Below are 279,942 nucleotides of genomic sequence, written 5' to 3' on the forward strand. Positions count from 1 at the left end.
AAGGTAAAATGTTAAATTCATGCAGCACGGAAAGGGTGGACTGCAAAGGGGTGGTCCTACCTCTGACCAAACCCTCCCCCCGCCCCCCCTCCCGCGCCCCAACCCTGCTTCATTTCCCTGCCTCAGAGGCAAACAGGGTTAAGGATTTCTCCTTCATAAGCGAGCGCCCCTGTGAAGGTGTTCCTTTGAGAGAAATGGAAGAAAAGGAGAGAGGGGGAAAGAGGGAGGGAGCAGGGAGGGCAGCAGAGTTAATACTGTTTTGTACTTTGTTTTTTCACTTGGGATCGGTTCCCTAAAGTATATTTAGCCCCATCGCTCCCAATGGCCCTGTGCTTTTCCGCTGCACGGGTGGACCGAATTGTGTGTGGCCAGTCCCCTATGATGGACACTTAGGGTTTTCCCAGACCTTCAAGTCATGTAAATAACCCTCCTCCGGCACAGTCCCTGGGGGTGGCGTCTGGTGGGCAAATTCCTAGAAGTAGAGAGTCTGGGCTTTTGCAAAGAGAAAGTCCCTCCCGGGGCAGCTGCCTTGGAGCTTCCTCTTTTCAGCAAAGGCAGGGGGACCCCCGGGGAGAGGGCTCCACACGGGCCCTGAGTTCTTTCTGAGCATCTGGCTGCGAGCCCTGCCCAAAGCCTCCCGGGGAGCATCCTGCCATCTGGTCCCGGGGTGGGAGCAGATCAGCACCCCATCTTGTCCCAGGAGCTGGAGAGAAGGACGAGGCATTTATCCGAGCGCCTGAGGCAGGGCTGGCAAGTCTGGGCTCTGAGTAAGGAGGGAGTCAAGAGCCGCCCGCCCGGGAGGCCAGGTCTTGGAAGACGAGTCCAGACCACCACTTGGGCCAGACAAGCAGACGGTGAGGCAATTGGGAAATCCTGGGGTGGATGGGAAGAGAGGGGCGGAGGAGAAGAAAAGAATGGGAGAGGCTAAATGGCTACAATGACAACCACCACAATAATAATGATGATGATGAAGAAGAAGGAAGGAGGAGAAGAAAAGGAGGAGGAGGAGGAGGAGGAGGAGGAGAAGGAGGAGGAGGAGGAGGAGGAGAAGAAGAAGAAGAAGAAGAAGAAGAAGAAGAAGAAGAAGAAGAAGAAGAAGAAGAAGAAGAAGAAGAAGAAGAAGGACGAGGAGGAGGAGGAGGAGGAGGAGGAGGAGGAGGAGGAGGAGGAGGAGGAGGAGAAGGAGAAGGAACCCATGCTAGACGTGTGTCTTATATTTCATGTTCGCTATCTCATCATCTCCCCGCAGCAACACTTAGAAGAGACCGCCATCATCATCCCCATTTCACAGACAAGGAAACTGAGGCTCAGAGAGAGTTCACAGCTAGCAAGTGGTGGGGCCCGAATTTGTGCTCAGATCTGACACCAGAGCCCAGCTGTGTTCTAACAGCTCCCTGCCCGCAGCTCCCTGCCCTCTGATGAGGAACAGAGGGCATGAGTGGGAGTAACAAGCCACGTGTGGCATCCATCTCAGCCGGGGCCAGCCCAGCTACGGTCCCCTGGGATGAGGAGGCAGCCGATCAGAAGGACTCTGTATTTGGTCCCAAGTTTTTTGTCTTCGTTTGTAAATTGAGATGTCATTCACATGGTACAAAAATCGCCTCTTCAAGGGATATGATTCAGTGGTTGTTAATATATTCACAAGGTATCTAACCATCACTGCTAATTCCAAAATATTTCCATCACCCCAAAAGAAACACGTGCCCATCAGCGGTCACTCTTGATCTTCTTCTATTTCGAGCCCCGGACAGCCACTCCTTTCCTTCCTGTCTCTGAGGGGCCGCCTTTCGTGGACGTTTCCATGTAACCATGCAAGGTGCAGCCTTTGGCGACTGTCTCCTTCCACTTAGCCTGAGTTTTCAAGGTCATAGCGCGCATCGGTGTCAGATTCCTTCCCACGCCTGTCGCAGCCATCTACACACGCCCAGTGTCACCCCTCCCTCATTGACAATCTTAGCTCCCAGCTCATAGTCATTCTCTCCAACGTGATTCTGTCACAACCATGGTGACAGCCATCACACCTCTCAGCTCCATGGCTCCCTCTGCTCCTGTGAACGTATCCTCCACCTACCTCAGCCCCTCACGCCGAGACCACAGCCTTGACCACCTCATTACCAGGAACCACACTTGCATAATCTCGGTTTCCAACCGCCACTTTCCAACCCCACCATCTATCTGCCCAGCTCTTTATCTTGAGTATCCAATTCCAATAGTCCTTCCGCCCCACCCAGACTGATCCCGCCCCTTTCCCTGTCCCTTGCTCTTCCCTCAAGCCCTTACTTTTCTCCGTATTCATGTCAACGTCCACGGTCATTCACTACAAGCATCGTGTACCTACACCCTCAACTCTCTTGCCTAAATAGCATCAAGTCCCATTCTTGCTACCTCCTGACAAAAACACCAGCGGGCCGAAACCCAGCTCCTCACTCGCTGCCCCTACTAGGTGAACACGGCTGGCGAGAAGCTCCCAGTCATGCCAAGTGAAAATGCAAGGTCACGAACGGTCCTTCCCGCTGCCTGAAGGTCTTGCTATGCTTCCCTGGCTTGTCTGCTCTCTCACTGTCCTAGCCCCGTGGTCAGCCAACTGCGGCTCGCGAGCCACATGCAGCTCTTTGGCCCCTTGAGTTTTTAGCAAAGGCCAGCTTAGGAGGACCCTAATTAAGTTAATAACAATGTACCTACCTATATAGTTTAAGTTTAAAAAAATTGGCTCTCAAGAGAAATTTCAATCGTTGTACTGTTGATATTTGGCTCTGTTGACTGATGAGTTTGCCGACCACTGGCCTAGACCATCTCATTCTTTCTCCCCTCCACCCCACCTTCACCCCTGCTCCCTGACCCTCACACTCAGCTGATGACGGTGAGTCCTATTTCCCTGAGAAAACGGAAGTTTGAAGAAGAGCGCACCCGCCTCCAACCACCGCATCTACCCACGCCTCTGCCTCACTCCTGACTAATCCCCTCTCCTCCTCAAGGCCCTGACTCCGCCGTTCTCCCGTTTCTTTCCTGCCTCTGCCCCTTCTGCCGCACCTCCGCAGGAAAACTCAAAAGGACTGTCTATATTGGCTGGCTCCAATTCCTCTGCTCCTGGTCCCCCCACTCCCACTCTGATTCCAAAGATTCCTTTGGAATTCCCTGTGATGATAGATTCATGACAGGAGGATCCCTTCAGAGCGGGAGGAGGAGATGAAACACTGGGGCCCATTGTATTGGAAGGTATTGTCAGAGGTATAAGAAAATAGTGTGGATTTCTGTGGGTTTGGAAAATTTATTAAATTCATGAAGGATATTAAAGATCTTCTGGCCTGGCCGGCATGGCTCAGTGGTTGAGCGTTGACCTATGAACCAGGAGGTCACGGTTCCATTCTGGGTTGCGGGCTCGATCCCCAGTGTGGGGCATGCAGGCAGCAGCCAATGAATGATTCTCTCTCATCATTGATGTTTCTATCTCTCTCTCCCTCTCCCTCCCTTTCTGAAATCAATAAAGAATATATATATATATTTTTAAATTTCTTTATTGATTAAGGTGTCACATATTTGTCCTCATCCCCCCATTCCCATCCCACACCCCTCCCCTTGGATGCCCCAACCCTCTGTTGAACTTAAGCATTGGTTAGGCTCATATGCATGCACACAAGACCTTTGGTTGATCTCTCCCCCCTCCCCCCACCCTCCCCTATCCTCCCTCTGAGGCCCGATAGTCCGATCGATGCCTCCTTGTAATAAAGAATATATTTTAAAAGATCTTTTGTAGTTTAAAAAAATTCTATATAATAAAAACCTAATATGCAAATTGTCCCCAGGACCAGGAGTTTGACTGGGGGCGGTGGTGGCAGGCAGCCAGCAGCTGCTGAGGACCCTACCCTGCACGGATTTCGTGCACAGAGCCTCTAGTAATAATAATAAAACCCTACCGGTAAAATCAGGTAAGCTAACCAGATGCTGTAACAAACAAGCTCAGACGTGACACGCGTTTAGTTCTCACCATGGACAGTGCACAAGGGGAGCTCCTGATTGATGGGCAACTTCCTACCAGCGCTGATGCAGGGCCAGACCCTTCCGTCTGCGGCTCTGCTGCTGTCCCCAGGCCACTGTGCTCCCCACAGCAGGCCGAGGAGGGAGACAGAGCGGCCCGGCCGGGAGGCTTTCACGGTCCAGGTCTGGAAGCTGAGCGCCCGAGTCCTGCTCACATCTCAGTGGCCAGACGCAGACGCTTGGCTTCCCCTGGCCGCAAGGAAGGCTGGGAAAGGTTATCTAACGGAGTGTCCAAGGAGAAGGGGACACGGGCTTGAAGAAGAGCCAGCCCGTCTCCGAGAACCACGGACGTCCTCCAAGGAGCGGTGGCCAGGCCAGGAGGTGATTCATCTCCAGCACATTGTTCCGAATGAGGAGCTCGCCCTGGCTGGACTCCAAGAGAGAGCAAGTCCCATTATAAAATCACAATTGCTCCTTTCCAAGAGGAAGTCCCTAGGAAAGCGAGGGATCCTGCACCTCCCATTGATCTCTCCTGCCACGTGACCCGGCTCCCGGGTTTCCCGGGTGCCGTTCCGGTGTGCATGAACGAGAGGCACCTGAGGCCTGCAAGCAGAGGGTGAGAGGGTGGCCTTTGCCTGTGTCCGAGCCTGGGCCTCTGGCCCCGGGCTGCCAAGCCCCGGTCCCTGGGACGCGGGCTCCATTCTGTGAAATGGCCACCACCAGGTTGTTTGGGGGTCAGAGACCTTCTCGTTCTCTATCCCAATAGCCTCATGTGACCATCTCAATAGACAGAAAAAGAATTCGACAGGATCCAACGTCCTCTCATGATAAAAACACAACGACTAAAGATAGAAGGGAATTTCCTTAATCTGATAAAGGGCATCTAGGAAAAACCCACAGCTAACACCATAATTAGTGATGAAAAACTAAAGTTTCCCCCTAAGATCAGGAAGAAGAGAAGGATTTCTGCTCTGGCCACTTTTATTCAATCTTTTATGGGAGGTTCTAGCTCAGAAATGAAGCAACAAAGAGAAATAAAAGGCATTCAGATTAAAAAAAGAAAAGAAAAGAAAAAAGGAAGTAATCAATCCTTATTTGCAGAAAATCCTAAGGGAACTACCAAAAACAAACAAACAAACAAAAAAACCCTGCTTAAAATAATAGTAGAACAATAAGATCACAGGATAAAAAATTAAGATACAAAATCAACTGTATTTTTGCATACTACTTACAAACAATCTAAAAACAAAATTAGGTCAACAATTTCATTCACAACAGTTCCAAAAGAACAAAATACTTTGAAACAAATTTAACCAACACCGTGCAAGATTTGTACAGTAAAAATTGTATGTCTTTGCCAAGATAAATTAAAGAAACCTAAGTAAAGAGAAAAACATTCTCTGTCTATGGATTGGAAGACTCATTGTCTATAGGGAATTTCTCTTCCATTTGATCCATAGATCCAACTCAATCCTTATCAACATCCAAGCAGGCTTTGTGTGTGTGTGTGTGTGTGTGTGTGTGTGCAGAAATTGACTAGTTGTTTCTAAAATTTATATGAAAAGACAAAGGTCCTAGAATAGCAAAAACTATCTTGAAAAAGAATAACAAAGTTAGAGAACACAACGTCCCAATTTCAAACTTACTATAAACCTATAGTAACAGAGGATGGGACTGAATAAGAGTAGACATATAGATCAATGGGACAGAATTGAGACAAACCCTTACATTTATGGCCAATAGATTTTTTCAACAAAGGAGCCAGGGTAATTCAATGGAAAAAGAATAGGTTCCCCCCCACCCCGCAATAAATAGTGGTGGGAAAACTGGGTACCCACATGCAATAGAATGAAGTTGGATCCCATCCATCAAACCAGTCACAAAATTAAGTGGATCAGAGACCTAAATGTAAAGTTAAATCTACAAAACTTGGGAGAAAATATTTAATTTCACAGCTATGACAGCAAATGCACAATCCATAAAATTTTTTAAAAACTCAATAAATTGAGTTTCATAAAAATTTAAAAACTTAGGGATCACCATTAAGAAAATCTAATCACTAGAAAATATTTGCAAATTCTGGGTCTGCTTAGAAATGTGTACCTAAAAATATAGAACACTTACAACTCAACAAGACAAATAATCCAATTTAAAAATAGGCCAAGTAGCTGAATAGATATTTCACTAGAGAAAGCATATGAACTTCCAATGAGCACATGATAAAATGTTCAACATTTTCAGTCATTAGAGAAATGTAAAACACAATATTATACTACTTCATACCATAAAAATGACTATAATAAAAACACACACAATAACAGGTGTTAGCAAGGATGAAACTAGACCGTTCATAAATTGATGCTGGAAATGCAAAATGGTGCATCCACTTTGAAAAAGTTTGGCAGTTTCTTAAGAAGTAAAGCATAACATTTTTACATGACCCAGCAATTGCACTTCTAGGGACATTTACCCAAGAGAAGTGAAAACATTTGTCCACACAAAGACTTAAATATGAATATTCATAGCCGCATGATTCATAATAGCAAAAAGTGGAAACAACCAAATGTCTACTAATAGATAAATGAATAAACAAAATGTAGTATGCCCATACAATGGAATACTACCCACCCATGAAAAGGAATAAAGTGCTGATACCTGCCTGGATGAACCGCTAAAACACCAAGCTACGTGAAAGTAGCCAGACATAAAGGGCCACACGTTGGGTGATTCCGTGTGGATGAAATGTCCAGAAATGGCAAATCTATAGAGACAGTGATTGATTCAATTGTGCTGATGGTTGCTTAACTCTTATTTGTACATTTACTAAAACATTATTGAACTGTATGCTTAACAATAAAATAAAAAGACCCAGATAAAACAAAACAAAAAGAATATACAATGTATTTACCCATCCTACTGTTGATAGACATTTGCAGTTTGGAGCTGTTATAAATGCTCTACCATGGACATTCTTCTATGTGTCTTTTGTCAGGCACATTTCTCTGAGGTATGTATCTTAGAGTAGAATTTCTGGATCATACATACATTCTGCTTTCATAATACTGCTAAAGACTTTCCCCAGGGCTTCTACCGATGTACATCTCCATCGGCAGCCCATGGAATTTCCAGTTGTACATCCCTGATGGGTGCATAGAGGTGCCTCATTATCATTTTCATTTGCATGTCCCTGGTGACCAAGGCAATTGAACCCCACTTCAAGTTTGCTTTGTTTTGTGTTTGGGCCACTTGAACATCCTCTTAGTGAAAGGCGGTTCAAGAATGTTTGCCCTCGCCCTGGCTGGTTTGGCTCAGTGGATAGAGCGTCAGCCTGTGGACTGAAGGGTCCCGGGTTTGATTCTGGCCAAGGGCACATGCCCGGGTTTTGGGCTTGATCCCCAGTATGGGGCATGCAGGAGGCAGCCGATCAATGATTCTCTCTTATCATTGATGTTTCCATCTCTCTCTTCCTCTCCTTTCCTCTTTGAAATCAATAAAAATATATTTTAAAAAATTAAAAAAAAAAAAGAATGTTTGACCTTCCTGGGCTCCCTTAAGTAGGCTGTTTTCTTACTGATTTTTTTAAGGAGTTTTGGTTTTTTTACATATTCTGGACAAGAGTTTTGAAATTCCACTCTTTGACTTGACTTTTCACTTTCTTAACAGTGTCTTTTGATGAACACAAATTTTAGCTTTCATGTAGTCTGATTTATCCATTTTTTGCGTGGAGGGTTTCCTTTATGAACTCTAATCCCCATTGTGATGTTGGAGGTGGGGCCTCTGGAAGGTGATTAGGCCCTGAGGATGGAGCCCCGTGAATGGGATTAGTGCCCTCATTACGAAGCCAGAGCGCCGCTCACTCCCTCCTTTCGCCACGCGAGGATTCAACTAAGTCTGTAGCCTACAGCCCGGAAGAGTGTCCTCACCTGAACCTGACCATGCTGACATGACCTTGGGCTTCCAGCCTCCAGGATAGTGAGGAATGTATTTTAGCTGTTGATAAGCCAGCCAGTATTTTGTCATAGCAACGGGAGATGACTACGATAACATGTAATACTGATTTCAGAGATACATTTAGTAGGTGTACTTGTTTCTTTCATAATAAATAAACTCAGTTGGAAAGACAGTTGCCGGGAAAGCACCCATCTTGGAGAATGGGTGGGGTGTCAGCCCCGCCCCCAAGACCCCGCTGTGTTTCTGACAGGGGCACGCGGGGAGCAGGGGCCATGCTCAGGGCGGGCTGTGAGGCGGTGGGGGCCACGCTGACCTGGGAGACTGCAGCGGCAGCGGCCACGGGAACGCCGCGTCCGGAGGCTGGCAGAGCGCCTGGCATAGGACGCAGGAGCCCCTGTTCTGAGAGCAGAGGCCCCGGTGGGTCCCTAGAGACAGACCCATCTCCTCCAGCCCTGGTTCCTGTGTCCCTGTCACATAGCCCACCCGGAAGCCGTGAGCACATCTTGCCCTCAAAGACACGGGCTCAGATGGGGCTCTTCACTGACCTTGAGTCACCTTGGGAAGGTGGCTGCCTCTTCTGGCTCCATGCTCCGTGTGGGTCAAGGTGGGCCGGTGACTCTGAGCTCCTGCCTGCCCCTAGCCAGAGTTGGGGGCTGAGCTGCTCCAGGAAGCCCCAGCTGCTCCGCCCCCGCTCCTGCCCCCCAACCCCAGTGGTTTCTGGACATTCCATGTCCCCGCATGGGAGGCCTGGGCCAATTCGTTGTGTCACAACTGGCCATAAATCTGTGACCTCCCTCTCCAGCTGACCTGCCCTGCGAGGGTCTTCCGGAGCCCTTAGGCAAGAGGGCCCCTGCGTGGGATGGGGGTGTCGCTCTGCTCTGTCTAGAGCAGCCCCCCTCTCTACTCCCCCTCCCCCGCTTCTCTTCTGTCCTCACTCCTGGATCCCAATACTACAGCTGGGATTTTCCAAAGCTCCGCTAGTCCTATTCCCAGAATCCACCCCCTTCTCCAGGCCACCCTTCCGGGGTCTCAGGTACAGAGTGGGGGGAGGGGTCTTGGAGCCCCAAAGAGCAAGGTGGAGCCCAGTGCAGAAGAGAGAGCACTGGGCCCCACTGGGACGCTCCTGAACCAATGATGTCAACAACAGCAGTTGGTCCTGCGTGCCTAGCTCTCTTATGTGGGTTAATTTACTTAATGCTCACAAAAACCCTTTTTGGTGGGCACAGTTTCCCCGTTTTACAGAGAAGAAAACCAGGCCAAGAGCTTAGGATGCTTGCCACGGCCCGCAGCTGTGAGAGAGCCCAGGCTCAGACCTAAAGAGTCTGATTCCAAGATCTAGGCTCTCAACTCCTCCATTCGCCTGCCTCTCACAGTCCCTGGGCAAGATCCCGCCGCTGAGCTTCTGGTCATGCCGTTCCCTCCTGCTGGAACGCTCTTCCGCCCCCTCCACCTGGCACGGTGCGTCCTTCCAGGCCCACCCGAGGGCTTTCCCTGATGTACTCGCCTCCCCCCACCAAACAGAATCCCACGGCATCGCCCTCTGGCCACGAGGCTGCCACCTCTTCCTCTGTGGAGTGGCCACACCGAGCTGTCTCTGCCCAGCCATGACCTCACTCCACACTGAGCATGACCATTTCCAGGCAGGCCCTGGGCCTGGTCCATATCATGGTGTTGCCAGCCTCGAGCACACAACACACCTCTGCAAAGCTGGCCATGGTTCCAGCCTCTGACTTTCTGTGCAACTTAGATACATGCCTGCCCCTCTCTGGCCTCAGTTTCCCCATCTCCGGAGTTCCCAGGAGTGAGATTCTCCTCTGACTGCTGAAAGCCCCCTCTGTCTCCGCCAAGGGAAATCACCCGGACCTTCCCTCCACACCCAGTTGGTGGGAGAGAGACCGGGAGCTGCCGGCGATGCCAGCCGAGGGCCTGGGACTGCCCGGGAGGAATGCTGAGTCACCTTCCTGAAGGCGGAGGATGTTGGCTGCTCTGCCTTCGTGGCTGCAGGGCAGGAACAGTCCTGAACCCTGAATCCCAACCTCCCCTCTTCCTGCCTAGGCCCGAGGAGCAGGGTCCTCGAGTAACAACACCCCATTGATGATAATAACTGCTATGAAGTATTAACGCCATCACCCTCCTTCCTAGGGCCACACGTCCCCATGCCACGGAGCAGAGCAGTGATGGTTAAAACGTCAGCCTGGTGCCTGGCTGGTGTGGCTCAGTGGTTGAGCATCGACGTATGAACCAGGAGGTCACAGTTGGATTCCCAGTCAGGGCACATGCCCGGATTGTGGGCCTGATCCCCAGCAGGGGGCGTGCAGGAGGCAGCCGGTCCATGATTCTCTCTCGTCATCGATGTGTCTATCTCTTTCTCCCTCTCCCTTCCTTTCTGAAATCAATAACAATACATTTTAAAAATAAAAATAAGTAAATAGAGGAGGGTCCCACTGCCTGATCTCCAAGGACAGCAGAGGAGGGATGGAGGCTGAGTCAATCCCCGACGGCCCATGAGTTGGTCCTCACGCCTATGCATACAGCCTCCAGGGAACCCCGAAAGAGGAGAATGTGCGGGGTCTCCACACTGGGAACCAGAACGCCTCCACCTGCTCTGTGCCGGCCCCAAACTCCACGGGACAGAGCCCCTCTTGGTCCAGACCCCACTTCTGTATCCCTCCAGCTCGGTGCTGACGTGTGCCCTTTCGTATCCTCTGTACCAAACTGGTAACCCCAGGGGAAAATTAGGTAACAGGGCCTGCGGTGTTCCTTTGAACACCCTGAGGTGCAAAGGGGGAAGCCGCCAGAGACTTCCTGATGGCGTGAGGGGAGGAGGGCGGAAAGACGTATACGGTTAGAAAATCCAAGCCTTGCGCTGAAAGGCACAGAAAGGGAAAGGAAATCCTTCTCCCTCCCTCGCCAGAAATAACCTCTGATAAGAGCTTCTTGTGACTCATTGGGAAAGGGCTGGGACTCAAAAACAAGCATAAACGGAAGGACCAAGCAGCAGGTCTGTGAAAGGCAAGTTTCCATTTCGTTTAACCCCGTCGGCTGCGAGGAGCTGTCTCTGCAGGTGGTGTTCGTCCTGCTCCCTGGGCGATGGCTGAGCTCCATTCTCCTTGGCCAGGAATGCCGTCCAGGCCGCCCCAGCCTGTCCTCCTGAAGTTAGGCAGCCGCCTCACCCAGAGCCTGCCCAGCCTCAGTCCGTCCCCGGCAAACAACCCCGCGCCCCGGCCGTGTCCACCGCGGTCACCTACCAGCAGAGCCATGAGCATCGGGGCCGGGCCGAGGGAGGCGGCGAGGGCGTCCAGAGCACAAGTGCCCTTTTCTAACCTCTTGTGCACCATCAGTGTCACACGTGCTCATGATAAGAAATGCCGGGACCAGCCCTGGCCGGTTTGGCTCAGTGGATAGAGCACTGGCCTGCGAACTGAAAGGTCCCAGGTTCGATTCCGGTCAAGGGCATGTACCTTGGTTGCGGGCACATCCCCAGTGGGAGGTGTACAGGAGGCAGGTGATCGATGTTTCTGACTCTATCTCTCTCCCTTCCTCTCTGTAAAAAACTCAATAAAATATGTTTTTAAAAAAGAAAAAAAAAAGAAATGCCAGGACCACAGAGAGCGGGAACTCCTTTCTCATTCCCTCCCCGGTGGTGGCATGGAGTTCCTTCTGCACAGCGGAACCCTTTTCAGACGCCTGACCCGCAGAGTACCGCCTCAGGCGCGCTCCTGTTCTTGGGGAGCTTGATAAACCGGACACTTGCTCTGTGTACCGGCTGGAACCTCTGGGGAGCGAGGGAGGTGTCCGCGATGCTCTCTCTCTCTCTTTGTTTTTGAATCCTCACCCGAGGATATTTTCTCCATTGATTTCTAGAGAGAGTGGAAGGAAGGGAGAGGGGGCGGGGGGGGGGGGGGGACATCGACTGAGAGGGACACCTGGATTGGTTGCCCCCCGCGAGCGGCGCTACCAGGGCTGAGGAGCCTGCAGCCGAGGTCCGAGGCCTGTGCTTTGCTGAGGTCCCGGACGGAAAACAGCCGTGCCTTTCGGGCCGTGGGCCCAGCAGCCACAAAGGGACCGCAGCGAACAGCCGCGGAGTCAGAAAGCTAGCGCGTACCCCAAGTTCAGAGGGAAACGGAGCTGTTTGAGGATGAGAGAATTTCCGGAGGAAACACTGAAATTCTGGTTCTGCGCTGGTGGGAAGGCCTGCGGTTGCTGGCCCAGCCCCTGCCCGACTCGGAGCACCCCCTCCCTCCTCGGAAGCCCCATTGTGATGGGCCTGGCGTCGGGCAGAGCCCCAGCGCTGGCTTCCTGCACTCCTGGGACCAGATCAGACCCCGGAAGGCTGGGTCCTCAGGGCACACACACAGAGAAAACAGCTGATGGCTGAAGGGAAACGGACTGTTTGTTCCTTTGTCCTGCCCGCTCCCCAAGATGCCCGTCTCCCCTGGAGAAATCCATGGCCCATCTTAACCCTTGAGGTTCCTCTATACCAGCAGCTCTCAGACCCATGTCCGCTCAGTCCCACTCCCAGGCCGGCGCTCATGCTGTGCCCCCTCCATGGAATGCCCCCCTCCCTCTCCACCCCTGCAGATGGGCCTGTCCTTCTTTGCCCACCTTTCCCAGCAAGCCTTCTCCTCTTGGACATCCTTGGAGCTCTTTTCTGGTGGGACTGCACACTTAATTGGGTAGGCTCTGCTCTCTTGCTCCCTACAGGGGAACCATCCGGGTCCACACTGTCCAATCAAAATATAACACCAGCCAGACACAGGGATGGGGGCAGGGCGCTGGAGGTGGAGATGAGGTTGAAAAGGCGAGCGAGGCCGGCTCGAACGGGGCAGTCAGATCTACCGCGCTGGTGGGAAGGGCTCTGTAGACACTCTTCCTGCAAAGTCGGGTTAGCAGGTGACAGCTTGCCCCCCAATATTCACCAGGTGCAAGAAATGGTGCACTGCTTTATTTTTCGGAGCTTTCAGAAAGCACGTATTCTGTCCCAGGCACTCTGAATGTCCAGCATCTATGAACTCTGTAACTTTACAACAACCTCCAGAGGCGGATGCTATTCCTAAACCCATTTTACAGGTAAGGAAACTGAGGAACAGAGAGGCTAAGAAACTCCGCTGTGGTCACAGAGCTGGCAAATGGCAGAAGCAGGGTTGAACTCAGGTGGCTCCAGAATCCACAGGCTTACATGCTGCCTGAGTTAAAATTGGCCGGTGCCCTTGCTTAAAAGAGTGGTCAGTCTCTCCCAGTCCTGGGGTTCTCTTTCTGGGGTGACCAAAAGCTTGGGGGGGGGGGCATGGTAAGCAATCCAGAGAACTTGGATGTGAGCTCCTGGGCTCAGTCCATTCTGGTCACCACTGTCCACGTGATCCATTCAAGATGGGGGAGCTGGGCTGCCCACCGCTCTTCGTGCAAAACGTGGGCCTCGTGCCTCTGGCCCTGGTTCCAGAGGGACTGACGGTTCCCATGCCCCCCCAGCCGGCTTACCCACTGCGCCCCGGGACCCCTCTCAGTGGAATGATGCCCAAACCAGAGCCCGGCGCGGTTCGCCGCTGGCGCCTGGTGGCTTCTGTCCCACCCATGGCCCAGGAGACCCATGGCCTTGCTGCTGAGACTGGCTCGCGGGGAACAGCCCATCTTTTCGTCTTTGAGTCTCCAATAACAAAAACAGGACTAGAAATAGCATCTCAAAGTCAAGGCTACCACCTGACCTGGCAAGCCCTCATGACTTTTGGCTTTTTTTTTTTTTTTTTTAGGAGAAAATGTAAAGCAATATCATCCAGTTGACTTGGAGTTACCACTGAAAAGCAAAAACAAAGTCCTTGTCAGGAGTGGGATTCGAACCCAGCCTCCGGGGGAGACCCAGAGTAGCTCTCAAGAAAACCCCTTTCTGAGCCAGAAAAACCAGGCTCCACGGCTCAGCTGTGCAGCTGTGGTGAGGTGCTGGGCCTCTCTGAGCCTCATTTTCCTCATCTGTGAGATGAGGCCCACGATGACCTGTGTCGTGCTGCTGTGACGGACAGTAAGTGAAATGGTGGCGTGCAGGAGGCGCTCCCTAAAACCCCGCTCGCGTCTGCCGCCTTCCCCAGCGGCGTGGAGAGGTGCGCCGCGTCCCCGGGTTCGAGGACTCCGCCCCCAGGGCCTTGGTTGGCTGAGCACCAGGTCCCACGCCGCGGCCGACTTGGTCTGCACCGTCTGCTCCGCTTGGAACTGAGCCGCGGAGGAGCCAGGCCGGGACTCCCCCGATGCCGGCAGACTTTCCAGACTGGCTGCCGGGACTTTCCCAAACTGGACAGGCCCCGAGCGGGAGCGGGGTCCCGCCCCGGGCAGGAGCCCTCCGCACGCAGGGCAGGGCGATGCCGGGTGCAGCCCCGCAGTCCGACCCCGGGCTGGCGCCCAGCCGTGCGCGGGCTAGCTGTTTGGGCTTTTTTTCAAAGTCTCTTACAAATATCCTCACACATCCTCCTTCTTGCACTTACCAGCACCTGAATTTACCTATTCACTTATTTCTTATCTTTCTGCCTTCACCCCACGCTGGGCTGTACCTTGGGGGCAGAAATGGTTTTGTACACAGCAACGAAACGAGTGCCTGGCACAGAGCAAGTGCGCAGCAAATGCTGCCGCCTTTTGCAGCGTCGAGGGCAATTGATATTTTAGGGGCGGGCACAAAGGGGTTAGGAAAAGAAGGGGCCGAAGGTGCGGCCCCGGGCCCCCCAGAGCTGGGAGTGGGCGTGGGGGAGACATGAGTCACGAAATAACGTAATGCGGCAGGAGGAGGCGAGCAGGGATGAATCCACAGACGTTGAGAGCCCACCTCTGCCAGTCACGGTTTGGGCACTGGGGACACGGCCAGAAATAGGGTGGGGGCGGCTGCGCGGCTGCAGGGCTCCATCTAAGCCGGGGCCTAAGCGAGTTAAACACCTGTAAATGGGAAGTTGCAGCTGTGAAGAACGTTCGGAAAGAGCGTGAGGTACAGGTGCCAGGAGGCCTCGCGACACCCGGGCTTCGCCTGTTTCGGGAGCCAGCCACCAGACCGATTAGCCAGGAGAAAACGCACAAGGAATGCTGTGCGGAAATCAAGGTGCTTGCAGATGTGAATGGCACATGCCTGCGTGCAGAACGAAGGCATGCCGGAAGCACAGGTGCAGGCGTGGCCGAGCAGTTCTGGGCCTCTGGGATTTTCAGATTCTTCTTCAACGAGTCGTGTGCGCCCTCTGCCGCCGCCTAGGCGCCCTGCTCCGTCCCTCTCCGAGCGCACCCAGGTCATACACGTGCGCATGCGTAGACTGGAGATCTTCCGGAAAGGTTTTCTGGTGGGACTGAAGCTCCGTAGTCAGGATGGCCGAGCGGTCTAAGGCGCTGCGTTCAGGTCGCAGTCTCCCCTGGAGGCGTGGGTTCGAATCCCACTCCTGACAAGGACTCCCTTTTAGCTTTTAAACAGCGGTAACTCCCAATCAACTGGTATTTACACCTTTGGATACTCTTTTGATCGTCTTACAAAACGGATGTTTTCCTTTGAACAGGCACTTTCTTCCTAATGATATTTACTAAACTTCGGACCGTAAAATGGAGGTCCCGTCGGTGTACTGCGAAACACTCTTCGCGTAGTCCAATGTGCACACTTTCCTTAAGAATTTGGGAGGAGAAAAAAGCAGCTCATGTCAGGAGTGGGATTCGAACCCACGCCTCCAGGGGAGACTGCGACCTGAACGCAGCGCCTTAGACCGCTCGGCCATCCTGACTGCTCGGAGGCAGGGCTGTGGTTGGGTGTAGTTTGCTCCGCGGTGGACGCGGTTAGAGAATCGGCTCGTTGCGGTAGTCCAGCTCAGAGTTCACCTACACCGTCCCTGCCGTTATTCTCAAACTAGTTCCCTCTTTTTACTATTTTATACGTTTTTAAGTGGAAACAACACTGTCGCCTGAGCAAAACCGGAAAGTTTCCTTTGCCATCAGTAAAAAATAACCATAAAGATAAATACAACAGAAACGAAACTATATCATTAAATTCTAGCCACTTGCTGAGGCTCTGAACCGGAAGTTTTCATATTGTTTTTTAACGACTAACATTATTGATGGAATGGGTCGAGATATTGTTGGGTAAGCAGTGAAAGGGGAAGGTTTCCTTAAAGAATGAGCTTGCTGGAAAGGAGACGGGGGGCCTGTTAGATGGTGACACCCCCATCACCGGAGGCATTCGACAAGGCTGGACAGTCACTTCGTGTAATTTTTCTTTTTAATTAAAAAACTGTCCGAAAAGAGTTGGAAAAGACTTTGGAAAAGGCAAAAAGATTCCTGGACGTTCTCTCGATGGAATGTTAGGTGTTGTCTATAGCTGTGCTAAGAGAGTGGCCACTAACTGTGTGTGTCTACCGAGCACTTGGAATGGGGCGTCAGAACCGGGACCAGCGCAAGTGTAAGCTAACGTGGGGTTTGGAAGACCGTGGTACAAAAACACTGAAAGATCTCATTAAATTTTTATATTGATCACGTGTTTAAATGACAGCATTATGAATATATTTGAGTTGAGTAAAATATATTATTTAAAACTATTTAAAATTCAGGTCATAAACATGCAAATAAACATTGGTAAGATGCGATTGATTCCACCCTGTGGTAGAAACCAGTTCTGCATCTATGAGCAAATTCCCTTCAGCATTCTTGATTGTGAGATATGTAGTATAGCATATAGGATGGGGCAAAAGTAGGCTTACAGTTGTTCGTGTGAAAAATAATACGAGAAATAATAATACAAGAATAGACTGTGTGTTTCGTGTACTTACAACTGTAAACCTACTTTTGCTTCACCCTGTATACATATATTCTTCTTTGAACCAGTTTTCTTTTTAATTGATTGATTGATGAGAGAGAGAGAGAGAGAGAGAGAGAGAGAGAGAGAGAGAGAGATTTGTGATTGATTTGTTGTCTCTTGACCAGGGGTCAAACCCACAACCTTGGTGCATCTGGAAGATTCTCTAACCAATTGAGCTACCCAGCCAGGGCTGTAAGAGTCTTCTTTGCCCCTAAATCCCTAGGGTCTCGGACACGAAATGTGGCGAAGGAGCTGAAGGAGTGCAGGCTGAATAACGAATGAGAGCAAACCACAGGCTAGGGGTGAGCCAGGGGCAGGAAGTCCCGGTGCAGACCTCCCGTGCAGCTGGCACCTGGGCAGAATGAGGAGGATTCACCCAAACCCTGGCTTGGCCGCATCTCTCGGGAATTTGAGCCATGGATCACTGAACAAATAGTTAATCCTAATGCCCTTTCTTCGAAGCTCCCGTTCGGAACAACCTTCGCCCCTATTCCAAGAGGCAGAAGGGTCCAGGCAGAGAAAAGAACCAAACCCCAAGTCTGACCTTTGCCTCATTCTGAGCCAATAAATAACTAACTGATCCAGAGGTGACCGGCAGGGCCTTGCAAGCACCTGCCCCTTCCGTCCAGTCCTGGCTGCATCTCAACACGGAGACCTCGCAAAGGCCGTCAGCCAGCGTACTCAGCGTCCTGGTACCCACCCTCTGCTCTCGTATCACCCACCTGGAAGGATGCCCTTCTCAAATGGCTCTTTCCCAGGCTCTGTTCAAATGGCACCTCTTCCCTGAGCTCCATATTTCCTCCTGTCCCGGGGAGTGCGGGCGTGGTGGCAGTGCGGAGGATGGGTGCTGGCCTGCAATCAGCAGAGCCCACCAAAGCGGTTGGCTCTGTGTTCATGCGCGCCCACTTCCAACCCCACGGAGATGCAGTGACCCCTGGGCACACCGACCCACTGTGCAACTTGAGCTAACTTCTGTCCTTCTCTGAGACGGACAGACGTCCGACAGTGGCGGGAAGGAGTTCGACCAGATCACCGTTTCCTAAACTTCAGGCACTGATTGCCCTGTGTTTCCATATCTACATACCACTGTGCACTTACAATGTTTTTTAATTGAAAGACGTAAACATTTCTTTCTTTGTGAAAAATACATATGACATAAAATTTACCACTTTTAAGCGTACGGTTCTGCGGCATTTGCGTTGTTGTGCAACCATCGCTACATCCCATCTCCAGAACTTTTCATCTTCCCAAACGGAAACCTCGTCCCTGGGAAACACTAGCTCCCCTTCTCAGCTCCCCAGCCCCGGGCAACCACCATCCCACTCTCTGCTTCTGTGAGTCTGACTACCCTCTTTCTTTTGATTTGAAGGAGGGGAGAGGGAGGGAGGGAGAGAGGAGGGGGGGAGAGAGAGAGAGAGAGGAAAAGAGAGATAGAAACATCAATTTATTGTTCCACTTATTTATGCATTCATTGGTTGATTCTTGTAAGTGACCGGGGATGGAACCCACAACCTAAACAACTAAGCTACCCAGCCAGGGCAAGTTTGACTACTCTGGATACCTCATGTAAGTGGAGTCATACAGTATTTGTAATTTTGTGACTGGCGTATGTCACTTTGGATGTCTTTAAAGTTCATGTGGTATGTGGCATGTGTCAGAATGTCATTCCTTTTTCAGGTTGAATAATATTCCACTGTGGAATACATATATACCATGTGTTGTTTATATACCCACCATTAGTGGACACCTGGGTTGCTACTGTCTTTTTGGCGACCGTGAATAATGTTATGAGCATAGGTGTACAAATATATCTTCAAGGCCCTGCTTTCTATTCTTTTGGATATATACCCAGAGGTGGGATATAGACTGTAATTCTATTTTAATTTTTATAACTGTCCTCTAGTGGTCTGTTGTTGTTGTGTGGTGGTTTTTTTAATAATAAAACCCACTCCGTTGCTGAGGGTTTAAACCCTAGGTGATCTGGCCCCTAGCTGCCTCTGGAACCTCATCTCTTCCTAATTCCCTCAACTCCTAACCTTCTGTCCTTCTTCAAATTTTTCTTAGCTCAGGGCCTTTGCACATTTCTCTGCCCGAAATGCTCTTTTCCTGCCTGATTCTCATCCGTCCTTTAGACCTCTGCTTAAATATGTAGACACCCTCTGACCCAGCTGTCTGAATGACACCCCAAGCCCAATTGCTCTTCTTTTCCCAAGGTACCCTGCTCTTTCCCTGGAGTGAGGTTAGCACCGCTGGTAATCATGTATCTATTGATCTGTGGGTTCGAGTATCTAGACTGTCTCTCCCATCAGACTCCCTGAGGGTGGGGTGTGGTCGGAGGGCTCCCAGCTCTGCTCCCAGGGCCGGGTACACCAAGGTGCACAGTAAACATTTGCTCAGGCCTCTCCAGCATGCCCCGCCCGCCCGAGGTGGGGCAGGCCCAGCGCCCAGTCAGGGTGTGGTCAGAGTAAGGAGCCTTTGCAGAAGTGAGAACTGAGGCTGGACGTGTGCTTCAGGTGATCATGGCAACGGCCTGCTCAGACCCTGGGGCGGGGGACCAGCCCTGGGAATAAACAGGCCTCACCTCCTCGTCTAGGCTCCCGTGGCGCCAGCTGAGACCCGGGGTGGGCGGACAGGTCCCTTCCCACTCTTTCTGACGGGGGGTGGGGAGCAGTGAGCAACGTTGGTTTCGAAGAAAATGTCCCAGTAAAAAACAATGCAGGGATTGAGTCTTGCTCGCTGCCATTTGAAAGGAATGAAAGTGGGATTAGCTAAAACAGAATCCAAACCCAAACCAACACAAAACCACTCTATTGTTTTAGAATCTGCCTGCGAAACAAGCATCTTATTGTTTTCTGGGTCATAACAACACGAAGGGTTTGCCCGGCACTTGGTTCTGCACTTGGGCTCGGGCAGTGAGCAGGGAGGCTCGACTCTGGGTAATGCTTTTGTAGCTACCAAGAAGCACCCCTCATTTCCTGAGCACCTCCTGGCGGGCGGGGGAGTCAGGGGTATTGGGAGGAAGCAGCAGTCAAGCATCCAGTTGAGTGGGCAAAGGGTTCAATCGGCATCAACCACTGACACTGTCAACTCAGGTCTTGCCACTCTCGGACTTGAAACCGTCAGGCCCTAAAATAGAATTCACTCCACTGCTCTGTCGCATGAACAATGGCCACCAAAGACATCAGGCCCTGTCCCGGAGCCTGCGGCCTCGACTTCTCAGAGAAAAAGGGTGTCAGCAGATTAAGGTAAGGTTTGTGATGGGGAGATCATCCTGGATCACCGGCGTGGGCCTTCATCCCACCACAAGTGTCTCCCAGAGAGGCAGAGAGCGCTGATGGGCACAGAAGAGAGGCAACTGACCACAGGGGCAGAGATGGAGGTGATGAGGCCACAAGCCGAGGGATGCCAGCAGCCACCTAGCCGCGAGGAGCTGGAAGCCACAGGCACGGCCGCTCCCCTACGCCCTCGGAGGCAGCGCAGTCCTGCTGACACCTGGGTTTGGCTCGGGAAGGATCTCGGACTCCGGCCTTTGGCCCGTGAGGAGGCTGCTCCGTCTGTTACGTCACCAAGTTCACGACCATTCGTCCCGGCAGCCACAGGAGACTTGGTCCCTGCCCGGGTGTCGCCTTGCACCCTCACTCCCTCTGCCCCGGCCACCAGGGGTCGGCTTTCAGACCGGCGGACCTCCCGCCTCAGGGCTCTGCACCTCCCAGGGTCCCCCAGACCTCCCCAAGGCAGGTCCTCACTTCTGAGTCCCTCCCCGCACACACGTCACCTTCCCTGAGGGGTCTCCTCGGACCACTCTACCTGAAAATTGCCTCCTGGTCATCTGGTCACAGCCCCCGTTTTCCGTTAGTCAGAGCATTTGTCACCATCTGAAGTTTCTCATTTCTCCCCAGTTTGCTACAGACCACCCTACAGGAGGGCCGGGTCTGCCTGGATCCTTGCTCTGTCTCCAGGGCCCTGCATACAGTAGGCGCTTAGCAAACATTGGCTGGTGAATAAAATGAGTCATCTGTGCAAGCCTCTAAGGCTGTGTGTGCGTGTGTGTGTGTGTGAGGGTGTGTGTGTGTGTGTGAGGGTGTGTGTGTGTGACCCTGTGTGTGTGTGACCCTGTGTGTGTGTGACCCTGTGTGTGTGTGTGTGTGTGAGGGTGTGTGTGAGGCGCTGTGTGTGTGTGTGAGGCTGTGTGTGTGTGTGTGAGAGGGTGTGTGTGTGTGTGTGAGTGTGTGTGTGTGTGTGAGTGTGTGTATGTGTGTGTGGTGTGTGTGTGTGTGTGTGAGGGTGTGTGTGTGAGGGTGTGTGTGTGTGTATGTGTGTGTGGTGTGTGTGTGAGGGTGTGTGTGTGTATGTGTGTGAGGGTGTGTGTGTGTATGTGTGTGTGGTGTGTGTGTGGTGTGTGTGTGTGTGTGTGAGGGTGTGTGTGTGAGGGTGTGTGTGTGTATGTGTGTGTGGTGTGTGTGTGAGGGTGTGTGTGTGTGTGAGTGTGTGGTGTGTGTGCGGTGTGTGTGTGTATGTGTGTGTGGTGTGTGTGCGGTGTGTGTGTGGTGTGTGTGCGGTGAGGGTGTGTGTGTGTGTGTGAGGGTGTGTGTGTGTGTGAGTGTGTGGTGTGTGTGCGGTGTGTGTGTGTATGTGTGTGTGGTGTGTGTGCGGTGTGTGTGTGGTGTGTGTGCGGTGAGGGTGTGTGTGTGTGTGTGAGGGTGTGTGTGTGTGTGTGAGGGTGTGTGTGTGTGACCCTGTGTGTGTGTGACCCTGTGTGTGTGTGACCCTGTGTGTGTGTGTGTGTGTGAGGGTGTGTGTGAGGCGCTGTGTGTGTGTGTGAGGCTGTGTGTGTGTGTGTGTGTGTGTGTGTGTGAGTGTGTGTATGTGTGTTTGGTGTGTGTATGTGTGTGAGGGTGTGTGTGTGTATGTGTGTGTATGTGTGTGTGGTGTGTGTGTGGTGTGTGTGTGTGTGTGTGAGGGTGTGTGTGTGAGGGTGTGTGTATGTGTGTGTGGTGTGTGTGTGAGGGTGTGTGTGTGTATGTGTGTGAGGGTGTGTGTGTGTGTGTGAGTGTGTGTGTGTGTGAGTGTGTGTATGTGTGTGTGGTGTGTGTATGTGTGTGAGGGTGTGTGTGTGTATGTGTGTGTATGTGTGTGTGGTGTGTGTGTGGTGTGTGTGTGTGTGTGTGAGGGTGTGTGTGTGAGGGTGTGTGTATGTGTGTGTGGTGTGTGTGTGAGGGTGTGTGTGTGTATGTGTGTGAGGGTGTGTGTGTGTGTGTGTGTGTGTGAGGGTGTGTGTGTATGTGGTGTGTGTGTGTGTGGTGTGTGTGTGTGTGTGTGTGAGGGTGTGTGTGTATGTGGTGTGTGTGTGTGTGTGTGTGTGTGTGAGGGTGTGTGTGTGTGTGTGAGTGTGTGTGTGTGTGAGTGTGTGTATGTGTGTGTGGTGTGTGTATGTGTGTGAGGGTGTGTGTGTGTATGTGTGTGTATGTGTGTGTGGTGTGTGTGTGGTGTGTGTGTGTGTGTGAGGGTGTGTGTGTGAGGGTGTGTGTATGTGTGTGTGGTGTGTGTGTGAGGGTGTGTGTGTGTATGTGTGTGAGGGTGTGTGTGTGTGTGTGTGTGTGAGGGTGTGTGTGTATGTGGTGTGTGTGTGTGTGTGTGTGTGTCTGTGTGTGTGTGTGTGAGGGTGCGGGGGGCGATGAAACCTTAATCCCAACACCATCTCCCGCCTTCTCAGTGACCCCGCCCCGCTGCCTTCGGGGCCGCCTTCGTTCTGCACCGGCTCCGGCTCGGTGGGGCAGGTCGGTGCACACCCTCCACCACAGCCGGAACGGAGGCCCGGAGCTCCCAGTCAGGCTCAGCGTGCTCCAAGCCACAGGCGCCCACAGTTCACAGACCCCCTCCCCTGCCGCGCTCGGTCTCCCTCCCGGGATGCTGGCCCCGCTTTCGGGGAAGAGAAGAGGCTCGGGGGCGGCCGAAGGGCCCCGGCGCCCTGGACACCCAGGCGCTGTTCCCGCCCAGGAGCGCTCGGAGCGCGGCGCCGAGTCCAGCAGGCGGCCCCCCGGGGCCGGACGCGCAGCCGGCGGCACCCTTTCCCGGGCTGCGGCCTCAGTCTCCCGTCCTAAAGCGGAACCACGCGACCCGTGCGTCCGCAGGCGGGGCCCGCGGCGGCGAGCGAAGGGTTAAGGGGCGGGGCCCGCGGCGGCGAGCGAAGGGTTAAGGGGCCGGGCGGGGGCGGGGGCGGGGGCGGGGCCGGGCGGGGCGGGGCCGGGCGGGCGGCTCCGGGGCCCTCCGTCTGCGCCGCGCGTTGCGCCGGGAGCGGCGGCGGGAGCGGGTCCCCGGGAGCAGCGCGGAGCCGGCACCCACCGCGGGAGGCGCGGCGAGCGGAGCCGCGATGGCCGAGTTCCCGTCCAAAGTGAGCACGCGGACCAGCAGCCCCGCGCAGGGCGCCGGCGCCCCGGTCTCCGCGCTGCGCCCGGACCCGGGCTTCGTGCGCTCCGTCGTCGGGGCGCTCATGCTGCTGCAGCTGGTGAGCGCGCCGGGGCCCCCTCAGCGCCTCGTGCACCCCAAGCCCGGCCCACACGCGGGAGCACCCTGGGGCCCTCCCCCCTCCAGAGTCCCCGCTGCCGTCCCTGCGCCCGGGTTCGGAGGCCGCTGACGCCCCATCGCCCCCCCGGTGCCCCAGGGGCCCCCACAGACGCCCCGTCACCCCCGGTGCCCCAGGGGCCCCCACAGACGCCCCGTCACCCCCGGTGCCCCAGGGGCCCCCACAGACGCCCCGTCACCCCCGGTGCCCCAGGGGCCCCCAGAGACGCCCCATCGCCCCCCGGTGCCCCAGGGGCCCCCACAGACGCCCCATCGCCCCCCGGTGCCCCAGGGGCCCCCACAGACGCCCCGTCACCCCCGGTGCCCCAGGGGCCCCCAGAGACGCCCCATCGCCCCCCGGTGCCCCAGGGGCCCCCACAGACGCCCCGTCACCCCCGGTGCCCCAGGGGCCCCCACAGACGCGCTCACAGAAGCCACGGCCCCCGCGTACGACTCGGTCAGCCTTCGCCGGGACAGAGCCCAGCCCCGGGCCCCGGCCCAAATCCCAGTCCGGTCTCGGCCAGCTCGTCCGCGGGGCCGCACCCCAGGGCGCCCCGGTCTAACCGAGAGGGCACAGCCGTCCCGGCACTTGAACTTCGGCCCGGCCCTGTGGGCCCCGGGAGCCGGCCCGTCTGGCCTCGCCGGGTGAGCCGCCGGGTTCCGGCCGGTTTGGCGGCCTCGCGGGCCGGGGCGCCGCGCCCAGCGCCGGGGTGACTTGCGGGGAGCCGGGGCCGAGGCTGCGGGCGGCCGGCCGGGGACGCCGTCTGCCCTCCCCACCAGCCCGGGCCGGGGCGAAGCTGGGTGCTGCTCCCCAGCCGAGGGCCGGGCCGTTTTCAGGGGCGTTCGGGGCCCCGGAGGTGGCCAGGGCCCCTTCTCCTTTGGGGCCTCTCCCGCCGCCCCCCGCCGGGTCCTAGCGGGTGGCCAGGCCAGGCTGGGAGGCGGGGTCCCCTGAGCACAGGCCGCCCCCCGGCGCCCCTCCGCCTCCCCGGCCAGTGCCATCTCCGGTCCCAACTCCTCAGCCCTCCGGTGAGCCCCCCGCACCCGGCCCGCTGCTCCCGGAGGGGCTGTGGAAACTGGCCTCTGGGTCCCACCCCGGGAAAATGTGGGGTTGGGTGGGATCAGAAACCTGCATCTTTAATTCCTCCCCGGGAGCTGCTTCGGGGAGGGTGCGGTCGGGGACTCCGGAGCCGGCGCCGGGGGTGGGCGAGGCTCCGGGCGGAGGTGGAGGGCCCGCGGGAGCAGCGGGAGCCGGGCCCACGGTGGGGAGGGGCGGCGGAGGAGGCCAGCTCCGAGCCCGGGAGGGTCACCGAGGAGAGGCGGCTGTGGAGCAGGGCTTCCCTGGAACCTGAGGCCTGGGCGGGGAGGGGGCTCAAAGGGCGGGGTGCCCCGTGAGCCGGGCTGTGGGGGCCGGAGGCAGAGAGGGACTGGGGAGGAGCCTTGTCGGTGCCTGTGCTCGGCGGGCTCAGGCGGGTGGGCCAGGGAGGGTCGCAGGGGGGCTGCGGTGACCAGCGGACGGGGGACCCCTAGGGTTGGCCGGGGTGGACGGGACCTAAGCATGCGCTCCTTTCGCATGAGAACAGTGAGGGTGGAGTGAGTGGAACTGGAGGAATCTGGACTAAGAAGAGCATCTGCGGTGCCCGTGAAACCCGACAGCCACTGGGTGCAGGCTGCCTGTCACTGCTGGAGCCAGCTAAGCAGACACGGGGTGAATCCAGTAATGCCTGCAGGAAGGGAGAGCCAGGTCACCCACCAACATCTGCCTGCACCCCGCCCCCCACAAACCAGCCGTAGGACAAAGATTACAAGGGAAGTAAGCAAAAGGACGCCTTCCAAGGTGACTCCCAGGTCCCAGGGCGTACAACCTCCAGGTTAGAATGTCCTTTCTTTAGTCAGAACAAGGCAATCACAGTTAACAGCGTGATTTCTTGTAACTATAGCTAGTCCCCAATATTCCATTTCTGCCCCTAACACCTACAAGCACCTTGTGGCTTCCTCCAGAGGAGGCCTGTGTCTCTGTCTTGGTTGCCGTGGCCGGGGGCAGGGGGGGGGGGGCGGAGCGGGGGGGGGGGCGCCCTGTGGGCTCACAGACCAGTCTTGAACATTTGGGTCCCATCACACAGATGTGGACACTGAGGTCTAGATAGAACGCAGTCCTGTAGTGGAGATTGGCACTTAGGTCTCTAGACTCCCAGGGCCTGGGTGTGACAGGTGCCTTTTGGGGTGCAGAGGATGAGGGTCTCCCATCAGAGTTCTGAAGATCTCCTCCTTTTAGTGCCTTCACCAATCAGCTTGTGGGAGAACCTGCTTCCCCAGCTGTTTCTCTGGCAACGGACAGTTCCATTGGGTCTGAGGCTGGGGGGGTGGGGGGAGGAGGAGGGAGATGTTCACTAGTCAGGTACCCAAAGGGCTTTAGATCCTCTTATCCCCCCCCCCCCCCTTTTACAGGTGAGGAAACTGGGGCTGAGAGGTCAGTTCTTTGTCCAAGATCTCACAGCCCTCCTTCCTAGGGGAGGTAAACCCTGACTTTTCTGGCCTGTGCCCTAAGGATCACAATCAGCTATTTTCCCACCAGGCACAGGGTCTGGTGCTGTTGAAGGGAAGGCTGCCTGGAGGAGGTGGGAAATGGGAAGATGAGAGTGATTCTCCATTCCCCGGGATTTGGTGAAGTGGCCCAGGTGTGTGTTGGGAGGAGAGGGGTGGGGTGGGCGCAGGAGGTAGGCTCTTCGTCTGGTGTGAAATGTGTCCTAAAGAACCACCCTCAGTGTTCACTGATTTATCAACCCTCCCTCCTTATCTAGTTCCAAAATGAGCGTTAGTCCCAAAGAGATCATTGTGCCAGCAATTTGCAGCAAGTTTAAGGCTCTTATTCTTTGTTGAGCTTCCTAGCGGCCTGGGCAAAAGGGGAAACATGGTGAATTTACGCAGATAGCATCTTGGAAAAGGAAGCAGGCACGTTTGATCTAGAGACAACTCTTTGGATGATAAAAACCTGGAGGTTTGATGCTGCAGATTTTTGTGTGGCTAGAGGGTGTAAGAATGTTGTGGAAGGTCATGTTAATTTGTGCTTATGGCTGATCCCAAAGCCTTTATAGAATAAGCATAAAGTGGGTGCTGTTGCGTGACCATATGTTTATTATTTTTTAAATCCTCCCCAAGTCTTGGGAAGAAAGTGGATGGGCAACAGGCTCAGAGAGGGCGGAGAACTTGCCCAAGGTGGGAGGGTAAAGTGGCAGGGTTGGGATTTGCACTCAGATCCGGAACTTCAAACCCTGGCTTTAGCTCTGCTTCCTGTTTTTAGTGTGTTGTTTTTTGTTGGGGGATGGGTGTTCCTATGCTTTGGAGGAGAAGGGGAGGGACTTCAGGAAGGGAGACTCTTTCGGGAGCCAGGGCCACTCAGGGAAGGCTCCCTGACAGAAGTGCGAGCTAAAGGGTGTAGTAAAATGGGAGGAGGAGGCGGTACTAAGGAGGGTCAGAACAGACCATAGCTCATGCCAGGGCATCCTTGAGGCCCAAGATGTAGGAGCCGTGTGAATGTCCTGTGGCAACAGCACCATTGAGCGTGGCACCCTCCGTCCTTCCTCTTGTCCTGCCTCTTGGGAAACCAGTTTGCAGGTGAATCAACAGGTCAGAAGCCTCACCTGCATTCGATCACAATGACCCAGCATCCAGTGCGGGTGATGCTGAGAGTATTGGTGGGAGCACAGCCCTTGGTTCAAATCCTGCCTCTGTCCCTTCCTGGCCGTGTGGTCTTGGGTAAGTGCCCTGATTTCCCTGAGCCTCAGTGTTCTTGTCTGTGAAATGGTGACTGTGGGATTGCGAGGACTGTAGAGGACAATGCCTGCCAGGAGCTTGTCGCTGAGTATATTGGGATGGAGGGCACCTAGGGTTCACCGTGTCAGAATCCTAGGGCTCTCACGCTTGCTCCCAGAGGTCCCTGGGTGCATGCTCAACATGAGCTTGCATGCTTCCAGAGACAGGGAGCTCAGTCCCTCTCAGTGCGGCCTGCTCCATCCTGGGCACTTGGGAGTGTTAGGAAGTTCTTCCTCCTTGACCCTGGCTCTGCCTTCGGCCCCAGCAGGCAGGCCAGCTCCTCTCCGGGTGCGGGGAGCGCAGGGCCTGAAGGTCAGCTGGCCTCCAAGAAGAGGCTGCCTAGCTGAGGCTGCTCAGGTCTGAGGCGTGAGCAGAGGCTGGTTGCGTTGGGGATGCAGTGTTGGGGTCCCTGGGCTTTCCTTGGCTCTGAGGTTTGTGGGTTCGGTGTCCTTGGCACTGCATTCCAGGCCCTGCAAGCTCAGGGGCTTCTCCCAACACAGAGCAAACCCTGCTTGGCATTGTTAGCTCCGCCCACCCCGTGTGTGGCTGGGAGGGTGCTGGCTTATTTCGAATTAATTTATAATTATGTTATAAATATACGAACACACCCTCCTTAAAAAAGAAAACCTACTACAGACAAGGCTAAAGTTATTCTTGGATCTCCTACCCCTCTCCCCAAGGGAACCACTGTTTGGGGCGTTGCAGGTCTTTTCCCGTGCGTTTAAAGAAACACGGGTGTCTTTGTTCTGTGCGTCGTTCAGGAAGTTGCTTTCTCACACCCAGGGCGCCTGCCCTACAGCTGCCTCCCTCGTTTCTGACCCTTTCAGGGCATCCCATAGCGTCACGGAGCCGCCTCCCTTTCAGCCGTTTCTCTGTTGAGGGCCCCAAATAACAAATGGTTTGGAAAATGATGGACAAAAGCACAACATTCCAACAGCACCAAGGGTGGTCCATGGCAACACGGTCTTTCTTGTCCCCCCCTGACCCGGCCTGCGAGGCAGCCACCAGTCTGTGTGTGGGGTTCGGGGGCCGGTTGGTAAATATTTCTACACAGAGCCGCACCCCCACTTAACAGAGCACCGATGGGGCCTGGGACCCTGTGCCCAGCCGTGCTCCCCTCCCCCTCCCCGTCCCCGTCCCAGGCAGTGCACCCAGATGTTCTGTGCCAGTGCCCATCGCGCCGCGTGTGTCCTTTTCTCTAATCCTTTATTTACTTACTTTCTTTAATAAGTAATGTATTTACAACGCTCCGGAGTCCGGTAGAGTGGGAGAGAGCGCAGTGAAAAATCCCCATCCCTTTTGGTTAGAGGGGCCCTTGTTTTTAAGGAGATCTACGCCAATGTGGCTGCAGATGCCTGCCTCTCCCCACTTTACCCCAGGGAGATAGTCTACACACACACACACACACACACACACACACATACACACACACACACACACATACATACACACATACACACATATACACACACATACACACATACATACACACATACATACATACACACACATACACACACATACACACACATACACACATATACACACATATACACACATACACACATACATACACACATACACACATACACACACATACACACATACACACATATACATACACACATACACACATATACACACACATACATACACACATACACACATACACACACATACACACATACACACATACACACATATACACATACATACACACATACACACATATACACACACATACACACACATACACACATACACACATACACACATACACACACACATACACACATATACACACACATACACACATATACACACACATACACACACATACACACACACACACACACACACGCACACACGTCCTTCTGCACCCTTTTCCCTGGAAAATGTGCCTCGGCGGCCTTTGGTCTCGGGGTGGCCTGGGGCTTGTGTAAGGGTCTCCTGTGCGCTGAGGTGTGAATTGCCGGCCCGCCCCCCGCGATGATAGACACTTGGGCTTCCCTCTTGCTGTTGCCCACCCTGCTGTCCCAGCCACCAGGTGCATCTGTGCCCCACGTTTCCAGAAGGGGGACTGCTGGGTTGGGGGGTTGGTGTGTGTTTGTGATTTAAAAAAAAAAAATTATTTTTGTTGATTTCAGAGAGGAAGGGAGAGGGAGAGAGATAGAAACATCCATGATGAGGGAGTCATTGATTAGTTGCCTCCTGCACGCCCCCTACTGGGGATCGAGCCCGAAACCCAGGCATGTGACCTGACCAGAATCGAACCTGGGACCCTTCAGTCCGCAGGTCAACGCTCTATCCACTGAGCCACACTGGCCAGGGCTGTGCTCATGATTTTGACAGAGATTGCCAAACGTCCCCTGTAGAGGTCACACCCGTCCCCCCACACACACCCGTGTGCCTCCCGGTACAGCGCCTGTCCTACGGCCTCCCGCCAGGGTGAATAGCCCCCTCTCACATGCCCAGCCTGATGGGCGAACGGCGGGCCGGGTCAGCATGCTCTGTAGTCTTGTGAGTGAGGTTGACCTTTTGAAACACGTTTAGGAGCCATTTGTATTCCCTGGTCTGTATTTCTTCCCCGTCCGACCGAGTTGTTCCCATTGCTACAAGCTCCACGAGATTTGCAGATGATTTTTACTAGTTGTTGTTTTTATTTTGCTCATGGTGTTTTGTTTTGTTTTCACCTCACACTTTTGCTTTTATGTTGTTGAATTTCTTTTGTTCTTTTTGGCTTCTGGCAATTGGTTCCCAGTTAGGACTTTCTAAAGGCAATAAAGCAATTCTGTGTAGAACTTGAAAATGTCACATCCTGAGAGTCGGCTTTAACACCTTCCCATCCCACCTCCCCCTTTTTAAGAGGGAGCTGGGCCCTGGCAGGCAGCTGTATCTGTCTAGGATATACTAACGTTGTTCTATATTGTACTTAATTTTATAGTCAGCTTTTATTATGATAGATAATGCAGGTTTCCCACTTTTTTGTGATTTAAAAGTCATATATATTACAGATTTCAAAAATAAATAAAATAATTTAGCAAAAAATCTTTCAAGCACATGAAAATTGAGTAAAAAAATAGTTCAGGGCGTTTGTAGGGACCCGAACAGCCAGGCAGGTGCCGCTTGAAGGTCCCTCGGGCCCAGCGAGGGGAAGGCACTTTCCCGGGATCACACAGCAGCAAGCAGTAGTGTTACTGGCGGGGTGACCTTGGGCTGTTTCCTTCATCCTCTGTAACGGGGAAGAGGACCAGGCCCGTGGCAGGGCCGGGGGGGGCGGGGTAAGGGCTGGGAAGCTGTCCACGGGTGGACAGTCGCTGTTCTGTGCACATGGCAAGGCCAGGTGTTGGCCACTGCTTGTCAGCTGGTGAGTTGTTTGTGGTGGAATTCAGTGAGGGCCAGGTCCCCATGTCCTGCTCACACATGGTCTGGGGAGCTGAGGGGTCCTGCCCTGGTCCCCGTGGCTAATGGGAACCTGATGGGGTTAGGGGCGAGGTCAGAGGGGGAGGGGGGCCTGTTTTTCTTGGCAGCCCGGGAGCTCCAACCTGGACACAAACAGTCCTTTGTGGTGGGGCTGGGCTGGACCCTCCTGTTTGCCCAAAGGGGAGGGGCCAGGGTGGCACCTCAGGGTCTCACGGAGAGGTCAGGGCAGGAAGGCAGGGGCCAAAGGTCAGGTTCTGCGAATTGAAAAAAACCTCAGTCTGAAACCCGTGCCTGGGGAACAGCAGGTAGTGCGATAGAGGCCGCCGCTGGACAGCCCTGAAGGTGACCGTGTCATCGCTCCCTGTGACAGCCTGGCCGAGCTCCCTGTGACAGCCTGGGCGCCCGGCACGGACGGGAGGGCCCCGGTGTTTGTTCAGTGACTGGAGGGCTGGGTTCGGTGACTCACGCCCCCTTTGCAGCTAAGGAAAGCGAGGCTTAGGGCGCTGCCTGCCGCCCCGGGCTGGCAGCCAGCCCTGCGGGTTGTGAAGCTGCTCTGTCCCCCGCACCGCCGTGGCTCTCGCGCGTGGCTCTCGCCGTGGCTCTCGCCGTGGCTCTCGCCGTGGCTCTCGGATGCTCAGAGTGCAGATGCTCAGAGTAAGCGCGGGAATTCCGAGCGGCCCCCACGCCTGACAGGGGAGGGGTGGCTTGTGGGGTCGTGGCCAGCCCGGGGGCCGGGAGCCTCTGTCCCTGCGCCTTTGTCTCCTGTGGCACAATAGGCGGCTTTTTGTCCCCATAAAGTCCCTTTCACTCTGGGGAGAAGGGCCAGGGCGGGTGGAGGCTGGGCCTGGCCAGGCCAAGTTCTGAGTGTCCTCAGATGCCCAGATGTGTCCCTGCGAGGGGGAACCCTGGGACAAGGTTCCCCTCATGGGCCTCAGTTTCCCAGACGGTGCAGTTGGGGGGGGGAGGGAGTCCTGGGGGATGCTGGGTGGCCCCTGCCCCTGCACTTGTCTAAAACATTTGGTTTCCTTTTCGATGTTTAAAAAGCTGAAGATTTGTCCTGGCCAGTTTGCTCAGTGGTTACAATGTCCACCCGTGGACCTAAGGGTGATTTCTGGTCTCGAGTCCAGGCATGAGCAGGAGAACACCAGTCAATGTGTGTCTCTCTCACTCTCCTCTTTCTCTCTCTCTCTCTCTCTCTCTCTCTCTCTCTCTCTCTCTCTCTCTCTGTCTCTCTCTCCTTCCACCAACCCCCATCCTTCCTTTCCATTCTCTCTCAAAAGCAATGGAAAAAAAATCCTCATATGAGGATTAACAACAACAACAAAAAGCAGAAGACTTTTAGAAATTCAGATTCCAATGCCTTTTGAAAAGTAGAAGTTCTGGCTGCCTCAGGCCTGCCTTCCCTCAGACACCAGCGCCACAGACCCCACCCGCCTGGAGCCCCGTAGTCAGTTCTCTGACCTGCCTACCCCAGTGCCGGCCTCCAGGCTGAGGCGCTGTCCCTCCCGGGTTTACTCTCTCTCCCTAACGCCCCGACGGTCTAAGCCCCATGGCCGCTCATGCCCACTACAGCTTGGAACTGACCTGCACAGCACCCCTCCCCGACCTCCTCACGTGTCAGATGACGAAACAGAACAGAAAGGTTAGGTGATTCCCCCAGTGCCACACAGCGAATCTGCAAGGGTCTGACCCAGCCCAGGGAGTGGGGAGGATTAAAGGCAGACTTGGGGTGACCCTCTTTGGGAAAGAGAGAAATTAGCTTAGCCCTCGTGGGGTTGATGGGAGAGCGGGCTTTGGGTCATCCTGGAGGAGGCCTGTGTAGAGGGGTGTCAGGCCTCAGACTGAGGGGAGCCTTGGAGAACATTGTACCGAGGGGAAGACTGAGGTCCCATTGTACAGAGGGGAAGACTGAGGTCTGAAGGTACAGAGAGTTCTGCTCAGGGACCTCAGCCTATGAGGAGCAGGCGTGCAGCTCCAGGAAGCGCCTGGGCCGCCCCCTTCGGCTGAGCCCGTCTCTGCAGGTGGGTGGGGCCACGTTGGCACAAGGCCCTTATCTGCCAGGCACCGTGCCTGGGGCTGAAGTTTAGATACATTCTTTATCTCGCCGGGCCTCACACCCCTGGGAACTGCACACCCTATTAAGACCCAGGGTGTCCAGGCACAGAGAATGGACTGGAAAACCCACATTGGCACTTCGTAGCGTGGCAGTGATGGTGGAACAGGAACTGAGTGTTAAGTCTCCGCTGGGTGCTGTCTAAGTACCTTATACACAGGTGGGCAAAAGTAGTTTACAGTTGCCTTGTGAGGTTCTTTTGGGTTATTAAAGCTCTTGTAATAATCCTAACCTGCATGTCTTTTTCCATATGAACAACCGTAAACCTGCTTTTGCCCACCTCCTGTAAATTTCTCCATCGACATCTCTGAACTAACCCAGGAGGTAGGCACACTTTGAAGAATAGGACACGGAGGCACGGAGAGGTCCAGCAACTTGCCCGAAGCCACGCAGCGAGGAAGGTGGCAGGATCGGAGCTTGAACCCAGAGAGGCAATAGGCCAAGAACCGATGCCAGCGTCCCACAGTCCAGGCAGATCAGGACCCCGCCCGCAGGTTCAGAGAGCAGCCCAGGGAGATGTATTCTTTCCTAGCGCTGCCGTAACAAACGTTCCCCACGCCGGGTGGCTTACAGCCACAGAAACGTACCCTCTCGCCGCTCTGGAGGCTGGAAGTCCAAAATGAAGGTGTTGGCCAGGGCGGCTCCTTCTGGAGGCTCTGGAGGAGAACCTGATCAGGCCTCCCGGCTGTGGTTACCGGCAGTCCTTGGTGCTCCTTGGTTTGGAGACACATCTCTCCAGGCTCTGCCTCCGTCTTCACACGGCGTTCTCTGTCTCTGTGTCCAGCTTCCCTCCTGGAAGGACACCAGTCCCTGGATTAGGGCCCACCCGAACCTCGAACACCTCTTGGTCTGGCATTGGTGACGAATCTCTCTCTTCTTTGCAGGCGACTCTAACAAAAATATCTGTTATCCACTTGCTTAGAAATTCTTTGGGAGGTGCAAAGGTCCTGGGCACACGTGAATGTGCCTTTTTTTTTTGGACAGTTCTCATTTAAAGAGAAAATTCCTAACCTGAAATCTTTAGGTTTTTAGAGAAAAAAAAAGGGAAGGGGGAGCTGCACCTTTAAGATTTCCAGAGAGTTCTCTGTATCTCAGCACTTGGCTGAGGTGGTGTAGAGTTTAGGGTTAGGGCAGGAGGTTGTGTGTGTGTGTGTGTGTGTGTGTGTGTGTGTGTGTATGTGTGTGTGTGTGTGAGAGAGAGTGTGTGTGTGTGACAGTCAGACTCGAAGGTGTATGTGTGTGATGGTGGTGTAGGCAGCAGGAACATCACCGGGTGTAGACCAGGGGGTCAGACCAAACCTGGTTCAGCAACCTCGGTACATGGGTTCTGGCCAGGAAAGGATTCAGAGCCAGACCCAATTGTAGAGAACATCTGTTGGGTAAGTCACAGAGTAGAAGCAGCAATGCCTGGAAGAAACGGGCTGAGGAAACAGGTTCCAGAGGTAAAGGAAGGGAGCTTGGGAGTGAGGAAGCTGATGGTGAGGTGCAGGGCGGGTGTGGGGGGGGAGGGAAAGGCACTGGGCTCGCTCCCAGGAGGGAGCGTGTGCTGGGGGCTCCGTCCTGAGGGGTTTAAGGGCGGAGGTTTTAGGGGGGGTCCCGGGGAAGGTGTCAAGCGCAGATGCAGCAGCTTGCCAGGTGTGTCCGTTCAGGGTGTGGTCTCCACTGAGTGGCCAGCACCAGGCCAGGGGTCATTATCCGATGCAGCTGGTCCCGAGGCTGGTTTTGTTGCCTCTCTGGGCCCGGAGCTGAAATCCAACTGAGGCCTCGATGTTGTCTGCACGGGGGAAAGGTCAGGGGTCCGAGTCGCATGACCAGCCATCTGCTAGGGGAGGAAAGGTCACCCTGGGGTGAGGTCCCACCTACCATTGATTGTCCTTTGCTGGGCACCTGGGGCTTTTCACCCTGGTGACCTGTACGCGGCCCATGGTCCGTGCTCTGCTCATGCCTGTCTAACTGCCTACAGCATGTGGGGACAGGTGAACATGTAGGCCAGGGACGGGGGCCAGGTGTAAAGGCAGAATGCTGCTCCCTCCCGTCCCCTCCCCACCCCCCTCCGCCTTTGCTCAGGTGTCTGCTTCCCACTGAGGTCCGTCTTGGCCTCTTATCCAAAATTGCAAGTGACCCTCTCAGCTGGGGTTTCTCCCCTAGCCCTTACCCGGACCCCCCACCTCTCACTGGTCTTGGGTGCTTAGCGGCTCTCCCTCGGTGAGAGCAGGGCTTTGGTCTGTTCAGTCCGAGCCACGGCTGCTCCTCGGGGGCCTGTTAATGAATGGACCGGGGCCAGGGCAGAGGGGCCGGGCGGCCTGGAGGCAGGTGGCAGTTGGGGTTCATCCCTCTTCCTCTGAACAGTGGGGTTTACTGTGTTACAGACAAGTCTGGTCCCTTCTCCCGCTAGAGTGTGGGTCCCCAGGAGGGCCACCCAGGCCAGCAGAGGTGTCAGCAAGTGTGGGGGTGCCCTGTCCTGAGGGGGGGCGTCCTGGCGCCCTGGGTGGGGGTGCTCCCTTCGGATGCTTGGGGCCGTGAGGGAGGAGGTGGGGGTGGCAGGGAACCAGTCCGTCCGGTTCGGATGGAGGAATGGACCTTCCTTGTTCTGGGGCAGAAAGCGAGGCGGGCCCTGGGCCCGGGCCAGGGCGGCGGGGCCTGAAGGAACAGAATTCCCGCTGCTCATCCAGCAGCTCCATCGCCCAGAGGCCGCAGTGTCCTCGTTTGCACACGTCACCAGGAGCTCTCCGGCCCGGTTCCAGAGGAGGACGGGTCTGGTTCAAATCCTGCCCTTTGCCCACGGGTGCCCCCGGTAACCAGGGCGCATTCCCTCTGTTTCTGTTGGGGGATGGGATAATAGAGACTCACTGCTGAGAGGGTTGCAGGGGCCTCCCCTGAGCTCCCTGCCTTAGAGCAGACAGGCCCTTTGCTGTTCCCCCAGGGGCCCCAGCAGGGCTGTGTCGGAGCCCTGTGGCCTGGAGGGCTGGGAATAACTAGACAAACACGTCCATGGGAGATCCGGGCCCTCCACGCAGCTCTAAGACGCAGGTGCGGTCAGTACGCTCACTTGGCAGATGAGGCGACCAAGGCCCAGAGAGCTGGCAGATGTGCCCGTCACGCAGCTGGCGGGGGAGCGACGTTTCAAACCAGCCAGCCTCTCTGGGGTCCGTGCTCTGGGGCCCTTGGGGGCGCGACAGCTTGGTCTCTGCGTGAGACAGTCATCCTGCTCTCGGGGAGCTCACAGAAAGAAACAGAATTTCCATCCTGGGGGGTGGGTGCCTGGGGAGCCGTGGGAGCCCCAGAGTTCTGGGAGCCTGCGTGGAGGAGGGGACCCTGAGTAGGTAACATGCAGCTGAGACCGAAAGGGGAGGACCTTACCGGCAAGGGCTGGGTGTGCAGGGTGTGCGGGAGGAGCCGGTAAGTATTTCTTGACTAAATGGAAATGTGACGGAGCCCGCCAGCATCAGGCCCCGGGGGCCCTGGCCTGTGGCCCCCGCCGAGTGCTGGGCGCTCTGCGAGACTCGGCCCCTCTCCTCCCTCAGGGGCTGGGGCTGCTGGTGTGGGCCCTGATCGCCGACACCCCGTACCACCTGTACCCGGCCTACGGCTGGGTGATGTTCGTCGCTGTCTTCCTCTGGCTGGTGACAATCGTCCTCTTCGTCCTCTACCTGTTTCAGCTGCACATGAAGTGGTACATGGTGCCCTGGCCGCTGGTGGTGAGTCTGGGCGGGCGGGGGCGGGGCTGTGGGTGTGCCCTCCCCACGATGAGCGGGGGCAGGTGGGGTGGCTGCAGCCCTCGGGCCCTGCGCTGGCCCACAGAGCGGGGGGGGCGGGTGGGTGGCTTGGTGGCAGCTTTCCTGGGCACTGGGCGCCGAGCCAGGAAGGACACGGGCCTGGCTTTCTCCGGGGAAGGGAGTCGAGGTCCGGGGCTGTTGGCTGGAGAGACCAGAGGCCATTTGGAGTCTTAAATATATTTTTTCTTTTGGGGGCAGTCGGAGTTTGAGCCTGTGTGGCAGAGGGTCTCTGGAGGCTGGTCTTTCTTCCTGCCAGGCTGCGCAGTGTGTGCGGGAGGTGTGTGCGGGGAGGTGTGTGCAGGGCGGTGTGTGCAGGCGGTGTCTGCAGGGCGGTGTGTGCGGGCGGTGTGTGCGGGCGGTGTGTGCGGGAGGTGTGTGCGGGAGGTGTGTGCGGGGAGGTGTGTGCGGGGAGGTGTGTGCGGGAGGTGTGTGCGGGCGGTGTGTGCGGGGAGGTGTGTGCGGGGCGGTGTGTGCGGGGAGGTGTGTGCGGGCGGTGTGTGCGGGGAGGTGTGTGCGGGGAGGTGTGTGCGGGGCGGTGTGTGCGGGAGGTGTGTGCGGGGAGGTGTGTGCGGGAGGTGTGTGCGGGAGGTGTGTGCGGGGAGGTGTGTGCGGGCGGTGTGTGCGGGCGGTGTGTGCGGGCGGTGTGTGCGGGAGGTGTGTGCGGGGCGGTGTGTGCGGGGAGGTGTGTGCGGGCGGTGTGTGCGGGGCGGTGTGTGCGGGAGGTGTGTGCGGGGAGGTGTGTGCGGGGAGGTGTGTGCGGGGAGGTGTGTGCGGGAGGTGTGTGCGGGGAGGTGTGTGCGGGCGGTGTGTGCGGGGCGGTGTGTGCGGGAGGTGTGTGCGGGGAGGTGTGTGCGGGGCGGTGTGTGCGGGGCGGTGTGTGCGGGAGGTGTGTGCGGGGAGGTGTGTGCGGGCGGTGTGTGCGGGGCGGTGTGTGCGGGAGGTGTGTGCGGGGAGGTGTGTGCGGGGAGGTGTGTGCGGGCGGTGTGTGCGGGAGGCGCTTGTGTCCACCCGCTGCCTCCAGGGAGGGTGGAGCCGGGTTTGCCAGGTCAGTCTCCTCAGGACGCAGCGAGCACAGGACGTGCCGGGCCAGACGCAGAGGCCGCTGGGTTTCTGACCCGGAAAACCCCTGCAGCTGGGATGGAGGCGCTCAGCGAGCAGAGAGCGCAGAGGCACATGACTGTAAGACAAGCAAGCCCGGGACTAGGCAGCATTGTTTGCGATTCAATGACTTTTTAAAGCGAGGAAACGTGAGTCATCCTCCAGACAGACCGGGTTTGTTGGATCTTGACATCACTGGCAGGAGCCGGGCAGCGTGTGCAGCAGGAGCCGGGCTTGCAGGGAAGGTCCTGGGTGAGGAGGGAGTCGCCCCCCCCCCCCCCCCCCATGGCTCTGGGGATGGAGGGCCCAACTGCCTCCAGCCTCAGGGTTGACGGCAGGCGTGAAGGCTGGGCCGTCTCTTACCCTCCCAGGCCTTTTCCCGGGGGGCTGGGTTGGGATTGCCGAGTTGGGGTTTTTCTGGGATTTTACCGGGCAGGCAATGGTGGGTTAGGAGTGGGTTCTGGAGAGCCCGGTACCATCGGCCCACAGGGACCTCCTCCACTCGGTTCCAGCTGCTGTTAGGGGAAGCCGGCCGCTTGGCGCCAGACCTGGTATTTTACGATTGAAAGATTTTATGACATCTTCAGGTTTGCATATGGAATCTAATGTTATAATGTTGGTAATTTAAAAGATAAACTATGGGATGAACCAAGCATGTCTGAGGGCCAGCAGTTCGCAGTGTCTGTTAAGACTGTTAACTGGCTCCAGGGCCCGGGCTGGGGAAAAGGCACCTGGGCCTGGCTGTCAGCTAAGGGTCCCCCTGCCAGTCTGGCTCCGGGTCCTGCCTGGAGCCTAAAATGTGGCCAAAAGGGGAACAGATTCCTCCCACTTGGGGCAGAGAGGGATGTGGAACCCCCCTCCCCCCCACCCCCAGGCCTGCAGTGGGAAGGGGTCGGGGAGGGGGCCTGGAGTCTTTAGCTGATTGGTGCGCTCAGTGACAGGCTGCGTTCGGCCTGTTGCCATAGGGACTGGGTGTTGCCCGCTGGGCATGTCGCTGCCCCTGACCAGCTCCCGAAGCCTTGATGTTTGTGCTCCGCTCAGATGGCCTCCGGGCAGAGCCTGGGTGGGCTGCGCCTGTGAGGCCCAGGTGTCTCCACCCCGCTCCTCAGTGCCCGTCCACGCTGGCTGCTCAGGGGGTGCCAGTGGGAGCCATGCGGCTCCAGTTGTGGAAGTCTCCCGTCTTCAGCCAGTTCTCTCTTCTCCGCCCCAGCTGATGGTGTTTAACATGGGCGCCACCGTTCTCTACATCACCGCCTTCATCACCTGCTCCGCTTCGGTCGAGCAGACGTCCCTGAAGGGCACCCGGCCGTACAACCAGCGTGCGGCTGCCTCCGTGAGTACGGCTCCCTGGGCCTCGGCCGTGACCGGGGATTGGCCGGAGCGAGGGCTGTGCCCCTGGGCCCCTCTGCTCCCTGGTCTGAGGCCAGGCACCTGCCACCTCCCGAGTTCTCATCCTAACTCAGCAGGTCTCAGGGGAGCCGAGCTTTCGGCCCCCCCGCAGTTAACAGAAAGGCCCGAAGGAGCACTAGGCTTGGGAAATACCTTGTGGTGAACAGAAGTTTGGGTTAACCTTTGAACTTGGCTGTCAATCAGTTGCAACTCACTAAGGATTGTAGGCGCCCCCCCGCCCCCCCGAGAACTTTAAAAAGTATCGCCCCCATCCTTACCTTGAAAAGGGCACATGCAAAGACCTTTTGGTTTAGACCATGTGGGGGGATTCACAGGCTCTCCCATGAACGGATTCCAGAAGATTCCTAGGGTAGCTTTGGAATGTTGCCTTTTAAAAACTAGATCACTCATGTCTAAAGTAGCTCCTGCCCTCAATCACGCTTGTTAGCATGTTGTCCAGCTGCCTATCACATACCTGTCTGCATGGTTAAGGGTTCCCCCCACTGGAATGTAATGTCAGCACCATCAGCCCCCCCCCCCAACAATTAGGTGTTCGATGAGTGTGTGGCTCAGTAGGAGTTGGTGTGGTCCCGGTTAACGGAGCCGCCCTAGGTCCCACTGTGCCTGCCCCGAGCTGCCCCCCTCCTGCCAGTGTCCCTGTCACCGCACCCTCCCCCAGGCCACGCTGCAGACGGCTCAGCGAGGTGTCTCCTCTCCTTTCAGTTCTTCGCGTGCTTAGTGATGATCGCCTATGGACTGAGCGCTTTCTTCAGCTTCCAGGCCTGGCGAGGAGTAGGCAGCAATGCGGCCACCAGTCAGATGGCTGGCGGCTATGCCTAAACCACCTGACCAAGGCCCACCGTGGGGCTGAAGGCCGCAGCCGGGTCACATGCAGGGTGGCCCCGCGGGTCAGCCCAGAAGGGACTACACTTGCTCCCGTCTGACCGCCAGACGTGGGCTCACCCAACACTCCTACGGAATCGGGATCCTTCCGGCGCGGCCCCCTTATTCAGCAGAAGGTGACGGGGGACGGGCGGGCTGCTTTGTCTAGAGGACTCCAGCATCCGAGGGGGGCCCCGCCTCCCCACCAGCACTAAGCACACTAACAGGGACTCCAGACCTGCAGCCCCGCCTACCATAGATAAGCCTAACAAGCAACATGTATGTATCATCAGTCTGTTCTAGGAGCGCTGAGCTAGCTCACGAGACCGTTCTGGGTCCTGAAAACACAATGCCGACACGGCCCTCCCCAAACCAACATGTCGCTGGAGACTTTTCTGACAGCATGCTCTTCTTCCCTGTATTTCACTCTTACGGCTTTTTGTTTTTTTTGAGACTTTTACTTTTTTTTGTTAATCCTCACCCGAGGTTTTTTCCCATTGATTTTTTTAGAGTGGGATAGGGAGAAAGAGAAACATCAGTGTCAAAGAAATACATGGATTGGTTGCCTCCTGAACACGACCAGGGCCCAGGCCAGGGAGGAGCCTGCAACCATGGTACGTGCCCTTGACTGGAATCGAATCCGGGACCCTTGATCCACAGGCCGACTAGCCACTGAGCCAAACCAGCTAGGGCACTATGGTTACTTAGAGCAGACTGGCTTCAAGCAGCTTCCCAACGAGGAAAGCCTGTCTCAAAGGCTTCCCTCCCTCCCCAAGCCCTGCTTTCTAACAGCCCGATGGGGAAAGCACCGTCCATACGGCTGCTTCCCTGACCCTGCTGATTGGACACTTGGGACATGGAGGCAGGGCAGCAAGGCCTTGCCTGGTGAGTTGTCATGTGCTTGGTGGTGACTTTGTTGTTTTCATTTTTTTTGTTTGATTTTTTACAAAAATAAAGATGGAAGAACTTGTCTGAGTTGGTTCTTGCAAAACACCTCAAATTTTACTTAACGATACAAAAGCATTTAATAAGCGCCACATCAGTACAGAAAACACACAGCCTATATATAGCTCATCCTTTAAAACCAGAACTGCCACATGAAGTCAGTAGATTCTTATTTTTACTTCAAAAAAAATCTAAGGTACACACCAGGAACTGAGCTAGCCAGCAGAACACGGCCCCGGTGGGAAGATTTCGACAGGAAGAAGGCATTGCAGGCCCTCCATTCCAACAGCAGATCTAACCGCCTGATTTACACAGAAACAGTCCAAACCCCCACATGCTGAAAAAAGGGGACCTTGACCTACGTCAGCGGAAGCACACGTAAGCACACGCTCGCGGGCCCCAACAGAGAGCATCCGCGTTTGTGGCACTAACAACTAAAAAGCATATAATACTTTGATCTTGAAGTGGGTAATCGTGGAAGTTCCACGATTATATCCACTAGGTTAGCCTGAGTATTCATCTATAAAAAATAGTTTCTTTCAAAAATGCTTAAGAGAGTTCTGGAAACGGGGGACTACATTGGGACCGGAAGACCGTGACACAGGGCCTGCAGATGCAAGACTAGGAGTTGACGTGGACATGTAGCTTTTAGGTAAAGGACATCTCTCGGGTGACTGACTGACAGCCAACATCGTGGTGATAGGAGCTCCAGAAGTTTCAAGTCTGGCAGATGCTTGAGGAACACCCTAGATAAATGCTCCCAACCAGTGAAACCCCATGAATGCAACACCCCCACACGTGTGCGGGGGAAGCCCCCAGGTGGAATGCTGGACGTGGACTTGTCCAGAGGATCCGACTCAAGCCCCCAGAGAGATGGCCACCGAGGGAGGAGTACTAGGGTTACAGAACACAAGAGTTTCCTGAAGAAACGGGTCTCAGGAGGGGCATGCCATTTTTTTTTTTTCTCCATCAATACTTGATGTTAATGAATTGTGGAACAGAGCCGGTCTCCCCAAGATCTATCCTTCCGTCGCTAGCTGTAGCTGCTGTCTCTCCCCGTGCACTGGCTGATGTTGAACAATGTCATTGCTGGAGGGGACCTAGTGCCGCAGGTTGTTCTGGGAAGCTGGCAGAGAGGATGATTTGCACAGTGAAGTCACCACGAGACCACTGCTTAAGTCCAGGCCCCGGCCTTCTTTTTCCTACACGGGAAAAGGAACAACTTCAAGAGGCAAGACATAAGAACATCCTCCCTAGCTCAGAACCCGCCTGGGGAAGGGGGCGCTCGGGGGGAGTGTGGGGCACCAGAGCACAGGAAGGGAGGGTGATTTGCACTTTTGCTCAGCACTGGCCACGGTCAGTCTTAACCACAGAATGTGATTCCTCAGTAAGGATCCCAGGTCCCGGCTGGAGGACAGCAGCTCACTGACACCCGCTAGGTGCCACTGGCCAGGCTCACAGCGGGGCTGGGAGGTGGTTTGTGTTAGACAGTTCTAGAGCATTCTAAGTGGTTCAATGTGGCCACCTGAACAGGCAAGAGTGACTTATTAAAAACACAGAATTAAAAAAAGGGAAAAAACAAAACGGGTGACTTACTGCTCTGTAGTCCAGAAACATTTCTTTAAAAGCCAGGAAATCGGTAAAGGTGAGCAGCATGTCGAATATGTCCCCGGCCACCTCATCTCTGTGGTGCCTGCAAAAGGAGAGGGTGGCTGTTTCACGAATGAATGCGAAACACTGTCTCTGCAAGGCTTCGGTCAAAGGTTTTGAGGCCCTCCTACCCGGGACCCCACCACCAAGTGCTCTCAGCCTTGATAGTCCAACACTGGAAAAAGAGGGTCTTTTTTTTCAGACCGGAGGGGGAGAAGGAGGAGGAGGAGGAGGAGGAGGAGGAGGAGGAGGAGGAGGAAGAGGGAGGTGAAAAAGGCAAAACACAGAGTCAAGCTCAACTCACTGTAAGGTTGTGGTGAAGGCCGCCATGTTAAACCCAGGAATCCGCTCCAGTAGCTGTTCTTCAATGTACTTTTCCACCAAAGAAATCTAAGTGGGAAGGATCTTGTCAGACCTCAGGACTGCTTTTCAGAAAGCCTGTCCGAAGAGCCGGCCCTATGTGCCAGGCCCTGTGGTGAGTGCTGGGGACACCAGAGACCAAAACACAGCTCCTGGCCTCTTGGACTGCCTGGCCGCACGCACAGGCCATTTTACGGCAACAACACACACAATGTGTTGTTGCAGGGACGGCAGCAGGGCTCGCCACCCCTGGCCGAAAGCGAGGAATGAAGTGAACGGCTTTTTCTTCCTGGGCAGAAGGAATCTGTGCAGAACATACGCGGAAGTTCTGGACAGAGGCAGTCCAGGGTCCTTAGAAGCTGAGGCCTGGCCTGAGGGAGCCGGCATTGATTGCCAAGCTGCTATGATAAGAAAGGAAGGCCCTGGAGGCTCAAACCCATTCTCAGCCAGAGGACAGCATTCCAGGAGGCCCTGACCGTGGCAGAGGGGAAACACCCAAGGGTCAAGAATGGACGTTCCTGGATTCTAGTCTTGGTTCTCATGTTCACCCGATAGTCATACATAGCTGGGTTAGTAATAGGAAGAGTGTGTGAAAGCCAAACGGTCAAAAGCATAGAAATGCATGGTGTGGTGAGCCCACCGATTGTAACTGAAAGCAGAATTATGACAAATCCAAACAGCTTGTGAAATAAAAGTTGATGAAATCATCAAATTTTTGAAAAACAGCCCCAAAAGCTGTGTGCAGGAAAGTGACAGGAGCTGAGACCTACACCAGATTCTAACAGAATTCCCGGCAGGGTACAGTGGCAGATTTTAAAAGTCAAGCAAATTTCAGCATCCTTTTGATTCTAAATTCACATTTTAATGAAACTCTAATCTCTGGTAAGAGAAATAGAAATCCACTTACATATTCATTAAAAATAGGCGTGTAGATGAGTTTATTCTCTTCTGTGTCTTCAAATTCCTGGTAGTACTTGTCCATGAAATTTCTCTGTAATAACTGGAACTCGTCATCTGAACCACAATAAAAAACAACTATTATTTTTAAGTCAAACTAAAAACCATTCTGATTTATAAAGAGGCAGGAGTTATATGTCAGAAGTGGTTTCTCAACAGTCAAGTCTCCAGGAGAGAAAACTAAAGGTTTTTCAAGGAAGTATTAAACCCGGGACCCTTGAGTCTGCAGGCTGACACTCTACCCACTTAGCCAAACTGGCTTTTTTATTAGTATTTTAAAAATTATAATTAAACTAGAGGCCCGGTGCACGAAATTCGTGCACGGAGGGGGGAGTTGTTCCTCAGCCCAGCCTGTACCCTCTCCAATATGGGATCCCTCTCACAAGCCAGGACTGCTGGCTCCCAACTGCTTGCCTGCCTGCCTTCCTGATTGCCCCTAACCGCTTCTGCCTGCCAGCCTGATCACCCCCTAACCACTCTGCTGCCAGCCTGTTTGCCCCCAACTTCCCTCCTCTGCCGGCCTGGTCACCCCTAACTGCCCTCTCCTGCAGGGTTGATCACCTCCAACTGCCCTCCCTTGCAGGCTTGGTCCCTCTCAACTGCCCTCCCTTGCAGGCAGGGTGCCTCCCAACTGCCCTCTCCTGCTGGCCATCTTGTGGTGGCCATCTTGTGTCCACATGGGGCAGGATCTTTGACCACATGGGGGCAGCTATATTGTGTGTTGCAGTGATGATCAATCTGCATATTACTCTTTTATTAGATAGGATAGAGGCCTGGTACAGGGGTGGGGGCCAGCTGGTTTGCCCTAAAGGGTGTCCCGGATCAGGTGGGGGTTCCCTTGGGGTGTGGGGTGGCCTGAGCGAGGGGCCTGTGGTGGTTTGCAGGCCGGCCACGTCCCCTGGCGACCCAAGCGGAGGCCCTGGTATCTGGAATTTATTTTCCTTCTACAATTGAAACTTTGTAGCCTGGAGCGGAGCCAAGCCTGGGGCTCCCTCCGAGGCCTGCAGCCATTTGTGTTGGGGTTATAATTGAAACTTTGTTGCCTTAAGCGGGTGGGCCCGGCCAGGGTGTGCGGAAAGCTTTCCTTCCCCTGTTGCCGGCGGCAACCCTGGCCTGCTCTCTCAAGCTCCATTCTGCCGCCATTTGTTTGAATTTGTTTACCTTCTATAATTGAAACTTTGTAGCTTGAGTGGAGGCTTAGGCCTGGCAAGGGCAGGCGGAAAGCTTGGCTTCCTCTGTTACCTAGGAAACCTTGCTCTCTGTGGCTGTAGCCATCTTCGTTTGAGTTAATTTGCATACTTGCTCTGATTGGATGGTGGGTGTGGCTTGTGGGTGTGTCGGAGGTACAGTCAATTTGCATATCTGTCTATTATTAGATAGGATATACACAACAGCCCTAGCCAGTTTGTGATAAATAGTCTGGGCTTACAGAAGTTCATTTTCCCACAGGGCACAAGGTATCCATAAAAGGCAAAAGAATTCCAAGTATTCCTCAGTGTCCCCCAAACCCTCAGACCCACACGGAATGAGAGCTTAGGGGTGAAGCATCTGTATTTACACTCAAGGGCATGACCCTTTACCACACCTGCCTGGACATACACAAACTTTGTGACTTTTTCAGACTAACCTAGAGTAGGAGACACAGCTAGTAACACCAAATAACAGCATTCTTTTCTCATTCTCAGAAAACTAAATTGCTCTTTGTCTCTGATATAGAGATCAATATTTCCTGAAGTTTTGCCAAGAGCCCCATAACTTCTAGGTGTTGGGTTTCCTGAAAAGTTCTTTCGTGAGGCCTGAACCGGTGGGGATTTGTTGTTTTAAGCAGTATGGGCTGTTTGCCTCTAAGACAAATCACAGTAAGACTTAATGTTACATTGTGCTACATTAAAAATTACACGCAGCTTGATGTCTTCTCTCTTAAAAATTAACTCTCCGAATTGATTTCAGTGTCCTTAAAAGCACGGGTGTAAGAAGAGCACAGGCCACCCTGGCGAGGCGCTTACCCATGATGATGTCCTCTAAGTAGCCAACCACAGCGTCGAATTCTGCATCAGAGGTGGAAGAGCTGAAAAACATGCCTGGATTAGGTGCTGTTTCAAATAGTTTTTTAAAAAATTGATTATGTACATTTTCAAACATGCGCAAAAAAAAAAAAAAAGGATAGCATAAAAAAAGGGAGGAAGGGAGAGGAAGAGAGTGCGAAACCGTGGCTCTTTGGCCCCTTGAGTGTGGCTCTTCCACAAAATACCACGGCCTGGGCGAGTCTATGTTGAAGAAGTGGCGTTAGAAGAAGTTTAAGTTTAAAAAATTTGGCTCTCAGAAGAAATTTCAATCCCTGAACTGTTGATATTTGGCTCTGTTGAATAATGAGTTTGCCGACCACTGAGCGAAATGAGCGTCCTATCACTGAGCTTCGACAATTAATTACTGTCTAACCTAACAATTCCAAGGAGAATAAAACCCACTGAGCGCATCTGTGACATCAAAGATGAACAGCAATGGCTCCACCTTTCAGAAAACCCGGGGTGACACCAAGAATCACAAAATGGGAAGGGGTCGCACAGGACCCCTTTAAGGCTCCTCCGCACGTCTGTCTCCCCTGTGGGCCTCCTCACCGCATCTGGCCGGCAGCCGACACCCATCTGCCGGAGAACGGCCGGGAGACCAGGAGCCCTGGTGGCCGAGGGCCCTCTAACCCGGGGTCCGCCTCGGCAGCCCCAACCCGCCAGGTTTGGCTGACGACAGATCGGAGGCGGGCTGGGGGTGGTGATGGAGGCGGGCTGGGGGTGGGGGATGGAGGCGGGCTGGGGGTGGGGGATGGAGGCAGGCTGGGGGGGGTGAGGGAGGCAGGCTGGGGGCAGTGATGGAGGCGGGCTGGGGGGGTGAGGGAGGCGGGCTGGGGGTGGTGAGGGAGGCGGGCTGGGGGGGCGGTGATGGAGGCGGGCTGGGGGGGTGATGGAGGCGGGCTGGGGGATGGAGGCGGGCTGGGGGGGGTGATGGAGGTGGGCTGGGGGTGGTGATGGAGGCGGGCTGGGGTGGTGATGGAGGCGGGCGGGGGGAGGGAGGCGGGCTGGGGGGCGGTGAGGGAGGTGGGGTGGGGGGCGGTGATGGAGGCGGGCGGGGGGATGGAGGGGGGCTGGGGGCGGTGATGGAGGCGGGATGGGGGTGGGGGATGGAGGCGGGCTGGGGGGAGTGATGGAGGCGGGCTGGGGGGAGTGAAGGAGGCGGGCTGGGGGGGCGGTGAGGGAGGCGGGCTGGGCGGTGAGGGAGGCGGGCTGGGGGGTGATGGAGGCGGGCTGGGGGGTGATGGAGGTGGGCTGGGGGTGATGGAGGCGGACTGGGGGGTTTTGGAGGCGGGCTGGGGGGGTGATGGAGGCGGGCTGGGGGGCGGTGATGGAGGCGGGCTGGGGGGCGGTGATGGAGGCGGGCGGGGGGGGGGCAGTGATGGAGGCAGGCTGGGGGCGGTGATGGAGGCGGGGATGGAGGCGGGCTGGGGAAAGGTGAGGGAGGCGGGCGGGGGGGCGGTGAGGGAGGCGGGCTGGGGGGGTGAGGGAGGCGGGCTGGGGGGCGGGGAGGGAGGCGGGCGGGGGGGGGAGGGAGGCGGGCGGGGGGGGGAGGGAGGCGGGCGTGGGGGCGGGGAGGGAGGCGGGCGTGGGGGAGGGAGGGGGGCTGGGGGGGGAGGGAGGCGGGCTGGGGGGGGAGGGAGGCGGGCTGGGGGGGGAGGGAGGCGGGCGGGGGGGAGGGAGGCGGGCGGGGGGGGGAGGGAGGCGGGCGGGGGGGCGGGGAGGGAGGCGGGCGGGGGGGCGGGGAGGGAGGCGGGCGGGGGGGCGGGGAGGGAGGCGGGCGGGGGGGCGGGGAGGGAGGCGGGCTGGGGGGTGAGGGAGGCGGGCGGGGGTGAGGGAGGCGGGCGGGGGGGTGAGGGAGGCGGGCGGGGGGGTGAGGGAGGCGGGCGGGGGGGGTGAGGGAGGCGGGCGGGGGGGGTGAGGGAGGCGGGCGTGGGGGCGGGGAGGGAGGCGGGCGTGGGGGCGGGGAGGGAGGCGGGCGTGGGGGCGGGAGGCGGGCGGGGGGGGGAGGGAGGCGGGCTGGGGGGGGGAGGGAGGCGGGCTGGGGGGTGAGGGAGGCGGGCTGGGGGGGGGAGGGAGGCGCCGGTTAACGCGTGACCCGCCCTGCACTCCGTCCTCCGGGCCTGAACCGAGGGTCGCACCAGGGACGGGAACGGGGCGCAGCCTGACAGCCCTCCCCCCCCCCCCCCGGGGAGACCCGTTTCTACGGGAGAGGCCGACACCGAGCGCCCGCGGGCCGGGCAGGTCACCTACGAAGACAGCACCACGCTCTCCTCCTCTAGGGCGTCCATCGCCGCCGCCGCCTCCGCCCCGCGCAGCGAGCCGGCCCGTCCGCCTCCCACCGCCGCGGCCCGGCCCAACCTCCGTTCCGCTCCGCGGAGCCCCAACTGGCACCGGGGGCCGAGCCGCCGAGCCCACGGTCGGGTCACGGCCTAGCCCCGCGCCGCCCGGCCCGTGCCCGCGGGGCCTCCGCGGGAGCCTGAGCAGCGGCGCCGGGCCGAGCGGGACCGACCTCGGGGCGCCGCGCCCGCCTCCCGTCTCCATGGTCACCGCGACCTCTTCCGCTGCCTCAGCTCCCGACAGCCAATCACAGACCGCGCTGCCGACGCCAGGGGCGGGCAAACGGGAGGAGGAAGTGAGGGAAAGGTGGGGGAGTCGCGTCGGGGGCAGGTGCGGGGGTGCGGGGGGAGTGGGGGGAGTCGGGGGACGGGGGTAGAGGGGCGGGGGGAGAGGGGCGAAGGCAGTGTGGGGGGCGGGGGAGTGGGGGGCGGGGAGTGGGGGGCGGGGAGTGGGGAGTGGGGGGGGCGGGGGGAAGGGGGGAGGGGGGAGGGGGGAAGGGGGAGGGTAGCTGGGCCTCGGAGAGCACCGAGGGCTCGCTGATGTGTCCGCTCCTTGTGCGGCGATGGAATCCCACGTAGCCCCGTTTTACGGAATGAATCCTAGCCAAGTGCCTCAGTTTCCCCATTTGCACATTACAGGACTTAAGAAGATGAAGTTTGAAGCGGACTGTAAGAGCACTATAAATAGCAAATCTCTCGGGAGGCAATCCTGAGTTTTAGAAGCAGATACTGGCCGATTTTCCAGGCAGCTCCGCCCTCTCGCGGAAGGGAAGCCTCATCGCCAGAAGCGGCTGTCTGGGACGAGGAGCAGGGTCACATATGAAGATTCGGCAGTCAATGTTTCTTGGCCAGTTAGGCGAGATGTAAGTGGATAGAACTCCCTTGAACGTCGCAATCAGAAAAAGTCCCCTCCGATGCTGCCAAATTTTGCCAAAAAGATTCCCTAGAGCAGATTTCTCTTGACCGGACCACTTGGGCATCGTCTCCGGGTGCATGTATACATCTTGGCCACGTGTGTGGTGCATGGGTACAGGGGTTTGTGTCTCAGAGGCACTAACTCTGCGGAGCACAAAGAGAAGCCAGGCGTCCGAACAGATCCGCTGAATAACCGGCCGAGCTCTGTTTGTCAAGCACTGGCCACGCTGCTCAAAGCAAACTCAGCCAATTTCCTCAGGACCTACTTTCTCTATAAACCACTTATTTCCTTTGGACTAAATGAACTTGCCCACCCTTTCTTTCTTTAAAAAATTTTTTTAAATTGATTTCAGGGAGGAAGGGAGAGGAAGAGAGAGAGAAACATCAATGACAGAGAATCATCATTGGTCTGCTACCTCCTGCACGCCCCCTACTGGGGATAGAGCCCGCAGCCGTGAGCTCCTGGGTGATAGGTTGAGGCTCAACCACTGAGCTACCCCGGCCAGGCCTGCCCACCCTTTCTACTGCTAAATCCTGTATGGGATCAGAGCGGAGGAGGAAACGATTTCATCTGTTCTGGTCATCTATCACGGTTACAAACCACCCAAAACTCTTAGTGGCTTAAAACAACTGTTTTGCTCACTAATCTGCACTTTGGGCAGGACTTGGTAGGGACAGCTGGTCTCTGCTCCGCTCCTCATTCGGGGAGGTGGAAGGGCCTCTTCCCAGAAGCTCACTCACATGGCTCTTGGCTGGGAGCTCCGTGTGGATGGTGGTTAAAGGGTTGGGGTGGAGGGATCGCAGTTCCTCTCCACGCAGGTCTTCCCTTGGTTTTTCTCACACCATGGAGGCTGGGTCCAAGAGCAAATACCTCAAGAGACAGGAAGTGGAAGCTGCTAGTCACTTAGAGGCCTGGGCCGAGGAATTTGGCACAGTACCACTTTGACTGACGTCTATGGGTCAGGCAGGCACCGAGCCCCCCACGTTTAAGGGCGGGGACATAAATCCCATTTGTAGATGGGAGGAATGCCAAGAACTTGAACTATCTGAAGGGGGGGGGGGAGAGGGAGAAGAGTATGGGGGGCGTGAATGGTGATGAAAGGAGACTTGACTTGGGAAGAACACACAGCACAGTGTGCAGATGGTGTGTTGTGGAATTGTGCACCTGAAACCTGAATAATTTTGTTAACCAGTGTTAACCCAAAGAATCCAATAGAAGTGCATAAAAAAAGTGAAATACTTGAAACTATGATTTAAAAGAAACACTCCAAACCTGGCAGGTTTGGCTCAGTGGACGGAGCGTCAGCCTGTGGACGGAAGGGTCCCAGGTTCGATTTTGGTCAAGGGCACATGCCCTGGTTGCGGGTTTGATCCCCAGGAGGGAATGTGCGGGAGGCAGCCGATCCATGATTCTCTCTCATCATTGATGTTTCTCTCTCTCTCTCCCTCTAAAATCAATAAAATTATATTTTAAAAGGAAAAAAAGAAACACTCCATGGCGGGCAGTGTGGCTCCGTGGTTGAATGTTGACCTATGGATCAGGAGGTCACGACTGGATTCCGGTCAGACCATATGCTCGGTAGTGGGTTTGATCCCCAGCGTGGGGCGTGCAGGAGGCAGCCAATCAATGATTCTCATCACTGATGTTTCTTCTCTCTCCTGCTCCCTTTCTCTCTGAAATCAATAAAAACATATGTAAAAAATAAATAAAAATAAAAGAAACACTCCATCATCTCAATTTTATAGATCAGGAAACCCAGGCTTGGAAGTACTTGCATACTTGTGGGAAGTGACATTACGGCGCTGGAATCTGAGAGGAGGCTCACTCCCGTTTCACTCATCATGCCCTATATAGGGCCCCAATCCCCGACTTGTCAAACAATACTGGAAATCAGAACATGATACTTTTCTGGGGGAAAAACCTGAATGGTGGCCTTTTTGTAGAAAAATACATTTACTTGAATATATTAAACGTTTTCCATATTAAATCCTTTGATCGTGGGTATTAATAATTGGAGTAGCAAAAAAAAGTACAATATTTAGAAGAGTGATCATAGTTAGTTTCCATGGATACATATTCGAGATGGTTGAAATTTATGAAATACCATTTTCTGCAAGTGAAATTGTTTCTGTCACTGAATCGCTGTTTCCTGGCATTCAGCTAATGGCATCAGGACTTTACCTTGCTTTATCAGTATCATTCAAAAAAGGTGGCAATTCATTAGAAACATTTTTTTTTCCGGCTGTCTGGAATCCTGGGCGTATTTCCGGGAAATAAAAAAATATAAGTTACATGTCTGGCCCGGTGGCTCAGTTGGTTGTAGTGCTGTCCTGTGCACCAAAAGGCTGAGAGTTCAATACCCGTTGAGGGCCCATGCGGGAGGCAACCCATTGATGCTTCTCTCTCACATGATCTCTTTCTAAAATCAATAAAACATATCCTCCGGCGAGGGTAAAAAACAATCTAATGCAAATGACTTGACAATACACAAGTCATAAAATTTAAAAACATATACATTACATATTGTTCTCTCTGGTACAATATATTAGTAAAAGCCTCGTTTTCCATTTCTCTTAAAATGCTTACAGGCCACACAGAATATAGATCCTTGTTTACCTTCTTCCACATAGCTTGGTAATTCTTTTCTCTTCTATGTGGAGTAAATGTCTTTCCCTTTGAAGCAACTCCTAAATTACAACTTTGCTTCCATCCTGAATAATTTAATATTGAAATCCTTGCTTTATTATGGTCTAGAAGAATTAGAAAAGTAGCCCGGCTGGTGTTGCTCAGTGGTCTTCTTCCCACCACCAGATGTACGCAAGCTCCATGAACAGATCTGTTTTGTATACAAAGTGCCCAGAATAAAGATTTGCTGGATGGACAGTGATTAACCTCGCTTCTTAATTCTTTTTTATTTTTCCTTAATATATTTTATTGATTTTTTACAGAGAGGAAGGGAGAGGGATAGAGAGTTAGAAATATCAATGAGAGAGAAACATCGATCAGCTGCCTCCTGCACACCCCCCACTGGGGATGTGCCCGCAACCAAGGTACATGCCCTTGACCGGAATCGAACCTGGGACCTTTCAGTCCGCAGGCCGACGCTCCATCCACTGAGCCAAACCGGCTTCGGCAATCGCTTCTTAATTCTAATACGTGATTCTCTCCTACTCAGGGAGTAGCCCTTACACCTGAGAATATGCTGTCTTAGAACTTTAGGAGCAGCGACCAATGAAAGTTGTAAAATCTTAGTTAAAAAAGGGCAATAAATGTTTTATTTCTTCAATGCAAATTACTGTATTCACCACAAGCTAAAGAAGAGAACATATATATATATATATTTATATTTATATATATTTTTGAATTTATGGAAGACTAAAGACATGGGAAAAATCCAGCACCCCAACAAGTACGGCCAGGAAGGAAACCAGCACTGTGAGAGGACATTTTAATGAACTACAAACAAAAAAGGGTGGGGAAGGAAGAAAAAAATGTGCATTGAGTTTAAGACACTGTAAAATTCAGAAGACATATTTACTATTCAAGTATAAACTCAGTAAGGACTTGGCATAAATTGAAAGGCAGCTGCTGAGGTACACCATTATAAAGTAAATTCTAGGAATTTACAATTCTACCTTCCAATTTTCTGGGAGAAAAAAACCAAACTCTTGAAGGTCTTCACCAGAGACCCTGAGAGGGAGTAACACTTTTGATGAAGATATAGTCAGCAATCCATGATTGAATTTACCATTCAAAACATGTTATTTATTTAAAACAACAGGAATACGTGCTCTCAGACTGTCTTCTAAGAGTTTTTGAGACTGTTAGTTCAAGAGTTTCAGAGTATGCTACTTTCAAAAACAATACTGATTAAAAACAATTTTTTTAACCAAAAAACCTGATTTGATGGTACCTTAAAAATACCTTAAATACCAAATTTTCTCCAGTCAAACATTGCAATTAATTTAAGAATTCATCCTGCATTGTTAAAACATGTTTTCCTCACGAAATGTGGGTACTGAAGTTGGATAGAAACACCATGAATGTGAAAATACCACCGATTTTCTGCAGTTAAAAAAAACTAGAATGTTCTTTGGAATCACTGAAATATCAAAAATTTGGGGTTTTTCTACAGTCTGTGCACCTTCTTTCAGGCTATCCAAATTGCTCGTAGCATTGACCTGTGTGGTTCTAGTTTATATTATAGATTCAAGTTTTACAGTGCAGTAGCCACACTTAACACACCGCTATCTCTGACCAACGGGAAGTTATACTCAACCCAGAAATGCTGCCGTTCACTCCTCCATAATGACCTTCTGTCCAAATAAAACTTCAGAATATGAGACAAAACATCCTGTGTTAAACAATCCAACGAACCCAACAGGGAGAAACCCGGTGTGGTCCCAGCACTCGCGAGGGTGCTATCCCCTATCGTTTTCATGGAAGTACCACAGGCCTCACTTGTTAGCATTCAGCTTTCCTTGGCCTTGAAAGGAATTTCTCAGGGCTGGCAAGTTGGGTTAGATTCTAAGAGAATTTTGTCTTTGACAAACTACCATTTTTAGCATAAAATCTGGCCATGGCTCTAAGTTTCAATGTGCGTACAACTGATTAGAGATGGGTTTTTTCTTTTTCTTTTCCACACTGGCTGGAATTGAGTAGAAATAAGTCCGTGATGCCTCTTCCTGAGTGTCATGAAATATGAGAGATCTGTCTGACTCTAGACACTATTTCTTTCCGACACAATGGGCAGGTCTCCAGTTGCAAGGCACAATTCATGCACAGGTCACTGTGGAGAAAGACAAACACTGGTTAGGTCAACGCATCAAGAGGCCAGACTGACTGATGTGATCAAAAATGTTAACAAGCTTGTTAATTGAAAGAGTAATAATTCACGGCTAATAAAATGAAGCACATGTATAAGTAAATAACAAGTCTCCCTCTCATTTCCTCCTCTAACCTGTTTTGGATTTGTCTATTGAGGAAGCTGTGCTCATATTTAAGATAGCTGGTTCTAAGTTTTTAGATTTCAGCCTTCATTCATGAGCCCTTATTATGTGCAAAAACCACTGAGAGGGCCCAAGAACACAGAGATGAGTAAGACCAGATCCTGGCCCGACTGGTGTGGCTCAGTGGTTGAGCATCGACCTATAAACCAAGAGGTCATGGCTTGATTCCCAGTCGGGACACCTGCCCAGGTTTCGGGCTCCATCCCCATTGAGGGGCGTGCAGAAGGCAGCCGATCAATGATTCTCTCTCATCACTGATGTTTATATCCTTCTCTTTCTCTCCCTTCCTCTCTGAAATCAATCAATCAATATATATCCTCTATAATAAAAGCATAATATGCTAAGTGTCCGGTCATCTGGTCAGCTGTTCAACCAATCAAAGTGTAATATGAGAATATGCTAAGGCCATTCAACAGCTTGCTATGACATGCACTGACCACCAAGGGGCAGACAGTTGACTGGTCAACCAGTCACTATGATGTGCACTGACCACCAGGGGGCAGACGCTCAATGCAGGAGCTGCCCCCTGGTAGTCAGTGTGCTCCCATAGCGGGGAACGCAGCTCAGCCAGAAGCTGGGCTCCCAGCTCATGGCTCTGTGGCAGTCAGACATCTCCTGAGAGCTCCTGGACTGTGAGAGGGCGCAGGCCGGGCTGAGGGGCCCACCCTACCCCAGTGCACGAATTTTGTGCACCGGGCCTCTAGTATATACTAGTATATAAAAGACCAGATCCTGCTGTTTGTTTGGGATCTTAATATTCTTACGGAGCAAAGATCAAAAAGGGTATTGAGATACCCAACCTTTAAACTCTGCACTGCCTGTGAGGCCCTGATAACTAAAACCTCAAAGTGAGGAATTCTTGGCTGCAGAGTAGATATCAAGGAGCAACCATAGCTGGAGCCACTGTACCCTTCTTTCAGAAGAGAGACTGGTACAGAAAAGGGTGAAATGAGGTACATTGAATACACTTTCCCTACCAGACTGCTGTACTGATTTTTCGGTAATTTCCGAATCTGCCGCTATACCACTGTACCTAATTTTCGGTACTTTGCCTAGTATGTGAAAAAAATGCGTCACAAACTAAAAATAACCAACCAATCGTGGTCAAACCTCATGGTTAGCCATTGCAAATGTCTTCCCCCATGTGTTTGAATTGACTTTGTGTGGTTTAAGGGGACAGTTAGGTTCAGGGCCTCAGGTCTGGTAGGGTTAACTGCCGTTAGATAACACATCTCAAAAGACAGCAGAGGAATAGAGGCAGAGTCAGGGCCAGGCTGAGGCACACCTAGAGGTGACAAACGGGTCCATCACTCCAGGCTCTAGGCCAGTGATGGGCAACCTTCTGAGCTTGGTGTGTCAGACTTCGCCAAAAAACTGAGCATAACTCGGGTAGTGTGTCACTTTGAGGAAAAAACATGATTTCACAAAATGTTTCATCCTCAGGAGCAGCAAATGTTTCATCCTCGGCATGCGGCCGCCTCAGCGGCCGCGTGTCATCAGAAATGGCTATGCGTGTCAGTGCTGACACGCGTGTCATAGGTTAGCCATCACTGCTCTAGACCCTGGGAGGCCTGGTGGCTAAAGTTACGTCAAACATAAGAGCAAGGTAGGCTACGGGCTGTGCTGAATTACAGGGAGCTGCTCACATACAGTCAGCATGCATGCCTGGGCCCGCACACTGCCAACCCCTTCCTAACCCTGCGGGGATGGCATTCTTGGGGACTGTCCTACTTGCTGATCTTGCTGATGTTTGGCCACTCTGTTCTATAGGGTCTAGGCTGCTCTCTGAGTCCATTTCAGACAACTGATGTTTGGTTAGACAGCAGGGAGGCCCTGCCTGCTCAATGGTTAGGAGTATAAATAATAAATATATGAGGAGGCTCTACAACAAAGAGGGACTGCCCACGAAGCTCATAAATAGCATTAAACGTTTCACATTTTGTGATGTGAAAACTATTGAGAAAACAAAGGCCTTCGGTATTAAGCAGCTGCTTCTATTTCAGGTACGTTTTTGGAGACAGCCATGCACTGCTTGCCCAATTGAGTTCCTGATTTAGCCCACTTTAACACAGTGAACTTGATGAACAGCTATGAAACTGGACACTCTAAAATCAATTCAAGGACACGATGAAACTGCCTAATGTAACGTACAAAACAGGAACTAATCACACAAGCCCTCTTACCTGTGTCCACATGGCTTCAACTGTGTGTCTGCTACCTCATCGCAACACAGGGAGCAGCAGTTTTCCCGGATACTGACTTGCTTCAACAGAGCAAGACGCCTGTGCCTGAGTGGGAAACACAGCGTGTCAGAGAAGTGGGCCCGTGAGCAGTGAGGCCCAGGAAATGCTTTGAAAATGCTGTGTGTGTGTGTTGTGAATGAAAGGGGCTACACGGCAGACATGACCCGCTCAGGGCCACAGAGCAGGACTGACAGGTAGTGACTGACTATCCCACAGGATGAGCTGATCATAAATTCCTCACTGGGCAGGTCACCGTAGGTAGTCACGTCAATTCCTCAGGAAAAGGTTAACCTTTACCTTAGTTAGCCCTGTCCATGTTCTTAGGCATCTGGGATACCAGAATTAGAAATGTTAAGAAGAGTAATCTTCTTTTCTAACCCCTGGGTGGAGCATCTGCAACTCCTCCGAGTTATCTTGTTGCCCACATACAACCTCCAGTCACTGTAAATGTTAAATGGTAACCATCCTGTACCTGCCAACCCTAGGACCTGGCCCCTCCTTGCAGGTTTTCTTGGTGTATGTGCAATGTGTGATACTGTCTGATTTTTATACCCAATATTCGTCAGCTCAGAACACTGATTTGGAAGTGCTCTTTCCTTCTGGGTTCTGCAACATTTTAAATAGCAGTGAAGTGATCTGTTGCCCAAATATTTGGTGGAGTTCTCCGGTGAAACCACCTGGGTCTGGTGCTTTCTGGGACCATAGCTCTTGATTTCTTTAAATTAATTTTGTAATAATTGTTTTGTTTCTATCTCTTCTGGGATGTGTTTTGGTACTTTATATTTCCTAGGAAGTTGCCATTTTACTCAGGTTTTTAAAAAAACCTGAGTATGAAGCTTCATATTTGTATGAAGCTGAAAGAAGCCTTTTAGAAACGGTTATAATTTCTCATGAGACACACGAGGCAGTCTGGAGCTGGTCTGTAGACTCCTTACCTTGGCAAAATGATTTTCTCTTCAGCTCTTAGGAAGGCGTAGTCATTAAAAGTGCTAAATTTCATAGATGGTGGATATTTAAATGGTTTTGCTCCAAAATTGAACTCACATTGTTGATATGACATGAAACTAGCTGCAGCAAAAAATCCAGATCTACAGAAAAAAATAAGCAAGAGGTCAAGAAAATTCATAAAAACAAAGCAACGCTCACATGTGAAGTGGTTTTCAGAAGTTGGAATGAGTCACATCCTAGCGTAAAGGGGGACAGGATCTCCTGCCCTTATCTTCCCTATGCCAAACTTTGAGGTAACTTTAGGTATGATCAAATGGGTCCCCAATTACTTGAAATAAAATGGTTTCCCATCACACCTGACTATATAAATGGACAATTTTTTTTTTTTTTCTGGAAAAAAGTACATTCTGGCCTGGCTGTGTGCTCAGTGGTTGAGCATTGACCTATGAAGCAGGAGGTCAAGGTTAGATTCCAGGTCAGGACACATGCCCGGGTTGCAGGCTTGATCCCCAGTGGTGGGAATTCAGGAGTCAGTGGGTCACTGATTCTCATCATTGATGTTTCTATCTCTCTCCCCCTCTCCCTCTCTGAAATCAATAAAAATATATTAAAGAAAATAAATAAGATAAAAATTTTAAAAATGAGCTTTCTCAGAATAACTCTTAATTTTTTTTTAAAAAAAGTGCATTCTGGCCATGTCCTCAAGTTTTTGAATGGGAAAAGCTACTTACACAGTAGACGAAAAGACTTGCTTCTCAGGAGGCAGCTGGTTGCCATTTAAAAAGAAGATCATTTGCTTTTCATTCAAGTCTAACAGAAATCCTACCGTATCTCCTGCAGGATAAAGCAAAGCACTGTTAGGATGAGGGTGTATACCACTGGGATTCTGCTAAGTGTCTCAGGGTTTTATATATATACTAGAGGCCCGGTGCATGAAATTCGTGCATGGGGGTGGGGGTGGGGTGTGTGTGTGTCCTTTAGCCCAGGCTGCACCCTCTTGCAATCCGGGACCCCTCAGGGGATGTCTGACTGACAGTTTAGGCCCGATCTGGTCAGACACCCCTCTCGCAATCTGGGACCGCTGGCTCTTAATTGCTTGCCTGCCCGCCTGATCACCCCTAACCACTCACCTGCCTGCCTGATTGCCCCTAACCACTTGCCTGCCTGCCTGATCGCCCCTAAGCACTCTGCCTGCCTGGCTGAGTGCCCCTAACCGCCTCTGCCTCTGCTCCCAACGCCATGGCTTCATCAGGAAGGTTTTCCGGAAGGACATCTGGAATGATGTCAGGAAGGTCGTTCTGCTGTTCAGTCTAATTAGCATATTAGAATTTTATTATTAGATTTCAGAGAGGAAGGGAGAGGGAGAGAGAGAAACATCAATGATGAGAGAGAATGATTGATTGGCTCCCTCCTGCACACTCCACATTGGGGATCAAGCCTGCAACCTGGGCATGTGCCCTGACTGGGAATTGAACCATGACCTCCTGGTTCATAGCTCGACGCTCACCATGAGTCACACCAGCTGGACAAGTTTTTGCTTTTTAAGTTGTTAAAGGTGAACACATGAAATTATACAATGATGGTAAGAAAAACAGACACTCACTGCTAGTAGAGGATAATCTGATAATATAGAGCAAAACATTTACAAAATGAAATTCTTTATCCCCCTTACCAGAAGTTCCACTTTAAGCATTTATCCTGAGAAAATCCAAAATGGTTCATATTTTTCTATAATAGTAATTTTAAAAGGTTAAAATGTAATTATCCAACCTTGAGGTATTGATTAATAAGTACAATTATGTAACATATTTACACCAAATTTTAAGGGGTTTTTAAAATATCTCTGGATGGTGGAATTACAAGGGATTTTAAGTTTCATTTTGCTTCCCTCCTCTATTTTCCAAAATTTGATAATAAACACATTACTTCAGTAATCCTTTGTAAAATTATTAAAAAAACAAAAAACAAATTACACAGTCTTTGTAGACAGTGCCTCTATCTTATGTTCTGTTAAATGAAGTTTTATATTCCTTCTTTAAGAACCTGCAAGCCATTCAAATGAAGGCCTATGTTTGACTTTTAAGGCTTTTTTTCCCCTCTACTATCACTTTAGTTACTTAAGTGTAGCTGTCCCTGCATGGCAGGGGTCAATTTCCTGCTTTCTTAGCATGCCTGAAAATTCAGTTTACATTTATAATGCAGCCTGGGGCAGGAAACTGAGAGAGAGAAGGCTTGGAGAAGGAGCTGGATATATCCCCTATCTAGCTCTAATGCTGGGGATAACATATTTGCAGAGGCTCCATCCCCTACCATTTGATGCTATGTCTTCAGAACCTGCGTGCGTGCGTGCGTGCGTGTGTGTGTGTGTGTGTGTGTGTGTGTGTGTGTTGGGAGTGGGGGTGGGGGAGGGTTGGTGCACAGCACCAGGAGGCCCCTGAGAATATCGCCCTCCAGTGCATGGTGCTATGGCAGGGAAAGCTTGTTTTCACTGTATTTAGCCAGTCTTTTCATTTTTTAGTGAAAAGACTCAATAACCTTAGATCCCTCCATCTGAGTGTTTAACAAACCAACTGTGTGGCTCTGACTTCCTGCTTGAATCTTTCACTAATAAATGTTTTCATGGGTCCAGGGTCTTAGATACTGCAGAGTGGATGGAACAAAAATGGAATGGGGTGAAAAAGATCATACTGTTGCTAAGATACATTCTACAAACATCCTAAAGCCATGACGAAGTTTCTGGAAGCCTGAGTCCCCTGCAGCATCCTGAGGTTGCTATCTGAGAGCTTGTTTGGAGGTTCTAGCAGGGGAGCGCAGCTACTCGTATACCCTTGACCGAAGACCAGTCCTCTCCTCTGGGGGGAAGGTCATCCTCTTCGACCGAGCGCGCAGCTTCGGGAGGGACGCACATGGATCGGTGAGGGAGGAGGGGGACACCCGCCTAGCCAGCCAGATCAGCCGAATCAACCCTGGCGATCAATGGGGTGTCAGATGTCGCAGCCAGATCGCCCTCACATCCCTGAGGTTGCTATCTGGAGAAGGGAGGCTGAGCAGACGTGTTTGAAGCCGGAAGTGCTCAAGCTGCCCTTAAAGGCTGCACCAGAGGTGCCCAGCATGTGTGCAGTGAACAGTGCCTATTCCTCAGCCATCTGGTCTCTGAAAATATCCTCATTTAACTGGCATTACACTTTCAGTATCTTCAGTATCTCCATAGCTGCTTTGATTCAAAACATATACCCAGAGAGGAAACTAGAATTCACATTAATCATAAGATGATCATTCCCCACTAAATGAAGACTTTCATATTCGGAGACGTTTTTGCTGAAGGAAGGGCTCCACCAGAGGTGAATTTACCAAGTGAATACCTTCCCATCCACGGCAGGGATATGAAGGCGAACTAACCCTCTTCACACTGAATATCCTTCCACTAAAACATTTTAAGGCCCACAGAATAGATGCTTCATAATAAGTAATGTCTTGGCCTAATCACTGACTTCCTGATGGAGAGCAATGAGTACCTTCTTTCCAGCACGGGTGCAGGTGAGGCTTGCTTCTGGCATTGTACCAAATCAGCTGCCGACAGCCATCGTAAGCACAGGAGTGCTCATCGTCCCCAATGCCATAGCCTTCCTGGAGGGAGACAGGGCCCAGGAGATTAGCAAGGCCTGCCGTGTTGCGGGGAAAGTGTGTTGTTGTTTTTTTAAACATATTTTTATTGATTTCAGACAGGAAGGGAGAGGGAAAGACAGAAACATCAATGCTGAGAGAGAACCACTGATGGGCTGCCTCCTGCACGCCCCCTACTGGGGATCGAGCCCACAACCCGGGCCTGTGCAAACCTATCTGAAAAATAAGAATGCTCCACCCACTCAGCCAAAAACTGCCGCCGCACCCACTGGCAGTCCTCAGGGTACTCACATGATTGAGAAATTTGCTGTCGCGGGTGGCCCATCCGATCTGCATGACACCGGAAGTAATCACGGTTACTTCGTAGTACCACACCCCAGCATCCACACAAAAGGTGCAACGCACACTTTCAAAAGAGGAGGCATCACAGCGAGCCTGGCAAAACCAAAGAGCAAGACAGGCCCCCCTCAATGCCTGAAGCCCACCATAGACACTGACAGCTCAGGGGCGGAGTTTTCCTTCTGGAAGCTTCTGGGGGGCCACTGCCTCCTTCTCTGTGCACCTCAGTGACAAACAGCGCAAAGCCGAGTGAAGCACACACCATGTCGCAGTTTTACTTCCAGGGAGTCCTAGCAGGACCGGAAGTCCTCAAAGATGGCTGCAGTAAGAGGTAGTGAAGGCTCCTGGCTTCACTTTTAAATACCTACAGAGCTTCGCTCTCACAGTAGAATCTTTTACAAATGCATAAACACTGCCTTAACCCGTACTTGATCTGATGGAGGGAGAGAAGGATACTGAAGGGTATAAGATGCGGTATCTAAAAATAATTGAGCCCTAGCCGGTGTGGCTCAGTGGATAGAGCGTCGGCCTGCGGACTGAAGGGTCCTGGGTTCGATTCCAGTCAAGGGCATGTACCTTGGTTGCGGGCACATCCCCAGTAGGGGGTGTGCAAGAGGCAGCTGAATCTATGTTTCTCTCTCATCCATGTTTCTGGCTCTCTATCCCTCTCCTTTCCTCTCTGTAAAAAATCAATAAAATATATATTTTAAAAATAATTGAAAGCAGAAAACTACATCAAGCATCTGGCAATACGGAAGATCGAAGAGCTGTCTGCAGCCATTCTGCAAACAGCTTTCATCTTGACCCGCCTGGTGCCCGTGGTGCCTGCCTACACATAAGCAGCTTTCTCACCCACCTTCGCGGGACCAGAGCACTTCCGGCACAGGGAGGAGAGGAAGCGCTAGCCCGAGACAAGCGGCTCTGCAGGGACTACAACAAGGAAGGGCCTCTTAGAAACACCCGCCTTTGTGCCTTTAGCTGGATAACATGGCAGAGATGAAAGACGGACATATTTAAACCAAACCGTCAGTAAATATCATGGTGCTTCCTATGCGTACAGCACTACGTGGGATCTAAAAGGTAATGATACCCAACACCCTCTCTCCTGCCACTTGGACCTCTAACCACTCTCTGAAATGAAATAAATGTCCGTCTCCTCTGCAGGAAATTGCATTCGTTCAGAGCCAGGGCATGAAAATGAAAAGAAAGTACCCCTCCCCCCCAGAGCCCATGTGCAGCAGCTTTACCTCCAGGCCATGCGGCGAGATCTTCAGGTACTCGCTGACATCATTGCTGTTCAGCATGGCCCTGATGCTACTCAAGTCCACTTTCTCATACGTCAGCTGCCGACCTTCTTTCAGAACTGCAGGAGAGAAAGTGCATGTTTCTAAGCCCCACTGCGGTGGGCAGAAGCTAGTGCTGTGGCTCAGGGCCATTCCTGCTCAGAGGCGGAGGTGCTCGGGAGCGGCAGGTTGGGAGGGGGACGGACAGCCTCGGCGTGGCGGCTACACTGCCATATGACGCTAGGGAGGGCGGCGCTGGGCTCCCCACATTCACTACAGGAAGGCCTCAGAGACACTGTGGGTTCTGCTCCCGACACGGCAATAAAGTATTGCAATAAAGCAAGTCACATGAACCTTCCGGCTTCCCAGTGCAATGAAAAGATGTCTGCCTGTATTTTATACGCAACAAAACCTGAACTGTGTGTTCAGAATTATTCTTTGACTGGCAGGACACAGGCTGCGCGCTGAGCCAGCCCCACAACGTGCGGCAGCAGCAGGGGCTACGTGTCCAACGGCGCTGCTGCGCAGTGCTCACTGTGGCTGGGGAGTGAGGAGCGACTGGGAAAACGTCTTATTCTAGCCGCCCTTGGAGGAGGACAGAAAACTCAGGAGCAACCCTGTTGTGTAGGTAAGACATGACTTGAGGTTTTTGGTGTTTTTTTTTAAATATTTTTTTAAAATATATTTTTATTGATTTCAGAGAGGGAAAGGGAAAGATAGAAACATCAATGATGAGAGAGAATCATTGACCGGTTGCCTCCTGCACGCCCCCTACTGGGGATCAAGCCTGCAACCTGGGCATGTGCCCTGACCAGGGTTCGGAATTGAACCGTGACCTCCTGGTTCATAGGTCATTGCTCAACCACTGAGCCATGCCAGCTGGGCCATGACTTGAGTTTTGAAGAGCCAAGATGGGACAGAGAGAAGAGTAAAGAGAGGGAATGCCTAGTGAGGGAACAGGCCCAGAGGTAGGAACGATGGGGACCTGCTTGTAGGACAGCAGGAGACAGTGTGCGCTGGGAAGAGTCGATCACGCAGTGCCATCTGATTAACGGCCTTGATGCAGCAGGAAACGGGGCAGCAGTAAAGTTTTACAAGGGGAGGTGCTGGAACCAGAAGCATTCCCTATCCTTCCTGTCTGAAGGGCCCCTCAGCATGTTTCTGCTGGAATGTAGCCAACCTACAAGTAGAGGTCCTTACAGGAAAGACTCATGCTCACTGTTACAAACTGAAGGCCAGTGATCCTACGTAAGAAAAAGGTTTGGGCCCCAACTGGTTTGGCTCAGTGGATAGAGCATAGGCCTGCAGACTGAAAAGTCCCAGGTTTAATTCTGGTCAAGGGCACATGCCTGGGTTGCGAGCTCGATCCCTCCCTAGTAGGGGGCGTGCAGGAGGCAGCCAATCAATGATTCTCTCTCATCATTGATGTTTCTGTCTTTCTCTCTCTCTTCCTCTCTGAAATCAATAAAAATGTGTTAAAAAAAGAAAAAAAGAAGTGGGTTTGGAAATGGAAACTTACAGAGATTGTCTAAGCTCCACTGGGCACAGAAACCAACTTGACGTTTCAGATAATCGGGATCATGGGTCCAGGACTCCAACGTGACAAGCCGGTTACTAATGCTGGATTCAGAGATAGTCAACTTATTTTCACCTGTTTGGAAAGACGTAAACCTTGAATGGATCATGAAAGAGTAAGATGATTCGCTGGACAGATTAGTGGTGGGAAGGAGTGAGGAGAGGTAGAGAACTTGGAGACTAGAATAATGACACAGCTCAAGAGCTCTGTCTGCTATTTTCTAGAAAGTAGCAACCTCATCGCTAACTTTTTAGCTACAAAAAGTGGGTAATCATGGTCACCAAGTTTTGATTCTCAGGTGAGAACCTCTTTCTTGCCTTTGTCCCTGGTACATCTCACTGGCCTTGAGGTGTCTACACAGACAAAAACAGGATGTATGCATGTTCCATGGGGTTCCAAGCGTAAACTCACCCAGTAACTGAGAAAAATCAGATTTTTAACAACCGATACATAAGATCATTAGTGCAAGAAGTCACTATACCTACTTGTCTGTGCAAACTTTTCCAGTGCGATAAGTGCAAAAAGCATGACTGTGGGGTGGGACTGTAACTTCTGAAAGACAACAAAAGATAAAAAAACAAAAAACAAAAACATCATTCCCTGCAGAGGCGGCAAGTTATCAACTTCCTCTTCTTACCCAATATGTGCTAGGTTTTTGTTGGAGCAGTCAGGAAAGTTTTCCTCATTCCAGGCCTCCATTATCCCTTTGCCAATACTGTTAGTAATGAAGAACCAGACAGAGTCTCTTCAAGGCTTATGTTATTTTCTTAAGGTTACAGGGTTCGCTTAGAGTTATGGAAATTTCAGAAGTATCTGGTTAAATGCACTATGTTATTTTACTTAGTAGCATTTACATATATTAGGGCTTTATTAAATAAAATAATACTGATTCTTACATTCATTTAAGCAAGCCAAACAGAAACCTAGAATTATAGCAAAAAATGACTTTTTATTCAGCACCCTAAAAGGAACAATTCATCATTGCTGGGTTCTAAAATAATAATGAAATTAACAACTAGTGGCTTAGTTTTTCATCTGTTCTCTGAAAGGATGCCACATGCTGATGGCAGGTGGGAACGCCAGTGAGCTCTTTCAGTTACATCTCATTCAGTGCCATGAGCTCACCTAGAAGGAAAGGTCTACCTGCTTACCATCACATCTCACAGCCATGCTTCCACACAGCTACTCGGCGCTCCAGGACACCCAACAAGGCCACTCCTTCCCTGGCGCCCAACTAGGTTCTGCAAAGCTCATATAACCACCACCCTGCCCTGGTACAAGCCTGCTCAGCACCCTGCTTCATGCCCCACTGCCTGGCTTTTGGGCCCTCGGCCCTCCCCTCTGGCTACTCAGTCTATGTCCTCCTGTCTCTGAACGCTGTCTTCCAAGCAGACCATTCTCTGTAATGTGCCAGCAACACGGTCTTGTCTATCTGTGGGCTCTGCAGTGATGTGCCGCTAGCCCAGAAACTCACTTTTTCTCCGTGTGCACCATCAACTCCTAACCTCACCGTGTGGCCCATGAGGTCCCATCTTCCTCAGGAAGCCTGTCGCCCAGGACTCTCCGGCCGGCACCACCCACAGTGCCCACCTCCTATCACCTCAGAATCGCAGCACGTGGTCTGAAGGAAGCGATTTTGTCCTTGATCATATCCTGCCACAAAACGGAGGCTTACTGTCTTGTCTGAGTAGTTTTGTTCCCTCAACTAACCAGGAAACTTCTTGAGGGCAAAGAACTGGTGTACAATTCCGTATCCCCAGGGTGGTTCCCTGACATAATATTGAGTGTTTTAAGGCCACATCACATAGTACTGAAAGAGGTCTTTCAGATTTTGAAGGCCAAAGCTCACTGCAAAAATAACTGAAAAATACAGACCAGTCAAGCCTGCAGCCCAGCAGTGTGAGGTCTGACAGCAGAGGCACAGCAAACCACAAGCTTCCCCAGCAATACATCAAATCCCCAACAAGTTCTAGGAGCCTTAGTGACAGCGGCGGGGAGGAGGACTAGAGATTTAGATACATTAGGAATCTGACCTGCAGGTTTCCTGGTTTGGAATGCCATGTAATTTTGTTTCCCTGGGGTGGGGGGAGAGGGGGTCCCCACTACCATTTGCTAGACGCTAAGGACACACACACACAAAGTCAATCATAGCCGCTATCTTGTGACTGCATTTAAAACCAGCCCAGCCCAGCTGTTTTCGCTTGTAATAAATTCCTATCCCACCCTCATTTTTTTTTTTTTTTTAACACAGGAGGGAATAAGCACTCAGGAAACACCTGCAAATAAAATTTATAACATTTATAACTGATTCCATTCTCTGTGCCAATGGCTAAGCTGGCAATTTTAGAAAAATGCACCATTCTAATGGCTAAGAATAACCAGCTTCGATGTCTCACTTACCAGACACTGCAGCAAATATTCCAGTATTCCTGGGCTAAGTAACCCTATACTTGCAGGACCTAGATGAATACACAAACACTGGGTGTAATGAAATGTGCCATGTTAGTTTTGAGCAGTAACTAGTAACAATACAATAGTTTTGGTAGAACTCTTACCAAGCACTCTCCTGCACATGATCTTATTCAAGCCTCCCGCTCTGAGGTAGGGACTAGTACTATCCCCAAATCATAGATGAGCAACTGAGCCCTCCCCCGGCGTCCCCCAAGTGAAGCGACTTACTCCAGGCCACTTGGGGAGCACATGGCAGAGTATGAACCAGCACCCATTTGTTCTGATTTCTAGTCCATTGCTCCTTCCACCACATATGACATAGTGAGCTAGTCCCCTGTACTTTAACGCTAACCTTCCTAAAATGGGTACTATTCATAAAAAATTAAATATCTGGCCCTAACCGGTTTGGCTCGGTGGACAGAGCGTCGGCCTGTGGACTCAAGGGTCCCAGGTTCGATTCCGGTCAAGGGCATGTACCTTGGTTGCAGGCACATACCCAGTGGGGAGTGTGCAGGAGGCAGCTGATCGATGTTTCTCTCTCATCAATGTTTCTAACTCTCTATCCCTCTCCCTTCCTCTCTGTAAAAAATCAATAAAATATATATTTAAAAAAAAATTAAATATCTGTTTCTCTTCTCAGGAACTGCTCCAATTTAAAGTTCTTTTTTCTCTTCCCCCTACCTTTTATGTCTCTATCACCTAGATAAACTTTATAAAGTAGGTGCACATATGTATGTTACATACATACATACATATAGAATCTTTACATTATACTAAGTTCAGCCTTTTCTCCTATTCTTAATTTTAAAGCAAGTACTTACTACGCGTTCTTTTAAATTTCCCTCTGAAAATCCTCAAAGCCTAATTAGATTGCATTTACCTCCGTGGCCTTTGTGTAATTTTTTTCATTATCCCTGTCACTCATTTTTGTGGGTGGGGGGAGATTCTTCTTTCTGGTACCATTGTAACTTGTTAGCCCTGCAGTGCAGCCTTCCCCTTACTGCCAAACAACTTAAGACTTCTCGGTGGAGCTTCCCAGAGTTACCTGCTAGTTTCTCGGCCAAGCAGCCCAGGACAGCAGATGTGTTCCTGTGTTTGGCAGGATGACCTGAGTCCTGGCAGGCTACTTCTCCATTTAAATTTAGAATTTCTGTCAATTTCTGGAGTGCATCCTAAAAACAAAAATGAACAAGTGGATTTGATAAATACACTACTTAGCTTCCCCCCCTGTCCAAGATAATCCTCATAGGCAAAATCTATAATCAGGCGTTAACTCAGAATAACCATACAGAAATGATATAAGGTTACCCAATATATCATTATTGATGGGAAATATTATTTGATTAACCTGAAAGTTGTCTCACATAAATTGCTAAATTCTATTCCATTCAAAATGTAACAGTCATACCAGATATATGCTATATACTCTCGAATCATGAAATCATTTGGGTAGACTAAATCTACCAGTGCCATTATAATTTATAACAACAGGGCCTAGTGATGTTGAAGTAAAAAGTTACTTTAAAATTTTTTATTTTTTTACCAAGCAAGAATAAATCTCACCAGAGCTCTTGAGACAAATTAGGATAAAAACAAACCTCTTATAAGCCTAAGCAACAGTCAATTCATCAGTGACTTGGCCAAAGACTCTTCCCTTTTGTCCACACTGTTTTGCAATGTTGGGCCTTAAGGTCTGAGGTTTAAACAAATGAAAGATGCCAGAACTCAGCATTTTAAAAAAGGATTCCATAGAACACATGGACTAAGGCAATGAGAGTTGGAACTTCGGTCCTATGTAAGGGATAATCAAGGTTATACAATCTTTAATGTTTGAATAAGACTCAAAAGTGTTTTTAGTATAAGTTTTTTTCTTAATAGAAAATGTGTAAAATTTTTGTTACGAGGAAATTGTTTAAATATAAGAAAATCAGCTCAACAACTGATTCCTCTCTCCTAGTTTCCAAAGATTGTATTTTAGATTAAATGCCTCCATTTTTAACATTTTTAAAATTTTAAACTAAAGCTTTATAGTGAGCCATTGATAGGAGAATGTAGCACTTCATTAGTTTATATAATGAATTAATACTGAATAAAACAGATACCATAAAGAGGAAATGCATTACATCAAATATTCTTTGTGGTCATTCATCCTGTGTTTAAGCACAGATGATAGTTTCATAAAAGATAAGTATTAACTTACTTTAGTGGGCAATGGACATTCATCTAGTAACAATGTTATAACAGCTGGTCCCAATGGATCTTCCAATGGAATAACTCTAATTAAAGACTGGACAACGTCCAACCATCCTTCATCTAAGAGCAAATCAAGAAGATTACACGATGGAGCCACTACTTTAAAAATGTGAAAATACATAACCTATGACCCAAGATGACTTCACATTAAAATAGAAACACTGTTGGCCTTCATTCTGTAACTTTTTAGCAGCTACCGTCTGGCATGGACATAGTCATCAATTGCTAGTAATCATGGTAGAGTCAAAGAATCCAAATTTACAGGAGTCTGGTAATTTTTTGGCAGCTTTATTTGGAGGAAATTCAAGCTATGGTCCTGGGTTCTCAAAATATGATTTAAAAAGTTTTTGGCATTTTATTTATGACATAGGAGTTAACCAAGAAGATTAAGTATCTGAAGTAGTTGGCTCTATTTTCAGAATTGTACTTAGCAAATTGAGGGACAAAAATGAGCCTTCCCATTTTAGAAGAGTTATGGTCAAAGACCCATCAATTCCAAAAAAATTTTCTGGTAATAATTTCAATGAGATAAAACTATTACTGAGAGGTACAGCTACATATTCAGGATGCAATATACATTTCCTATCCCTTGTCTAAGAAAATTTCCATATACTAAGGGATTTTTTTTCTTTGTCATACCTGTCAAGTATTTTTGGGATCTTTTATTTTTTTAAAAAGTGGTCACATTTCTTTATAATCGTTAATTTCATAATCATTAATTCATTAGAAAGTATTTAAAAAAAACGTAAAAAAATACCTGTTTCTGCCATTTCGTGCAATGTAATCATTGAATAGGGAGGTTCCTGATCACTGAAAAACAAACATTCAAGGCATCAGACTTGAAGAAATGAGAAATGACAATTCCAAACAAAAGTTTACCCTCTACCTGGTTGGCTGGCTCAGTGGTTGATCATTCACCTGTCAACCAGGAGGTTACTATTTGATTCCTGGTCAGGGCACATGCCCGGGTTGCTGGCTGGATCGGTGTGCAGGAGGCAGTCAATCGATGATTCTCTCTCATCATTGATGTTTCTCTCTCTCTCACTCTCCCTTCCTCTTTCTAAAATCATTAAAAACATTTTTTAAAAAAAGAATGATTTTAAAAAATAAAAATAAAGTGTATTTGCTACAGCAACTCTCTCACTATATTGAGAACTGTGCTCTCCTATCAGATCAACGTCACCCTTTCCTAAGCAACAAGGAGAACAATAAACACAGACCATTTTATAACTGCAGACACCCTTTTAGGTGTATTCTTACTAGGCCCGTCTATCTTTCATGTCTAGTTTTATAAGCCTTATAAACTTTATAGGCTATAAAATTCTTCTCCTTCAGTAGTTTCTAAAAAGCAAGCTATGTGACACTGTTTATAGACTGTCTGAACCCTGCTTTGCCATTATATTCTCCAACGTGGCACTTCACATTTGTTCTACACCTGCCTTAGTTTTCTATTCTCAGAAGAGTTGTAACTATAATTCAGCACAACAGGTTTAAGGTGCAAGCTACCCGATTACTCAAATGTACATCACTTGCCTCATGGAAGTGGATTATGTGCTTTATCAGCAAGTTCTCTTAGAATTTGTAACATTTTCCTGAAGTTTGGAAATAAAGCTCCTACCTTGCACCTGGCTGGTGGGGCTCAGTGGTTGAGCCCCACCTGTGAACTTAGGAGGTCACGGTTCGATTCCGGGTCAGGGCACATGCCCAGGTTGCAGGCTCAATCCCCAGTGAGGGGGCCTGCAGGAGGCAGCCGATGAGTGATTCTCTCTCATCCCTGATGTCTCTATCTCTCCCTCCCTTTCCCTTCCTCTCTGAAATCAGTAAAAGATATATATATATACATATATATATATTTTTTTAAATTTCTTTATTGATTATGGTATCACATAATTCCCATCCCAAACCCCTCCCTAAAAGATATATTTTTAAAAAATATGTAAAGCTCCTACCTTGCCTCCAGACTCTCTGAGTCACTTTTTAAAATATATGGCAAAGTCTATTCTGTATTGGTTTTTCCAACAGGCTTAAATAGCATTGCTTATGGTTTACTTCCTTATTTGGGAGGGACAACTTTTCACAACAATTTTATGGTATGTTTTAAATTTCACCATGAAGAAATTTTATATAACTGCTTCTAGTCCCTTGCTTCAGTTTGGAGGATGTAAATGGCATAGATTTATTCAATAGGTATGTCCTACAAATATATTAAGGTTACATTAAATTAATTCAGAACTACTGCAAAGGCTGGTTTTAATGAACTTAGGAAGGCCTTTCTGAACTACTATGGAGAATATATATAAGAAACACTTTCCCCAGCATGTTCTATAGCAGATAAAAAGATGTGCAGAACAGCCTGGCTGGCATGGCTCAGTGGTTGAGTGCCAACCTGTGAACCAGGAGGTCACAGTTCAATTCCTGGTCAGGGCATATGCCTAGGTTGTGGGCTCGATCCATAGTGTGGGGCGTGCAGGAGGCAGCCAATAGATGATTCTCTCTCATCATTGACATTTCATCTCTCTCTCCCTCTTCCTCTCCATCTCCCTTCCTCTCTGAAATCAATAAAAATACATTAAAAAGATGTGCAAAACAAATTTCTTTCTACGAGGGAAAACAAAAAACCCACCTCAAAATAACACGTACAGGTATACTTTGCTTTATGCTATGATTTTTGAGGGACTAAACAAAATCACATTCTAAAAATGTGATTATCAAATATTTAGACAACTAAATTTACTAGCAGAGCTTGAAGGAAAAACAATTCAGATATAACTTATAAAAAGCATTATCATTATCTCATGACAATCCCTCTAAGAAAGGCATTATTCCCCATTTAAAGATGAGAATCCTGAGGCTTAGAGAAATCACTTACCAGTGTCATGCAGCTAGTGAAGGGGCTGGGTTAGAATTGAATCTTGGTCCATCATGGTTCATCAAAAGTTCGAAAACTTTTGCTCCTAACTACTGAACTGTATGGTTCAGTTAAAAGATTTTTTTCAGTTTGAACAATGCCCTTTGATTTCACCATTATTCAATCTGGGATGTCGTATTTAAGAGTTAGACAAAGCAGAGGGAAACACAAGATAGGTACAGGTGTGCCCTGCAGTTTCAACTTACAATTTTCCCGAATGGATCTAAGAGGGTCAAATAGGGAGATTAAAAAAGAGAGCAGGATGAGAACTCCTTGATCTATGCTCTTATGTTGCCAACACAAGTTTCGTGCAGCCATGCTCTGAATTTCTGGTCAGAGGAGTAGTCAGGATAAAAGTGAGTCTTCGTGAAACCATTTCCTATTGTAGCCTGCAATACAAACTCACTTCATATTTACTATATTCCCTATAAAGACCATGGATTTAATTAGTGTTTTCTGCTATAGAAATATTTAGACAGCCCTAGTCAGACTAAATACTTGGGCTCAGTGGATAGAGTGTTGGCCCGAGGACTGAAGGGTCCCTGGTTTGATACTGGTCAAGGGCTCATACCTCAGTTGCAGGCTCCATCCCAGGCCCCGGTCAGGGCACGTGCAGGAGGCAACCAATTGTCGTATTTCTCTCACATCGATGTTTCTCTCTCTCTCTCTGTCTCTCTCCCTCCCTTACACTCTCTCTAAAAATCAGTGGAAAAATATCCTTGGGTGAGGATTGACAAAAAAGAAAAAAAAAAAAGGAAATATTTAGACATTTCCAGTTGGGAGTAGATGTTAGTAAGTAAAACCACCCAACTGTAAAATATTCTCTGCCACCAGAGGAGAAGTAAAATATTCTCCCTTGCTCTATGAGCTCCAGGCTTGGCGAAGACATCCTGTGAACTGCAGGAGTCCGAGAGTTATGGTTCCTGGCCGAACACTTTCCACTGCGCAGAAGGTGACTGTACTCAGATACTTACTTATCTACAAGAGTCCGTATGACTGCCAGTGTGTCCAGCACTAACCCATCGACGTTTTGTTTCTTTCTCCGCGGTTCGTGTGGTCCTCGGCCCCTCCTCGGTGGCCGAACAGGATCCCGGGGTTGGTTCCTTATGTCAACAGTGGGGACTGCATTGTTCTCGGCCTGTTGCTGCTGGGTGTCAACACGATCCTCTGCCCCACTGTCATCGCGGCAGATGCAGGAATTCCCCATGGCGGCAGCAGCACCTCCCGTCCCCAGGAAGTGGGCTATGTGCTCCTCAAGAGTCAACAGCAGACCCTGGCCAAGGCTTCTGCTCGCTAAGAACACGGCCCAACCAAAGACAATCATTTAGACAGTTTTCAGTTGTCCAAGTACTGCTTTCATAATCCAGGGTGGAGACACTTGCATCCTATCTGTTTTTAACAACTGAATGCTGAAGAAAGGTACAGAGTTGACCTCCAACATTCTCAATTACAGGGAATCCTGGTCAGCCAGCAGCAGTTCTAAAAGAAATAGAAAAAACAAAAATAAAATGAACCAAAGGTTTGTGGCTATTCAATGACTCAAACTTTTCTAGTTTGATTTCATAGACAGTGGGATTACAATGAAGAATCATCTTTGGTTATTTTTATACGTTTCTGACTCAAAGAGGTATCTCTGCATGAGAGAATTAACAATCAATAATTTTTATTATCCTATATTATAAAAAGCCTGACCCACAGGTTGAGAACCGCTGCTGTAGAGCCTAAGACCATCGGAAAACACAGATATTTACATTACGATTCATACCAGTAGCAAAATTACAGTTATGAAGTAGCAACGAAAATAATTTTATGTTTGGGGGTCACCACAACATGAGAAACTGTATTAAAGGGTCTCGGCATTAGAAAGGTTGAGAACCACTGAGTTAGGGTGTCAAGGTGGGGCGGAGGGCAGGTGGGCGGGGTACACACTGGTGGGCAGGGCCGCACGATTTCACGCACTGGGTCACTAGTTACATTATGAAATTGATTGCTAAACCATATCCTTGTAAACCACCGGAGTTACCATTGATTTTTTTTTTTAAGTATGTGTGGTTCTATATACAGAACTACATTAGAAAAATGTGTACAGCCCTAGCTGGTTTGGCTCAGTGGATAGAGCATCAGCCTGCGGACTGGAAGGTTCCAGGTTCGATTCCGGTCAAGGGCACATGCCTGGGTTGCGGGCTTGATCCCCATTAGGGGATGTGCGGGAGGCAGCCAATCAATGATTCTCTCTCATCATTGATGTTTCTATCTCTCTTTCCCTCTCCCTTCCTCTCTGAAATCAATAAAGATATATTTAAAAAAAAAAAAGAAAAAAGAAAAATGTGTACAGTTGTTCAAGGGTTCCTTTCTTGGATAAAAAATGAATTGCCTCCTTTCTTACTTTACATGTATGAGAAAATTTAATGTTTCAAATAAAATATCTAATTACAGAGGTTTGTTGTTAAAAAAGTATGATAGCCGAAACCGGTTTGGCTCAGTGGGTAGAGCGTTGGCCTGATGACTGAAGGGTCCCAGGTTCGATTCTGGTCAAGGGCACGTACCTTGGTTGCAGGCACATCCCCAGTGGGAGGTGTGCAGGAGGCAGCTGATCGATGTTTCTCTCTCATCGATGTTTCTTTTCTTTTTTTAAAAAAATATATTTTATTGATTTTTTACAGAGAGGAAGGGAGAGGGATAGAGAGTTAGAAACATCGATGAGATAGAAACATCGATCAGCCGCCTCCTGCACACCCCCACTGGGGATGTGCCCGCAACCAAGGTACATGCCCCTGACCGGAATCAAACCTGGGACCTCTCAGTCCGCAGGCCGACGCTCTATCCACTGAGCCAAACCGGTTTCGGCTCATCGATGTTTCTAACTCTCTATCCCTCTCCCTTCCTCTCTGTACAAAATCAATAAAATATATATTTTAAAAAGTATGATAAAATTGTGATAGCACCTGTTTGATATCAAGAAGAATAAAAGGATAGAGCGTTCCACTTAAATTACCCAAACTACAGTGGTTTCCCATAGAGGCTCTTGAGAATTTACAGAAATCATACAGGTAGTTACAAAGTTTTTCTGTTATCTAAGCCAGATTCAGTTTGGGGAAAGGCAGATGCAACAAGGTTGCATTTCCACAATGATCAGTTTGTTGTACAACATAGCTGCTACAAAGCCAAGAATAAGGATGCACCATTTGTTTTTGAAAATACTGACCAAGCACCTGGGTCAGGCACCATGCTGGCACTGGGAGAACAAGGCAGGTCCCTGTCCTCCAAAAATTCACGGATGGCCATTCTCATCCCACACAGTACGTTTATCACTGAAAACCTAATGACAGAACTAGCTCTTCATTGAACTGAAAATCTGGTTAGGTCTAGAAAGAAAGATTTAGAAGCAGGAGACTGACATGGGGCTGGTAGCAAAAAGTAAAAAATCATGCCGAGACCTGGAAACTAGGACCCATTAAGACTCAAATGGACACAGAAAGAATGAAACATTTGCTTACTTACAATTAAGTCCTCTGATATTGAGTAATGGCTCAGGAATAAATATAAATTAAATGTATAATTTGGTGGGATTAGAAACAAGAGAAAAATTACTTCCATTATTTGAACAGATTTGCAACAAATCATTTTAAACATATGTCCAGTTTAATTATCGCTCATAAATGGGAGTGGGGCTTGAAGAAAGAGACAGATAAGATGGAGATAGAAAGTTTGTGTGTACTAGGTGTACCAGTTAATAATGCGGATTTTTTTCAATAGATGGAGTTACACATATGTTGATATATATGAGAGTTGATATGTATGCTATTTTGTTGTATTGCTCCTTCAGATGACCACTTGTTCCGATCGATGGCACACGCACTTTCTGAGCAGCACTTCAAAAAACGTAGGAAGAAGTGGAAAATTGGGTCTCTGAATGGTCCGCCTCAAAACAAGAAAAGTTCTATTGGGACGGTACCCACAAATTACCTGAAAGATGGGGGAAATGTGTAGGTAGCAATGGACATTACTTTGAATAAAGCACTTGATGTTTCTTTTGAAATTACCGTGTTTTCTTTGATTACAAAATCCGCATTATTACGGTTAATAATGCAATTAACTATTAACTGGTTAATAATGCAGATTAGTTATTAACTGGTTAATAATTCAGATTAACAACCAGTTAAAATGGGGATTAACCATTAACGGGTTAAAAATGTGAATTAATCATTAACCGGTTACTAGTGCGGATTAACTATTAACCGGTTAATAATGTGGATTTTTTAATCCAAAGAAAATGTCAACACTTGTAAAGCTATTCAGAATAAGAAAGAAGAAAGTGTTGGGAGTGCTTGTGAGGAAAGCAGTGAGTTAAAAAGTGGTTGGATCACAAATTTTTAAATTTTATTCTATCCAAAACTTTTTCGATAATGCTTATATTATTAGTAAACTGAATGCAGAATAATTAATCTATGCAGCTCTCCATTTAGTATAGTCTCAAAGTAAATGGAAGATATCCAATACATACAAATAGGCATTTTTCAAAATATGACTAAATTTGGAGGTGAGAAGACCAAAACTGTTTTGTGTTTTGTTTTTTTTTTGTCTATTTCTAAATTGAACTCAAGTGTAGCTTGGGTCAATTTCTTCTAAGTCACTTTCCTTATTTGGCCCAGAAAATGATGTCAACTACAAAATTTGTCAGAGAAGAAAAATAAGTTTAAAAAAAAGTTTTCAAATATTTCAAAACCAGACTTACTTTTTAAAGAACTAGCTGTAAAGACCCGGTGTAAAGAAGAGATGGGAGAAGCTGTGAGGCATTTCACAGGTGGGAGAAGCTGTGAGGCATTTCAAAGGTAAGGCTATAAAACATACAAGGAAAAAATACGAGCTATTATCTTTTGAAATGTTCTGAAATGAGCATTAGCGAGTGCGTTTGAAGTGACAGCCAAAGGCAGGCCATAAATAAGCAGAGTGCATGATCTTCAGACTTCTGCAGCACCGAGAACCTAGTCTTCCTCTGGAAAGGGCTGTCACTCCGATGCTTTTCTCAGAGAACAAACTGCGAATAAATACTTCAGGCAAATGCCTGGGCAGTGAAGTTAAACAATTCCTCTTTAGAGAGCTTTACCTCATTCCAAAAGCATTCTGTGGACCATTGTTTTAAGACAGCAACACTCAGCCTCCAGAGCTGGTACAGGATGCAGAGGCCACCGACAGACAGCACAGGGAGGGGCTTTGCAGTCGGAAAGACGGGCACAGGGCCCAGCCTGCAATGTTGACAACTAAGCATTCTAATTACCCTGACTATAGACACACTTTACAGACAGGGAGAGAGGAGTAGTTCTTACAGCTCACAGTGCTACAGTGAGGTTTAAATCAAACAGTGCCTGTAAAACAAATGGCACAGTGCCTATACTTAAAGGATCCCAAATGCAAGATGTTCTTAGAAAATGAGACCTAGCTAATCCAAGGTAACAAAATAATCTGGGAGGTGGGACTCTGGAGTAAGACTTGACTTAAGAGCACGAAGATAACTAAACAGTTTATCTTTTCCAGAGTTCATCCACCTTGTACTGAAATAACCTTCACTTAGCTATACTTCTAGACTGCACCTGGGAGGGACTGTAGCTTAATCATCCCAAAGGTGATGAGCATTCAAAGCCCTTAGGCACTTCTTTTGCTAATTCCTGGTTCCACTCCAAATAGCCAGAGTCAGAATTTCTAGGATGTGGTCCAAGCAAGTGCTTTCTTAAAAGCTCCCCTGGTGATGCCCGGCTGGTGTAGCTAACCTGTTGGACATGGAACCAAGAGGCCGCCAGTTTGATTCTTGGTCAGAGCACATGCCCAGGTTGTGGGCTCGATCCCCTGTGGGGGGCGTGCAGGAGGCAGCCGATGATGTTTCTATCTCTTTCCCTCTCCCTTCCTTTCTCTCTAAAAAATCAATAAAAACAATTAAAAAAAAAACACACCAAAAACTCCCCAGGTCATTGTGTTGGGACCAGGTCTGGAAATCACTGCATATAGAATCTAACGAAGAACTGACACAGCAGGCAGGACCTACTACTGACTGAATGAAGGGACAAACTGAAACACGAATGGGTGATTCTTCTGGGTTCAAGAAAGTTAACCTTCTTCCCAGGAAAATGAATAGTGATTATCTTTGGAGTGGTCAGCCAAAATACCTACTAGACCACAGTTACATCCATTAGTCATTATGTACAATGCATATCAACACAATGAATAAAACAGCTCCCCTTATTTCTCACCAGATCTACCCTATGGAGCATCATAATGAACCTAGATGGTACCTTGCTCTTGGGCAATATTGACAGACTGAATGAAAGAGAAAATGAATAAGACTAGAGATTATGTAAACCTGTAATGCCTAGATCCTTCACCTTAACTTTGAAGACTACTTAGCATTAGATGGGCAGTCAAGTCCATTTGAGACCAAAGACAAGCTAGTCACAAAATTTAAACATACACAACTATTAAATCTGCGGCCATGGCAATCATCAACTGATATGGCAATTATCGATTGTATTAATGATGATGATACCACTGGATGCCATTGCGTAGTAGAAAGACTTCTCACCATCTAAATAGCAATGCTTTTTAAATCATTATATTGTTCATAGCAATTTTTCTGCAAGAGCATAGTTATAATCAAGCATTTCCTTTGTGAATCTATTTCTCTGAAGAGTAGTATTAATTTTGATTTCTTCTATTTTTTAATTGATTTTAGAGAGAGGAAGGGAGAGAAATGTTGATGTGAAACACTGATCAGTTGCCCCCCCCCCCCCCCCCCATGCCCTGACCAGGATCAAGTGCGCAACCTTGTGCATGTCTTGACAGGGAATGGAACCTGCCACCTTTTAGTGTATGGGATGAAGCTCCGACCAGTGGAGCCACACCGGCTAGGACTGACTCTTCTTTAAGAAGAAAGTAAAGACTATTCCTTCTCCTTCTGTGTTATTTATGATTTATTAGATTTTTGTATTTTATATATTTTATAAAGCTGCTCTGAGAGGGGAAAAAAAATCAAACTTGGGTTCTCAGTAAGTTTTGTGTTAAAGCAACGAGGTCTGGTACTCAAAATACAGACCTCTACCATCATCAACACCTCACCACAAGAGACATCTGGCCAACTTGCCTACTCCTCTCTAACAAATGGTCCAGGAATCAATGATTCAGCTCTTCAAATATTTGCTTGCATTCGATCAGAATACAGCTCAGTGACATTAAGAACACTTTCTTTTCTCTGAAAATAAGACTTCAGGATTATGTTGCCAAGAAAGGAGAGGCTGGTTAAATAAATGACCATAGGAATAAAAACCAAACTGTGGGCATGAAATTACTGTTGCTGTCATCTTCACTTTATCATTCCCAAATAGTGTTGCAGGATGCAGCGTTTTTTTCCAATCCACTTCTCACCAGTCAAGGCTAAATCTCAGAGCATAAAAAGTAACAATATGTAATGCACTAGTTCATGATTTTCTCTCATTAGAAAATGTTTTGGATGTTTTCCTAAGATAGTATTAAAAGTGATAGTTCTTTGTGCATGTTTATTAGCCCCCATTTTTATTATGAAAATTTCATACACACAGCAAAGTTGAATTTTACAGTGAACACCTACATACCCACCAGCTGGATTTTACCATTAACATTTTACTATACTTGCTTTATCACATATCTATCCAACCCAGGCATGTGCCCTGACTGGGAATTGAACCGTGACCTCCTGGTTCATAGGTGGGCGTGTTGTGGGCTTGATCCCCAGTGGGGGATGTGCAGGAGGCAGCAGATCAATGATTCTTTCTCATAAAAAAAAAATAATTAATTATAGAATACAGTCTGATATGAAACAGTACAAAAGAGAAAAGACAAATCTTTTCAGCATTCAAAAAATGTATTAAAAGTTAAAATTTAGGGCTGGGATAGATTAAGAAATTCCCAGAAGCAAATAATAGTTAAAAAAAAAAAAAAAAGAAGAAAGAAAGAAAAAAAGGAGAAGTAAATAATCCCTGCCAGGTCTCAAGACTGAAAATTTTGCCTTGGACCCAAAAAGGAAACACTACAGAAGAACTGAGGTAAGTGCTAATGATGGCTGCAGCACAAAGGAGAAAAACATAACACTCTCAGTGCTTGGGATTGTTCCCCCAGGAGACAAAATAATAGGAAATCATACAGATGTGTTATTTAAACAGGTGATTCATAAGCTGAAGGATAGGGTTTTTCTAGTATAGAAAACTCTTTACCGTTAAGAGAAGCAAACAAAGTGTATAAACAGCATGGGTAGCAACACTTTCCTTAATGAAATCTACGTAAAATGGTGTTTGAAAACACTCAGTTGGACACCCAGAAGCTAAAAGGTATTCAATAATGACATTAAGTGAATTTATTCTATAATCTGTAAAAGTAGAGAATGTTTCCAAAATACTTATCACTTTGAAAAACAAAACACATTCAATAAATATGATTATAATGCTCACATGCCAGGCACTGAGCAGAGATGAAAAAAAAAAAGGTCCCTCAAGCTCTTGGCAAAGAGACGAAGGACCGCAATAGACAACACCGGAGTGCCCGGCCCATAAGGTAACACACGCTGAGAAGCCTCCCGGGAAAGCATCATCAGTTCATCGGGAGCAGGCCTCTCCTTCCTCCATTTTTCCAGAGGAAGAGGAGCTTAGTAACATATTTCTGCCCACGCACGTTTTCAGGTGACTTCATATCAGCATTAGCAAAAGGGGTATGGAGGCATTGCCACACATTCATGTCTTGAATTATAAGCCAAAAATTGTTGGTACAAATATCCTGACCACAGTGAACGGGAAGCCAAATGCCCATAAATTAAATTGATAACGAAGCTAATAGTAGTTCTGATGAAAAACAAAACCAACAAAAACCACAAGAGGAAGCGCCATGGAAAATAAGCACCATTCCGATGACTGAAGGAATCCCTCTCTGCACAGACACGCAGGCAGCTTTGCGTGGTGCCAAGGTTCTCAGGCCAGGCTTCCCGGGAGAAAAAGGTGTCAGACAACAGTAAGCTCTGGTGTGCTGGTTTTGGTTTATGCATACTGTGTTTTAGCAACCTTTAATGATTCACTTGGCAGGTTATGAATAAGTAGCCCTTAGGCATGAGTAAGTCTGAATAACTATGAAGCAATAAGAATTGGGAAAAGGAGCTGCTCTTTCCACAAGGTGGGTGGGGCAGGGTAGGAGTCAGACTTTGGGAACCAAGGCACCAAGGGATCACTGGAGAGAAAACGTGATTCTTCAGGAGGCAGAAGCGGTGAGAATAAGCTAACACTGCAACATTAAACTAGGAGGTAATAATAAACTGGCCAAGTAAGGTATTTCAAGCCTTTTATATGATGTGTATAGGACCCATGAAATTATGCCTGGAAACTATAATTTCAAGCGGTAAGAAAGCTATGAGCAGGGCTCATTCCTTCACAAACTTAAGGAGTGCATCAGTTCTTTGCCATCTTAAATGCATTCTTAGTTTTCAAAAGCTGAGAAAGGGGAGTACCCCTGAGAGGCCCCCACCGTGTATAAGATTAACTTGACCTCATCTAGCCCTGTCCGTATCACACCGTTAGCCACAGTTCAATATGCTCTTACATATTTAACCAGCAAGCGAGCATTTCCTTTTGGAATGGACACTGAGAGTAAAGTATAACAATTATGTGCTTTTTCTCTAATCATAAAGATTGGCACGATAACTATTTCCAAAGCTGACTTATTGAATAGATAAACCAAAGGGAAAATACTCTTTCTTTTACACTCCTAAAACTTGTAAGTCTCCTAAAGGCTGTGGCCCAAGTTTTGGCATTCACCACTTCCTGACTATTCTGTTTTTCAATTTTCTAATTTGAATGGGAGCCGGGGGGGGGGGGGGGGGGGGACTATGCAATTTCAATGGTAAATGCCTTGAAAATATCAAATATTTGAGAGAAGCTAAATTGATAGTTTACTTCCCCCAAATAACTCGTTTGAAATAGATTACTGGTTCCACTGTGGTTCCCATCTGTGGTGCAGCCCTGTGGCTATCACCTCCTACTTTATAAAGATCCCACCACAAAGCAGAAAATCTCCAGTTTAAAGAAGTGTAATAGTGATTACCATCCTCAAGAATTCCTAATAACTTCTCAAACCAGATAGCTATTAGAGTATCCAAGAGAGTTGTATTTTAAAGGATGCAAAGTGACGTCTCATTTCATTATAACCAATTATTATTAGGGAAGGTATAGGCAATTCTTGACAGACTGAATTAAGCTTATGAGTTGAAATAAACTGTTGTAAATGCACTTCAGGAACACACGATTCTTTTGTTGTTCTCTTGCCAAAACATACTTCAGAGTTGTTGTTCTTCCCTATTCACTACAGAGTAGCAGACTATTATACAAAATGTTAAGTTTTTATTTCCTCTTGAATCTTAGCCAAGTTAGTAAGTGAAAAGTTATTTTGCTGACAAAGCAGAAAAAGTCCACGTAGAGTATGCTGGGACACTTCCTCTAATCAATAACTTAAAAATAATCACGGAGTAGAGAAATAATGAAGGGTGTGTGAAAACAGCCAAAAGCAGGTCACAGACAGACATTAGGCAGTAGGTCAGGACAACATGTATCCTGGAAAATGAGAAACCTCACAAAATCACCACAGTGATTCTTTTTTAAAAGACGCATGAAATAAGACTAGAAAAACAGGAAATACGAGTCAGCTTTTTGTTTAAAAACAACAAGCTTCAAAAATCATAAATTAGTGACTATTTGGAAAACCACCTCTAACAAAGGCCACTAACTAAACATCAGGAAAATGTCATACCTGGACACAAGTATCTTATCATCTCATAGAGGAGCTACTCAGCAGGACGTCATCCCAGGAAATGCCAACTCTACAATGGTGGAAAATACACTATTGTGGAAGAGGAATTTCAAAGCAACTGCTCGTCTTTAGTTTGAAACTACTATAGGAAGGCATAATCTCCACGGAGGAAAAAGGAAGTCTCACTTACAAAATCACAACTGAGGAAGGTAGAAAGATTTCCTATCTGTAGACATGCAAAGGCCATGAAAAAAAGAAAAAAAAATATATATATGAAAAAGGGGAGGTAGTTTACATTATTGAGATGAAATTACATGGAAGAAAATGTCAGCTGTCAGGGAAAAACTTCGTGAAGGAAAAGATTATGTTATAGTGCTGCCTCCTGCCAGAATTTCAAAGTAAATTAAAACTCTGAGCAAAAACTGGGAATCCCTCCACCCCCACCTCAGCAGGGGTTGACACCTTGGGTTTAGAGTATAACAGACCTACACCGCTGTAACCTTGAAGCTTTCAGTCTGGTATGGCTCCAAAAGTGATGGACAATTAGTGTATGAAGGCGAACCCCTGACAGCTACCCAGCTTTGGTTTAGAAAGTGCCTTCACTTTCATTCCTCAACAGCAGGCCCTTTGGGGTACCACCACAGTCCTTCGCTTCCACGCTGCGTGACTTTCCCGGAGCGCCCTAGGCGGGTTGAGTCACTTGTCTGAGGACAAGTAGATGGTAGGTGAGGTGCTGGGGCATCTGCCGGACTCTCCTCAGTCAGCAGAAGACGCTTTCAGCCCTTAAAAGTTCAAAGTGCACGCCTCCGAGGAGACCAGCCTCCCTCAGAAAGCGCAGAACTGCAGTCTCGGTGGACCATCTCTGCCTTGAGGTCTCTCCCCAAAGACGGGGAAACTGAGGCAGCCGGGAGGGGCCAAGGGAGCGCTGGTGGGAATGGACTTCCCCACCCACCTGCACCCCGCCCAGCAGCAGCTGAATTCTGTGTTTAAGACCGCGGGTCAGTCTCCGAGGGGACCGTCTCGCCATTCCTGCTGCCTTCTCACGGTTCCTCGCCGAGGCTTTCCTACGGATCGGGGTCCCTTCTTCCCAGAACCGCCCAGCGATCCCCGCTCCCCGAGGCCCTTACCCACTTTCCACGTCGGGCCTCCGGGGATCGGCGAGCTCGGGCCCCAGACTCCTGGCCCCTGTGAGGCGTCTCTCCACCCCGCGGCGTTTGGTGTCTCCAGGGGAGTGTCTGCTTCCCACCCGAGCCACCCAACCTCAAACTCCACAAAAGGAAACCCTCGCGAGGCGTCCTCCCATCTGCCCCTTCCGCCCTGGACACCCCGAGAGCACCCCTACACATCAGGAGCCTCCCGGGAGCCACCTGCTCTCACCTGGGCCCGTTAACCGCGGCCTTCCCAAAAGGGCGACCCCCGAGCACCTCCTCCGGCCAACACCCCCCTAAACGGGGAACACCCTCTTCCAGGAACCTCTTCAGGCGCCTTCCGCGCGGGCCTCCGTGGAGAATCTCCGGGCTGTTTCCCGGGCTCTGCCAAACGCCACCCTTCCCGGCCCCGGCCCCCGAGCCTCCCCCGACCCCAGTCCGGTCTCCCCGCCGCAGACGCGGGGACTGTCCCCTCCCTCCCCTGCCCTCGGACTTCCCCCCGCTCCGCGTCCCCAGGGGCTTCCCGGGCACAGCGGCTGGGCTGCGGCACTGACTTGCTCCGGCTCCCACGTCCGATCGAGAGAGGGGGAGGCAGCGACGGCGCGACTCCTTTGTGACAGGTCCGAGAGAGCGGTAAAGATGGACGCGAGGCCACGGCGCTGCCATTACGTGCCGGCCCACCCCCGCTCCGTACCGCCCCAGGCCCTCCTTCAGTCCCCTAGGAAACGCCCCTTCCTCGGTGGCAATCCCTCTCCCTGACAACCAATCATCTTTTCTGGACGGAATCACGTGATCTCATGGCCCGGCCCGCCCCCCAGGCGCGAGCTGGCCAATCCGCTGGCTGAGGTGTGAATGGCCCAATCCAGTGTCTCCCGCCCGCTTTCCGGCTCCGGATTTCCACCGGACTCCTGGGCAGGAAGAGAGCTGCGGATTGGGTTTCGCCGCCGGAAGCGGGGTGGGCTTTTGTTGTGGCGGCGAGGAACAGGAAGCCCTGAAGGGTCAAAAGGAATACAAAAGCAAAGGCTATTTTCTTTTTCTGTTCTTTCTTTTTTTAACCCCTAAAGAGTAAGCGGCGTTGGCGGTGGCGGTTCGGGGTGAGCGCTACCGAGGAGAGGGTGTCCCGCCTCCCGCGCGTTGGTAGGTGAGTGTGGCCTGGGCCCGGGCCAGGCTGCGAGACCTGGGCTCCCGCTTCGCCGAGGAGATGGGGGCTGAGTCTGAGTTGAGGTTTAGGGCCGGGCCTGTTCTCAGTCTGTGCACTCGCCCGGTGTTCTTGGTCGCCGGGGCCAGAGATTTGCAGAACCCAGAACCCAGCCTGAGGGGGGCCGAGGGAGCCCGCGGGGTGGCCTCCAGGTCGAGTCGGGGAGGATACCTGACGGTTTCCAGCGGAATGGGGACTTTGGGCTTCTTGCTGGCTTCCCTGCACCAGGGGAGGAGCGGGCTCTATTCCTAAGGTCTTGCTTGGAACGGCTCCCGGCTACTCAGGAGATGGGATGCCTGGTTGGAAATGGATTTTTCACAACATGTAAGTGTAAGACGGGAAGCACAATTCATTATATACCACGTACCAGTCGCTGTAGCGTGCTCGTTTTTGCAGAAAACTTAAGCAACTAAGACCGAGAGTTGAAGCACGTTGTTTGAGAGTTGGTGGCCCACGTGGATGCCCACGTCCGCGCGGGGTGAAAGGAGGATCCTGCTCGGACTTAGCAGTGGTCCTTAAACTAGTAGAAAACCAGCTCTCTGCGGCCCTTTCACAATGCAGATTCTCGGACCCCGTCCCCGGACGGTCTGACTGAGTAGGTCTGGAGTGGGACGCAGGGAACCAGGTTTTCCAGTGACTGCTGGGATACCAGCTGTGAGGTAGGACTTGTTGATTTCTTCAGCTGTTTGGTTTATTGCTGTGTTAAGAGGGACCCCATAAAATGGTTTGGAGGACAGTGCTTCTGAAATCCTGGAAAGGAGTCCGTGTGTCCACTCCTTTTTGATACAAGAGTTGAGCTGAGCGAAAAGCAGCATACATAGTCTTTCAAACACGGCTTGGGCTAAGCTGTTAACAATTTGTAAGGGTCTGAGAGCAGAGGCTGGCCAGTTATCTTTCTCACCTGAAGTCTTGGTGCCTTTTACCCCAGTGGGCAATGTCTTTGTGGTTTTTTGAGAGGAAGAATTACCTCAAGACCTTCTACCTGGTTAGCAGTCTTTCCTTTCACCATCTAAGAATCTTGATGTTTGGTTAGAGTCAAGATGCCGCTTCAGAAATTGAAAACCACGTATCTGGTAAACAAAGTAATTTAAGTGCATGGTTCAGCCATAGACTCAACCATAGTGGAATTACACCTGTGTGGCAGCTAAATTAAGCAATTTCAGCATGCTCACTATGGATTACCTTTGGATCCTACTTCATTCTTTTTTCTTTTTAAAAAAAAATATATTTTATTGATTTTTTACAGAGAGGAAGAGAGAGGGATAGAGAGTTAGAAACATCAATGAGAGAGAAACATCGATCAGCCGCCTCCTGCACACCCCCCACTGGGGATGTGCCTGCAACCAAGGTACATGCCCTTGACCGGAACCGAACCTGGGACCCTTGAGTCCGCAGGCCGACGCTCTATCCACTGAGCCAAACCGGTTTTGGCCCTACTTCATTCTTAAGCAGGATCTGTTTCACTCTTCACTGTGGGATGTTTTAAAGATTGTTCAGTCTTTATCTTTGGTTTTTTGCATTTGTTTGGTGTGTGTTAGACTTCTTGAATTTGTGGTTTGGTGTCTTTAATTCTGTCAAATTCTTGGCCATTTTATATCCATATATTGCTTCTGCCCCATTGTTTTTATCTTCCTTCTTTACTGATTTAACATAGACCTTTTTACTCTGTTCTCTTCTCACTTTTTATTTGTTTATACTACATTCTGGATAGTTTCTTCTTCGTTAATTCTCTAACCTATTAATAATATGTTATTAAACTCATCCATTGAAATCTTAAATTCAGTTACTGCATTTTTCCCCATGAAGTTCTATTTGTTCTTTTCAAATGTGCTCTACCACGTTTTACAGCTTCTTATTTCCTGCGATTAATTTTGAGGCTTGGTTTTTGTTTCTTTACACATGTTAAGCATAGTTGTTTTATAATCTGAATGTTTTAAATCTATTGTCTGAATTCCCTTTGAGTCTGTTTCTGTTGCTCATTATTTATGCTCTTTTTCTTTCCAGTTCACTTTTATCTTGAAGGTGTAGTTCTTTGGAGGACCAAATTAACAGGGAGAAATAAATAGATGGTTATCAGACTTCACATCCTATTTGGGCTTTAGTTTCTTTTGCTTCACAAAGGCACCAAAACAACAGCATTAAGGTCAGAGAAACCCTTAGGATGAAAACAAGTTTGGATAATGGCTTTATTTCTGGTTTTGGATTTTGGGCGAATTCTTTTTTTTCTTTTTTTTTTAATATATTTTTATTGACTTCAGAGAGGGAGAGAGAGATAGAAACATCAATGATGAGAGAGAATCCTTGATCGGCTGCCTCCTGTATGCCCCCCTACTTGGGACCAAGCCTGCAACCCAGGCATGTGCCCTTGTCCAGAATTGAACCTGGGACCTATCAGTCCGCAGGCCGATGCTCTATCCACTGAACCAAACCATCTAGGGTTTGGGCAAATTCTTTACTATCTTGTTAGTTTTTCTGTTTAAGAATTATTTTAGAAATTTCTTCCCGTTATTTAATTAAATTAATTTTTTAAAACATTTTTATTGATTTTAGAGAGGAAGGGAGAGGGAAAGATAGAAACATCAATGATGAGAGAGAATCATTGATTGGCTGCCTCCTGCATGCCCCATACTGGGGATGGGAGCCTGCAACCCGGGCTTGTGCCCTTGCCTGGAATCGAACCCAGGACTCTTCAGTCCACTGAGCCAAACCGGCTAGGGCTATTTAATTTATTTTTTATCATAGAAGTACAGGATTGGCCTCAATTACCTCACTATTTCTGGAAATAAAAGCACCCTTTCGTTTTGATTTTGGAATGTGAAATTTGTGATTTCAGGCAATCTCGAGTTACAGATTATTTTTCTTTGTATGCCTCAAATTTCTACCACTTTTCACTGCACTGTCACAGCTACTATCAAAATTAAGCTTCCCTCATGCTTTTTCTAGTCTGCCTTTTCTGAACTTCTAAGCTTCTATTTTCTTACAGCATTTACTCTTATTCTGCTTTTCTAAATTGCTCATGTGCCAACCTTATCTCTTCCTGAATATGAGCTCCTCACTTACTAAATAGTAGAGCGCCAGGTTAGTGCCTAGCACTGTGCTTTCCACAGAATAGGTCCCCTGTAAAGATTTACTTCAAAAATACAACTGAATGAGTTAGTAGACCTTATGTGTGGTTGTGTAATGCAAAGCCTTTACTGCTTTCTTTTTTTAAAATTTGATCTTGAGAGGAGTTATATAAAGCCTGGGGGAGGGGAGGTATGCTTTAGTGTGGGCTAGGTTCCAAAGCCAGCCCAGATGCAAAATGATCAAAGCTACCCTGGAAAATCGTTTAGGGGAGCATTATGATGGATATAGGTATACCAGCGCAGCAAAATTCCGGCATGGCCAGGTTTTCCTCCAGCTTTGGAACAGATGCTATTTTTTTCCCTGTGAGCCCCAGATGAAGTAGTTGGTTTACATTTAGGAGTCACAATGTGTAACAGATACAACTAATATTAGAATCATACACAGTGAGGGAAGTGTTTATACACTGAGAGGCACTCATGAACTAGGGAACTGAGGATCAGCTAAGGCTGTGGTCGGCAAACTGCGGCTCGCGAGCCACATGCGGCTCTTTGGCCCCTTGAGTGTGGCTCTTTCACAAAATATCACGGCCTGGGCGAGTCTATTTTGAAGAAATGGCGTTAGAAGAAGTTTAAGTTTTAAAAATTTGCCTCTCAAAAGAAATTTCAATCGTACTGTTGATATTTGGTTCTGTTGACTAATGAGTTTGCCGACCACTGAGCTAAGGAAACCAATAATTTAAGTTCTTTCTTTTTTTCTTCCAGTGTATATAAATGAATTCAGGTAAATGCACATATAAATGAGACTCACCTCTCATGTTACGGGAAGATGAATGCATATATAGGTGTGTTTTTTTAATAATTTTTTGTTGTTAATCCTCACCTGAGGGTATTTTTTTTCCATTGATTTTTTTTTTTTTTTAAGAGAGAATGGAAGGGAGAGGGAGAGACAGAGAAACATTGATGTGAAAGAGACACATCAGCTGGTTGCTTCCCGCATGCGCCCCATTCAGGGCTGGGATCCAAGGATCGTCGAACCCGAGACCCTTCAGTCTATGGGTCGTTGCTCTAACCACTGAATCAAACCAGCTATGGCGAAAAATAACTTTATTGCATGTGTTTTTTAAGTGCCTAGATGATAAGAAGGTTATACCAATTGTTGTTCATAATAAAAAATTTAAATATGAATTAAATTGCTATGTTGTACCCTCATTATTAGGTTCTTTTAGTTTCCTTTGGTACTGGGGTATGTTAAATAAGCATCATTGTTAGAAGAGTGAAGATTACTTGGTCTACTAATAAATGCTAACAGTGTTCTCTGTTAGTAGTTGTCATTCTCCGAAGTTTTATAATAACAGGGAAAATTTGCTTGATCTACTGGAAATTACTGTAGCTGGTAGAAGAGCCTTATGGCCAGAAAGCAGTCTTTATTTGTAATATAGCTGAGTTTGCCAGATGGAGAATTCCTCATAGTTGTGACTAGAACATTAGGGTAGAAATGTAGAAAGAGCAGTGCTTAGCTATATTGACAAAAAGAAAGTGTATTGGCTGGCCGGTGTGGTTCAGTGATTGAATGTCGACCTATGAACCAGGAGGTCACGGTTTGTTTCCTGGTCAGGGCACACGCCTGGGTTGTGGGCTCCATCCCCAGTGGGAGGTGTGCAGGGGAGGCCAGTCAATGATTCTCTCTCATCATTGATGTTATTATCTCTCCCTCACCCTTCCTCTTGAAATCAATAAAAAAATTATCCTATATAATAAAAGACCAATATGCAAATTAATCTAATGGTGGACCAACTGGTCGCTATGATGCGCACTGTCCACCAGGGGGCAGATGCTCAATGCAGGAGCTGCCCTCTGGTGGTCAGTGTGCTCCCACAGGAAGAGCACCGCTCAGCCAGAAGCCAGGCTCACGGCTAGCAAGCACAGCAGCCGTGGTGGGAGCCTCTCCTGCCTCTGCCGCAGCACTAAGGATGTCTGACTGCCGGCTTAGGCCTGGTCCCCATGGGGAGCCGGCCTAAGCCGTCAGTCTGACATCCCATGAGGGCTTCCAGACTGCAAGAGGGTGCAGGCTGGGCAGGGGAACCCTTTCCCCCCCAGTGCACTAATTTTGTGCACCGGGCCTGTAGTATATATATATATATATATATATTTAAAGGAAAGTGTATTGTCCTGTTGCTTTTGCTGCTCAAAGAGAGAAGTTTTAGAACACCCTGACACAGAGTTCCCCCGATGTATTTTTACACTTGCTAACTAATGTTAGAATTAGGGTGTATGGTGGTCAGTGCTGCAAACACTTAAAGTAGTCTGCCATTACAAAATTTAATTCCATAGGAAACCAGATCTCTTTAACTTGTATCATGGCACTAGCTAAGTGGAATAATTTTTTAGTTCAGCAGTAGCAATTATTTTTGCGTGCAACAATGTAAATTTTGTATCTTAAAACTTGTGTGTCGTGCTATGTGAGACACTGAGCACATTTTGTCCCACCAACCTGGAAATTAAATACCACAGTCTCCAGTGCAAACACAGTAGATCAGTGTATTACGGTTACTTTGGCTTGAAATATAAGAACTTTGTTTTTTTTGGCTGTCAAGCAAATGTGAAAACTATGTTCTTTATTTGTATCAGTTTGAAACTTTCAAGTTTGGACAAAGTGATTTTGGTATGGTTTTTCCATGAATTCCTTTTTTGAAGAACTTATTTCTTTTTAAAATAATGTAATGTTAAGTTTGATCATTTAACTCAGGTCACCTTGAAGAAAAAGTTATGTGAGTAAAGGAACGTTGACAACATTCTTTCTAAAATTAAACACAGTAAGGACAAAACAAGTATTCCCACATGACTCTGTATAGTTGGGCTCTAGGATTTTATTTGTTTATGTTTTGTTTTGTTTTCAGTTCTAGCAAACAAAGGAGAGAAATGAGACTTGTGAAAATTTAGCTAGGCAGTAGGAATTAGAAATAAATACTTTAACTTCCGGTTTTTCTGTCATTTCCAGAAGGAGGTAAATGAGTTGTAGGTACTCATCAACTCCCTATTGCAGAATAAACAGTGAATGAATTTTGGACTCTTCAAAGAAAAATGCTTTGTGTGGGAAATACTTAATAATCCATGTAAAAGAGCATTTTCCAACCAGTTGAAATGAAGTGCAAGTAGTGGGAGTTATTCTTGAAGAAGAGATCAGTTATAATAAAGTGATTTACTAGTAATTTTGGGTCCTGTGTTTCCTACTTTACAAATCGTATGGTGTTTGAATAGAATTCCCCGTGGGACATAGAAGCCTCAGCTAATACTTATTTAATGTCTACCCTTCTCTATAACTTACATCAGACAACATCTAGAAATATTTATGTGAGAGCATTCTTCCCTACTTAAATTCTTCCAATCCTCTATGGTTGGTTTATTCAATAAGTATTTATTACATACTTAATATATGCCAGACACTGCTAATAAGCACTGTGGATACAAAGAGCTGTCGGAACAGTCATAAATGATAAAATGAATGGGTAAGGGCTGTAGTAGAGGTGTAAATGGCTGTGATAGGGCTGGGAGTATAAACAGGGAGACCACTGGAATGCTATTGCAGTAGTCCCGTGGTCGGCAGAGTGTGGCTCTTCCACAAAATACCACGGCCTGGGCGAGTCTGTTTTGAAGAAGTGGCGTTAGAAGAAGTTTAAGTTTAAAAAATTTGGCTCTCCAAAGAAATTTCAATCGTTGTGCTGTTGATGTTTGGCTCTGTTGACTAAGGAGTTTGCCGACCACTGCAGTAGTCCATGTAAGAGTAGCCCTGAAAGGAATAGATTAGAAAGGAAAGGACTCTTCTCTTTAAAAAAGAAAAAGGATGAAAGGAGAGTGGATTAAAAAGAGGTCTTTAGGAAGTAGAAACAATAGAACTTATATAAGAAAGTGAGGAAAAGGGGAGTGTAAGTATATGTCTAATTCCTCTCGGTTTGATGTGATCCCTTCCTCACTCAGGTGTCATGATAGTTTATGTCACTGATTTGTTTATGTCTCCCCTACGAGTGCATACGGTACTTCCCTCACTTCTCCAGCCTGTGCAGAGCTTAGCGTAGTGCTTTGTACTAATGGCAGACCTTTCAGAGCATCTTTAAGCATGTGGTACTTTACATGAATTACCTGTTTATTCTCACAAAAGATTTACGTTGTGCAGTATTCTTTTAGTCCCCTTTGGTGAGTGCCGTTGTGGGGAGTAAACTAAGGCTCAGGAGGTAAGTGACTTGCCCAGGGTCATACCATGGGTAAGTGGCAGAACCAGGTTTCAGACCACAGCCTCTTGATTTTAGTCTTCTCTACTCTTTCTCATCACCTGCACTCCCTCTTGGTAAGAAGACTGCAAGAAAAGGTACTCGCTATATATTTATTTTAATTATATTAGGTTGTAGTGAAGTTAAGCTTATTTCTTGGCAGTATTTATTGACAGTGAAGTTTTGAATTCTGAAAAGACCTGCATATTTCTGGAGAAAGACTATTCTGAATAATATTCAAAATATTCAGGAGTAATGCCACTTGTTCGTGAGCATGTACTGTCCCTGTCTTTGACCTCCAAGCTTAGCAGGTGACCAAATTAATTAGCCAGAAGGCTATTGAAGGCAAAGAGGGAACAATAGTGACGGGCTTGGAAAGAGGACCTACAGAAGGAATGCAGGTTGAAGAAAGAAAGGGATAAAGCAGTCTTTTAAACTCACAAGTTCATTATAATTTGGTGTGGCCACCTGGCTTTGTTTTGGAATTAAGAGAATGTCAGGATTATAATATTAGCTTTAAAGAGCAGACTTTTGTAAGTATTCATTAGTTTTGACTGACTGTTTTTTAAAATATATTTTTATTGATATAAAGGAAGGGAGAGGGAGAGAGAGATAGAAACACCAATGATGATAGAGAATCATTGATCAGCTGCCTCCTGCACGCCCCCTACTGGGGATTGAGCCCGCAATGCGGGCATGTGCCCTTGACTGGAATTGAACCCGCGACCCTCCAGTTTGCAGGCTGACGCTCTAGCCATTGAGCCAGGCCAGCTAGGGCTGACAGTGTTTTCAGGAAACCAATCCATTGAGAGCTGTGCTTTTTGCCTTATTTTCATTAAGCAACTATGATTCCTGATTTTGTGTGTGTGTGTGTGTGTGTGTGTGTGTGTGTGTGTGTGTGTGTGAAAGATGGGTAACAGCACAGACTCAACTCTAACACAAGAAAGATATTGAGGAAAAAGAGAGTAAGAATTTCTTGGGAAGATCCTTATTTCTCTAGAGTCTAGAACATCAATTTTCAACCTTTTTCATCTCATGGCACACATAAACTAATTACTAAAATTCTGCAGCACACCAAAAATATATTTTTTGTTGATCTGACAAAAAAGTAGGTATAATTTTGATTCATTCATACTGGACAGCTATTGTGTTGGCTACTGTCATTTTTTTATTTGACAGTCTAAGGGAAAAGAGGTCAGTACCCCTGACTAAATAGTCAGGTATTGCATGTTTTAAAAATTCTTGTGGCACACCGGTTGAAAACCGCTGCTGTAGAGTTTCTGTTTCAAGTTCAAACCCTTGTGACAAGTATCCTAAAGGCTTTGTCCCTGAGTTTCAGGGATCTTGGTTAAAGTTAAATGAAGGGTAGTGGCTTCTCTTTTTAGAAACTCAGCAGGTCATGAAATAAATGATTTTCCTTTCTTAATTTTGAGTTATAAGAATAAATTATAAGAGTCTCTGAATTCTTATTTAGAAGAAAGCATGTAAGATTCCAGGTTTTATTTTGGCCTATTGGAAGATTTTTTTCAGTATTAATATGTATTATTAGTGGCCCGGTGTATGGATTTGTGCACATTGAAAGGAAATTAATTAGAAGAAATATTTTAATATTGCTATTCGCCCTTTCTCTATAATAGAAGTTTCAGAGATGAAAGAAAATTAGTAAAATGTATATGAAAATATATAAATTGCTTAATAAACAACAAAAACATGACATAAAAACATGATATAAAAACAACATTGATAAAAACAATGATAAATTGATTGAACTTATTCTAATTTCTCCTTGTATACCACATTAAGAGTAACAACACTTTTAGAGTACTTGACTAATTTCCCTTATGATGAAGTGTTTACAACTTTAACGTCACACGCTCTTCAAACTCGAGAGAAAGCAACATATAACTGACCATGTCTGAAAACGGGTTCAGGTAGGAATATTCCTACTCTGTCTAGAGTTTGTCCTTGTGATTTATTAATAGTCATCGCAAATGCTGGCATCACGGGAAACTGTCGTTGAATTAATTTAAATGGGAGGCCAGTGTCAGACGGGGACAAATCAATTCTTGGAATCAGAACAACCTCTCCTTCCGCAGATCCTGTTAATACTTCAGCTTCGATTATGTTAGGTCGCAATCTTTGGATAATAAATCTAGTACCATTACAAAGACTTCATTTACTATTAAGATTTCTCAGTAGCATGATGATTGCACCTACTTTCAATTTTAATTTATGACTCGGCATTCCCGAAGGAGTAATGCTATTAAGGAATTCGATGGGAAATTTTTCCTTTTCGGCATCATCCATTGAATCAATGGAATCATCTCTCATATAGGTGTGAAAATCTCCATCAAGTATATCCAAAATTTCTTCATTTAATTTATGAACGTGCTCAATTTTAGGACAAAGAATCACATGTTTAGATATATTTTTAATATTATCTATAGATATACTATTTCCAAAGGTAGCTTCAATAATCCGTTACAAATCATTTCATGGGGGATTTCAGTAATAACCATTCCGAGAGCTTTATATGTATCACGCATTCACGAGTCAATGTTTATTTTTAAATTGCCAGTGCGCATCATATGAACGGGACCTTGGGACAGATCTATATATATAAAAGTCACTTGCCTTTTATATATATAGATTTTCATTTTAAAAATGTATAATGAGAGTAGAGATGCCAGTGGCATTACCAGATTCTAATAATTATTTCCCAGGTTTAAATCATATGCAACCTGATAAAAGTAAGTCACTACTTTGAGACACTGTTTTCTCCACTTATAAGATTAAAGGAACTAGGGATGTTTGGCCCAGAAAAGTGATAAAATAGGAGGAACATGGGTGTTGTCTTCAAAGAGCTGAAGTATTGTCATGTTGAAAAAAGATTTGGCTACTTTTGTTTATTCCCTGGAGGATCGAACCAATGTGTAGGGAGACAAATTTGAGTTTAAGGAAGAACTATACTATCAGTCAGGTCTGCCCTTGGAGGGCTTGTGGTGGCCCATCTTGAAGTTTTTAAATATGAGTTGGCTGAAAATCTCAGATACCAGATGGAGAGTCAGATTAGGTGGGTGGTAAGGACCCATCCCACACTGAGTTATTTACCAGGAAATAAGGGTGAGGGGAAGAAACCAGACTGCCCATATAGGGTGAGAAAGGAGAGCAACAGCTAATAGAGGGTAAGGAGGGGAAATTGAGGGTCTAGTACGTCTCTCATCCATTGGAGTCATTCATAGTTGACGTTGTCTCTGCCAGGAATGTTTAAGAAAAGGCTGGCTCCTGTTTCACAAGAGGTCATTCTGCAGAACGGAGGAATGCTTGGCATGGTCACAGAGACTGCGTAATTCTGTTTCTATAGCCGGCTTCTGGGAGGCGAGATGGAGGATGCAAAATCAGAAGTGTCCAGGCTGTGGTTTCTAGGTGGGAGCAACAGCTTCTGTCAATTGATTTAGTTTTCTTTCTAGTAAATTTCCAAAAAAAAAAAATCTCTCATTGTTACACTAAACTGAACTTGAGTAACAGTGGGATTTAGGCTGAGACTATTCTCTTGTTCTGAATGTTTGGATTTATTTTCTCAGCTTTCTTTTCCATCTTTATTAAAGAAAAATGTTGCAAGAACATTCTCAGCACTGGAATTTGATGTAGGAAGAAAGCTGAAATTGACATGTCCTTTTCAGCCAGGAGCCCTGGTTTCTGGCGAGGGGTATGGTGAAGTGGGTATGAATTTTTGATGTCAGGCCTGGGTTTGAATCTCAGTTCTACCGTCCACCAGCTTTAGACAACTGACCTAACTCTCTGGGCCTCCATTTCTTCCTCGGTAAAGAGAGAGACTTCTCATAGGTCATTGTGAGTGTGAATGAGGTAACACACATAAGAAGTTTCCGCACGCGGTGGAGCTCAGTAATGGCTGCTTCATTTCCATGCGGCCAGGAGACCTGTTCTTTTGGCTCTCGGGCATCAGCTTGGAGTGGACGTTGAGTCGCTGTGCCGCAGTGCAGAACGTGTGCTTCCTCAGCGTGCGATTCTGTGAAGAGCACAGAACACTTCTTCAAGGGAAAGGCGCCAGCAAAGAAAAGCAGGACGTTTTGTTTAAAAGGAGTAACGCGCACTCCTGTGTCCTCACTCCCTCCCCTCCTTTGGGAGTTTCAGGTAGAGGTGTATAGATTGGGATTTGGGAGTCTTCTGCTTCCAGAAATGATCCAGTGGTTGGGGTCATCGCGGGGATGAGGAAACAGGGTTGAAGATAGAGACTTAAGTGGCACAGATACGGAAGTGAAGGAAGGACGGTCAGGGCAGATGGCGGAGGGGTTGAGTGGAATGCAGAACACATTGAATCTGAAGTTGGGACATCTGGGTTCTTCCTGTCTCACTTTCTCCATTCATGTTTTGTGTGCCTCCAGGCAGATCACTTTCCTGCTTTATAGACCAGACTTGATCTCTAAGGCTCCCTGAATAGCTGAGTATTTCCATTTTGAACCTACTTGAAAATAAGAACAGGTGAATCGAGGTAGTGTGATGTCCCTGAAACAGGAATTTCAAGAAAGAACAATATCAGATATTACAGAAATAAAGGACAATGCGAACTGGGAGAAAGGGTGGCCAGGAGGCCAATCGGTCTAGATCAGAGAGACAGAAATATTTGCAGTGTAAGATTTACTATGGAGTAGCATGTAATGAGAATTATTCCAGATCCTCTTGCTGACTTTGTAGGTAACTTAGGGTTGTTAAAACTACTTCATACATTAGGGAAAATGTAATCAAGTGTTTTCATCAATGACCTATAAATTAAACTATTTGAGGATTTCTTCAAGGTCAAAGGGAATTTTGAGGTAGTCCATTGCTGGGTGAGAAAGCTAAATCTCCTTGTTTCTCTGTAGAATTTTAATTGCAGTTCTCACTTGAAATGTTTTGTTTGTTTTTCATAGACTGATTGTTCCATTATGGATGGAGGAGATGATGGTAACCTTGTTATCAAAAAGCGGTTTGTGACTGAGGCAGAACTAGATGAACGGCGCAAAAGGAGGCAAGAAGAATGGGAGAAAGTTCGAAAACCTGAAGATCCAGAAGGTATATGAGCTTACAGTTGGCCATTCAACATCATGGTCTTAATCCTCACCACAAGCCCGCAAAGGAGGCACCAGTGTCTTCACTTTAGAGAAGAGGGACTGCGGCTCAGAGTGGTGAGGAGCCTGTGCTAGGCCTCCACAGTGGGAAGCAGAGCCAGGTTAATCGTGTCCTTGCCCTTTTCACTCTACCCCACTGTCTTCCAGGAGATTCTACTAGCCTGTTCTATCTAGACAGGTGGGTCTAGGATCCGAACAACTGAGACATTGACATTGACATTGACAGTTGGCTCTGAGTTCCAAAGGGAAGCTATGGACTTTGTACTATTTTTGTGTCATCTTTGCCCTCAGCTCATACAGGGACTTGCTTGATCTTTATATTCCTTTGTGATTCCAAAATAATATGATAGAGTTCTAAAGTATGTAATCCCCTTCCCCCTTCTTTCTCCCTTCCTGTTTCTTTCAGAATGTCCAGAGGAGGTGTATGACCCGCGGTCTCTATATGAAAGGCTACAGGAACAGAAAGACAGGAAGCAGCAGGAGTACGAGGAGCAGTTCAAATTCAGTAAGCTTCATAAAACACCGAGCCCAAGGGCCTCCGCAGGGGCTTTTTGATGCACGTCTACCCCATGCAACACTTTTCCTAACTAGCCATGGAGTTGTGATTATCTAGTCTCTAAATGCTTGTTTGCTGGGAAAGAGACAAACTTCTGCCTTCTAGACCACACTGAGCATTTTCTTTAGAGCTCAAGATACCCATTTTCATTCTATGCTAATATCTAGTAATGGGAGAAATGCCTTGATTTTATGCCATGCTATCTATTCCAAAGCCATGGTGTTTACAAAATTCTTCCTCTAATCCCCTGAAGGATCTGCCGTTTATTAAAAAAGAGGAAAAGGGAAAATCTTATCTGACTGTATTTTCCCTTAAGCCTGCTCTAAGTGTTTCTTTTTAAATTATTTCCTCAGAAAACATGGTAAGAGGCTTAGATGAAGATGAGACCAACTTCCTTGATGAGGTTTCTCGGCAGCAGGAATTAATAGAAAAGCAACGAAGAGAAGAAGAACTGAAAGAACTGAAGGAATACAGAATATCCTTTGTACTTTGAGAGAAAGTGGCAGTTTTCTCATCAACATCTACGATTTTGGTTTCTTTATAAATAGTTTGAAGGTCTTTATTTTTATTGATTTCAGAGAGGAAGGGAGAGGGAGAGAGGAACATCAATGAGAGAGAATCATTGATTGGCTGCCTCCTGCACACCCTCTACTGGGGATCAAGCCCACAACCTGGGCATGTGCCCTGACCAAGAATCAAACCTTGATCTCCTGGTTCATAGGTCAGTGCTCAACCATTGAGCCATGACGGCCCTACCAATGGTGATATTTTGATGACTGAATAATTAACTGGTACTGATTTACGGAGTTATGTTGCATGTAAGAATCTGTTGCAATCAGAAGTCCAGATCCTTTAGAATTAACTAAAGGCCTAAATCCTAATAATACACCCTTTTGAGATTAGGCTCTGAAACGGATGGGCTATGTAGTAAACCTCATCTAGGGGAAACACTGGCCTCTGAGTTTTAAAATAAAATGTTTAGCAACTTTCTTGTGTCCTTAGTAACCTTCCCTGGTCTGTCCCCATAGAGGAGTAGAGGCAGCAACAAAGATGACTGCTTTGGCTCAGTATTGCCTTTTTAACATCCACTTGAATGTCCTAATAGACATCCCAAATGTAACTTGATTAAATCAAAATCTTAATTCCATGCCTCACAACCCCATCCTCATCACCCCCCGCCCCCCAATCTCTTCTTTTTCTGGTCTTCCCAATCTCAGTAATGGTACTCCTATACCTCCAGGTGCCTGGGTCAAAAATTACCTCCAAAATGTCTCCAAATCTGTGTAGTTCTTGCTCTCTGTACTGCCATTGCAGTAGCCGTCGACTCTTCTCTGGACTGCTGTGGCCGTCCATTCAGCCTCAGCTGCTTCTCGTCCCCAACAGTCCTTTCTCAGGAACTTTTGAAAACATACGTGGGATCTTGTCGCTGTACTGTTTGAGCACTAGTGGCCTCCTGTTGCATTGAAACGTAAGTCTACGTTCTTTACCAGGCCCTACAGGGCTCGGCATTATTTAGGCCAGCTCACCTCCCCATTGCATCTGAGCTCACTCTCCTAGTGTTCGCTGTACTGCAGCCCTGGCCCTCCTTTGTTCCTCTCACCGCACTTTGTGCTTCCACCCCAAGGCCTTTGTAGTTGCTGTTTCCTTGGCCACGAATGCTCTGCCCTCAGATTTTACAAGGCTCATTTCATGGCCCTCGGATCTCCGTTCACATCTCCCCGACTTTCCCTAAGCAGCCCACCTAAAATTGCACCCCCTCCCATCACTGTCTATAATGTCATTTTTAATAGTACTTGTCACTACCTGAAAGTCTTGGTTTGTTTGCCTCTCACCTGCTGGGATGTAAAGAAAGCTTTAATAAGAACAAGGACTTGGCCACCACTGATTTCCCAGTGCCTGGCATGTAGCTGTTTCTCAGTATATATTTGGATAAAATACTGAATAACTCATAGGAGAGGTTAATAAGACCACCCTAGTTTTCCTATGAGAAACTTTTTTAAGGGAAGAGGGTTGATTTCTTTAAAAAATTTTTTTAATTGTGTTGCAAAGAGGGAGGGAAGGAGGGGAGAGAGAGAGAGAGAAAGAGAGAAAAACATCAATGATGAGAGAGAATCATTGATCGGCTGCCTCTTGCACACCGCACATGGGGGATCGGATCGAGCCTGCAAGCTGGGCATGTGCCCTGACAGAATCGAACCGTGACCTCCTGGTTCATAGGTCAGTGCTCAACCATTTGAGCCATGCTGGCCGGGCCTCCTATGAGAAATCTTATTTGAATATTTCAAAACTTATATGTTGAATAACTTCACTAGTGCGATTGAACAGGCTTCACTTCCGAGAGTGATATGACACTCTGTGCTGTGTGTGGAGATATTTTTTTTGCAGGCAGTGTACAGTGGGTTCTATTAAAGAATTATATGGGAGAAAGCGTGCCAAGGTTCCTAGGGATTTGGTTTAAATCAAGGTGATGGTGATTGAAATAAGGTGGCAGCATGGTGTCACAAAACCTGCTCTTAATTGGTAGCAAAAGACCTGGCTTCCCGTCCTAGTTCTCCGAGTGGCTTTCTGGTGTATTAAGATAGGAGTTGATGGAAAGTTACCCCTCCATCCCAGCTGTAGGATTGGCTGATTATTCGGAAGCTCCCCTCTGCTGACCCCAGAACAGTATGCATTACGGTTTGCAGAGATGGGCAGAAACGTGTATGGCATTGTTTCAGGCACCAGGCCTTTTCCTCTAAGGAAGTACGTTAATTCCACGTCATGAGCTTAATTTGGTAGGCTAGCAACTAAGACCGAGTGCCTCCCGAAGCAGCGTTCTGGAAAGCAGTGCTGGTTATGGGATGGAGGCCCTTCAGTTTCCAATTCAAAGGGAAGAATGAACGGCAGCAGCGAAGCCAAAGAAACTTTCCCGTCGGGTAACATCACGGCCACATTGACGAGGCCCCAGGGGTATTGGCTTTCGTCAGGAACTTGGAAAGTTCCGACTATTTAGAAAAATCGAAGAAAAGCAAGCCTTCCAACTCACTGATGTATGTGCACTGATCCCAAGGGTGGCTGTAGCCAGAGACATGTGGAGGTAGGAATGGAAGGACTCGACGTTTGTTTATGGAAGCTCTTGGCTCTTGGCTTTAACTGACCTTTATAACATGATACATTTTATAACGTGAGACTTGTGAATACAAATAAGCTGTGGTTTGTGCCACATAAACAGCACACCTTTAGTTTCCTTTAGCCATATTATGTGTTAAGAATTGTAATTTTTTAAAAATGCCTTTTAATGAGTTTCTTGAGAGTTTGGAAGTGTGTTTGTGTATTTAAAGCATTTTACAGGAGAGGGGCTTATGGGGAAAAATTGCTTATGCTTTGGATATGGATCAAAAATAATATTACCACCTTCCTCCCATCTTCCCATCTTCCCTGCCTCCCCCAAAAGAAAAGGAGGAACACTTTTCTTCACTTTAAAAGAATAAAAAATTAGTGTTGTTTTTTTTGTCTCTGTCCTGGTATTATAAATACATGAGTACTTTCATTGTGTTAATTTCAATTTGTTTTATTTTTCAACATTTAATATTAAGAATTTTCTTTGAGTTTCTATTCCTTAATGTTGGAGTTGCAGGGAAAAATCACAGCATGCTCATGAGTTTTGGCATTCTATACTAGAAAGATAAAACGTTTCTTTCACTTTTATTTTTTATATATAAATCTTTATTGTGAAAGAATTACATATTTCCCTCCCCGCCCCACCTCTCTCCCCTCCCAAGCCTTCACCACCCTATTGTCTGTGTCTATGGGTTATGCTTTGTTTTTTAAATACATTTTTATTGTTAACAGAAAGGAAGGGAGAGGGAGAGAGAGAGACATCAGTGATGAGAGAGAATCATGGATCCTGCCTCCTGCACGCCCCCCAGTGGGAATCGAGCCCGCAACCCGGGCCTGTGGACCCTTTAGTCCACAGGCCGACACTCCTCCACTGAGCCACACCGTCTAGGCTCATTTTTATTATTTTTTTTTTTACAAATTTAAACTGTTTATTAATGCACTTAAAAATTACAGTAACAGTCCTGTCCAGGTGGCTTGGTCGGTTGGAGTGTCCTCGCGTGCCTTGAAAGGTTTCGGGTTCAATTCCTAGTCAGGGCACATACCTGGGTTGTGGGTTCAATCCTTGGTCTGGGTGCATTCGGGAGGCACCCGATTGATGTCTCTCTCTCTCTCTCTCTCTCTCTCTCTCTCTCTCTCCATTTTTATTCTTATAAAGGATGAACATTTAGTATTAACATCCTGTCTGTTCCCATATGACCTTAAAAACATGAAACTGATGAAACTCACAGTAGTATTGAGCTATATGCATAATCCCCATTGAATAGTGCAAATATTTAAGGTAACTGGAGTTCATAAGAACAGAAATAATGCCTGGAAAGTGATCAGAATTAAACTTTTCTTATTTCTGGTACCCAGTGTTCTCCATTGTTTAAAGACAAACAGCTTAGACCATACACCCCCCTCCCCACCTCTTGGGGTTGATAATACTAGTATACACTTCTCAGATTCCTTGGGCACTAGATGTCACTATTGTTCCAAGAGGGCTCGACTGCCTCTTAAGTAAGGAGTGGCACCCTGTTGGAATACTCATCTATTGCATAATAGGTTGTGAGAGGATGAAAGGGAAGGTAGAGAGGAGGCAGGTAGAGAGAACAAAAGAAAGTGACAGACCTTGAAAGCCAGAGATTGACATCCAGCATGAAAGAAGTGATGCTACCAGGAACAGGTTATGCTTCAAAATGAACTTTCTGGTTCTTGTGTTGTATATGCACAGGGGTTTCTTGTTAAAATCACTTTGAGGGAGTATGTAAAACTGGTTCCTGGGCCTCTGGAGGTCCGCATTCAGGAGGCTTGTGACAGGAGAGGGGGTGGGGACTGATCGACACAAAGACTGTTTTTTAATGAACTTAAGTGGTTTTGATGTTGCCTTGCACCAGCAGAGTAGGAGGTAGTCTTCGTCGTGTCTAAGATTGATGCCATTAATAGTCATAGGACATTCTGCAAAATTGGAAAAGCAAACATTTTCAGGGAAGCCATATTTTTTTTTCTGTTGCATTTATATTCCTTAAGATTTTTGTTTTCCCCAGCGAGCATGATATCGATTGTCTTCTGTAGTAGCAGGTTTTCTGGCTGTACTCAGATTTTCATAGAGAATCAGAGGGGAAAAGTTCCCTTGCCTATATTATTTTATGCTTGATTTGCCATCTTCCTGTGTGTTCACCTTCATTTCTCTTGAAATGAGCTGGATTTGACTGGCAGAACCAAGGGGAGGGCTTCTTAAATCAGTGGGCTGAACATTACTTGGCAGAGCCAGAGGGCTAGTGGATCAGATTTGCATTCTTTTTCAGTTTATCATTGCTCTGGCACAGCTCTTTGGCTTAGTTTGACCCTTAACCTGTAACTCACAGTAATCTCAACAAGGTTGGACTTTCTCCAGAAAACAAGAAGGAAGTGGAGAAGAAAGTGGCCATGAAACCCATAGAAACCAAGAACAAGTTCTCCCAGGCAAAGCTGTTGGCGGGAGCTGTGAAGCATAAGAGGTCAGCCGACGCTTGCACAACTTAAATCTCCCTCTGACCGTGTCCTCTGAAATGCCTCTTGGAATGGTAGCCAGAGCTAAGTGTGAGTCTCTGTGACGTCCCCTCGGGAGCCTCCCCTGGCTCTCCCCTTCCCATTTGATATTGTCTGTAGCCTCTGACCCTGGTCTCTGTTCATTCAGCATAATAATGGCCACTCTGCCGTGGGCACCTGCTGTGAGCCTGGCCTTGTGCTAAGTGCTTTCTGCACATGAGCTCATTTCTGCCTCCTCATCAAGTGTATGTAGTACAAATGACTTACCAGGTGAGGAGACGGAGAATTTGAGAGGTTGAGAACCTTTATCCAAGGTCACAAAATAATAGGAGAGGCGGAGTTTAACAGTCGGGCATTTGTGTTTCTAGGCATACGAGGTAGCAAGGTCTACGAAAGGATTCGTTCAGGGCGTAAGGAGAGCAGGGACGAGGAAGCACCTGAGGCTGCCCGGCGGGTGTGTGTGCTGTTGGAGAGGTTAGGAAGGCTTTAGAAAGGAGGTGTTGGTTAGTGAGGATGACTAGGACTTGGTCAGGCCGACAGGAGAGGGGCGGGCAGCTGCTAGCTGCAAAGGCATTGTGGCTCTAAGAGCATGGCCCTGTGACAGGGCCACAGACCTGGCTGGGCTCTGCTTGGCTGCTGTGGGGGCGGCCGCCGCCTAGAGATTTAGGTGAGTTCTTTGTTACGTTCGCTCCTCCCTTTCCTAATCCTGAATGGCACCAAAGCGATTAAATCTGGTCATTTCAGTTTGACCACCATACCACGGGCAAAACGATAGAAAGTTTTTAAGTGCAGTCCATTAGGAAAATCAGTATGGTGTATTGTCAGCCAGCCACATGTATTGAAGGGAGTGTATTGATGCAGTCTTGTGGTTTGGCACACCGTTCATCTGCTGCAGATGTTCTAGAACATTGTTTACGTGTAAAAATGTCGTTATGAGATAGCAGCAAAGGGGAGGAGGATCAGCAGCCTGAAGAGGCCTAGTTGCTGAGCTATGAATTATTCCTTTCACGTTTTCACAGAAGCTCTCATGCTTGGCCCAGTGTCTTTCAGGATTTGGGCCCGAGTCCGTTTTCCTGGACTGCGCCAAGAAAGGGCTTTCTAAGTGGGCAGTCCGTTACCTCAGCAGTGTCTTGCAGCCAGCGAATGGGTCTTATAACTGTCTCCCTTATGGTCCTTAGCATACTCGGTGACATGCATGTAACCCCTTTTTGGTTTTGAAACTACATCATTTATTGTTATTTTGTGTAGCAAGGTGATAAATGAGTCTCCTGGGGCTGGAGTTCCTAATGTTTTCAGCCTGGGTTTACTAGAATCACTTGGTGTTTGTTAATGTGGCTTCTAGGCCTCACACAAATTCTGGTGCAATAAGTTTGGAGTGAGTCAGTCTGGGAGTCTATTTAAGTCTAGTTAACATCCATCACCGCACATAGTTACAATATTTTTTTTCTTGTGGTGAGAATTAAGATCTACTCTCTTAGCGACTTTCAGATCTGCAATACTAGTCTCTGTACAATATAGTATTACTAACTAGTCACCAGACCATACATTACATCCCCAAGACTTGTTTCCTTTATAACCGGAAGTTTATACCGTTTAAAGGTGGTCAAATCTACCAGTACTTTATGGTTAGATCATTTTATATTTTATTCACGAAATTCTTCCTACCCTGAGGTCCTAAGATAGTTTTTCTTCTAAAGTTTAGAGTTTCGTCTTTCACATGGTAGTCTTGAATCCATCTGTCATTGATTTTTTGAAGGGTATGAGGTAGGGATCCCATTTCAATTTTTTTCTTCAAACGAAAAGCCAATTTTTAGCAGCTTTTACTAAATATGTGTATCTCCTCCCCCCAGGAGTCTTTAATATCACCTCTGTCTTATAACAAGTTTCCATACATATATCGGTTTGTTTGAGGGGTCTTTTTTCCTTGTCCTTGGTTGGATCTGTTGGACCTGTACCATTTTGGGTAATTATTATTATTATTTTTTTAATTTTTATTTTATTTTATTTATTTTTTACAGAGAGGAAGGGAGAGAGATAGAGAGCTAGAAACATCAATGGGAGAGAAACACCAATCAGCTGCCTCCTGCACACCCCCCACTGGGGACGCGCCTGCAACCAAGGCACATGCCCTTGACCGGAATCGAACCCGGGACCCTTGAGTCCGCAGGCCGACACTCTATCCACTGAGCCAAACCAGTCTCGGCCATTTTGGGTAATTATTGTTGCTTTATAATAAATCTTGATATCTGGTCGGGCAAGTCATATCTATTCTTGGCCACTTTGTTCTTCCATGTAAATTTTAGATTTAATTTAAGTTTTTTAAAAATCTCTATTGAAATTTTTATTGAAATGTTATTTAAATTGAATGATAAATTTATAGAGAGAACAGATCTTTATGGATTTGAGTCTTCCTGTCTGTGGCATATATCTACATTTATTGATTTCCTTTAATGCCATTCTGTAAAGTCTTATAATTATTTTTCAAAAAAGTTATGCACAGCCCAGCCGGTGTGGCTCAGTGGTTGAGTGTCGGCCTATGAACCAGGAGGTCATGGTTTGATTCCCGCCCCGGGTTGCGGACTCAATCCCCAGTGCAGAGCATGCAGGAGGCATCCAGTCAATGATTCTCTCTCATCATTGATGCTTCTCCCCGACCCCCCCCCCCCACCCCCGTCCCTTCCTCTCTGAAATCAATAAAAATGTATATTTTAAAAAAAAGTTGTATACATTTTTTCTTAAATTTATTCCTAAGTATTTTATGTATATTTTTGCTGCTGGTGTGTAAAAAATGCAGTCAGTGGAATATTTCCATCCAGCCACCAGCTCTTATTAACTTTAATAACTTATCAGTGGATTCTTTTGAAATTTTTATGTAGAAAGTTACCATCTGTAAGTAATGACAGTTTTATTCTCTTCCTTGTATTTTTTAATTCCTTTTTCTTATCTTACCTCACTGGCTAGGACCACCAGTAAAACGTTAGAAACAAACTGCATGTTCTAGTTTTAAACATAATGTTTATAACTTTCTCTTCTAAGATTAGTATTGATCGTTTTTGTTTGTTTCAGATATCCTTTGGCAAGCAAGTTAAGGAAGTTCTGTTCCTAGTTTGATAAGAGGTTCTTTTGTAGCCATTAACTGTTAAATTTTGTCTTATTCTTTTTCTGCTTTTGAGTTGATCAAATAATTTTTTCTTTACTCTGTTACAGCGAAAAAGTAGATTTATAGATTTTTCTTACGTTGCATTCCTGTGAGAAACCCAGCTTGGCAGTGATATAGTGCTATTTTTCTTACCTCCACTGGCTTGTTTTGCTCGTATTTTGTATCAGTTGTTGAATCTATGTTCTTGAGGGAGACTGGTCTGTATCTCCCCCTCCCCCCCAGTTTTATCTGATTTTGACATGAAAATGAAAACTAGCTTCATAGAATGATTTAGGGAGTGTTCCCTCTTCTCTTCAGGAGTGTGTATAAGTTGGTAGTGTTCTAGTTTGTGAAAGCTTAGTAGCTAACTAAATAAAATCATTTTTGTTCCCCCTTTAAAATTTTTATGATTATAGGACTAAGTTTATATCTTTCTGAGTCAGTTTTATTTGGTTATATTTTCTGGGAATTCGCCCATTTTGTCTTGTTTCAAATACATTAATAAAGTTGTTAGTATTTTTTTTCTGATTGTCACTCTATCTGGAATTGTCTCATTTTGTTTTTGGTGTGTGTCATGTGTAGCTGATTGAAAATTTAGTCTGTTGATCTCTTTTTACCGGTAGGTTTGGATTTATTAGGATTTTTGATAGTTTTTAAAAAATTGTTTATTTGAGAGAGAAAAAGGGGGAGAGAGAGAAACATGGATTTGTTGTTCCACTTATTTATGCATTCTTTGGTTGATTCATTGGCATATCAGGATGATGCTCTAACCAACTGAGCTACCCAGCCAGGGCGATACAGTTTTTACTATCTTAATGTTATTTGTCTTTAAAGAATTGTTTTCTTGTATTCTTCTTGCTTTTAAAAAAAATTAAGATAAAAAATTACTTCATTAAGTTTTTCTTTCTTCCTACTAGTTTGGATTTAGGTATTCTATTTCTGTTCTTTTGATGGCTAACCTTGCAGTTGACCAGCATACTTAGGAAAACCTAAATAAAGTAAATAGCTATCTTACTTCCCTGCAAAATTATACACCAACCTTAGGACTTTGAGCTACAGTCACCTTCTTCCTTTCTTACATGCTTAGGACTTTAGTATGATCATGTTTGACACCACAAATTAGATGGGTTTTTTTTGTGTATGTTTTTTATACAGACAACATTGTGTTTAGATTTATATTTGTATTTGCCAGGTTTTTGGTGTTTTTTCCCCCACCATTCCTTCCTTCTGGAATTAAGTCCTTCCTTCTCGAATTATTTTCTTCCTCATTGAAGTACACTGTTCAGATGATCTTTTAATGAAGGCCTTTTGGGTGAGTTTCAGAATATCATTTCATGTCACTAAAGATGTTTCCTTTGGTCTTTAATAACTTAAACTAAATTTTTGTCACTTATGAACATGTCCAGATAGTCTTGAATTCCATCTATGGTTCTATCCAAGATGAACAACAAGGACAACAAAGGATCTGAAGTGTAGGAAATGGTTGTAGGTATAACACTTTATCCCTTGAATTGGTCAGGGTTTTAAGTTGTCTTTATAACCAATAACATAACCAGAGGGAGACTCTGAAATGAAGACTTTTTATTTGAGATTATTGCAGTTCCTGAGGCTGCCTCAGAGCCATATAAATGGTTATTGGAGCTCCTGGTCCCAAAGCTTTGATCCCCAAGATTGGACTTCGCTCACATCACCATGTTTTCTGTTACAGCTCAGAGAGTGGCAACAGTGTGAAAAGGCTGAAATCGGACCCTGACCCAGATGATAAGAATCAAGGTGGGTGGCAGCTTCCACTTGGTTCTTGACTCATAATACACATAGTGAAGGGCTGGAATGCACTGCACTCATGAATGACTGCATTTATCTCGAAGCAGGCCTACCTAAACTTAATTTACCGAGTTTTTTTACCAGACAGGATTTATACCCAAGAGTATGCCAGCTGCCCTGCAAAGCACTGTGTTAGAAACCCGTGGAACTGCTAAGTGGCCATTGTGCTCCCTAGGAGTGCGTACAACGCCCTGGTCCTGTCACCTCTTCTCACAAAGGATTTGTCTCCGTTTTCCCCAAATGTCAAGTTTCTTGATTTCACCTGGCTTGCTACCAGTGAGAGGTAGAATGCCTGGCTCCTGCTGGTGGTTGGATTGGATTGAGCCTAGTTTTAATAGTTTCCAGGACTACGCTTTCTTTGGTGGTTACGTTTATGTGGTCAAATCTGACACTGCATTAAGTGGCACAGTTGTAAATGAAGGTGAGAGTATCCTGGGTGCTGGATCAAGGATGGGAAATTCAGGAGTGTTTTCAGTTCTACCCCTGACTCCCTGTGGGCTTGAGAGTCTGAGCTAAACTCAGTGGGTCATCCATAAAACGGGCCTAATTCATTTTCTCTCTCAAAAAAATAATGGATATTCTAAAATAGGAATCTACTGAGCACCAGTAATGGCCAACTGTTGCTGATACCTTTTGCTGTACAGTCTACTTTTTAAAAAATATATTTTTTTATTGATTTCAGAGAGGAAGGGAGAGAGGGGGAAAGAGAGAGAGAAGCATCAATGATGAGAGAAAATCATCAATCGGGTGCCTCTTGCATGCCCCACATTGGGGATGGAGCCTGCAACCCAGGCATGTGCTTTGACTGGGAATCTAACTGTGACCTCCTGGTTCATGAGTTGATGCTCAGTAACTGAGCCATACCGGCCAGCCTCTTCATTCCTTTTTAAGGCTGTCTAGTATTCCATCATATGGTTTTATATATTTACCCCATTTTTTATTGATGGACATTTAGATAGCTTCCATTTTTTCACTTTTATGATGTTGTATTAATCCTATACATGCATCGTTTTTCATATTCACAAGTATCAGGTTAATTACATGGAGTTATTAGGTCAGAAAGAATATACTGTGGTTGCTTAAATAGCATAAGTGTATACTGTGTATACTTCATGGGAATCTTAAACATATTCAGCCAGGTAATTCACAGCTCTGCATCTGGTGCTTAGTCTCTGGTAGGAAGTGTTTGCATGGATCAGTGGAAAGGAAAACGTGTGTGGGGTCTTTACAGCGAGGCAGACACGTGTTCAGAGCCATCTTTTTTGGCATTCTAAGGGCTTTCTTCCTCCCCATTCCGTTCTTACAGCAGAAGCCGGGCAGGAACTACCGTCTTTTGCTAGAAGCTAAGGCCACACAGGAAGAATGTCTGCTGTGTCTTGCTTCAGGGTCTTGTCCTCAGCAGTAGGAGGATTTGCCTCCCTGGTCCCCCAGAAGGTAGCTCTTTGCCCCCCGGGTGAGTCAGGCTTCCTCCACTGGAGCTTCTGGGCTTCAGCTCTGTGCAGAAGGCACTGGTTGACCCCATCTACTCTCAAGTCACGCAGCTGTCTGAATCCCAAGCACATTCTCTGTTAGTAATTTTCAGTGTTAATTTGCTGTGACAATGTGGTCCTGCAAATGCAGAAGTTGGCAGGAAACTTCACCAAATGGGTGAGATCAGAGGGCACCGTTTTGTTCTCTTTGGACAGTTAACTGCTTTTGGAATGAAATTTGTCAGAGTCGTGGTCTCTTTTCTTTCTTGAAACCTCCTAGATAATTGGGAGATTTGGTCTTTTGGCTTAAACTCTGCTGACGCCACAGAGTTCTGGATCTTTGGTTGCCTTTCTGTGGCTGCCTTCCACTCTTCCCTTCGGCCAGCTCTGGTCCTCACAGGTACTCTGGACTTGGTCCTTCTTTTCTATCTAAGAAAGTCACCCTGAAATACTTATAAAATGTCACATCTTACTGAACAGTTATTTTTCTAAGTAACTGACTCATGTCCTATATATTTTTCTAATAGAATATTGAAAGTATCATTGTATATGTAACTTAACACAGTCAATGCTCAAATAGTGAATCGTGTACAGTATAATGTCATGTCCACCCCGCAAAATTTTTACCACCCCCCAAAAAAGATTTTTGCCATTTGCAGTGAAACTCTTCTGTGTCTTGAACACATTTTCCTGCATTCTCACACATTGTGGACACTGGCCCGCTCTGTGCCAGGCCTTGTGCTGTATGCCCAGGGGATCGCATGGTGAAGAAAGAACCCTTGTCCTCTAGAGACTCATGGTTAGAGGAGAATATAGACAAGCAACCCCTCTTGTCTCTAGGACTGTCCAGTCGTCCCCAGCCCTCCTGGCTATAATACTGGGATGCCCTGTGGTCACAGAGACGGGGGACTGTTCTTCCCTAATTTAAGTGGCCCAGGATGCTCTTTGGATTTTTGCATTTACCTTTAAAAAATTTTGTCTGAATAGGTAGTATATGCACATAATAGAAAATTCTAAAGGGACAAAGAAGTGTGGAGTAGAAAGTTGTCTCTCCTGTTTCCCAACCACTGAGGTGTTTTTTTCCCCCAGAGCAGCCCCCGTTGCCAGTTTTTAATGTCTTTTTTCAGACATTGTCATGCATAAACCTGGGCATGTCCCACCACACACACACAAATTATAACCTAAATGCACCCTTGTCTTTTTCATTGAGCACAGTGTCTTGTAGACCATTTGATACCAGTAAACAGATGTTTTACTCTTCTTGGTGACCGAATAGTAGTCCATTACTTAAATGATCCCCTATTGATGGACATTTCGATTGTCTGCAGTCTTGTCGCTGCAGGCAGTGCTGCAGGGAATGTTCTCATATGAACATCAGTAAGTTTGAAGGACATTGCTGAACTGCCCTATCCCCCCTCCCCCAGCAATATATAAAGGTGACTGTTCCCCATACTTTCCCTTCTTATATATTGTTCATTCTCCTGTGTTTAAAATTCATCTGTTCCTTTTTCTGTGGCTGTTCATGTCTTTTGACCACTTTTCTATTTGGCTATTGGTTGATTGGTTGGTTTCAGAAGAACTCGTTATATCTTGAAAGTGTTTGTGATAGTTGTTACAGATATTTGCCTCTACTTTCTTGTGGCCTTATGGCCACTTCTGCAGCCACTGTCAGCTCTCATTCCACTTTTCTACTTCTCCCTGTCTTAACACTGCCTATCTTAGCAGCTTCCCCCTTATTAGACCTTCCAATAAGATAAGGAGAGATATTCTAGTCCTTTTTTGAGATCTCTCTTAGCTTTTCAGTGTATCTCTTGCTTACCCCTGATTTATATACTAGGAACCATGTATCCTTTCCATATTTACATGAGCTGTTAGTTCGGGCTTTGTTAAGACAAACCCTAGAAGATAGTATGCTTGTCAGTTGAGACGGTAAAGTTTGAACTCCAGCTCTTCCTCTGCAGTGAAGAGCTCAGGAATCCTTTTAGTACATGATTTTTTTGATTCAGATTTAGTTTAACATTTTCTCCTCTAAGTGGCCTGTAACCTAGCAGGTCATGTGACCTCCCTCACCAGTAAAATGAGGGATCAAACTTGCATGGCAGGTTGTTGGAATGGCTGAGGCTGGGAACATTTAGAAGGAAGAAGGAGGAGTGGACCTCTTAACTTTTCCTTTAACCTTTAAGGCCTGCGTTCTCTAGATGGAGGCTTTCTGTCACTAAGGTGGCGGTGTAACTGGGGGTGTCCTGGGGCCTACGTGGTGACATTCCCCGCTCTCTGGTCTTAAAATGCTCTCTGGCTGTGGCTTCCGCTCTCAGATGTGGAGGAGGAGGTGAGCTGGAGGGTGAGGGTGGCGGTAGTGTCGCCGGCACAGGGTGGTTTTGAGGCTTCCATGGTAAAGCCCTGGGCACGGTGCCTGGCACATGGAAAGCAGACCATCAGCTGTGGGGGGTGGTGAAGCTAAAGGCCTCCCTCCTCCTTTGCAGAAGCCTCGTCTTGCGTGTCCCTTGGAAGCACGTCCCTGAGTGGTCCCTCCATCCACTGCCCGTCGGCTGCGGTCTGTATCGGCATCCTCCCGGGCCTGGGCGCCTACTCCGGGAGCAGCGACTCCGAGTCCAGCTCGGACAGCGAAGGCACCATCAACGCCACCGGCAAGATCGTCTCCTCCATCTTCCGAACCAACAGCTTCCTCGAGGCCCCCTAGCTCCTGTGTCCTTATCCAGGGAGCTCCCCGCAAGAGTAGACAGATGGCTCATCTGCCTGCAGGCATTGCCTCCCTCAGAAAACCTCTTGGCCTGCTTCCTGTGCGCACCGTGACAGTTTTAACCTCGTCTAAAAATGTGCCGGCACCCACCTGTGTCTGTTTTCTCTTTCCACTCCGGGGCAGATGCCCAGTCCGGCCCCTGCCTCTCTCCTCACTGATGTGTGGGGTGGGGGTCAGGGCCCGGCAGAAACCCACTGAGAACGCCCTGGGGACAGGGCAGCTGGCTGGTACAGGGTTTGGGTTATGTTGCTTTCTTGTGGGGTGTTTTTGTTTTGTTTTTTTTTTTTCCTTTCTGAACAGCACAGGGAAGCAAGGGCCATTCTTGGACAGGTGTTCTGTTAAACATTCTCCTAGATGAACGCATTGTTTGGCGGCACTGCATTGTGGAGATGCGGACGGAGAGAACTGTCCAGGTACTGAACTGGCGCACTCCCCTGGAACTAACCCGGTCTTGAGGCTGTGTGACTAAGATTAAAAACTACTTCTGCAGGGGGTTTCACTTAGCACCCCTCATTCACTGTGAAGTGTTTCCTTACTCTGAGAAAACACTTTCTCCTCCCGTTATCTAATCCCATTTAAAACAGCCTTAGCCTGGCCGGCGTGGCTTAGTGGTGAGCGTCGACCTATGAACCAGGAGGTCACAGTTCACTTCCTGATCAGGGCACATGCCTGGGTTGTGGGCTTGATCCCCATTGCGGGGCATACAGGAGGCAGCCGATCAATGGTTCTTTCTTGTTGTTGATGTTTTTATCTCTTTCTCCCTCTCCCTTCTTTGAAATCAATAAAAATATTTAAAAAGGAAAAAAAAATGATTAACCCTTAGAGGAGCAGACACAGGCCTATTTCATCAGAGCCAGAAATCACAGTGCTGATAGGTCTGTGGACAAGATGACAGTTTTGGCAGCTCCTGGGTTCCTATGGGACCCACCCGCAAATTCGGACTAGGCTCTGTGTTCTGTCGAGGTTCCTCTTTGGTTGATAACTTTATGGTTGTGGCTTCCAACTCTGGGAGCTATGTCTAGCTTAGAGGTGCTGCCCTGATCCTCTCCTCTTCTCTGCTGCCCCTCCTGCCCCTTCCCCTTCCCACACAGCAGCTCCGAGGCGGGAGCCGCCAAGACCTAGAGGCATTGCTCCACCTCTGTCTCAGAGGAGGCCGGGGCTCTCCCTGTGGGAGGCAGGAAAGGACGGAGGGAGACTGGTATGGAGGCCTCAAGGACAGAGGTAGCCATGGGTTTAAAAAACAACAAACCTACTGGTTTGGCTCAGTGGATAGAGTGTCGGCCCATGGACTGAAGGGTTCTGGGTTCGATTCTGGTTAAGGGCACATAACTGGGTTGCAGGCCCGATCCCCAGCCCTGGTCGGGGTGCATGGGGGAGGCAACCGGTTGATGTGTCTCTTTCACATCGATGTTTCTCTCCTCCTCCCTTCCACTCTAAAAAGTCAGTGGAAAAATATCCTCAGGTGAGGCTTAACAAGACCAGACCAGACCTGTAGGCCCCTGCGTCCGGAGGCTGGGCCTGTGCGGTTCTTTCCCCCGGCTTCCTACGTCAGTTGTTTCTCCCTCCTCGGGTGTGAGACAGACACACAGGATGTGTGACACTGAGGCCGGCCGGCAGGGAAGCTCTGTGTTAACGTGGGCAGCGAGGCCCCTGGATCGCACCCAGCCGACTCCTTCCCCCTTCCCCTGCAGCGCATCCCAGTGCCCATTGGCAGATGGTGGCTTCTCTTCACCCAGGACTGATGCCTGGGCTGCTTCCTCCTCTTCGGAACCACTCTGCTCATTGTTCCTGACTGGCAGGGCAGGCACGTCGGCTCCATTCTAACAAACAGGCCCGTAGGCAAAACTTAGGCACCTTCTGCTTCTCTGCTTCTTGGTTCCTGCGACCCGTGCTGTCCTGATTACAGAACGTCCGGAGCAACCTCGGCTCGTTCCAGGAGGCACACCGAGGAATCGGAGGCGCCCTCTGTGTGGCATGGCTTAAGAAGGAGGCCATTACGTTACCTCGTGGCCTCTGTTACGTTGGAAGAAGTTAACAAAGCATTGCAGGAATGGAAGACATACTTAATTTGAAGGCTAATAACAAGCTCTTGCCTTTGCTGCCCTGAATCTGTGCTCCCAGCCCCCTCCCCATCTACCAGAGCTGCTAGATGTGGCGAAGGCTGAGGCTCTTCAGACAGAGTTCTGCTCACGTGTGTGTCTCAGGCGAGACTGAGAATTACTGGTGATCGTTACGTCGTATCCTGTGGTGCCGGGTGGTGTAGAGCGTTGGGACAAACAGGCTCTGTGGGAATCTGAATAGCAAAGCAGGACCTGGTCTGTCCAGTAGAGGAAGCAGCCTTGTAAAGCCTCCGTGTGGACCGTGTGGTTCAAACCCAAAGAGGAGGAAAACAGGGCTGGGAGGAAGCTCTGCTGTCTTCATGGATGTCTTCATAGAGAACGGGTTTTATGACTCGGTCATGAGGATAAAAACAGAGTTCGGGGTGGGTTTCTTTAAACTTGCTTATGTTGTCCTGAATGGCAATAGTAATAGTTATTATTTTTTAATGTTTTTATTGAGCTTGACCAGCGTGGCTCACTGGTTGAGCATTGACCTATGAACCAGGAGATCATGGTTCGATTCCTGGTTGGGGCACAGGCCCGGGTGGCAGACTCAATCTTCACCGTGGGGGTGCAGGAGGCAGCGGGGAGAAGGGGAGCGTGAAATTCAAAGCAACCGCTGCATCTGTGAAGAACAGGGGGCTGCTGTGACTGGACCTAATGAGGTGGCCGTGACCTGTCTGTCTTTTTCGGGAGGAAGGACAGCTGGCTTTTCGCATTCGGGGTGGGGAGGGTGCGCGAGCTTTCGTCAGGAGCATCCTGGACTGCAAGTCAGGTCCTAACTAGAGTCTCAGGCTCATCCCCGGCGTTTCTTTCACTCGGCACCTCAGGTTCTTCCTCTGGCTGCCTTCTTCCCACCCAAGAGACGCTTCCTTGGCCTAAAACGTTTGCCCTGCTTCTTCCCGGGAACTTGGCCCGGTTCCACCTCCTGTAGCGTGCCACAGTGGCTGTGAGCTGGGACCAGACATCCACTGGCTGGGTCACTTGAGCAAGGCCCTTAACCTCTACGCCTCAGTTTCCTCCTCAACGAATAAGAACAGCGACACCAACTTCCTAGCGAGGGCGAGGTAACCTAGGCGGCTGCTCGGCGTGGCAGCTGGCGCGGTGCTCAGTGGATCGGAGCCATCCCATTAGCACTGTTCGGCCAGCCCCCCGTTTGCAGGCGGGGGTTGGAGCTGGTAGCGGTGCTTTGTGGCAGGTCTGTGCATCCTGCTGGCATTCCTCAGTTGTAGCGAGAACACAACAGGACGAAGGGTCAGATCTGGCCGTCGGAGCTGCCACAGGCAGCTGGTTCTGTGCGCTTCCCTCTCAGCTAAATGTTAATTGCTCAGGCACACGCGGTTCCTTGGCTCGGTGTCCTAGCCGTGGGTATATGGCTCAGCTGTCATCTTAAGCCCTCCAGAAAAACAACAAGGAGACCTTTGTGTGATTCCCCAATGTCCTTGGGGGGATCCGGGCTCCAGGCAGTCCTCAGCCTCAGGAGACGCGAGGGCGTCCCTAAAGGATATTTTGGCCGACTCTTGGTGGCTACAGAGTCAGCAGATGCATTGAAAACTTAGAATGAAAAGAAAAAAAATTTAGGATGAAGATATCCCTCACTCGCTTCTACCAGGTAGACACTGACTCCTGAGGTCACCAGGCACCCGTAGGTGGGACCCTGCCTGGCGCACCACCCAGGTGTAGCAGCCACTAGTAAGAATTACCTGGGAGAGGAGGTCAGGGTGAGTGGCATCCCAGGTCCAGGAGAGAGGAAGGACAAACGACCAGCTGGAGCAGAAGACCCCTGGAGGGCTGAGGGAGGACATCAGTGCAGTGGGCGAGTGTGGGCTCTGGAGGCTGCCAGACCCGGGTCCGAGGGCTGGCTCTGCCTCTGAGAGATGCGACCTGCTGCCTGCTCGTGTGCGCGTCTCTGAGAGGGTCGGCGGGCTGTGGGGGGTGCTCAGGGTTATGCCTGTGAAGCACTTGAACACGGAGCGGGGACCGGTTACTGCTCATACACAAGCCTCTGCTCCCGGGGCGGTGGTTGAGAGATGTGTTGTGTGGGAGAGGGGCGGGCACTGGGGACGGCGGGGGCTGAGAGAGGGGTCTCCTGGCTGGTGTGGCGGTCTGAGCCCAGAGGGGCTGCGGGAGAAGCCAATGGCTGCTGTGGCAGGGACAGAGCAGCCCTGCTGGCGTCCTGAGCCTGAGCCTTCCCCTCAGGGCGGACCCCGATGTCTGGGAACCGGGAAGGGGGCACATGGGGGCAGTGGCTGCTGTCCTGTGTGTGAGGGGAGCGGGGCACACAGTTCGGACGAGAGGAAGAAGGGGTGGTGACCGTGTGGTGGTGGCTGGGCCAGCGTGGGGGAACTTCCAGTGTAAGTGGTGCTGGATGTAACTGTCAGCTATTGGCCTCTTGAGCTTTTCCCGGGAGCACCCCGGAACACTGCTGTGGGCTCTGCAGGGGCTGGAGGGCCTGTGCACTCTGGTCACCCCCAGTGTTTACTGAGCATGTCCGTTGTGCCAGGCCCTGCCCCAGTTTAACACAAGTCTTACGTTCAGGTGGAATGCAGGTCCCCAGACAGCAGGGAGCACCCCCTCGCAGGCTTGCTGGGGGAAGGGCTTCTCAGGTTCCTTTCCCAGCACGTGAGCCCACTGGTCCCGGCTGAGGAAGGAACAGGGGCGTCGGAGCCTCCTCACTCCCCCGAGGGTAACAGTAGAATGTGGTCGCAGCATCCAAAACGGAGCAGGAACTAGGGGCGGGCTGCGACGCAGTGTGAACCAGGGACACGTTCCTCTGAGTCGGCAGCTAGTCATGATTGTAAAAATTTTATTCTCTTTAATAACAGTAAAATTCCACAAAAATGATACAAAGTACATTCAATACTCAGGAGTGGCGGGGACAGGAGGAGAGGAGGCCGTTTGGCCTGGAAGCATCAGCAGTCGACTCCAACCAAGGAAGCCCAGCTGGGCTGGGGGACATTGGGGGTGGAGGTCCGACTGTAAAAAATAAATGGATCGGTAAAAATAAAAAAGCCCCCCTAAGGAGGCAGGGCGAGCGTGCACGTTCCTGGGGTGGGCGGGCGGGCGGGAGGCCGGCGCATGCTGCTGGGGGCTGGCTCAGGCGGGCTCCGAGTTGGTGGGGGGCAGGTTTTTGTGCTTGAAATACTGCACGACTTGTTGGGGCAGCTCCGCCAGCACGGCTTTGGCCAAGGTTTCTTTCGCTGCCTGCAGGGTGGGGTGGGGTTGAGAGAGGAGAGAGCAGGTTACTGAGCGAAGCTGTGAGGGGCACTCTTCTCAGAGCTGCTCCCGAAGGTGGCCCGGACAGATGGACGGGTGTTCCTCATCCCTGCCCCTGCCTGAAGTCCCACCGTTAGCAGTGCCTTCGAGTTACGTGTAACTTTTTTAAATACATTTTTGTTCACCTCAGAGAGGAAGGGAGAGAGAGAAACATCTATGATGAGAGAGAATCATTGATCAGCTGCCTCCTGCAAGACCCCCACTAGGGATGGAGCCCACAACCTGGTCATGTGCCCTGATGGGCAATTGAACCGTGACCTCTTGGTTCATAGGTCAATGCTCAACCACTGAGCCACACCGGCCGGACTAAGTGTAACTCTTACCTTGAGCACTTGGGGTGCCTGGGAATAGCATTTTAGAAAGCATTTGTCTGGGGAGGCTTTTCGGGTTAAGAGCCCGGGGGAGGCAAGCTGCTGCACAGCCTGCTCACGCGGCGAACACTCCGAGCCCCTTGGCTGGGACAAGGGAGCCGGGACTGGTTCACTGCTGGACACCCAGGCCAGCACCGGCGGTGCTCGGCCACTGGGCGAGCATGAAGGACGGCCGGCGCCTGGCATTTGTCCTCAGGCAGCTGGTGCTCCAGAGAGGGAACTGAACCGTCTCAGCAAACCCAGAGGGTACTGGGGGAGCTGTGAGACCACCGGGTACAAAACAGTGGTCAGCTCGGTTGTTGTTAATGCTCACCCGAGGATAGTCTTCTGTTAATACTTAGAGTGGAGGGGAGGGGAGAGACCGAGAGAGAAACATCGATGTGAGAGTGACACCTAGATTGGTTGCCTCCCGCACGAGCTCTGGGGGGTGGAGTGGTACGTGCCCTTGACCGGAATTGAACCCGCGACCCATCAGTTTGAGGGCCAACACTATCCACTGAGCCAGTGGTCGGCAAACTCATTAGTCAACAGAGCCAAATATCAACAGTACAACGATTGAAATTTCTTTTGAGAGCCGAAATTTTTAAACTTAAACTTCTTCTAACGCCACTTCTTCAAAATAGACTCGCCCAGGCCGTGGTATTTTGTGGAAGAGCCACACTCCAGGGGCCAGAGAGCCGCATGTGGCTCGCGAGCCGCAGTTTGTCGACCACGGCACTGAGCCAAACTGGCTAGGGCAAGAGTGGTCAGTTCTTGCTGGGACTTGCTGAGCCAGAGGTCCTTAATAGCTGAGAGGACCGAGGCTCAAAGAGGTCAAGGACTTGTCCAAGGCCACACAGTGCCTCTGGTCAAATAAAAGGCCCCAGGCTGGCAGTAGGGTGGCATCTGAGAGGCTCCTCACGGACGCAGCCCAGGGAGTACCAGGATGCCAGCCACAGCCTCCGTGGGCCGGCCTGGCGTCCCTGCACTTGGCACAGCCCCTCCATTAGGGAGAGGAGCCGTCCGGAGAGGGGCCTGGTTCCCATGGGGACGCGGAGGCCGGCCAGGTGTGAGGAAAGCCTCTCGCCTCCAGGCCTTTCTCTCGCCCCGTCTCCTGAAACCTGCCTCACGCGGGTGACTGGCTTCTGGTCAGAGTCAGAGGGCAGGTCCTCCAGGAAACCCTGCCTGGAGCCTCAGTCTGAAGCCAGTGCTCACAGTATCACATGGTCTCGTCCAGGGCAGGGCCTGGCATGGCACCTGGCACTTAGTAGGCCCGCAGGAAGTGCTGAGGATGGAGGAGCCTGGGACTGGGCAGACAATCCCAAACCTTCATCCTGATTTTTGTGGCTCTTGGGGCCCAGTGACGCCCCCTCCCAGCCTGGCCCCCACTCACGTTGCGGAACTCGCGGAAGGGGACGAACTGCACGATGTCTCGGGCTGCCTCCTCCCCAGTGTGGGAGCGCAGCCTGCGGCTGTCCCCGTCCAGGAACTCCATGGCCGCGAAGTCGGCGTTGCCCACGCCCACGATGATGATGGACATGGGCAGCTTGGAAGCCTGCACCACAGCGTGCCGCGTCTCCTCCATGTCACTGATGACGCCGTCCGTGATGATGAGGAGGATGAAGTATTGCTGTGGGGAGGGGGTCAGCGGGCGCTCAACCGGGCCCTGAGGCCCCTTCCCCCTCCCTTCCCCACCCCACCCTTCAAAGCCCTCTGACCCGTGGGAGGGGGGTGACTCCCCTGCTGTAGCGGGTCCCAGCCCCCTCCACACCGGGGCCCCGCAGCCCTCTTATCTGTTCAAGCCCACCCCAGTCTCAGCCTGAGACTTGGTTTTCTCTGTCCTTAGCACCCACTGGCCCCTTTCTGGGAACTCCTTTTCCCCACCCATAAATAGGAGAGCCCTCATAGCTGCCTAACCTCTGCTTAGAGCTTTTGCCTTTTACGCTGACCCTTCTGCTTCTCAGGAGAGGAAATTGGGGCCCAGACCCGTCAAGGTTGGAGGGCAGGCCCAAGTCAGCCCCCAGGCCAGCATTCAGCCACCTTCACACCTGTTTGCTCCCTGAGGGCCGTACAGGGCATACAAGTTCAGCCCCTAGGAGGCCTTGCTCTCCTGCCTGTCCCCCACGCACAAACTGGGAGGAAGAAGGGGGTGAATCACATGGAGGCATGAACCCCACGATCCTAATCCCAGTCCTGGCAGCAGTAGGCTGGCTCCTGCACTGTGCCTTTAAGAGATCTGGGGATACCTGTTGCTATGGAGATGGTGGCCTGAACCCCTGCAGTGCCGGGCTGCTGCTGCCAGCCCCCCAGCCCAGCAACCCTTCCCGAAGCCGGGTGCTTCCATCCCACCAGAAATATTCCAGGGCACCAGAGCTGGCAGGAAAGGAACTGAGAGGCCTGGCAATGAGGGAGGAAAAGGGGGGACAGGCCTCCGCCCTCCACCCCTTGTGGCCCTGGTGGCTCCCCATTCAATCAGCCACACGTCTGCACTGGGAGACCTGGAGCGCGCAGGCCTGAGCCTCCCTCGGCCCCGTCCAGGGAGGTGGGCACAGACGGCCTGGGCTGCTGCAGGCAGTGGGCACCCACTGGGTGGGGAAGTCCCTCTGAACACGACTGCAGGCCCTTCCTGGCACGTTCACCCTACAAGTCCCCTCTTAGAGACGAGGTGCACCGAGTGCGGGTAAGTGACTTCAGGCCTCCCAGCCATCTCAGTTCTGAGCCAAGCCCAGCTGACTCCCAAGTTGGGGTTCTTCCCACAGCGCCTCCTTTGCCTGCAGCTGTCTCTCCAGGAGTGGGGCCTGCACCCTCTCACCCAGCACCCTCGGGTCAGGAGGCCAGAATGTCCAACATAGCAGCCCCGGGCAGGGTCCAGAGCCGTGGCACTGGACTTCCACCTCGCTCCTGGGTGCCAACCGGCTGGTCACAATGCCCACACTCAAGTCTGTCCTCAGCTTGGGATCACCAGCCTTGGCGATGGAAGTCCTGGGCTCCTTGCCCAGCGTGGGCAGAGCCCACGTTGTCCAGGAGCCTCTAGGGTTCACTACAACCCCAGGGGTCCAAGTCCCCCACCCCCAAGACAGCTGGGAGGGGGCTGTGGACGGGGAGAATGAAGGGCAGAATCGGGCAGTAGGAGGGGGAAGGGGCTCTGCTGTCCCCTCAGCCAGCCCTGGTCTGCGCTACCCCAACATTTCCCACCTCCATGGGAGCCTTTCCTGGTTTACTTCCGCCTGGCACACCCTTCCAGCCTCAGCTCCACAACCCACACCCTGAACAAGCCTCAGGAGAGCCCCGTGTACCCTCCACCTCACAGGCCCTCTCACCCTGGCTGTGCTCCAGAGACGTAGCCCATCACTGTCGGCTGAACCCCAAACCCAAACTCCCAGCACCCTTCAAGGATCGCCTTGCATCTTGTGCCTTTGCCAGAGGTTCTCTGGGTTTCTAGGACTGTAACTAGCCAATAACCCATTTAATGCTGTGATTTGTTTATAAGAAACTGACTTGACCACACAGTTCCAGGCAGTCTGCACTCCCCGTCTTATTTCGGAGAAGTGGGTTTGCCCTGGGGTGGGAGTGGAAGGGGGGAACACCAGACACCTAGGAGGCCAACCAGGAATGGGCCATGGACAAGATGGCCCGAGTCTCATGGGCCAGAGCAGAGGGGGAGATGAAGGCCCTATGGAGGAGTCCCCTGGCCCCAACAGAACCTCTTACACCCTTCAGTGGCTCCCCCCTGCCCTCAAGGGCAAATTCAGATTCCTCCACCTCCCACGGCCCTGTGGGAGCTGGCTCAGCCCTCTCCCACCACACACTCCTTCAGTTATGCCCACACCGTGCCTCCAGGCGCTGCACGTGCAGTTCCCTCTGCCTGGGATGCTCCGCACGCATGCATGTTTGCACATGCACATGCACACACACAACTCGAGGCTAACTCTCAAGCATCCTGAAGTCTCAGCCTGGACATCACCTTCCCAAGAAGCCTTCCTGCGCCCTCTGGGTCAGGTGCCACCTTTATGACTACTTCTGTCACCGCAGGTTTAATCGCCTTGCGTCTCAGTTGCTGCTCTCTGGCCCGCCCCCCCCCCCCCAGCCTGCAGGCTCTGGGGGGACAGAGGCCATGTCTTGTGTGTCACAGCCCGCCCAGCACCACACGGAAATATTCTCGGTAAAGATGGGCTGTGTGGCCCAGACAGCGTGGCTGAGCATCGACCTACGAGCCAGGAGGTCATGGTTCAAATTTCGGTCAGAGCACATCACATCCCCAGGTTGCGGGCTCGATCCCCAGTGGGGGTGTGCAGGAGGCAGCTGATCAATGATTTTCTCATCATTGATGTTTCTATCTCTCTCCCTCTCTGAAATCAATAAAAATATATTTAAAAACAAAAGATGTGTGTGAATGAATGGAGTACAGCCCTGCCTAGAGACACTTCCTACCACCTGCTCTCTTTCCTCTGCGTGGGCGTGCACGCGTGTGCGTGTGTCTGGGAACAGGGAGGCTGAAGCCACACCAAGTATCCCCCCAAGGCGGCTGTATAAAAGCATCCGTTAATGCTCCGATGGTTTTCTTTTGCCCAGAAGATGCAGCCGCCCACACTCGGCGCACTCCCTGTGCGCCGGGCACTGTGCTGAGCGGTGCCCACGCCCACCTGGCTGAATGCTCACCGCGCTGCCATCAGGCAGGTGCTGTTCCATCGCCTGCGCTGTTCAGGTGAGGCAACAGGTCCAGAGAGCTTAAGCAACCTGCTGCGGGTCCCACAGCCATGAAGTGGGGGCGCAGGAGTAAGAACAGGGTTTGGGGGCCTCCCAGAGCTTGGGACTGTAGAAAATGGACCGCTGTGACCCATCTCCAGCATGGCTGGCTTCTGAGGGAATTGCTGAATTTCCCGGGCAAACAGAAAGTAGGAGGCGGGGAGAGGAACAAAGAACTGCATGTGGGCCAGCATCATGATGGAAACCCCCGGGGCGTCTGCCTCAGCTAGACAGGGGAGGTGGAGGCAGCTAGAAAGGCCTCAGCCCAATTTTATTTTTAAATGGCCCAATGGGAGACGGCCAGACCTGGGTGACGTGTGAGGAAACGGGTGACCCCATAGTTCTCAGCCAATGAGGAACCGGGGGAGGGGCTAAATTAATAGGCTATGCTCACTGCACCAGGTGTGCCTGTACAATGGGACAGACGGACGCCCCTCTCCCGAGGGTATTAGAGTCTCGTTTTCGCCATACTTCTGTCTCCGAGTCTGTCACTTGAATTCAGACAGGTGAGCCATTTCTCACAGGGCTGAACCATCAGGCAGCCCACCGCCCCCTTATTTTGTGCAAGGTGAGCCAGGGCCCAGGACGGGCAGGAGGTAAAGACCGATGAGTATCCATTCTTGGTGTAAGAGGAGCCAATAGAGACGCCCTGGCCGCTCTCCTGCGGCCCAGAGAGGGATGGAGACGGCCTGAGCTGGGGTGGGCAACGGGAGGGAGCTGGCTCCCGAGGGCGGGCCCGTCACCATAAAGTGGCTGGAGTGTTGGGAGGGTTAGGAATGGTCAGGATGCAGACCTGCTCAGGGAATGGGCCGGTTCTCTCCTCAGCCCAGGCACCTTCCTGGCCCTCCCCGGGGCCCAGGCCCCCTGCAGGCCTAGCATCCAGCCGGGAGGGGCCAGGTCTCCCGGACCCCACCTCCACCTCAGTCCTACCAGCTCTCAGCTGGCTTCCTTCCCGCCCCCCCTCCGGGTTTTCCCCTCAACAAGAATGCGGGTCTTTTTTCCATTCCTCTGAGAGCTGGCTCCGCGGATAGCAGCCTGGGCAGGACAATGGCTGGCTGGCTGCAGGCACGCCAACCATTCCAGCCCACAGCCCCAGGAATTTTATGAAAAGCCACTCCCAGGCCAGTCCCAGACACGGCCCCATTCAGGCTGCCCCAGCTGCTCACAGCGCCCCGCAGCTTTCCTTCTCCCGTTTCAGAAAGGAAACAGGCTCAGAGCGGGGGAGGGGCTTGTCTCAGGCCCCTACTCACCGTGGCCGTCTGCTGCTGCGTGGCCTGGGCCGCAAACCGGGCCACGTGGTTGACGATGGGAGAGAAATTGGTGGGACCGTAGAAGCGGATGTGGGGCAGGCAAGCCGAGTATGCCTGGGCGATGCCGTCCACGCCTGCCTCGGAGATAAGAGTCTCGGTCAGCCCGACTGCTCACCCCAATGCCCCCGCTGGAAGCTCCCGGAAGGCCGGGCCGGGCGGTGTAAAGAGCCCAAATGTGGAGTCAGACAGACCTGAGTTCAGATCTTACTTTTTCAACTTCTAAGCTGTGGGACCTGCGGCAAGTTTAATCTTTCTGAGCCTGTTTCCCGTTCATGAGACTGATAATCTACTTTTGGGCAGGAGGGGGTCCGGCAGACTTGGAAAAGCCTGCGATGGCGCGTCAGGGCCCGGGGAGCCATCAGGAAGTCCATTTGGGACACGCTGTGGCTTGCTGGGGAGCTGAGCTGCTTCCCCGCCCTGCACACAGCAGGTGCTCTGTAAATAGCCACCATTCTGAGCCCAAGAATATCCGCCTGTGCTGTGGTCCTCTCTAGGTCTCTGGCCAGAAATGAGGGTGACTAACAGGAACTTGGACAAAATATCTCTGGAGACCCGCTCCAAACCAGACAGACCCAGCAGGAGTGCAGGGTCACATTGCTTGCCACCTTGTGGCTTCTGAGTCTCAGCATCGCCCCCAAGTTGGGGACTTGATACATTTCCCTTCCAAGTACAAACCAGGCCAGCTTTGGGGCTCCCCCAGGAAGGTGGGTGCCTCACCCAGGCCAAAGCCCCAGGAATTTTATGGGCTGAAAAGTCCCATGATGGCAGGGACCACCCTTCCATACCCACCCGGAGGTCCTGTTCCTCCTCCAGTACTTTCCTAATAGATTCTGGGGCTCAGACACCCTCTAAGGCCTTGGGGGTCGGGGCTGAGCACAGACTGCCCGCCCACTGCCCGCCCCTTCCTCCCCTGCCCCAGGCAACCTTCACCCCTTGGGTGCCAAGCCTCTCCGGAAAGGCAGAGCGAGCGGGGCAGGGCTGGGCCCTCCCAGCCAGAGCTGGCAGGAAGTGAGGGGCAGGGGTGTGATCTCTGCCTTACCCTCTCCTGGTCTACCCAGGGCCTCCTGTCAGCGCTTTCCTCAATTCCCTCCCACCTGAGCACAGCGATGTGGGCTAAGCAGGCGTCACATCTCCCTAGGGCAGGTGAGAAGCCAAAGGCTCAGGTGCCGTGATCTCTCCAAGGTCACCCAGCCAGGAAAGGGCAGCAGCTAATCTTGAACCCAGGACCGCCCGACTCCAACCTGCAACTCCAGCCCCCAAATGTCTCATTTTGAGAAAGCCGGAGGGGGCGGAGAGGAGAAAGGTACGGAAGCCTGGAGGCCTGTACTCCGCCCTCCCTCCAAACCCAGGGCAGGTGTGGGGAGGCTTGGCGCTCACCTGAGCAGAAGGGGTTGGTGGGGTTGAAGTTGATGGCAAACTCATGGGAGACCTGAAATGCAGAGAAGACGCTCAGCTGGCGGCCTCCTGGCCCCAAACCTGTCCCAGGCCACCCCCCTGCTGTGCCTAGACCCCCTCTGTGGGCACCTGGCTCTTTACTGCTCCCCTCCCCGAGGTCAGGGCTACTGATGCCCCACATCTGCGTAACCTCCACTGCTGGGTCTGAGCCACACAGAGAGGCCCCCCGAGACCCCTCCACCTCACCCCACCCGTCCTCAGGATGGGGCTGCCTGCGGGGACAGAGGTGCCCTGAGGCGGTGGGTCTAGGAGCACTCGGAACGCCCCTTCACCACCAGCTCCCGCGCGTGCTGGGCCGGAACCAGAGTGGCCTGCATCACAGGCGGCCGGCGCTCTCCTGGTCGCCAGTGCACCCTGACAATGGGGAACACGCATGGATCAGGGCTGCGGGGGGCCGGGGGCTGCAGAACCTGGGGCCTCAGGAGAGCCGGAGCTCAGAAGGCGGTCCCCCCACTCTCCCTCCTCCTGCGGTTCAAACGCCCCACTCAGCCCCCTTCCCTACCGCGTGCCTCGCCCCGTGTTCCTGCTTCGCAACCATCCCCTCACTCCTTCCTCGCATCGCCCAGTGGGGCAAGGCCAGTTACTGCCCCATTTTTAGATGATGAAACTGAGACACAGCACGGACTACAATGTGCCCGTGTCTCGCGTTCACTGAAGGTCCGGCTGCCTCCGGCGCTCGCTTCCCACAAACCCGCGGGCCTCGGCGGCTTTCCTTAGGAGGGAGAGGAGTCGGCCCGGAGCTCCAGGCTGGGCACGGGCCCTCCCAGACACACGCGTTACTCCTGACACTGCAGGGGAGGCGCTGAGGTCCAGTGCCCCATTGCACACACACTGAGGCCCGGAGCGGGGAAGGCAGGTGCCAGGGCTACCAGCGGGACAGGCCAGAGACGCAGCCCCTCCCGCCTGGAGATGGGGCTGGACGCCAGCCCTTGGGGAGCCCTCCGCGCCAAGAGGGCAGGGCGGGCAGGAGGCCTGAGGAGACCCCTCCCTGCCCTGGGGATGGGGGTTCTGTTCTCTGCTCCTTCAGCCCTAAGTGCCTGGAGCCAGTCCCCTGGTGTCCCTCTTGGGCCCTGGCCCTGCCCAGGTCCCCATTCCTCTGCCCCAGTCTGGGCTCCCGGTGTAGGGACCCCGAGGTCCTCGTTGCCGTGGCAACTTCATGAGCCTCTACAGCGATCTGGAGGGGGGCTTGCCTGGAGGGGGCTGAGAGAGGAAAACGGTTGCCAGGGAAACAGGTCTCCCTTGGGCCCACGATTTCCTACAAAATCAGATTTTAGGAGGTTTTAGAGACCAAGGGGGGAAGTCCCCCCTGATAGGGGTGGATTGATATTTACCTTTCTCGGCCCCCCAACCCTGCCTTCCCCTCCTTTCCCTCTTTGGGGGGGGCGTGGCCGGGGTCAGTGGGCGGGGCTGTGGGCGGTCAGCCTCCACCCCAGGCCTCTCAGGCTACCTCCGCAGCAGCTCCATTTCCCAGGGGGACACTGAGGTTCCGAGAGGGGTGCCTGGGTCACGGGTCACGTGAGTGAGCCAGGGCAGAGGCCGCCACAGGCCGGGGGGCAGGTGCCCTCCCGCACTGGTTGCCCCGGTTTGCCCGAAAAACGCCAGTAAACAACCAGCCGCGGGGGGGGGGGGGGGGGCACACCAAGCCGATTAGGGGCCCCTGGGGACCGGCTGGCCACAGGTCTTTGTCCTGGGACTCCCCGGGGCCTGTGACAACCGACGGTCCCCGTTCACCTCACCTGGCCCTCTCCGGCCCCGCTCAGTGAGTGACTGAAGACACCGCTCCCTGTGGCCCTGGCAGAGGCTCAGATGGTAGAGGGAGCCGACCTCAGAGCTCCGACCTCAGAGCTGCCCCACCCCCCCCCGTAGAGAGCCACGCACGGTGTTCCTGCCCCCCAGCCCTCCTCTGCCCCATCTCTCCCTTCAGGTAATTCTGGCTCATTGCGAAGGTCCAAGCCCTCATGCCACTCCTCAGGGGAACGCCTCCTGCATCCCTCAGCCCCTGCGCAGGCCAGGGAGGAACTAGACCCCAGGGCAGGGAGCCAGTCCCCCTGGCTCCTCCCAGCTTCCCACCTCAGAACCAACACCTCTGCCTACTCGGGCCCCTGAGCCTCAAATTCACTGTCAACAAACCCCCCCAAGTGCATGCCGGAGAGGCGCACAGCGAGGAGGAAGCCAGTGCCCCGCCCCCAGCACTGAGCCGCACAGACAGCCGTGACCAGTTCTGAGGACGGTGCCCGCAGGGAGGAGGGGCCCAGTCAGAGGCCTGGCGATGGGGAGGGCTGATCTCTCCGAGAAGCGCTGTGGGAAGTGAGCGAAGGGAGCACCAGGCTGGGGAAGGCCACATGCAAAGGCCCTGGGGCGGGAAGGAAGGAAAGAAGGTTCACGGGGCAGGAGCAAGGCCAGGAGAATGAGGGAGGGGGTGCCAGGAGGGGTCAGGCCTGGCGGGGAAGATGGGACGGAGTTCTGGCCTCTCCCTGCCTGGTTCCGGCAGCCCTCCAGGCACCGCCGGGCACTCCAGCCCGGCCAAGCCCGTCTCCCAGAGCTGCCCTGTGACATTCTCAAGGAGGGTTCTGCACAAGAGACCATCTCGCTGAGCCAGTTCTCCGGAAGCCGGCGGGTGTCCTAGCAACAGGCTCCCGCTGGGCCTGCCAGCACAGCCCTCCCTGCGCCTCCCCCACGGCCCGTTTCGGTCCTGCAGGACCCTGCCCCCTGCCACAGGGCGGCCGGCAGGTCCCACAGCCACTCCGCAGTTCCAGGTGAAAACCATCCTCCCTGGACGCTCATTCTGGAAAGAGCACGCGCACAAGCAGCCCGGACAGGCGGGCGCACTGGCGGGGACAGACGCGGGGGCAGGAGCCCCGTGCGCACCCCAGGCTTCTCATCGGAGAGGAGAGGCCGCAGCTTCTGAGAACCAAGCTCAGAGTCCATCTGCCCGGTTGGATCAAGGCCCCTGTTGTAAATGTGACCTTGGCAGGTCACCGGAGCCCGTTCCTGCCCCGGTGCAATGGACATCGTCCCTTCCCTCCGTCCCTCCGTCCTGCCCCCCTCACCCCAGCCAGTGCCTTCCCAGCCAGCGGGCCTTCAAAATGCCACCTGGGTTGTAACCCTCCACGTGCACCCGCTGCTCTTCAATACGCGTGTGCGGCCCTGCCCCTCCAGCCTCCTCTCTCCGTCCGCCCGTCTCCACAGACCGTCCGTCACGCCCACGCCCACCTTCCCTCTGTTCCTCCAGCCGCCCTGCCTCCTCTGCGCCCAGACTGCCAGGCTGTCCTCTCCACCACGCCCCCTGCCCCAGCCCCCGTCACTCTGAGAATCCCCCCTTGGCTCAGACCACGCCTCCTCCAGGAAGCCTTCCTGGATACTCCCAGGCTGGACTGGGCCCTCCTCTAGCCCACACTGTCCCATCTCCGCACTCATGTCCCCGCCTGTCGTTAGGCTGCCAGACAGAATACAGACGCCCCGTTAAGTCTGAGTTTCAGATAAACAATGGGTACTTTAGTATAAGCATTTCCCAGACAACATTTAGGACATGCTTATACTGAAAAAACACCTTGTTAATCTGACATTCAGTGGGTGTCCTGTGTTTTTATTTGCTACGTCTGATATCCTCCTCATCTCCCCCCGCCCCCCCGACTTGGGTACCGGGGGGCAGACAGCGGCATGTCCTGCTCCGTGGAGGTTCAGGATGGGAAAGGAGCGTGGGTCTGGGGACAACTCAAAGGCAGGGCAGCTGGGCGGAGGCCAGACTTTGCGAAGCAGATCCTGGGAAGACACACTCCCATCCCCTCTCGGCCAAGAGTCCGGCTTCACTCACCTTCCAGTCTGGGGGTAACTGGGCCCCGAACCCTAGAGCGGGAAACATCTTATCACTGATGAGAGAGAGGAGAAAAATCACCGTGAGACCACGGGCCGGGGCGGCAGCCACCCGCACTGACCATCCGGAGCCCTCCCCGGCGGGCCCGTCTGACTCAGACGAAGCTCCCGCCGGCTAAGCTCTGCTCAAAGGACCCTCGAGCGCAGGCCTGCCTCTGGGTGTCTGGTGTGGCTGACCCGTCCACACTGGCAGACCCAGGGCGTCTGACCAACGGGCCTGCATGCCGCTTTAGATCCTCTCATGGGGCCTCTGTGGCCGCCGGACCAGGCACGGTGGGGTGAAGGCACCCAGCCTTCCTCATGGCGGGAAAGTGCTCCCCAACGGAGAACGCTGGCGCTCAGCCTCATCCCTCCACCGCCCTCCCTCACCCCGTCCCCAGCCCTGCCCCCTGCCACTGCCCACTCCACCTCCCCCCTGGGCGCCCCTGGAACACCTCTCCCCATCTGCTCCCCGTGGGCTCCGCACCCTCTAAGGCCCGATTCCAATGGCCCCTTCTCTGCGGGGGTTCCCCGACACCCCGGCTCCCGCTCTTTGCTGCTCCCGTGGCTCCTGCCTCACTTGTAAACTGGTCTGTGGAGACTCCATGACGTCCCCCATCTCCGCCCTCAGGCGGAAACGCCCCGAGGCGGGGCCGTGTCTCAGCTGCGTGGCAGGGAGCCGAGCGGACCGCGGAGTCCCTCCCCGCTCACCTGTCGTAGTCCTGAATGATCTGCCCCACAGCCCAGATGGCCGACAGGTATTCGTTGGTGCCCATGGGGTTGATGTAGTGCAGAGAGGAGGGGTCGAAGGGATTGCCGTTGGAGGCTGTGAAGTCTATCCCGACCTGCAGGGGGGAGGAGACCCCCCAGTGTGAGCAGAGACCCCCGCTCCCCTTCTCACCCACGGGGAACACAGAGGCTGACGGGCACGGGGAGCCCGCTCCTCCCCATAAGGCAGTCTGACACCCGAGTCACGCCTCGGGCCCCAGCGCCAGCCGTGGCTCCCAGTGGCCTGAGCATCGAGTCTATTGTCCAGACGGGGTACAAAGCCAACTTGGAGCCCAAATTCCTTCCCCCTCGGCCTCCGAGCTCACCGGCTCCCATCTCCAGGCCTTTAGTCCTGAGGCTCCTGCCCCCTAAAGGGCCAGGCAGGCCCCTGTTCTCCCAGACACTACCCACCCCAAGCCAACGCCTCCTCATCCCTCAGACCACCAGGGGCCTGGGGGCCTGAGGCCGCCAGGTCGGGCAGAGCCCACCTCCCCAGTCAGACCGGAGGCTCACTGTAGGCAAGATGCATGGCCCAGCACAACTGGGTCCAGGCTGGGCACAGGGCACCAGGCAGGTGCCCCGCAGGGACAAGGGCTGACAGTGGCCAGGGATCCAGGCTCTCCCAGCTCTCAGCCTGGAGGGAAGCCCAGCCCAGACCTTGCAGGGGCAGCACAGAGGGGCGGGCACTGCCCGGCAGGGGAGGGTTAGGACAGGGACCCGGCGGGGAGATGGCCACCTTAGGACCCAGTGGCTGTGGGGCGGGTTGGCGCCCTGAGGCCAGGGTGGCATGTCTTAGTCTTCGAGGGACCCCTGCAGGGGCACAGCCTAGAGCCCGGCACACAGGTGACCAGTGCCCATCTGCTGAGTGGGCACATGCCTGCAGGAGGGGTGGGACTGCCTGGCCTCTTGGGTGAGGGGGCAGCGGAGACCAGAGAATTACAGGTCCACAGGGCCAACCCCCCGACCCCATTAACCCTGCAGCTGACCTCCGGGCCTCGGGGACCTAGAGGTGGTGATGGAGGCCGTGAGGCGAGGTGGGGCGGTGGGCAGAGCATGGGGCCAGCAGGGTCTCCCCCGGGCCCGAGGCTCCCTGGGGTGAGGAACCGGGACAGAAGGCCACAGGAGAGGAGCGAGTCCTTCCCAGCAGCATTCACTGAGCCTGCTCCGTGCGGGGCCCTGGGCACTGCTGAGGCCGGAGCAGAAACCTAATGAGCCTAGAGGTGGGACAGGCAGGGTGAGCAGGAAGCACTCCAGGGAAGCCCAGAGTGGCGAGCGCCCTGAAAAGGGACAAAGAGCCCTGGCCGGTGTGGCTCAGTGGATGGAGCGTCGGCCTGCGGACTGAAGGGTCCCGGGTTCGATTCCGTTCAAGGGCATGTACCTTGGTTGCGGGCACATCCCCAGTAGGGGGTGTGCAAGAGGCAGCTGATTGATGTTTCTAACTCTCTAACCCTCTCCCTTCCGCTCTGTAAAAAATCAATAAAATATACATTTAAAAAAATATAAAAGTGACAAAGAGCAACAGGGGAAGACAAGGTCCCTCACTGCAGGAGGGCAGAAGGTTCCAGGAGAGAGCTCCAGGCAGAAGGAACAGCAATGCAAGGCCTGAGGCAGGGCGGGTTGGCACGAGGGGGGAGAGTGAGCATCCGTGTGGAGAGAGCGGAGCGAGGAGGAGGGAGGGGCAGGTGCGGCAGGAAGGCCTGTGGGCAGCGAGGGGGGAGTGGGCTTTTTCCTTCCCAAGGGGAGTTGCCAGCAACCTCTGTGGGCTGGGCAGCCACGCGCTGACCCGCAGCTCAGCCCGGACTCAGGCCCACCCGCCAGGGCAGTCACAGCCCTGGGCCCCGGAAAGTGCCCCCTGCATGATCCTCACTGGGGCGGGGGGAGCCTTACGGTGAACATGAGCTGGCAGCCTCCCAGGATGTAGTCCAGGAAGGAGTAGTCCCGGATTATCTGCAAGGAATCGGGAGTCAGGGGGTCCCCGCCCTGCCCGTGGGCTGGCCCTCCACGGGGCCACACTCTCCACGGATGACCTTGGACCCAGCGCATCCGCTACACCTACCAATTGGATGACAGAGAACATCTCCAGCTGTTATGTGGTCCATAAAGTTACGGGTAATGTTATTGGTCCGTAAGCGCCTCTAGCTCCTACCAACCTCCACGCTGACCAGGCAGGGCCAGCCTCCGGCCCCAGGCCTCCCCTCTACACTAATAAAGCTCTGGCTGACTGGTGCTCTTTGCCCCTTTTGGCAAAGGATAATGGCCTTCCAATTTAGCAGACTTACAAGGGTTCCTCTCAACATAAATGCATTTAAGTTAAAAAAATAAACAAAAGTGTGGGGGGGAGGGCCTGATGACAAAACTATGACAGGTGTCGACGTCACCGAGGGCACCCAGCCAGCGCAGCTCAGTGGTCAGACATCGTCGACCTATGACCTAGGAGGTCACGGCTCGAGATGCCAAGCATGCAATGGGCAAGCTGCCCGCATGGGAAGCAGCAAGTCCCTACAGTTACCCTCCAAGTGGGAGGGGCTCTGGAAGGTCATCTCATGTCCTCCAAGACCTCTGCCCGGGGATGTGACAGGAGACTAACCCTTCCCATGCTTTACCTCATCAACATCCCCATCCTACAGATGAGGAAACTGAGCTCCCAAAGTCAGAGAGCCAGGACCGGGATGGGCACGCAGGCTCACCGGCCCTGCCCTGCGCCTCCCCGCCTCCCCGCTGGCTCACCTTGCAGGATCGCAGGATAATAATGCCCGAGTTTTTATAGTTCTTCTTTTTCCTCTGCTTCTTGGGGTTGATGCACTCGAACTCCAGCTGGGAGGAGGGAGAGAAGCTCACCTCAGGGCCTGCCTGGGGACTGACCCTCCTCTGGACCCCAGAATCCCCTCCACAGTATCGACCAGGGGTAGCATGCCTCCTCCAGGAAGCCTTCATGGATGTCCACACCCAGAAATGGGTCCTGCCCCTGGGTTCACACCAAGCTGTGGCTCCCCAAGGCAGGAGAGCTGCCTCTACCCTGACCCCAAGACAGCACATTCATGTCATGTCCACTCATGAGAACTGGCACCCAGGGCCTGGCTCCTCAGGGTCAGTTACTTGGGAAGCTCCTGAGTGCTCGCTATGTGCTAGGCACTGTCCCTGTATCATTTCATTTAATTCCCACTCTACTCCATCCCCATTTGACAGATGGGGAAACTGAAACCCAGACAGATTGGTTGTTTTATTCAAGGTCATACAGCCAAAGAAGTAAAATTTGAGCCCGTCTGCCTGATTCCAAAACCTGTACCCCCTCCCTGGCCCCTGCTGAGGTCTTGAGGTCACACACACACATGCCCCTCTTACCGGAACGCCATCGCGAGCATTACACATCTGTGACACTGAGGTCTGGAACTCGCCGATGAAGTCGTGGCCCCCATCGTTGTCATAGTCGTAGCATATGACCTGGGGTGGGTCCAGTGAGGTCACCCAGAGCTGCCCCCCAAAGAGGAGCCCTCCAGCCCCGCTCAGTTCCCTGACCAAACCCCTCGGGGACCACAGGACAGTCACCCTGTTTTAGAGAAGGGACCCACAAAGCTGGCAGCACTGCCCAGGTCACTCGGGGGCTGGGCAGACCCAGGACCAGGACCCGGGTCTCCTCCCCCTCCCCCAGATGGGTTCTCTCTCCATCTTAGGAAGAAAGGGCTGCCTGGCCGGCGTGGCTCAGTGGCTGAGCATCGACCTATGAACCAGGTCATGGTTCGATTCCTGGTCAGGGCACGTGCCCGGGTTGTGGGCTCGATCCCTAGTAGGATCTCTCTCATTGATGTTTCTCTCTCTCCCTCTCCCTTCCTCTCTGAAATCAATAAAAATATATATTTTTTTTTAAAAGGAAGAGCTTTGCCGAGACACGCCCGGAAGCCTCGGGGAGACAGGAAGGCTGCAGCTGGCAGTGTGGGAGCAGGGCTCCCAGGACCCCCTCACCTGGATGGGCTTCTCCATGTCCCCGTCACACAGGGACACCAGTGGCACGGTGAACGGCTTCCACACAGGGTCCAGCGTGTACTTGATCACCTGCAGGGCCGTGAGGGGCAAGGGTGGGCTTGGGCCAGGGGGCAGCAGTGTGCTGGGCTCAGGTCAGCCCCGTGGGGACGGGCAGTGGCAAGAAGGAGAGACCCACAGCCACACTTCTGAGGAGGAAGTGGGCATCCCCGTGGCAGGGAGAACAAGTCCTTCAGGCACCATCACGCCCCCCTGGGCACTGCTTGGCTGTGACGGCACAGCCCTCTCGGGGGCGGCTGGACTGGAGACCCACTGGCTTAGAGACGCCCAGGTCCCCACGCACCCACCTCCGTCCTGTGGACCAGCATCCACTTGCCATCATCCCCGGGCTTATAAAACTCGAGAAACGGGTCCGACTTCCCAAAGAGGTCCTGGAGGGAGCAGAGGAGGCAGGTGAGGGAGGCGCAACGGCCAGCTTCAGCCGGGAGGGGGTTTGTGGCCCGGCTGCCTCCCCAGCCCAGTGTCAGGGGGCGGCTGTGGGCAAAGCCAGCCTGCCCCCCTCCCCTCGGCCTCTGCGGGGCTCAGCGAGAGGCCCAGAGCTGCTGCAGCCCCTGGGACCCACTGCCTCCCCAGAGGAACCACCCACCCCGGGGTCCCACACTTGTGCCCAGAGACCCTGAGGGTGCAGCTGCGGGAGCAGGAGGCCAGCATTGTAGGCCAGGCAGGGTTTCAGAGGGTGACTGTTCCCAGGGCAGGGGGCCCCCGGCAGGATGTGGTTCTCATTTATTTTAGTGGGAATCCAAAAAATGGCAACTCTCCCAAGCACATTACAGATGGGATAGGATGTCCTTTTAAAACCCAGTTATTTAAGTTAAAAGAGTGTCACTCTAGGGGGTCGATAGCCAAAACCGGTTTGGCTCAGTGGATAGAGCGTCGGCCTGCGGACTGAAGGGTCCCAGGTTTGATTCCGGTCAAGGGCATGTACCTTGGTTGCGGGCACATCCCCAGTAGGAGGTGTGCAGGAGGCAGCTGATAGGTGTTTCTCTCTCATCGGTGTTTCTAACTCTCTATCCCTCTCCCTTCCTCTCTGTAAAATATCAATAAAATATATATTTTTAAAAAGAGTCGATAATCAAGTGGGGGAGCCAGAAAGTAAATAATAATGTACATCAGGCTGATTAGTATTAAGGAGACAAGTAAAGCAAGGGCGGGGGGAATCAGGGACCATTACAGTTTTGGGGAAGACCTTGCTGAGGAGGTGACATAACAGCAAAGGCATGATGGAGGCGAGGGGCCATCAGGAGAATAGTCAGGGAAAAGAACCCTGCAGGCAGAGGGAACAGCAAGTGCAAAGGTCCTGAGGCAGCAGGGCACCTGGTGCAATTCTGGGACCAGGAGGGGCTGATTTGGCTGAAGCAGAATGACGGTGAGGAGAGTGACACGGGTGAGGTCAGGGTGTCTGGGGCGGCGGACACACCGGTGGGCCCCGCAGGTTACTGTAAAGACCCTAGCATTGACACCGAGTGAGGCAGGGAGTTCCCACGGAGTGGGTCTGGACCAGGAGCCATGTCTTGAATACTCCTAAGTGATGGGAAACTCACTACCTCAACGGTGAGGAGGTCCTACTTGGGGGTGGCCAGTACAGCCCGTGCCATGGGCTTGTCCCTCGGTGGGGGGGACAGTGGCGGCCAGAAGGTCCAGGTCTAGGCCACACAGCCCTGGGCTGGGGAGGCTACTGCTCCCGCCCCCTCACCTTCTTGTCCAGCTTCCTGCCCGCCAGGCTCAGTGTGACGACGCGGTTGTCTGAGAGCTCCTGGGCAGCGATCTGTGAGGCCAGAGGAAGGGGGCTCAGCACCTGTGCCTCAGACTCCCCGGCATAGGGTGCCCCAGGGGTTAATGCTCCAGAGCTAAGAGGGGGAAGGGAGGGGAGGAATAGTGCCAGGTGACCTTGGACTAGTCTCTCATCTTCCCCACACCTCCGTTTCCATCTTCTGAAAATGGGGTAACTCATGTGGATATGAGGAATCAAAAAGGGACCCTATGTGGCTCCAGAGAGGGATGGCGAGGGCAGAAAAAGCAGGCACCAGACATGATGGGTGGTCTTGAGTCCTGGGGAGAGGCTCTGGGCCCCCTCACGCCCCCACTGCGGGCCTGGAGAGCACAGCCACCCCCAAACACCACCGTCTCAGGAATTCCAGCAACTTCACTATGCAGCTAGGGAAACTGAGGCCCAGGGCAGGGACGGAAGCCCTGAGCTCCCTCTGCTCTCTCAGCTCACTGCCATCCATTCTCCGCGCCTTCCCCATCCGCCCTGGTGGCTCTCTGGCCCCAGCCAAACAGGTGGACCGGCCGGCTCACCTGGGACTGCCACGTGCCCTCCCTGGGCCGTTCTCTCTCCCTGCCCCTCCCCCCCCCCCCCCCCCCAGTGGCAGGGCAGGCCCTCGGGTCCTCTGGGCTAGGGCTCCCCCGCCCCGCCCCTCTAGGATGGCCTCCCCCAACATGCTTGGGGAGCCACAGACAGGCCAGGCCGGGCGCCCACCTCCCCTCCTCCTCCTCAGGCACGCTCAGCGCCTGCAGGGTGGGTCCCATTGCTGCACCCACTGCACGGAGGGCACTGAGGTCTCGCGGGGGCAGGTGGAAATGCTCAGGGGGATGGCACAGCAGGCGGGGGGCGGGGGTCCACCTGGGCTGGCTTCCAGGCGGAGGGGAGCTGGCGTGTGAAGGCCAGGTGTGGGAGGTTTTGGACCCCGCGAGGTGGAGGGAGGTGGGGAGAGGGCTTGCCAGGGGGCAGGACAGTGGATAAGGCCTGGGGGCGTGTGCAAGGTGTGCCAGGATTCAGCTGCCCCCACCGCAAGGGCGTACAGGAAGAGCCGAGGCAGGAAAGCAAGGTGGGGACGGCGGGTCCCTCACAACCTGGACTGCGAGGCTCCAGAACAGGAGAGGGACCCCACCCCGCCCCCGTGTGGCCAGTTCTCGGGGTCACCTGGGGTCTGAAGGGGACATTCCAGGAGAGAAGCTCACTAGCTGAACCGCCCGAGGGCGCTTCCTCTCTGGGCTTCAGCCCCCTCGTCTGCAAAAGGGGGTTTCTCCGCCTTCCTGGAATCTGGGAGGACGAGAGCTCATCCGCAGGGGACTGAGCACGGCAGGATCAGCCCCTTTCTGCCCGGCCAGGCGCCCCTGAAAGACCCCGATGGAGGACAGGCAGGGGAGGGCTGGGGGGCTCTGGAGGCCTCCAGAGTAGGAGGCTGGGGGGCCTCCGACAGTCCCCTGACCCCCAGCCTGGCGGCCCCCTAGGCATCGTGTGTGGCGCTAGGAGCCCGTTGCTAAGAGACCTGTTGCTAAGTTGTAAGTTGGGCCTTTTTACTCCAAACAAAGCTGGTAATTATCTGCCAGGGAAGCGGCCCATTGATGGGGGAGTGCAGCCTGCAGAAGCGGAGGGAGTGCGGGGGGGGGGGGGGGGGGGGGGGCCGGTACCGTAATCAAGCCCTTCCCGGCAGGCTTGTCATTCATCAGCAGTAGAGGCCGAGTGATCTTTTTGCTGGAGACGATCTGAGGGGAGAGGGAGAGGGGAGAGGAGCTCCTGAGGCTGGCGAGAAGGGAAGATGCTCATCAGCCCACAGCCCCCCGCTGCGCCAGGCTCGAGGGGGGCAGAAGGTAGCCCGCTACTGCTGGCCCACGGGGCTGCCGGGGAGACCGAGGCCCAGAGAGGTTAAGACACTCGCCTGAGGTCCCACAGCTGGGGTGGGAGCCCAGCAGCCCGACCCCCACTGACCGGGCTGCCCCCGAAGAGGCTCTTGTAGGCTCACGTCTGGAGGCAGCTGTGGGGAGTTTAGCCCCCCAACGGCCTCCCCGGAAGCCATCCACCGACCTCAGCCTCCTTCGACGGAGAGGCTCCAACTCTCCGTATTTGCACTGGTTTGCACAGGAAACAGTCACCCGCGTCAGGATCCACACAACGCAGAAGGGAAAGGGGCCAGTGCAAAGCCGCCTCCCACCACCGCTGCCAGCTCCACCCCCGCACCCGCACCCCCCGGGGCACCCTCACCCCCCGGGGCACCCTCACCCCCCGGGGCACCCTAACCCCCAGGGCACCCTCACCCCCGGGGCACCCTCACCCCCCCCGGGGCACCCTAACCCCCAGGGCACCCTCACCCCCGGGGCACCCTCACCCCCCCCGGGGCACCCTCACCCCCGGGGCACCCTCACCCCCGGGGCACCCTCACCCCCCCAGGGCACCCTCACCCCCGGGGCACCCTCACCCCCCGGGGCACCCTCACCCCCCCAGGGCACCCTCACCCCCGGGCACCCTCACCCCCCGGGGCACCCTCACCCCCTGGGGCCACCCTCACCCCCCCCCGGGCACCCTCACCCCCTGGGGCACCCTCACCCCCGGGCCACCCTCACCCCCCGGGGCACCCTCACCCCCCCCCGCACCCTCACCCCCCGGGGCACCCTCACCCCCCCCCGGGCACCCTCACCCCCCCGGGGCACCCTCACCCCCCCCCGGGCACCCTCACCCCCCTCCCGGGGCACCCTCACCCCCCGGGGCACCCTCACCCCCCGGGCACCCTCACCCCCTGGGGCACCCTCACCCCCCCCCGGGCACCCTCACCCCCCTCCCGGGGCACCCTCACCCCCCGGGGCACCCTCACCCCCCGGGGCACCCTCACCCCCTGGGGCACCCTCACCCCCCCCGGGCACCCTCACCCCCCGGGGCACCCTCACCCCCCCGGGGCACCCTCACCCCCGGGCCACCCTCACCCCCCGGGGCACCCTCACCCCCCGGGGCACCCTCACCCCCGGGCCACCCTCACCCCCCCGGGCACCCTCACCCCCTGGGGCACCCTCACCCCCGGGCCACCCTCACCCCCCGGGGCACCCTCACCCCCCCGGGGCACCCTCACCCCCCGGGGCACCCTCACCCCCGGGGCACCCTGCCTGTTTCTTAGGGGAACTGCCAGGGTTTCTCTGTGCCCAACGAGCATGTCCCACCCCCCAGGCTGGTCCCTCTCTCCAGCCCCCTCCCTCCGCTTCTCCACCTTCTCTGTGCCACTGGGGGCCCAGAGCACCCGGCTCCCCTGTCCTGGCTTGTGCGGGTTCAACCCGTGGGGGTGCCAGCAGGAGCTGGGAGAGCAGGAGGGCGGAGGCTGGCTGTGGTCTGGCTCTCACCAGCCCTGCCCACGTCCTGCCCTGCCCGCCCCCCGGCTGGGCGGCCCTGCTGGGCTGGGGTCGGGTCCTGCGTAGGATTCCCGCCCTTGTCAGTTCCCTGGCGCTGACCACTCCGCCTTAAGCTCTGGCCTCAGTCACCTTTTGAGGGTGTGGACACACGGGCCGGCGGGAGCCTGATGGAGGCACCCGCTTCTTACGGAACTGTGGGACCCTTGCTTTTTTCATTGAGCGTCATCTCTTGCAGGCCCAGGGCATTTCAGCTCCACTAGGACCTCTCAAAGGAATTTCAATTTTATTCCCTCTCCATCCCTATAGGCTGGGCAGTCAACATTATCCCCACGTGAAATATGGGGACATCGAGGCCCAGAGGGGCTGGGGCTTGTCTAAGCGTCCAGTCATACAGGATGACTGTGTCAGAGGCTCCGAGCCCTGCAAGCTCCCACCCTCGTACGTTCACCAAGGACTGAGCTAGATGGGGAGGTGTGGCCCAGAGAGGGAAAGGAAGTTGCTCAAGGTCACACAGTAAGCCCCTCACAAAGCAGGACTTCCCTGGGTGTCTTGGTTTCGGATCCTCCTACCCCAGAGTCAAGACCACACCTGAGGCTTCGAACCATCAGTAGCTCTGGCCACATGGGGCCCCCTTTCCTGCGTGGCAACATCTGGCGGGCATTGGGCTCAGTGTCATCCAATGTGAGCCCATCATCCCCCCAAACCCACCAGGCCGCTGCCCCCCTTTCTGCCCGCTGGCCCCTCAAGCAATCTGTATTTGTGATGCCACCTCCGGAGCCAGACAGGAAAACAGGGCCAGGGAAAGCCGGCGGCCGGAGAGACCGTGCCCAAGGGACTGCCCTGCCCGAGGGAGCAGGGTGACATCTGGGAGTGTTGGCACCGCCCATCCGCCTGGAGGGCCCGGCTCACCACGCCCAGGCTGCAGGAGAACTGGCCCAGGAAATCATGCTCGTCGAGCTGTGTGCTGGACTTGTCCTGGTCGAACAGGGCGAACTTGAGCTTCTGCACTTCCTCAAAGTGGTAGTCGAGGACGAACTTCTTGGAGAATGCGGGGTTGAGGTTGTTGATGGCAGTTTCTGTCCTGTCGTACTGGCAGAGAGGCAGGGAAACGGGGTCAGAGTTCAACCCTTCTGGGGCTGCTGGGAGTCACTCTGCCAACTCGCGGAACACCGACTCTACCAGGCACTTGGCCAGTTACCTGGACGGCTGCAGCGAGCACTGCTCTCAGCTCACAGAGGAGCACAGAGAGGTTAAGGGGCTTACCCAAGGTGGAACAGCTAGAGGGGCAGGCCAAAATCTGAACCCAGGTCTGACTCCAGCACCCACACTTAATTCTCTGGCCCTGCCTCCATACCCAGGTGCCAGGATAAGAGCTTGGGCCCTGTGACAGAGGCAAGTCCCTTTCCTCACCTGTGCCTCAGTTTCCACTTCTGTAAAGTGAAGGATTTGACTCTCAGTGGTTTTAATTCTTTTTATTTTGGGAGGATCCTTTTTCAAGCCACATTTTACATGGAAGCTGAGAGAGGCAACAGGAAGGAGGGATCCTTAGGGGGAGGGGATCTGGGGCTCCCCACCCCCGCGGGCAGATGTTTGTGCCTTGTACAGAATCCTGGAATGTCAATACTGGAATTGTGCAGCCCCAGAGTCCCACCCACTGTGGAAGCCAGGCCTGGGTGAGGACAGGGCCTGTACTGTGGGCCAGTGTGGGGCTGGGACAGGAGCCCGCCCTCTGGCCACTCCACACGAAGGCCCCAAACCGCAGAGTCCGGGTGACCGTCTATTTTGGGGCTTGGGCTGTGTTGATTTTCCTCCCACCCAGTCCATTTCCAAGGGCTGGAGCAGCAGGCAGAGGTCTTGATCTTGGGCTATTTTTAGCCAGGGTGGCTGGCCTGGGTGGGAGAGAGATAGTCAAGGAAGTTGGGGGGTACTGTTCCTTGAAGGGCAGGCACGGGTTCTAGGGACCTGGCAGAGGGGACAGGATGCTCCAGACGGGCTGGCCTCACGCCTGGAGCGACCCACCCTGCTCCAGGGGTCCTCAACTGACCCCACGTCCCACCTCCCAATTCTGGCTTCATCTCCAAAGCACTGGGCGACACAGAGAAGTCCCTACCGGCTCTGGGCCCCAGTTGCCCCTCTGTAAAATGGGTCAACAATCTCAGCACCAATTCCTTGGCTTTGTAAGGACCCAACATCTGTGGAAATCTTTGTAAACCACAGCGTGTCCGGTGGGATGTCCTCTGTGGCCTGGTTAACTATGATGACCAACAGATACACATTTTGGAAAATCTATGCTCATATAAAACTATCTGGAAGGCTGGGTACCAAAGTTTTGTTTTTAATCCTCACTAGAGGGAATTTTTCCATTGATTTTTAGAGACAGTGGAAGGGAGGGAGGGAGAGACAGAGAGAGAAAATCGATGTGAGAAACACATCGATTGGTTGCCTCCTGCATGGCCCAGGGATTGAGCCTGCAACTGAGGTACGTGCCCTTGACCGGAAATCGAACCCGTAACCCTTCCGTCCTCAGGCTGACACTCGATCCACTGAGCCAAACCAGCTAGGGCTGGGCACCCAACTTTTAACAGAGACTCTCCCTCACAGGCAGGCTCCCCACTATTCCGACTTCCTTCTTCCGGATATCTGGCTTTTCTAAATTTACTACAATGAACACAGACCCTGTAGGGAATAGGAACAAAGCAATTTTTAAGATTGGGAAGTCTTAACAGTTTGGATTTCTCAGTGTCCTTCCTCACCTGCATCGCTCCCCAGTTCTCAGGCCCAAGTTTTCCCGTTCCAAAGTGCCTGGCTGTGGCCCCATCGACATCCCCAGCTCTGGGCTCAGTAGGCAGGGGGGACATCCACATTTCACAGATGAGACAGTCTCCGAGAGGGACAGCCACTTGCTCAAAGCCACACAGCAAGGAGTGTCAGAACTGGGCCTTGGTCCAGCACTGAGACCAAAGCCTGGGTCCCCCATCCCTGTTGGCCCCTCACTGTGTGTTCGTTCAGGAATAAGTGGGGTAAGTTATTTAAAAGTGGAAGCAAGCGCTTTATAAAACTCTAAGGTTTTAACTACATATATAATAATTGAAATATTATGATATAAAATATAAAATCATCTATATATATATAAAAGCCTAAGCGACTGGTCAGCCAGTTGACCGGTCAACCGGCCGGCCACTATGATGCGCACTGACCACCAGGGGGCAGAGGCTCAATGCCGGAGCTGCCCCCAGGTGGTCAGTGCGCTCCCACAGGGGGAGTGCTGTTCACTTGACCAAGGGCACAGGACAGCTTCGGCAGCGTGAGCCTCTCCTGCCTCCGCGGGCTAAGAGCGAGCGGCTGGCGGCAGGCGCCACGAGGGTGGGATGAGCTGGAGCAGTGCCCCAGCTGCCGGCCGCTTCTCGCACTTCGACATCCCGCGGGGGATGTCGGACTGCAGGTTTTGACCCATCCGACACCCCCCTGAGGGGTCCTGGATTGCGAGAGGGCGCAGGCCAGGCCGAGGGACCCCACCGGTGCACAGCTTCTAGGATATTTATAAATCTATGAATTATAATTATAGTAATTTAAATACAAATATATTTGAAGTAATATTTAAGTAAATTTTAATTTTTAAAAATATATTCAGAGAGGAAAGGAGAAGGAGAGATAGAAACATCAATGATGAGAATCATTGATTGGCTGCCTCCTGCAAAGCCCCTACTGGGGATGGAGCCTGAAACCCGGGCGTGTGCCCTGACCGGGAATCAAACCCTGACCTCCTGGTTCATAGGTTGATGCTCAACCACTGAGCCACTCACTCCAGCTGGGTTAAAATTTAATTTTAAGAGTAACAATTTTCTGCCCTAATGGGTTTGACTCAGTGGATAGAGTGTCGGCCTGCAGACTGAAAGGTCCCAGGTTCGATTCCGGTCAAGGGCATGTACCTTGGTTGCAGGCACATCCCCAGTAGGAGGCGTGCAGGAGGCAGCTGGTCGATGTTTCTCTCTCATCGATGTTTCTAACTCTCTATCCCTCTCCCTTCCTCTCTGTGAAAAATCAATAAAATAAATTTTTAAAAACAGAGTAACAATTTTCTAAGAAGTCCCCAGCCCACACTCCATTGACCTCCAAGGGCCTGACCGGGAGGCCCCAGGATCCAGTAGAAGGCCTTCCCCAGACACCTAGCCACCCCCACCCATCACAGACGCGCAGGGAGGGGCTCACCTCCATCCACCGGCCATTGTTCTCTGTGAAGAGGACGCAGAAGGGGTCGGACTTGGAGGTGACGTCCCGGTCCAGCAGGTTCTGGCCACTCACAGACAGCTCCACCTTGCACACACAGTACTGGGAGCCCATGGGGGCGACCCCTGCTGCTGGGGTGCCCTGACCCTGTATGTGGGCCATGGGGGGTGGCGGCGGTGGCGGCAACAGTTCCTGGCAGTCTGCGGGGATAGGAGTGGGGTCAGAGAGAGAAATCACAAATCACATTGGCATGGGCATCCCAGGCGCTCATTTTACCAGGGGCACCCGGGCTTCTCCCGAGCAGTGAACTGCTGGCATCTTGTGGCGAAAGTGGAGCTTGTTATTACTCAGGGTTCCCTCATTGCTTTGGCCACTAGGAAGCTCACTTCTGTCAACTTAGCCAAAACTTGACCTTGTTCCTTGTCTGTCTTGTTCATCCTGTATCCCCGGCCTAAGCATGCGATGGGTGCATCGGATGCTCACAGTATATATTCGAATAAAAAGAAAAAAAAAAGCATGAGTGTGCCCCGGGTGGTGTGGCTCACTTGGTTAGGCATCATCCTGTGCACCAAAAGTCACAGTTCCGTTCCTGGTCAGGGCACAAGCCCAGGTTGCGGGCTCGATCCTCTGTGGGGGTGTGCAGGAGGCAGCCAATCAATGTTTCCTCTCGCATTGATGTTTCTCTCTCTCCCGCCCGCCTCCTTCCTCCCTTCCTCTCTCTCTGAAAATCAATATAATTTTTTAAAATTTATTTTTATTGATTTCAGAGAGGAAGGGAGAGAGAGAGAGAAACATCAATGATGAGAGAACCATTGATCGGCTGCCTCCTGCATGCCTCCAACTGGGGATCAAGCCTGCAACCCGGGCATGTGCCCTTGACCAGAATTGAACCCAGGACCCTTCACTCCACAGGCCGACGCTCTATTCACTGAGCCAAACCAGCTAGGGCAAATAGATTTTTTTAAAAAAAGGCATGAGTGTATAAATCATGAACAAATAAACCCTCCACCTCACGCTGATCTTCCATGAGCTGGTCCTTATCCTTTCATTGTACACAGCTTCCCAAGATGCCATGCACTGGGCCGTATGTACCCCTCCCACTGTCAAGGCTAATTACTGGCATTGCGCACTTTAAGCAGCTCCGTTTCTCTCCAAGTGCAAGGTGTTCATTTGGAGCAAGTGTGGCGAAGCCCGCCTCAAGGGTGGCGGGAGCTCTGGGTCCCACAGGGCACAGGCCATGGGCAAGCCCGCCGGCTCTCTGCGCCTTAGTCTCCTCATCTGCCCAGGAGACAGCAGGACAGTCTTGGAGACTCATGTCCTCTGGTCTGTGTTTAGTTAACACAGGCCCATCACCACGTGGACGCGTCCAGCCCCAAACTCTTACCGACAAAGACCAGCTTCCAACTCCGTGCCACTATCTTGCCCCCTCACCGCTGAGGAGGAAACTGGCCCTGCACTGCCCCAGAGAGGCAGGTGAGAGGAGGGTGTTCCCTGTGGGACGGCGAATCCGACTTTCGGTGTGCTCTGAGCCCTGACTTCGGCCTGCGGTCTCTAACCCTTCTTCAGTCCTGTGGGGCAGTGCTAATATGGCCCCATTTTCCAGAGGAGGACACTGAGGCTCATTCATTCCCGCTAGAGTGATTCCTGAGCATCTACTCAGACCAAGCACTGTGCCAGGGCTGGGTCCTGCAGTGGGAAGACTGTCAGGCTCAGGCCTCACGCTCCCGTCTGGCTGAGAGTGGGCACAGCAGCCAGCTTTCCGGGCTGGAGTCCCTGCAGGGAGTTGGGGCTGTACTCTGAGCCTCACGGAAGGAAGCCGTGGAAGGTTTTAAGAGACAGGTGACACGATCTGATTTCTGTTTTTAAAAGCTCCCTCTGGCCCCTGAGGGGAGAAAGGGCTGTCAGGCTAAACAGAGGCAGCGGGGAGGCTGGCGAGGAGGTGGCTGGCATCCAGGCGGGGAGGATGGAGCCACCCGGCGGTGCGGGGCCCTCCCCCTCCCTCCCACCCTGGCCTCAGGCCACTCTCGGAGAGCCAGCCTCTCTGGGGCGTCTGCAGGTGAGAGTGGGGCAGGCCCAGGCCCCCGGCCCCCCAGGCAGCGCCTCCAGGCCTGCGGCAGGAGAGGGTCTGCACAGTGACAAAGCCGGTGCTCATCCCTCCCCTCGCCGTCTGTCCCTAGAACCTCATTATCGTCACAGGAGCCCGAGCGGCAGGATTTATTCTCGTCGTGTAAAAATTAGTTTCCATGGAGGGGCTGGAAGCCGCACTCCCTTTCACTGCGAGCAGCTGGGTGCCGTGCCCAGTGGGGGAGGGTGAGCATGACCCCGGGAGGTGGGGGAGAGCCATGTCCAAAAGGGACATCTTGCCTTGTGGCTGAGAGAATGCCTGCTTATGCCAGAGGCAGGGTGGGGCATGACAGTCACCCATTTTACAGATGAGGAAACTGAGGCCGAGAGAGAGAGCGCAAGTCACCTGCGGGAGGTGGCAGGGCCAGGAAAAGCAGAGGCAGGACGTGGGCAGGGTCTCCAGACTCCCAGGCCAATGCTGGGCTTTCCGCTGGGGCGGGGGCACTAGGACCCAGCTGGGACAGAGGGGGAGGCAGCCAGGCGAAAGGCTAAGAGGGCCGCAGAGTGCGCAAGGTCAGCAGTTTCTCCAGGGTCACCCTGTCTGTACCCCTGCACCGCCCGTCATCACCCGGGGGTGCATTCCAGCTCCCACCTGCTCTCCACCTCACAGCCCCTTCCTGGCATGCTAGATGCCACCGGGCCACCGTCCCCCCTGCCAAGGCGGACAGCCCTGTTTCCATCCTGAGGGGTCCCAGGGACACACACTCAGGTCCGTGCACTTCCTTGCACACGTACACACGTGCGTATGGTCACATGTGCACATACACACATGTCCCCGAAGAGCACACGCAAAGGCTCTGGTATGAACACTCTGGGGCCACTTCTCCCCACCCCCGCTCCCCCTGGTCCAAGTCACCATCCTCACCGGCTGGGCCTGGCTGAGGGCAGGTCACAGGAAGGGTGGCTGGGCTCCCGGGGCCCCTGCCACGCCCTCCATCAGCTCCCAGGCCCCAGAGTGAGGAGTGAGGAGTGAGGAGTGAGCTGAGCCGTGAGCGATGGGTGGGATGGGTGTGCGGGGAAGGGGCACTCCTCCCCCAGCTCGGGGCAGGTCCCCCAGCCCCAACTCACCCTCCGGCTGGAAGCCTCTGGATCCCCGAAACGGGGAGCACATCATGTCCAGAGTTGGGGCGGGCCTGGTCAGAGTGGGCCCCTCTGTGCCAGCCCAGCGGTGGGCAGGCGGGCGGGCGGGCCCCTGAGGCCTGACGCAATGGAAAAAGAAACCACAGCTCCGGCCGCCGGCCCCCTCCCCTCCTACTCCAGCAAGGAGGGCGGGTGGCAAGGTGTCATTAAGGGAGGGCTGGGCCTGCCACGCGATGGAGGCGCTCCTGGGTGCAGCACCCGCCCCACAGGTAATTTGAGGTTTCAGGCTGGAGAGGGGGTACGGGGAGCCAGGGCCTGGCCCAGATGGGCACAGGCCTTCCGGGGTGACTGGACCCCCAGGGAAGGGGCTGGAAGGCAGGGAAACAAATTAGTAGTCTCTTTTACAGATGGGTTAACTGAGGCAGAGAGAAGGCAGGGCTTATGGATTCCCATTCAGTCACTCAACAAACGTTCCTGAGCTCCCGGCAATGAGCAGCAATACAAGACACAGGTGTTGGCCCCCACAGGTCCGCGGACCCCAGCTTAGAGGACACCTTGTCACTTAGGCAGAAGGACAGCACTGAACCACAGGTCCATAACATTCTGGTTTTAGCCAGCAACCTCAGAAACCATCTCCTCGACCTCTCTCTTTCCTTCACCCCCTTATCCCGCTGCTGCTGCGGATTCCACCTCCAAGCTGCATCCAGCATCGTCCTCATCTCCCACGCCCCTGCCTTGGCCCGGCCAGGCCCGGTCATCTGCTCAGCCATGCACTGGCCCATGACAGTCCCGACTCTCCGCCACACCAGAGCCAGAGGGAATCTTTCAATATTCAAGTCAGATGCTACCACAGATCTGCCTGAAAACCTTCCAGTGGCTCCCTCCTCCCCTCCCCTCCCCTCCCCTCCCCTGCACCTGACCCCACCTCATGCCACCTTCCCTCGCTCCCTGTTCCAGCGACACGGGCCTCCCCGCTCTGCAGACAGCACTTGTGGGCACGTGCAGAGGTGAGGAACGCGGACTCGGGACGCAGGCGGCCCGGGCTCTGCTTACCTGCTGCGCGGCCTCAAGCAAGTTCCCTCCGCCAAGCAGGGACAGCAGAGTGCTTTCCCGGGGGCATCCGAGGGTTAAGGGAGGCACAGCCCGCAGGACACCACGTAACTGAGTAACTTGTGTTATTATCCGTGAGTCTTGATGTATGGGGGGGGGGGGGGGGGGGCAGGTCAAAACCTCAGAGGATGTGTGAAGTTCATGGTTTATGTAATGAGGGCAAAGAGTTTAAACTGGTTGAGAAATGTGGCTCTGGGCTCCCCTTCTCAGCTGGCAGGGATGCCAAGGTGATGCACGAGGGGCAGGGGGCAAGGGGCAGGGAGGGAATAAGAGGCTCAGACCCACACCCACAAGCCCTCCAGGGTGCTACACTCCTGGGCTGTGGACTCCGGGACCCCCAGGGCTGCGGGGTCCTCGCCCACAAGTCCTGCTCAGTGGGACCTAATCATCAACAGCAGAGGCCCGGGGTGGCCCTAGGCTCTCCCTGCTCTCCCTGCTCCAAAGGTGGCTCCCAGATGGGCAGCCTCAGGCCCCGACCAGCCGGGCTCAGTCGGAGCCCCTAGACGGGCACACATCTCCCTGTGCCTCAACAAGCGCCTGGTGATCCTGCCGTGGGCTTAACGCACACCAAGCCCAGACCTCTGCGTTCACAGCCCCCGGCCTAGATGGTAATGCTCTGTCAACCAGAACCCCCGATTAACCAGACATGGGCCCCCCTGGTCCTGGTGGCTGCGTTTACTGAAACTGCAGGGTTTGACATGTCTTGAATGAATCTAGATCTAAGTTACCTCCTTCACCCCAGTTCCCAGACAGGAAGATCCAGGAAGACAAATGGCAGCAGGGTTTTCCAGAGGAAACAGGACCAATAGGACATCTGAGTAAGTATATATGTATATTTTAAACATCTTTTTATTGATTTCAGAGAGGAAGAGAGGGGGGCAGAGAGATAGAAACATCAATGATGAGAGAGAATCATGGATCGGCTGCCTCCTGCATGCCTCATACTGGGGATCAAACCCGTAACCCAGGCATGTGCCCTTGACCGGAATTGAACCTGGGACCCTTCCGTCCGCAGGCTGATGCTCTATCCACCGAGCCAAACTCGCTAGGGCTCTAAATACATTTTAAGGAATTGGCTCACGTGATCGCGGGGCCTGGCAAGCTGAATCTATAGGCCAGACAGGAGGCTGGAAACTCAGGTGGCTGCTGAGAGACTAGCCTTGACTGCGAAAGCTGCAGGGCAGGCCAGGCAGCCGGAAACTGGGCAAGGTTTCTGTGCTGCAGTGTGGACGCTGAATTCCTTTTTCTTGGCGAAACCTCAGGCTTTGCTTTGAAGGCCTTCAAATGGTCGGATGAGGCCCACCACACAACGGAGGCCGGTGTCCTTTCTCGGGCTGGGTGGTGCCGACACAGGTGTTTTGGGTTTACGAACGGTCATGGAGTTGTACCTGTGGGAACGCTGCTCGATTTTGTATGTTGCACTTTAACATTAATAAAATGTTAAAAATAACTCAGGGACTCCTCTATAGAGTCCCTCCTGAGCCCCAGTCATTTACGACATCCCCATACTGTGAACACTGGCTTAGGAAAGTCACCCTCGCGTGAGCCTAAAGATGAGCCTGAATCGTATTTTCATCTCTCTTGTTCCCGGCACAGAGGCAGAGCGTGGGAGCTAGACAAACGTTTGTTAAAAGTGAGGAAGAGTGCCCGGCCAGTGTGGCTAAGTGGTTAGCGTCAACCTATGAACCAGGAGGTCACGGTTCGATTCCCGGTCAGGGCACAGGCCTGGGTTGTGGGCTTGGTCCCCAATGCGGGGCGTGCAGGAGGCAGCCGGTCCATGATTCTTTCTCATCATTGATGTTTCTCTCTCTCCCTCTTTCTCTCTAAAATCAATATATATTGGAAGAGTGAAGGGGAAAGCATCTTGGGATGATTGGAATCATGGGTTCTTGGAATCTCTTGAGCTGAAAGGTTTTCACATTTATCTGGTCCTACCTTCCAGCCACATACTAAGCCAGCCACAGTCCCATCACCCCAACCTCCCACAGCCCTGGTTCTCTGGGGGAGGGGGTGCGCCCCAAGCGGCTCCTCCTCCCTGGGCCTCCCGCGTACCTAACCTAACGCTGCCGGCTCCTGCCAGGCAGGCCCAGCCCCCAGAGAACAGGCGGCTGTTCTCATCAAGGTGGGGGGCGGCCTCTCAACGCCAATCACTGCTCCACCTTCGCGGAGGCCCGGGCTGCGGCTCAGAAGACAGCGCGCTCCCACAGGCAGCCAGGCCATTATGGGGATAAATATAGATACCGCCGCACGAGGAGGCTGTGGCAGGGATGGCCCATGCCCCAGAGGCCCCCCGGCTTCCACCAGACCACACCCGGGGAGGCTCTTCTCTGTAGCCCCCTTCTGAGCACCAAGCGCTGCCTCTGGGGCGGGGGGGGGGGGGGGGGGCGTCCCTGGGGCGCCGGGTTGAGACCTGCTTCTGCCACAGCGCCCCGTCCAGCCTTGGCTCCTTCACCCACAAAGCGGCCGGCGCTGCCCTGCCCCCCCGCTTCCCAGGAGACACCGGGAAGGGCGGAGGGCGTGGATGTGCTCTGGGCCTCGGAGAGCACTTCAGGGGCCTTGGGGCGGGCCTGGCCAGGCTCGGAGGGTGGACCAGCTAATGGATGGAGGGCATGGTGACAGTGACCATGGGCCAAAGTCTGGCTTCGTTCAAAGGGGGCTCTGGGGCCGCCTCAGACCGGGCACTGGGGCACAGCCCTGTGGCTCTACCCCGTGGGCCCACCTCCTCCGGGGGACTCGCATGGGGAGCCTAGGGGACAGGGGCTCCCAGCGCTGTGAGAACTCCTGCAGGTCCCTTCGCAGGCCCCTGCCCCTCTCGTGCCTGGTCCCCTGCCTGTCAAGGGCTTGGCTCCTTCCAGCCCTGAGGACTCTAACAGGCATCGCTGCCCTGGCTCCAGCCCCCACTCCCGCCCAGTGTCTCCGGGTGAATAAGGCCTGAGAGTCAGCGGCTCGCCCAGTGCCCGAATCCCCTCTGCGTTCCCCCAGGCAGCCTCTGCGCGCACCCCCGCAGATGGGATCTCCTGCCTCCTGTTAATGGCTCCTGGCAGTGAGCCGGCTTCCACGCCAGCCACCCACACCTGCTACGATGAAAAGCACCCGCCCGCCCCGTCTCACCCAGCCAGTGAGCAGGGGTCACTCTTGCACCCCAGGCAAGAGGCCCACACCCAGGGACCCAGGCCCTCCTTGGCACGCCCTTCCGCCAAGGACATCGCCATCTGCTCTCCAGCTCCTGGTCTCCCTGCAGCCCAGCAGATGGGCCTGTGAGTATGGCCCCATTTTACAGACCAGAGAACAGAGGCAGAGAGCTGATGCCACACCTGCCCGTTAGGGGCTGACTTGTGCCCCCCCCCCCCCCAAGGATGTGTTGAAATCCTAACCCCCGGGACCTCAGAATGTGGTCCTATTTGGAAGTGGGGGCGGTGCAGATGTAACTGGTTAAGAGGAGGTCACACCGGAGGGGGTGGGTCCATAATCCCACGTGACTTAGGGGAGGACAGTGAGACACAGAGGGAAGGCGCGGGAGAAGGAGGCAGAGACCGGATGACGTGGCCTCGAGGGGAGCGATGCCGGCAGCTACCAGAAGTCCCTTCCCCTAGAGCCCCGAGGGGCAGGGCTCGGTCAGCACCCTGACTTTGGACCTCCAGCCTCCAGACCACGAGAGAGGACATTCCTGTTGTGTTCCCGTGGTCGGCAAACCGCGGCTCGCGAGCCACATGCGCTCTTGGGCCCCTTGAGTGTGGCTCTTCCACAAAATACCACGGCCTGGGTGAGTCTATTTTGAAGAAGTGGCGTTAGAAGAAGTTTAAGTTTAAAAATTTGGCTCTCAAAAGAAATTTCCGTCGTTGTGCTGTTGGTATTTGGCTCTGCGGACTGATGAGTTTGCCGGCCGCGGTGTTAGACCGCCCGGTGGCGGTGCTGTACGGCGGCTCCGGGAACGAATGCACGGGCCAGCGTCACTCGCCTCGTCCGAGGCGAACCGGATCTGACAGCGGGCAGCGGGCGCCCTTCCCTCGCACACTGCTCCCCTCCGGGGGCCACGGGGTGTGACTCAGAAAGACGATGGGCCCGGCAGGAGGGGGCTGGACAGCATCCTCTGCTGGGAGCCGAGTTCACGCTCCCGTGTCGGGACAGCCAGGGCAAGCGGCAGGCCCCAGGGCCCCGGAGAGGCAGAGCTGGGCCGCGGGGAGAGGCTGGGGTGTACTGAGCATGCCCCCATCTCAGGGCCTTGGCATGTGCTGCTTCCTCTCCCGCCCGCCCTCTTTCACACATTCACTCATTCACTCATTCACTCATTCACTCATATCCGATGCTGGGCGCCAGGTGGGCTGAGATAGCCATGAAGGAGACCAATGCCACAGCTGAATGTCCCAGCTTCCACGTCCCTGTCTCCCCCTCGAGGCCCCCTGGCCCTCAGGCCCCCTGCCCATCACAGTGACTCCCATCACGCCCCTTCGTTCTCCCTATGGCAGCCCCGCCCTGAAGCGTGCCTCCTGCCTCTCCGGCACCTGCCTGTCTGCCCTGTCTCACGCCACGCGGAGCTCCGCGGTTGCACCCTCAGCAGTCCCCGGCCCAGAGAAGCTGCTCACTTATTGATGAGTGACCAATGACCGCACCTTGGGGAGCCCTCCCGGGGGGCGGGACCCTCAGCCTCAGTGGGGAGGAGTCCTGTGCACGGCTCTTCCGGCTCTTCCGTCCACAAGCCCTTTCCCAGCCCCGGGCGGGGGGGGGGGGGGACCAGCGGGGAGCGCTCCTGCCTCAAGAGCCCCATCTTCTAGTGCAAGAAACTGAGCCCAGCCCGGCCGGCGTGGCCCAGTGGTTGAGCATTGACCTATGAACCAGGAGGTCAGGGTTCGATTCCCGGGCAGGGCACATGCCCAGGTTGTGGGCTCGATCCCCAATAGGGGTTGTGCAGAAGGCAGCAGATCAATGATTCTCTCTCATTGATGTTTCTCTCTCTCTCCCTTCCTCTCTGAAATCAATAAAAATATATTTTTTAAAAAAAGAAAAGAAACTGAGGTCAGAGAAGTTAAGAGACTTGGTCACACAGGGTGATTCTCCCAGGACACCTCCATCCCCCGGTTACGACAGGGGACACCCCACCCAGGGCAGCGGCCACCAGCCCCCCGTCGTCAGTGCCAGGAGGACCCCACCTTCTTCCAGACACACACCGTTCCGGCCCCCAGGCCAGCACCTGTCCCTTCTCCCTCGGTGAGCCCACTCCCTCTGACGGTCCCCCGGCGCTCAGCATGGTGAGACGGCCAGCCCTCCAGAGACCCAAAAGGGCAAACTCACGATCCTGCCTCGCTCCATCACCCGACCTCCCCGCCCGTTGGACCGGAGGCTACAAGGAGGGCAGATCCGGTCACTCGGTTTCCATCTGCCGGGCACCTATCTCAGAGCAAGCAGGGCAGGGCCCTGAACCAGCCGGACCCGGCCCTCGCCGCTCATGGAGCGGACACCCTGATGCCAAATGACCAAATGAGATGATGGCAGAGCGCGGCGAATCCCGAGGAAATGAAGCAAGTTGATGTGGCCGTGAGTGAGGGCTGGTCTCATCCCGGACCCTGGAGGACAGCGTGGCCAGGGCCAGGGGAGAAGCGCTCGGGGTCCGGGACAGCACACTCTCCACCAGGGAGCGGAGGCTGGTGGCCAGGGCGGGCACAGGACCCTGGGCTGAGAGGCAGCAGGCACCGCGGACCCTGACTCAGTCCTCAGGAGCAACGGAGACGCAGGAAGAAGCCACGACTCCCCTGGGGACCCTGCGTTCTCCCTGCTGGACAAGCGAGGGTGGGACAAGATCTCCACCTCCAGTGGCTGCTCCCAGCTCCCCAAAACCCACCCTGTGTCCAGCAGGGGGCTGGGCAGGAGGGGAGGGGCTGGACTCCTGAAAAGACTGGCCCTGGGAGGGAGGGAGGAGACCCCAGGGAGACCCGCAGCAGGCCGATGGGACCCTGGGGCCTCTCAGTAGGGGACCTTACCTGGCGACAACATCGCTCCCGGCTCTCAGGAGGGAGGGAATTCTCAGAGGACGCTCCGTGTGCTCACTCCTTTGAGCCCAGAGAGGCGGCCCCAGGAGGGGAAATGGGAGCTCCCGCCTGGACGACCACACCCCCTCCCCGTGGGCATCTCCGGGGCTGGGGGCACCTTCCCACTCTGCCTCTGCCCCTGGAACAGCCCAAAGTCCAACATCTGGACCCTGACTTGCCTCACTCCAGGGCGGAGGAGGGAGGGGGAGGAGAGGAGAAAACCCCAGGAGGAATCCTAAAAAACGAACATTCCCAGGAACGTGACACGGACGGCTAAGGGTTACTGAGCGCTTGTTCCCGGTGGACCAGCCGCAGCACTGGCCTATGAGCCCGTGCCATCGAATTTAACCCTCGCACCTGCCGCTAAAGGAATACGCAAGCACCCGAGAGCCCACAGAGGTATAGAGTATTGTTCTCACTGCTTTATGGGCATAGAGTCTGACGCTCTCCCCGGACCCTCTTCTTATGACCCTGAGTTTTGTTTTAAGTATTTTAAGTTGATTTTTAGAGAGAGAGGACCGGAGAGGGACGAGAGACAGGAAGACCGATGAGACGGGAACATCCTTGATTGGCTGCTTCCTGCACGCCCGCAACCCGGGCATGTGCCCTGACCCGGAATCAAACTGGCGACCTCTTGGTTCTTGGGTCGACACTCAACCACTGAACCACACCAGCTGGGCTCTGACCCCGAGTTCCCTTGAGACCCCACCAGAGACACCTACTTGATGAAGAGCACCCTGCTTTGCAGGACACCCGCCCCTCCCCCACGCCCCCGGTTCTGGCTCTCAGCGGCCCTGTAAACTGACTGTCACACTCTGCTTCATTTTACAGATGGCAACCCCGCCCCCCAGCCCAAGGACACACACAGGAATGGCAGCGGCTGAGGACCCTGTGTCCACACTCTTAGCCCCAGGTTCTTTGCATGAAGAAACTGGCCTGGGTGACCCCTCCCCCTCCGGCCAGTAGGTCGCCTGCCCACCTGGGGCGGTGCCAGGCTCCCGGGGTCACCGGGCCCTGTGCCACAGGGATTGCAATAAAGCCTCTGCGTTCTGTTGGCTGCCAGCCTCCCGCCGCAGGCTGGACCAGGAGCCCATTTCACCGATGAGCACCGGGAGGCGGAGGGGAGGGGGGTGTGCGTGGGCAGCACAGCGGGTGGGTGTTCAGACCCAGGTCTCCCAAAGCTCCCGTAGGGCTGGCCACACAGGCTGCAGCCTGGAACGTGACACCGGGGCTCCTTCCCCCAGTTCCTGCAGTTGTGGGTGCCCCAAGAACCAGAAAAAGCCCCCCTCCACCCTGACAGCCCACAGCCCTAGGCAAGCAAAAACTAAGCACATGCCCAGCCGGGGTGGCTCAGCAGCTGAGCCTCAACCTATGAGCCAGGAGGTCAGGGTTCGATTCCCGGTCAGGGCACATGCCGGGGTTGCCGGCTCGATGCCCAGCGGAGGGCCTGCAGGAGCAGGAGGCGGCTGGATCGATGATTCTCTCTCATTATTGATGTTTCTATCTCTCTCTCCCTCTCCCTCTCCCTTCCTCTCTGAAATCAATAAAAATATATTTAAAAAAAGACTAAGTACAGATAAATCAAAAGGCCACTCAGAGCCCTGCCCTTGTCACTACCCCCAATACATAACAGGGCTGGGGGTCACAGGCAGCAAGAGGAACCCCCAAATGGCTACCAGAGCCCTGGGTTCCGGGCCACCTGTGACCCTGGGCAGATCACAGCCTCCTTTGAAGGAGACCCTTCCCCAAAGCGGGCTGTGGACGGGGGTGGGAGGTGGGGCTGGAGGAGGGATGGGAAGAGAAGGGAAGAGGTAAGACTCCTGTTCACAGAGGCAGCGCGGCCATGGGAGGGGGAACAGGAAGGAAGCATTTCTCTGTCTCTCTTCATGCCCCCCCCCCCCCCCAACACACAGGTGCCAGACAGCTTAGCGACAAAACTAGTTTGCAAACACACTCCGACTTCTCGGAAGCTGTCAGCTCCACTTCCCCTCCGCTCCCTTCTGGGGCGGGAGCTGGCTCTGGGGCAGTTCCCCGGGTGGGGGTGTTGGGGGTGGGGGTGGGGGTGCGGGCGGGGTACGGGGTGAGAAGAGGGGCCGCGCCAGTCAAGAGCCAGCCCGACCTCAGTCTTCGGCAGCGGCGGCAGGGACCCCACCTGTGGACGCCCCCAGGCTCCTCGGGAAGGTCAGGAGGGCCCCCAAGACAGCCGGGCTCAGACCCCCGAGGGCGCAGCCCACCTCCGCCCCCGCCCGCGCCCCGCCCCCGGCCCCTGCCCTGGGCGGTGCGGGTGCAGCCGGAGCGCCCCCGAGCGGCCGGGTCGGAGCTGAGTCACCCAAGAGCCGGAGTCTGGGTGCGCGCGGGTGGCGGGGCTTGGGCACCGCAGGCCCCCGAGGCGGACCCAGCTTCCTCCCACCCGCCCGCAGCCGAGCCCCCCGGGCGCCCCGCCCGCCCCGCCCTCCCGGCCCCACTCACCGCGGCCCGGGCGCCGCCGCCCTCACTGCGCGGCCGTGGCTGCCCGCGCTCCCGGGCGCCGGGGCATCCCCGGGGGGCGCTCCGCTGCTCGGCCGGGCCCGCGGGCGCGGGACGGCTCAGGGCGCTGCCCGCGCGGCGGGGCCAGCTCCGTGCGCTCCAGCCGCTCGGGGTCCGGTCCTCCCCGGCCGGGCGGGCGGGCGGGCGGGCGGCAGCCGTGGCTCGGGCTCCGCCCCCGGCCGAGGGCGGGGGAGGGGAGGGGAGTGAGGAGGCGAGGCGGGCGCTTCCTGGAGGGTGAGCGCTCCCCACGGGCGGGGCGGGGACGCTGTCCCGCCCGCCGCGGGCGCGCCCCGGCCCTCGGGGCTCTCAGCGCCCCGGCCCTCGGGGCTCTCAGCGCCGCGGGGCCCGAACGTTCGCGGCCGGAACCCGGGTCCGGCTGCCCGAGGCTGGGAACCCGGGTCCGGCTGCGCGAGGCTGGGAACCCGCGGACCGAGCGCCGCTGCTGCGCCCACCCAGGCCGGCCTCGCGGGGCCGCGGGCGCCTCCGAGATTGGGACGCCGTGCGCTCCGGTCGCCGACGCGGGGCCGAGGGTGGGCTCAGCCCGGCCTGCGGGGGCCCTCGGGGGACAGCGCCGGGCCGCTCGGGGCCGCTCGGGGCCGCAGCGCTCTCTCTTGTTTTCGATGGTGAGAGAGCGCGGCGCGCTCTGCTCCGGAGCCGGGGAGCGGGCACTGTCCCGACAAAGGGACAGACGCGGCGTGACGGCGCCCAGCTCGGCCGCCAGGAGGCAGGGGCGGGTCCTGAGACCCCGGCGCGGAGGGCCCCGTGGCGACGGCCTTCTTTTCAGAAACGAGGCGTCCGTTTACGAACGCGGGGCGCTCACGCAGCCCCCACTCAGCGGTGCGGAGGTGCCCACCCCCTTCATTGTCTCAGAGCCTCCCGCACCGGGCCCTGGGGAGAAGCTGACCCAGACCGCCGGGCCAGGCCCAAAGCCGGCGGCCCCGAGGCTGTGCGAGTTCATTCGCGGCGCTGGGGCTGTGGGTTTGCGTCTCCGGCGGGTGAGGGTTCACCTGGAACTCCCTTCACGTGGGGGTCCCGGCACTCCCTGCCTTAGGGGGCGGCCACTGCTCTCTGCCTGCCGGCTCCCCATCTACCCTCCCTTTCCACAAGCTCTCCTCGTCCCTCTCCCCCCAGAGGCCTCAAAGCCCTCAGCCCAGTAACGGAGCCAGCCAACCTAGAGGCCCAGTCCAGCCCCACTTCCTCCAGGAAGCCCTGCCTGATTGAGCCCCTGTCCTCCCCTTGCTGCAAAGCAGGAGGGCCAGCCAGGGAGATGGACAATGGTGACCCCAAGCAGAGTCCCTCCCCTCAAGTTGCTCCCCTCCCCCTCCCCCAGTCCCTCCCACTCCAGGGGCCTACGAGCCAGACCATGTTACCAGGTGGAAAGTGAAAGGCTGGAGGCGGGTGGCACAGAAGACCACTCAGCTATGGGTCAGCGAGGCCCCTCCAGGAGGCCCGGGAGGAGGTGGTTGGGCCTGCCCAGGGGCAAGACCATCCCCGGCCAAGGGGACAGCGTGCAAAGGCCAGAGGCTACAGCAGTTCCACTTTGGGCATCTGCCCGAGGGAAACGAAAACATGTGGCCACACAGACACGCGTCCGTGCATGTTCTCTGCAGCCTGATTCAGAATCACCAAGACGTGGAAACAATGCAAATGTCCACCGACCGGGGAAGGGATAAACATCGGCGGTCCGGCCCTCCCATGGAGTGTGATTCAGCCACAGAGAGGTCCGACGTCCATGCCGTATGGACGGACTCTGAAGACACGCTAAGTGAAAGAAGCCAGTCACAAAGACCACAGAGGCACGCTTCCGTGTCTGAAATGCCCACGCTAGACCTGTCCACAGAGACGGAAAGCGATGAGCTGGGGCTGGCGGGGAGGGTGGGGGTGATCGCTGTTGGTATGAGGTTTCTTTGGCGATGACTGAAAATGTTCTAAAATTCAATAAGAGTGGCGGTTGCACAAAAATGTAGGTATTCTCAAAACCATTGATACTTTCAAGGGGTGCATGCTACAGTCTGTGAATTACATCTCAATAAAGCTGTGCAAACAAATGTCAGGGATCAGGAGAGCCCCAAGGGGCAGTGGGTTAAGTCCAAGTGCCCAAGTGGGTTGATTCACACCGTCCTCGCTTCACACACGGCACAAGGCCGCTACTGCCAAAGCTTGGAGCCAGTGTCTCCTCAGCCTGGCGGAGACCTCTCTGCAGAAGCGGGCGGCCTGAATTTCCCTAAATAGGCCTGTCTCCGGGCGAGTGTGTGTGTGTGTGTGTGTGTGTGTGTGTGAAGCACCTGCCATCTGGGTATTTATGTCCACGGTCCAGGCTGTCTGGACAAATAGGCCAGGATAACAGGGCTGCCTGTACATACACTTCCGTGTGCTGCGGGTGTGGGGGAGGGGGAAGGATGGAGGGCGACACGGCATTTATCACCCGTCACCCCGAACCTCAGTATCTGCGGCCCTGGAGGCCGCCCGGGCTCTGGGAGGCAGTTCTTGCTCGGGTTTTCTCACACGTCGGGCCATCGGGACGGCTACCAGCTGGGACCACAGCTGGAATTGTCAGCTGGAACGCCGGCCCCGTCAGCCCCAACCTGGCCCTGGAGATGTGTGTTGGGGGCGGGGGGTAGGGCAGTGGACTGGGGGTCCAGCCCAGGAGACTGATGCTCCCAATCCAGTGACTCGCCCTGGGGACCCCGCTGGGCCTTTGTTCTCTTTTGACGGCTCCTCTCTGTGCCTTTCCCCTCTGGGCAGAGGTCGGCTTCCGGCAGCCAGGCCGGGCCAGGGCTCGTGTGGGATAAGGAACAAGGCGTGGCAGCCAAGGGCCCACGTGAGGCAGGACTCCAGCTCCCGGGGCTGGGAGACACATGGGTGGGGGCGGGGATGCAGGGACCGGCTGGCCTGGAACTTCCTCAGCTCAGCCGAGGCCCGGGAAGACCTTTACCAAACCAGCCACTGCGGGGTCTTTTCCAGGAAGCTCCGGATGTGGCCCAGGGTGTGTCCAGCTGTGGCTGGCGCCTCCACCCTGGGGCCTGGCCTTAGCCCTTCAGGGGTGGGGCTGGGGGCAGAAGCAGGGCCAGGAAGGGTGCACAGCCCTCCCACCTTGCCCAGCACCCTGCTCTCTGAGGGTCACACAGACCCACAAACCAGTTAAATCCCCAGCCTGGGCCACCCCAACATCCTCCTTTCCTTCTCGCTCCAGGGTTGGAATCTGAGCGCCACTGGATGCTGGCTGTGTGACCTTGGGCAGGTCTGGCTCCTCTCTGGGCTCATTTGTGAAACGGGGAGGTTGTTGCTGAAATGGTGGCGAAGGGTCGAGACTAGAGGAAACCAGATGGCGAAGCCCTGCACAACCATAACCAGGCGACCGGAGCGCAGGGTGAACCGGAAGGTCGGCTTTGAGCTGGAGAAAGTGGGTCCTTGTGCCTTGTCCCATTTTGCTCATCTCACTGTACAGACGAGGAAGCTGGGGCTGCACCTGTGGGAGTAAGAGCCCCAAAGTTTGGAAGTTAAGAGAGTAGATCCTAAGACTTTTCATGTCAAGGAAAAAACCATTTTTCCTTTTTTGTGTGTCTCTATGAGATGATGGGTGCCTGTTGTAGGCAGTTAGACATAAGCAGAGCAAGGACAGGTACAGAAGGTCACCAGGGCAGAAAGCTAAGGGCAAATGTAAGACGGGACCTTGACCCTAAGGTGACCTTCCCTCCCCTAGCATATCACTGGTCATGCGCTTGGGACCCCCTGACCGTTCCTCCCTGGAGAGAACATCTAGGCTGCAGCTGTATTTCAGCTCCAGGCCCCGATAAGCAACAACACCAGCCATGGCTGACCTCAGGACCAGCTGCCCTGGTGCCGGCCCATCAATCAGTGGCGACCACAACCCTGAAAAGACTCACCTGGAAAACTGCTGAATATTCTATTGAGGCCTCCCAGCTGCCTACAGCATGTCGACTAAACTTGTTGTGAGAATCATCTCACAATACATGTATGTCAAATTGCTCCAGGCAGTTAGACACACGTGAGCAGAGCCAGGACGACAGGCCGGGTACAGAAGGTCACCGCAATGGAAAGCCCCAGAGATAACTCCTAGGCCTCAGCAGTGTTTCAGCTCCAGGCTCAGATAAGCAGCCAGGCGGACCTAGGACCAGCTGCCCTGAATAATGAGCCCTGCCCTGTGCCGCCGACCCATCCGCGGACTGGAGGACTTCCTCCCAAACATGGAAACTGATGCCCCAATAACACAGATTTATAACACAGCTTGTCTCACCAGGTTACAAGCCTACGCGTACTCAGGGAACACCACCTCTGGGCGCCATCGCCACCCCCTCCCATGCCCAGGCCTCATTGTCCCTCCGACAGAGAGCAAGGATCTCTTGGCTCTGAAGAAAAATGTCGCCCCCTTTCAGCAGGAAGCAGCTACAGAAGACCCCGACGCCCCTTTTCTCGGAAAGATTTCAGAGCCAAGATCCTGAAGGGGGGATGCTGTAGGCCGTTAGACTGATGTGAGCAGAGCAAGGACGATGGGTCAGGAACAGAAGGTCACCAGGGCAGAAAGCAAAGGACAAAGGTAGGGGGGAACCTCGCCCCAGGGTGACCTTTCCTCCCCTAGCAGATGGCTGGTCATGCGCTTGGGACCCCCTGACCGTTCCTCCCTGGGGATAACATCTAGGCCTCAGTTGGTTTTCATCTCTGGGCCCAGATAAGCAACAAAACCAGCCATGGCTGACGTCAGGACCAGCTGCCCTGGTGCCGGCCGGCCAATCAGTCAGTGGAGACCACAGCCCTGAATGGACACACCTGGCAAGCTACCGAGTATTCTATTGAGGCTTTCTCTGGGACCTCCCCTAAAACCTCCGCCCTGAACACCCTTAGGATGGAGCAGTGGTCGGCAAACTCATTAGTCAACAGAGCCAAATATCAACAGGACAACGATTGAAATTTCTTTTTTTTTTTTTTAATTTCTTTATTGATTAAGGTGTCACATATTTGTCCTCATCCCCCCATTCCCATCCCACACCCCTCCCCATGGATGCCCCAACCCCCTGTTGAACTTAACCATTGGTTAGGCTCTTATGCATGCACACAAGACCTTTGGTTGATCTCTCCCCCCTCCCCCCACCCTCCCCTATCCTCCCTCTGAGGCCCGATAGTCCGATCGGTGCCTCCTTGTTTCTGGTTCTGTTCTTGTTCATCAGTCCATGTTGTTCATCATTTCCCCTAGATGAGCGAAATCATGTGTCACTAGAGATGTACTTATAAGAATTGAATGTGCGACGGGCAATAATAGTTATGCTGACAGGCAAAAAATCAGTCTGTAGTGAGTTTCTTTCTGGACCAACAGTTCTTTTGAGACCCAATATCAATGTCCACCAGTTCCTTATGTGTACATGTCGGCACTGACCCCTCAGCTCTGGATGGTGGACAAATGGTGATAATGCAGGTCCGACTCCCTCTGGTTTGGTCTCGGCCGGACCCAGGGGGGGCACGGCTTCACCCGGACCCGGGACCCAGGCTCACCCGGATCCAGGGGCCCGCGGCCTCACCCGGACCCGGGACCCAGGCTCACCCGGATCCAGGGGCCCGCGGCCTCGCCCGGACCCGGGAGATTGAAATTTCTTTTGAGAGCCGAAAACCGACTTCTGCGCATGGGCCACGAAGTTTCAATCGCACTGTACGTGCGTACCCGCACGTGGTATTTTGTGGAAGAGCCACACTCAAGGGGCCAAAGAGCCGCATGTGGCTCGCGAGCCGCAGTTTGCCGACCACTGGGATGGAGGAACCAGTGTGTTCTCCCTCCAGGGAGCACACCCTTCCCTCTCCCTCCTTTCTCCCTCCCCCCCCTCCCCCGCGCCCAGGCACGTTACCATCAGCTTCCTCACTCCCAAGCTCCAAGGTCCTTCCTTTACCTCTGGAACCTGTTTCCTCAGCCCGTTTCTTCCAGGAATTGCTCTGTAACTTACCCAACAGATGTTCTCTCACAGTTGGGGTCTAGACTGGAATTCTCTCCTGGCCAGAACCTATGTACCGAGGTGGCTGAACCAGGTTTGGTCTGACCCACCGGTCAGACTCCTGGTGCCCTTCCCACTGCCCACAACATACTCATGCCGCACCCTTAAACTTACAGTGTGTATGCTGATTCTATCTCGGTAAAACTGTGGGGGGAGGGGCGGGGGGAGGAGTAGGGGGGAAAAAGTCACAAAGGTATGAACCAGGAGGTCACTGTTCGATTCCAGGTCAGGGCACAGGCCAGGGTTGCGGGCTCGATCCCCAGCAGGGGGTGTGCAGGAGGCAGCCGATCAAGGATTCCCTCTCATCATTGATGCTTCTCTCTCTCTCCTCCCTCTCCCTTCCTCTCTGAAATCAATAAAAATGTATTTTAAACAACGAAAGGAAAAAAAGAGTCCAGACCTCCAAGCAGGCAGGCGGCAGGAGAGCCAGGTTCTTAATGAAATGAGCAAGGGGAGAGCTCGCCGACCCGAGCGGCACGGCCAGCGCAGCGGTGCGAGGACACGGGGACTTCTCGGGCAGCTGCTGCGAGCGCCGTGGAGCTGAGACGGGCAGAGGTGGAAGGAAGGAGGGAGAAGGGAAAGTAAAACGCGAGCAGCAAGTGGAGGGAATGCCCCTGAGCTCCGGCTGCCGCCTGTGCATGCCACCCGCCTGGGCTCCGGTGGTGCTGTTCCTTCCTCAGCGGGGCTTCCCTGTCGGCAGGCTTTTAACAAATATCTGTATTGCCTGGGTGGGGGAACGGGAGTGGGCTGGAAGAGGTTAATGGGGGGGGGGGGGGGGAATCTATGTAATACTTTCAACAATAAAGATAAAAAAACTTAAAAAATATTTGTATTGATTTCAGAGAAGAAGGGAGAGGGAGAGAGAAACATCAGTGATGAGAATCACTGACCGGCTGCCTCCTGCACGCCCCACACTGGGGATGGAGCCCGCGACCCGGGCCTGTGCCCTGACCGGAACCGAACCGTGACCTCCAGTTCGCAGTCCACGCTCAGCCCCCGGGCCCCCGGCCGGCAGGCGTGGGCGGCTCTGAGGGACTCGCCCTCCGGCCTTGGGCAAGCGCTGGAGGCAGCACAACGCCCTTGGCAGGAAGGTGACCTGAGGGCCCAAGGTCACCTTGGCATCATTTCCCGGGAAGGGGAGACGGAATTTGGGGCTCAAAGTTTCCAGGTAAACTTCTTGGATCTTGGGTCCGCCCCCCCTTTCCCATGACGAGGCTGGGCCTCACTTGGTGCCGGGTGTGCACAGGGTGTGGGTGCTTGGCACTCGGCCAGAGGACTTCCTCCTCACACGCAGCAGCGGGCCAGGGGCATGGGACGTTGGCAGAGATCAGGGCTGAGCCTTCCAGGTGAGCCACTACCAGGCTGGGCAGCCCCTCGCATCACCGACTCCCTTCTGGGTCTAATGGGCAAGGAGCGAGCGCAGAAATCTGGGCCGGCCTGCCCTCTAGTGGTGCTCAGCGTAACTGCACCGTCCCTGCCCGCTTTTCACAGCGCGTTGCCGCTTTTGAGGCAAGTTCCTCTGAGATCCACAGGTGACCAGGAGGGGGTGCTGTTCTCCTACCATTTCAAGCATCTCTTCCTCACAGGATAGTGAACCCTAAAAGGGGGGTGTAATTACGTGTAAGTTACCTCTTCGTACTAGGGACTGCAGACCTTGCTTCCCTGACCCCTCCAAAAGTCCCGGAGGTCAGGGACTATTACTAACTTCTGTACACAAATAGCCCGCGGCTTGGGGTCACAGCTGTTCGCCGCTCTGTTGACTAATGAGTTTGCCGACCACTGACCTAGACTCCCGATTCCAATAATTGCAGGCCGTTGTTGTTCCTTGTGATTAAGCCCCTATCCCAGTGGTCGGCAAACTCAGTCAACAGAGCAGCAAACCGCGGCTTGTTCACGCGCCGCAGTTTGCCGACCACTGCCCCAGTCCATTCTAGGCCGTCTGACTTCCAAAGCCACGTTTCTAGCTGCCACCTGCCGGTGGAGACCCGGTAAGCCAGAAGTTTCCAGGCTTTCGCAAGAACCAGGCAAGCAGCAAATGGGAGGGAGGGTCACTGGGGAGTGGTTGGGACTACGGGAAACGGAGGGATATGTGCCACATCTAAAGGGCACAGTCAGCCCTGGCAGGAGAGCTCAGTGGTTAGAGCACCGCCCTGCGCACCAGAAGGTCGTGGGTTCAACTCCGGGTCAAGGGCACATACCTGAGTTGCAGGTTAGATCACCACCACCACCTCACTATCACCCCACCCCCACCCCCATCGGGGCAGGTGCGGGAGGCAACCAATTTTCCTCTCTCGCTCTCTCCTGAGTGAGAATGCTGGACTAGCCCCTAAGACAAGTTGAAGGTCTGCATTTTGATATAAAAGTTCCCAACTTTAAATATTGACAATGAATTCAGAAAAGAGTTTAAATAGAAGGCGATTCAAACAAAGGTTTCTAACACGTTGAGCTTCTTTAACACCCTCAGGGGGTAGGTGAGGTCTGGAGAGAGGAGGTGACTTGCCCACGATCCTATGACCATATGCAGACAGAGCACAGACTTGACCCCTGACTCCTGAGCCAGTGCCCATCTCTGTGGTCTACTCTGCTCTCCAGGCCCCGGGGTAGGGGCTGGATCACTTCTGACTTCGGGGAGGTGGTGGGACACATCCGACTCAGACTAGAGGCTGAGAAGCCATCACATTTATTGGTCACACGTGGCTTAGAGGGTAGCAGGGCCATCCTGGCGCCCTCTTGGGAGTAACAAGAACACTGTGTAATATATGCAGCCCCTAGGGGCTCCCTGGGTCTTGCTGAGGTAGTGGCTGGACCCCATGGCCTTGCCCCATTATCTCAGACCTGGCTTTGTCCCTTACACAGGACAGACTGGGCCCCATGCATCCACAGATCAAGCTGGCTCCCCCTGGACCTGGGCCCACCGTCCGTGTAGGTCAGCATTTAAAGGGGAGGGGTCACCAGTTTACTGATGGGGAAACTGAGACTTGAGGCAGGAGGGGGCTCACCCTGAAGACTGGTGCCGAGTCCCTGTCTTGGTTCACAGGGCCGGTCAGTGCTCAGACCCTCTCCGCACCCCAGTCCCGAGCGGAAGACAGGTTCTGGCTCAGCTGCTCTGGAAGTGCCATCTACAAACACACACTCGGTTTTCACAAAGTAATAAATTAGATCTTGGGCCAGCCTGAGGGCAGCGGGCCAGCCACGTGTCCTCTGACATGGACATTCGTCATGTGTTTTATATGAACCACCAATCATGTGTCCTATCATGTGTGGTGCTAGGACCCCTGACACTGAGCCACAGGCCACACTGCAAGTTCCATGTAATGTCACATGGAACTCTGCCACATGTGACCTTCTGTGTCATGCATCACATCATGACACCCTCATTATGCCACATGTCCCTACTGGTCATGCATGTCACATGTGATGCAAGGTAGTCTATAGGCCACACCAGGCTCCTGGTTCTCACAAAGTCCTCCCTGAAGACTGTCGCAGGACACGCGTGTCCCTCCCTCCTCGGGCAGGGGACAGGGGCGCCCGCTGAGGCTCTTTCTGAGCCTCCATCCAGGCGGGTGCAAGATGGCATCATTTGGCTGGATTCAAAGGGTATGAGGTGGCCGTCAAGTCCCCGGAGGGGCCTGCAGCTCGCTGGGGAAGAAAGCGAAGTCCAGCCGGGGCTCCTGGCTCTGCAGACGCTGGGCCACGTCTGGGGGGATGCGGTTGTTCCAGAGGCTGCGGACACAGACAGACACTCAGCACCGTCCTCTGCCCTCCGCCCTCCGTCCTACCTACAGATGGGAGGCCGGGCCGCAGGGCGAGAGCTGTGTCCGGAGACACCTGGCAGAGGCAGGTGTGAGGCCAGGGGGCCACCAGGGAGGTGTCCGCCACCCCCACCCCCTGATTTCCACTCAGTCCTCCCGCCAGCGGGCTAGTGATCCGGGCTCATCGGACACCCTGCCGAGTCAGAGCAAAGCTCCGCCTTTTGCTGTTGTTAATCCTCACCCGAGGACATCTTTCCATTGCTTTTTAGAGAGGGGGAGAGACAGAGAGAGAAACATCGATGTGAGAGACACACATTGGTTGGTTGCCTCCCGCATGTGCCCTGACCAGGGCCAGGGATCAATCTTGCAACCGAGGTGCGTGCTCTGGACCAGAATCGAACCCAGGACCCTTCAGTCCTCAGGCTGAGGCTCTGTCCACGGAGCCAAACTGGCTAGGGTTAAAGCTCCCTTCTTAAAGACACTTTACTTGCATTGTCTGAAATTGTCATGACCTGTTGATTTTTATAGAACAAAACGCTTCACTATTGCCTACTAGCAGGCTAGCACGCCTACGAGGTGCAGGGTGTCTTAGATGCAATGCCGTACAGCCATACCCTGTATGCGCTGCTTCTGGTGAAAGCCACCACAGTAAGTGCTGACTGAGCCAGCAATTGTGCTCAGTGCTTTACCTCAGCGTTTGGTCCTCTCAGCAACTCTCTGAGGTGATGCTGTCATCCCCACGTACAGATGAGGACGGTGGGGCTGGGAGAGGTTGAATTACTGATGCAAAGTGACACAACTGGGGATGGCAGAGATGGAATGTGACAAGGTTTACTTGCTGCCAAATTCTTGGTGGAGTGGCCCACGTCTCCTTGACAATTCCCGACCCAGGTCCCCTTACACTGCAGGGTCGGTGAGGCCTCCCACCCACCATCCTTGCCCCAGCAAGTCCGTTACCGGATGACTTGGATGCCAGAGCTCTGCGCCAGCCCTTCAGCCAGGAGCCAGGCTCCATACGCCGTGATCCGATTCTTCTCCAGACTTCCCGAGGCACGGCAGAGGAAGGGGAGAGATAGATGGTCAAGGGTCAAAGGTCAATGGTCAAAGATGAGGGGTCCACGGTCAAAGGTCAGGGGTCCAGGGTCAATGGTTAAGGATCTAGGGTCAAGGGTCTAGGGCAGTAGTCAGCAAACTGCGGCTCGCGAGCCACATGCGGCTCTTTGGCCCCTTGAGTGTGGCTCTTCTACAAAATACCACGGCCTGGGCGAGTCTATTTTGAAGAAGTGGTGTTAGAAGAAGTTTAAGTTTAAAAAATTTGGCTCTCAAAAGAAATTTCAATCGTTGTACTGTTGATATTTGGCTCTGTTGACTAATGAGTTTGCCAACCACTTGTCTAGGGTCTAGGGTTAGGGTTGGGTTTAGGGTTGTTAGGGTTGTCAAGGGTTAGGGTCAAGAGTCAAGAGTTAGAATCAAAGGTGAAAGGTCATGGGTCAATGATCAAAAGGCCAGAGGTCAAGGGTCAAAGGTTGGGGGTCAGGGGTCAAGGATATAGGGTTAAGGTTATTATTAGGGTTGTTAGAGTTGTTGAGGATTATGGTCAAAGGTCAGGTGTTAAAGGTCAGGAGTCAAAGGTCATGGATCACAGGTCAAATGGATCACTGGTCAAAGTTCAGGGTTCAGGGTCAAAGGTCAATGGTTAGGGGGTCAAAAGTCAGTGGTCAGGGGTCAGTGGTCAAGGATCTAGTGTCAAGGGACTAGGATCTAAGGTTAGGGTTGTTAGGGTTGTTAGGGCTGTCAAGTGTTAGGGTCAAGGGTCAGGGGTAAAAGTCAGGGGTCAAAGGCCAAGGGTCAAAGGCTAAAGGTCAGGGAGTTGATGGTCAGGGGTCAAAGGTGAGGGTGAGGTTTAAGGGCTAAGGGTTAAAGGTTAAGGGGTTAGGGCTTAGGGTTTAGAGGTTAGAGTTAGGCTTAGGGCTAGGGCAAGGAAGGCTTCCTGGAGGCAGAGGCCTGATCCATGGCCTCTGGGCTTACCAGGACGGAGGTTTCCCTCTGGCCCTCCCGCCCCTCTGGCTTCCCAGGATGGGCCCCTCTTACTCCACGCTCTTCAGCCGCTGCATCCGAGGCAGGACCTGGGCCAGTTCGGCAGCCGCCTCGTCCCCAAGCAGATTCCAGGACAACCTGCAGGACAGGGGCCCAGGTCAGCATCGGGAAAGCAGGGAGGTGGGGGCGTGAAGACGAGGTGGCAGATGGGGAGGGCTGGGCCAACAGGCACCAGAGGTCCCTGATGGGGTGCTTGTGTGCCCTCCCCTGAAGACTTCTCAAGGTGGCTCCTTGCTCCCCCCCAAACCCATTCCCAAGCTGGTCATCCTTCAGAACCCAGGCAGCTCAGGACCTCGCTGTCCCGTTCAGAACACTTGGTTTGCGGAAATGATGTCATGGTCCAAACTCCCACCATGCATGTGCTCCATCGTGACTCTCGTCACATCCATGTACCTCTTATTATTTGTTGCCTATTTTTCTACACACACATACACACACACACACACATACATACACACACACACATATACACACACACACACATACACACACACACACACACAATTGATTTCAGAGAGGAAGGGAGAGGAAGAGACAGAAACATCAATGATGAGAGAGAATCATTGATCGGCTGCCTCCTGCACGCCCCACACTGGGGATCAAGCCCACAATCCAGGCATGTGCCCTGAACAAACCGTGACCTCCTGGTTCATAGGTCGACGCTCTACCACTGAGCTATGCCAGCCGGGCAAGATTTAAATGCCTCTGATTGCCAAGGGGGTGGGGGCAAGGCCAGTGGGCAGGTGGGGGGCCTGCTGGCTTCAGCTACTCTTCACTACCAGCAGGTGGTTTGTAAATCAGGGTCCCATAAGCCAGGCCAGGCGGCCTATCCAGCCACCTCCCAAAGGGAAGGTCAGGGCAAAGAGCCTCGAGGGACCTGCTGGCCCACCTCCCCTCCCGCCACTCACAGGCAGGGACGCAGGCACCACAGGCTGCGGCCACAGTGCCCAACTGTGCCCCTCGCGGCCCAAGTGTGGAAACTTCCCCAAGAGGAGCACCGAGCCAGAGCGGCCTTCCCAGGTAGCAGCGGGCGGGCTCTGGGGGAGGGAGCAGTTCCCTGTGGCACCGCAGGCCGGGCCACGCCCCGGTGCCCGCACTCACAGGATTTCTTCCAGGGCCGGGCAGAGCATGAAGCTGGCAGCGAGGAGCTTGGCAGCCTGGTCGTCGATCTCACAGGAAACCAGGCTGGGGAGAGGGATGGAGGTGTCTGAGTCCGGGCAGCCCCCAGCCCCTCCCCCTGCTGTACACGGAGCAGGAGGCAGCGGGTAACCAGGGGCCGGGCACGGGGGAGTCTCAGAAAAGGGCCCCCCTGGACCTGAGGCCCCTGTCACTTCACAGGCGTTCCCGCCTGGCTGTGTGGCTCAGTGGGTGAGCATCCACCCATGAGCCGAGAGGTCAGCAGATCAATTCCCAGGCAGGGCTCAGGCCGGGGTTGCAGGCTCGATCCCCAGGAGGGGGCGTGCGGGAGGCAGCAGATCGATGTTTCTCTCATTGATGTTTCTCTCTCTCTCTCTCTCTCCCCCCCCCCTTCCTTTCTCTCTAAAATCAATAAAAACATTTTTTTTTTTTAAAAAAAAGGCCTTCCTGGGTGTCAGAGAGGGCTGCCCCCCCCCCCCCCAGCACCAGGGCGTCAGGGGGCCACTTACTCTATCTGCCTCAGCAGCGGGAGCCCCTGACAGAAGTGGGGGACCTGTCCGGCCAGGGTGTTCTCTGCCAAGCTGGGGGAGACACACTGTGAGAAGAGCCCCCGGACGCCCCCTCCTGTCCCCGTGCCCAGGCTCCACGGTACCCACGCACCTGATCTCTTCCAAACGCGGGCATCCATCCAGTGCCCGGCCCAGGCTCAGCGCCCCCTCTGGGCCCAGACGGCTGGACCGCAGGCTGGGGAAAGGGGAGGGGGAAGGGGAGTCTTGGGGAGCCATGTGGGAGCTGGGGGGCTGGATCCCCCACTCACAGCCTTGTCTCAGGCCATTCCGCCGGACCTCAGACGGTCTCTGGGGAACGGCCCTCCCCGGCCACGCAGGACCCAGGAGGTATCAGGGGCCCTGGCTGTGGCGTCCGAGACCCCAAGTTGAAGCCTGGCTCCATGTATTAGGAAGGTAAGCTCTCCACACCTCTCCTGCACTCAGTTCTGTTGCCTGGAAAGGTAGCCAGTAAGACCCCAGCCCCAGGGCGGCTGCGCGGCTCCAGGGAGACCGGGACACGCACTGGCTGGGCAGGGCCGGGCCGTGCGCTGGGCGCTTTTCTCCCACGTGGCCCTTCGCCGGCTTCCCGGCTCACCCTCAGAGGTGGGCCCAGGGGCCGTGTAACTCTTTTGCAGATGAGGACACTGAGACTCGGAGGGCAGGGCCTGGCCACGGGCACACGGGGGCTGTGGCCAACCCTGGACTAGGCTCCCCAGACTCCAGAGGCGGGGGAGGAGCAGGCGGGAGAGCAGGCAGCCAGCCAGCACACACCAGTTTGCCCGAAGGCGGGCAGCTCAGTGGATGGGGACCCTGACCCCCAAGCGCTCACGGAGGAGCCCCGCCCGCTAGCCCGGCACACCCCACAGGGGGACACTCACTGCAGGACTCTTAGGTGCGGGGGCAGCCCCCGGGCCAGTCCCAGGGCTGTGGGGTCCCCCAGGGCATTGCAGCCGAGCCTGGAGGGAGAGAAGGGATGAGGCTGAGCACCTGGCTGGCTGCCTCCCGGGGAGACGGGGAGACGAGGGCCAGGTGGGCCGTGAGGACACGGGGGGGGGGGGGGGGGGGGGCAGGGGGCGGAGGCCAGTCCCCCGGGCACACACTCACAGCAGCTCCTCCAGGTGCTTGCAAAGCGCGAGGGACTCCACCAGCCGCACTCCCCCCGCCGGGCAGATGCCATTGGCTGAGAGGCTGGGGGGGGGGGGGGCAGACATCAGGCCCTCAGACCCCCCATTTCCTCCACCCCCCACATCTCCCGGGCCCTAAGAGACAGCATCCCCCTGCACACCCTCCCAGGCTGGTGGGGCAGAAAGGCCCGGAGAGGCGCAGGGGCTGGGCTGCTCGAGGCCCCACCGTGAGCAAGGCCGGGAGGTAACCCAGCCCCGCCGCTGGCACTGAAGTTGAAGTTCAGCCTGAGGCAGAAGCCGGGGTCTCCTCAGAACGCGGGGCGCCCCCAGGGCCCCGTGGGGAGGGCTGGCCACTCACTCTATCCTCCGGAGCTCAGGCAGCCCGGGCAGGACGGCAGCCAAGTGCTGGGCACCCGCGTCTCCAATCTGGTTGTGGCTCAAGCTTGGAGAGAACACAGCAGAACTGGAAGCTCCGCCTGCCCCCCAGCTTGTCGGCTCCATCCCCATCCCAGACCAGGCGGAGGCTGGCGTCTGGAGAGAGGCCCTCACACTATGTGGGGTGACGACGCCACACTCCTATCCCGTGTTTACCCGGTCCTGCCTATGTCTGCCCTAAACGCCTCCTGCTGCCATCCACACGCTCACATCCCGCCACCGGGTTCCCGGCCCGCGTCAGGGTTACGCTGCGCAGGCGTGGCTGAGGGTGATACATGTCACCGACACATGAGGACTGTCTTCCAGGAGCCTCTTGCTTTCGTCATCTTCCCCGACAAAGCGTTCTGGGCCTGGGCCTGGGCCTGGGGCAGGGACAGGCAACTCCCCCGCTCCTCCAAGCTGGTGGCGGCTTCGAGGGCCTTGGCCAGGCGGTAGCAGCCGACGTCACCAAAGCCGTCCCTACTCAGGCTGGAGAAGCAGGGACCAGGAGGCCATCGCAGGAGTCCAGGCCTTGGCAGCGGCTGTGCTTACGAACTCTGCCGCTTGCCAAGCCTTTGCACGTCTAGGAACTCACAGCCAGTCCTCGAGCTTCGGGCGGAAGGACGGGCAGGGCGGGCATGACTGCACCCCCTGTCGGGGGAGAAAACGGCCCGGCCCGGGAGGAGCTGTGGCTGCTTTGAAGCCCCCCAGGCCCGGGCCTGCCAGCCGGCCGGGGCGGAGCCACGTTCTTGGTCTGATCAGACTTGGCCGCAGCCCCATGTCAGGGATCTCCTGCCAGCCCCGCTGATGCCAAGTTCATGTGGGGTCCGCAGTTCAGGCGAAGTTTCCCCAGGCCTCTCTCGCTAATCCCTGCAAACGGTGGGCTGATCCTCAAACCAGTCTAGTGTCTTTTCTGAGCCCTGACTGAGCCCTGCCTCTGGGAGTGGGACAAAGTAAAACAACGCAGCCCATGCACACTTAGCCCCACATTAGATATTTGTCTGAGGGTTGTTCTCTTTTGCAAATTAAAATTAGCCACCCGCCTTCCGTTAAATGATGGGGGCAATGACCTGCTCCCACGTGCTATGCTCCCCAAACCCTCTGACCTCATTCCCTAGCCCTCCACAGTGCTGTGGGGGAGGGTGGGCTGGGATAAGAACAAAGCAATGCCTGGTGTCATGCTTGGGCTGGTGTGTGTGTGTTTTAAATATATTTTATTGATTTCAGAGAGGAAGGGAGAGGGAAAGAGAGAGATAGAAACATCAATGATGAGAGAGAATCACTGATTGGCTGCCTCCTGCATGCCCTCTAGCGGGGATTGAGCCCGCAAGCCGGGTACGTGCCCCTGATTGGAATCAAACCGGGGACCCTTCAGTCTGCAGGCCGTCACTCTATTCCACTGAGCCAAACCGGCCAGGGCTTGGGTTTGTTTTCAGTCATCATGTTTTATATTTTGAAATACCACATGGACAGAGCGCGTGGTATTTGTTTATCGAAGTGCCAGGGCCGCAGGGGTGACTGTCAGGGTCACCTATCTGCGTCTAGACCAGAGATTTTCAACCGGTGTGCCGCGGAGTTCTTAACACGCAACGCCTGCCCTGGCCACGGAGCTAGAGCATCGTCCTGACATGCCAGGGGTGTGGGTTCAATCCCAGTCAGGGCACATACAAGAACATGCAATACCTCACTATGTAGTCAAGAGCACTGGCTTCTTTTCTGTTAGATTGTCAAATAAAAAAAATGACAACAGCCAACACAACAGCAGCCGTCTGGTGTGACTGAATCAGCATATGCCCTCGCCCCACCGCGCGGCTCAGGGGTGGAGCGTCGACCCAGGAACCAAGAGGTCACCGGTGTGACTCCTGGTTGGGGCACATGCCCGGGGTTGCAGGCTCCACCCCCAGTAGGGGGTGTGCAGGAGGCAGCCGATCAATGATGTTTCTATCTCTCTATCCCTTCCCCTCTCTCTACAATCAATAAAAACATATTTTAAAAAATTATACACTTTTTGGGGTCACATTGGCAAACATGTGACATTTTTTTGGTGTGCCACAGCATGTTAGTAATCCGTCGGTGTGTGACACGAGATGGAAAAGGTTGAAATCGCTGGTCTAGACCTTCACTACTCAGTGCGGTCGGGGCCCCAGAACAGGTTCCTCGTGGGAGCTGGTTAGAGACGCAGAATCCAGGCAAGCCGGACCCAGGGAACCAGAGTGTGAACCAGACCCAGGGTGAGATTGTGCACGAAGGGTGGGTTGTTCTGGGACTTGGCCCCACCCCTCAGGCCACTTTGTAGCCGGAGGGAGGGGTGGCAGTGAAGGCAAGGGCAGGGGCCCCACCGGGCAGGATGCAGGAATGTCCCAAGGACAGGGCACAGCGCTTCCCTGTGGAGCTGGAGATGGAGTCCTCCCGCCCACGCCCACGGGGCCGCTGGGGCGCTCACCAGAGGCTCTGCAGGCGCGTCATGTGGCTCAGTCCTCGCGTGAGCACGGCCAGCGTGGAGTCGTCCAGGGGGAAGTGGCTGAGGCTGGAGGGGAGGAGCGAGAGGAGGACTTGGCGTGGCTGGGGTTGGGCCCCAGGTGCAGACCGAGGCCCGTCAGTCCAGCTGCTTGAGGCCTCAGTGCTTGGCAATGCCAGGCTGCCCAGACAGCCACCTCCATCCGCACGGTGCGAAAATACGGCACACAACAACACTGCCCTGGGGGAGCCCAACGCCCTTTCCCGGCACGAATCACGAAAGCCATCCCAGCAGCAGCTCCATTTCTGAACCACACGGGACCCGGGCTACTGATCACATATCCAGGCGCAGGGCCATCCTGGCCGGTGTGGCTCAGGGGTTGGGCATGGTCCTGTGCACCAAAAGGTCGCCGGTTCGATTCCCGATCAGGGCACATGCCCGGGTTGCTGGCTCCATCCCCAGTAGGGGGCGTGCAGGAGGCAGCCAATCAATATTTCTCTCTCACATGGATGTTCCTCTCAGTCTCTCCCTCTCCCTTCTCTCTCTAAAATCAATAAAAACATATTTAAAAAAAAGAAGAAGAAAAGGGCCACAGGTCTGCTCTGTTCTCTGCAGCACCTCTAGTTCTGGGTCCTGGCCCAGGTGCCCAGGTGCCCAGGGGCCCAGGTGAGTCCGTATTTGGCAAATGCATACATGAGCCCATGAATGGCCTCACTGGCCTCCAACCCTCCAAACAAAAGCTCCCAGAGGCAGGGAGGCTGAGCAGAGGGGCCGGCACATGGAGGGGGACAGTTCAGCGGGAAGACAGGTGAGCCTTCTGGTCAAAGGTCGCCCTAATACCACCCCCATCCCTGGGCCAAAGGGGCCCAAGGGGGAGGATTTCATTGATAAGAAGCAACAAGTCAGAGGCTACTCTGACATTGTATCCCAAACACATGCCAATAATCTGGAGCAAAGTCCACAACTGCCCTTTCAGAGCGTTTTCCCGGGCGCCGCCCTCGGGGCGCAGGGCCTCTGCTGCAGGTCTCTGCCAGGACGGAGCTTCAGAGCGAGCGTGTGCTTTGGTCCGGGAAGAACTCGGAGGTGAAAGCAGAAGACGCCCTGTTAAATGTTCCATCCAGATGTTATTACGTCTGTGCGAGCTGGGCCCTAGCCTTCAGTCGGAGGCTGTTTCTGGTGTTTCTAAGGATTTGGTGACTCCAAATTATAAAAGGTGGCTAAAAAAAGACGGTAGGCAAACGGCAGCGGACATCTGAGGAAACAGATTCTGTTTCCCTTTGTTCTGTGAATGGCACCCGGAGATACCACCCCCCACGAAGTCCAGAGCATTGGGTGGGCTCGTGACCCAGATCAGGCCAATCAAAATACTGCGTGCTCAGAGCCACAGTGATTGGTTTAGGAATGGCCATGTGACCCGCGCTGGTCCAGTGAGAGTCAACCAAAGGCCTTTGTGGTAGGTACTGGGAGACAGTACCAGTCGTTGTAGCTGCAGGAACAGCCTGCCTGAGAATGAAGTCAAGAGGGAGAGAGCCCTGGCCAGTTTGCTCAGTGGTTAGAGCACCAGCCTGCGGACGGAAGGGCATACACCTGGGTTTCATGCGGGAGGCAACCAATCGATATGTGTCTCTCTCTCATCAATGTTTCTCTCTCCCTCCCTTCCACTCTCTCTCTAAAAAAAAGCAATGGGAAAAAATATCCTCAGGTGAGGATTTAAACAACAACAAAAACAAGGTGGTGAGGGAGAGAGCCAGAGAGAAAGGGGGTGGGGGTGGGAACAAACATAGAACCTGGATCCAGCCAAGCCTGAAGCCAGCTCCCTTGTAATGTTCTGTGCCCTGAGCCAGTGCATTTCTGGCTTGGGTGGGTTGGCATGAGCAAGCGTTGGGACAGCCCTCAGAGCCAGGTCAGGGAGTAAAAAGGAGGGCGTCCAGCTCACCGGGCCAGTCAGGGATTGGACGGTTTGTGTTCCCAAAAGCTGCCAAGGTGGCTAGGCCTGCTCCCACGGCCCTTCCCGGCACCAACCACAGCACTTACTCGAGCCTCTTCAGCCAGCTCTTGCCTTCAAGGGCCGCCGTCAGCACCTGGGAGGCCTCCTCGCCAAGTTGGTTGTTAGACAAGCTGTGGGGGACCAGGTACGAGGGGAGCGCTAGACAAGCCTGCCCAGCCCCGGACCCCTCAGTGCCTGCAGGAGCCCCTGGCCCACCCCTCCTGCCAGGCTCCCTGGGGGCATTCCTGGCTCCAACAGTCAGGCTCCGGGGTTCTGGAGGGCGGGGCGTGGCCGTCATTGTGACCGGGCTAAGAAATGGTGCCTGGAGTGAGGGCTGCCAAGGAGGAGGCCGGGGCAAGGGACCCCCCCACCCCGACCCACCACCCACACAGTGATCTGTTCGCCCACAGCCACCTGGCAGGGGAGGGTCTGGCCAGGTGACAGTGAGGCATGCAAGCCTGGAGGGCACAGCTTTTGCCCAGGGCCTGAATGAGAGGTGGAGTTGGGACCGAGAACACAGGCTCAGCCTTCCCCAGGCCACACCCAGCGAGGCTGCGCTTCCTCAGGGAGAAAGTGACCCCTTGACCTCTACTCCCCAGCTCCCCAGAGCCCCCCTCGGGGTCCTCTCCACCCCTGGCCCTCAGCGGGGCCAGCCCTTCCCAGACCCCTCCTCCCTGAGACTCACTCCAGCTCCTCCAGGTGGCGACAGTGGCTCAGGCCAGACGCCAGGGGGGCCAGGCCCTCGGCGCTCACACAGCTGGAGGCCAGCCTGGGGGGGTCAAAGGGCAGCACGTCAGGCAGGAGCTCTGGGTCTTGGGGGCTCTGAATGCTGATGGCAGAGGGCAGGGACGTGGGTGGGAAGTGGTTCCTGGGGGGAGAGGGGGTCCTCCTTTTCTTCATAAACCTCTCCCCCTGGAATCAGTAAGTGAGACATGGCTTGGACACAGGACTAGTTGAGTATTTTCCTAAACCATCACCATTCAGGTGGCAGCTTCAATGGGCGTCACTGTGAAATCCAGCTAGTGACTGCCCATGTCCATGAGCGCTACACCTTTATTTAAACAACAACAACAAGAGAAGCACGTACGGAGCGGCGTTCAAGACTCATTGGCGCCTGGGCCGGTGTAGCTCAGTGGTTGAGCGCTGACCTATGAACCAGGAGGTCACGGTTTGATTCCCATTAGGGTGCATGCCCGGGTTGTGGGCTTGATCCCCAGTAGGGGGTGTGCAGGAGGCAGCTGATCAATGATTCTCATCATTGCTGTTTCTATCTCTCTCTTCCTCTCTGAAATCAATAAAAAAACTTATTTAAAAAAAAGACATATTGGCCAAAGGAGACCTTCTCTGGGATGCAAACAGTTGGATTAACACAGAATTGAAAGCTAGGGAAGCCCCATTTTGCAGCCATCATCCTGCTCTTTGATCCAGGCAGGGACTGCCAGCGAATGCCAAAACCTCGTGGGTGAAAGTTTGAGGCAGAACAGGAAGTTGACGGAGTCTTAAAGCAGCTCCGTCCAAGACACTCGCTAACGAGAAAGAGAAAAAAACAGGAGCTGTGGGACTGAAGACACCTGGCAGATGCCACCTAAACCAGGTGGTCACAGTTCACGTCCCCGGTAAGGGGACAAACAGACATCATGTGCGTGCGGATGTGACGGGCTGAGGACACACAGAGCCTCAGGGATGCTCCTGCCCAACACGCAGAACCTGCATCTCAGCGCGAGGAAACGTGGGACAAGCCCCGGCTGCAGGGCGGTCTGCAGGATGACCGGCATGTGACTGTCATGGCAATGTCAGGGCGGTCTGCAGGATGACCGGCATGTGACTGTCATGGCAATGTCAGGGCGGTCTGCAGGATGACCGGCATGTGACTGTCATGGCAATGGCAGGGCGGTCTGCAGGATGACCGGCATGTGACTGTCATGGCAATGTCGTGAGAGGCTGAAGGGCTGGGCGCCTGTTCCACAGAAGGAGACCAAGAGAGATGGCACCTCCCGGCCGTGTGTGGTCCAGGACTGGGGGGGGGGGCGGGGTGCGGTGGGGGAGATGCAATAAACATCATTATTGGGACAATTGGCAAAACTGGAATATGAACTATAGTTTAGATAATAGAAGCGTGTCAGTGTTAAATTTCCTAAATTTCAGATTTTTTTTCTGGATCCTGGGAAAGACTGTCCTTGCTCTTAGGAAATTCGCTGAAATATTAAGGGATGAAGGGGCAGGATTATGCAACTCGTTTTGAAATGTTAGAAAAGAAGGGAGAAAGAGGGGAGGGGTGAGGAAAGAGGGAGGGAAGACAAGAGCAATGTGAGAAGAATACTGACGAAGGGTGAATTTGGGAGAATGGACATGAAGTTCCCCGTCTTCTTACAGCTTTGCTATGAGGTTGGGATGATGTCCAAGAAATAAAGGGAAAAAAGAAAGTGTGGGAAGGGGGTTCCTTTCTCGCCGGTGGCCACGTCGAAGAGCACACACCCGGACATCAGCCACACCCCGGCGTCAGCTCCAGGGCTGAGCTGTGGCCCCGCCCCCGGGATCTGGACCGGGTTCCACTGAGCTCAGTGGGGAGCGCGGGCGGGCAGAGCCGTCTGCTTACCGGAAGGTCTTCAGCTCCGACAGGGGCAGCAGGAGGCCTTGCAGCAGCAGGCAGCTGGCGTGGCAGAGGTGCACCTGGGCCAAGCTGAGGGCCAAGCATAGTCCAGGGCACTTCAGGCCGACCACCTCAGGGAGACGGGGAGGCCCAGAAGGGGAAAGTCCACTCAAGAGCTCCCAGCGGGGCAAGGGCCCCCCATGTCACCCTAGGGCTGCCCCCCCCCCCGGGCCAAGTGCAATTCCCTCCTGCACATGGAAGCAGGAACGCCGGGGGCCGGCACCGCCAGGCTCTGCCCACCCCATCCCGGCCCGGCCAGCCCCCCACACGTGGCCCGGAGTGGACACCGGGTGGACCAGAGGACTCGGGCCCAGACAGTTTCGGGGCGCTGACCTGAGCTGCCGCAGCCAGGTGCACGTCTCCATCAGCTGCCCGGCAAGAAGGCTGTGGTGGGTCTCAAGGTCACAGCGAGCCAACCTGGAGGGAGGCAGGGAGGCAGCCGTTTCTGAACGCCAGGATCCGCATTAGGGACGGAGCCCCCGCTTGTAAGGACCTTCCCTCGAGGGGGTGTGTACACGCCAATCAAACAAAGCCCACCATTTACTGTTCAGGGAAGGGAAGGGGAGGTGCAGGCGGGAGCTGGTGCGGCTGTGCAGGCTGTTCACTGCCCCAGGGACAGCCGGGGAGGGGAGTTGGGGCTGGGGGCCAGCTCCGGTCTGTACACGGCAAGGCTGCATTCATCCATAAGGATGACACTTAATTTCCAAAAGAGAGGATAATGGGGGGACTTGACTAAGTCTGGGGGTTCAGAGGGGCCTTCCTGCGGTGGTGGCATTTAAGCGGAGACCTGAAGGATGCGAGGGAGTTAGCCAAGTGAAGAAGGAGGAAGAGGCTCCTTCCCTTGGCGGGGGAACCGCCTGTGCAAAGGCCCTGAGGTCTTCGGGGAACTGAGAGCTGGAAGGGAGGCCGAGGCTGGGGTTCGGGGCAGGAGTGGGCAGCATGGAGAGGCAGATTCAAGCAGACCTCCCGGGCCACGTAGAGACTCCGGGCGTCCACGCAGGGGCACGAGGAACACTGGTCAGAAGCAGCAGACCCCAACCCATCCCCAGCCTCTCGCGTGGGGCCCTAGGTTCTGGGTCCCACCTGCGGGCCACGGCCTCGGGGTTCTCCTGACGGGGAAAGTTCAGCTGGAGGCAGAGCTGCTGCTGGCTCTCGGAGAGGCTGCGGGGAGGAGGGCAGCGTGAGGCCCCGGCACCTTCCCTGTCGGTGGAGCTGGGATCCAGGCTGCTCAGCCCCTGGCTCTGAGCTCCCAGACCCGGTGGGGACCCGGACACAGGTCAGTGGGACCCCAAAGCCCTTGCTCTTAGCGACTCCACATCGTTGTGCCACGCCTGGTCACAGAGCCACGATGTGTGTTACTGTAAGCCAGGGCCACCTCTAGGCCACCAGTGTGGACTCCCACCGTGTCACCTGAGATCCAACAGCCCTTTGTCGTGTGTGTGTGTGTGTGTGTGTGTGTGTGTGTGTGTGTGTGTTTAATACTTCTTTATTGTTGAAAGTATTACATATGTCACCACCCTATTGTCTGTGTCCATGGGTTATGCACATGTCCATACAAGGTCTTTGGTTGATCACCTCCCACCCACCCACCCTCCCCGCCTTCTCTCCGAGGTTCCCCACTCCAACAGCCCCTTGCCGTGACCTGGGGCTGCCTCCCCTCCCTGGCACTGCGGCTTGACTACGGCACCCGTCCCAACAAGGGCACAGCCCCCCACAGGGGCCCCTGGAGCTGCTGCCACTTTGGGGACCCAGAGAACTCACTAGTGACATGGCTGTCACCCCACAGGACAAGAGACCCGCGTCTAGGTGAGGGAAGGTCCCAACGGCCATGAGCTGATGAAGAATTCAGAGGGGGCCTCCTCCCTGGACCCACCTGATCTCGGTGATGTTGCCCGAGGCCTGGGTGCAGACTTGCAGCAGGGTGAGCACCCCAGCTCTGCCCATCCACGGCTCCTCCACCCTGTCGCAGAAGCGGACACAGACAGAGGTCCCCTGGGTAAGCGGGGGGAGGGGGGAGTGCCAAGGGAGTCCTAGAGGCCTTGGGTTTTTTGCTAATTTAAAAACTATAACATTATACAGCTAGGCAGAAGCATAACAGGAAATGGCCATTCTCACTCCAGCTGTTATTGCATCGATGCAAACAGAAAATGTCTTTTTAAAAATAATACTTTTAGGTTAAACAAAAGGTCCACATAATTTCACCTCGCAAAGAGAAGGAAACAAAATTGTGTCTAAAACATGATTGCAATCTTCTATTCGAGGAAAGGAAAAATAAGAACAGAGAGAAAGAGAGAGAGAGGGATGAGGAAAATATATTAAATGTTAATGGTATTTGTTTAGATGGTGGTATTCTCATGATGGTTTTTATTTTATTTCTTCTTTAGTTTTCATTATTTTCCGGGCCTTCTAAATGTACATGCATTAGACACAGGACAAAGAGTTGTCCTGTGTTGAAAATATTCCTGCTTTTAAAGTTATACTGTATTCTTTTCAAGTGCTGTTTTTTTAATGCTCTTATGGACTATCCCGCAAATTTCTACAACTACTATATATTATTTTTAGAGTAAGAAAAGTTTTATTCTCAAACATTATTTTGGGCGGTCCAGCAATTCTGGGCACACATCCCAAAGCTGAAAGCAGAGATACCAAGAGGTGTTTGTGCACCTGCGGTCATACGGCATCACTCACAAGAGCCCCAAAGCGGAGGCAGCCCCGTGTCCATCCGTGGATGAGCGGACAGGCACAGTGTGTACATCCACCCAGCGGATTATCATTCAGCCTTAAACAGGAAGAGAATCCTGACACGTGCTGCACACGAATGAACCTTAAGGACACATGGTACACATGCTACAACACGGATGAACCTTAAGGACACATGGTAAGTGAAATAAGCACTTCTGAGTCCCTAGACTTGGAGACAGAACGTAGAAGGGTGGTTGCCAGGGGCTGGGGGAGGGGCGTGGGGAGTTCGTGTTTAATGGGAACAAAGTTTCAGTTTTGCCAGAAGAAAAGCGTTCTGGAGATGGATGGTGGTGATGGTTGCACAACAATGTGAGTGTACTTCACACGACTGAACTGCACATTTAAAAATGGCCCGGCCGGTGTGGCTCAGTGGTTGAGCATCGACCTATGAACCAGGAGGTCACAGTTCAATTCCTGTCAGGGCACAAGTCTGGGTTTCGGTCTTGATCCCCAGGAGGGGGTGTGCAGGAGGCAGTTGATCAATTCTCTCTCATCACTGGTGTTTCTCTCTCTCCTTCTCCCTTTCATTCTGAAATGAATAAAAATATCCTCCTCCGATATAATAAAAGGCTAATATGCAAATTGACCTAACAGCAGAACTACAGGGAACAACTGGTCGCTATGACACGCACTGACCACCAGGGGGCAGACGCTCAATGCAGGAGCTGCCCCCTGGTGGTCAGTGCGCTCCCACAGGGGGAGCTCTGCTCAGCCACAAGCCGGGCTGACGGCTGTGAGCGCAGCGGCTGTGGTGGGAACCTCTCCCGCCTCCTTGGCAGCGCTAAGGATGTCCGACTGCGGCTTACGCTGTTAGTTGGACATCCTCCGAGGGCTCCCGGGCTGCCAGAGGGATGTCTGACTGCCAGCTTAGGCCTGATCCCCCAGGGAGCAGGCCTAAGCCGGCAGGGGGACATCCCCCGAGGGGTCCTGGACTGCGAGAGGGCGCAGGCCGGGCTGAGGGACCCCCGCGTGCATGAATTTTCATGCACCAGGCCTCTAGTATATCTATAAAAATAAAACACTTCAGCCGAAATAAAAAAAGTGAAGCAAAATTGGAAAAATATAAACCATCATCAAACCTAGGTGATGGGAATATGAGTTTTCAAAATGATTCTCCTTTTTGGTGTCTTCTGTCTCTTCCTGAAGGTTTTAAAATGACAGGAGTGAACGTATGAACACGCTATTTGTTGGATGTTATTTCTGACCTCAACTGGATGCCATTTGTAGTTGTTTTTTTTGTTTTTTTTTGGTTAATCCTCACCCGAGAATAATTTTTCCAATGATTTTTTTGTTGTTGAGAAAGTGGAGGAGAGAGAGGAGGGGGGAGGGAGAGAGAAATATTGATGTGAGAGAGACACGTTTATTGGTTGCCTGCCATTCACACTCCAACCAGGCCAGGGATCAAGCTTGCAATCGAGGTCCATGCTCTTGGCCAGGAATCAACCCTGAGCCCCTTCGGCCCAAGGACTAATGCTCTAACCACTGAGCCCAACTGGCCGCACATCCTTTTTTTTTTCTGAAGATCCCAAGTGTAGACCCCACCCTGGGGTTCTGTGTGTGCCTGAGGGGGTCTCTGGGACCAATGGGCAGGTCGGCTCTGTGTCCAGGTGGCAGAGTTCCAGGTGCAGGAGATGGCCAGGGCACGATCCCGGGGGGACCCATACCCAGTGCCCGCCCCGCCCCTCATTCCCGCCCCGCCCCCCACCCAGGGGCGGAGGAAGCCGCTACCTGAGCCGGAGCAGCCCCGCGGGCCGCCGCAGCAGATGCAGGAGCAGGGCCAGGTCCTGCAGGCCCAGGCAGCACCGGCTCAGCCTGGGACAGAGGGAGGGGAGACGGCGGCTCTAGGAGGGAGCCCCGCTCCTCCGCTGCCCCGACGGGCTGGGCCCCGTAACTCACGTGAGCTCCGTCAGGTGCCAGGCCTGGCTCAGGCCAGCGGCCAGTCTGGTCATGTGCTCTGGTCTGAAGCTGCACTCCCTCAGCCTGAGGGCAGAGGGCAGAGGGCAGAGGGCAGAGGGCAGAGCCTGGGTGAAGTCTGTCCAAGCTGCTGTCCTGCTTCCTCCCAGCCCCCCAGGGCCTTTGGGGGACCCCACTGAGTGCAAGGCCTGGACCAGGGCCTGAGGAGCGGCCGAAGGGGCGGCCCTTTGGAGGGCGCTCCCCGAGAAAGCCACAGCGGGTAAGGGGGAGAGTGGGCAGTTCCCCCGGTGGCTCCAGGGCCCAAGCTCCTAACCATGAGCCTCCAGACCTATAGTAGCCCCTGGCTAAGAGGCACAGTGTGGGGTACTGGGAGCACATGAGGGGCAGAGAGCATGAAGGAGGGTGCGTGGAGGAGGAGAGGGCCCCGCAAAGGAGGCATGGAGCCTCCACAGAGTCAGCCCCCCCCCATCAGCCCCCCGCACCCCAGACCAGCAGTCACCTCAAGGTCTTCCCGGTCTCCTCCTGTCGGGAGAAGTGAACACGGAAGCTCTGCTGGGAGCCCAGGCTGCAGAGAGGGTAGAAGCCAGGGGCTTGCCAGCATCCTCAGCACCCAGGCGCCAGGGGGCGCCGGGGAGAAAGGGGCTGGGGTGCAGGGGCCAGGGGTGGGCAGCCATGAGGGAGAGCCCTTCCTGACCAGAGGAGACCCCACCCCCACCAGCAAGCACACTCAGGCCTGCCCTTCCCCCGGCCCGCCCTGGCCCCACGGCCTGGGGCTCAGCGTGTGGAGACCGGCCCGTTCAGTGGGCCGGGAGACTCAGCGGCGGCCCCGTCACACAGACAAAGGCCGCGACGTGCGGGGCCTCGCGGCCCACAGCAGCCGGCGGCACCGGGCCTTACTTCACGGCGGCCTCCCGGATGCGCGGGCAGGAAGGCAGGGTCTCCGTCAGGCACAGGGCACCTTCCGGAGAGATGCTGTTGCCGCTGAGGCTGGAAGAGAAACAGGTTTGGGCTGGGTGTGGGGCAGCACCGCCATGGAGCCCCTCCCAGCCCCGCCTCCCCTCCCGCTGTCGCTCCCAGGAGGAGAGTCCTCCGTGTCCAAGTGTCCACTCCCCAGGGCGCAGTCGGCAAACTCATCAGTCCGCAGAGCCAAATACCAACAGCACAACGACTGAAATTTCTTTTGAGAGCCAAATTTTCTAAACTTAAACTTCTTCTAACGCCACTTCTTCAAAATAGACTCGCCCAGGCCGTGGTGTTTTGTGGAAGAGCCACACTCAAGGGGCCAAAGAGCCGCACGTGGCTCGCGAGCCGCAGTTTGCCCACCACTGCCCCAGGTGGAGGCACTGAGGTCCAGAGAGGCCAGAGGGGCCCCATCTCCGTACGGCAGCGTGGCCCCCGCGACGAGAGCTGCACCCTCTGGGCCTGCTGTCCTTTGGGTCTGGGACAGGCCAGGCGGGCAGCTCCTGCGCCCACAGAGCACCCAGCTCCGTTGCCTAGCAACGGGCTGTATCCTGGCCCTGGCGCCTGCCTCCCAGCTCACTGGGAGATCGGGGAGCGTATGGATGACTTCCTGGGACCCGCCCTGCTGTGGGGACATCTCTAAATCCGTGTCCCGTGGGTTTGGTCAGAGGAGCTTCAGGGACGGGTGGACCGGGAGCTGAGACAGCTGAGACCCTGCGTCCGCTGCGTAGTCACCAAGCTTCAGTCACAGCCGCTCCTGGTTGTCTGGTGGAGGCTCTTCCCGGGGTGAGCAACGAGAGGAGGAGGAAAGGGCCCAGCGTGGGGTGTCAAGGTAAGAATCACCCTTTTCCCCTCCCAAGTCCTTGTCCTCTGGAGTTCTCTGGGGATCCCTCAAAAGATCCCTCCGCCTGGCCGGTGTGGCCCCGATTGAGCATCGACCTATGAACCAGGAGGTCATGGTTCGATTCCCGGTCAGGGCACAGGCCAGGGTTGTGGGCTCGATCCCCAGTGTGGGGCGTACAGGCGGCAGCCAATTCATGATTCTCTCTCATCACTGATGTTTCAATCTCCCTCTCCCTCTCCCTTCCTCTCTGAAATCAATCAATCATCAATAAAAATGTATACACACGTATAAAAAGATCCCTCCAAACCCACACTCCTGGCCCAGGAAGGCTTCCTCTTTGCTGTCCTTGAGGTTGCTCATCACTTACTCAAGAGAACCCGAGATGGGCAGCCGAGGCAGACACATCAGCAAGCTCCTGAGCCCGCCGTCACCCAGCTGGTTGGCTGAGAGGCTGTGGGAGGTAAGAGGAGGCGGTTGATGGTTAGAGCTGCATCGCTGCCTCTCCACCCACATAGCACTCTCATCACCACCTTCAAATCACCTCCGCCAGTCAGCGCTGCTCCGTCCCAACGTCACCATCACCACCAGCTTCATCCCATCGTCACTACTTGAATTCCCCAAGCCCACCACCACCATCACCACCTCCAGCACCACTAGGATCATCACCAATTATCACCACCACCATCACCATCATCTCCAGCACCACTAGGATCATCACCAATTATCACCACCACCATCACCACCTCCAGCACCACTAGGATCATCACCAATTATCACCACCACCATCACCATCATCTCCAGCACCACTAGGATCATCACCAATTATCATCACCACCATCATGCAACAGCTCCCGTGTCCCCGTCACCATCCCCTCACCAGCACCACAGTTAACTAGTCCTCATCTTCCCCTTCAATATGTGCTGACCACTCCCGGGACTCCAGCAGGCTTGCGGGAGTTAGAGAAAACCCAGTTAGCTTTGACTGTGCCCTTGGCCCGAGTCAGTTGGGAGCTGCCATTTTGGAATAAGAGTAAATTCAGGAAAATATATTTGGGGGCTGTATTTACCCAACAGAGCCCCTCTTTTAATTTGGGAATACAATATCAGAAATTGGGCTTGAGTGCTTTCTTACTTCTTCATTGTATCCGTCTGTGGTTGTAGCTACAGTGTAGGACAATACGACCAGCATGCCCTGGGACATCTGGTTTTGTCCTGCATCTTTGGACTCATTTTGTCCCTGATTTTGACACTCCCGAGGCTTATCTATTTCGTCTTTTCCTGAGATACTGTAACAATTAGCTTGTGCCCTAACCGGTGTGGCTCAGTGGATAGAGCTCGGCCTGCAGACTTAAGGGTCCCAGGTTCGATTCCGGTCAAGGGCATGTACCTTGGTTGCAGGCACATCCCCAGTGGGAGGTGTGCGGGAGGCAGCTGATCGATGTTTCTCTCTCATTGATGTTTCTAACTCTCTATCCCTCTCCCTTCCTCTCTGTAAAAAATAAATAAAATATAAAAACAAAACAAAACAAAAAATATGATAAAAAAAATTAGCTTGTTCCACAAAGCCCCTTAATCATCTTTAAAATAAGAAAAAGTGCCCTCTACAATGAAACAAACAAACAAACAAACAAACAATCAAAACCTCAAAAGGCATATTGCTTATTCCTTTTTCGTTAACATACATAATTTTTGCCCTGGCCCATGTGGCTCGGTTGGTAGAGCATTTTCCCATGCACCGAGAGGTCGCAGGTTTGATTCCCAAGCAGGGCACATGCCTGAGTTTCAGGCTCAATCATCAGTGTGGGGCGTGCAGGAGGCAGCCGATAGATGTCTCTCTCTCTCTCTCTCTCTCTCTCTCTCTCTCTCTCTCTCTCTCTCTCTAAAATCAACAAAAAATATTAAAATCAATGAAAAACATATTTTTTTAAAAAGTACATTGTTTTCATCAAACACATTTCTCTTCTTGGCCACATCATGACAGGAAGTTAATTAATTTTTTGTACCGCTCTCTTTCCCTCCTACAGGTCCTTAGCTGAGCTCCTAACAGCTGTGAAAAGACTGCATTGTATCAGCTGTGTGACCTTGAGCAAGTCCGTACACTCTCTGAGCCTCAGCTTTCCCATGTGCAAATGGGGTGATAGAACCTGGCTTTGTGGGAAGGACGAGAAGATGACCTAAGGCACTCACATCGGTGGAGAAGTGCCCAATAGTGTTTGCTATTTTATTATTATTATATTTTTCTACCCATGTGGGGGCTGCACTGTGTGGGCAGCCAAGACAGGCCACGTGATACCACTTCTCAACAGCACGAAAGCTGCCGAGTCCCCGCCCAGCTGGCTCCGGGACCCCCTCGGGCTGAGGCATTTGGTACTTTTAACCCCCTGCCAGGCAAACCAGTGGGTCCTTCGTGTTAGTGCCCACCGGCCAGCAGAGCTCCGGTGCCTTGATCAACGCGAGGCCAAAAGGCCCCTGTGACCCTTAGTGAAGGGCTCCCCAACTTAGATCCAGGGCACACTCTGAACTAGCTCCACTACCGCGGGAGCGGGGGGCGGGGGGGATAACATGGTACAGAGAAACCTTAAGGGTGTGACCCACAGGCCTGGGCTGGGGGTGAGTGCACACGTACACACACATACACACACACACACACACACACACACACACACACACCCCAGCGCCACCCAGGTGCCTGCTCCAGACCGCTCTCCCTGCTCCGCTCCTCGCAACTTACTCCAGCTGGCTGAGGTCCTCACACTTCCTCAGCGCCTCGCACAGGGGCTCCACGTGCACCTGGCCCAGGCCGCAGCCCGTGAACCTGCTGGGGGAGGGGAACGAGCCGGAGCGGGGGCGGTGAGCCACTCAGACCCACTCCCCCGGCTTGTCCCGGGGTGGCCTCACCCAAGCTTGGACTCTCTGGGGCTACCCACTTCCACCACTCCCACCTGCCCCACAGCTGGTCCCCCTGCCTCCCCCCCCCCACCGTGCTCCCTCCGGGGAGGTGGCTCTCAAAGGGGGAACTTGCTGAGACGCAAAGTCTGGGAACTCAGCCCAGCCCCACTGAGCCAGCACCTCTAGGGGCAAAGCTCTCTGATTCAGCCTCCAGCTGGAGAACAACAGCTCTTGGGATCCTTCAAAAATATGTACAGTTTTTGAGAGAGAGGAAGGAAGAGAGAGAGAAACATCACCCAAAAAGCAAGTGTGTGCCCTGACCAGGAATTGACGGCGACCTTTCGGTGCGCGGGACAACGCCCAGCCAACTGAGCCGCACAAGCTAGGACTTGGAGTCGTTTTAACGAAAAGACACGGAGTAGGGAGTAGGGTGAGGCCTTCTCTTGCAGAGGCTGTTGATGCTGGAATGAAAACGAGTGGCAACCTGCCTTCGAAAGGCCTAACCTTGGACTCTGTAATAAGGCAAAGGAGGAGCCTGTGACCAGCCAGCAGCTGAAGAAAAAAAATCTTAAAATCAGAAAGCTCCCAAAATCAATATTTCAAATTTTTATCACGATTACTTTCCTTCCTTGCTTTCCCCACAGTCTTAAATTTTCTCGTACACTATTTTTACCTCCTATTTTCAAATCAGCTCCTGCTGGTTTAAATCATTTACTGTAAGAGGAAACCCCGTGTCACTCACTGAGATGGGAAACTGGCATCGCGTGCCACACGCAGGCCATGAGCATAAGAACACGCGAGAGCAAAACCCCATCATTAAACCCCAGCCGGACACTGACCCTGCCGAGGGCGCTCCTCCTTACACAGGGAGCTCCGTGTTGAGAAGTGTTCCAGACCCGCTAACACGCCACCCAGACTCCCCCTGGTCGCAGACACAGGGACCGTGACCTCACGAAGGAGTCGATGAGTTTGAACGACTCTGCTCTCTGCCCAGCTCCCTAAAAATCACCCCACCCCGGTCTGGGACCTACATTTTGGAAACCTCTGACTTGGAAACTATCGCTGGGCTAGGACAGGCATCAAGAACTACAGCTCAGCCCCGCCGGCGTGGCTCAGGGGTTGAGTGTCCACCTATGAACAGGAGGTCACGGTTAGATGCCTGGTCAGGGCACACGCCTGGGTTGTGGTCCCCAGTAGGGGGCGTGCAGGAGGCAGCCGATCAAATTCTCTCTCATCATTGATGCTTCTCTCTCTCTCCCTTCCTCTCTGAAATCAATAAGAATATATTAAAAAAGAAGAATCAAGCCCTGACCGGTTTGACTCAGTGGATAGAGCATTGGACTGTGAACTGAAGGGTCCCAGGTTCGATTCCAGTCAAGGGCATGCACCTTAGTTGTGGGCACATCCCCAGGAGGGGGTGTGCAGGAGGCAGCTGATCGATGTTTCTCTCTCATCGATGTGATGTTTCTAGCTCTCTGTCCCTCTCCCTTCCTCTCTGTAAAAAATCAATAAAATATATTTATTTTAAAAAAAGAATCAACCAATGAATGCATAAATAAGTGGAACAGTAAGTCCATGTCTCTCTCTTTCTCCCTCCTCCTCCTCTCCCTCCTCCTCCTCTCCCTCCTCCTCCTCTTCCTCCAAAGAACGGTGCCTTCAGAAGCTCAACAAATACTAGCTCTTCTGCTTCTCAGTTCACAGCTGAGGCGCAGCCAGAGGGTCTGGTCCAAGGCCTCGGGGAGCCAGCGGCAGAACTGTCACCTCTGCCCTCGGCTGTCACCCTCCCCATTAGCCGGCCTCCACGCAGTACCTGCCCCTCTCGGCCCCAACCACAGAGCACTGGTCCCGGAGTCAGCAGTGGGCGGGGGGTACTGGCACACGTGACACCCATGCCTGACACGTTGCCTCATGTAATCCTTGCAGGCGCCCTGCAGCACGGGGTCTCCCGTCTCCAGCAGCAGGAGCCGAGGCTCAGAGAGGTCTAGGAAGTTGCCCAAAGTGCCGGCCTCGTGGAGCTGGGACTAAAGCCTGGTGGGCGGTTGTGAAGCCCCATTTCTCCAGCTCTCAGTTCTGGGCCATTCTGACGTGTACCCCTTTGCCCTTGGCAAAGCCCACCCTCTCTGGAGCCTTGCTTCATTTTTAAATTATTTTTTAATTGATTTTTTAGAGAGACATCAATTTGTTCTTCCACTTATTGATGCATCATTGGTTGATTCTTGTCTGTGCCCTGACCAGGGATCGAACCCACAACCTTGGTGTATCGGGACGATGCTCTGACCAATGAGCTCCCCGGCCAGGGCTGGGGCCCCGCTCCTTCACGTTGGAGGAAACAAGTCCCCTCGCAGGTCCTGCTGGGGGAGCGCTCAGCACAGCCTCTGCCGTCTGTCCTCTCGCACCCGGAGGCAGGTCTCCTGGTCCCCACTACCCACTGCCGCCAGGGCCCCGCCCGGACTCACCCACAGCGCCCGCCTTTCTGCTCCTCGCTAGACTTGAAGTGCAGGGTGGCATCATGCAAGGACCTGGAGCACACGGTACCTGGGTCAGCCCCTGGCCACCGCCTCGGGATGCCCCAGGAGGCACCCCTCCTCCAGGAGCCCAGCCTCTGACGTGGGTCCCACTGCCTCCGCCCTACACCTCACCCCCCCCCCCCCCCAGGCTTCAGGCACAACCCCAAGACCAGCCCCGTGGTCCTGGGCAATGCCCACCTGAGATCCACCTTCTCCACTCGTGGGCACAGGCTGAGGAGGTGAGCCAGCAGGAAGGGGGTCCTCGGGGACAGAGGCGCCTGGCTCAGCCTGAGGAGGGAAGGGCGGCCCCAAGTCAGCGAGTGGGAGCCGGGACAGGCTGGCGGGAAGGAACCGGGGGCGGGCGGGCAGCACCGCAATGAGGGACACACAGGGGCTGGGGGTCAAGCTGACCGGGGTTTGAGCCCAGCTCTGCTTCCTGGCTGTGTGTCCCTGCGTGAGTCATTCAAGCTCTCAGAGCCTCACTTTCCCTACATGGACAACAGGCCTCTGCTCATGGTCTACCTTCCTCTGCAGGTGAACTGAGGGTTTAATTACATCGAGTGTGGGCACTGCCTAAGCGATACCCATGCTCATTGTTATTATACTGTTTCTCCCTCAAGCACAGACTTATCAGGGAGCAGGATGCGTTGTGTCCAGCACCCCAAGCAGGCCCCCCTCTGTGTCTCCAGCACCCCAAGCAGGCCCCCCTCTGTGTCTCCAGCACCCCAAGCAGCTCCTGGCCCACAGCAGTGCACACGCACTGGGACTGAGCAATATAGGAAGTGTAAGACAGGCACAGTCAGGCTGGCCCCCTGGCTCCAAAGACGGACGCTGTGTGACTTGGGCATAGAGACGGCCCTCTCTGGTCTGAAGTTTTGCACCTGTTCATTTAACCCGCCGCCTTCTGCGTCCAAAGGAGCCTGCCTGACCCGTTCTCTCCTGAGGGGAGGACCAGAGTGGGTGCCGTGGGGGTTGACGTGAGCTCTGCTGAACTTGGCCACCTCTGGAAAGCCGCCGTCTCCTCCCGCCCTCCCTCCCTCCCACGGGACTCAGGATGACGGAGAGCCTGGGTGCTGGTGAGCCGGCTCAGGTGTCCCGGGATCTTCAGCATTAGAACTTAGGTTGCTGTTATTAATGACAGGATTTATTTTCCTGTTGTATCTTTCCATCTCAGCTGCAGCTTCTCCCACCTGCTAGAAGATTGAAAGTGAATCCTTTTTAAATTCTAACCAGTCAGAGCTGAACTTAGAAAACAGAATTTTAAATACTTCAGGGGATGCTGCTCCATTTCCCTTTTCTGAACCTGCACGGTGACCTTTAAAAAGTGGTGTGGCGTGTGCTTGACCTGCATCTGGAGAGTCCCTTTCTAGAAGCAGGTGACTCCTGTGGGTGGGGAGAAGTCCCATAGCCCACCTGTCACAGGCTTTCATTCTTCACGGTGCTTTGAAACAACTGTCTTGTTTGAGTCCCATCCCTGGGGGAATATTAATCCCATTTATCAGATGTGGAAACTGAGGCCCAGAGGGGTCAAATAACACCCCCGAAGGTGGATCAAGTCTAAGGAAAGACTGCGAGTAGACCCGAGCTCCCAGTTGTGACAGACACAATGATGCCACAGCTCAAGGGAAGGCGGGCCGGGGAGGGCGGGGGTGGCTTTGCAAAGCTGCAGCCAGGGCTGCACAGAAAACTGGGCGAACACTTACTGCAGGCGGCTCAGCTGGGGGAGCCAGGGCAGGCGCCCCAGCAGGGTGTCCAGGCTCTGGTCGCTCAGCACCACGCAGGACAATCTGCGAGACAGACCATCTGAAGGACATGGGGAAGCCTGGGGACAGCTAGGGGCGTGGCCGGCTGCCAGAGGCGGGCCCCAAACATCCCCTCTGAGCACCAGGTCCCGGGTTATCAGGGAGGCTAGAGGGAGAGGAAGGTCATACGCATGTGCGAAGTGTGGGTTACGCCAGACTCGTTTTCTTTGACTTCTAAGAAGAGTGCTTTTTGCAGCGTTGGCTGCAGTGCTAATAATAATAATAATAATAATAACAACAACAACAACAACAGCAGCAGCAGCAGCAACAATAATAATAAACCGAACCAAAACAAAAAATACTGGGAGCAGCCTGCCTGTCTATCTAGACCAGGCGTCCTCAAACTACGGCCCACGGGCCACATGCGGGTGTTTTTGCCGTTTTGTTTTTTTACTTCAAAATAGATATGTGCAGTGTGCATAGGAATTTGTTCATAGTTTTTTTTAAACTATAGTCCGGCTCTCCAACGGTCTGAGGGACAGTGAACTGGCCCCCTGTTTAAAAAGTTTGAGGACCCCTGATCTAGACTCTGGTGTTGGGGTGTGTGTGTGTGTGTGTGTGTGTGTGTGTGTGTCTGAATAATTTGTGGCACACACAAACTGTGGAGGGTTAGTGTTAAAAGGCACGAATATGCAAACATTGTGTGAAAAACACAAGCCATCAGGGACAATGAAACATTGGTGGGATATTTGAAGACTTCAATAGGTCATAAACTAATGTTGCCATTTTGGGGTCCTTATGACTTGGACTCCATTTAGTTTTAAATCCTAGCTCTAGAAATCTCTCACTCTGGCTCTCGCTCTCCCTCTGAGAGACCTTGCCCTCGGATAATCAGCGACCTCCGAGGCAGCAGAACCAGGCCTGGGTGATGGTCCGGCTAAAGATCACATGGTGACCTGCTAAGTGTCAGCTCCTGCGCCCTCAGGTGGAGCAGACCCCCGGCTGCTTTCCCGTGAGATCGGACAGGGACGCTGGGAAACACCCGCAGCTGTGCTCCAGACCCAGAGAAATGACTCTGGCCTCATCCCCGCCGCCAATCAGCTCCCAGCGCAGCCCCCAGCCCCCAACGCCCCTGTGTCCTGTGATGTTGTCCTACAGGGTCCGTAACCCACACGCCATGGGACAGCTCTGCTTCTGAGCATGAGCCGCCCATCCTCCGGAGGGCGCACTCGTAATGAAATAGGCCATCTCTCCCCTGCGGTCCTCGGGGTCTAGTATTTGGCTCTGCTAGCACTGGATGAACAAACGCTTTCTGTTCTGGAACAATTGGGTTTTGTTAAAAAAAAAAAAAATAAAGAGTGCCCAGCTGGCCTGGCTCAGTGGTTGAGCGTTGATCTATGAACCAGGAGGTCACCGTTCAATTCCCGGTCAGGGCACATGCCTGGGCTGTGGGCTCCATCCCCAGTGGGGTGTGCAGGAGGCGGCCGATCACTGACTCTCTCTCATCATTGCTGTTTCTAGCTCTCTGTCCCTCTCCTTCCCTCTCTGAAATCAATACAAATATATTTTTTTAAAATGAGGTGTTTGGGGGTGCATGCGTGTGCACCTGTGTGGCTGGCTTACTGAGGTAGGTAGAGGGGAACTGAGCCCCACTACATGACTCTCTCCGATTGTGTGTGTGCTTGGTTGTCTCCATAACCAAAGTGTTTTCATTACTAAGGCTTCTAGCATTGCGTCAGGGAACTCTCATGGGGTTGGGCTGTGAGGTCTGCACCCCCTGCCCCCAGGTCACCGGGTAGATTCCCGCATTGTGCCCTCCTTACTGACCTGACTTCCAGAGGCCCCGGGCACTTCTCCAGAGCCTCGCAGAGGCGGGTGAGGCTCAGGGGCTCCAGGCAACAGTCCCTGAGGCTGAAAAGGAGCAGCAGGCAGGGCAGGGGTCAGAGAAGGCTCAGGGCCCCTGTGCAGCCCCAGGGACTCTCAGCTCCTCCCCAAACTGCAGGCTCCTCCCCACAGGGTATGCTCTCCACCCCCAAGTCTCCCAGAGCCCCCCCACTCCCACCATTCTGACGCTCTGCGCGCCCAGCTGCCCTCTCCAGCCCCTCCGTGCTCTCCACGGAGCCCTGCCTGAGTCCGGCCACCACCACTCACCCAGACCCCTTACCACCCCGGCCTCCCTGCTTGCCTCCCATCCATCCTGCTTCACCCTGCCAGCGTCCTGTGCTTGAGCAGTGCAAACCTGACCAGGCCCCCCTGCGCTGAAACCCTCTGTGGCTCCCCATTACCCTCAGGCTAAAAGCAAAGAGCCTTTTCCCACGCCCCACTCGCCTCCACGCTCCCTGATGTGCTGTGGCCACACTGAAACGCTGCCCACAAGCCCAGCTGCCCCTCCTCCGGGCCTCTGTGCAAGCTGGCCGGCCACCTGGACACCCTCCCCCTCCTCGGGACAACCTGTTCAGCCCCACCCTGGGGTGTCGCTTCTTCTGTGAGGAAAATGAGGCCAGGCCTGGCCGGCATGGCTCAGTGGTTATGCATCAACCTAAGAACCAGGAGGTCGAGGTTTGATTCCTGGTCAGGGCACATGCCCGGGTTGCCAGCTTGATCCTCAGTAGGGGGCGTGCAGGAGGCAGCCGGTCCATGATTCTCTCTCATCATGGATGTTTCTCTCTATCCCCTCTCCCTTCCTCTCTGAAATCAATAAAAATATATTTAAAAACTAAGAAAAGAAATCGAGGCCAGGAGAGGGAGGGGCCCGCCCGGTCCCACAGCCCCTCGTGGCGGAGCTGGGAAGCCTTCAGAGAAATCAGTGTGGGATTGGAGCGCGGCGCCCACAGCCCCATCGCCAGTCCTCACACCCACCCTCTCTTTCCCCTTCTCTCAAATTCCCTTTCTTCCCTCTCCCAGTCCCCAGCCTGACCCCGCAGGCTCTCCTCACTCCTTGAGCCCTCTCCCCACTGTGGTTACCCCCAAACAAGAAGTGGGTAAGAAGGTACCAGAAGCTCCTGGGGACGCAGCGCTGACCGAACCCAGAGGACTGGGCTTGGGCGGGGGACTCTGGCGGAGGGCTGCCGGCCAGCAGATGCCTTGGGTGGGGGAAACATTTTGAGATGAGAGTTTAAATCATCCACATTAGAAGATCAGACTCATCAGCCAGGGCAGGGAGGGGCTCTCAGGACAATCAACCCCCTCACTGTACAGATGGGGAAACTGAGGCCCAGGGGAGGGAAACCACAGTGAGGCAGCTTCCACCTGTCCAGGGGGCGGCCCCTGACCAGGTTGGGGGGCAGGACAGGGCCTCTCCTCACTCTGATCACAGATGTGGCCTTCACACGACTGTCTCCCGCTGCCTCCACACTTGGGGCCTCCAAAACCCAGAGGGTCCCCAGGAATAGAGACCCTAGACCGGGAAGCAAGATCACCGGGCCTTGGGCCAGCCTGGTTTCAGACAGCCCCCCGGGGAGGGGACGCCCGCCTCAGGTGGCTCTTGTGCTTGCCAACCTGCCCAGCGAGACCGCGGTGCCCACGAGGGGGCGGCCGGAGCATCGGCGAGGAGCCACTATTGCTCTCGGTTCACCGCGAAGATGGGGAAACTGTCAGAGCGCCAGCGGCTTTGGCTTCTCGGACGCACACCTCGGTGTGAAAGGGCACTGACTCATAAGAGACCGTGAGCTGCAGCGGTTGCAAAAGTCCCCGAGCCGCTTCCTTCTCCCCCGCCTCCCCCCCAGCGGCAGCTGCCAGCAGGGCCACGGCCAGCCTGCCACCCAGCACCCCTCCCTCCGTCTGCGCGGCTGGAGGCGGCGGGTTACCGCACATTCATAGGGAGGGGTTACTTTAGGCTGACAGTGGTCCGCATGGGTCTGGGGGGGCGGCTCCTCCAGGAAATGGGGGCCAGAGGGAAAGGGGAGTCCGCCGCCCCCTCGGAGCTCCCGCCCTCACCTGGCTCTTCCGCCGCCTCTCAGGATGACGTGCTGGCTCTCCAAGCTGCAGGCAGAGGGAGGCAGCAATCAGAGACCAGGCGAAAGGCCCGCTGCCAGGCAGGGGCAGGAGAGCAGACTGACCGGGTCAAGGCAGGCCTGGAGGGCGGCCGCGTTCTTTCTCAGCAAATGCCACCGTAACTACGTGACCGCCGCTATGAGGCACATACTACGCACACCAGCCACACGATCTCCTTAGGGTCTCATGCTAAAACTTCAAGGTAAAGAAGTATTCTTACCCCATTTTACAGATGAGGAAACTGAGGCGTGGAGAGGCTCAGTGACCTACTAGAAGCTGTCGGCAGGGAACTGGTGAGCCTGGATTTGAAGCTGGTCTGTCTGCTCTCACACTGCCCACTCTTGGGCAGGGCGGGGAGGAATGGGCAGGCCTTTCAAGGAAGCATGGGTGATCTACGCTGCATGTCCCAGAGCTGTGTGGCTGGGTGCAATTCCCTCCTACAGTTTCATCAGCTCCCGAGACCCCACAATTACAGTGAGTCCCTGAGCACTCAAAGGTCACAAGGGTGTTCCCAGTTTTCTTAAAAGTCTCCCAGAACAGCCTGGCCCACGTGGCTTAGTGGTTGAGCACTGACCTATAAACTAGGAGGCTCAGTTCCCAGTCAGGGCACAGGCCTGAGTTGTGGGCTCCATCCCCAGTAGGGGGCGTGCAGGAGGCAGTGGATCAATGATTCTCATCATTGATGTTTCTATCTCTCTCTCTCTCCCTTCCTCTCTGAATTCAATACAAATATATACAAAAAAGTCTCCCAGAATAATCCAGAGAGTGAGGGAGTCAATGGATTGTGTCCCATGGAGAAATTTGAGTGTCCTGGGGCTATATTCATTCACTCACTCACTCACTCACTCACTCACTCACTCCTTCCTTCCTTCATTCCTTCAGCGGGCACCCATCCCCCACACACGGCTGGGACCCTGTGGGCCCTGAGGGTGCCTGGTGGTGAATGCGGACGGGGGGGAGGGGGGGACAGGGGGCCCGAGGCTCACTCACCTGACGTCCAGGTGGCGGACCCACTGCACCGCAGAGAAACACTGGGCCAAACTGAACACAGCGTCCAGGGACAGGCAGTTCCCACTGAGGCTGGGGAATCACAGGCGTGGTGTCGACAGGGGCCCCCAGTTACAAGACTTCACACACCCGCTGTGGTCAGGGCACAGGGCAGGGGAGGCTGTGCCCGCGTCCGGACGAGGAAACTCCCTGGGAACTCTCATCGGTCAGCACGCCTCTTCCAACGCCCCACTCAGATGGGGAAACCGAGGCCATAGCGCGGCCAGGTCTCGCCCAGAGTTACAGGACACGCAGGTGAGAGAGCTGAGATTGGAGCCCGTGCCTCCCTCTGGCTGTGCTGAATGTGGGGAGTGCTTTTAGGCACCCGATAAAGGAGGGTGGTATCCGGTGACCAATGTCTGTCCACCTGTCGTGGTGGCTTTATTTGCCATTTAAGGACACCCGCCTCGGGACGGGATCCTGGTAGGGGACTGCAGACTCTCGCAGGCCCTGGGTCAGACTTGGCGTCCACGGCGTGGAGAAGGTCACACGGGGATTTGCCCCGAAAGCTCCCATCCCTCCCCCCCCTCCCTCCCGGGTGCAGGCCCCAACAGCACCTGGGGTGCCTCCTCTCCTTCCCAGCATCCCAGGGAGCCTGTGGGAGCCGGAAGGGCCCGCAGGCCACAGCGCTCCTTCTGAGGTTGGAGCCAATGTACGCCCCTACTGCTCATGTGCTAACCGACTGGGAACCAGGCTCAGGAGGGGACGTGACCCGCTCAAGGTCACACCGGGACCTGGGACCCGGGACCGCTTGCCAGGGCTCCCCTCGCTTTGTCCCAGAAGAGCTTGGGGAGGCGGGGATGTGGGGCCAAGAACGCAGGAGGCTTTTACGGCCCAGGAAGTCTGGTCAGCTGCAGACAAAGGCTGGGGTTCCTGGCCTCCAACCAGAGCCCCCCCCCCCCCACCCCACTGGAAATCTCCTGTCTCTGCCAGGTGCCCAGGTCCTCCAGATGCCCCAGGCACCCTGCTTGGGTGTCCTGTGAGGTACAAACCCTCCCTGCCGGCCAGCTTGCACCCATCAAACAGCCCCGCCCTGCACCCAGGGCCAGAATAGCCGCCAGCCTCTACATTAATCAGTAATACTTCCCACCTGCCTTGCCTCGGGTGCCTGGGCCTCCCAGACACAGATTCGAGAAGGGAAACCTTAAATCAGAAGCTGGACCACTGAGTCACAGAGGCCAGACTCGATCTGAATGAGAATCATCCCCTTTACGGAGCACTCGCCACGTGCCAGGGACTGGGCCAGGCAAGGGACATGCATTTTCTCATTTAATCTTTCTGAGAAGCCATGGAGGGAGGGAGATGGGACATAAGGAGAGCCCCCACCCGCCCCTCCCACATCCCCTCATTGCGATGAGGACAGCCAGCTACTCACTTCAAGGACTGCAGAGCGCCCAGCGCTGGGAGCCGCCGAGCCAGCTGGGCCGCCCCTTCGTCCCCCAGAGCATTCCTGGATAAGCTGGGAGAACAAGGTAGTGAGGGAGGCGTGAGCAGGAGTTTTGTCTCTCCATCCCACTGCCTCAATCACTCCGCTTCTCCTGGAACTGGACACGGCGTGGTGGGGCCAGACGTTAGCAGGTGGTGCTGGGTCAGCGGGGGTCTCCCCAGGGTTCTTATCCTGGGGTTTGTGACTCCGAGGGGGTCAGGGATGGGCTTCAGAGGGAGTCAAGCGTGGGGGACCTATATTCTAGGGGGGAGAGGCACAACTTTCACCAGATTCTCTATTGCAGCAGGAGATCCGAATCTTAAAGAGCAAAACAAACCCAGCTCTCACGCACTGCTTAGCCCCGCCCACCCGCCTTCCGACAGCGCCACTCACTCCAGGTGGCCCAGGCGACAGCTTCCTTCCAAGGCTGTGCAGAGCTGCTGCAGGTGCTCGGCGTGCAGACCGCACTGTGTCAGCCTGTGGAGGCAGAACCGCAGCCCTGCAGCCCCGCCACAGAGGCCAGAGCGGCCCTGCCCCCAAACACAGGCAGAGAGCGAGGCTTGCAGGAGGGGCTGGGACGGACACATCTGGCACCCAGACAGACAGACAAAGAGGGACCAACACATAACACACAGACGTCACACACAGGCAGAGGAAAACCAGAGTCAGAGACACAGCGAGAGGGACACCAAGATGGACAAAAGAGGAGAGAGAGACAGAGAGGGAGGGAGGGAGGGAGGGAGAGGGAGAGAGAGAGGGAGAGAGAGAGAGGAGGCAGATGCGCGCGCGCGCGCGCGCACACACACACACACACACACACACACACACACACACACACGGCATGTGTGCATGGTGCCAGAGGAGGACAAACAGACAATGAGAAAAGGTCCACAGGAAATCAGACAGACGTGATCTGAGAGAGACAGACAGGGGGAGAGGCAGATGGACAGAAAGAGAGCGGCCAGAGGGGAACTGATGCGCGTCCTGGGGGGGGGGGGGGACGCTGAACCTGAACAGCCTCAGGACCTGAACAGAAGGGGCTGCAAGCTCCCCAGGCTCTCTGCCCAGAGTTCCCACACCCCCTCAGCTGCTGGAAGTTGAGGGCACTTAAGGGGGGGCCCTGGTGGGGAAGGTGACTGAGGGGGCTGCCTTGTGAGCCCCACCTGTCGGGGGCAGGCAGGAGAGGGGGAGGCAGGGAAGCCAGGCCCCAGCTCCTCCTGGCTAGAGCAGATCGTGTCACCCAGGGAGCACTGGGGCTGGGGGCCGGGGCGGGCTTCGTGCCGAGGCCGGGAGGGGGCCGGAGCCGGAGCCAGGCCCTGCAGGGTGTCACTGTACCTGACCCTCGGGGAGCACGGGGGCAGCTCGGAGGACGTCTGGAGCGGAAGGCTGTCAAGAAACGCAGCCCTGGAGAGACACACACCAGGCCAGGCTGAGCAGACGCCTTGCTTCCCACCATGCACCTCCACCCGGGCTGGAGGCTGCCAGACCTGGGTTCCAACAGGCCCTCGGCCCGGGCTGTGTAACCTGGCCATAGACCACTCAGGCTCTTCTGGAGAATGTACGTGAACTGCCTTAGTTTGGTGCTTGGTGCTCCATTAACCTTGGCCGTTAGCATCATTAATCTCATCATCATCAACATCGCCTTCAAAGATGCCAGCCTCAGCCTCAGGCAAGCCTCCAAAAGCTCAGACTTTGTAGGTGGACACTGAGGAGCACAGAGCTGAGTCTCTGCCTATGTGCTGGGCAATCCAGGAAGGCACCCTGGAGGAGTCAAACACTCTCTAAAGGGTCCTTGTGCCAAAGGAAACCAGAAGTTCTGGCCAAAATCAGACCCATAGGCCAGGCGATCCTCGGGTTTAGGCTGAAGGGCCTGGGTCTCTCTGGCTACCCTGTGCCTGCCCCAGCGAGGTGCCATCTCCACCCTGAATCACAGGGCTCTCTTCAGGCGCCACCAGGGGAATGGGACAGCATCTGTCCTTTAGGGCTGCATCCCCCTCTGTGCCTGCTGGCTTGCTGAGCCTATGTGAATGTCAAGGTTCCTTGGCAGTTGAGTGGCACCAACCAGCTGTGGGAGCCAGGGAGGGGGTGGCCTGGCCCAGGGTGGGGTCGGGATGGTGTTGGGGCCCTACCTCTCCTGGGTCCCCTCCTGCTCCTCCAGCTCCGGGGTAAACGTGAGGACCACAGTTTTGTGCATGAGGCTGCGGAGAGAAGAGAGGGAGGAGGCCAGAGGCTTATGGCGTTCCGGCTGCTCCGGATCATTTTGTTTTTGTTTTTTTGTTTTTTGTTAATCCTCAGCTGAGGATATTTTTCCATTGATTTTTAGAGTGGAAGGGAGGGTGAGAGACAGAGAGAGAGAAAAACATTGATGTGAGAGAGACACATCAATTGGTTGCCTCCCGTACGCACCAGGTCTGGGACCGGGGATCCAGCCTGCAACCGGGGTACATGCCCTTGACCGGAATCAAACCCGTGACCCTTCAGTCTGCAGGCTGATGCTCTATCCACTGAGCCAAACTGGCCAGGGCCTGGATCATTTTTTAGCCTGACCTGGAGGGGCCTCTTAGGTGCCATCCCCCAGCCTCTAGCTGCAGTCACTTCCTCTGACCTCCCCTGACCTCTGAGCTTCGGGGCCTGAAGTCTTTCTCTCACAGATTTCATAAACTACCATCAGCCCTCGCTTCCGGGCACGTCCTTGGAAGGAGACTTCAGTTCTGTGGTCTCTGTGGTTTGGGCCTCAGGCTGAAACCCTCCCTTTGCCCACCGGTGGCACCTGGGCTGAGGTTCTTGCCCAGCAGAGGGAGGTCACGGCCAGGTCGGGACAGACAGTGAGAATCCACAGGAGGCTGTGACTTACAGCCCGGCCTCCCTAACCTCGCCTTGCAAACCGAATGTTATGTATATATTTTTCTCATTGCAAAATTCCCACTTCATCCCTGTGGAGAACTTCGAAAATATAATGAAGTAAAAAGAAAATAAAGAAAAAAATCGCCCACCGTCTCTTCCACGTGTCAGTGACCACTGACCACGTGGTGGAGAGGGCCCCTCAAAGTATTTTGTTTTTGTTTTGTTTTGTTTTGTTTAGTATTTTGTTTTTTAATGCAGTGAATGTTCTTTCTTTTCTTTTTCTTAAAAATGGGATTAAGATGACAAATGTTCTAAAAATCCGGTTTTCAAGGGACAGATGCAGCCAGAGCGGCACGAAGTGGGAAGTCACTGTTACACCATCCTCCCACCTTGGAGTGTGTTTGAGAGGCTTTGGTAGAAAAATGACGAGTTAACATGCTCCTGTTTGCATATGTGGAGTGGTTTTTACGAACCTCTCTCTGGAGGCCACCGGCCGGGAATGAGGGGAGGAGCCGGAGCTCTGGGCTGGAGGAGGGCGCTCACCTGACGTGCAGGTCTGCCAGGGTCCGGCACCTGCTCACTGCCCTCAGCACCCAGGGCAGCCCCGCCACCGAGAGCCCGTTGTCGCTGAGGCTGTGGAGAGGAGGGGGCAGCAGCCATCAGCAGGAGGCCGGAGCCCCCAGGCCCGACCGCTCCAGCCCCTCCTCCTGGCTCAGCCGCTGGCTGGCTGTCCCTCTTGGGATGTCCGGGTCCTTAGCGAGGGGGTCTCAAAGGGTTCCAGCTCATGTGGATGAGCCGAGAGACGCAGGACCCTGCCCCACTCAGAGAACAAAGTTCTCCAGCTGAGTGATCAGAACCGCCTCACGGCTTTCGCCCCTCGGAGCCTCAGTTCCCTGGTGTGTAAAATAAGCACCATTCTAAGCGCATTGAACAAATGGGGAAACTGAGGCTGGGAGACGTTCAATTACCTTCCCAGGGTCACAGAGCTACCAAATGATAGAGCCAGGCTTTCAATACAAAGCCAAGGCTCCAATCAGTCACCCCAGCTCAACACCCCCACCCCAACTCAACGCAGGCCACCCAAACAGCACCCCCACTTCACCATGCAACAGCGTAGCACGCCCAACAGCTCAATACCCTTTCTTTCCATCCCACCCCCCACAGCCCATCCCCTCACCCAACACTGTACCCCCACCCTCACACACCACTTCCCACCCCACCCCAGCACCCACCCATCCCATACCCCAATGTTGGCTCAATGCAACAATCCACCCCACCTCACCCCACTCCACCCGGGGCTTCTGTAAGGACAGACTAGAACGCAAGCCACTGAGGTACAAGGGACCCATTCTACCAGGGGCTTTCATGATTGGCTCATGTCAGAGGCAAAAGCAGGGCATGGCTGAGCCACCCCGACTTTGCTGGAGTTTGAAGAAGGTGGGGGGCGGTGGGGAGCAGCTCCCTCAGTGACTATAGGCATGGGGATCAGGGGTCGCAGGGACCAGCGGGGACTCTCGGGGCCCTGTTACCAACAGTGAGGTGGGCCACTCACTCCAGCTTCCCGGCGATGCGCAGCTGGGGGGCAGCCTCTGCCATCAGGCGACAGCCTTCATCCTCCAGCTGGTTCCCTGAGAGGCTGAGACAGAGGGGCCCGAGGCCTGTGCTGCTGGGGGACCCTCCACACCCCTCCGCATGCACGCTCCCCCTCATGGACTTTAAGCAAAGCATCATTCCAGCAAATGATCCTTCCTCATAATGAATGTTGAAAGACTGTACGACCTGCCAGGCACTGTCCTCGGGGCTTTTGCAATGATTGCATTTTTACTCCCCCTAACAACCCTAGGTCGGAGGCGCTATTGTTAGCCCCATCTTCCTGATGAGTACACTGAGGTTCAGACTGGTTAGGGCAGTTGCTCAAAGGCAGACCTGGGATTTGAACCCAGGCAGCCTGACTTCACGGCCCCACCCTCAACCATTTATTTATGCCGCAACCTACACAATTGCTTCTTGTGATCAACCTCAGGATGACAGGGGCCTGTGACCTGGTCTGGGATCAGGGAAGGCTTCCCTGATGTTTGAGCTGCGTGCCAGCAAAACTAGGAGTTCAATCGGCAAGGGGTGGGAGAGAGATGGGGCCGCAGGGACAGCACATCAAGGGCACATTTGAGGACCGGAAAGGGAGCCTGTGTGTCTGGATGGAAGACTGAGCAGAGGGCAGGGTCAGGTCGGGTTTGGGGGCTGGGAGCAGGGTTCCAGATCACACGGGGTTTTAGGATTCGGGCTTTATCCTGAGCAGCGCGAAGCAGCGAAGGGGACAGGCAGGAGTGAAACACAGACCACACCCTGCCAGGTGGAGGTGGCCAGGTGGAAGCTGGGAGCCCAGCGAGGAGGCTGAGGGGGTCGTCCCGGTGACAGGGGAGAGCGGTTTGGGCTAGGGAGGTGGGTGAAAAGCAGATGGTTTGGAGAGCTATGCAGGGCGTAGGTCAACTCAGGATGGACTGGCTATGGGAGGAGGGGCTGGGAGGTGGCTGGTCTGTGTAACCAGGTGGGTGTGGGGCCCTTACCACAGGAGACAGCACGGGGGCCGGGCGGGCTGCTGGTGGTAAGGCGGGTGGGAGCAGGTCAGTTTGTAAAAACCACCTTTTCTAATCTTTTCTTGGTTCACCCAACGGGAGAGGTCAAGGCTTAATTAAGCTTTAGTCAACAAAGCAGCCCTCACCCCATCCATCTCACCTTGGGGTGGGGCCACTCACCTTAAAGGCATTCTGGCATCCCATCACTCCACCCTCACCCCAACAGGACCCCACTCACCCCAAGCCCTCCTCTCAAAGGCTCCGCCCGGGAGCTGAACATCGTGGCAATTTCTCCAGCCAGAAAAGAGCCACCTCCCTCTGGTCTGGGGGGGAAGGCAAGGTGAGGGGACCCTGCGGGCTGTGGTTTGGAAGACAGACCCAGGTGTGGGGAGGCTCCTGCATTGCAGGTCTCAATGACAGTGGTCACAAGGAGGAGGCCTGGAGTAAGACTGTCTGAACTTGAACCCTGGCCTGGACTCTTCCTAGCGGTGTGACCTTGAGCACACTTGCCTTTCTGTGACTTCATTTCCTCCTCTATAACATGGGCATGGGAACAGCAATGTCACAGAGATGTGAGCAGTCAATGAGAGGATGTATGCCAATGACCTGGCTCGGGGCGAGCACTAAACTGTGGCAGCTGTTACAGTAGCTTCCCCCAGATCCTTAAGGAGGCATCTCCCCCACACTGTGCCCCCACACGGAGGCCTTCCCTCCCCTGCCCTGCCTCCCCTCCTGTCTTCTGCCCCAGAGCGTCCCAGGTACTCACTCTACTTCCTCCAGGAGGGGGCCTTCCTGGAGCTGGGCTATGAGCACCTCCACGTCCCTGACGGTGAGCCAGCACTTCTGCAGCCTGGAGGGGCGTAGGGGGCAGAGGGGCTCAGGGCAAGAAGCTGCACGATGCCTCCTCTAGCCCCTGGCCCCGCTGCGAGGCATGGGACCTGGGGGAGCCAGGAGGCTGACAGACCTGGTGTTGAATCCTGGCCCTGCTTCTCAGTCACTGGGTAATCTTGGACAGGGCACTTAGGCTATCTGAGACTCAATGTTCTCCTCTGTCAAATGGGAACAATAATGTGGACCTTTTCAAAAGAGTAACAATGAGGTAATGGAGATACAATACCACAGTGCCCAGCACACAGCGAGGGCCCGTTAAATTACAGTTACTGTTGCTGCTGTTATGCCAGATGCTCCTTGTTCAGGCCGGGAGGGGTTATTCATGTCCTTTCCCTGCCCCAGCTCTGCTTTCCCCTTCCCCTCCCCGCCCCTGGGAAGGCACCCTCCACGCACATCACATCCCCCCTCTGCAGGCCATGGACCCCATCGAGGTACCTGAGGGCCAAGCTTCTGCGCTGAGCCTCCTTCCGGCTGGCGTCTCCCCGTAGGTCTGGGGATCTGGCAAGAACAAGTCCCACATTGGCCTGGGCTCGGAGTTCAGGCTCTGCTCTTGGCTTCTAGGGACTGAAGACTCCTCAGCATGACCCGCAGCATGACCCGCAGCAAAGCCGGCTGCTTGGAGGTGCTCGCGGCACTATTCAGCGAAGCAGCAGGAGCAAGCGGTTTGGCGTCAAATAGAACCTTTATTCAAATTCTGACTCTGCCTTATACAGCTGTGCGGCCTTGGGCAAGTCGCGTCACCCCTCGGAGCCTCCATTTCCTATTTTCTGACATGAAATGACAATACCTGGCATACAGAGCGACTGAAGGACTGGACGGGGCGACCTGTGACCGAGTGCCCACCGCAGGCACAGAGCAGCTCAGTAAGAAGCAGCCGCTGTTGTTCAAGATGCCATGGTCTCCACGTGCAGATGTCCCCCCGCGGGCCAGAGGCCAGCAACACGGGCCACACGAGTCAGGAAAGCCACAGCACCTCCAGGCTCCCTCCCTCTGGGCCAGGGGAGGGCTGGGCCTGGGCAGACGCTGGGATGGCGTGAGCCAGGTTCACACTGGCTTGGAGATCAGGGCCACCCACAGAACTTCCCGGGATGATGGGAAGGTTTTGTATCTGGGCCCCCCGTTGTGGGAGCCACTGGCCTCCTATGGCCAATGAGCACTGAAATGTGGCTGATGTGACTGATGACATGAAATGCCCACTTTACTTCATTTTAATTAATATAAGCTTAAATAGTCACACGTGGCTAGTGGCTACCGTATTGGGTACCACCTCTCTGGGCAGTCCGGGGGAGGGGGCAAGGACAGTGGTCCTACTGAGTCACTGAGTCGCTGTGTGGGTGAGGGGGTGAGGCTCAGAGTCAGGAAAGGACTTGCTCAGGGGCATACAACGCCATCTGCTTCAGAGTCTCGCTGGGAGTGGGCGGGGAAGCACCGTTGGAATGTTCTTTCGCGGAAAGGCAACTTCCCTCCCTTTGGCCATCCAGGACTGGCCAAGCTGGGATCCATGCACAGCTGGAACAGCCAGCACTTGAGTGCCAACTGGATGCCAGCGGGGTTCGAAGCAGTAATGTGTTAATTTGTTTAAATCTCAGGACAACTGTAAGATGTAGGCACCGTAATTGCCTTCCCCCCTTTTTTTGCAGTTAGGAGACGTTCCCCCATGCAGTAACGCTAACAGTCTCTTCATGCCTCCCCCACCCTCACCCCGACCCCAAGGGGCTGCTCACTCTGGACCTCTGAGGATGCTCCCTCCCCACAGCAGCCAGATGTGGTCCAGAGAGGCCAGGGGAAGCGGAAGTCCTTTGCCAACTCTGAGAAGTCAGTCACTTCTCAGGGCAGCAGCACAAGGAGAATCCCCACACCCAGCTCTCCCTCAGCACCCCTGGCCACCTTTCCCCAGACCAGCCCCCTCCCTAACTTCTTACCCAGGTTGCTCCGCCGCTGTCTCTGGAGGCGGGGAGAGAAGGATGATGAGGTCCGCCTCCCTGCAGGGCAGACACCGAGCCATGAAACCCGTGGACTGGAAACCAGCACTTCGCCCCCCACCTGCGACCCCATGTTGTCCCAACCCGCCAGAGAAAGCGGACTTTGTGATTGACCATCACAACTCTGGCTAAGGTGCTCCAAATCAGACATGTAAAATTGTGACGACGTCATTGCTTGACGATTCAGAGTGTTTCAAAAAGTCAGGAAGAACACTTTTACGAGAGAGATAATAAAAATCAGGAACACAGAGATTTTATAGGAGCTCCAGGATTAAGAGGCGTAACACTTAACCTGCCCGTGATCCAAACAGGCAGCTCTGGTTCAGCACCACGGAGAGCGACACAGGGGCGGGGCCCCTTATTCCGAGCTTTGCCTATACTTCCTAGATGTTTCCCCCTCCTTTTGTTGATTCATTCCTTCATCCCTCTGTTGGTCCGTCCATCCATCTTTCCATTCATTCACGACTTGTTGAGTACCAGGTACCAGGCCTGAGCAAGGCCCTGGGCACACTGGTGTAAAACAGACTCAAGCATGCACATCTTGCGCACTAGCGGCTTCCTTTTTCCTGTCCCCTCCTCTTTTCTCAAGACCCCGAAGGCCAGGCTCCCCGCCTTCTGCTCACCTGACCTGCAGCATCCTGATAGTCGGGCACGTGACTGCCACCTTGGTCAAGCTGAGCAGGGTCGCCATGGAGACATTGTTGTGGCTCAGGCTGCACGATCGAGGCAAAGGTGTCGGGAGTGAATCCCCTATCTCAGGGGCCCCAGACCTTTGCTCTCTAAGGTCGGAGGGCGATTCAGGCAGGTGGAAAGGTCGCTTACTCAAGCTTCCGGAGCCTCGGCAGGCGAGGGAGGGCCTCCACGATGTTCAGCAACTCCTGGTTCTTGAGCTGGTTGTCCTGAAAGCTGCAGGGAGACCAAGTCCCTCAGCCCTGGGGTGGGGGCCCCTAGAAGCTCCAGCTGGCAAGGGACAGGCATGGCCACCCTCATGGGGGAGACACAATATAGGGTCCCAGAAGGAGTTGGTGACCTGCTCCATGGTATTCAATAGGTCCAGCTGGGAGGAAAGGCCCTCTGCTGGCCTCGATACTGTCCTCATTCAGTCCCTCTGGGGAGTTCCTGCCTGGTGGCCCCAGGGACCCAGCGGGTGGACTGTGAAGGCTTCGTGAGGTGGGATGGAGAGACCCAGCACCCTGCTCTCAGGAAATGTCTGGGATGCGCCTGAGGCTCGAGTCCATCAGGGCCTCTTGCCTCCCAGGTGATGGTGGCCTAGGCTGGGATGCAGGAAACGCCGCTTCCGGCCTCAGCTCTGGCCCTGACTCACCAGAGCCCTGACCTCACATCCCTCACCTGTCAAATGGGACCCACCGCCCAGTCCTGCCTGGGTTCCTAGCTGGAGGGACCGAAGAACTAAAGAGTTCACGGTGCCTTTGTGTGTGACCACTCTGGTCAGGAAACGTGTCTGGAAATGCTGAACTTGTTGACATTGACTTCTCTAGTTATTGAGGGTGACCTTGATCTTTTCTTCCATCAGGCACAGTGAGCATGCATGGAGACACCCCACAGGGGGGACAGAGCAGAGCGGTGGTCCAGCTGATGCTCCATTAAGCAAGAGGAGCACCCTAGTGCTAGGCTGCACCTGCCGGGATGAGGGGTGCCTTTTCTAAATCTCACAAAGGTGCCAGCTAGCAGCGGGTCCGCCAGCGAGCTGCTGAGGAGGCGCCTGGCCCCACCCTTCTCGAGCCACTCATCACGGACACAGGTACGAGGATATATGTGGATCTAAGTGTGCGTGCGTGTGTGTGCTGCACATATGCACATCTTCGAATGGGCATGTATGTGGGGCATGTACTTAAGTGAGCAGACAAGTGCACGCGTGTGTTATGTTTCATGCATTTGTGCATGACAGTGAAGGTGTGCATATGATTCATGCATTTATGTGTGCCCACAGTGCCCATCACCAGCCTACGTACTGCCATCCCCCTGACAGGGTCACAGAAAGAGGGAAGAGGGCCTCAAAATTCAACCTCCTTCAAAATGGCCCAAACCATTGGATGAGAGGAGTGCTTGTCTGGGGTCTTTAGGAGCCTTGAGTTTGGATCCAGCCCCACCCAGCTATTAGACTGAGCCTCCCCTCTCTGAGCCTCATGAAAAACTACCAGTCAGGTCCCACTGAACATGCAAGCCTGGGCATGACCTCTTCCCTCGGCTGGCGGACCCTCCTGGAGATCACTCACCTGACCTCTTCCAGGTGTGGGCAGCGGGGCAAAGCCTGCACCAGCTGGTAGATGCCTCGGGCAGTGATCTTACTTCCTGCTAGCCTACAGGGTAAGCAAAGATGGACGGGAGAAGTGGGGATGGGAGCGGGTAGGCCCCGATCTGCCCTGCGTAGGGTTGAGGGAAGGGAGGAGAGTTCCGGCATCCCCGGCTCTCGGTTCCAAGTCCTGGCTCACCCCAGCTTCTTCAGGCTCCCCATTGTCGGCAAGCTCCTGGAGAGGGCTTCTGCAAAGGCGTCCCCACACTTCCTGCTCTTAAAGCTGCCACAGGAAGAGGCAAGGTGGCAGGTGATCAATGCTGGGCGGGGCTTAGAGGTCATGCCCACCCCTCCTCCGACAGAAGGAGCCGAATGAGTACAGTAATGTTAATAGTAGTTGTTGCCCTAGCCAGTTTGGCTCAGTGGATAGAGCATCGGCCTGTGGACCGAAGGGTCCCTGGTTCGATTCTGGTCAAGGGCACATACCTCGGTTGTAGGCTCCTCCCTGGCCCTGGTCCAGACCCTGGTCAGGAGGCAACCAATCGATGTGTTTCTCTCACATTGATGTTTCTCTCTGTCTTTCCCTCTCTCTTCTCCTCTCCCTAAAAATCAATGGAAAAATATCCTTGGGTGAGGATTAACGGGGGTGGGGGGGGGGGAATGTGATAATTGTTATCGCTGTTGTAATGGTTGTAGTAGTAACAAATACATGTTATGGCAGAGACTGCTAACTGTCCACTGGAACCCATCCTCCATGCATGGAGCTATACCTGGGAAGATGGTTTCTCAGCCAGAGATGGCATTTCCCAGCCTCCCTTGCAGCTCAGTGTGGCCATATGACTGTGTTCTCATCACTGGGATGTGACTGGAGCGATGTGCCCTATTTCTAGTAATGAGCTTTACCGCACGGAGTGTGTCTAATCCATGACCTCTCTCTTCCTTCCCCCAAGCCAGAGCACAGATATGCCCCTGACTCAGCTTTGACCCTGCAGATCAACATGCCCAAGGAGACGATGGAGCAAGAATCGGAGGAACCAGGTCCCTGTGCGACCATGTGGAGCTGAGCAATCCCACTGACCTGGACTCTGAGTCTTCCCGGAGAGTGAAAGAAAATGCTGCAGTATTGAATCCACTATATTTTGGGAAGGGTGGGGTGAGGGGTTCTTTGTTACTGCAGCTTAGCCTTTTCTCTAGCTACTACACATATGGAGCCTTGACTGTGTGCCGGGAGCTGTGCTAAGAAGTTTTTTTTATGCATCATCTCACCTCACAACAACCCTATGAGGTAGGTTTTATTACTGATTCATTTGAGGGACGAAGAAACTCAGGCTGAGAGGTTAAATAACACTGAAGTCAAAGAGCCTCAAGCAGCACAGCCCGGATCAGCGGCTCCAGCCCATGACTGGGAGAGGGAGACTGACCATCCAGATCCCACGACCAGAGTAGATCAATGGACCCCAGAGGTCCTGGTGAGGCACGGCTCCTGACTGTGTCACAGGCTAAGGGACAGGAAATGCCCGTCCTCCCTGGTACCCACGAGTCCTACCCAGTCTCCCGCAGCGGGTCTGCCAGCTTGGTCGCCTCCACTCGCCCAAAGTCCAGTTCCCTGCACCACCCTTCCTCACCTGAGACTCTCCACCTGCCCACAGCCTGCCAGGGCCTCCGGGCAGCAGGGCTCCAGTGGGCAGCCCTCGAAATGCAGGTGGACGGGGGCCTCCCCATGCCCCAGGACGTTGGTCAGGGCAGCCAGGTCGGCGTAGGTCAGCGGGATGTTGTGGAAGGGCAGCTGGCAGGGGAGGCTTCGGGCCACGAGGCTGGCCAGCTCCGGCTCCTGCGTCTCGCCCACACAGTGACACAGCTCCACCACCTTAGGCCCCGTGAGCCTGCGCGTGGCCAACTTCCTCAACGCCTGTGTGACCGCGGCCTGCTTGGCGCCCACCCACGCCTCACCCCGCTCTGCCAGGTGGCCGAGGAAGGGACGGCAGGCGGAGGATGCCAGACCCGCCAGGAAGGTGGGGAGGTGGTCCCAGAGGCCCAGTCTAGCTTTGGTCCGCAGCACCCAGCGCGAGTTGAGGGTGACGTGGCGGGCGAGTGCGTCTTTGTCCACCTTGGGACTGGCCATCAGATGCAGGGCAGCCAAGAACTCCTGCAGGCTGAGGTGGGTGAAGGCGTAGCCCGTCTCCCGCTGCCGGGGGCCTGTGCAGACGCAGGAGGAGGTCAGCAGGCCCAGGGCAGCCCCGCAGGCCAGCGTGGCCGGAGGGATGTCTCCTGCAGAGAGGATCACCTTCCCAGTCTCCAGGCCCCGCAGGGCCACCTCCCCCAGGCCCCTCAGGGCCTCGGCAGTCCGGGACCCGCGGGGGCTGAGGGCGAGCACCATCTGCACGTAGTTCTGAGTCACGGTGGGCAGGAGGGCCGCCGACTGGCCCGGAGAGAGGTCCGGGAGCAGGTGGCGGAGGCAGAGGCAGGCGACCCGGCAGAGGGCGGGCACCGCACACATGCTCCGGAGGCGGCTGTTGGCCCGCAGCTCCGCCAGGGCCGCCTCCCGGGCCGGCTGGTTGCTGAAGAAGCGGCCCACGTACTCCTCCACCCGCGGCCCGTCGAAGCCCCACATGTGGATGGTGGCCGCCTCTGCGGGCAGGCAGTCTGGCAGCTTCCCTGGACGGGAGGTGGCCATGACCCTGCAGCCGGGCAGGAGGGTCCCCCGGCACAGGCCAGAGAAGAGGGCGAGGGCTGGGGCTGGCGCCTCGGGGCCCGCGGTCTCCCCGCTGGGCGGGGGGTGCAGGGCCTCCTCCAGCCCATCGAAGATGAGCAGGACCCGCTGGGCGTTCCTCTCCAGGTACTGGAGCACGGAGTCGGGGCCCTCCTCGGGGCGGAGGTACAGATCAAAGAGGAGCTGGGGCAGCGTCAGGGCCTCGGCCAGCAGGTTGAGCTGGCGAAACTCAAACCGGAACAGGGCCTGGAAGCGGTCCAGCTGGCCGTCGGCCCACTTCTGGCACAGCCAGCGGGTCAGCGTGGTCTTGCCCATGCCTGCCTTCCCCAGGAGCACCATCACCCGCGGGCCCTTGTCCGCCCTGGGGCCGAAGAGGTCCTGGAGGCTCAGGTCAGCGCCATCCTCTGCCCTGGGGCTCCCCGGCACGGCCCCCTCCTGAGTGCTGAAGGGTGCTGTGGCCCGGCCCCACTGCAGGATTGGGGGGACGTAGGCCTGGTGGAAGGCGAGGGGCTGCCCTGGCCCCGGGAGCTGGCCGCCATGGCGCTGCTGGGCCGAGGTCTTCAGCCGCTGTAGGTACCTCTTGGCCAGTTCTGCTGGGGGCAGGGAGATGGCATGAGGGCGAGAGGCCTCCCTTTCACCCCAACCTCATCCCAGTACTGGCTGCTGGGACCCTACAGCCCCAGCTGCGTCTATGTGGGAGGGGGAGTGGCACGAGCACCCAGGGGCTTTGTGCCCCCCAAGTCCCTAGAAGGAACTGCTCCTGCCGGAGCAGGCACTCTGGCAGCTGTTCAACCAGGTGGGGAAGTGGGGATCATGGCTCTCTTTGTTTTGCAACAGCATGGGGGTGGCGTGGAGTTTTCAATAAGATGGGGAAAGGGGAGAGGGCACTTCCTTTGCAACTTCTTCTTTCTTTTCTTTTCTTTTTTTTTTTTTTTTTTTGCAACTTCTTATCAGAACAACCTCTTCCTGCAATAGCTGAGGAATCTGTGCCCCTCCCCACCATTTCAGTTCTGTAATGCCCGGGGCAGGGGAGGGCGGGTGCTAACGACCTGTAGGTCCAGCACTGACCAATCAGAACTGTGGGAACTGGGCCCCCACGGTGCCAGGTACTGACTTTAGACTGGGGCCACTGTTGGGGGCCAGCAGTCTATTTTACATCGATGTGCCCCTGGGGGTGGCGTTTCCCAGCTGGCAGGACAGCGGGTGGGGAACAGGACTGGATGCACAACTGGTGGAAAACGAGGGAAGTGCTGTCTCTCCTAGTAACCTGGCCAGTCCTCAGCGCCCCCACGTCTCCGCCCCATGTGCCTCGCGGCTTCTGCTTTGGGGGAGTTCTCCCTGGTATCCTGTTTACCTCTAAACTGGCCAACGAGGGCCCAGGCCTGAGGTTATGATGGTCACTTCCCTGGGGCCCCTCAACCCTGAGGACATGGGGTGTCCCTGGAAGCAGCTAAATGATAAAGCTGCAACCTGTTGGGCTGCTTCCCGCTCCTTCAGCTGAGCCATCTCTGGAGAAGCCCCTCCTGGCCAGACTCCGCCCTCTCCTCTGCCCACCCAGGACCTTCAATCCTTCTTTCATGGAAGCTTGGACGACAAAGACCGCTCAGCCCCTGGAGGCTCGTCCGCAGGGGACAGAGTCCAGGATCTGTGTCCTGGCCCCAATGCAACCCGATCCCTATGTTCAGGTCCCTCCCCACCTTGGCACCCACCGAGCTGCTGCCTCCTGAACTGCTTCCGGCGGGGTGAGGACCCGCAGCTCTGATGAGGCCGCTTGAGGCCTGAAAAAATGAAGGAAAGCGTAAGGGGTGAGGTTTCGGGGCTGAGGAGGTAGGTACCCAATACTTTGGGGAGCTCCAGTCCACCAACAGGAGGCAGGCAGACAAGTGGATCCACACTCAGGGACTGAGTGAAGGCAGCTCAGTGATCAGGCCAGGAGGGACCAGGGACCAGGGCAAACAGTCTGGATTTGTGGGGGAGCTGGGATGATGGGTGAGATGTTTCCTGTTAGAGCCTGATGTTACTGCCATGCACGCCTCCAAGTAAAAAGTCCTCCCATCTGTAGAAACAAAGGTTCTGAACCCACTGTGAACATCACAGTCTGTGGTGAAAGACCAAAAGCTTTTCCTCTAAGATCAGGAACAAGACAAGGATGCCCGCTTTCACCAACTCTGTTCAACACAGTCCTGGAACTACTAGCCAGAGCAATGAGGCAAGAAAAACAAATAAAAGGCATCCCGATTGGAAAGGGGCCGGGGACATGTGCAGGTGGATCAGGGGCTGAGGAGGACGGTTTATGGGAAATGGCTGGGACCAGCCAGTGGCCTCCTCTGGGTTTGACATGGGAACCGAGCATGCTCACCACCCCCCTCCTGCTCCCCAACCCCAGGCCTCACCCTGGTGGAGCTGAGGTTCAGGCTGGCTTTCTGCACCAGTTTCCGAAGGACCGGGAAACCCTGAGAGAGAGGGGGGAGAACATAACACACATGGGCTGTGCTGGGACCAGCTCTGACGTCTGGCTCAGGGCTCACCTCACAGGGTGGGTCCCCAGCAAGGGAGAAATCAAGTTTACAATCAGCGATCTGTGGAGGGCACAACTTGGTGAGGAGCCGAGAAGGCAGCCGGGGACAGAAATGTGTGTGTATATGTATGTTCGTGCATGGCCGGGTATGTGTGCACGCACATGTATGTATGCATGCATGCAGACGTGTGCATGTGTGTGTGCACATGGTGAAGCCCCTGCATTTCCTGCACGCTGCCTTGTGGTGGAGGCGTGGAGTGAGTTCTCACTGTCTCCCCACAGTGCTGTAAAAACAGAAGGTGCCCAAGAAATGCACCTCCCCCTCCCCAGACCTGAACAGGTTCAATGTGCAACCTGCAGTGCAGGTCAGAGGGCTCCCCCTGCCCTGCTTCTGACCTCCTTGCAAGAAGAAAGCTCTGGGGCATTATGGGCTATTTGGCATTTCCTGGCTGCAAGGAGTCACCCAATTCTTTCTCTCCTTGCATCCTGCCTCCCTGGACAGCTGGGATGGTACAAGGTGGAAGGTCCCCAGCTGATGTGGTAGCAGTAGGGAATTTGCTCTAGGAAGTGTCCAGAAACATGGAGTTGTGTTTCTGGCCTGAGTCAACTGTGTGACTCAAGTGGGGCCACGTCCTCCCCCCCCCCCTGCACCCCTCTGCACCCTTACCGTCTCCATGGCCCCACGTGCTCAGCAGCTGCACCTCCAGCTCCAGGGGCACCTCCAGCTCCATGCACACACAGTGGATGAACGCCTGCCAGGTGGCCAGGCCTTGGGCGTGCAGCAACCTGAGCTGTAGGAGGACCCTCTGTGTGGGGTCTGGGGCCTCGCTCCTGGAGCCCAGGTCTATGTTGGGGAGGAAGAACTTCACCTTGGCACTCAGCCATTCTGGGTCATTGCTGAGCAGTCTCACGAGGCAACCCCACTGGTTCTTGGTGCCCAGCTTGAAGCTAATGGGGTCCATGAGGAGCTGGCCCTGCAGGGACAGGGTAGGCACATGAGCTGGGGAACAAGTGAGCTGGGGAACAAGTGATCTGGGGAGCAGGTGAGCTGGGGGGACAGGTGACCTGGGGAGTAGGTGAGCTGGGGGCCAGGTGACCTGGGGAGTAGGTGAGCTGGGGGGACAGGTGACCTGGGGAGTAGGTGAGCTGGGGGCCAGGTGAGCTGGGGAGGTGAGCTGGGGGGACAGATGAACTGGGGGACAGATGAGCTGGGGGACAAGTGAACTGGGGGGGGGATAGGTGAGCTGGGGAGCAGGTGAGCTGGGGGGACAGGTGAACTGGGGGACAGATGAGCTGGGGGACAAGTGAACTGGGGGGGTTAGGTGAGCTGGGGGGCCAGGTGAACAGGGAATAGGTGAGCAAGGGGATAAGGCAGCTGGGGGGCAGCCAACTGTGCCTATGTCCTGGCTCTGAAGCGGCCTAGTCCATTCCCTGTAGACGGTGCCCTGGGAATGCTTTATTCATCATGTTCCCATGGACCCCTTCGTACGCTCTCTGTCTGAGTTAAGCACTTGTCTCCCAAAATTGGTTCTCCCCTTCTTCCTCAGTACTAGAACCCCTGAATGTCCCCTCATCATCTGGAATAGACTCTATTTCCAGCCTTGCAGTCAGATGCAGCCATGTCATTAAGTGTTGGCCAAAGGGATGTAGGTGGAAGTGTTGTGTGTCCTTCTTTGCTTCTTCCTGTGGCTGGAATGATGATGTGATGGCTGAGCCTTGGGCAGCCATATTGGGTCATGAGGTGGACCTGAACAGGTTCAATCTGCAACCACAGGGACTGGCAGTACTCCAGGTTGTGGCTGCTGTTTTAGACGGGGCCCAGGAAAGAGGACAATGTGGAGAAGAGGTCCCAGGTGACTCCTAACAGACAAGAACTAGGAGCAGGAAATAAACATTTGTTCTCAGAAGACACTGGGACTTTGTAGGTTGTTTGTTACGCAGCATAAACAAGCCCATCCTGGCCGACACACACTCACAATCAACCTTCCCTCCCCTATCTGGGCCTCAGTTATACCATCTGTAACAGAGGCAGGTGAGATGCTCTCTTAGGCGCTTGCTGACTTTGTGTACATTGATGTTCGCTCTCGTGAATGGTGGCTAAATGTAGGTTTGTTGTATTGCGGACAGGCCCCGTGGGGCCAATCTGGGGAGGGAGCTGGGGGCAGGGAGATGGCATGACCTGGCAGTGGGTGGGCGAGTAAAGGAGTGAATGGGAGGAACAGAGAGGAGGCAAAGGGGAAAGGTCACCTACTTGGCTTCCTGGTTCATCCTAGATGCTCTAGTCTAGGGTGTCCGTGGAGAGTCTCCTGGGGCCTGGGCCAGTCCTGCGCCTGGAGCTGGATTTGCTGGTTGTTTCCACGGGGCAAGCTCCTAAGGAGAGAGGAGACAGTGCTGTCTGCAGTATCCCAGAATGCAAGGGGAGCGCCGTGGAGAAGGCGCTAGCCCTTAGCCCTGCCCTCGGAGACACTCTGAGGACATCTGACCTGAAACAGTGCCCGCACCTTCGTGCTCAGACCCTGCTCCTCTTGTCCCTGGACTGGCACTGCTCACCTCCGGGGTCGCCTCCTGCCACGCCTGGCCCAGAGGAGGCCCCTCTTCCTCCTCCAACTCGGACACCCCCCTGACAGTGACTCGCGGTCTCAGTGAGCCCTTCAAACACAGCCGACTGACCACAGCCCACTTATTGGGAGGAAAATGGAATAATCCTCACCGCAGATGCCGGCTGCCTTTCCCAATAAAATTCCGGAAAGGTCAGGATTTGCCCTCTCTTTCTTATTACATCAGGAAGTAGTTTTATTTATTATTATTATTTTTAAAATCCTCACCCAAAGATATTTTTCCATCAATTTTTAGAGAGAGTGGAAGAGAGAGGGAAAGACAGAGAGAAACATCGATGTGAGAGAAACACATCAATTGGTTGCCTCCTGCACGAGCCCCAACCAGGAATGGGGCCGAGGAGGAGCCTGAAACCAAGGTACGTGCCCTTGACCGGAATCAAGTCCGGGACCAAAGGCCAACGCTCTATCAACTGAGCCAAACCGGCTAGGGCAGGAAGTAGTTTTAAACAATTGGGAGTAGCCCTAGCCAGTTTGGTTCAGTGGATAGAGCATCAGGCTGTGAACTGAAAGGTCCCAGGTTCGATTCCGGTCAGGGCACATACCCGGGTTGTGGGCTCAATCCCCAGTGGGGGACTTGCAGGAGGCAGCCGATCCATGATTCTCTGTCATCATGGATCTTTCTATCTCTCTCTCCCTCTTCCTTCTTCCCTGAAATCAATGAAAATAATTTAAAAACAAACAAACAATTGAAAGTTAACATTCTATACAATGAGAAAACCTGGAGGCACCGGTCACTCTCACCCGGAGCAGTAAATTGACGCAATGGCACAAATGTGTGCCGAATACAGCTGTAGGGATTTTGCCTGACAAGTTGGGATGGACAAGAGAAAAGATGATGAAAAAGTAGGTGGAAGACACAGGAAGGAAAAGGACCAGTCTGTGTGCTGATCGTCGATCTATGAAACGTGAGGAGGTAACTACAAGTCCCAGAACTTCAGATAAAGCCACACAAACAGGGCATGTTCTCATATAACAGAGGTCAGTACTGAGGTTAGAAATAAGGGAGGGGGGGGGGGGGCGGGGGGGGAACATAGCCAGTTGCTCAGTGGTTAGAGCGTCAGCTCTCAGACTGAAGGGTTCGATTCCGGTCAAGGCCACCTACCTCGGTTGCAGACTCGATCTCCGGCCCCAGTCAGGGCATGTGCAGGAGACAGCCAATCAATGTGTTTCTCTCACGTAAATGTTTCTCTCTGTCTCTCCCCCTCCCTTCCACTCACTCTAAAAATCAATGGGAAAAAAGACAGAAAATTAGAGGTACTGGGGGTACTAGTGACATTTCTTTAAACAAAATTGTCAAATTCTAACAGAAGAAATGGAGAGAGGCTAGAGCTAATCAAGAGAAAGCCTTGCTCACCTCCCCATCTCGGGCGATCCGCTAGCCCACACTCTGACTCCTGGGAGCCCCACCCTCTGGAGTCTTAGGGGCTCTCGCTGCTGAGGTCTGGGCAGAATCCTGGGCAACTGAGTTGTGTGGCTCTGGAGTGGAAGACGGGGCACACCCCCACATTCCCCCAAGACTGACTGGCACCTCCCCTTCTCCTGATGCCCAGGGGCCCCGCCCTGCTGAGCCTGGGCTCCTGGCAGACTGGGACAGACTGACCTGTGTGGCTCCAGGACAGGGCCCTTTCCCCACACCCCACTGGGGCAGAGCCCTCCCTCACACGGCCAAACCTTGGTCTGCTTGGGCCTGATGCACCCTTCCGGCCTCACCCTGGTGACTCCGAGACCCTGCCCCACCACAAAGGTGTGCAAGCACCCAGCTAGACTCGGTGTACCGGGCCCTTTGCTCAGCTCCCCCGGGACCCGTGCTCGTACTAGTAAAAGCCAGGCTTGGTGCGTAACTTGGTTCTCCCCACACACACCCAGGCCCAGCAGAGGCACCACACACTGTGGATCGCTTTGTGGCTCCAAACGGGTTGTCCAGGGCCAGTCACAGGTAGAGTCTGACCTTGGCCTGCACCCGTGTCCCTCCCAAGAGGCCCCAGAACCAACATACCCAGTGGTCAGCTTCAGACAGCATCTGAGCAGGGTCCAATTAGCTTCGCAAGTGGCATGTCCCATTGGAGGCACGACACCCTGCTGACGTCTTTTCCAGTGGCCCTCAGGGCTCACTCCACCTTGGGGCTCCGAGGCTCAAGATGTGACCTTGAGCCTGCCCATGGCTCAGGTCCGGACTCTGTCTTCCGCTGCCTCCGGGGCTGATTACCTGGGGAAAGGTAGGTCTGTGAAGAGGAGAGGGAGCGCTCCATTTCTACAGGCTGGATTTAGAACGAAGGTTAAGCCCTGGCTGGTTTGGCTCAGTGGATAGAGCGTCAGCCCCCAGACTGAAGGGTCCCGGGTTCGATTCCAGTCAAGGGCATGCACCTCAGTTGTAGGCTCAATCCCTGGCCCTGGTCAAGATGTGTGTGGGAGGCAACCAATCGCTGTGTCTCTCTCACATGGATGTTTCTCTCTCTGTGTCTCTCCCCCTCCCTTCCACTCTCTCTAAAAATCAGTGGGAAAATATCCTTGGGTGAGGATTAAGAAACAAAAAAAGAGGTAATTAAAATAAGAAGAAAGAAAGGAAGGAAGGAAGGAAGGAAGGAAGGAAGGAAGGAAGGAAGGAAGGAAGGAAGGAAGGAAAAAAGAAAGAAAGAAAGAAAGAAAGAAAGAAAGAAAGAAAGAAAGAAAGAAAGAAAGAAACTAAATTTAATGCAAGTCATAAGGACCCTGCGTTTCACTAGATCTACACAATGGAATATTATTCAACAATAGGGGTGAGCCACAAAAACATCAAGCCCCAATGTATATTAGTAAGTAAATTCAAATTTTAAAAGCTGCACACGTGTATGTTTTAAGTGTGTGTGTGTGTGTGTGTGTGTGTGTGTGTGTGTGTCCTTGCATACACAGAGACCAGCTCTTGGGCTACTCAAGAAATGTGACCGGATTATCTGAGGAGGGGCCTGGGACACAGGCCAAGGAGAGCCCTTTATACCACACTCTTGGGCCACTTTGTACCATTGGAGCTTTTTAAAAGGTGTGTTTTGATTTAATATATATATATGGCCCAGCCAACATGGCTCAGTGGTTGAACGTTGACCTATGAACCAGGAGGTCACAGTTCGATTCCCAGTCAGGACACAGGCCCGGGTTGCAGGCTGGATCCCCAGTGTGGGGTGTGCAGGAGGCAGCCAATCCGTGATTCTCTCTCCTCATTGATGGTTCTATCTCTCTCTCCCTCTCCTTTCCTCTCTGAAATATATATATATATATATATATATATATATATATATATATATATATATATATATAACTATTTACACTAAAAACTAGAACAGACATTTCCTCAATATGTGAGGAAGAGAAATGCACGATGATGATTAAGCACAGAAATCACCAGCAATGCCTAAGGGAAATGAAAGCTCCCACACAACTCAAATAATAACTAAACGGGACTTCAACAAATGAGGATAAATATCTGCATCAAGTATGACAAACGGAGGCTGGGAATTCCAATAAAAAAGCAATTTCTACATCTTGAGGATATATTTTATTCTACTTTTTAGTTTAATATTTTATGTGTGTTTAAGGGACAAAACTACGTTTTCACTAGAACTGCGGTCTCACAAGTTGAACATTTGTAATGAGTATTTGCTAAGTGCCTGGCATGTGCTTTAGTTAGCTCTTCTATTTTAATTCTCACAACTACTACTCTTGGATGCCTCATGTGCATTTAAAATTTTTCTGGGTCTATCTGACCGGTTTGGCTCAGTGATTGAGCTTCAACCAATGAACAAGGAGGTCATGGTTCAATTCCTGGTTGGGCACAATCCCCAGTAAGGGGGAGGGGGGCATGCAGAAGGCAGCCGATCCATGATTCTCTCTCCTCATTGATGTTTCTATCTCTCTCTTCCTTTCCCTTCCTCTCTGAAATCTATAAACATATTTTTAAATAAATAAAATATTCCATGAACATTTAAAAACATATTCTTTTTCAATAAAAAGGGATTTTTGTCTCACAAATTGTACCAAAATAAAGTTTAGATGGGGCCAGATTTAAATGTAAAAAGTTAAACCATGAAAGTATTACAAGAATATAATCACTTTACAACAATTCATAAAGCTGTATCTTTCATTTTTTGCATGTTTCCTGCATTATATTTCACAACTAAAAAGTTAAAGTGTTTTAAATGCTGAAAAAGAACATGCAGAAAAGTCTTAAAAATAATGTAGAGTAGAGAGGACCTAGCCAAGCATGACACAAAACTCAGAGATCAAACAGAAAACCTGGATGAAATTGACCAGATATAAATCAGCATTTTCGTATTGACAAAGAACACCACAAATGAAGTGAAAAGACAGATGACAGACTGGAAAATAATATCTGCTAGTTATGCCACAAAGGTATAATGTTTTAACATATCAAGACGCACTACAAGGCAATAAGGAAAAAAGCAACAACCTGATAGAAAAGTGGGCAAAGAACACGGACCATTTACCAAAAAGGTATAGCATTTTTCAGCCCGTAGGCTGGCAAGCATACTCCATGGCAAGGTTGTGAATTAATTGGCATTTTGAGGCATTGCTGTAGGAGTGTAAACAGGTATAACCTTTACTTTCCAACAGATCCCACATAACCACACCTAGCAATTCCATGCCCCGGTATTTAGCCCATACGTATTTTCATAATTCGGATAGTCACATATGCTCAAGTATATTTGATATGGCCTTAGCTATAATAAGAAAAGACTGGAAAAAAACCTACCTAAATGGCCATCAATTATGGTGCGTTTATACACTGAAATCCTACGCAGCCTGTGAAAAGCAAGCAGCAGAACTAAGTGGAATGGCGTGGATCAATGTCCAACATATATTACATTTTTTTAAAAAAGAACCAGGGCAGAACAGGGTATAGAGTAAGCTGCATTTGTGTAAGAAAAAAAATAACTGTGCATGTTTCTAAATACATGATGATTCCTGAAAGAAACAAAAAAGTAATTACCCCTGGGGAGAAAAGCTTTAGTATTTTAAAAAATATATATATATTTTTTATTGATTTCAGAGAGGAAGGGAGAGGGAGAGATAGAAACATCAATGATGAGGGAGAATCATGGATGGGCTGCCTCCTGCACCCCACACACTGGGGATCAATCCAGAGACCTGGGCATGTGCCCTGACCAGGAATCAAACCGTGACCTCCTGGTTCATAGGTTGACGCTCAACCACTGAGCCACACCGGCTGTTAGAATTTCGTACTGTATGCATGTATTATCTGATCAAATCCATTTACAAATTGCACATACCTATTACCTTGCCTTTACTGGTTGTCATGCACATCTCCCGTGTTCGTGTTTATTTGGGTCGGGGTATCCATCAAGGAACGAGAGAGACATTTCCAGTCGCTGTGCTTCTATCACTCTCTCCACCTGTGGCTAGCAGTTTTTGATTTACACGTGAATTTGGAGGTTCGTCTTACTCAAATGTATACATTTTTATTAAAAAACAAGAGTGCAGAGCTGCTGCCGATGGAACAAAGAAAACCTAATAAACCTCAAGCCTTCATCTTTGCATTTTAGCGCAGGGTGAAGGGTTACCTCTAAGAATCACCAGTGCATCCGTGGGAGCTCAGACATGGGCTCAGGAGAGGCCCGGTCACTCAGCCAGCGCCCAAAGGGAACCCAGGCTGGCAGGTCTGCAGGCCAGTGTGTTGGCACTCCAGGTCCTGACTGCAGAGGGAGGAGGGCAGGGGCGTGCCCGGAGGCCTTGTCGGGGTGCTGGTCTCACTGAGGGGTCTCTGGGAGTGTCACTCCACCCGGGCTTCAACCTGACAGCAGACAACCCCTTCCATTGCCCCCATGGCTGTGCTCCTGGAGCCTCCTTCCTGCTATCCCAGAAGTCCTTGCAGGTAGAGGTTAGAGGAGGGAGTGGAGAATCAGGCCACTTCCCTCCCTGCAGCCCCAGGGCGTTTGTGCCGGCTGCTCCCTTTGTCTGGAGAGCCCCACCTCCAGTCCACACACATGCACATGCGCACCCCGCACACATGCACATATGCATGCACACATGTGCACACAAGAACACATGTGCATGCACGCGCGCGCGTACACACACACACACACACACACACACACACGTCTGGCTCGAGTTATCTCTAAGATTCCACTCTGGTCTCGCCTTTTTTCTCTCTCAGCTTCCCCACCTCCCAGGGAAAGTCGCGCCATGTTCTTCTGACTTCCACAAGCAGGTGCCCGAGAAAGGCTCAAAGGGTGCATATGAGATTGGCCCTTGCCCGCTGGTTCCAGGCCCCGCTGGCCCGCACACACCGTGACAACACCCACAGCCCCACCTCCGGTCCTCTTTCCCAACACCCTGCCTTGCACGTTCTCTTCCTCCACCTCGAACGCCCTTCCCTTTTCTCCCACCTGCAAACTCGTCCATCTCCTCCCAGCCCCAGCCCCTCTCCCTCCTCAGGGAGGTCTTCCTGGCTGCCCGCCCTGCCACGCCAGGCCCGCCCTGGGCTTCCCTCCTTAGGCTCCCTCCTTCCCCTCCACGGCAGGTCTTCCACTCTGCGCGGCCATTGCCTCTGGGCAGGCAGCTTCCCCCTCAGCAGGCTGGGGACACGGCGAGGGCAGAGCAGTATCGGATTCTGGATCAGAGCAAACACCTTGGCCCCAGGGCCTGGCTTTGAGTCTCTCCTGTTGCCGCTGTGGAACTGTGGTCAGGTCACCTCATCGCTCGGCACCTCAGTGTCCTCGTCTGTGGAATGGGGATGCTCTAGGTCAGGCTTCTAGAAGCGGAGCCCAGACCAGTGTCTATGAAAGTGGTTTACTGAGGAGTAAGGGAGGCAGACTAGGGTGGAGAGAGAAGCTACACAAGAATGTGGTTTCAGGAACGGCTGGTTCCAGCCTGCCCGTGCGTGGGGAGCTCTGGAGTGTGAGCCACAGGACTCTCCACCCAAGACCCTCTAGGCCAGTGATGGGCAACCTTTTGAGCTTGGTGTGTCAAACTTCGCCAAAAAACTGAGCATAACTCGGGTAGTGTGTCACTTTGAGGAAAAAACATTATTTCGCAAATGTTTCATCCTCAGGAGCAGCAAATGTTTCATCCTCGGCATGCGGCCGCCTCAGCAGCCGCGTGTCATCAGAAATGGCTACGCGTGTCAGTGCTGACACGCGTGTCATAGGTTCGCCATCACTGCTCTAGGGTTTCCAGACGCACCCTTCTCAGGGCCCAGGGGTCCCTAGAGCCGCAGGTGGCCAGGCAGTGGCCTGTCTCACTCAAGAGTTTGTCCTGCCGGAGATCCAAGATGGCGGCGTAGATAAACACCTGGGCTGCTGCTGTCCACAACAATTTCCAAAACTACAACTAAAAGACAGAACGTCTATCACCCAGAACCACAGGAAAGCTGGCTGAGCGGAACCTCTATACCTAGACCGAAAGAGACGGGTGCAATCAGGACACAAACGCTGAAAAACTGAGGTACAGGGGAGCGCGCGCGATACGAGCTGGCGGCGGAGCCCAGCTGGAGGCGGGCGTTGTTTTCTTCAATCCGAAGAGAGACAAGCCCCCAATCTCTCTGAAATCCATTTCTGGGGAGAGACTGGGCTGTCTGCCAGTGGGTCAGAGTGAGGGTGGCTTGCTAGCAGAGCTGCGTGGAGGTACAATTGTTGGCGGCGCCAGGCGTGAGAAGCGGGGATGCGGTTGGAGGCGGCTCACTGCCAGCCATCGCTGTTTGCCACGCCCTAGCCTAGTGACGCCCTGAGACTCCGCCCCGCACAATCTACACACACACCCAAGCTCCTAGCAGCAGCTTTTGCATACGAATTGCCTTCTCTATTGAAGGCTCAATACCTGTCCGCGTGCATGCACATGTGTTCTAGTAAACCTGCAACCCGGTACAGACAGCTCCAAGGCCTCCAAGCTCCAAGCAGGGAGGAGAGGACGGCAGTTCTCGCTGTAGCTCCTGCAGGGTGGCCTCAGACAGTAGCTGACCTGCACCCCATTGGAGATCCAGAAGCCAGTGTACCTAGTGGTCAGTGTGAGACACCAGATTTCAACTCCTCACACCCATAAGTGATACATTCGGGAGGCGGACTCAGTGAGCACCAAAGCCCTACTGAATCAAGCCCTGCACCATAAGCGTGTCTCCAGCGCAGCAGTGCTTACATTATAGACACAGCAGGTGCTCACAGCCAATTGGCCTGGAGGTCAATTCCTCCCAGTGTACCAACAGCAATCAAGGCTTTTAACTACACCAAGACTTTCCACTCAGCCCACAAAGGGGTGTGCCAAGAGCGACCACCTAGGGTGATTGGGGAAGCTGAGCTACCGGCCCCTATAGGTCACTGACCACACAAAGCCACTCCATCAACACAGGGAGGCAGCCAAAATGAGGAGACACTGAAGCATGTCACGAATAGGAGAGATGGAGGAAAGTAAACTACTGGACGACACAGTGTTCAGAACCACATTTATAAGGTTACTCAAGAATCTTCTAAAAACCACTGTGAAACTTGAAGAGACCTTCAAGGACCTTAATGAGAATACAAAAAAAACGGAAAAGGACCAGTCAGAAATTAAGCATACACTGTCTGAAATAAAGAATATACAGAAACTCAACTGTAGATCACCGTACCCCAAGAGTCAAACCAAAGATCTGGAATATGAGGAAGCAAAAAACACCCAACCAGAGAGGCGGAAAGAAAGAAGAATCCAAAAGTGTGAGGATAGCATAAGGAGCCTCTGGGATGGCTTTAAGCGTACCAACATCCGAATTTTTGGGGTGCCAGAAGAAGAGAGAGAGCAAGATACTGAAAACCTATTTGAAGAAATAATGACAGAAAACTTCCCCCACCTGGTGAAAGAAATAGACTTACAAGTTCAGGAAGTGCACAGAACCCCAAACAAGAGGAATCCAAAGAGGACCACACCAAGACACATCATAATTAAAATGCCAAGAGCAAAAGACAAAGAGAGAATCTTGAAAGCAGCAAGAGAAAAACAGTTAGTTACCTACAAGGGAGTACTCATACGACTGTCAGCTGATTTCTCAATGGATACTATGCAGGCCAGACGGGAATGGCAAGAAATATTCAAAGTGATGAACAGCAAGAACCTACAACCAAGATTACTCTACCCAGCAAAGCTATCATTCAGAATTGAAGGTCAGACAAAGAGCTTCACAGACAAGAAAAAGCTAAAGGAGTTCATTACCACCAAACCAGGATTACATGAAATGCTGAAGGGTATTCTTTAAGAAGAGGAAGAAGAAGAAAAAAGTAAAGGTAAAAATTATGAACAACAAAAAAGACATCAAATACATACCTACCAACAAGTGAATCTAAAAATCAAGTGAATAAAAAATTCTGAAGAACAGAATGGACTGTGAATATAATAGAATCAGGGACATAGAAAGGGAGTGGACTGACAATTCTCAGGGGGAAGGGGGTCTGAGGGGTGCAGGAAGAGATTGGACAAAAATCTTACACCTATGGATAAAGACAGTGGCAGGGGGGTAAGGGTATGGGGTGGGGTGGGGAATCAGGTGGAGGGGAGCTATGGGGGGGGGGGGGGAAAGAGGAACACCTGTAATAATCTGAATAATAAAGATTTATTATAAAAAAAGAAAAGAATCGACTAAAATTTTATTATGTAAAAAAAAAAAAAGAGTTTGTCTTGCCAAGCAGCAGGGGACTGGCCCATTACACCCCTTATCTGCCAATCTGCCAGTCACTGGCTATGGATGTTGCCCTGTGGGTGGGGGAGGGAGGGGCTACAGCCAGAGGCAGTCAGTAATGGGAAATCCATTGGGGAAAGGGTGCGGCCGTTATGGTCCACACCCATGGGCGGGGCGGGGGGGGGGGGGGAGGGCACTGCCGATTACGGGACCCAGCAGAGGCGAGAGGGAGCAGGCACTAACCGTCTCGTCTCTAGCTGGCAAGGTTGTTGGGAGATGAGGAGGCAAAACCCCTCATGGCCCTGGCACATGAGGAAGGCCCAACACCTGTCAGCTATTATTATCAGCGGCGTTCTTGTTTCCAAAGACGCCCCAGCACCGGTGAGGAAGGAAGGGAGGGCTGGAGGGGAGGGTGTGACTGGACTCACAGACTCCTGGCCATTGTTCCTTTGGCCCTTTCCTCTTCCTGACTCCCCAGGCTGGGATTAAGGGGGAGCCCCCTGAGGCTGTGTGGTAAGGACAGACAGGTGCTAGCAGGTCCCAGGTTTGTGGGGACCCGTGTCCTCCTTCCTACAAGGGGTGCATCCCCTGCCTTACCTGCTCTGGGTAAGGGTCTGGGGGGGGGTCAGGCTGAGGAGAAGGGCCATGGGGGCCCGGAAGCCTGGTCCCCAGGGCAGACCCCGAACTCAGCCCCTGGCTCCTGGGCCAGGGTGACAGAAGGGAGGACAGAAGAGGGCAAGGAGGACGGCATTGGGAGGGGAGGGGCAGAGTAAGGCGGCTGCGAGTGCTGACCTCAGGGTCGGGAAGTGTGTGGTTGGTTGGGGGGACGGTAAGAAAGGCACCCCCGGCCATGGCCGCTGCGATGAACACTTGGACAGAAATAGCTCAGATGAGAAAGTGCCATCGAAGGTGGTTTCTAGGGGCCAAGGGAGCAGGCCAGGCCTGGGGACCTGGGCTGGGCCAGCGCCCACGGAGGCCCCCCCGCATCCTCTCCGAATCCCCCGTGCCAAGGCCTGCAGGGCCGCCACGGAGAGGCCAGGGCCCTGCCTGCCAGAGGCTCGCTAACCAGGGCCTGAGGCTGTGCAGGGTGAGCCAGGTGGGAAGGGGACAGAGCTGGATGCGTCCGACAGCGGGGGCCATGCCAGGCCCATTTTATAGATGGGGAAACCGAGGCCCTGCGAGGGAAGACCTTTCTGGCATTCTCAGCAAATGAGAAGCAAAGGCAGGGCCAGACTGACCCAGCGGCCTCTTTCTGGGAGGCGGGCACAGCCCCAGACGTCACCCTCCGCTCGTGGGCCCACGGGGCACCTTCAGGGAACTGCGAGCGGCCGTCGCCCCCCTCACCACCGGGGCTGACAGAGCAGGCGGGGGGCCCTTGACAGCCCGTTTCCATGGGGGTGACGACGTGATGAGCACGTCATCTCTCCTGTCCCTCACAACGGCAGGGTGCTGCAGGCGACAGGAGCTGCATGGTCACAGGCCTCAGCGACGCAGACCGAGGCCCTGCGGCCAGGGGCCTGCCCGAGCCACCAGCGCGCGTCACAGAGCTGCGAGTTGAGCAAACATCTCCTCACCTCGGAGACGTCTGGGGTGGAAGGCGCTCCGAAGAGAGAGCCCTCTGGGCCTGGGCCTGGGCCTGGGGGGCCCCTGTTCCAGGTCCAACAAGGCCTTTTCTTTTGTCCCTGGGACCTGGGAGTCGGGGTCCCCCCTCCTCCCCTTCCTGCTGGGAAGCCGCGGCCTTTCTACCAAAGGAGCCTCTAGGATCTCCAGACTCACCTCCTCTGGGTCCAGGGAGCCCTGGGGCCAGCCCTGGCCCGGCTGGGACAGCAGGTGGCCAGGCAGTGGCCTTGTCTCCCCGCTCAGGCTGGCAGCTTGGGCCCAGCACCCACAGGGCGGACTGCCGAGTCCTCCACCGTGAGGCTCCCGCCCAGCGCGGCCCTGGGCCTGCCGAGGCCCCTCCCTGGACCTGCCAGGCCCTTCTTCCCACGCTCCTCCGCACGTTCCCATCATCCGGGGTCTTGAGAAGATGCCAACGGCCGCTCCCCTGACCAATCACAGCTCCACCGCCGAGTGCGGAACACAGGTGTCTACGGCTGCAAACGCCCCAGTGATGGCCAGGCCGTGGCCCCGCCTCTCCACGCCCGGGGGAGAGGCTGGCCCCGTGCTCCCTGCCCCGGGAGCCCGGCCTCTCCACGAACCGGAGCCCAGTGATTCTCAGCGTCAGGGGGCCCGGCCTTCTGGTCATTCACTTAAAAAAAAAGGGGGTTCATGTTCAACCACACGAGTAATATGTGACTAAATTCCCTTAGCAAAAAGCTAAACACCTTTACATAAAACATTAAAGATCTCCGCTACTCAGCCCGGCCAGCATGGCTCAGAGGTTGAGCATCGACCTATGAATCAGGAGGTCAGGGTTCGATTCCCAGTCAGGGCACGTGCCCAGGTTGCAGGCTCGATCCCCAGTGTGGTTCATGCAGGAGGCAGCCGATCACTGATTTTCTCTCATCATTGATGTTCCTGTCTCTCTCTCTCTCTCCCTTCCTCTCTGAAATTACAAAACAAAACAACTCCATTGCTCACGGTGGCCATATATAGATGAGATCCTGGGGATGTCTCTCGATGACTAACCCTGGCGCTGCACAAAGGCCCAGGCTCAGCACAGCCACCAAACCGAAAATGAAGCTCAGGGCTGGAAATCCCCTCTTTACCTCCCACACAGTTGACCAGTTAGTCCACGAGGATCCCAGATCTTGGGTTCGTTTTCAGGTTCAGGGGGACAGAATGGGGCGGGGGATGGGAGAAGCCTTGAGATCTAAAGGAGAAGGTGGACCCTGAATTCAGACTCATGGCCTTGAAATGGGTCTGCCCACCTCCGAGGGCCAATTAGCCCGGACTTCGAACACTTAAAGGGCAACCACGCTTTGACCCCACAAACGAACCGCTCACTCGACAGAGAGCCCAGCGAGAACTGCATGAGTCACCGGACAAGGCGATCCTGTCGCCGTCCTTGAACAATCCACAGGCCAACAACGCTAGGTGGACCCACACCGCTGTTTTGGGCGTGAAGGCCATGGATTGTGTTAGCACAGCTGGCTCCTCCGGACATGCTGTTGACTAAACAAGCCACGTGGTGTCATGATCTGCTCAGTACGATATCATTTGCCTTAAAAATACACATGAACTAAAACCCAGGTCTATCATAACCTGTTTTTATAGCTGAGAGGTTAAGAGCATGAGTTTTGGAGCGAGGCTGTCTAGGTTTGGGACGAATCTTCCCAACATTTACAGGCTGTGCTGTGTGGCCTCAGGCAAGTGGTGTAGCCTCTCTGAGCCTCAATATTCTCATGTGTAAAATGAGGATAGTGACAGCACCTACCTCCCACGGGTGTTGTGGGGCTTAAATGAGGTGCTGCAGGTAAAGTGCTCGACACAGGGCCTGGCCGTGAGCAGGCCCAATGTAAGGATGACGGGAAGGTTTAAAGTTCCCAAAGGCAACACACCAAACCGGTTACCAACCGGGACAGGACCGACCTGGGGCGGGAGCAGCGAGGAACGTTATACTATATAAGGTGGTTAGCTTTTTGCAAAGGGGATTTCGTCATGTATCACTTGCGTGGTTTAAAATGAATACTTTTTTTTTTTTTTTAATGTGGAGAAGACAGAAGATCAATGACCAGAAGGCTGAGCCCTCTGAAGTTGAGAAGGGGAATTTTGCTTCTGGGGTGCATCATCTGAACCAATCCCATGGCAGCCGACAGTGCTCAGACACATTAAACAGGGACAGGAGAAAGGCCTGGGGGATTGGTGGGCTGGAGCCTCGACTCTGAGCCCCACTACCCCAAAATTGCTGGGTGACACCAGGCAAGTCCCTGCCCTCTCTGAGCCATGGTTCACTTGTACGTCAAGCAAGCCTCACTCCCAGGGATCCGTGGAGCTGACAAAAGAGCCCGAGGGATCAGGAGGCTTGGGTCCCAATCTTGATTCAACATTTAATGCTGTGCAACCTAAGGCAAGTGTCTTAATCTCTCTGTGCCACAGTCTCCTCATTGGCAAATGGGGGTGATATTCTGCACGTACTTCCCCTATGGGAACTGGAGACGTTAGTACATACGGAGTGCAGAGCGCCGCGAGGGGACAGGGCGGCCTGCAGAGGGTGCTGGCGAGCTCCCACGCGTGCAGGTATGCGCACAGGCTGGGCACCAAGCTGCAGTGTCGCACCTGCACTTCCTCAATTACCTTTCCAGGCAGGTGTTTCCTCCTTTTAGCAGAAGAATGAACGGACTCTGCAAAGTCCAGAAGCAAAGCATTGGATTTGAAACCTAATTGAGCCCAGCCAGCATGGCTCAGTGGTTGAACATCGACCCATGGACCAGGAGGTCACAGTTCGATTCCCAGTCAAGATACATGCCTGGGCTGCAATCAATGATTCTCTCTCATCATTGATGTTTCTATCTCTCTCTCCCTCCCTTCCTCTCTGAAATCAATAAAAATGTGTGTGTGTGGTGTTTTTTTATTTTAAAACCTAACTGAATCCAGAGGCTTTTTCCATCCTACTGCCAGCAAATGATCTTCTTTCCAAACGGAATGGTCATCCCCAGGGAGGCTTATCTTTCTGCTTATAAAATATCTCCTTGGCCCCTCTGGATAGTTCTAAACATGGCAGAGACACCTAACCTAAAGGTTTCACAATCACCCCCTTCAGGGAGAGGTGTGTGATTTCCAAACCTCTTCCCCATGTCTGAGAATATTTTCGCCTGATCTGAGCAGCAGGGTATCATCGCCTCAGAATTTTTCTAGAAGTCATTTCCCCTTCCATGTTGCTTTCTACAGTATCCTTCACCGCGCACGGAGAGTCACTCCAACAAGGAACCCAAGGAGAACAAAACCAGAGCGATGCTGTTGAGCTGGAGTCCGGTAACGCTGCCTCCCCGGGACTCGGACTGGGAGCCTGGCTCCCACGGCTGAAACAGAGATCAAGAGCGTGCGAGGCACCCTGGCCGGTTTGGCTCAGTGGATAGAGCGTCTGCCTGCGGACTGAAGGGTCCCAGGTTTGATTCCGGTCTGGTTGCAGGCTCAATCCCCGGTGGTCGGGGCTCGTGTGGGAGGCAACCCATCAATGTGTCTCTCTCACATCTATGTTTCTCTTCTCTCTCTCCCTCCCTCCCACGCTCTCTAAAAATCAATGTGGAAAGTATCCTCCGGTGAGGATGAACAAGAAAAACAACAACACAGAGTGTGTGTGAAGTGTTGCCGATACCAGCACTTTCTCCTTGACTGACCAGGGAGGATGACACAGAACTGGAAGAGACAACGGACTTACTCTATGACTCAATTTCAGTGGCCGCTCTGGCCACCAGACTCCCAAGAAACACACAAAATAGCAAGCTAACTCGTCAAACAAGGCGCCGAGACGCCGCCGCCCGCCTCGGAGTACCGGTTCCCCAAGGTTTGAACGTTCCCTCCATTTCACCGCAGGGACAGAAGGCATTGCCAAGGCCAAGGGCTGATGGGGCTCGGGGTCTGGTGCTGGTCCAGGCTCCATCCCTTCCCCCAGGAGGTGGACGATGGGGAATCAGGATGCTGCCCAGCTGCCTGCAGCCTCTACATCTGGCCAATCCCCTAGTCCAGTGGTCGGCAAACTCATCAGTCCACAGAGCCACATATCAACAGCACAACGATGGAAATTTCTTTGGAGAGCCAAATTTTTTAAACTTAACCTTCTTCTAACGCCACTTCTTCAAAATAGACTCGCCCAGGCCGTGGTATTTTGTGGAAGAGCCACACTCAAGGGGCCAAAGAGCCGCATGTGGCTCGCGAGCCGCAGTTTGCCCACCACTGCCCTAATTTAACAACATGGTCTCAAACACCTTATAAAACTGAGTGTCCAGGGGGAGTAGAAAGTACCAGTAATCTACCTCCCGCTTGGACAATGACGTCTCGGGCGGCGTCTCTCTGGTGCAGCCGTGTGGGGACGCCGGAGCCAGCTCCCGGCAGGGCTGGGTCTGCGCCTGTGATGAATCCAGTTCTCGGTACAGTACAGCTACCCATCCCCACCCCTCAGCCGCGGGCCAGGGGCCGGGCCGTGTTCCTGGAGCAGCTGCGCCCGGCGTGGAGGAGCCAGGGTGGGTGGAGAGGTGGGAGGCTTGTGCTCTGACGGCGGCTTGCTGCCTCGGATCCCCCTCAGAGGGGCAGGCAAAGAGGCAGGAGGTCACTGCTGGCACACGGCCCTCCATTGTTGCAAGCGCCTCCCCCTGGAGCTAAAGTGACTTCCAGGACATTAAAAAGGGCCTGTGCCTGTCCTCCCCGCTTCACGTCCTCCCTTTCCCCTCTCAGGAGCCAGGCATTGAACACCAGGACACTCACTCACTGCGCCTATGGGAAAACGAGAAAGCGGCTGCACGTAGGAGACACTCAGATTTAAGACAAAAACCGGTTCACTGTGTGCGCTAGGAGGACTGCGGAGATCAGGATGGCACCTGAGCCATTGTGCTCCAGGGAGAGAATGCCTGCCGCTCAGGAGGCGGATAAAGAATCACCGGACAGCCCTATCCGGTTTGGCTCAGTGGACAGAGCGTTGGCCTGGGGACTGAAGGGTGTGGGGTTTGATTTCAGTCAAGGGCACATGAGCGGGTTGTGAGCTTGATCCCCAGTAGGGGTCATGCAGGAGGCAGTCAATCAATGATTCTCTCTCATCATTGATGTTTCTTTCTTTCTTTCTTTCTTTCTTTCTTTCTTTCTTTCTTTCTTTCTTTCTTCTTTCTTTCTTTCTTCTTTCTTTCTTTCTTTCTTTCTTCTTTCTTTCTTTCTTTCTTCTTTCTTTCTTTCTTTCTTTCTTTTTTAAATATATTTTATTGATTTTTACAGAGAGGAAAGGAGAGGGACAGAGAGTTAGAAACGTCAATGAGAGAGAAACATCGATTCAGCTGCCTCCTGCACACCCCCGACTGGGGATGTGCCTGCAACCCAGGTACATGCGCTTGACTGGAATCGAACCTGGGACCCTTCAGTCCGCAGGCCGACGCTTTATCCACTGAGCCAAACCAGTTAGGGCTCATCACTGATGTTTCAATCTCTCCCTTCCTCTCTCTGAAATCAATAAAAATATATTTAAAAAAAAAGAATCACTAGACAGCAGATGAACGGATGCTACGAAGGAAAATCAAGGGTCTGCAGCTTTGATCTGATTGGCCCTTTTCCCCGAATTCCAAACCCTTACCTACTTTCCTTCTGACTCCAAACTCTTCATCTACACTTTTCTTCTCCTTATAAACAAGGTCAGCTGCGATGAGATGTAAGGCAGTCTTTAGGGAACGTAACCCGCCACTTCTCAGATCTCTGCCATCTGAATAAAGTGTCTAGAATCCAATCCTTGTCTGTCCTTATTGATTCTGGTAGTGACAGGTAGCACGAACACCAGCATTTCCGGTTTCAGTATGTTTCTTCATATAAAACAGTTGAAAAAAGAAAAGAATGGAAAAAAGATATTCCCTGCAAATAACAACCAAAAGAGAGCAGGAGTGTGTCTATACTAATATCAGACAAAATACAGTGTAACTCAAAAAGGTTTCTGAGACAAGGGATATTATATGGTAAGATAAAAGGTTCAATACAGCAATAATATGTACCAATTATAAACATTTTTAAGTCTAATGACAGACCAGCAAAATATACGAAGCAAAAACTGACAAAATGGAAGGGATAGAGAGACAGTTTTACAGTAACAGTTGGAGACTTCAATACTGACTCGCAATAATGGATGAACAACCGAACAGAAGACACGCGAGGAAAGTGAGGACTCGGTGCAATAAACCGCTCAGATCTAACAGACATATACAGGGCATTTCCCCAACAATGACCGCATGCGTATTCTTCCCAAGGGCACCTGGGGCTTTTTCTGGGACAGATCATATGTGAGGCCACAAATTAAGTCTCAATAGATTCTAAAAGATAGATATCATACAAAGTATGTTCTCTGAACACCATGGGATACAGTTAGAAATCAATAACGTAAAGAAAACTGGAAAATTACAAAATTGTAGAAATTAAAAAACACTTTTAAACCACCAATAGATCAAAGATGAAATCACAAGGAAAAAATAAAAAACTATAGAGGTGAATGAAAACAAAAACACAACATACCAAAACCTATGGGACACAATGAAAGCAATGCTAAAGGAAAAAGTGATTACAGCTATAAATGATTACATGAACAAACAAACAAATCGACAACCTAACTTTACAACTTAAGGAACTGGAAAAGAAGAACTAACTACAGCCAAAGCTAACTGAAGGAAGGAAATAAGGATTAGAGGTCTATGAAATGGAGAATATAAAAATAGAGAAAATCAATGAAACAAAAGCGGGTTCTTCAAAACATCAATGAAACTGACAAACCTTTAGCTAGAGGAGCTAAGAAAAAAGAGAGAAAACTCAAATTACTGATATCGGAAATAGAAGTGGGGACATTACTATCGATTCTACCGAAATAAAAAAGGATTATAAAAAAAGAGCGCTATGGCCCTGGCCGGTGTGGCTCAGTGGAAAGAGTGTCAGCCTGCGGACGGACTGAAGGGTCCCAGGTTCAATTCCGGCCAAGGGCACATGCCTGGGTTGCGGGCTCGATCCTCAGAAGGGGGCGTGCAGGAGGCAGTTGATCAATGATTCTCATCATTGATGTTTCTATCTCTCTATCCCTCTCCCTTCCTCTCTAAAATCAATAAAAATATTTTTTAAAAAAAGAGTGCTATGAACAATTGTGAGCCCACAAATTCAATACCCTAGATGAAATGGACAAAATCCTAGAAACACAAAACCTACTATCACTAGATCACAAAGAAGAAAATCTCAATAGACCTGCAACTAGTAAGGAGATAAATCAGCAACAAAAAAGCTCCTGACACCTGATGGCTTCACTGGTAAATTCTACCAAACATTTAAAACAGAACTGATACCAATCCTCCTTAAAATGCTCCGAAATCGAAGAGAAGGAACAATTCCTAACTCATTCTAGGCCAGCATTACATTACCCTGATACCAAAACCAGACAAAGCCATTACAAGAAAACTATAGACCAACATCCTGTATAATCGTCGTTGAAAAAAAAAAATCTTCAATGATATACTAGTAAAATAAAGCCAGCAGCCTGTGAAAAAAAATTACATACATGACTCCTGGAATGCAAAAAAGTTTCAACATATGAAAACTGGTCAATGTAATACATCACGTCAACAAAACGAAGGGGAAATACTACACGAGCATCTCAATCGAGACAGAAGAAAGCATTAGACAAAAGCCAACACACTTTCGTGGTAAAAAAATAGCCAACAAACTAGAGCTCAAAGGAAACTACTTCCGCGTAAGAAAAGGCGTACATGACAAACCCACAGCAAACCTACTCACCGGCGAGGGCCTGAAGGCTCTGCCTCGAAGATGAGTCCAGGAACAAGGCAAGGAGCCTCCTCTCACCACCTCTGCTCAACAGAGCACCGGGAGTTCTAGCCAGAGCAGTAGGCAAGAAAAAGAAACATTCCCACATCTGTACAAGTGATGCTTGAACAAAGGTATTCTTTTTAAAAAATATATACATTTTGATTGATTTTACTGATTTCAGAGATGAAGGGAGAGAGAGAGAGAGAGAAACATCAATGATGAGAGTCACCGATCAGCTGCCTCCTGAATGCCTCCCACTGGGGATCGAGCTAGCAACCTGGGCATGTGCCCTTGACCAGAATCGAACCCGGAATCGAACCCGGAACCCTTCAGTCTGCAGGCCGACGCTTTATCCACTGAGCCAAACCAGCCAGGGCAAGGATATTCTTTATGGCACTGTTTAGAATAGCGAGAGGCAGGAAACAACCGAAATACACCACAATAATTAAATCAAGTATGGACTAACGAGACAGTGCAATACTATGTCGCTATTAAAAAGCAAAGAGCCCCGGCTGGGTGGCTCAGTTGGTTGGAACCTCGTCCCAAACACCAAAAGGCATCCAAGACAATATACCATGTCAAAGTAAGGTCCTTTTTCAGACCCCTCAGAGCCAGGGACCAGAGCACAGACCCCACCACACGTCATTGTTACCCTGTCCCCCCAGCACCATCTCCATGTGTGTACATGTTAACTATTAACGTCCCGTAGCCACCAATGTTTAAGCCTGTGTTTTACTTTTTATCCAATCCCAGAAATTTCCCCCTTTGCTTTCTCCCGCCTCCCTAATCGGCCACCCGTGGATCTCATGGAACCCTCCTATGCCTCCTCCTTTGATTCGAGTGTATCAAACAAGCTGCAAACTGCCATTCCCGGGCCACTTTCTCAATCCACTGAGATGTCGCGTCTGGCCCTTGCTGTCAGTTCGGCTCACACACACTCGTAACAGTTCTGGGCAGGTCTAGACGTTTCTGCCATCGACATCTTGCAGACCGAGTTTCAGCCAAGGTAAACTTTGGGCTACCAGCCAGCACTCAAAAAATAAATCCAGTCAAGAAAGCCAGTAGCCGCATCCTCGGACACCCACAGAAAGTTTTACCAAGTCCTTGCACTGGTGTTAGCTTGCTCAGTCACCAGGACGGCTCTGTGTGGAAGGCAGAGGAGAGGTTCTGGGAGGGGGACTGGTGTCCTAGCGCTGTCACAGCTGTGACCAAGGGCCGTCATCTGGGTGGACTGAGATGACAGATGCATTCCCTCACTTTCTGGAGGCCAGAAGTCTGAAATCAAGCAGGGCCCTAGCCGGTGTGGCTCAGTGGATAGAGTGTCCGCCTGCGGACCGAAGGGTCCCAGGTTCGATTCCTGGTCAAGGGCATGTACCTTGGCTGCAGGCTCCTCCCCAGCCTTGGCCCTGGTAGGGGCGTGTGCAGGAGGCAACCAATCAGTGTGTTTCTCTCACATTGAGATTTCTCTCTGTCTTTTCCTCTCTCTTCCACTTTCCCTAAAAATCAATGGAAAAATATCCTCAGTGGAAGATTAAAAAAATAATAACAACAACAGGTTCAAGGGAAGAACCTCCCTCTCCTCTCCCAGCTTTCGGTGGTGGCCAACAATTCTTGGAATTCCTTGACTTGTTGACTCACTATTCCAATCTCTGCCTCTGGTGTCTCATAACATCCTTCCTGGATGTCTATCTTTACATTCATCTCTCTCTTTTTTTTTTTTTATAAATGAGCAAGCAGAACAGAAACAGACTTGTATTTTATTGATTTTTTACAGATAGGAAGGGAGAGGGATAGAGTTAGAAACATCAATGAGAGAGAAATATTGATCAGCTGCCTCCTGCACACCTCCTACTGGGGATGTGCCCGCAACCAAGGCACATGCCTTTGACCGGAATCAAACCTGGGACCCTTGAGTCCGCAGGCCGATGCTCTATCCACTGAACCACACCGGTTTCGGCTCATCTCTTCTTTTGTAAGGACGCCAGCCATACTGAATGAAGGGCCCACCCACCGACTCCAGGATGATCTCATCTTAGCTAATGACGTCTGCTCTAAACCTATTTCCAAATAAAGCCACATTCTGAGGTTCCAAGGGTTAGGACGTCAACGTAACTCTTTTAGGGACACAAGTTTAATCCACAACAGATGGGAAAAGGCGTACTAAGACGTTTTGTGCATCTTCCTCAGAGGGGAGGGAGCATGTGCTGGGGTGTGCGGAGGGTCACCTGGCCCTGCACCCACAGTCCCCTCTGCTTGGCCGAGGAGCATCTCGCTCCTGGTGTCTGCCTTCAGCACGAGCTCCCGCTCAGGCAGTGCTCAGGCTGACCGTGCACGCGGCAGACCTCACACTCATCTCATCCAACCCATGAAACACGCTTGGAAGGACGTGTTATCATCCCCATTGTACAGATGAGAAAGGGAGGTCCTGACAGATGAAATACAGGCATGCGTTATTGTACTGCGCTTCATTTTTACTGCCCTTCACAGATACTGTAATGTCATCAACAGCAAGGAAGACCCTCCACCAGCAAAAAGTTAACGACTCATTGAGGGCTCAGATGATGGTTAGCGTTTTTAGCAATCAAGTACTTTTTAATTAAGGTATGTACATTGTTTTTTGTGTTTTTTTTAATGTTTTCATTGATATTTTATCTTTTTAAAAATATATATTTTATTGATTTTTTACAGAGAGGAAAGGAGAGGGATAGAGAGCCAGAAACATCGATGAGGGAGAAACATCGACCAGCTGCCTCCTGCACACCCGCTACTGAGGATGTGCCCGCAACCAAGGTACATGCCCTTGACTGGAATCGAACCCGGGACCCTTCAGTCCGCAGGCCGAAGCTCTATCCACTGAGCCAAACAGGTCAGGGCTCATTGATATCTTAGAGAGAGGAAGGGAGAGGGATAGAGAGATAGAAACATTGATCAGCTGCCTCCTGCACTCCCCCTACTGGGGATTCAGCCCAAAACCCGGGCATGTGCCCTGACCGGGAATCAAATCAGGGACCTCTTGGTTCATGGGTTGATGCTCAACCCCTGAGCCATGCCGGCCAGGCTGTCCATTGTTTTTAAAGACATAATACTATTGCACATTTAGTAGACTACGGAATAGTGTAAACGTAAGTTTTGTGGGCACGGGGAAACCGAAAACGGTGTGTGACTTGCTTTATTGCGGCAGTCTGGAGCTGGCGCGTAGTGAGTCCACAGTAACCAGCAAATCCGAGGGCTGAGGCCCGGGTCTACCGCCGACCATGCAGGCAGGGAGCTGGTGCCACGTCTGGAGACAAACCAGGTGGGCATGGTCCCTGGCCAGAGGCGCTGCAGGTCAGTCAGGTTTGGGGAAGGCACGCTGGATGGGGAACCTGGATGTACCTTCCCATCATCAGCTTTACATCCCCCCACCCCCCCCCACCCCCACCCCCACCCCCACCCCCGTTCTCCAGCAGGAGACCCAGTCTAGTGCTTTTCTGGGCTCATGGCTTCTTAGAGAAGGAGAATCTGCAGGTGTTAGTGGGGGTACACCCCACCCCACCTCCTGCCACGCCCAGGTTTGTGAGACGGGAAGCGCTGGTTTTCAAACAGCTTTTTAAGACTGCAGAGCCCGTCCGGCTCAGGGGCTGAGCGTCAACCTGTGACCCAGGAGGTCACGGTTTGATTCCCGGTCAGGGCACAGGCCCCGGTTGTGGGCTCCATCCCCGGTGCAGGGTGGGGGAGGGGCCTACAGGAGGCAGCCAATCGATGATTCTCTCTCATCATTGATGTTGCTCTCTCTCTCTCCTTCTCCCTTCCCCTCTGAAATCAATAAAAATGTATTTTCAAAAAAGACTGCAGAACCTCCAATCATTCAAAGAGGAAAAGTAAGAACCCAACCTACAAAATGAATGAAAATGGTGCTGAAGGTGGGGGCCTCCCCAAACGGCCGCCCCAGCAAATTCTCTCCCCAGAGAGAAAAATGACTACGAGTGACACGGAAATGCAAAAAGCAAGTAAGAAAAGGACACCCATGGATTCACCTATTACTTATGAGGTTCCAATGTTCATTAGAAATAGTCTGGAGAGTTTGACATTAAGGAATTATTGTTAAAATGTTTAAAGTATGCTGGTGGTATTGTTTTGTGTGTTTTTTAAAAAGCTCGTTCTGAATTATTTCGGTTGGGATGCTATGGTGTCTGTCAAACATTTGTTTAAGAATGAAGTGAGCCCTGGCCGGTTGGCTCAGTGGATAGAGTGTCCGCCTACGGACTGAAGGGTCCCGGGTTCAATTTTGGTCAAGGGCACAAGCCCGGGTTGCGGGCTCGATCCCCGTAGGGGGCATGCAGGAGGCAGCCAAGCAATGATTCTCTCATCATTGATGTTTCTATCTCTCTCTCCCGCTCCCTTCCTCTCTGAAATCAACAAAAATATATTTTAAAAAAGAAAAGAATGAAGTGTGTATGCCCTAGCCGGTTTGGCTCAGTGGATAGAGTGTGGGCCTGCAGACTGAAAGGTCCTGAGTTCGATTCTGGTCAAGGGCACCCACCTCCCGTACCTCGGTTGCAACCAATCGATGTCTCTCTCTCACACATAGATGTTTCTCCCTCTCCCTCCCTCCCACTGTCTCTAAATATATATATATATATATATATATATATATATATATATATATATATAGAGAGAGAGAGAGAGAGAGAGAGAGAGAGAGAGAGAGAGAGAGAATGAGGTGTGGTGGCGACCCTGCGCTGGCCCTGGCCTGGTGAGGGTTGAAGGTGCTGGTGGTTACACGGGCTTCATTCTATCAGACCCAGCAAGTCCATGTGGTTCCACCGATTTCTGTTCCTTCCATTTGGTATTCGCTTGGAATTGTCCATCGCAGTTTCCCTTTTCCCGCTGAAGGCCTGCCTTGTGCACCATGAGCGGCGGCCCTGCAGCTCTGAACCAGCCCCACAGGCGCCAGGTGCCTTCCCAGGTGGGAGCGCGGGGTGGACGGGTGGACGGAGAGCGCGGCTCTCCACCCAGCCACCGCTCCCTCTGCGGCTCGCAACTCAACCCCAAACTCCGTCCCGCTGCAGCCACGGGCGCCCCATCTGCCCACCCGGTCATCAGTCCACCCGCCCCGTCCCCCGATGGACACCAGCACCTCCCGCTCCAGAGCCCCTGGCATCCCGCATCCCCACTCTGTTGGGCATTCGCACCCGAATCTGCGGTGCGACTCGCCCTCCCAGGGGCCCGCGGCCCGCGGCCCGCAGCGCACTCACCCTCCGCGCTCCTCACACCTCCGCGCTCCGCTCGAAACTGAAACTCGGCGCCCAGAGCCGCTCCAGCCGGGCCGCGGCCGCTGCTAGGAAATCACGTGGATTCCAGGTGCCAGCCCGAGGGTGGGGGTGCGGGTGCCCGCCAGCGCGCCTTCGCCCTGCCTCTAGCTTCCCGCGTTGGGCAGCTTGGGCAGGACCGCGACAGGCCCACGGGCGGGTGAAGGCGAACCCGAGGCAGGGGGGGGGGGGGGGGGTTCGCTGGTTGGGGGCGGAATAGAACCGTGGGGGCGGCTGTAAGGCTAAGAAACACGAATCGTGCTGCTCACCGCGATGGTTCGCTCTGAACAGAGAAGGCACATTCTAGCCTGGCCGAGAGCTGTGGGCTCAGGCCTGGGAGTGCACTCCCTCCTCCTCTCCCCAGAACGGCCTGGCCCGGGAAAGATGTGCAGCCTTGTTGCCGAGGCAGCCTGATCCCAGGTGCCCGCAATGACGACCCCGCAGCCTGCATTGCCTGTGGCCTGTGACCACTATGCCGTGCCCGCTTTCCATGCCTGAATTCCCGCTTCCCCATGGAATCGTTGTCCTTCTACCCGGTATAAGCAGCTGCCTTATGGGGCGGGGTGGGCGGGAGGGGTAAGAGCAGATTTCTGTGGATGACCTGCTGTTCTCTCATGCTGCCGGAATAAACGTTCACATAAGATTCAATCTTGTCTCTGCTTAATTGTCTCAAGTAGTGACAGGCAGCCCAATCTGGGTTGTCGGGTTTCAGACCCACCTGGATGCGCCTGTGGGCGGGGTCAGTGGCTGCAGGGGACCTGGGCTGAGTTCCACGCCCTGCCTCCTAAGGAGGGATGGGACAGGATGGGAGGGAGGAGATGCTGGCTGTGCAGGAGGAGGGGATTGAGAACCTGTCCTGTCCGGGGGTGCTCTCTACAGAGAAAGGGCGGGCGGACAATGATGGGTCTTGATGACGGAGTTCTCGGCCCTCTAACCGGTGCTAAACACGCTCCACAAATTCATCTCATCTAATCCTCAGAATAACCCTAAAAATGCAGGTGCAAGCATTACCCCACTTTGCAGATGCATAAACTGAGGCCCAGAGAGGAGAAAGGTGAAGGAACTTGCCCAAGTCACACAGGATACAAGCAGAGCTGAGGAAGAGAGATGGGTCGAAGGAGGGCTGGGGGGCTGGGTGAAAAGGGTGAAGGGCTGGAGAAGTACAGATTGATACTTCCAGAATAGCCACAGGGAATATAGTCAGTTACATTGTACTAACTAGGAAAGGGGCCAGGTAGGTACTTGAAATATGAGGGGGATCACTTCATAAATTATATAAGTGTCTAACCACCATACTGTACACCTGAACCTAATCTATCCTATATAATAAGAGAGGAATATGCTGATTATCCATTACGCCCTGAGGCATAACGACCAACCGTGTAACAACCTGATCACGGATCTGCAGGAGGGTGGGGCATCGAACTACAAGCAGAGGCGGAGAGCTACAGGAGGGCGGGGCAGCAGGCTATGAAGGGGGGCGGGGGTTGCTACAGGAGGGGGCAGGGCAGCAAGCTATGAAGGGGGGCGGGGTTGCTACAGGAGGGTGGGGCAGCAGGCAGAGAGCTACAGGAGGGCGGCAGCAACCGACTGGCACATGGATTCATGTGCAGGGCTGCTAGTATCCTATATAATAAAGAGGTAATGTGCAAATTGACCCTCATGTCACAAGATGGCCACCCCCATGTTGTCACAAGATGGCCACCCCAAGATGGCCACGCCCCACATCATCACAAGATGGCCGCCCCTATATTGTCACAAGATGGCTGGCAGGGGAGGGCAGTTGGGGGTGACCAGGCCTGCAGGGGAGGGCAGTGGGGGGTGATGAGGCTGGCAGGGGAGCAGTTAGATGTCAATCAGGCTGGCAGGGGAGCAGTTAGGGGGTGATCAGGCTGGCAGGCAGAGTGGTTAGGAGCAATCAGGCATCCAGGCAGGCAAGTGGTTAGGAGACAGCAGTCCCAGATTGTGAGAGGGATGTCTGACTGCCGGACAACCCCTGAGGGGCCCCAGATTGGAGAGGGTGCAGGCTGGACTGAGGGACACCCCTCCAGTGCATGAATTTTGTGCACCAGGCCTCTAGTATATATATATATATATATATATATATATATAAAAGGCTAATATGCAAAGTGTCTCCTCAGGAGTTTGACCAGGAGACTGGGAGTTCGATCACTTGCTATAACGTGCACTGACTACCAGGGGGCGGCACGGAACAAAGGAAGGCCCTGGCAGGCAGCCAGAAGGCCCCGGTCAGCCCTGATCGCTGGCCTGGCCTAGGGACCTACCCATGCACGAATTTTGTGTACCGGCCTCTAGTATAAAATAATATTTAATGTCAACTGTAAATGAAAAATAAAATTTAAAAAGAGAGAGATAAGAACTTGGCCTGGTATTGTTCCCCCAACCTCGAGAAAAGAAATTCTAGGAACAAGTCTAAGTGCTTCTCTCTAATATCTAAGGCTCTCCATTAGAGAGCCCCTCTGGCCTGGCTGGTGTGGCTCAGTGGTTGAGCATCAGCCCATGAACCAGGAGGTTCCCGGTCAGGGCATGTGCGGGGGTTGCTGGCTCAGCCCCCAGTAGATGGCGTGCAGGAGGCAGCCGATCAATATTTCTCTCTCATCATTGATGTTTCTATCTCTCTATCCCTCTCCTTCTACTTTCTAAAATCAATTTAAAAATATTTTTTTTAAAAGAGAGAGAGAAACCCTCTAAGCACTCTCTTGAGACCTGCCATTGAGACCTGCCATTCAGGGGCCAGGCCTTTGCTCAGGCAGCCCTTCCGCCTGCTCTGCCCTCCCTCCCTCCTCCCTGCTGTGTCTCCCTCCTAACCAGACTCCAGGTAGGGTCCTGGGTCCCCGCAGTCAGAGCCTAAGTCCGAGAGGGAGGGAGCCACATTTCCCTGCCAACAGCCTGTGCCTGGCACCGGAGGGTCCGGGAGCGATCTGCTGGGCCAGCCACCCGCTCCGGTCTCTGTGGCACAGCCCGGAACCCCGGTCTCTGTGGCACAGCCCGGAACCCCGGTCTCTGTGGCACAGCCCGGAACCCCGGTCTCTGTGGCACAGCCCGGAACCCCGGTCTCTGTGGCACAGCCCGGAACCCCGGTCTCTGTGGCACAGCCCGGAACCCCGGTCTCTGTGGCACAGCCCGGAACCCCGGTCTCTGTGGCACAGCCCGGAACCCCGGTCTCTGTGGCACAGCCCGGAACCCCGGTCTCTGTGGCACAGCCCGGAACCCCGGTCTCTGTGGCACAGCCCGGAACCCCGGTCTCTGTGGCACAGCCCGGAACCCCGGTCTCTGTGGCACAGCCCGGAACCCCGGTCTCTGTGGCACAGCCCGGAACCCCGGCGGCGTAGGAAGAGCCTCTCCTTGGAATAGGAGGCCTGGCTGGCAGCGGTGATGGTATCGCGGGACGCTGCCCGAAGCACAAAGCAACCCTCTCCTCTCCTCTCCTCTCCTCTCCTCTCCTCTCCTCTCCTCTCCTCTCCTCTCCTCTCCTCTCCTCTCCTCTCCTCTCCTGCTGAGTGGGAAGCAATGGGTCCCAGGGGTCCTGGAGTCGGGTCTAGACACCGGTCCTCTGGAACCCTGGGACGTTCCCAGCACCTGTGGCTTTGGGGTCACGGGACACTTTCTCTTCTGGGTTCTATTTACCCACACCCCCAACAACCTCCTCCTGGTGGGTTAAAAGCAGTGTCCACCAGGACTTTCCCAATTGCTCACTTCCTCCCCCTCCAAAGCGAAACCAACACAGGACGTCACCCGCCATCCGGGCCAGTTGGGTTTATCTGCACCTTGACATCCGGGAGACCAATCACGGCGCTACCCCAAGTGTGGGCCCTCGACCAGCAGCATCGGCCCCTGCCGGGAGGTAACTTGGTTCGAAGGTCTGGGGTGGGCCAGGAATCTGCTGACACGCTGCCTGATCTGACGCGTGCCCCGGTTCGAGGCCTCCGGCTCTGGGTAACTTCCGAATCGCTTCCTGAGTGTGCGTTCGGAGTTGATGCACCTCCCCTGACCACCCCACCCGTTTTTCTCCCTGGCTCCGGGCACAGTGAGTGGTTATGTAGCCTTTTGTTTGCCTAGTGGCTGTCCACCTCTGCCCATTAGCCGCTACGCTTTATAAAGTCAGAAACCATAGAGTCCTGGCCCAGAGTAAGAACTCAGCAGATGTTTTTTGGTGAAGGCGTAGAAAATATTGACTCTGGTATGAATGTGGCATGTGACCTTGAACAAGGGTCCTTCTGGTTCTCAGCCTCTGGAGCTCCCTCTCTGCTGTGAAGGGGTGGGTGGTCTACTGTGAAGGGGTGGGGGTGGGGGTGGGGGTGGGGGTGGGGGTGGGGGTGGGGGTGGGGGTGGGGGTGGGCCCACCCTCTGCCATTTCAGTAGGGGCTCAATTTAAGGCCCGCCCCCAATCCAGCCATCCCACACCAGCGCCGACTATGGCATCTCCTCCCACCCCAACCCCAGAGCCTTCTGTGGCTGCTACTGCCTCCTTCTGGCCTCTAAGCGTCTATGACACAGTCTCAACCTACCTCCTGGCCTGATCTGCAGCAACTTCACCCCAACAGCCCTCTGCTCAGCCTCGCTGGGTTCCGCTGCTCAGCCCCTAAGCGTTCTTTCCTGCCCAGGACCCCTCCATGGCTCTCTCCCTGCCCCGGAGGCCCAGCCACTGCCGGCTGGCAGCCTGCTACACACAGCAGGCTTGGTGAACGGGCTCCTAAACGTGCTTACGTCCACGGCCAGGCTCAAAGCAAGAAGGCAGGGCCTCAGGAGCCAGGAACAAGGGGGCTCCTGGAAGCAGGGGCGGGGGACCAAGCAGGACATCCTGGGAGGGGGTCACAGGTGTTTCTTAGGCCCTCTGAGCTTTTTGGATTCCTAGATAACGAAAAAGAAGCCAATGAAAGAATCCAAAAATTTCAGAGCATTTTAAAAGGCTAAATGCAATGTGCTATCCTAGATCCTGCCCTCCGCCCTCCCAAAAAAAGTCAGTGGAAAACTGGTGACATTTAAACAAAGTTTGGAGTTTGGTTAACAGCGCAGGAGTGTAATCTCTTAGTTATGACAAGTGAACCGTGGTTCCGAGAGACGCGGATTTTTTCTTTTACACGTTTCTCTATTTTCCTTGCATTGTGTTTGCCTTTGGTTTTCACTATTAAGAAATATTGAGCCCGGCTGGCATGGCTCAGTGGTTGAGCATTGACCTATGAACCAGGGGGTTGAGGTTCGATTCCCGGCACATGTGTGGGCTGTGGACTCCATCCCCAGTGCAGGGAGTGCATCTCATCATGGATGCTTCTAACCCTCTCTCCCTCTCCCCTCCTCTCTGAAGCCAATTAAAAAAATATTTTTTTTTAAAACGTGAGCCACAAAAAGTTGCCTGGCTGGGCGTGGGGTGAGAAATGATACCCTCACGGAAGACTGGGCGGTGACAGGCGGTGGGGCAGGACATCTGGGGCTCTGGAGGCTGTGGCCAGGTACTTGGGTCCAGTGGGTGAGACTGTCAAGGGAAAGCTGTGGGGGCATGGGATGGGGCGACCCATGGCCAGGACAGGGAGCCGTCAGAATGGGGGCCACTGCCCGGGAGATTGGAGGGACGAAGCCAACCCGGAGTTGCCAGGGCGGGGGAAAGAGGAAGCAGCCGGGGCAGCTCTGAGGCTTGACCCCGGGCCCCACCCTGCCACTCCTCTCCCTGTGACCGGGCATGACGCTTGCCCCCTCCGGCCTTGGTTTTCTCGGCTGTGCGACTGAAGCGACCCCTTGCCCTGCTCACCGCCCAGCGTCTGGTGAGGATGCCTCCCCTGAGCTGGTGGTGCCCCGCCTTCTTCGGGGACCAGAACTGCCTGCCTGGTAGCGCGGTGCTGAAGATTACATGAGACGGAGCTTAGGTCAGGGCCTGCTGCCTGGCCGACCGCCACAAGGCGGCGCTGTTGCTTCTATGTGCGGCTATTCCTGCAGCAGCGAAGCTTCCGCCCTGGGCGAGGGGCAGGGCCAGCCCAGACCCAGCAGGCGTGGGCTCTGCCTTAGGAAGCCCGATGTTTCCCAGGTAATCCCAGCTGACACGGAGGCACTGGAACGGAGCCCCGGAGAGGGGATCTGACCTCGTTGCGGGGAGGGGAGGGAGGCTTGCCCTGAGGAGGAATCAGATGGGGGAAGGGAGAGGGAAAATACTCTGGGCTTGTGCAAAGGCCCTGCGGAGGGAGCGTGGCCAGAACAGGAAATGGGCGGGCTGCAGGGGGTGGGCAGGGGGCGGGCTGCAGGGGGCGGGCTGCAGGGGCGGCTGCAGGGGGCGGGCAGGGGGCGGCTGCAGGGGGTGGCTGCAGGGGGCGGGCAGGGGGCGGCTGCAGGGGGTGGCTGCAGGGGGCGGGCAGGGGGTGGGCAGGGGGCGGGCTGCAGGGGGCGGGCAGGGGGCGGCTGCAGGGGGTGGCTGCAGGGGGCGGCTGCAGGGGGCGGGCTGCAGGGGGCGGGCTGCAGGGGGTGGCTGCAGGGGGCGGGCAGGGGGCGGCTGCAGGGGGTGGCTGCAGGGGGCGGGCTGCAGGGGGCGGGCAGGGGGCGGCTGCAGGGGGCGGGCTGCAGGGGGCGGGCAGGGGGCGGCTGCAGGGGGCGGGCTGCAGGGGGCGGGCAGGGGGCGGGCTGCAGGGGGCGGCTGTAGGGGGTGGGGCAGGGGGCGGCTGCAGGGGGCGGCTGTAGGGGGCGGGCAGGGTGACCTGAGGTGGCCTGGGCCCATCCGCAGAACCTCCCGTTTGCAGACGTTGGGACGGCTCCGCCCGCGAAGCCAGCGCCGCTTTCCCACCCGAGGCCTCCCGGGGGCCCAGCTGCGCTCACACGGAAGGAAGGGCCGTGCTAGACGCTGGGGCGGGAGGGGGAACCGAGAGCCCGGCTGTAGGCACAGCGATCCGGAGAGACGAGGCCAGGCTGTGGGTCAGACCACCCTCCGAGGGGAAGAGGTGAGAGGAGGTTGGGGTTAATATGTCCGCTCCGTTAGGAGGAGACACTTGACCCACCGAAGGAGGCCACCCGGAGCGCGTTGGGGCGCGGCCGCGAGAAAGGAACCCCCGCCCCTGCACAGGCAGCCGGGCCGGCTCTGCCCGCGGGCAGCGGCGTCCTGGGCCAGAGATGGACCTACCCCCCCCCCCCGACCCCTGCGTGATCAGCCCCCGGGGCTCCCCCCGGCCTAAGTGCAAAACCGCTCTGAGCACGGGGGAGGGGGGGGGGGGCCCAGGGGCCGAGTCTGTCCACGGGAAAACCCTCTTCCACTGGCGATGAGCTTGCAAGTAACCAAATCTCACAAACCGCCCGGGAGTCCGTCCACCACGAGGGACCCACCACCGGCCAGTAAGAGGGCAACCCCCCCCCCCCCCCAAGAACGGCCTGAAGGCACAACAGAGGGCACCATGGGCATCAGGCTGCCCCCCTGGCCGCCTCCCTAGCTCAGGGCCGCAGAGCTCCGGCCCCGGGCGGCCAGGAGCCGGGGGGAGGGGGCCGGCCTGCGCGGGGGCCTTGGCCCGGGAGGCAGGGACTCGTGGGGGGAACCGGAAGTACCGCGTGCAGCGCCCCCAGTCGGGGCCAGAGGTGCGGACGAAGGACTCGACAGGACTTCCTGTGGACGAAGTGAGCCGGAGGGAGCGGATGCGGCCTGCACCCCGCTCCCGCCCTTCCCCGGGCCTGCTGGGCCGAGGAGCAGCTTCCCGAGGAAGAAGGCACCCAGCCCCGAGTTCAGGTGGGGAGACGAGGGAGAGCTGCACCGGAACCAGAGGCCCTCCCAGCTGGCCTCATCCGCTCGGCAGGTGTTCCTGAGTGCCTGCCACGTCCCAACCACTGTGTGGGGTGAACCAGACAGACAGACGTGGCGCCAACCCTCACAGGCTTAGCTCCCAGGAAAGACATCAGTCAGAACATCTGGTGACCTCGCTTCCTCCCGGCCCTGGCTGCCTGCCCTCCCCGCACCTGCAGGGGGCATCAGGGGCCCAAGATGTGTACTCACTCACCCTCCCCTGGGAGATCAGGGGCAGTCAGGGCCATCGGTTTCCACTCTGCCAGAGTCACAGGCTGCAGAGTCCCCCCCCACCACAAGAGGGCAGCCTTGGCCTCCAGGCAGTGCCCGTGTGTGGCCCTGGGCTCCCTCACCCCCACCACACGCCAGACTGAGCCTCCTCCGGTGCCCTGAGATCCCTCTGTCAGCAGGGCCCGCCCTCTGCTGAGACCAATGCCGGGAGTCTGGCCTCCCTGCTGTGTGTTGATCTGAAGGTCCACGGAGGAGTTGATCTCAAAGTCTACAGACTGATGATCAAAGCTCAACGTGCAGAGTCAAAGACCCGGGACCTTCGTCCTGCCCTCGGCCCAGAGAGGGCCAGGGAGAGGCAGGTCAGCAGAGTGGGGACGCTTACCAGCCGGCGCCCCAGGTCTCCTTGGAGATCACAGTCTGTCTGAATGGAGACATCCATGGACTTGTCTCCACCCACTCCTCCTGGCGCTGGAGCTGGACAGGAGGCTGCTCTGGATGCTGGAGAACCAGTGGGGACGGGAGGGCATTGGGGGGCCTTTCCACAGGAGAGGGTGCCACGTCCTTGGGGGTGGTCACTCTTCTCCTTGAGCTCCTGTAACTTCCATCCTGCGATGTACGGTTAACCGTATTTAATTCATCGTAGGTTAAATGATAAGAAAATAAAAACATTTGCTTTCAATATTTGTATGTAAACATACATGTTTGTGTATGACTGCAAGCATGCATAACCAACAAGGAAGAAATGTGCATGACAATGACAGCCCTCAATTCTGCTACCGGTCACATGGTTGTTGTGGGGTTTTATAGCTGTCCTCTTCCACTGCCCAGCCCATGCCCTCAGCACACATCTCAGCGGGTCATGGCTCCCTACCTGGCGGGATGACCCCAGCCTTCCTTCCTGAGATGTCTGGGCTCAGTCACCTGCCCTAATTGGCTCCTTGTAGTTTCCCACTGACCGTCATCACAGGATATGGTAGTGTGGGATCGCCTGCATTTCAGACATCCTCTTCTTCTCTTCATTGAATAGTAACAGCCCAATTTCCTCCCGATGACCACCCAGCCAATAGAGTAATGCTCTCCTTTGTGGAGAAGTTCAGAGTGGCCAGACAGCAGTCTGTATACATATATGAATTGACTTCAGAGAGGAAGAGCGAGCTCCACACCCGGGCATGCGCCCTGACCAGGAATTGGATTGTGACCTTCTGGTTCATAGGTTGACGCAACCACTGAGCCACGCCGGTTGGGCGAGGTGGCAGTCTTAGCTTCCTGTTCAATGGCATCATGGTTGTCTCCGGTTAAATCCGTGGTCGGCAAACTGCGGCTTGCGAGCCACATGCGGCTCTTTGGCCCCTTGAGTGTGGCTCTTCCACAAAATACCACGGCCTGGGCGAGTCTATTTTGAAGAAGTGGCATTAGAAGAAGTTAAAGTTTAAAAAACTTGGCTCTCAAAAAAGAAATTTCAACCGTTGTCCTGTTGATATTTGGCTCTGTTGACTAATGAGTTTGCCGACCACTGGGTTAAATAATTTCTCCCTGTTGTGCATGGAATTTGTGTTCCGAAAAACTCATGTCCATCCAGAACCTCGGAATGTGACTGTACTTGGAAATGAAATATTAGCAGTTGTAAATCAAATGACTGGCGTCTTATAAGAAGGTCATGTGAAGACACAGAGGGAAGGCGGCCAGGGAAGGTGGAGCAGAAACTGGAGTGATGGTGTACAAGCCACGGCAGGCCCAGGATTGCTGGCAAACAGCAGCAGCTGGCTGAGTGTATGAGCATCCACTCATTCTCCGAGACCCATCTGTCTTCCGCGCAGGCCAAACAGGAGAGCTGAATGGAGACTGGGAACCACCACCCCTGCCCCTTTCAAGTTCTTGCTGGTCACTCTCTCTGCAGCCCCTCCAGGATGTGGCATTGCTTTTGATTGGCCATTTTCCTAGGTAGAGGCAGTTCTAGTGACTTCCACGTGGCCTTCTATACCCTGATATCCCTCACTTGACAGGTCAAGGAACCAATGTGGGGAGTCTGCCAGTTGCTGGGGACACACCTACCTCTAGGATGTGTTCAGGGACCTACTGGACTCACTGAGATCGACCTGAGCTAAAATGCCATTGACCACCTGACCGCCCCAGGTTTCTACCCTGACCGTGGACCGCAACGATGCTTTGGGTCTCCTAGATTTAATGTCCATTTAGGGCCAGTGTCAAGCAATCCCTGGCAGTCTGGTCATTTCCTTTCCCCAGGGCAGTCCCTGGGGAAGCCTGGGAGATACATGACAGCATTCGCTTGCTTTCAGTGTTGAGGGTCCTTCCTCAAGGGGACCCTACCCCCTTCATTCAAGGGGTTCTGAGTCTGTAAACTGGCTTAAGCCTGGGAGTTGATTGAGGGGCCATAATTCTGTTTTGGTGATTCAAGAGAGACTTGCATTCACTCGACCTAGGACTCTTCTGCTTATCCCGATCAAATAGGAATTGAGTAGAATATCCACTTCTTTCTTCCCAAGGGAACACCATGACCAACTAGCCAAAGCCATAGCTGTGCGAGTCGAACCATCTGACTTCTGTGCTGCCTCTGCTGCCCATGATGCTAACCCCAGCCAGCTTGTCTTGGACGGTTAAGTGCCACCACCTGGTCCCTGCCACTCTGGAACTGTTCCCCCATTGAATTCAGGGATGCCGGTCAAGTGGCACTATTTCCCACTGTCATTTCTGACCTGTAGCAATGGTGACCAGAGCTCTGCAGTGAGGCGGGCTCCCCCTCCCTAATGTATTTCTCTCCATCATGAGAAAGCTGTGTCTCCTGGAGCCTCGCAGGGTGGATGAGCAGATCTCACCTGATCCATCCATTCTAACATTCCAGCGTCCCTGAGCCTTTACACGTCTTCCTCTACACTGTCCCAAGGCAGTTCCTGCACGTCACCTTCATTCAGTGTGGACAGACCACCATTTAAAAATACACACACATATATTGATTTCAGAGGAAGGGCGAGGGGGAGAGAGAGAAACATCAATGATGACAGAGAATCATTGATCAGCCGCCTCCTGCACACCCCCTACCGGGGATCGAGCCCACAACGCGGGCATGTGCCCTGACCAGGAATCGAACTATGACCTCCTGGTTCATAGGCCGACGCTCAACCACTGAGCCACGCCAGCCCAGCAGATAGACCACCTTGTCATCTGTCTCGGCCAACCACCGAGCACAGTGTTCTAGCCCTTTCTCACTCCGCACGCTTAGTCCATCATTTCAGAACCTCTGCTCCCTGGTCCTGTACGAACACGTTCAGCCTGATCCAGCTTTCTGTTCCTTCCGCCAGTGTCCCACAGCCTCATGTCCACTCCCACGCACACACACACACTCACACACACATACACACACATATACACACACACACATACACACACACACATACACACACACACTCACTCACACATACACACACACACAGACACACACACACACCCCCGTCCCGATTTTTGTCCGTATGCACTTGAAAAACCACATCATTCTTTTGGTGTCCCTGTATGGTACAACTCCTCACACCTCCCCTGAGGCCCGCTGGGACTCCAGGCAGGTTACAGGACTGGAAACAAAGAGGGGGGGGGGCGGGGCGGGAGTAGGCTGGGAGAATTGGTGTCTTTAGAGGTAGGTGCCGGGGAGCCGGTCACGGCTCTTCATACACAGGGTCAAACAGCTTCCTTAGAAACAGGGAGGGGGCCGGCTGCTCCCAGGACACAGACTCCCGGAAGCTCTCCCGTCAGGCTGTGGACAGGTGTGGCTTCTCGCCTCCCTTGTGGCTGCAGACAGAATATTGATCTCCATTGTTATTACGTAAAGTGTCATTCTAACCGAGAACCTGCTTGCTACTTAGAAAGCCAGCGGAGGATCTACTAGTCACTGACTGCGTTTTCCCAGGGCCCTTCACAGGAAGGAGGCTGCGGCCCAGCCACACGCCCCCTTCAGGCCCATCACGCACATTAAAGGCCCAGAAGACACAGGGAAGAAGCCTGTGAACTTGGCCGAACCTGAGGCTTCCAAATGTATGTGACCATGAGCTCATTCTGGGGAGTGTTTCTTCTGTAGAACTAGATTACCAGTAAAACCAACAAAAACATCTTGGGAACGGCAAACTGAATAAGCTGCTACATTGGCCTGAGCTGAAATCTGGGAGTTTTTGGTTCATTCTTAGCTATTTAATAATGAAGATCCAGCCCTGAGTGGGTGGCTCAGTTGGTTAGAGCATCGTCCTGTGCTCTGGAAGGTTGCTGGTTCAATTCCTGGTCAGGGCACATACCCAGGTTGTGGGTTTGAGCCCTGGTCAGGGTACACAGGCAACCCAGTCAATGTTTCTCTCCCTCTCTTCCTCAATAAGTAACATTTCCTAAGCATTAACAGAACGTAGTGCGTTCTTATACTACATTTAGTACCTACTGAGGAAGCGTTGGCATTTCTGCACGTCCCCCACCTGTCAGCTGCCTTAAGCTGAACTGTTGTCTGGTTTCCCCGTCCCAGTGGCGCTTGGGCCAATCTGAACACTTGTCAGCTGTTCTCGGAAGCACCTTCCTGGAACTATTTTGGGTCCATGGAATCTGGAGTTTGATCCTCACAACCTGACACCACAGGGAGGCCCACTCCTTTAGCAGAAGTGGGTGCCACCACTGTCTCGGGTTCCAGGCCGCTCACAAACTGGTGATCCCCCTCCTTCACAATGAACTACTTTTCCATCCAAGACTTAAAAAGGGGCTTGGCATGGTATGCGATATGGAGATGGGTTTTTGCTAAGGGAAGGAAGTCATTTTGTCCTGATCACTCTGAGGGGGCGAGAGAAGGAGAGTGTGTACTACAGAACTGCCAAGAGGAAAGATACATAATGCCACCAATGTGAGGTTTGGGGAATGAAACTTCGATGGGTTGCTATGTAAGTCCAGGAATGTGGGCAAACACAAGTATATTCTTAGTAAATTAAGACCTTCATGGCCTTACTTTATCATTTTTCATCAGTGCCAATAGCCCTTTTATAAAAAGAAGCAAAACATTCAGGTTACTTAAAAAATCAGCATTTCAACTGTTGACCATCCAGTGGCCCTGGGCACGGAGTAAACTGCTAAGACTCTCTGCCAGGATCAGTCATAGCAAAACTTTATTGAACAGAAAACCCAGCAAAGGTTTCCACCTCTGCACAGTTGCCCGTGGTTTGAAGGAAAGCAATGCATTTAAAAAGCAATTATACAGAAGTCTCTCCTAGAAAAGTCCTGCTAAAACATGTCTAGCAATTCATTGATTATATAAAGTAGTACACTTAGTGTAATTTAAACATTCCAACAGGAATCAAATCGCACCAGCAGAACCATTTCTGCCTCTATGACATCTATGTACAAACACACATGCAGACACACTATCTGGAAAAGGCCTCAGGCATAAACATGCAATGCTAACGCCTTCTATGTACAGTGCCTATGAACTACATACAATAGGCAGTAAAGCTCTTCAGAATAAAGACATAAGAAGCCTTGGGCATTTTTTGTTCACCAATTTGTATCATGGCTTCACGTCTTACTTTCGGCTTTTGCTTGATCACAAAAGCATATCCTCCTCCTTGTTGGTTCTTTACCAATTCTGTGCCATTCCGTGTCCAGGTGAGGAAATCTAGCTGGAGTCAATGGTCCAGTCCATGCCTGCCCAGGCCAGCAGCAGCCAGCGGGCAGACCGCATCAGTTTGCTATGGCCGGGGGGCCTTCGGGAAGGAGAGAGGCAAAGAAAGTCTTGAAGACCAGCCAGGCTGTGCTCATAAAGGAAGGGCTGGGCTGCTCGCCATCCACTGCGGTCCTGTCTGGAGGGAGGCGGTCGGGGTTTTCCATTTCAGCCTCAGGGCCTTCCTGTTGGTAATGGAACAGTGAGAAAGCAGTTAGGACCTGCTCCACACCAGATCGTGCTGGGCAGTGGCAGAGGTAACCGCTGGCCCCTCGTGCCGTACGGGAAGCGCCAGGCGGGCAGGGTCCCGGAACGAAGTCCTGGCTGGCTTGTTCTCCGGTCTCCATGGCACAGCCGAGCTGGTGACATTCTCATCGTTTCGGATATTCTCAGCAGCAAGTATCTAAACAGGTGTAGCAACTAGATCTTCCACTACTACTAACCAAGTGATCCAGTCACCCCTCATTAAATACGGACAGTCTAATGTCGGCGATGCTGTGAGTCAAAAGAATTGAAATGCAAATCCAGGGTTCTAAAAGCAGATAGTAGGGTGCCAATTTATATAATTTAAAACTATCCTTTAGGAGTAGGCATTAAAATGACTTATAAAAATTCTATTTGTGTGTGTTATTTTTCAGGAAATCTATTCTGTGAGATGCTTATGCTCTTAATCCTTAATTAACTATCCATTAGCTGTTTCCATGGCATAACACATGGTTGCAGACCACTGAACACTCAAAATAGTGAACTTTAAAAAATTATTTAAATATGCCAAGATGCAAATTGCCGTATAACAAAAATACCTGATAGATGCTGTGACATGTTTAATGTTTTCAAAATAGCTACCATCAAGAATAAATAGGAGCCCAGCCGGCATGACTCAGTGGTTGAGCATCAACCTCTGAACCAGGAAGTCATGGTTCAATTCCAGTCAAGGGCACATGCCCAGGTTGCAGGCTCGATCCCCAGTGTGGGGTGTGCAGGAGGCAGCCGATCAATGATTCTCTCTCATCACTGATGTTTCTCTCTCTCTCTCCCCCTCCTTTCCTCTTTCTGAAATCAATAAAAATATATTTTAAAAAGGAAGAAGAAACAGGAAGAAATCTTGAGCTATCGAGCCTAATAAAATGGTAAACCAGGACACGGGATATTTAAAGGCTGAGGGTTTGAGCGCCTGCACCTCACACCACACTCGTCGGCTCTCGGAGGCTCCATACCTGCAAGTTATTGTTGGGGTCCTGGTTTGCAGCTTCCGGAAGAGGACCGTCATTCGGGAAGTGCCGAACCGGCCTCTGTCTGAACGGAAACCACCCAACGTGATGCCTTCAAAGGAAGCACATAGAAGCCCGTCTTAGTCAAGAGCACAGCGAGATTTACTCAACAACAGGAGGGGCTCCTCAGCGGGTAAGGCCCCCCTCCCGCCCCTCCTCTAATCAGAGCGGCACCCCAGTTGGAAGCTATCCCACCTTCTATCCCACCATCTCATTCTATCCCACCACCTCCCAGGCTCACTGGCCTGTGAGGTTCTTAAAGGGGCGGCATGTTTATTCACCAATTTACACTCACAACATAAACAGCACTTGGCACACAGGACATGCTCAGTAAGTGCTGGAGTGGCCCTAAAGTGTGATTTGTACTGAGCGGGGAAAGGAAAGTGATCATCTGCTTACAGGTACATAACCACGGTGGCCCCCATGACCATGAGGAATCTGCTCAGGGAGGAGTAGAAGTAGAGGATGCTGAGGAAAACGGAAAACGTAGCTGCTGAATAGGTCCAGTCCAACCAGTCGCGATTTATCTCGTCATCTTCTTCCACAATAGGGCCACCTTGCGCATTCATCCGTAGGTTTTGATTGGCCCCGGGATTAACCACCACTTGAGGAGCAGCGTTCTGATTGGCTGGCTGGTTTTCGGCTGGAAACTGGTTGTGAATAGGGGCTGGAGCAGGTGCGGAGACCACGGGTATCTCTTGGGCACTTGGTGAGGGAACAAAAGTCCCCGATGCAGCAGTGGCCGCTAAACTGAAATAGAAACGACAGAGGCAGACACTGTTGAGAGCAAAGCACCGTGAAATCTTGGTCGTCACCTTATTTACGCAGGGGATGTTACTGTGAAGAACTGTAAGTAGGTACAGACAAACTTAATTTTTTCTTTAATGTAGTGAAGAACTTTTCTTTTTTTAAAAATATGTTTTGAGAGAGAGGAAGGGAGAAGGATACAGAGATAGAAACATCGATGAGAGAGAAACATCATGGATTGGCTGCCTCCGGCACGCCCTCTACTGGGGATCGAACTCACAACCCGGGCATGTGCCCCGACCAGGAATCAAACCAGTGACCTCTTGGTTCCCAGGTCAATCCTCAATCACTGAGCCCTACTGCCTGGGCAGCGAAGAACGTCTTTACCAACAATCCTACCTATACATGCCTTTTCCGCTCCTAGGAGCAGCAACAAGGTATTTCGTCTGGAATGAAGCATCCAGGCCACTTTAAGAGTGTGGTGCAGTAACCAATTAAATTTTCACAAAGCTTTAAAGATACAGATGGAAAAAGAAGGAACATAAGTGAAATCAGGAAAGCATATATCAGACACTAGCACCCCTACATCGGAGCACTGATACACAAGTTAGCTAACAGTTATCACTCACACTGTACTCCACCCACAGAACACGGGGCTCTGCAGACACGGGTGACCTTCCCTAGCTGGCGGTAACAGGATGGGACTTCCCTCCGCCCCGGCCCCGGCCACCATGCACATCAGGGAAGGACTCACTACTGCATGTAGTACTGCCGCGCGTAGATCTGCTGGAACCAGGAGAGCTGCAGCCACCCATAGGTCGTGTAGCCCGAGAAGCCAGGCCCCAGGCCCTGGAACGCCGGCTGGGCAGCTTCAGGCCTAGGAAAGATGGTTATAAATGCACATTTTGAGTTGGTTTAGTCCAAGTAAGTAAAAACTGAGTTTAAACGACAATCAGGAATTGCAATCAAAAAGACTGAAGAATGGGCGTTACGACACTTATTCGTAGGTGACTGTAACGCGAGCACAGAAAGCACTGATGACCCGCTCCCTCCCGGGTCCAGACCTCCCAGCACGGGTTCTCATTGTGCCATCACTATGGCACACAAACAACTGTCCCGTCCCAGGCCGTGGGCTCCCTGCAGGTCTCACCCCTGCAGCTGTCACCCCTGTTCTCCTTCAGGAAGCAACTCCGAGAAACCACATTCTTCCCCAAGCCTTTCCTGAAGGAAACTTCCCTCTCCCAGTACCCACCTCTCCCTCCTCTAGGTCGGGATCTGTGCCGGGGCCAGCGATGCGTGCATGTGGCATCACCCATGCTTGCTCACTGGCCACTTGTGCCCCGGACAGGCTGCTGGGCAGTTATCTGACTGGATCCCCAACAGCCTTGCGGGAAGGTAGCTCTCCCCATTTCACGGGGAAGCCCCGAGTGCAGCTCAGGGAAGATGAGGTTCATTTGCACAGGGTCACTGAGCTAACAGAGTGGGGCTGGATTTGAGAGCGGTTTGTTTGACACCAAACACACTCATTTTTCCATCATGCAACAGTCTGACACTGCCTAGCACAGGGCGCGGGGGTCACCAGTGGCTATATGAGCTGCACACAGTGAACTCCACAAGATGGAAACGAATGGAATTGTGGGAGATCAGGAGTTGGTTACATGCTCATCTCCATTGGGTGAACTCATTTCTTAAAGTTATATGCCCTGGCTGCTCAGTAAATAGTTGAATGCAATCATCGAGTTTTATTACCGTGAAATTCACGGCTGTCAGGTATGGGCCTCAGTTCTCAAGTTGCAGAGCCCAAATGAGGGAAGCAGTTTTAAGTGTTTCTATCCAATAAGGAATCCAACTCACATGCTGACAGTCTCTTTTAACCGAATTCCATACCCAGAGTGTTTTAAAGCAGTATTTCAGTACAAACAGGCCTCAGTGTGACTCATTTAAAAAATTACAGTGCATGAAAATTAGAGGATAAAGGTGCTCGCTGGCTCCGATGATGGCACTGCAGATACACAAGAAAACTAAAAGGTTTTTACAGTTACATATCGAGTATGTAGGGGTGAAATGATATCACGTCTGGGCATTACTTTTAAATCTTCAGAAAAAAATAAGGGAATGAGGAATAGATGAAAGGAATATGGCGACACTTTGTCATTACTGGGCCGGGTGATGGTTACGTGGGGATTCATCATACAGTTCCCTCTACTCTGTGTATGCTTGAAATTTCCATTTATTAGGAAACTCCAAACTCCTCAACCCTCAAACACCTGGCGCTATCAGTCGTCACGTATTAGAAGAGCGACGTCACTCTGGCTTCGCCTCTGAAGGAAAGGGCTCCCGTCGCTCCACAGAAAATGGCCTTGTTCCTGGCACCACCAACAGTCCAGGGCAGAGCATTTCTTAAACAGCCTCCTCACTTTGTCACCCAATGCCACGGCGCTCCCAACAGCTGTGTTTTCTGCAGCAGCACTGACCTCCCACCATGAGGTCAGCACATGCAAAGCACAGCCATGCATGCAGGAGGGGCGATGCCTTTCGATACATATTTCTCCACATTTTATATGGAGGTGATTTAGTACAAATAAGTGAGAACTGCGTTTCAATGACAAAAAGGCTGTGTAGTGAGGAAAGTTAAATTCATAAAAGATCTTTCTAGTGAAACGCTTATAAAGCAGCACTCTGTCCATTTTAAAGTTCTGTGAGCAGACAGTGTAAACACACCTTATTCTTAAATGGATGCAAACGGGCCCGCTCATGTTGCATAAACCCAGTTCTTTATTGGAACACTCACCTCGAGATGCTCTCCCATCCAGAGGGAGAAAGGTTCCGAAAAGGCTCCCTTGGCCTCACACCATCACTTGAGGAATCCCCAGGGTACTGTCCCTGAGTGGGGCCAGCGGGCTGCTCTGTGGATTCAGCAACCTAGGTAAGTGCAACATGATCATGAGACAAAGGGCCTGATGCAACTGGCTGAAATCAAGCTGAAAGAATGATTTCGCTGGAAATGGCTTATGTCCCCCACCCCGACCTGTGAATGTAACAAAATTAAATAGATACAACGTTATGTAAAAAACATTCTGAAATTTGTTTAACACAATTTCAAAATATAGATATATGTGTGGGTATAAATACACACACACACACACACACACACACTGAGTGGCCAGATTATGATGATCTCTGAACGCATAATAATCTGGCCACTCAGTGTGTGTGTGTGTGTGTGTGTGTGTGTGTGTGTGTGTGTGTGTGTATGTGTATGCGTGTATCCTACCTAATGAAAGAGTAATATGCAAATTGACCCTAACTCCGCTACACCCACAAGCCATGCCCACCAGCCATGCCCACCAGCCAATCAGGAGCAAATATGCAAATAAACCCAAACAAGATGGCTACAGCCACAGAGAGCAGGAGGGAGGCTTGGGTTTCCCCAGTAACAAAGGAAGCCAAGCTTTCCGCCTGCCCTTGGCGGCCTAAGCCTCCACTCAAGGCTACAAAGTTTCAATTATAGAAGGTAAACAAATCCAAACAGAAATGGCGGCAGCTATGGAGCTGGAAAGAGCAGGAGGCAAGGGTTGCCCAGGCCTCCGCTCCAGGCTACAAAGTTTCAATTATAGAAGATACACAAACCCCAAAAGAAATGGCTGCCGGCCACAGAGCGAGCAGGAGGCTTGGCTCCACTCCAGGCTACAAAGTTTCAATTGTAGAAGATACATAAATCCCAGATACCAGGGCCTCTGCTTGGGTCACCAGGGGGCATGGCCGGCCTGCAAACCACCACAGGCCCTTCACCCAGGCCGCCCCACACCCCAAGGGAACCCCCACCCTGATCCGGGATACCCTTCAGGGCAAACCAGCTGGCCCCCACCCATGCACCAGGCCTCTATCCTATCTAATAAAAGAGTAATATGCAGATTGACCATCATTCCAACACACAAGATGGCTGCCCCCATGTGGTCAAAGATCCTGCTCCCATGTGGACAAAAGATGGCCGGCACAAGATGGCCAGCAGGGGAGGGCAGTTGGGAGGGACCAGGCCTACAAGGGAGGGCAGTTGGGGGCAATCAAGCCTGCAGGGGAGGGCAGTTAGTGGTGACCAGGCCAGCAGAGGAGGGAAGTTGGGGGCGACCGGGCCTGCAGGGAAGGGCAGTTGGGTGGGACCCAAGCCTGCAGTGGAGAGCAGTTGGGGGGGACCAGGCCTGCAGGGGAGGGCAGTTAGGGGTGACCAGGCCTAAAGGGGAGGGCAGTTAGGGGCAAACACGCTGGCAGGGGAGCAGTTAGGCATCAATCAGGCTGGCAGGGGAGTGGTTAGGGGGTGATCAGGCTGGCAGGCAGAAGCGGTTAGGGGCAATCAGGAAGGCAGGCAAGCGAGCAGTTGGGAGCCAGCAGTCCTGGATTGTGAGAGGGATGTCCGACTGCCCATTTAGGCCCGATCCTGGGATCTCTTGAGGGGTCCCAGATTGGAGAGGGTGCAGGCTGGCCTGAGGGACACCCTCCTCCCCGCCCCCCACACACACCCCGTGCACAAATTTCATGCACCGGGCCTCTAGTATATATATATTAGAGGCCTGGTGCATGAATTCGTGCATGGGTGGGGTCTGGCCAGCCTGGCCAGGGGGAGAGGACCTGGGCAGTTGGCTGGCCTGCCTGCTGGTCGAACTCCTGGTTGAGGGGACAATTTGCATATTAGCCTTTTATTATATAGGATATACACTGAGTGGCCAGATTACTATGCGTTCAGAGATCATAATATCTGGCCACTCTGTGTGTGTGTGTGTGTGTGTGTGTATTTCATTGATACGAGTAACTATGTTATAGTTTTATTAAGACCTTCCAATCATGTTATCATTGGTGAGAAAGCTTCCTGGTAATGCACTGTATCTCTATGGCTACATTCACTAAACCAAGAAATTAAAATTGGCCAACACAATTTATAAATACAGCCCAGCCAGCAACCAAAGGAGAGACTTTCCCTTGCTATGTTCAGCTGTTTCAGGAAATAGCGATATAATGCCAATTTAGAGTGTGTCACTGCATGCATTAATACACACTGTGAAATGAAACATAAATAATTTTGATTGCCAAATATGTCTATAAAGATCATGTGATAGAAACTGGCCTCTTCCTATCCAACTAACTAATCACAATGAAATTTTCCAAAGAAAATGTATTCACTTTTTTACTCCTTATAAAAATAACAGTTCCTTAGAAGAAACATGTGCGCCCAAGTCAATGAAAACCCACTGTGGAGAGCCTCGTTGGTTTCGGTGATCTGCACCCGCAGCCTCTGCGGTCAGCTCACATCCCAGAGACAGTGGTTGGCACGCCTCTCCTGCCACAACAGTAACGGCACTGCCGGCCACTGCTGTAGCAAACTCTCACCTTATTGCTAAGTGTCTAATTCCTAATGCTCACCGGGGACGAAACAAAATACGACGATAAAAAGACCATAAAATCTCCCTGAAGAGTTTTACCCAATGTCCTTTCTTCCTCCCGTGAGAGTCTGAAGGACACAGGGTGTCCACTCGGACCTACCTTTGCGCTGGTTTCTGGCATCCTGGACGGACTTTTCACATTGCACACCAAGTGTAGAACATGCCGGATTTCCTGCTAAAAGAAATATGGAGGCACTTTAGCACCTGAACTCAACCTGGCAAGAACATCAAAACATTCCTAAGTTAATATATAAACGATGTACCTTTGGCAGCAAGTCCCTGAGATACTGGTTATCCAACAGCAGCTTCCCAGAATAAATCAACCTCTGGTCCTCCGGACGCTTATCACGGAAAGAAAGAGCAACAGGGTCAGCCTTTAACCCCACAAGTTCCACCGCAGAAGACACTGCCTCGTACACGTGATTTATTATTTATTTACTTACTTATTTTATGTTTCTTTATTGATTTCAGAGAGGAAGGGCGAGGGAGAGAGAGAGAGAGAGAGAAACATCAATGATGAATATCATTGATCGGCTGCCTCCAGCACATCCCCTACTGGGGATCGAGCCCGCAACCTGGGCATGTGCCCTTGGCTGGAATCGAACCCGGGACCCTTCTGTCCGCAGGCCGACGCTCTATCCACTGAGCCAAACCAGCTAGGGCCATACACGTAATTTAAATACGTGTTTCTTCCCAGCACATCACAGGACAACATTTCTTCAAAGGCCCCATATACAAAACTTTTCTTTAAGAAAGTGCTTTAAGTTTAAACTGGTCTCTAACACATAAATTTAGGATGGCAAATGATCTCCAGTCCACAAAACCTACAGCAATCTCCTTCACTCAGGGAAACTGCTTTCTGCTACCAGAAACGCACATTTGATTGGGGCTCCTACAGCAGCTCACTTCAAAACGTGCGTTTGTTTCAGAGAAAACTCCAAGTGCTCCAAAGTTGGCCCCACCAACCCCCCTCGCATTGTCCCGAAAGAACACGGAGCAACTCTGAGCTCCGGCCCTGAAGGGACATTTCCGGACACGCAGTCAGGGGGAGACGGAGTGTGGGTAACATTCCTACACAACCTGTTTTACGGCGGAAAGTCTGAAATGGACTGTGGCAGGTCACTCCCTCCTGGAGTCTGGATGCCATCCCCTCATCCATTCCAGTGACTGAAGACCACAGGGACTCCACACGCTTCCTACAAATCTCACTTTAAAACCTGTTTTTAGTTCCTTTCAGAATTGTACTTAAAAATAATGGCCTCAAACGCCAGTCAGTGCGCTGGCGATGGCCAGCCTGTCAACCTCCTCGGGCCAGAAAAACCTATTACGCAAGACTTGGAATGGACTGTGCCAAGAGCCCGCGATGATAAAACAAGTGGTTTAAAACAAACAAAACGATAACCGCATCGATCCGGATTTTTACAAACTGCAACAAAAACAAGTACAGAGACTACGATATTGGATGTCGTGTTCACCACCGCTCTCACCGATTGGCTTTATCAGCAGTTCGATGCACGTGATTTTGTAAAACGCTAGGCAGAGGTGGGTCCTACATGAGAAGGTTCCACACTGGACAAGCTTTGCAATCCACAGCTGCCTGCCATTTAAATTACCTCCCCATTGAAGGCCCGCACTGACGCTGTGTTTTAGTGAAACATGTTAAGCCAACAACTATTATAAAGCAAGGCTTCACACCTCGGAAAGCAGATGGGCACTCCCCAGCTATCAGTTTGAAACCGCACTTCATCTACACCCTCCAGGCCTTGGGGTCCCCCCCAGGAGGCCCTCAGGAAAGCTCTCCTCCCACAGCCGCCTGCACCAAGTGATGCCACTGGAGACCGCGCCTGCTTCCCCCGTGTCCCCACGGCCCCCTGGTGAAACCCCAGAGCCCCGGGTGAATGCAGACAAACAGCACATTTGGAAAGAGCAGCTCAGGAAGAAAACTCCCTTCCCCGTCAGACGGGGGACAAATATGGAGGGAAACCACCTCCAGCGGGAGCGGCCGCACACAGCCGCTCAGGGACCCGACGGCGACCCGGCCCTCCCGCCCCGCTGCCGCCCGGGGTGGCCGGCTCGCAGGGTGGGCGGCCTGGCCCTTACATAACAGCGGGAGGAGAGCAAACACGGTCCGGCACGGCCTCCGTCACGTGGGCGGGCGGGCGGGCCCAGGGTGACGCGGACAGAGGTGTCCACCAAACCAGGAGGAAGTCCGGGCACGGAGGGACCCGGGGAGCCTCCTCCCGCCCCGTGCGCGTCGCTTCCCCCTCTCCCTCCCGGGACCCAGCGGAGGCGGCGGGTGGAGCGGGGCCGGGAGGGGCCGGGCGGGGCCGGGGGGGGGGGGCCGGGCGGGAGAGCCACGTCCGGCCCCGGTGCGGGGCCCTCGGTCACCCCGCCCGCCCCCCCTGCAGACGGGGCCACAGTCGGGAAACTCGTTCCGCGACTCGTGTGTGTCCGGCTTTCTCCCCGGGGCGGCCTTAACGAGGAACACTTAGGTCGCCCGGTCGTTGGGGAAACTGAGGCTTGAAGGGTGAGCGGCCTCCCCCAAGGTCACGCTGCGGTTTCAGCGGCTCGGCTCGGGCTAGACCCAGATCTGGGCGGGGGTCGGGGGGGGGGGCAGGGCGACTGCCGTGGGGACCGGGGCACGGAGGAGAGCGGACGGGGGAGGCAGCCCGTCTGGAAGGCGGGGCGACGGCGGCCCGGGACCAGGAAGTGACAGCCGCCGGGCCGGGAGAGGGGTGCCTCCGGAGGTGGGGCAGGCAGGGGAGACCCCGGCCCGGGGGGGGGGGTGAGCCCCCAAGACCGGGGAGACTGGAGAAGGGAGAAGCCGTCCCCGGGGAGCTCGGAGGGCCGGGCGGGCGGCTCACCGGGCGCTCGGGGTAGACCAGGCTCAGGTGCGCCTTGAGGCGGCCCACGCTCCAGCCGCGGTCGCCGCTCAGCTCCAGGTCGCGGTGGCGCTGGTTGGGGCTCTTCACCAGCAGCGTGACGGGCTCGGGCTCGGGCTCGGCCTCCATGTCGGCTGCGCCGCGGGCTCCTCCGTCCGCACTCCGAGGGGCCGGGCCGGCGGCGTCCCAGCCGCCCGCAAGCTCCGCAACGACTGTCCGCGTCTCTGGGGCGCGCGCCCCGCCTCGGGCCCCTTTTATAGGCTCCCCGCGCCGGCTCCGCGCTCGGAACCTGTGTGGCCGCCGCCCGTTGGCTAAGGCCGAGGCCACGGCCCCGACGTGGACCAATCGCAGGCAGGCTCCGTGGGCAGGGGCGGGCCGAGCGCGTGGGCGCGGCTGATGCAACCCGCCGCGGTGGCGTCACCCGGCGTCTGGGCGGCGGCCCGGGGGCCGGGGTTCGGGGGCCATCCGGGGGCTCTGTCCGGGGACGCTGGGTCGCTCCCTGGCTCCGGGTCCCACGGCGCCGAGGGAGGGTCAGCCCGGCCCCCGCGGCTGGGCAGCCTCTGCAGATTGTGTGCTCACAAAGCGGCACCCCGCCCCGTGGACCCCAGGCGTCAGGCCCTTCTCCTCGGAGGGACGTCAGGCCCTGCACCCCGGCCCACAGGGAGGCCTCCCCACACCTCCCCCGTTGGCCAGCCCACCCAGAAGGGCGCCCGAGCGCATTGGAAGGGCAAGGAAGAAGCAGGGCGGTCCTTCCTGGGTCGGAGGGCGGAGGCATCTGATCCCGTGTGGCCAGTTCCCATCTGGCCTCCGCCTTGACCCACGTTACCCCCTGGAGGGTGGGACATCACCCTGGAGGGTGGGACATCACCCCGGAGGGTGGGACATCACCCCGGAGGGTGGGACATCACCCTGGGAATGGCGAGCAGGCCACACGCAGCTTGCACCTGGAGACGCTGGAAAAGGGACCCACGTTACAGGCAGCTGACAGGTGCTGTTTTTGAAATTGGGGCTGAGACCCGGAGGGCAGAGTTCTCAAGTTTTCTAACGTGACCACTAAGGCCGCTCCAGGCAGCACTCCCTCCTTCCCAACTGCAGGGAAAAGGTCTTGAAAACAAAACTGACTTTGTGCTGGCCCATCCCTGCTCCAGTCCTGCTGGGACGTGTGTTTGTTTCTCCAGGTGTGTCATGTGGCCGACAAGGGGCCACACACCAACCCGGGGAGGCCTGCCTGGCGGCCTCAGAAACTCAGAGACCTAGAGTAACCACCTGGGACCGTCAGAAACGAAAACTTTTTGTTGTTAGTCCTCACCTGAAGATATATTTCCCATTGATTTTCAGACAGACTTGGAAGGGAGGGGGAGAGACAAACCTCCATGTGAGAGAGACATCGATTAATTGCCTCCCACTTGCGCCCCAGTCAGGGCCAGGGATCGAGCCTGCAACCGAAGTGCATTGACCAGAATCGAACCCTGGACCCTTCAGTCCGCCGGCTGACATTCCAACCACTGAGCAAAACCAGCTCCGGCTGAAATTAACACTCTTTATAACCAAAGGTTAAAGGTGGGAAGTCATGTCTTAGGGCAGTATTTTTTCCTATCAAAGGTCAACCTTTGCCTTAACCTGATTTAACGCTCTGCTGTCAACATCTGAAAATTCAGAATAAAAGTTTGAAGAAGTCGAAGTTTCATAAGATTAAAAAAAAAAAGTTTGAAGAAGAGCCCTGTTTTCACTTTTCGCTGGGTCCCACGAATTATGTAGCTTTTCATGTGTCAGGATGGAAGAAAATGACTGATTATGACCCGGTAGTCTTGCAACTAGCTAGACGCTGACCAGCGGGGCCAGGCCAGACCAAACAAGCAGAGGCCTCCAGGGGCAGCCAGGCGGGAGGACAGCCGCTGGGAAATTAAGAATGCCACGTGGCACGGTGTCCTCTAGCTGCAGTGATGAGCATCGGGGCCCCGCCGGTGGCCCCATTTCCAGTCGTAATAAGAGGGTAAAGGGGTGTTCCCCCCCCCCCAGGGAAACGGCAATCCAATGCCTGTGATTCCGAGGGTTACGTCCCAATGAGCGAGCAGCCCCTTTAAAGCTCGTTGGTGCTTTTGCCTGTAGCACCTTTAGACAAACACAAGATTCAAGTCAACCGGCGTGCCAGGAATAGAAGGGTAAACACGAGTGACCCTGGGCTCGGTGACCTTACAAAAATAATGGGGGTGATAAGACTGTACAAAAATACAAGACAAACTCGCCTTACATTTCTGAAGGACTTATGATTCCATCAAGAAGAGGGGTGAGACAGAGGACACTGGATGGGAGAGGTGAAATTTGAACCCTGAAGGAATAACAATAATAATGGTAGCAATGATGACTGAGCCCCAAAGGTACTGTACACGGAACTTGTGTGGGCTCAGTGGCTAAGCTCCTGGACCCAGAGCCAGACTGCCTGTCTCCAAACCCAGCTTCTGCCACGTAGGAGCCGTGTGACTTAAGCAAGTTACTAAGCTCTGCACCTAATTTCCTCATCTTTAAAACAGGAAGAAGAATGGAATTGACTTCATACGGTGGTCAGGCTTAAACGATATAACGTTGTTAAAGGTCCTGGGACAGGTACAGACACGGAGGAAGTGCTTCAGAAATGTTAGCCATTAGTATTTAGGGAACTACGAGTCCAATACACGCGCTCCCGAGGAACTTTTTTTTAAAAATTGATTTCAGAGAGGAAGGGAGAGGGGGAGAGAGATAGAAACATCAATGATGAGAGAGAATCATGGATCGACTGCCTCCTGCACATCCCAAACAGGGATCTAGCCCGAAACCCAGGCTTTTGCCCTGACCGGGAATCGAACCGTGACCTCCTGGTTCAACCACTGAGCCACACTGGCCAGGCAGGAACTCTTTTTTAAAGTGAATTTCTGCAACACCAAGTATTGGTGAAGATATGGAGCTATCAGAGCTCTCCTAGGCGGCCGGTAGGAGTGTAAAGTGGGACACCCCTGTGGACGTGGTCTAGAAGTTTCTCATAAAGTTAAACACCCCCCCCCCCCCACCCTACAACAGCCATTGCACTTACAGGGATTTACCCAAAAGAAATTAGAGGCTGCATGGGAATGCTGATGGCAGCTTTATTCACCATAGCACCGGTGGCCGGGAACCGTCAGGTGTCAATCCCCAGGAGGCTGGATAAGAAAACGATGGCGATCCACACAGTGGCTGAACTCTGAGGCCCAGGTGACCTCAGAAGCCCACATTTCCCGCCAGAGCTACCTGTCCTCCCTCATCTGATTGCAGCCCGGCATTTCACTCTCAAGAGAAAAGAAAAAAGTGCATTTCCTTTAAGTTTCATAGCAGCTTTTCACGCACACAGAATCTTTCCCGGACTGGTTAGGGGAATTTTTATCGTGTGTCGGTTTCTTTGTTTCTTCCCTAGCAAAACACCCAGCTTCCCCAAGCTGGTTGCAGGCTAGGCCCAGCATGTAGGCAAAGAGGCAGGAGACTACAGACATCATTTACAGCAGGGGTCCTCACACTTTTTAAACAGGGGCCAGTTCACTGTCCCTCCGACCGTTGGAGGGCCGGACTATAGTTTCAAAAAAAAACTATGAACAAATTCCTATGCACACTGCACATATCTTATTTTGAAGTAAAAAACCAAAACGGCAAAAACACCCGGCGGGCCGGATAAATGTCCTCGGCGGGCCGCATGTGGCCCGCGGGCCGCAGTTTGAGGACGCCTGATTTACAGGAACAGCCTTGTTCAAGTGGTGGGACTTTTTAATCTCCTCCAGGAACTCAATTCTGCTTGCTCACCCCTCCTATTCAACTCGGTCAGTTTTCCTCTTTATCAGCCACTCCACTCACCCCTCCAGCCCTCCTCACCGCCAACCTGGTCGGGCCAGCCTTGCCCCCACCGAACCACACCCGTCATGCGGGTCTGTAAGGGCTGGCCCAGCTCTGGTTCTTTGTGGGCAGGCTCTTTGCCTTGTTTCCCAAACCTCCTCACTCTCACCACCCCACCTTTCTCCAGGACGGGACCCCCGAGCATCTCCCGTTTCCTTTTGTGACTCTGGCGTGAAAACCACTGGCCTTCCTTGCCGCTGCCTGGCATCCGTGTGGCATTCTGCGGTCCGGCCTCCCCGCCAGGGGCTTCTCTGCAAGGCCCCGCCCACACGGTAATTTTAGAACCGGAATGTGTTGTGGTTCCCTCTCAGGAGAGACGCTCCTGTCACGCGTGAGTTAGCCCTCACTGTACCCACTGCGCATGGGGAAGGGGTGACCAATGAAGCCACTGGCTGGGCTTTCCGGGGCCCGTGTCTGGGAACACTTTTGAAGTAAGCAGCATTTTTTTTTGGACACCCTGAGTTATATACAGCTACAAGCAAAGCCTGTCTGTTTTGCATGTGCTTGGGGGCCACTCAGCCAGGTGGTTCTTCTGGAACATTCCGCGGACAGGTGTGGGCAGGAACTGAAGGAGGATATGAAATCTGGAAGGGAAATTGAGAGCTGACTGGGCCGCGGATTGGGGGTGGGGAGAGAGATAAGAGAGAAGTCCCTGCTCTGGTGGCGGGTGTGGCTGAGGGCTGGGGCCGGCCCTGAGGGTCAGGCTTCCCCTGCACACACAATGAGAGGACCACGGGGGAAATACCCTTACACACACACACACACACACACACACATGCACACACCATGAGAGGACCACAGGGGAAACACCCCCCCCACACACACACACATGCACACACAATGGGAGGACCACAGGGGAAACACACACACACACACACACACACACATGCACACACAATGGGAGGACCACGGGGGAAATACCCTTACACACACACACACACACACACACATGCACACACAATGGGAGGACCACGGGGGAAACACACACACACACACACACACACACACACTGGGAGGACCACAGGGGAAACACCCCCCCACACACACACACACATGCACACACAATGGGAGGACCACAGGGGAAACACACACACACACACACATGCACACACAATGGGAGGACCACAGGGGAAACACACACACACACACACACACATGCACACACAATGGGAGGACCACAGGGGAAACACACATACACACACACACAATGGGAGGACCACAGGGGAAACTCACTAACGTGGAGCACTTTACATCCAAGGCACAGAGGTCCTCTGTGGACTGAAATGTCTCACCTTCCCAATGCCCTGAGGCCCAACAGTGACCTGCACAGCCTTCAAGCGCTCCTGATCACTAGCAGGGCAGAGGGAGTGGGGGGCCTCAGGGTGGGGCACTGAAGAATGTGTTCTCCACCCCACCCCCCGGCAGCCACGACATTGACCCACCAAGTGTGGGCCAAACCACAGTCATCCGAAGGCCAGCTGGCTAGTGACACCTGGTCTGGGCCAGTTCTCTCCTTTCACAGACTGAGGCCCAGAGAGATCAAGGGGTGTATCGAGGTCACACAGCCAGTTTGGGGGGAAATGGAAACTCAAATCCACTTCCCCTGGTGGCCACCCTGTGGCTCTTCCCACGCCACCTCTCCAGCCTTGGTTTGAGGCAAGATGAAAAGTCCTGGGAGACTCTTCTAACACGGAAGGAAACAGGTTCCCGGTGAGCCTGCAGACACACAGAAGAGAAGCGAAGGGATAATGTCTCCAGAAAACACTCAGGCAGCAATCTGGCCACGTGACCGAAGACCCGTGGAAGCTCCGAAAAGTTCAATCCAGGGCTGAAAAAACAGGACACTCAGCAGAGCTGAGAAACAGTGTGTTCCCAAACAAGTCAGCAAGTCAGTCCACCTCCCCCCTCCGCCCCCGCCCCACCCCCCCGCCGCCCCGCCGCCCCGCCGTGGATGTATCCCCTCCCCCCCCCCCGCCCCCCGCCCCGCCGTGGATGTATTTTTATCCATTTCATTGTTTTGACCTCACTGTTAACTCTGAAGTATGGTAGCAACCATACTTAGGTAAAAACTGCTGTTTGAATTTTAACCCTGCTATTCTGGCTTCTGCACACACTTGCTTGCTTGGACAATAGGGTGGTTACCTCAGCTTCCAGACTGAGACCTGGAGACACAGAGGTGATTTTCCTGTGCCTGTGGACCAGGACTACAGGAGATTGATTCTCAGTGGCTCCAGGAGTAGAAACTGTAGATAACCTTTAGAGATGACTGACTCCGCTTGGGTCTGTTCTGTAAAAACCTGCTTTCCCAAGATCGGGCCACATTCCAATAATGTCCAGCAGGGGCTGGGAACCCCCCTGCAGGCTGTTCCCAGACTTTAGAATTTAGAACAAAGGAAAATTTTTGTGGTTTGGACCTTTAAAAGGACTGCCTACACCTGGACGGCGCGGTCGTGAGGGTGGCCACCTGCGTGTGGTGCCCTCGCGGCCGTCCTGGCCAGTTCAATAAGTCCTCGCCTGCTTTTTTAATCAATCAGCAGCCTCCGGTGGTCTTATTCTGACTCCAGGGTTCGACCCCACAACACTCAAGGCTTTCATTCCCTCCCCACCCCCACCTCCCCCCCAGCTATTATCATTGTTAAAAATTCAGTCTCCCACCAGTGAAATTTTGCTTTTTGTATTTAATGCCTGAAGCCAAAGCATTTTCTGTTCCAGGATCTGGGTCTCCCTGAGGTCTGGAGAGGGCGTGTCCGTTTGCCAGGAAATAGTTTTCCCTGTGGCTCCCTGATTGTGGTTTTATCTTATCTGGAGTTGGGGGAGGGTGGTCCCTGTCCACTGAGTGGCCGAGGCAGGCGCCCCCCCCGAGGCCCCAGGGAGCGGGGCTCTGTCCCCACTCAGTCAGCTCAGCCAGGCGCTGGGTGGCTCACTAGGAGTCCTGCTGAGCGAAAGGCCAGTTGGCCTGGCAACAGCCTGAGACCCGAGAAGGGCCAGTGTCCTTTGGTCCTAACCCTGCACAACCGAGCGGGTGCATCAGGGGGCTGGGCGGGGCTGGCCCAAAAGACGCCTTGCTCCACCCGTCTGCGGGAAAAGGCCCAGCCAGGCGTGTCCGCCAGCGGCTCGCTTCACGCTGCACACGTTCGCCCAGAACCGAGATGCCTTGCGGGAGCCTCAGCCACCAGCACTGGAGTCTCTACACGTTCATTCTGCTCCTGCATCCAAGCTTGGTTGGTGCAAGCATTCTGGGGGTGTTCAATCCCGGGAACCCAACACCTGTGCATGAACAAGGCCCATCTTCCCCAGGTTCTCAACTCTGACCCCCCTTCTACGGCCACTCACAATGCACGGGCCCTACCTCTACCAGTGGCTCCTCCTCCCATCCTTCCACCCGACCTGGGCCGCACAGGCACCTTTCTGATCCTTTGTCCAATCTTGCACCCCCCAGCTCTGCTTCTCCGTTCCTGACCCCCCATACCTGCATCCCTAACCACCCATCATCCTCCATCCCCAACCTAATCTAAAACTGAACACCCGGCACCAGACGCCCTAAATCCCTCCCCTCCCTGGAAGCTCTTTCTGGATACGCCGCCCCCGCCCCCAATACACCCCCGCGAGTGTTATTTGTTAGCTCTCCTTTCTTCCCGGGGCGGGGGGGGGGGGGGGGGGGGGGGGGGCGGGGTGAGGACGGGAAGGGCAGCGAGGCCCAGCAGGACCTTTCTCATATCAGCTTTTGTCGAAAAACCTCAGGCACAAAGGAAGGTCTACGCTGTTTTTCAAACCAGGGTCACCCCCATTAGTGGGTCCCACACTCATGAGTGGATGGCAACCAACAGTCAAAGGAGAAGAAGAATTAGAGCAGCAAATATCGGTGTGTCACCTGAGTGCGGATAAGTGTGTAAAATATCCAAGGCTTGACGTAAAATATATTCCTCACTGTGGGCTGCAGCCCTTAACAGTTTGAAAGTCCCTGGTCTCCCAGAGAAGCAGGCAAAACACCGAAGACACATTATTATTGAAAGCGCAGGGGGTGAAGGTGGTTAAAGAAATCTGCATTGTTATGGAGGTTCCCGGAGCCCTGCATCCCTCCGGTGGGGGCTACAGGTGTGTGTATGGGGGCGCCCCGCGCAGGGGGTGAAGGTGGTTAAAGAAATCTGCATTGTTATGGAGGTTCCCGGAGCCCTGCATCCCTCCGGTGAGGGCTACAGGTGTGTGTATGGGGCGCCCCCTCTCCTGACCTTGGAGGAGGCAGGCATGGAAACGTCTGCACAAACAGCCAACACTCTGACTCAAACTTGTCTATAAATCAAAGATAAAATCTTAATTTGCTGTCATCAAAATCAAAAGAACTTAAGAGGACGATGGATCCACCAGAGAAATTTCCCCCAGCTTCAAAGGCTCCTTCTCCAGCCCATAAGACAAAGGCCGGAGGCCAGGTCCGATGGGAGTGGGTCCGGCCAGAGTTGGGAGATCTGCAGCTTCTTCAGTCAGATCCTTGGGTGGGCGGAGCACGGGCCTCGTCCCCTGGAGAGGTGGGTGTCCCAGGCACCCTCAGCCTCGGGCAGGCGTGGCCACGCGGGGAGTTACTGGCAGTAAAAGGTGAGCACGTTTTCCTGGTTCCCTCGGATCAGGAGGACGGGAGGGCGGAGGTCCTGGGACAGCGTCTCCAGCCAGGCCATGTACAGCGAGCTCGGGCACTTCCCCTTCCTCCCGATGGGCAAGGTGCTGAGGGCCGGGGAAAGGCAGGCAAGGAGTGAGCCCGGGCCTTCCGCACCCGCCCAGCTCGCGGTTGGCTTTCTGAAGGGCAACTCTGTTTAGTGACCCCTTCCACGCCCTTCTTCCCAGCCACCCCAGAATGACCTGTCACCTCCCTACAAGCACGACTCTAAGTGTGCTTGTAGGGAGGTGACAGGTCATTTCTGAGTGAAGCCATGGCCTGTAAGGCACCATGGTCTGGTCCCCATCAGCCTCCCGGATCTTACCCCCTCCCACCCTCAGCCTTGCTCACAGCCCTAGAGCACAGCGGCTTTCTTATCACCCCTGGAAAAAATGCTCCTGCCCCAGGGCCTTTGCACCTGCTGCTCTCTCCACCCAGCTCTTTATCTGGTTGATTCCTTTGAATCATTTAGATCCTGGCTCAAGTGCACCTGCTTCCCTGGTAACCAACCCTTCCCCCCTACAGAGCAGCTCTCCCATCTCTATCACATCACCCTGTGTCATTGTCTCCACAGCACTTCACACTCTCAAAACCCTCTATTCATTCATTCATTCATTCATTCATTCATTCATTGTCTCCCCGCACTAGAATGGATGTTCACTCATGAGCAGGCGGGTCTGTCCTATTCACTACCCCTTCTCCTGCGCCTAGAACATGCTCCGATCAGTTGGGATGTTAAGTGGGGATCCCACCCCTCAGGCCACTCCAATCAGGCCAGCCTTGCCTCTCCAGCCACACACCCGCCTGCGGCCACAGCATGACACCTTCACACGCGTGTCCTTGTCCTGCCCCATAGGTGAGGCCCTGGGAGCAGGTCTCCGCCCTCGCCCTGGGAGGGCCCCGCTCCAAACTGCAATGCTGCGCAGATAACTCGCTGCCCAGGAGGCTGCTCAGCCATATTCTCATGGCTGCTTCAGGCAGGGACTTCTTTCCCGTCTTGAAATTCCAATAATGCATCCTGATGCCACAGCTGGCCTGCTCTCGGCGCTGGGAGAAGCCAGCGGCTCCCAGAGCCAGCCGGGTTCCAGGAAGTGGGGGCCGCAGCACCTTACATGGGGCTGCACTTCTGCAGGTTTTGTTTCAGCTGAACCTCAAAACAACCCGGGGGAGAAAGCAGGGCCCAAAGCGGGGCCGCCGGGCAGAAAGGATGGTGCTCGTGACGCTGGCGTCAGAGAAGCCTTCTGAGTCGGGGCGTTGTCATGCCGTCAGCCGTGCGGCTTTCACAGACGGCTCGCTGCCCGAGCCGCGTTCTCTGCCCTCGAGCGAGGACACACATAGTCCCTCCTGGGGTGTTTGTGAGCCCGAGGAAGACGAGCACTCGGAGGGCACCTGTTCCCATCAGCAGCTGTTCCCATCACTTGTTATTACGGACCAAGCTGGTGAGTGGCGGAGCTGGGACTTGATCCAAGGTCCTGGGACTGCCCACCCAGCTGCCTCTGCTCCCTGCAACCCCCACTTCTGCTGAGAAGGGAATCGCGGCCTCTACACAGCTGCTCCTTATTTAAAATCCCACCCTCAAAGGCTTCACTCGAGCCTGGCTGGCGTGGCTCAGCGGTTGAGCATCGACCTATAAACCAGGAGGTTATGGTTCTACTCCCAGTCAGGGCACATGCCCGGGTTGCGGGCCAATCCCCTGTGTGGGGCGTGCAGGAGGCGGTCTACCAATGATTGTCTCCCATCATTGATGTTTCTTTCTCTCTCTCTTTCTCTCTCTCTCCCTTCCTCTCTGAAATCAATAAAAAAATAAAGCTTCACTTGGGACACTACCCTCTTTTAAAAAGCAAGGTCCCAGGACTGGGCAAGGCAGGGGGCACAAGGACATTTAGTTACCGAGTGTCACCTGAGTTGGGATGAGTTTGTGACTGGTGACTCTCTGGGGAAAGGGAAGTGGGCATATTGAAACCGAACTTCCCGATTTACGTTATGCCAAAGGCTGAAAATGCCCTCTGGGGGCGATCACCACATTTTCAGGCACTAAATTCAGAAACCTCCCAGGTCATGAGGGGACGGGTGGCTGCGTCTCAGGGCGGGGGACACCCCTCACTCCAGGGGGGCCAGCACCAGTCCCTGACAGGCTAGTCTAGCTCACAGGAGGTGAGAAAAAAAGCCACTCGGGGCAAGGGACTTTTTGTTCAGAATTGCATCTCTTAGCCACACAGAAAGGCCGCGCTGGATCTAACCTACATGCAAAACCAGAACCGCTGTCACAGCTTCAAAGCCCAACCCCCGCTGCACAGCTGTGAGGCCCCAGGCAAGTTGCTTAACTTCTCTGAGGCTCAATGTCCTCATCTCCAAAGTGTGTGTGTGTGTGTGTGTCTGTGTGTGCGTGTGTGTGCACATGTGTGTGCGCGTGTGATTGAACCTGTCAGACACAAGGTGTTGGGCCTGTGTGTGGCGGGCAGTTAAAATAGAGCCACTTCATAGAGTTTTGAAAATCAATCAGGCCCAATACCTTGAATGTCTGACAGGCTCAATCGATGCATGCTGCTTGTTATCTTGATTGTCGCTATTTGGCTTGGAGGAGGGAGTCTTTATAGGAAAAAGAAGGGTCTAGACCCCAAATTAGACCAGAAATAAGGTTGTCGATCGGGCAGAGCTTGCTGGGTGGCTGTAGGCTGGCTCCGCGCAGGTTAAGCGGAACTGAAACCGGCCACAATCAGATAAACGACTGACGTGTAGGCAGCAACCAACCAAATTCTGCCTCGGCCCTGCTCTGGAGCATGGCCCCCTGGGTCTGAAGATGCTGGGAAATGGGATTCCGTCGTGTTCCTGAGGCTTGGGGGAATTTCTGTGTCCTCAGAATTTCTGGGGAATGCAGGTTTCTGGAAGGAATGGAGGAATTTGCCATTGTCCAGATCCCTGAAGGTGGGGCGGCAGTCTGGGTTGGAGATTAGTGATGCAAAACAATGCCGCTCCGTGCTGTCCCAGAGGAGCCGCCCCTGTGGCAGCAGCGGGAGCTGCCGCCCGCCGTGGGCTGGGACGCTGTGTGCAGGCGGCGGCTCTAAGGCCACTGGACTCCACGTTCTTTGTACCGGCTAGTCCCACAAAGGCTGGTGGGCAGGGCATGGCTTTCCCCGTGGGGTCTGGCGGGTGAGGGAGGAGTAGGAGGGGAGCGGTGCCAGCAGGTGGCAAATTAACCAAGAACCATCACAGGCCTGAGTGGAAGAGAGCCTTGGAAGTCATTTCGTGTAACTCTTTTCTAAAATCGGGGAAACTGAGGCTCAGAGAAGGGCCCTAGGCCACACAGTGGGCCAACTGCAGACAAGTACAGCCCTGCTTCTCTGAACAGAGGTGGCAGTCAGGGGGAGGGGGCATGCCCACGCACCCCAGCTGGCACACACCAGCTACCACGCCCCAGCATGCAGCCAGTCCCACCGCCTTGCACTAGGGCTTCCCCCAGGCCACCCCTGCCCTGGGACATTCTCTGGGGACCTACTGGCCAGAGGCCTGGAGATAAAACCAGCATTTTTCCTCATTAGAGGAAGCATCTTCTTTGTACAAAAAAATGGATCTCCCTAAGAGCCCCGGGAAGTGTCAGGTGAGCCAGTTTCCCGGCCTGCAAACTGCACCCTTGCACAGCCTGTGCTTCGAAGGGTCTCGCGCGGGGTTTCACGCCCGCTGACACCATCCTGAGATTCCACATCGGTTTTGAACAGAGGGCCCCCACGTTGTCATTTTGCATCAGGCCTCACACACTGAGTCCCTGATCCTGGTTTCAGGTAGGAAAACAGGTTCCACAGGCTGCTGGCTGGCCTGCGGGATTCCCAGGGGGCTGCCCCCAGGAAATGCAAGAAAGACCAGTATCCGCCTCTGAGCTGGGCCTGGGGGGGGAGGGGCTTTGGTGGCATCGCTGGCCACGTCGTCCTCCGAGCGAGTCAAGCCACCGGGAGACCCTCTCTGTGCCGCGGTCACCTCCCACTTACTCAGCCCTGGCCAGTGCCCACCGGAGGCGGCGCATTACTGGACACGGGCAGCGGCACGGCAGCCCGAGGGCTGACGGCTCGGAGCCTGGGCAGTGGGCTGGGGCGGCCTCTGCCCCCGCTGCCCAGACTTGGCACCGACATCAGTTGGGGGTGGCCGGCGGCCAAGGGGCTGGGTGATTCCCAAACAAGCAGGAATCGATTTCCCTCGAATGACCCGGGTCCCCTTTGCCAAGAGGAGTTTGGCAGGAAAAGGCGACAGGGAAGGGAAAAGCAGTGGTGGGGGCCTCAGGGAGGCCCGGGGCGGGTGAGGCCCAAGGCTGGGCCAGCTGGCGCGGACCGTCCTGAGCTGTGAGCTGCCCCAAAGTGAAGGACAGACGGCCAGAGGGGAAGGAGGAGATAAGAGGGGTGGGTCGGTTAACAACTGCCGGGCGAAACCAACAGGAGCCGGCACACCCTGCGCACGTGTGTGCGTGCGTGTGCGTGTGTGTGAATGTGTGAGTGCGCGCGCGCGTGTGTGTGAGTGTGTGTGAGTGTGCGTGAGTGTGTGTGTGAGTGTGTGTGTGAGTATGTGTGTGAGTGTGTGTGAGTGTGTGAGTGTGTGTGTGTGAGTGTGTGTGTGAGTGTGTGTGTGAGTGTGTGTGTGAGTGTGTGTGAGTGTGTGAGTGTGTGTGAGTGTGAGTGTGTGTGTGTGTGAGTGAGTGTGTGAGTGTGTGTGTGAGTGTGTGAGTGTGTGTGTGAGTGTGTGTGAGTGTGTGTGTGTGTGAGTGTGAGTGTGTGTGTGAGTGTGTGAGAGTGTGTGTGTGAGTGTGTGTGTGTGTGTGAGTGTGAGTGTGAGTGTGTGAGTGTGTGTGTGAGTGTGAGTGTGTGTGTGTGAGTGTGTGTGTGAGTGTGTGTGAGTGTGTGTGAGTGTGTGTGTGTGAGTGTGAGTGTGTGTGTGTGAGTGTGTGTGTGAGTGTGAGTGTGTGTGTGTGAGTGTGTGTGTGAGTGTGTGTGTGAGTGTGTGTGAGTGTGTGTGTGTGAGTGTGTGTGTGAGTGTGTGTGAGTGTGTGTGTGTGAGTGTGTGTGAGTGTGTGTGTGTGAGTGTGTGTGTGTGTGTGTGAACATCGCTAACTGCCAGCGACAGGTCCACGTTTACTTAAAAGGGGAGCAGCCAGGCGCCACCACTGCCAGGAGCCTCTGCTTATCACACGTGGACTCTCCCGTCTCTGCCCCCGGCCAGCCCCAGGCGGACACGTGTCCTGAGGACGCTCGGCCACCTCGCTGCTGTCAGAGCCACCCAGAGCTCTTCCCCTCTATTTGGTGTATAAGACGCTCAACGCCAGGAGCGGACACGCAGGCTCTTCCGCCAGACACAGCCGCGGGGTTTAGACTCCCTGCCCCAGGACCAGGTTCTTCCTCCCGCCCCCCTTCTTTCCTCCCTCCCCCCTTCCTCCCTCCCTCCTTCCCTCCTCCTCCTTCCTTCCTTCCTTCCTTCCTTCCTTCCTTCCTTCCTTCCTTCCTTCCTTCCTTCCTTCCTTCCCTCCTTCCTTCCTTCCTTCCTTCCTTCCTTCCTTCCTTCCTCCTTCCTTCCTCCTCCTTCCTCCTTCCTTCCCTCCCTCCCTCCTTCCTCCTTCCTCCTTCCCTCCCTCCCTCCTTCCTTCCTTCCTTCCTCCTTCCTTCCTTCCTTCCTTCCTTCCTTC

At 53.6% G+C, this 279,942-nt stretch overlaps 8 protein-coding genes across 20 annotated transcripts in view; 2 read left to right on the forward strand and 6 right to left on the reverse strand.

The window, feature by feature from the left end:
- Window positions 1-22,992: 22,992 nt before the first annotated feature.
- PLLP (plasmolipin) lies at window positions 22,993-40,680 on the forward strand. The gene is made up of 4 exons (XM_079759421.1): window positions 22,993-23,231; window positions 36,158-36,331; window positions 38,718-38,840; window positions 39,620-40,680. The coding sequence occupies exons 1-4, from the start codon at window positions 23,097-23,099 to the stop codon at window positions 39,734-39,736; spliced, it is 549 nt and encodes a 182-aa protein (XP_079615547.1). The 5' UTR covers window positions 22,993-23,096; the 3' UTR covers window positions 39,737-40,680.
- A 205-nt stretch (window positions 40,681-40,885) lies between these two features.
- ARL2BP (ARF like GTPase 2 binding protein) lies at window positions 40,886-48,298 on the reverse strand. 2 transcript variants are annotated; one of them, XM_079759422.1, is made up of 6 exons: window positions 48,010-48,298; window positions 45,697-45,758; window positions 43,641-43,747; window positions 42,678-42,763; window positions 42,320-42,416; window positions 40,886-41,925 (listed from the first exon to the last, which is right to left on the reverse strand). In XM_079759422.1, the coding sequence occupies exons 1-6, from the start codon at window positions 48,045-48,047 to the stop codon at window positions 41,824-41,826; spliced, it is 492 nt and encodes a 163-aa protein (XP_079615548.1). In that variant the 5' UTR covers window positions 48,048-48,298; the 3' UTR covers window positions 40,886-41,823. The 2 variants fall into 2 exon arrangements, with proteins under 2 accessions (XP_079615548.1, XP_079615549.1); XM_079759423.1 differs by having other exon boundaries at window positions 48,006-48,298.
- Window positions 48,299-51,955: 3,657 nt separating this feature from the next.
- On the reverse strand, window positions 51,956-84,289 carry RSPRY1 (ring finger and SPRY domain containing 1). Of its 3 annotated transcripts, none has more exons than XM_079800020.1 (15): window positions 84,157-84,289; window positions 72,620-73,124; window positions 69,495-69,547; window positions 68,685-68,797; window positions 67,530-67,656; window positions 66,434-66,492; window positions 64,519-64,585; window positions 63,977-64,108; window positions 62,422-62,537; window positions 61,127-61,270; window positions 60,727-60,838; window positions 57,943-58,045; window positions 57,199-57,351; window positions 56,204-56,308; window positions 51,956-53,800 (listed from the first exon to the last, which is right to left on the reverse strand). In XM_079800020.1, the coding sequence occupies exons 2-15, from the start codon at window positions 72,967-72,969 to the stop codon at window positions 53,704-53,706; spliced, it is 1,731 nt and encodes a 576-aa protein (XP_079656146.1). In that variant the 5' UTR covers window positions 72,970-73,124; window positions 84,157-84,289; the 3' UTR covers window positions 51,956-53,703. The 3 variants fall into 3 exon arrangements, with proteins under 3 accessions (XP_079656146.1, XP_079656148.1, XP_079656147.1); XM_079800022.1 differs by lacking the exon at window positions 84,157-84,289 and adding an exon at window positions 83,832-83,884; XM_079800021.1 differs by lacking the exon at window positions 84,157-84,289 and adding an exon at window positions 76,381-76,423.
- Window positions 84,290-84,540: 251 nt separating this feature from the next.
- PSME3IP1 (proteasome activator subunit 3 interacting protein 1) lies at window positions 84,541-116,736 on the forward strand. Of its 6 annotated transcripts, XR_013815198.1 has the most exons (8): window positions 84,750-85,124; window positions 97,062-97,203; window positions 97,666-97,764; window positions 98,169-98,290; window positions 103,261-103,394; window positions 108,273-108,337; window positions 112,341-113,031; window positions 114,310-116,732. XR_013815198.1 is itself a non-coding variant. In XM_079800029.1 (7 exons), exons 2-7 carry the CDS (start codon window positions 97,077-97,079, stop codon window positions 112,556-112,558), a joined length of 765 nt encoding a protein of 254 aa, XP_079656155.1. In that variant the 5' UTR covers window positions 84,541-84,739; window positions 97,062-97,076; the 3' UTR covers window positions 112,559-116,734. The 6 variants fall into 6 exon arrangements, 5 of the variants coding, with proteins under 5 accessions (XP_079656155.1, XP_079656154.1, XP_079656157.1 ...); XM_079800029.1 differs by lacking the exon at window positions 84,750-85,124 and adding an exon at window positions 84,541-84,739 and having other exon boundaries at window positions 112,341-116,734; XM_079800028.1 differs by lacking the exon at window positions 84,750-85,124 and adding an exon at window positions 84,541-84,743 and having other exon boundaries at window positions 112,341-116,733.
- Window positions 116,737-117,509: 773 nt separating this feature from the next.
- CPNE2 (copine 2) lies at window positions 117,510-156,891 on the reverse strand. Its single transcript, XM_079800023.1, has 16 exons — window positions 156,664-156,891; window positions 143,840-144,057; window positions 140,540-140,719; window positions 137,927-138,001; window positions 136,206-136,277; window positions 134,800-134,883; window positions 134,435-134,524; window positions 133,817-133,915; window positions 133,202-133,288; window positions 132,362-132,421; window positions 130,418-130,551; window positions 129,669-129,723; window positions 125,777-125,828; window positions 124,340-124,473; window positions 119,737-119,973; window positions 117,510-117,921 (listed from the first exon to the last, which is right to left on the reverse strand). Exons 2-16 carry the CDS (start codon window positions 144,017-144,019, stop codon window positions 117,814-117,816), a joined length of 1,647 nt encoding a protein of 548 aa, XP_079656149.1. The 5' UTR covers window positions 144,020-144,057; window positions 156,664-156,891; the 3' UTR covers window positions 117,510-117,813.
- A 7,855-nt stretch (window positions 156,892-164,746) lies between these two features.
- On the reverse strand, window positions 164,747-241,774 carry NLRC5 (NLR family CARD domain containing 5). Its single transcript, XM_079760050.1, has 50 exons — window positions 241,659-241,774; window positions 219,337-219,546; window positions 218,443-218,558; window positions 216,974-217,092; window positions 215,390-215,696; window positions 214,598-214,657; window positions 213,914-213,982; window positions 211,120-212,794; window positions 209,694-209,777; window positions 209,478-209,561; window positions 208,063-208,146; window positions 207,864-207,953; window positions 207,181-207,240; window positions 205,694-205,756; window positions 205,134-205,217; window positions 203,347-203,430; window positions 202,338-202,427; window positions 201,080-201,148; window positions 200,286-200,354; window positions 199,344-199,427; window positions 198,900-198,983; window positions 197,468-197,557; window positions 196,421-196,465; window positions 195,478-195,567; window positions 194,312-194,395; window positions 192,446-192,529; window positions 190,941-191,030; window positions 190,692-190,754; window positions 188,078-188,164; window positions 185,714-185,797; window positions 184,440-184,529; window positions 184,042-184,107; window positions 183,525-183,608; window positions 183,357-183,440; window positions 180,760-180,846; window positions 179,970-180,047; window positions 179,220-179,303; window positions 178,833-178,916; window positions 176,922-177,005; window positions 176,284-176,367; window positions 174,235-174,318; window positions 171,736-171,819; window positions 171,358-171,441; window positions 171,132-171,209; window positions 170,366-170,449; window positions 170,215-170,286; window positions 169,670-169,753; window positions 168,563-168,646; window positions 167,429-167,512; window positions 164,747-166,442 (listed from the first exon to the last, which is right to left on the reverse strand). Exons 5-50 carry the CDS (start codon window positions 215,682-215,684, stop codon window positions 166,331-166,333), a joined length of 5,520 nt encoding a protein of 1,839 aa, XP_079616176.1. The 5' UTR covers window positions 215,685-215,696; window positions 216,974-217,092; window positions 218,443-218,558; window positions 219,337-219,546; window positions 241,659-241,774; the 3' UTR covers window positions 164,747-166,330.
- Window positions 241,775-254,830: 13,056 nt separating this feature from the next.
- HERPUD1 (homocysteine inducible ER protein with ubiquitin like domain 1) lies at window positions 254,831-265,980 on the reverse strand. Of its 2 annotated transcripts, none has more exons than XM_079760053.1 (8): window positions 265,721-265,980; window positions 263,120-263,197; window positions 262,957-263,028; window positions 260,213-260,343; window positions 258,176-258,298; window positions 257,074-257,424; window positions 256,621-256,726; window positions 254,831-255,588 (listed from the first exon to the last, which is right to left on the reverse strand). In XM_079760053.1, the coding sequence occupies exons 1-8, from the start codon at window positions 265,865-265,867 to the stop codon at window positions 255,424-255,426; spliced, it is 1,173 nt and encodes a 390-aa protein (XP_079616179.1). In that variant the 5' UTR covers window positions 265,868-265,980; the 3' UTR covers window positions 254,831-255,423. The 2 variants fall into 2 exon arrangements, with proteins under 2 accessions (XP_079616179.1, XP_079616178.1); XM_079760052.1 differs by having other exon boundaries at window positions 262,957-263,031.
- An 8,226-nt stretch (window positions 265,981-274,206) lies between these two features.
- SLC12A3 (solute carrier family 12 member 3) overlaps window positions 274,207-279,942 on the reverse strand; it is a gene marked incomplete at both ends in the record, with an annotated part of 28,167 nt that continues 22,431 nt past the window's right edge. For all 4 annotated transcript variants that reach the window (XM_079759820.1, XM_079759818.1, XM_079759819.1 and 1 more), the window contains one exon: window positions 274,207-274,348. In XM_079759820.1, the coding sequence (XP_079615946.1) occupies window positions 274,207-274,348 (142 nt within the window). The remainder of the gene's footprint in view (window positions 274,349-279,942) is intronic.

This window comes from Cnephaeus nilssonii, assembly GCF_951640355.1.
Source record: "Cnephaeus nilssonii genome assembly, chromosome: 20".
Taxonomy (NCBI): domain Eukaryota; kingdom Metazoa; phylum Chordata; class Mammalia; order Chiroptera; family Vespertilionidae; genus Cnephaeus; species Cnephaeus nilssonii.

Excerpts from the sequence above, each read along its gene's own strand:
- PLLP (XM_079759421.1), top strand. The coding sequence starts at position 23,097 with ATGGCCGAGTTCCCGTCCAAAGTGAGCACGCGGACCAGCAGCCCCGCG. Across the intron at positions 23,232-36,157 it reads CGCTCATGCTGCTGCAGCTG|GGGCTGGGGCTGCTGGTGTG; the intron begins GTGAGCGCGCCG and ends CTCCTCCCTCAG. Across the intron at positions 38,841-39,619 it reads ACCAGCGTGCGGCTGCCTCC|TTCTTCGCGTGCTTAGTGAT; the intron begins GTGAGTACGGCT and ends CTCTCCTTTCAG.
- ARL2BP (XM_079759422.1), bottom strand. The coding sequence starts at position 48,047 with ATGGACGCCCTAGAGGAGGAGAGCGTGGTGCTGTCTTC. Across the intron at positions 42,764-43,640 it reads CGCCTATTTTTAATGAATAT|ATTTCTTTGGTGGAAAAGTA; the intron begins GTAAGTGGATTT and ends CTTCCCACTTAG. Across the intron at positions 42,417-42,677 it reads GCCTTCACCACAACCTTACA|GCACCACAGAGATGAGGTGG; the intron begins GTGAGTTGAGCT and ends CTCCTTTTGCAG.
- RSPRY1 (XM_079800020.1), bottom strand. The coding sequence starts at position 72,969 with ATGATTGTCTTTGGTTGGGCCGTGTTCTTAGCGAGCAGAAGCCTTGGC. Across the intron at positions 64,109-64,518 it reads GGAAAAGTTTGCACAGACAA|GTGAAAATAAGTTGACTATC; the intron begins GTAGGTATAGTG and ends CTTTCCAAACAG. Across the intron at positions 60,839-61,126 it reads ACAGCAAATTTCTCAATCAT|GAAGGCTATGGCATTGGGGA; the intron begins GTGAGTACCCTG and ends GTCTCCCTCCAG.
- PSME3IP1 (XM_079800031.1), top strand. Across the intron at positions 97,765-98,168 it reads CGAGGAGCAGTTCAAATTCA|AAAACATGGTAAGAGGCTTA; the intron begins GTAAGCTTCATA and ends TTATTTCCTCAG. Across the intron at positions 98,291-103,260 it reads AAGAACTGAAGGAATACAGA|AGTAATCTCAACAAGGTTGG; the intron begins ATATCCTTTGTA and ends CCTGTAACTCAC.
- CPNE2 (XM_079800023.1), bottom strand. The coding sequence starts at position 144,019 with ATGGCCCACATACAGGGTCAGGGCACCCCAGCAGCAGGGGTCGCCCCC. Across the intron at positions 140,720-143,839 it reads ACAATGGCCGGTGGATGGAG|TACGACAGGACAGAAACTGC; the intron begins GTGAGCCCCTCC and ends CCTCTCTGCCAG. Across the intron at positions 130,552-132,361 it reads GCTGCCAGCTCATGTTCACC|GTCGGGATAGACTTCACAGC; the intron begins GTAAGGCTCCCC and ends TCCCCCCTGCAG.
- NLRC5 (XM_079760050.1), bottom strand. The coding sequence starts at position 215,684 with ATGGACCCCATTAGCTTCAAGCTGGGCACCAAGAACCAGTGGGGTTGC. Across the intron at positions 201,149-202,337 it reads CTGGCAGACCTGCACGTCAG|CCTCATGCACAAAACTGTGG; the intron begins GTGAGCGCCCTC and ends TTCTCTCCGCAG. Across the intron at positions 174,319-176,283 it reads AGCTGGCTGAAGAGGCTCGA|CCTCAGCCACTTCCCCCTGG; the intron begins GTAAGTGCTGTG and ends CCTCCCCTCCAG.
- HERPUD1 (XM_079760052.1), bottom strand. The coding sequence starts at position 265,867 with ATGGAGGCCGAGCCCGAGCCCGAGCCCGTCACGCTGCTGGTGAAGAGC. Across the intron at positions 263,198-265,720 it reads TGGTCTACCCCGAGCGCCCG|CGTCCGGAGGACCAGAGGTT; the intron begins GTGAGCCGCCCG and ends TTCCGTGATAAG. Across the intron at positions 260,344-262,956 it reads TGCCAGAAACCAGCGCAAAG|GTTGCTGAATCCACAGAGCA; the intron begins GTAGGTCCGAGT and ends GCACTTACCTAG.